Here is a 288358-nt window from a genome sequence, read left to right as displayed (position 1 = left end):
GGGAGCGATGACAGTTCTGGTTATTCGGGCAGTTCGGATGAAGAAGGCTCTGTTTCTGGGGATAATCACTCAGAGCCTGATGTGAATGAAGAAGGAGATGATGATATACAGGAGCTACTGAATGAAGCTGATGAGCTTCAATGTCAGAAATCAATTCTGATTAGGAAGGCTGCTGCTACATCAACGGAAATGGAAAAGCTATTCTCTGAAGATGGAGCTTTTTCTTTTCAAACTGCCTTTATGGCAAATGGTTCAGCCTCTACTAGTCAGGTAACTTCTGAACCTCCTGCTCCTAGTATTTGTAAATCATGTGCAGATATGAAGCTTGAATCAGAAAAGCTTCATAGTCATAATCAGAATTTGGTTATTGAACTGTCAAAATGCCAAGAGGCAAACATGGCTTTAACCCGGAATGAAAAAGAATTTAAATCTGTAATAGAAACATTAAAGAAAAATGTGTCCGAGGTTAACAAAGTAGTTTACCACAAACAAGTAAGTATAAATGAATACATTAATCTTGTGGAAGAAACTAAGAAGCAATTAGCCATTGCCCAATGCAAGCATGATGCGATCAAACAGAAATTGGATAGTTATTCTAACTCCCGATTTGTGCTTGATCACATCATAGACGTTCAACAACTGAAAGGTAACGTGAAAGGTGTAGGGTATAAGGCGTGTCCACCCCCTTTGATGGACAACTATACCAAGATGCCTGATGAAGAGGAAATGCCCCGGTATGAACCCAGTGTGCCTTTGAACTTTGAGGAATTTTCTACTGGCCTAGGGTTCAAACCGGAGAATTCTGAAAATACATCCACAGAGCAACAGGAAGCTTCAACATCCATGAAACAAAGTCCTCCAATCATCGAGGACTGTGAGTCATCGGATGATGAATCAGAAGTGGATGTGAGTGAACAGGATAACTCACTTAACAAGATGAAAGGAGTTGTCATTCCCATTGAGAATCACATCCTTTGTGATCCTGATACTCCTGAGGCTTCATCTGTTGAGAAGCAAGTGATTGATCCTGTCAAGGTTGATAAGACAAGTGTGTCTACTGTTAAAAGCAGTAATGTGTTGTACACTTTGGTTGGAGATAATAAAATCTACTCAGATCATGTTTTTCCAATTAAAAATGTAAATAAATCTTTGATTGACAAAGTCTTTGAAGACAATACAAACAAATTTTTGGGAAAAACACTTCCGGGAATTGTGGTAACACAATGTGATCCAATTCCTAAGGCTGAGATTAGGAAACAATTTGGTAATCAAAAATCTCCAACCACTCGACAACCTACTGCTTCTAAGGGTAAACAACCACAACGAGCTCCAAAGCCAAAGGCTAAAGTTGAAACAAAAGGAGCTCGTTACATGAAGAAAGGAAAAGATGTTAAGTTTGTAGCATCAAAAGGTACAGATAAAATTGAGACTTTTGAAAACAAATCAAACACTGATTTTGTACAACAAGTCAAGATTTTGAAACGAAACAGTGATAACAATTACACCCAACACACAAACGGGTGTGATGAAAAAGCAAGTACCTCAGGTTCTACAAGCTCAACATCTGGTAGTCGATCAAGTTCTCCTAAGTCTGTTGAAAGGAGAACTTGTTTCAAATGTGGAGAAATTGGGCACATTATCAGAAATTGCCCAAACGCTCCAAAGAAGAAGTTTGTTGAAAAGGCTCCACCTGAAGCAGTTCACCCTCAACGTCGGTCAGTTTCACCTAAACAAGATAAACGAACTGTAAGAGAACAAGAAACTAAGCAACGACGTAAGAACGTAAAAACTGTTGAAAAAGCTTTAAAATCTGAAGTTAAAACAGTTCAAAAGGAACCAAGAGTGTCACAACCTGTAAAACCAGAATCTTCAAAAACTGGTAGGCACAGACAAACTTGGTTACCTAAGTCGGGCGACAATTCAGGGGGAGCAGTTGTTCTTGAAAACCATCAAGAGATAGAGCTTACGTATCGTGATGCCAAGGGACGACCCAAGACCACTAAGGCTTGGGTCCCCATTCTCAACTGATGTGTTTATTTGACATGTGCAGGATGTTCTAGGAGGAACTATTAATAGTCATTGGATTGTTGATAGTGGAGCATCCAGGCACATGACTGGCGACTTACGGCTCCTGTATGACGTGAGAAATATCAGAGGAGGGTATGTTGCTTTTGCGGGTGATAAAGGCGGGTACATTACTGGAGAAGGAAGTATCTCCAATGGCATCGTGTGCTTTGATAAGATCAATTATGTGAAGCAAATTGATCACAATCTTCTCAGTGTGTCGCAAATCTGCGATAAAAAGTTCTCAGTGATTTTTGATGATGCTGGCTGTTATGTGCTGAAGCCTGGTTTCAAAATTCCACAAGAATGGGTTCTCTTATCGGCTCCGAGAGTTAATGATCTTTATATTCTCGATATGAGCCAAGCGATTACTACATCTGCACAAGTTACTTGTTTTGTCTCAAAAGCCACAGAAAAGGAGTCTATATCTTGGCACAGAAGAATGGGACACATTCACTTGAGAAAAATGAACCATTTGGTGAAAAATAATCTTGTGAATGGTGTGCCTGTAAGAAGTTTTCATCTACAAGATATCTGTGTCTCTTGCCAAAAGGGGAAGCAAACGAAGAAGTCTCACCCTTTGAAGAAAATCAACACTGTCAGCATGCCTCTCGAACGTCTTCATATGGACCTTTTTGGACCTATGAAGCACAAGACAACGTTTGGTGATGCTTATTGTTTAGTAGTTACTGATGACTACTCTAGATTTTCTTGGGTATCTTTTATGGCACACAAAAGTGAAACTCCTGGCATCCTCAAGGATCTTCTTACAATGTTGGAGAATCTCTATACGTTGAAAGTGAAAAGGATCCGAAGCGACAATGGAACTGAATTCAAGAATCAAGTTATGGATGAGTTTTGTACTTCTAAAGGCATTCTTCATGAGTACAGTTCTCGTTATACTCCACAACAAAATGGTGTCGCTGAGAGGAAGAATCGAACTATTATTGAAACTGCAAGAACAATGTTAGTAGAGTCGGAACTCCCTATTCAATTCTGGGGAGAGGCTGTATCGGCTGCTTGCTACACGTTGAACAGAGTTCTTACAGTTAAGAGACATGGCAAGACTTGCTTCGAACTCCTTCAGAGAAGGAAACCGGATCTTTCTTACCTTGAACCATTTGGTGCTCCTTGTACTATGATTGAACCGGATGGAAAGTTTGGTGCAAGAGCTATCGAGGGTTTCTTCCTTGGATATGCAACTCCGAATTTTCGTGTTTGGAATCTAGCTACCAAAAAGATTGAGCTATGGAGTGAAGTTAGGGTTCAAAGGTACACGAGTCCTGTTAGGGCTCCGGGTGATCCGTGGATGTTCGATTATGATGGATTATTTAACTCCTTCAATCTGCCAACCTTTGACGAAGAATCAGCAGCGGCTCGAATGTTGTTGGAAAGTGACAACGCTGCTGTCTCGCCATTGGTTAGACCTATTGTTGTTGATCCTCAAGCTTCTACGTCAGTCAACAATATGGTTCAAAATGAGGTTTATGAAGATGCTGCTGATTATAATGACTCTTCTGAAGATGATGAATATCATGATGCAGCCGAAGGATCTTCAGCTCCAGCTGCTCCTGTTCAAGGTGCCTCTGGGGATACACCTCATACGCAGAATATAGATACTGCTGAAGGGAATGCATCCACTTCTAACCACATTCCTGGTGTGGAGTTGGTTGTTGATCTTAATCTGAACAATTTGGGTATCAATGCTCGTGTGCCAGATAATCCTGAAATGCGGATTCACGATACCCATCCCCAGCAGAATATCATAGGAGATGTCCATCGCGGTGTGCAGACGCGTAATCAGCTGAGAAACAACCGGAATGCTGGTTTGTATTCAGCTATAAGAGAGTCTGGTCAACAAAATGACTGGTCCTTCGCGTGTTATGTGTCACAAGAAGAACCAAAGTCGTGGAAAGAAGCATTGAAAGACTGTGCTTGGGTTGAGGCCATGCAGGAAGAATTACAGCAATTTCACAAGCTGGGTGTTTGGAAGCTTGTTGAAAAGCCTGAGAATTACAAGAAGATTGGCACTCGATGGGTCTTCAAATGCAAGAAAGACGACCGTGGAGTGGTTATTCGAAACAAAGCTCGTTTAGTCGTTCAAGGTTTTCGTCAGATAGAGGGGATCGACTACAACGAAGTCTATGCACCAGTTGCACGTCTGGAAGCTATTCGGATCTTTCTGGCTTATGCCTCATTCAAAGGATTCAAGGTTTACCAGATGGATGTCAAAAGTGCATTTCTACATGGTGTGGTTGAAGAAGAGGTATATGTCGAACAGCCTCCAGGTTTTGAAGATCCTGTTCATCCCGATCGGGTTTGGTTGCTCAACAAAGCTCTCTATGGTCTTCATCAAGCGCCACGAGCTTGGTATGCAACCTTATCTACATATCTGCTGGAGAACGGTTTTCGAAGAGGTCTTATCGATTGTACTCTCTTCATCAAAGAACAAGATGGGGATCTTCTTCTGGTTCAGGTATATGTTGATGATATTATTTTTGGTTCTACTAATGATGTTTTGTGTAGGAATTTCGAGCGCATCATGCAGGATAAATTCGAGATGAGTGCTATGGGGGAAATGAATTTCTTTTTGGGCCTACAAGTGCAACAAACGGAGTCTGGGATATTCATCCATCAGACTAAATATGTTGGAGACATCTTGAGCCGGTTCCAGATGTCCGATGCAACGCCCATTGGTACCCCATTGCCAACTAATCACGGAATAACTCCTGACGTAAAGGGTGAACCTGTTAGCCCTTCATACTATCGCGCGATGATCGGATCCCTTATGTACCTCACAGCATCAAGGCCAGATATAATGTACCCAACATGCCTGCTTGCCAGATATCAAGTCAACCCGAAGGCCTCACATCTTGCAGCTGTCAAAAGGATTTTTCGTTATTTGAAGGCTTATCCAGACACCGGTCTGTGGTATCCTAGGGATAATAACTTTGACTTGGTCGCATTCAGTGATTCTGATTTTGGCGGATGTAAAATCGACGGCAAATCCACAACGGCTGGATGTCAGTTTTTAGGAAATCGCCTAGTCACCTGGCAGTGCAAGAAGCAGACGTGTGTCGCTACATCAACATGCGAAGCTGAATACATTGCTGCCTCAAGTTGTTGTTCACAAGTTCTTTGGATCCAACAACAATTGCGGGACTACGGTTTTGAATTCCTAACTACTCCTATTTACGTTGATAATTCTGCTGCTTTAGATATCACTAGAAATCCTGTGCAGCATTCAAAGACCAAACACATCGAAATCAAATATCACTTCATACGTGATTGCTTTGAGAAAAGGCTAATCGATGTTGTTAAGGTCCACACCGATGACCAACGTGCCGACTTATTTACCAAAGCTTTTGACAAATCTAGATTTGACTTCTTATTATTGGTAAATGGCATTAAGGTCAAGCAAGAGTAAACCAACATCGGAAAATCATTTTTGTAAATATCTTTGTGTGTTTTTAAATTTATCTTAGTTTGTTGATTTTAGGGGGAGTAAATCCAAAAATCGGAAAATACAAAAACATCGAAAAATTTCAAAAACACAAAAACAATAGAAAATCAAAAATGAGTTTCCTGGAGAGCAAAAGAGAAAATGATAGTACATCAGTGGTCTATCCAAACCTCTTTATACCTTAAATGCAAAACGATAAGCAGCTCTATATAAGATGTATCGGTAGGCTCACAATCATTTTAAAGTGTGCAGGGTGATATAAATCTTAATCGACTGAAGACCAGGTGGGAACCATTCATTGGCATATGGTCTTAGTACCGAAATTTCGTTTGATAGATTGCCGAGGTTCTGAGATATTCGGTCTTTATGCTGCTTATCATCTGGGTATCATGGTTGTATCTTTTACCGAAAAATAACGGGGACGCAAGTCTAGATCTTCCATGATACTATACATACGTGTACATATTGCATACTGCATTCGACCTCAATAAGTGATAAACAATCACATGTCCAAAACAAATAAGTGATAAAATATCACATTTATCCGGGTGTCAAGTTCGTCTCTCTGCTGTACGGAAGTACTGACCTGTTCACGGACTTGCACCTGTGCCCTCATGCATATGAAAATCAAGTTCCTCATCAATAAGTGATTATATCACAAAGGACTTGTTTTCAAATCAAAATAAGTGAGTATCTCACAATTTATACGGTCAAACAGATGATAATCGGTATACTCACCGGTAAGATGAACTCTCGTGCATACCTTGATACGGGAATGTGTCGTGATGTGGATGAACACCGGTTGGTAAGTATAAACCATACATTAACGTATCCTCTAAACATGATTACATCTGATAAGTTGAGCTTAAGTGGACAACAATACCGATAATTGTTATAGGATGCTTATCTTAATGTTAACTAACTGAACAACAAGAGTGTTTTGGCATGACCGTACACTGATATGATTCTCTTACCCTCGAAACTCACAAAAAGAATGTTTGTATATATTTATTTATTTACTGCTTAATCTTTATTGTTTTTCTTTTAAACAGTTTCGTCGTTTGGTGCATATCAGCACGACATTAGCGGTGATGTCGTTTGATAACACTCAAAGGATTTTAAATTGTTGTCTTTTTATTTCAAAAACACACCTGAAATCTGTGTTTTAATATAAACTTTATAAAAGCCAAAAAGATTTTATTTCTACTTTATTTTCGATCGTACGATGTTGGAGCTCAAGTCTTCGTTGCCTGAAACCTGAACGAAAACCAAACTGACTAAATCTTCATAAACGGTCGAAATTTGCATGTTTTGAAAGTTAGAATTTAAAATTTGAAAAATTTATTAAACTTTCAAACTGTCGGACGGTGCTTGATTGTGACATGGTCATTCGTGTGTCATTTGCTTATACTATGTTCCAAGCAGTTGTTCTCATTACGCGTTTAGATTTCTTGCATGTGCAGATTCTAAAGGCTAGGAGAACATGGTCGATGACAAGCTTTGGAATGAAGACACGACGAGAAGGCACTCAAAAGATGAAGATGATCGAGTTGCCGCTGGCTATCATCAACACCACAAGGATCTCACTTCATAAAGTTAAAGTATTTCACGAGCATAACTCAAGGGGGAGCTTATGTTAAGGGGGAGTTTGTTAACACACTGCCTACATGATACGGGTAGTTTGTTGATACACTCTCTGCTTTCAAGACGTGAAGACTTTGAAGATCCTCCGACCATGAAGACTTGAAAGGACATCAGAGTTTTGGAAACTCGAAGACCAAAGACTGTCGAAGTTCGAGACAAGTCTACATCTATAGAAGATAAAGACAAGATAAAGACAAAGCTACAGCCAAGGGGGAGTTTGTTGGTGCACTTGTGTCTGTACTTTGTCTGTATTCGGTCTGTATGTAAACGATGTTTCCAAATCAGTGTGTAAGTTGACCAAGTCAACTATCCTCCTAGTTTGACTTGGACAACATGATGTTTATCTGAATCGAAGGATAGCCTCGAAGGATACGCATCATCCTTCGAGGTGCTCGAAAGATATGGTTCGACCATGGTTCGACCATTAGGCATCGAAGGATGATCCTTCGATGTCCATGCTGATCTTTCGGACACATTGTCATCGACAGATGATCCTTCGGACCATCTGTCGAATCCTTCGGACAGACCTGTTATGTATGGGTATAAATACCCATGCATTGTGTTAGTGTTAGATAGATGCACACATAGAGAGTTAGAGAAACTCTGCTAGAGAGTTAGAGAAACTCTGCTGAAAAATACACACACACATACTTTAGAGAGTTTGCAAACAGATTGTAAACCTTGTGCTTGTAACCGTAAACCTTCATACGTATTAATACAGTGGTGTTAATCGGTGAACTTTGTGTGTTCTTGTGTTTGTTCTTGCTTCATCCCGGTTTGCCTACTAGCTTGGATTCCGCACTCGCTAGTGGGTTAGTATAACAAGGTTTAGGTTTGTTCTCGATCCGACCTACAGTTAGGACCAATTAGAGGAAGGGGGAGGGATAGTAGATCACGGTATATTGTGTTTGTTTATATTTGTTCAATTACTTTCATTTGTGTTCATTTATGTTTGTTCAATCATGTTAATTTATGTTTATTCAAATAAGTTTGATTATTTTTTTTGTTTATGTTTGTTTGTGTTCATTTATGTTCATGAACCATCTGTTTTGAGCTTTCAACGAACGAACATAAACGAACACGAAAATGCCCGATTTCTTAATGAATGAACATGAACAAAAAATATGTTCAATTATATGTTCGTGTTCGGTTAAAGTTAAATGAACGAACACGAACATGCCTATGTTCGTGTTCGTTCGGTTCAATTACAGGCCTATCGATAATTGTCAGTGAAGGCTACTTGGGTTAACATGGATAATTAGGGTTGATTATGTTTAGTATGAGTCATTGATAGTCAATAAGGATCGATGATAGGTAATTAAGGCCAATTAATCTCCATTAGGGTTAATAGGGGTAATTTAGGTTGACAATGATTAATAATCATGAACAAGGATAATCTAGAAATAGTTATATATGGTCAATGGTAATACATATAATAATGTGATATAACTCATTATGGTCTATTAAACATATGAGGATTTAATATAACTTATTGCCATTTATCATTCAATATGTTTTATTAGGTCAACCATGGTCAATATTGGTTAACAACGATATTGCTTGGTATCTTGCAATTATGGGCAATTAGGGACAACTGTGGTCGGTTAATAATGGTCATGGCCACCGGTTAGGATCAACGAGGGATAATTAGTGTTCTGTTAGTCAAGGATGGTTAGAACCAAGTGTATTACACGGGTCGAAAATGTAATTTTATATACTAAATAATAAAACAATAATATCATTAAAAACCTACACGGGTTGAATAAATGAAATTTTATATATTAGATATGTTACTTAAAGAACCCTAACCGATCCCTAAACTCATTCGACACAAAATTCGTCAAAATTAGGGGGGAGGGGTTCTATATTGCAATTTGCTTAATTTGGAGTCATAAGCACAAGAGATTACCTCAAACCTTCACCTTCTTGAACTCAAATTTCCATGTAAGCAATTAGATTTCAATATATTGTTACTACTATTCTGATTAGGGATGCAAACGAACCGAATAAACACAAATAAGGCATTGTTCGTGTTTGTTTGTTAAAAAATATATGTGTTCATGAATTGTTCATGAACACTTACCGAGCATTAGGGGTGTGCATGGGTCGGTTTGAACCTAAAGCCATAACCACAACCACGATGTCGGTTAATGGATAACCATAACCATAACCATAACCGATCGGTTATGGTGGTTATGGTTATTCGGTTTTGATGATTATAGCGGGTCGTTTATGGGTGGTTAACCGTGTATTTAGCTGAGCTAAAAATAGCTTAAATTCTTTAGCATGGAATAATATTAATACCAATTATTATTGAATATTTAAATAAAGTGATATGATACATTCCATAAATTCAAATAAACATCCAACCAAAACCACAAAACCATATGAAAAACCCATAAATACTAAAAATCTTCAATAAACAACATCAAATATTAAAAATATGGTGAAAAGTCCTAAATCCTACAAAAGTTTATTACATGTCGGTTTGGTTCGGTTATGTTGGGTATGGAAAAAATGATAACAATAACCGACCCGCTACTTTCGGTTTTCAAAAAACCATTAACCAACCCACCGGTTTTTTATTTGGTTTGGTTTTTTCGGTTCGATTTTGTCGGTTAATTCGGTTATGATTCGGTTAAAATTTTAAAAAACGTAACAGGGCCCGTAAAATATTTTAATTTTTTTATCATGAAAACTCCATCTTAACCAAGTTCTTAAATATGATTTTTGTATATGTGATTTTTTTTGGAACGGCCAACAAATTAATCCCGAGCACTCTCGGGGCACCCACTGGACAAACGGAGTACTCCAAGAGTAACCCGAGTCGTCCACCACCAATTCCGGGGATTATTGGTGTTGATTAAACAAGGGAATAAAACGAGAATAATGTTGACTTCTATTAATTTTTCTCTAATTTTTTAAACGCCCATAAATGCTGTGAATATAGTCTTGCTATACTAAAAATATAAAAGTAATTGTTTGTAAGTTGATATTACATATGTATAATACCACATATAACACATGTGTAATTTTAGATATTACTTATGAAATTCAGTCGACACATGTTCAACCAAACACAATTTGCAAAATTCCATTTGAAACATATAATATCTCATGGTGCAGCCCTAGTTCTTATCCAAAAAAAAATTCTAAAATAAAGTTTTATCATACAAAAATTGAGATAAAATTTTAAAATTACCTCCTAATCTCCATTCTTTCCCCGCGCTAGTTCCCATCCTCAATAACCAACTACAGGAAGATCGGGACCTCAAGGCCACGTTCACAGCTGAGTTTTCTTCGTCCCCTCACAAAACCTCGGCACGATTCACATCCCTCCACTCTCTCTATATCTCTTGTTTTTGTTGTGAACAATTGTGAAGAAGCTTCGGTGCAAGTAATTCGACAGTTTACAGAATCTACAGGGTCGACCTCCTGCTCATTAGTAAGGTAAGATCTCACTTCGCTGATTATTTCTTGTGAATTTAGTTTGTTTGCTACGTTTCGACTGAAGTTACGAACTGGACTCCTTGAATTTTGGTTTGGTTTTGCTTTGCTTTGACGTTCAGGTGATTGGTTACAATTGATTTACATTCATTTGGTTTATTTTCGGTTTATACTCTTACCTTTGTGCCTGTTATTGAGGTTTAGGTTATGCATTTGTTGTTTTGTTGCTGTTTGAAGACCTGATTTTAAGGATTTTAAGTCATACTTCTTGCTGTTTACGCTTGTTATTGAGCTTTAGGTTATACATTTATTGTTTTGTTACTATTTGGAAACCTGATTTTAGATTGAACATACATCATAGAGCTTGTGTGGATATTGTGTTATGCTAGGATTCTGTTTAGGAGCAATCGTAAATAGGGGTGTGAATTTCTGACACGACCCGAAAACCTAACACGAAATTCACGGGTTTTTTTTTGGGTAAATGAGCTTTTGCCCGGCAAACTTCAATAAAAAATAAAATGATACAAGTTTAAAGGGGCATAACCACGCCAACCTAACTACGAGTCACCAAAACATGCTTTGGAGATCGTAAAAACAACAAAAGAAAAAACATACAATACCTACTAACTTTTAACAAACTAGTAGGAATTATATCTTTTCCTAACAAAACACGGGCACACGTATAAAACATAATACAACTGGTAACAAGAACAACACCAAAAGGGCCTTCATTTACGCAACATTTGGAATCAACTTTGGGCCTTCTCCACGGCTTCAGCGAGTTGGGCCTGCTGGCCAGGGGAAAACAGCAGGCTGGGCCCAGAAAACAACAGCAGCAGCATTACAGGGCCGGAGCCCATCAGTTCCGATACTAGGCATGTGAATTGGGCCTGTTCGTCCCTGATCCACTAGAACTGTAGGTCCCTGTTTCGGGATCGATTCCGTGATTTTCATGTTCATGTTCAAAGATGGAAGAGATAAAGAGATGATAAACAAACAACTTTGCATTAATCCGGTAGTAAAACATTACAAGTCGGCCCGATTACATGATAACCGAACTAATACCAAAGAAGTATACATCCGGGGAGAAACCAAGTGGTGATTTCTCCCGGTGAGGTCTCAAACCTCCTATCACTCTCTTGCACACACTTGTGCTCTCACTCTTGTGTTGCAAATGACAAGGTGTTGGTATTTATACCAAACACAGGTTGCACGGTCGAAGGATTAAACTGACTGGTCGATAGATCATCTGTCGACCATCCAGCTTTCGAAAGATACACACATACCTCGAAGGATGCCATATCCTTTGAGGTCCATCTTCAACCTTCGATGGATATCTTTCGAGCTCATCGAAGGATACACAATCCTTCGATGCCTTATCCTTCGACACCAACATGTACAACCATAATTTGTCTAGCAAACACACACGGTCAACCGAATAACCCTCTCGTTTGACCACTTCAAACGAGCGGGTCTATACACGTTCGATAGACCGTTTCACTAACTATTACAAATTCAGCGTAAAATAATAACTAATCTATTCGACAAGCATCGGACACAAAATCTGCATGAACAAGAACCAACCAAAAAAGACTCCACATAACCCAATTTAGATGGGCCGCACACTCCACATAAGTCCACAAAATGAGCTGGAGCCAAATTAAACCCGGATTGGTCAAACCCGTAGGAATTAACCCGAAACAAATGCTGGATACAAAACTTGGGCCAACTGATTGGGACGTACACCCCAGAACAGCTGGGCTACTCACCCAAACCAACACAACCCACTTTAAAGCTACCCAGATAAACCCGGAGAACGTAATAACAGACCTGGACCAGTAACAGAACCCGGAACAAGGCAGCACGTTTAAAACGGGAGGAAGAGACCCGGAACGAGATGACACACTCGGAAAAACTGGACCCCAGACCCAAACCCGGACATGAGACCTGGAACCCAACCTGCTGCCAACCCAACACCCCTGGACCACCCCAAAAAACATCCAGACAACTAAAAGCCCCTCCTGAAAATCCCACTTTGGTTGCAAAAACAATGCCACCCCCTGATCGAATAACTTCAGCCAGCAGGACCCAAGAATGAGAAGATTACGAGCAGATAACAAACCCATACGAAAACCACAGATACCCAGAAAGAAAACCCACCGAAAGGACCCAAAGCAAACAGTGGCGGATCCAGGATTGTTTTTAACTGGGTTCACTTTTATAGATACTCGAATTTCGGTCAACTTGACGTTAGAATTTTCGGGTCGGGTCGGGCTTTATCATCACTAAAGTCCCCTTTTTTTCCTATGATGCTTCAAAGCATTTCTTATCCCACTATCTATCTCCATAGAAAATTGTTATCTAAAAAAATAAGAACCAGCATGGGTGTTATTACCATAGAAAATTATTATGGAAAAAAGTAAGAACTAGCATGGATGTTATAATTTAAGGAACCGGGTGGTTGGAAAAGTTATTGTGGAAAAAAAAATGAAGCAGCATGGAAAAAGTGAAATTGAGGCAACGAGTTCCAAAACTTTTAGGAGGAAAGTTGTAGGTCCAGGTTTCGGGACCGAAACCGTGATTTTCATGATAATGTTCAAAGATGGAAGAGATAAGAGAGGATAAACATAACAAACTTTGTATTAATCCGGTAGTAAACATTACAAGTCGGCCCGGTTACATGACAACCGAACTAATACCAAAGAAGTATACATCCGGGGAGAAACCAAGTGGTGATTTCTCCCGGTGAGGTCTCAGACCTCCATTCTCTCTCTAGCACACACTTGTGCTCTCACTCTTGTGTTGCAAATGACAAAGTGTTGGTATTTATACCAAAACAAACACTGCAGGTCGAAGGATCAGACTGACTGGTCGAAACATCATCCTTCGATCAGACAGTCTTCGAAAGATACTCACATACCTCGAATGATATCCTTCGATATCCTTCGAGGTCCATCCTTCGATGGGTATCTTTCGAGCTCATCGAAGGATATTCATAATCCTTCGATGCCTTATCCTTCGACACCAATAACAACACAGCAACTTTGTCTAGCAACACACACACACAGTCAAACCAACAACCCTCTCGTTTGACCACTTCAAACGAGCGGGTCTATACACGTTCGCTTGACCGTTTCACTAACTATTACAAATTCAGCATAAAATAATAACTAATCTATTCGACAAGCATCGGACACAAAATCTGCATCAACAAATTCCCCCTTGTCCGTTGCTGTCGAATGCTGAAAATGCAATTGCAATCAATCTTCAGCCAAGTATTCATCTTCTCTGTGTAGACAAATTCCCCCTTGACCGATGATCCAGGTAAGTAGCATCCTGATGCTCATTGTATAAGATTTCCCCCTCAAAGTACGCGTATCCGTGTTGAGTGTTGTGCAATTTCCTCAAAAGGATCAATTGACCGATCTTCCGCTGATCTTCCAAAACTCCAACCGGCATATGATAAAGGTTCCATTCTTAAACAACTGCATCAAGTCTTGATCTTCAAGTGTCTGTGCAAAACATTCCACGCTGAACCGTTTGAATCACCAGAAGATCATAAACTCTACCACCTGAGATTGCGTTTAGAGATTTACCGAAGAAATTCAACAAATGAAAAAATTTTTATCCCCCCATTTCTTTGGCAAAATCTCTAAACCTTAACAGATTCTTTCCACTTCAAAGAAACTGTCGTCAAATATTCACCAATTCCCTCCACCAAGCGGAACTGTTGTGTTTGGCCCATAATAGTCGCGTTACCATATTTGTCATTGCATCGGTAACCGTGACTACCCCACATTTTCAAACATCAAGTCTTCATCATCTCTTGTGTTCATCATGCTGCATCACCCCGCGTGTTCCCAAATCCCGTACGAATTTTGATGTTGAAACTTTGAAGCCCGGTATGAATAATCCTTGCGAACACCCGACCCGACTCCAAGTGAATTAAATGATTAACCCCAACACACTGTCTGAGTTCATAAAATTCCACAACATCTGGATCCTTCGAAACACCTGCATCAAACGAAAGATAAACACCAAGACAGCTTCGAAAGATGATCTTTCGAAGTCTTTCGAGCACATGTCACATATCTTTCGAGCATCTTTCGAGCACATGTCACAGATCTTTCGAACACCTTTCGAAGTTGGACATGGCTGATCCTTCGTACACTTCAGAATTGATCCTTCGAAGTCTTTTTGATCCTTCGAAGAACCTTTTGATCCTTCGAAGAACTGATGATCTTTCGAGCACTCCTGTTCATCTTTCGAATCTCCTTGATCGAAGGATGATCTTTCGAGGTCGAAAGTTATCCTTCGATGGTCCTGACACAAGGACAGAAAGTACGACAGGTGTCAGAAAAGTTGATGTGGTAGGTGACCAACTTTCGCACATTTCGAAGCATGAAAATTTGAATTTTGAATTTTGTTTCATCCTTCGAAAAACTGTTCAATCTTTCGAGGACAAACAGCATCTTTCGAAATTTTAAGCTGTCAAGAACATCAAGAACACGGAGGACTGTTCATCTGCAGATCCGACGAAAACACTTGTACACGTTGTTTTGATGAAGAAAACTTGAGTATTTTAGAGAAAAACATAAAACCCAACACCCGGTTTAGCACAGATCTGGATATCCGGGTCCAGATCTGGGTTTTTCTCATTTTCACCTTTTTACATCTTGAACAAAAACCCACAAAAATCACAGATCTAGAGCACATGTGACTTAGTAAACGGTTAGTTTTACTAAATCGGGCACCATGGCTCTGATACCAATTGTAGGTCCAGGTTTCGGGACCGAAACCGTGATTTTCATGATAATGTTCAAAGATGGAAGAGATAAGAGAGGATAAACATAACAAACTTTGTATTAATCCGGTAGTAAACATTACAAGTCGGCCCGGTTACATGACAACCGAACTAATACCAAAGAAGTATACATCCGGGGAGAAACCAAGTGGTGATTTCTCCCGGTGAGGTCTCAGACCTCCATTCTCTCTCTAGCACACACTTGTGCTCTCACTCTTGTGTTGCAAATGACAAAGTGTTGGTATTTATACCAAAACAAACACTGCAGGTCGAAGGATCAGACTGACTGGTCGAAACATCATCCTTCGATCAGACAGTCTTCGAAAGATACTCACATACCTCGAATGATATCCTTCGATATCCTTCGAGGTCCATCCTTCGATGGGTATCTTTCGAGCTCATCGAAGGATATTCATAATCCTTCGATGCCTTATCCTTCGACACCAATAACAACACAGCAACTTTGTCTAGCAACACACACACACAGTCAAACCAACAACCCTCTCGTTTGACCACTTCAAACGAGCGGGTCTATACACGTTCGCTTGACCGTTTCACTAACTATTACAAATTCAGCATAAAATAATAACTAATCTATTCGACAAGCATCGGACACAAAATCTGCATCAACAAAAGTTAAACCAAATACCACACTGCTTGTTTGATAATTGTTCCCTAGTCCAGACATTCCTTCCTTTAATAATACATACTAAAAATAATTGAAAAGTTGGTCATAAGCGGGGATCGAACACGCAACCTGTGGCTTAAAATTGTGCTACCCAACAACCAGAACCTTTGTCGACTTTTGTTTATGTGTTCGGGTTCATATGTATGATACGATTGTCGGGTTCGGTTCATATGTATGATACGATTGTCGGGTTCGGTTCTGGTTCGTGTACAATTTTCGGGTTCGGGTCAGGTTGAACCAAGGTTTAAAAAGGCGAAGTGAGGCGCGCCTCGAGGCGTACGCCTCAGGTGAGGCGCTGAAAAATCGCAACTAAGGCTTAGCCTCACAGGGGGGAACTGAAACCTAAGCCTCAACCATACGAGGGCGGTCTGAGGCGGTCTGAGGCGGTGAGGCGGTGAGGCGAGGCGATGAGGCTTAAGCCTCACCAGACTTGTGCAAATTGATCAGTTTTTTGTTTTCTGGACTATTTTTTTCGGCCCAAATAGTTTTTATTGGGCCTAATTGGTGGTCAAGTCCAACAGTTAACTTAAAAAAACATTACGACCAATAGTTAAGTTAAAAAAACATATCGTAGGTAATAAGAAAACCCTAATCGAAGAACAGCAGTCAATCATCTTCTCCAGCAGTAGTTAAGCTAAAAAAACATATCGTAGGTTATAAGAAAACCCGCGAACACGACCCGTTTAGCACCCCGAATCGTAAATTCTCTCAGAGGTTTTAGTTGTTTAAATGTTATTTGTGCCTTGCTAGTATGGTAGTGTGTTTGACATTTTGGTGGGATTTATTTGGTGTAATAAGGATATTTGGAATTTAAGTCATAATTGTGTGTTTTGATTCTATCACAAGCCGTCAATATTGGAACACCTATAATTGTTACCAGTTACCACGGTTCTGGTCGATTATAGTGTTTGTCTGTTTGAGAGCATGAATTTGAGTTCAATAGTTACAACCGAATCCTGTCTGGTTTAATATTGTTTCATCCAATTCCAAATTCAATTTGTTGACTCAAAAGTCAAGTGACCCTTCCTAATTTATTGCATGATTTGATTTAATATAAATCGCTGCAGAGAGGTGACAGAAAACATGTGTTTTTCTATCAAGCTGATGGTCATTAACAGTAATTTAAGATATTCCCTACTTGTTAACTTCAAATATCCGAAGTTAATAGGTTGTAGAAAAGTGTTATGGCCACATCAATAATACAAAATATCTATTAAACAGAGCTCTTTGCAGTCGAGAGTCGATGGACACTGGACTATAGTTCGAAAACAAATCCACTCCTGCTGTAAAAACATTCATCAAAGTTATAGTTTTATAATCCTAAACACTATTATAAATTCCCAGCACACCTTTCATCCCATCAACATTCCTGAAGCTAAAATACACATCAAGATTAGGCTTATATTGCACCCAGCACCCAACATAAACCCAAAACTGTTTTAAACTAGCAGCCCTGTCATCATCTCTTTCTCTATGCTTATACCATATCCACAGCCCAAATAGCTTTTTAGTACATATTCCCATAAACACAATCTGATCTCCCCACCTCTTTAGTAAGTCAACCCAACCCAAAAATCCCTGAATATCCCATGACTCAAATGAGTCAGACACAACAGACTCAATCATAAACCAAGAAAAGGCTTTAGAAAAAAAAAATAGAACAGTGAAGGTTTCAATACTTTTGTTAGGATCTAAAAATGAAAATCTTGGAGAGGAAGTTAATGTCCTAATCACAAAAGTATGGCCCATCCTTATCTCTCCATGGTTAAAGCTCTCCAAGAGCTGATGACTTCCTAAAATCCCAATCAAAGTCACAGAGTTAACCATCAGTGTCAAAAATAGACCAAACCAAATGGTTAAGCAGAATAAAATACAACATTGTAATCCTATCAAAACAAGAAACCAAATGGAAAATATAAGAATCCTATAGGAAACAATACAAAAGAAAAAGATGACTACCCACAACGTATTTAGTCTCCTTATGCCACCAGATCCCAAAAGAATACCCTCCCCCGACCCAAACAGGCCTACTCGTAAGTTTATGCATGCTTGTTTTTCTTTTGTTCATGTTCGTTCTTTAAGGTCATTAAAGAGAATTAGAAAAATTGCTTTTGTATTTTTTCATGTATACCCGTAAGTTTATGCATGCTTGTTATTAAGTATTGTATTCTTGTAGTGCTTTTTAATTGTTTGGATGCCTTTGAATTATAGGGGTTACATTGACTTTACTGAAAATGACGTGGTTTACAAATCGACAATGGATGTACAAAAGAACAAACAGTGATGGATTTGCTAATATGGAATATTGTGCCAATGTGAATCTCTTTCTAGAATTTGCCTATTCTAAAGAATTTGTTGTCGATAAAAGGGTAACTAAACGTGGTAGGACAGTATATGACATCAAATGTCCATGCTTTAAATGCCAAAATGTCTTCTATAGAAGTAGAGAAACTGTTCGTAAACACCTGCTTGACAATGGTTTCATGGATAATTATACAACATGGCATGCACATGGTGAAACTTCCACGCATGAAGGAGGACAATGGTCTACTACAATGGAAGTTGATGATGATGGTTATAGGCGTATGGTGATAGATAGCATGCATCCATTCTGTTGGTGCACTTGTGTCTGTACTTTGTCTGTATTCGGTCTGTATGTAAACGATGTTTCCAAATCAGTCTGTAAGTTGACCAAGTCAACTATCCTCCTAGTTTGACTTGGACAACATGATGTTTATCTGAATCGAAGGATAGCCTCGAAGGATACGCATCATCCTTCGAGGTGCTCGAAAGATATGGTTCGACCATGGTTCGACCATTAGGCATCGAAGGATGATCCTTCGATGTCCATGCTGATCTTTCGGACACATTGTCATCGACAGATGATCCTTCGGACCATCTGTCGAATCCTTCGGACAGACCTGTTATGTATGGGTATAAATACCCATGCAGTGTGTTAGTGTAAGACAGATGCACATTTGGAGAGTTAGAGAAACTCTGCTGGAAAACACACACACACACACACTTTAGAGAGTTTGCAAACAGATTGTAAACCTTGTGCTTGTAACCGTAAACCTTCATACGTATTAATACAGTGGTGTTAATCGGTGAACTTTGTGTGTTCTTGTGTTTGTTCTTGCTTCATCCCGGTTTGCCTAATAGCTTGGATTCCGCACTCGCTAGTGGGTTAGTATAACAAGGTTTAGGTTTGTTCTCGATCCTCCGAGAAAAGGGACCTACAAGTGGTATCAGAGCCTCGCTCTTTACCTTGTTTAAAACCGGTTTGTTCAAGTTCTTGGTGTGTTTGGACACTTGGTTTAGCACCCGTTTTTGGTAGTTTTCTGCATAAAAACGCATACTAAACCTATCGGGAGTGTTCGGGGTCGGTTTGGGTAACATAAAAATCGTTTTTGTGAAACCTTGATTTTTCCGGCTATATCTCCGGTGTGTTTCCGGTGACCAGTTCTTGAAGATAAGGTTGCTTATTTTGGCAAAAATTTTTGAAAGTCAATTGTTTGGTGAAAAGTTGTTGCAGAACCATCCTTTCTGCCGAAAGTTGGTACATCAACACATCACCTTTTTCACCAACCCGTCGTACTTTGTGTCAGTGTGTCAGAGCTGTCGAAAGATATCCTTCGACATCGAAAGATATCCTTCGACATCTTTCGATCAAAGGCAGCTCGAAAGATAAGCATCCTTCGAGTAGTCTTTCGAAGTCTAAGGGTTATCCTTCGTAGTTGGAATCTTTTCGAAAGTTGGTTGTCCGAAAGATAAGGATACATCTCGAAAGATAAGGATTTTTCATTGTGAATCCTTCGAGATCAGTATTCGAAAGATATAAATCTTTCGAACATTGAATCTTTCGTGATAATCAGTCGAAAGATAAGGATCTTTCATTGAGAATCTTTCGAAGACTATTGCTCGAAACTCAACAGTAATCTTTCGATCACTGTTGATCCTTCGAACAAGTCTTGATCTTTCGATCAGATTGTATCTTTCAATTGTTGTCTGTTTGTTGTTAACAGTTTGTGGTGTGTAGGTTATTTGTTAATTTTTGATCACAATGAGTTGCACAAGTCCTTGGGATTGGAGTACGGATCCACAACCAGATCTGAAACAGATGTCGATGGCTGAATATATGACGAGTGCCATTCCAAAACAACAACAATCAATAAGTTCGTGTCAATGGGCTTTGGTATCCAATCAAAGTCAAAGTCTTCAGAATCTTCTGATTAGTGAGAGTGAAACAGGCAGTAACAATCGTCCACCAAAGCTGAACCACATGAACGATTTTCCGTCATGGAAAGGCCGCTTTCACACATATGTTCAAGGACAAAGCACCGACCTTTGGATGTGTTTTGTCAATGCATTCAATGAAAGTCTTGAAAGTAGAGCATCCACTTCAGAAGGTTACGCCAATATGCTTGAAAATGACAAGAAGGCTTATGAATTGGAGAAAAAGGCATATGCCATACTTACTCAAGCACTCAACAAAGACATCTACCATCAGTTTTCATATTGCAAGACCACGAAAGCATTGTGGGATGCCTTAGTTGCTAGAGGAGAAGGCAATGCAGCTGCTCGAAAGTCTAGGCATGATTTGTTGAAGAAAGAATTTGAATCTTTTCAGTTTTTGGAAAACGAGACTCTGAATGATATGACCACACGTTTCTATCATTTGATTAGTGAAATGTGTGCTTATGGGGTGGCAGCTACTCAACAAGACATGGTGAACAGGTTTGCTGACGCCCTACCCCCAAAATGGAGTTCGTTTATTGAGCTGTTGAAGCATACTAAAGCTCTAGATGAGATTAACATCTATGAGTTCATTCAGAAGCTGGAACATAAAAATGATGAAGAAATTAGGAAAGCAAGGCGTGCTCCAGCTCCTCAAAATACAGAAATGTATTTGCCTGGTTTTGGTCCTTCAGCTAGTTCTGTTCAGCAACCGAAGCTTCAAACTGCTTTTGTGTCCAATACGAGTTCCTTTCCATTTCCTCAATCAACAGCTGCTCCACCACAACCTCAATTCGATCCGAGGTCTTACATTCCTGTTCCAACACAGCCACAACCACAACCTCAACAACAACAACAGCAAGCTCACTATACAAGCAATCCTCAACCTCAATCCCAAAGTCATCACACAATCCGAGTCGACAACTCAAATCTTTCACACCTTAGTATTGAAGTTGCTAAGGAACATATGGAAATTATCAACACCATGGTCAGTGCTTACTGTGGTTTGGTAGCTGGTCAGCTTGGAAACATCAACATGACCAATGAAGATTATGATCAGATCGACAAGGAAGAAATGGAGTTGATGGATATTAAATGGGCTTTTGCTAGTGCGGTTAGAAGGGCAAAAGATTTCATGGCGAGAACTGGAAGAACTTCGTTGGAAGGAAAGAAAAACACGAAGTATGGGTTTGATATTAATGCCGTCACGTGCTTTAATTGTGGCGAGAAAGGGCACTTTAAACGTGAGTGCACTCGACCAACAAAACACGGCAATCACAACCCGTTCAGAAACCAGACTAATGCGAATGCCCAACAAGAAAACCGTGAACGGAGGATGGTGGCAGTGAATAACAATCAGGGACAGCCTGGAGCTACCAATCACAATCGGGCTTTGGCTGTTCAAGCTGATGAAGGATGTGACTGGTCAGTGCAGTTTGGTGAAGGTGATCAAGGAAGTGGAACTGCATTGTATGCTAAAGTCATCGAGCAGGTTCATAAAGAAGAATCTTCTGGGAGCGATGACAGTTCTGGTTATTCGGGCAGTTCGGATGAAGAAGGCTCTGTTTCTGGGGATAATCACTCAGAGCCTGATGTGAATGAAGAAGGAGATGATGATATACAGGAGCTACTGAATGAAGCTGATGAGCTTAAATGTCAGAAATCAATTCTGATTAGGAAGGCTGCTGATACATCAATGGAAATGGAAAAGCTATTCTCTGAAGATGGAGCTTTTTCTTTTCAAACTGCCTTTATGGCAAATGGTTCAGCCTCTACTAGTCAGGTAACTTCTGAACCTCCTGCTCCTAGTATTTGTAAATCATGTGCAGAGATGAAGCTTGAATCAGAAAAGCTTCATAGTCATAATCAGAATTTGGTTATTGAACTGTCAAAATGCCAAGAGGCAAACATGGCTTTAACCCGGAATGAAAAAGAATTTAAATCTGTAATAGAAACATTAAAGAAAAATGTGTCCGAGGTTAACAAAGTAGTTTACCACAAACAAGTAAGTATAAATGAGTACATTAACCTTGTGGAAGAAACTAAGAAGCAATTAGCCATTGCCCAATGCAAGCATGATGCGATCAAACAGAAATTGGATAGTTATTCTAACTCCCGATTTGTGCTTGATCACATCATAGACGTTCAACAACTGAAAGGTAACGTGAAAGGTGTAGGGTATAAGGCGTGTCCACCCCCTTTGATGGACAACTATACCAAGATGCCCGATGAAGAGGAAATGCCTCGGTATGAACCCAGTGTGCCTTTGAACTTTGAGGAATTTTCTACTGGCCTAGGGTTCAAATCGGACAGTTCTTCAAACACAGCCCCTAAGGAACAAGAAACTTCACCATCCATGAAACAAAGTCCTCCAATTATCGAGGACTATGAGACATCGGATGATGAATCAGATGTGGCTGTAAGTGATCAGGATAAATCACTTGGCAAGATGAAAGGAGTAGATATTCCACGAGAGAATCACATCCTTTGTGATCCTGATACTCCTGAGGTTCCATCTGTTAAAGAGCAAGTGATTGATCCTGTCAAGGTTGAAAAGAAGGCGGTGTCTACTGTTAAAAGCAGTAATGTGTTGTATACCTTGGTTGGAGATAGTAAAATCTATTCAGATCACGTTTTTCCAATTAAAAATGTAAATAAATCTTTGATTGATAAAGTCTTTGAAGACAATACAAACAAATTTTTGGGAAAAACTCTACCAGGAATTGTGGTAACACAATGTGATCCAATTCCTAAATCTGAAATTAGAAAACAGTTTAGGAATCAGAAATCTTCAACCACTCTACAACCTAGTGCTTCTAAAGGTAAACAACCAATCAATCGAGCTCAAAAGCCTGAAACAACAAGAGCTCGAGTTCAAAAGAAAGAAAAGGATGTCAAGTTTGTGTCATCCAAGGGTACTGATAAGATTGAAACTTTTGAAAACAAATCTAATACAGATTTTGTAAAACAAGTCACAATCTTAAAACGAAACAGTGATAACAATTACACTCAACACACAAACGGGTGTGATGAAAAGGCTAGTACCTCTGGGTCCACGACCTCAACATCTGGTAGTCGATCAGGTTCTCCTAAGTCTGTTGAAAGGAGAACTTGTTTCAAATGTGGAGAAATTGGGCACATTATCAGAAATTGCCCAAATGCTCCAAAGAAGAAAATGGTTGAAAAAGCTTCACCTGAAACAGTTCACCCTCAACGTCGGTCAGTTTCACCTAAACAAGATAAACGAACTGTAAAAGAACAAGAAACTAAACAACGACGTAAGAACATAAAAACTGTTGAAAAAGCTTTAAAATCTGAAGTTAAAACAGTTCAGAAGGAACCAAGTGTGTCACAACCTGTTAAACCAGAATCTTCAAAAACTGGTAGGCACAGACAAACTTGGTTACCTAAGTCGGGTGACAATTCAGGGGGAGCAGTTGTTCTTGAAAACCATCAAGAGATAGAGCTTACGTATCGTGATGCCAAGGGACGACCCAAGACCACTAAGGCTTGGGTCCCCATTCTCAACTGATGTGTTTAATTGACATGTGCAGGATGTTCTAGGAGGAACTATTAATAGTCATTGGATTGTTGATAGTGGAGCATCCAGGCACATGACTGGCGACTTACGGCTCCTGTATGACGTGAGAAATATTAGAGGAGGGTATGTTGCTTTTGCGGGTGATAAAGGTGGGTACATCACTGGAGAAGGAAGTATCTCCAATGGTATCGTGTGCTTTGATAAGATCAATTATGTGAAGCAAATTGATCACAATCTTCTCAGTGTGTCGCAAATCTGCGATAAAAAGTTCTCAGTGATTTTTGATGATGCTGGCTGTTATGTGCTGAAGCCTGGATTCAAAATTCCACAAGAATGGGTTCTCTTATCGGCTCCGAGAGTTAATGATCTTTATATTCTCGATATGAGCCAAGCGATTACTACATCTGCACAAGTTACTTGTTTTGTCTCAAAAGCCACAGAAAAGGAGTCTATATCTTGGCACAGAAGAATGGGACACATTCACTTGAGAAAAATGAACCATTTGGTGAAAAATAATCTTGTGAATGGTGTGCCTGTAAGAAGTTTTCATCTACAAGATATCTGTGTCTCTTGCCAAAAGGGGAAGCAAACGAAGAAGTCTCACCCTTTGAAGAAAATCAACACTGTCAGCATGCCTCTCGAACGTCTTCATATGGACCTTTTTGGACCTATGAAGCACAAGACAACGTTTGGTGATGCTTATTGTTTAGTAGTTACTGATGACTACTCTAGATTTTCTTGGGTATCTTTTATGGCACACAAAAGTGAAACTCCTGGCATCCTCAAGGATCTTCTTACAATGTTGGAGAATCTCTATACGTTGAAAGTGAAAAGGATCCGAAGCGACAATGGAACTGAATTCAAGAATCAAGTTATGGATGAGTTTTGTACTTCTAAAGGCATTCTTCATGAGTACAGTTCTCGTTATACTCCACAACAAAATGGTGTCGCTGAGAGGAAGAATCGAACTATTATTGAAACTGCAAGAACAATGTTAGTAGAGTCGGAACTCCCTATTCAATTCTGGGGAGAGGCTGTATCGGCTGCTTGCTACACGTTGAACAGAGTTCTTACAGTTAAGAGACATGGCAAGACTTGCTTCGAACTCCTTCAGAGAAGGAAACCGGATCTTTCTTACCTTGAACCGTTTGGTGCTCCTTGTACTATGATTGAACCGGATGGAAAGTTTGGTGCACGAGCTATCGAGGGTTTCTTCCTTGGATATGCAACTCCGAATTTTCGTGTTTGGAATCTAGCTACCAAAAAGATTGAGCTATGGAGTGAAGTTAGGGTTCAAAGGTACACGAGTCCTGTTAGGGCTCCGGGTGATCCGTGGATGTTCGATTATGATGGGCTATTTGACTCCTTCAATCTGCCAACCTTTGACGAAGAATCAGCAGCGGCTCGAATGTTGTTGGAAAGTGACAACGCTGCTGTCTCGCCATTGGTTAGACCTATTGTTGTTGACCCTCAAGCTTCTACGTCAGTCAACAATATGGTTCAAAATGAGGTTTATGAAGATGCTGCTGATTATAATGACTCTTCTGAAGATGATGAATATCATGATGCAGCCGAAGGATCTTCAGCTCCAGCTGCTCCTGTTCAAGGTGCCTCTGGGGATACACCTCATACGCAGAATATAGATACTGCTGAAGGGAATGCATCCACTTCTAACCACATTCCTGGTGTGGAGTTGGTTGTTGATCTTAATCTGAACAATTTGGGTATCAATGCACGTGTGCCAGATAATCCTGAAATGCGGATTCACGATACCCATCCCCAGCAGAATATCATAGGAGATGTCCATCGCGGGGTGCAGACGCGTAATCAGCTGAGAAACAACCGGAATGCTGGTTTGTATTCAGCTATAAGAGAATCTGGTCAACAAAATGACTGGTCCTTCGCGTGTTATGTGTCACAAGAAGAACCAAAGTCGTGGAAAGAAGCATTGAAAGACAGTGCTTGGGTTGAGGCCATGCAGGAAGAATTACAGCAATTTCACAAGCTGGGTGTTTGGAAGCTTGTTGAAAAGCCTGAGAATTATAAGAAGATTGGCACTCGATGGGTCTTCAAATGCAAGAAAGACGACCGTGGAGTGGTCATTCGAAACAAAGCTCGTTTAGTCGTTCAAGGTTTTCGTCAGATAGAGGGTATCGACTACAACGAAGTCTATGCACCAGTTGCACGTCTGGAAGCTATTCGGATCTTTCTGGCTTATGCCTCATTCAAAGGATTCAAAGTTTACCAGATGGACGTCAAAAGTGCATTTTTACATGGTGTGGTTGAAGAAGAGGTATATGTCGAACAGCCTCCAGGTTTTGAAGATCCTGTTCATCCCGATCGGGTTTGGTTGCTCAACAAAGCTCTATATGGTCTTCATCAAGCGCCACGAGCTTGGTATGCAACCTTATCTACATATCTGTTGGAGAACGGTTTTCGAAGAGGTCTTATCGATTGTACTCTCTTCATCAAAGAACAAGATGGAGATCTTCTTCTGGTACAGGTATATGTTGATGATATTATTTTTGGTTCTACTAATGATGTTTTGTGCAGGAATTTCGAGCGCATCATGCAGGATAAGTTCGAGATGAGTGCTATGGGGGAAATGAATTTCTTTTTGGGCCTACAAGTGCAACAAACGGAGTCTGGGATATTCATCCATCAGACTAAATATGTTGGAGACATCTTGAGCCGGTTCCAGATGTCCGATGCAACGCCCATTGGTACCCCATTGCCAACTAATCATGGAATTACTCCTGACTTGAAGGGTGAACCTGTTAGCCCTTCATACTATCGCGCGATGATCGGATCCCTTATGTACCTCACAGCATCAAGGCCAGATATAATGTACCCAACATGCCTGCTTGCCAGATATCAAGTCAACCCGAAGGCCTCACATCTTGCAGCTGTCAAAAGGATTTTTCGTTATTTGAAGGCTTATCCAGACACCGGTCTGTGGTATCCTAGGGATAATAACTTTGACTTGGTCGCATTCAGTGATTCTGATTTTGGCGGATGTAAAATCGACGGCAAATCCACAACGGCTGGATGTCAGTTTTTAGGAAATCGCCTAGTCACCTGGCAGTGCAAGAAGCAGACGTGTGTCGCTACATCAACATGCGAAGCTGAATACATTGCTGCCTCAAGTTGTTGTTCACAAGTTCTTTGGATCCAACAACAATTGCGGGACTACGGTTTTGAATTCCTAACTACTCCTATATACGTTGATAATTCTGCTGCTTTAGATATCACTAAAAATCCTGTGCAGCATTCAAAGACCAAACACATCGAAATCAAATATCACTTCATACGTGATTGCTTTGAGAAAAGGCTAATCGATGTTGTTAAGGTCCACACCGATGACCAACGTGCCGACTTATTTACCAAAGCTTTTGACAAATCTAGATTTGATTTCTTATTATTGGTAAACGGCATTAAGGTCAAGCAAGAGTAAACCAACATCGGAAAATCATTTTTGTAAATATCTTTGTGTGTTTTTAAATTTGTCTTAGTTTGTTGATTTTAGGGGGAGTAAATCCAAAAATCGGAAAATACAAAAACATCGAAAAATTTCAAAAACACAAAAACAATAGAAAAACAAAAATGAGTTTCCTGGCGAGCAAAAGAGAAAATGATAGTACATCAGTGGTCTATCTAAACCTCTTTAAACCTTAAATGAAAAGCGATAAGCAGCTCTATATAAGATGTATCGGTAGGCTCACAATCATTTTAAAGTGTGCAGGGTGATATAAATCTTAATCGACTGAAGACCAGGTGGGAACCATTCATTGGCATATGGTCTTAGTACCGAAATTTCGTTTGATAGATTGCCGAGGTTCTGAGATATTCGGTCTTTATGCTGCTTATCATCTGGGTATCATGGTTGTATCTTTTACCGAAAAATAACGGGGACGCAAGTCTAGATCTTCCATGATACTATACATACGTGCACATATTGCATACTGCATTCGACCTCAATAAGTGATAAACAATCACATGTCCAAATCAAATAAGTGATAAAATATCACATTTATCCGGGTGTCAAGTTCGTCTCTCTGCTGTACGGAAGTACTGACCTGTTCACGGACTTGCACCTGTGCCCTCATGCATACGAAAATCAAGTTCCTCATCAATAAGTGATTATATCACAAAGGACTTGTTTTCAAATCAAAATAAGTGAGTATCTCACAATTTATACGGTCAAACAGATGATAATCGGTATACTCACCGGTAAGATGAACTCTCGTGCATACCTTGATACGGGAATGTGTCGTGATGTGGATGAACACCGGTTGGTAAGTATAAATCATACCTTAACGTATCCTCTCGCCATGATTACATCTGATAAGTTGAGCTTAAGTGGACAACAATACCGATAATTGTTATAGGATGCTTATCTTAATGTTAACTAACTGAACAACAAGAGTGTTTTGGCATGACCGTACACTGATATGATTCTCTTACCCTCGAAACTCGCAAAAAGAATGTTTGTATATATTTATTTACTGTTTAACTTTTATTTGTTTTCTTTTTTAAACAGTTTCGTCGTTTGGTGCATATCAGCACGACATTAGCGGTGATGTCGTTTGATAACACTCAAAGGATTTTAAATTGTTGTCGTTTACTTTCAAAAATACCAAAAAGATTTTAGGTGTGTTTTAATATAAACTTTATAAAAGCCAAAAAGATTTTATTTCTACTTTATTTTCGATCGTACGATGTTGGAGCTCAAGTCTTCGTTGCCTGAAACCTGAACGAAAACCAAACTGACTAAATCTTCATAAACGGTCGAAATTTGCATGTTTTGAAAGTTAGAATTTAAAATTTGAAAAATTTATTAAACTTTCAAACTGTCGGACGGTGCTTGATTGTGACATGGTCATTCGTGTGTCATTTGCTTATACTATGTTCCAAGCAGTTGTTCTCATTACGCGTTTAGATTTCTTGCATGTGCAGATTCTAAAGGCTAGGAGAACATGGTCGATGACAAGCTTTGGAATGAAGACATGACGAGAAGGCACTCAAAAGATGAAGATGATCGAGTTGCCGCTGGCTATCATCAACACCACAAGGATCTCACTTCATAAAGTTAAAGTATTTCACGAGCATAACTCAAGGGGGAGCTTATGTTAAGGGGGAGTTTGTTAACACACTGCCTACATGATACGGGTAGTTTGTTGATACACTCTCTGCTTTCAAGACGTGAAGACTTTGAAGATCCTCCGACCATGAAGACTTGAAAGGACATCAGAGTTTTGGAAACTCGAAGACCAAAGACTGTCGAAGTTCGAGACAAGTCTACATCTATAGAAGATAAAGACAAGATAAAGACAAAGCTACAGCCAAGGGGGAGTTTGTTGGTGCACTTGTGTCTGTACTTTGTCTGTATTCGGTCTGTATGTAAACGATGTTTCCAAATCAGTCTGTAAGTTGACCAAGTCAACTATCCTCCTAGTTTGACTTGGACAACATGATGTTTATCTGAATCGAAGGATAGCCTCGAAGGATACGCATCATCCTTCGAGGTGCTCGAAAGATATGGTTCGACCATGGTTCGACCATTAGGCATCGAAGGATGATCCTTCGATGTCCATGCTGATCTTTCGGACACATTGTCATCGACAGATGATCCTTCGGACCATCTGTCGAATCCTTCGGACAGACCTGTTATGTATGGGTATAAATACCCATGCAGTGTGTTAGTGTAAGACAGATGCACATTTGGAGAGTTAGAGAAACTCTGCTGGAAAACACACACACACACACACTTTAGAGAGTTTGCAAACAGATTGTAAACCTTGTGCTTGTAACCGTAAACCTTCATACGTATTAATACAGTGGTGTTAATCGGTGAACTTTGTGTGTTCTTGTGTTTGTTCTTGCTTCATCCCGGTTTGCCTAATAGCTTGGATTCCGCACTCGCTAGTGGGTTAGTATAACAAGGTTTAGGTTTGTTCTCGATCCTCCGAGAAAAGGGACCTACACATTCGATTATAATTCGATAGATCACGCAAATCTAAGGTCGGATACTTTGGAAGGACATGTACCAAATCCCGATGCAAAGGGATTCTATGACATGTTACAAGCCGTCGATGAACCTTTGTGGGAGGGGAAGAAAGGCACAGATTGTTCAAAGTTAGAAGCTGCCACAAACTTTTTGAATTGGAAATCAATGTTCAATGTATCTACTGCGTGTTACAACCATATTCTTTCCATGGTTAAAGCAATGATGCCTGAAGATAATAAGCTCCCAGAAAGCTTTTATGACACGAAAAAAATTCTAGAAAAGCTTAACCTTCCTAAAGAAAGAATCGATGTTTACAAAAACCACTGCATGCTATTCTATAAGCAAGATAAAACACTCACGTAATGCAAACATTGTGGGGAATCTCGTTACAAGAGTGATCGAAATAAGGTACCTAATATGGTGATGACGTATATGCCAATTGGTCCTAGACTTAAAAGGTTATATATGTCTATAAAGACAGCTAAAGATATGACTTGGCACCATGACCACAAAACAAAAGATGGAAGTATGGCACATCCAAGTGATGGTAAGGCTTGGAAACATTTTGACTAGGTAAATCCTAACTTTGCTAATGAGATCCGAAATGTTCGTCTTGGGTTATGCACCGATGGCCTTAATCCAAATAATTCAAACTCGAATCCTTCCTCACTGTGGCCTGTCTTTCTTACAATTTATAACTTGCCTCCTTGGATGAGTTTGAAAGATTCCTTCATTTATCTAAGTTTAGTTATTCCTGGAAAAAAGAGCCCCGGACAAAATGTGGATGTGTTTCTAAGACCGTTGATAGATGAATTGAAGCACTTGTATGATGAAGGCATTGAAGTTTATGATGCTTATCGTAAAGAAAACTTTATGATGAGAGCCATCCTTTTGTGGACCGTTAGTGATTTCCCTGCATACGCAATGTTGTCTGGTTGGAGCACACATGGAAACTTAGCTTGCCCATATTGTATGGGAGACACAAAAGCCTTTCGATTACATGCCGGAGGAAAACCAAGTTGGTTTGACTGCCATCGGAGATTTCTGCCTCCGTCCCACCTTTTTCGTAGTGATAAAAGTGGATTTCGAGATAATAAATCTGTACCGTCATCAGTAGGACCTCCCCCTGAGTTAACTGGTTGGGATTTGTACAAACAAGTGTTTAACATTTCAACCGTCTATGAAGGTAAGCTGTATAACCCAAAGATTAAAGACCCAGCTTTCGGTAAAACCCATAATTGGGTAAAGAAAAGCATTTTTTGGGAGCTTGATTATTGGCCAATGTTATTAATCCGACACAACCTCGATGTAATGCACATTGAGAAAAATGTTTTTGAGAATCTATTTCACACAATAATGGATACTCCCAAAACAAAAGATAATATAAAGGCAAGGATAGATGTTAAAGAGTATTGCAATCCGCCATCACTTCATATATGGACGAAGAACAATAATAAATATATGAAACCTAAAGCATCATACACCTTAACCAAACCGGAGGTTCTTGAAGTATGTAAATGGTTGAAAAAGGTAAAATTTCCTGATGGATATGCTTCAAATATAGGGGGATGTGTAAACGTTAAAGACGGTACGTTTTACAGCTTTAAAAGTCATGATTGCCATGTCTTCATGCAACGATTATTGCCTATTGTTTTAAGAGGGATGCTTCCAAAACAAATATATGAACCCATAGCAGAGCTCTGCACATTCTTCCGTGTCATATGCTCAAAGGTTTTACACATTGAAGATTTGCATAAATTGCAAAAAAGTATCGTTGTAACGATGTGCAAGTTAGAAAAAATCTTCCCACCTGCATTTTTTGACTCAATGGAACACCTTGTTATACATTTGACCAATGAAGCGATTCTTGGTGGTCCGGTGCAGTTTAGGTGGATGTATCTGTATGAGAGGTAGTGGTTTTTTTCTAACCTAATTATTCTTTTAGTATATAAATTTTTATGAATTTACTAACACGATTTCAAAATTTTAGGAAGTTGGGTCGATTGAAAAGAACAATTAAAAACAAAGCAAGGGTTGAAGGATCCATAGTAGAGTCATATCTCGTAGAGGAACTTTCTCAATATTGCTCCTTGTATTTGGACTCGACAATAAAGACATGCGTGAACCGTGAACCTCGTAATTTTGCCCCTAACATTCTTTATTCTTCGAGTACGGATTCTCGGTTAAGTATATTCAAACATCCATCTCGAAGATTATATGACAAGGGTGGAAAGACTATGGTTCTGACGGATAAAGACATGCACAAGGCTCATACTTATATACTGCTTAACTGTCAAGAGCTTCATGATTCTGGTCGGTTATTTGATGAAGAAATGAGAGCTTCATTTCCTAATTGTTACCAAGTAACACTTGATAAAAAGAAAGATGAGGAATTTGCTAAGCGGTTGCGGGTTTATGTAAGAATAATTCTTAGAAGAACATATTTAATGTGGTTTCATTTCAAACTTGCTAACACACTTTTGTGAATGTAGGTTTTAAATGGACCAGAGAATGCACACTTGAGAGATATAGCACATGGGCCTCTCACTTATGTTAGATCACACAAAGGCTATCTGATAAATGGTTACAAGTTCCACACACGAACAGCCTACCATGGGCGGGTCACAGAAAGTAGTGGTGTGTACGTGAAAGGGGCTATTTGTAATGAACATGAAAGTGACTACTATGGATTACTAGATGAGATCCTAGAGTTGGAATATCATAGCAGCTTAGGAAGTTGTGTAGTTGTTTTGTTTAGATGCACATGGTATGATCCCATAAAAGGTGTAAGGGTGAACCCAAAGACTAATATGGTTGATGTTAATTCCAAGGCAATAGGATGTGTTGATGACCCATTTATTCTTGCATCCCAAGCACACCAAGTGTACTATACACCATATCCTTCAAAAGAAAAAGGATTAAAAGACTGGTGGGCTGTTGTCAAGACGACACCAAGGGGAGTTTATGAACTAGCTGAAGATGACATTGTAGTTGGTGATAATGATAATGAAGACGTGGAGCATTTCCTACAAGAGAATGAAAGGATAATATGTTCAGCTAATAATGAGGATTTGCTCCCAATTATTCATGAAGAAACAAATGTAATAGATGAAGTTGATGATGTAAATGATGATGATAACGAAGAAGATGAGTTTGAAGACATTCATTCAGATGATGGCGATGAGGAATTTGAAGACGAAGATTCGGATTAGTTAATTTGTTTATATATATATACACACACACACACACACATATATATATATATGGTTAGTTTGTTGTACTTTTAGTGATTCTTTTGTGTATATAACTCTTCGTTGTTATTAGTTTCTGCTTATTATGATTCTTTTAAATCTTTATACTTTTTTTTGTTGTAGATATCATGGCATGTAGTTCCGCACGAGGTGGTAGGGGTACAAGTCAAGGTAGTGGTCAAGGTAGTGGTACCGTTGGACGAATACATTCGGATGCATATTAATGGCATTAGCTCAATTATGTCATACAAGGAATGTTGATTGGGTTATATTGTTTTTATTTTATAGGTTTAGTAATCAAGGTAAAGCTACTCGGACTATGGGAGAAACTATGGAGGCTATGTGGTCCCATCCTTGGAAAAGTTGGAAAGATGTCTCTAAAGAAGATAAAGATAGGATGTTTGAGCGTTTCAAGGTATGTATTTACAAAAAATGTGTATATAACATTGTCCATAACTCGATAAACATAGAGAAGACAATCCAACCCGAAATATTTGGGACGGGTTTGGGGTCGAGTAATCGGGTATGGGACCGAATTTGGGATTAGTTTTTTTTTCTACGGGTTTGGGACGGATTTGATATTTGATGATCCAACCCGTTTACCCGACCCAATTACCCGAAAAGTGTATAAATAATTGACTCTAGAAAAACTTGAAGCATTTGTATATACCCATTTAAAAAACTTTTACCTGATTATACACCCATTTAAAAAACTTGAAACATTTGTACAAAGAATTGACTCTAGAACTTTAATACAATTTATAAAACACGAGTTACTTTATATTAATTCTTAAAAATAAATATTTTATTAAACTGGAATAAGATCTGTTACTTTATAGGTTAATTCTTAAAAATAAATATTCAATTGAAAAAGTGATTTTTTAGTTATACTATCAATGGGAAAATGAGTTGGATGAACAAGTCCGATCTTGCTGGTTGAAGTTTATGAAGAGAAAAATCAAGGATGTATTAAGTAGGGCTCGCGAGAGTGCCAAGGCCGCTGCAAGCAATGCAGGTGTAGTAGTTGGAGACGATTTATCTGTTATTATTCCGTACAAGCCAATATGGATGGGGGCTCAAATTTGGGAAACCCTAATTCAATATTGGAATACAAAAGAGTGGAAAGATAAGTCTACTCAGAACAAAAGTAATAGAGGGAAATCAACTGGGGCAAACATACTCTCGGCTCACAAACCTATGCCACGCTTAAACAAAAAATGGTAAGATATGGTAGTTTTTTTCTTTTTGTTAAACATAGCATGCAAATATTAACTTCCAAATCCGACCTTGTAGGATAAGGAACTTGGGCGGGCAGCTACTGTAGATGAAGTTTGGATGCAATCACATGGGAAGAAAGGGACAAGACCTTTGGATATATTGTTGAGTCGTAGAGGAGGTGAGGATTCACAAATGGCCGACGATTTGGATGAGATCGATCTATCAAGCACTGTTAAATGGGTTGACACCAGGGCAGAGAATTCTCTTGTAAGTTTCTTTACTTTTAAAAGCTATGTTATAAACAGTGTTGTAAAAGTCGGATTAATCAGCCTTGTACTCGACGACTAGTCGCTCCTCGGAGCCCATCCGAGGCGACTTTCTCCTAGGCAGTCTAAATTAGTCGGCGGTCAAAGTCGGTCAATGTCAGGGAGTAGTCGGTCTTAGTCGGATATAATTGGCCTAGTCGGGTCAACCTCATAAGTTTAGAACGCAGCCACACAATATTCAATTTAAATCTTTGCTCGTGACAGATTCAAGTACCCAGCCGCCCAAGAATACAAATGAAGGTTCGTCTTTGTTGCTGGTTCGATCATATATGTTTGTTTTTTGCTTTATATTTTGTTTCGATTTTGTTCCTGGGAGTCTATGGTATATAATGTGTTTCAAGTTTTGAGTTTTTTTTTTTTTTATTACTGTTAAGGTCTGATTCTCATAATTGAAGTTGAACATGCTTATTCATTTATTTGTTGATTACCAGCAGTAGTTTTGAGGTCCGATTTTATACAGTAAACTATTATCTATCTTTAAGTGTTCTCAAATGTATATACTCTTGTTTGGGTTTGGTTGTTCTAGTTTTTTTTTTTTTTTTTCCTATTTGCTGGTGAACTTAGGCACTATTTTGACATTTCTTTTTGCTGGCGTTTATGTTATTTTTTTCTACTATAGAGTGTTGTTTTGCAGTTTCATACTAGTGGTAGATATATATTATCTTTTGCTAGATTTGTTTGATGCTGATTTGAATTGGGGAATTGCTTAAAGTTAGATGCAACTATTAATTTGACTGTTTTACACTTGCAGAGTTGATTCGAAATATATATAATATCCAATAATTAGTTTTCTTTATATTTATCATGTCCGAGTACTCCCCGAGTACTCCGAGTACACCCAACTCCCCCGTTGGCCGACTAGGGTCCGCCTAGTGACTTTTGCAACACTGGTTATAAATAGAAAAATATGAACAGTTTTATGTATTAAAAAGTTATTTTCTTTTTGTATATTATAGAAATCATATAAGAAATATGTTAAGGATAAATATGGAGATGATGCTAGCAAACGACCGTTATTCGATGAAGATTCATGGATACAAGCTGGTGGGGGGAAGAAAAAAGGCAGAATATATGGTTTTAACGACATCAATGATCCGCATCTTTTAATGACGGGTACACCGTCAACACCGGGTACTACTTCAAGAAATGAAGAGGTATGTGTATTCTATTTTAGTCGAGCTTTTCATTTATTCGTAAGTTATATAATGGGTTATAACGGCTATTAGTAAGTCGTATCTAAAAGGCCATGCTCAAATTGGATAGATTTTGCTTGAAACGGGTCATAATGAGTATAAATTGAATATATTTGTTTGCATTGGTTCATAACCGGCCGTATAAGCTGGACCATTTTACGATATATTTTCATTAATTTAACCCACGTATAGAGATGATTTTAGTGCTACTTGTTTAAATGTATTATATAATACATTGAAACAACACATTAGCATTTTTATAAGGTGTCTTACTTGATAATTCAAATGAATGAGGTATTTTCTATTTAGAGCGTCGTAATGTGTTGTTTGGTTTTAACGTGGTATATTATTATAGGTACAACGATTGAATGAAGAAATAAGGCAACTACGACAAGAGAAAGAAACGGAAAGACTAGAGAAAGAAAAAGAAAGAGCGGAAAAACTCAAAATGATGGAGCAAATTGAGGAAAATAGGATTGCAAACGCCCAAATGAAAGAACAAGTTCAATTCCTTTTGAAGAACATATCAAAAAAGTAGCTCTAACTAGCTAAGCATGTGATCTTTTGGTAAAGTTGGTCAATTCGGACTTTTGTTATGGTACCTATGTTTGGTATTTCTTTTCGTACTTATATTTAGATATTTTGTCGTATTTACTTTTTGAATGTTTGTTTAGTTAGTGAATTGATACAATTTTATGATATTTAGTTGGATTTACATTTGAATGTTTGTTTAGTTAATGAATCGGTACAATTTTATGAATTTAAAGAATTATTTGATTACCATATTGAAATATATAAATAGTGGAAAATTGAAAAAAAAATTAATTCTATATATATTTTGCGACCGAAAAAATGGTCAAAAATCCGGCCACAATTTAAACTAAAACTCGGTTGCTAAATCGGTCAGTAGAACCAAGTCACAAAGTTGGTCGTAAATAGTTTCGGTAGCAATTTCTGTTGCTAATTGTTTGGACGCAAAATTTGTCGCAAATAGCAAATAGGTTCGGTCGAAAAACCGGTCGCTAAAAATTCGGTCACAGTCGCAGTCGCTAAATGTTCGGTCACAAAATCGGTCGCAAAAAAAAATCAGTCACAATCTCAGTCGCTAAAAGTTCGGTCACAAAATCGGTCGCGAAAAAAAAAAACGGTCACAATCCCAGTCGCTAAATTTTCGGTCACAAAATCGGTCGCAAAAATAATTCTGTCGCAAATTCGGTCGCAAAAATATTTCGGTCGCAAACAATGGTCGCAAAAATAATTACCGACCAAAGTATAACCGACCACCGAAACCGGTCGAAAAGCGGTCGCAAATGGGCATTTGCGACTGTTTCGCGACCATATTGACGGTCGGAAATGCCCTTTTCTGTAGTAGTGGTGGTCGAGGTCGGGGGCGTGGTAAATATGGGGGCGGGGAAAGGGCAAGGAACCGGAACAAAAACAACAAAAGGACCGTTCTAAATTGAGGTGTTTTCGTTGTGATGGTTTAGGTCACTTCTCTTCAGATTGTCCCACACGTAAGAAAACCAAAGAAAGCAACCTTGCACAACAAGATGGTCATGTACTCTACATGGCAAGTCACGAGAAGGAACTCATGTTATTGAATGAAGAACGGGTCGATCCGAGGAAGTTTGCATCAATTCCACATGAAGATGATAGATGGTTCTTGGATAATGGGACCAGTAATCATATGTCGGGTAACCTCGAGTGGTTTACTAACCTCGACCGTCACACGGTTGGCAAAGTAAAGTTTGGGGATGGATTGTGCGTTGAAATCAAAGGCCGAGGAATGATCATCTTGGAAGGAAAATCTGGGGAACAAAGGGCGTTGCACGATGTTTATTATATTCCATCAAAAAAAAAATAATATAATAAGCATCGGTCAACTTGACGAGATTGGGTACAAAATCACGATTCAACATGGCGTACTTTGGATGTTCGAAGAGGATGGAACATTGTTGATGAAGGTACCTCGTTCACCGAATCATATTTATAAAATTAACTTAAAAGTTGTGTCCCCAGTGTGTTTACAGGTTAAGCTAGACGACGAGGCTTGGATTTGGCATGCTCGTCTTGGGCACCTTAACTTTGAAGCACTCAAATCTTTATCCAAACATGCAATCGGGTTGCCTACAATATCACATCCCATGCAAATATGTGATTCTTGCATAATGGGTAAGCAAACACGAGCCGCCTTCCAAAAGAAGAGTTTTTACCGTGCGACCGACTCGTTGCAACTATTATACGCGGATGTTTGTGGTCCAATCACACCGAAGACGAATGCGGGAAATCAATACATACTCTTTGTAGTCGATGATTTTAGTCGCTACATGTGGGTAACATTGATAAAAACAAAGGATCACGTGCCGGGTGTTCAAATCGAGTTGATTACAAGGATTGAGAATGATTTTAGCACGAAAGTTAAAGCATTACGAACCGACAACGGGGGTGAGTTTACGTCACATGTCTTGGGTGATTTTTGCAAACATAAAGGAATTACGCGTCAGTTTAACGCTCCTTACACCCCGCAACAAAACGGGGTGGTCGAAAGGAGAAATCGGACGATTTTGGGCACCACACGAAGTATGTTGAAGGCGAAGGGGCTGTCACAAATTTTTTGGGGTGAGGCGGTACATCACTCGATTTATCTTTTGAACCGATCACCGACGAAGGCTTTAGAAAACTCGATTACTCCGTCTGAAAAGTTGAAGGGTAGAAAACCAGAACTCTCCTACTTAAAGGTGTCACAACCCCAAAATCTACCATGCGGGGTATCACCGCTTGGAGGCGTGACATGACCAGGATCGAGCCACCAATCATATTGACAACGTAACTAAGTAAATAAAACCAACCACAATACAATTGGTGACCAAAAGGACGTAACCAACTTTAAGTTAACAGCGGAAGCGTAAAACGTAAAACCAAAACATAAGTGCCATAGTTCATAAGTTTAAAGTCCAACACGTAGGTTTAATAAGTTTATAAGGATTAAATGTTTAGCACGGGACATAACAATCCATATTCCACAACAACCTCCTCCTCGTGCAAGCTCCATAAGCATCTAACGACCTGTAAGGCATGTAACAACGAGTCAACAGCAAAGTTGAGTGAGTTCACGGTTGGTTGTTTAGTTTTAAGTTGTATCCGAAAACATGGTTTGTCTTTCGTTGGCTTAATTTCCATGGGGGTTACCCCAAAGTTGAAAGTATGATTAACCAGTTCCTTCTTTTACCCAAACCATATCCATAATCAGTGGGGGCTTCCCCATGTGAACCACTTGACCGTACCATATCGACTACTAACGAAAATAAGTTGTGCCCTACATCAGTGTCTATCATCACTGACAGTTTGCCATAGTCCATTAGTACACGCCCGTCCGACTGGCACGGTGTGAGGTTTGTTAAATCTAATAGCGCTATTAACTAATGACCCGCTCGCCATTGGCCTCGGCGATCAAGTCGATATAAAATGAGGGACTTAACGATAGAGTTTTGTCTAGTAAGTTTTTAAGGTTGTTGTCCTACCCAAGGAGGACGAACGTACGTATTCTACCCAAGGAGAATACGCAGGATTAATATTGGCATCCTACCCAAGGAGGATGGCGGTACATATCCTACCCAAGGAGGATATGTAGGTTCCGTTTTAATTCTTTAACCCATTCCCAAACCACCGGGAATCCCATGCCTTAGAAAGTGTGTGAACTCACCTCGGTTTGCTCGGTTAGATTAATTACTCTAATAATCAGGAAATTAAGCACGTCCTAATAAGGTACAGATAACAATCAGTTTCTCGTGCATGCATAACACGTATCCTACGTACGGTTTATTTACTCATTACTTCTATCACATGCCACACAATTCAAATGTCAAGTTATATTGTTAAGTTACATTATTTTACCCTAAAATAATATAGCTATCTCACAAAATAAACAAGTATCCACACAAGTGTCCTAATATAAAATATATATATATATATTTTCTAAATATATATTTATCCATTTTAATTGTAAAAATCAACCTCCGATACTTTGTATTCTGTTATAAAAATTATGGCGAAGTTTATATTTGAACCCCAAGTTATAAAATATAATTGTAACGCTTGTTTAGAAAAATATTTTCTAAGTGTTCGAATTTTTAGAAAATTTCGCTAGAGTTTCCTTTGTAACCGGAGGTGTCCATGCTTATTAGCATATCATTTTCTTTTGTAAAATCATCACCAATCATCAACAAATCATTCAACACTTACCATATGTCAAAAATATGAAATTTACACTATGTTATGAACTTGAAAGTTTGTAAAAATTTGTAGTAACTTACTAGTGTACTTAGTAAGTTTAGCTACCCCTTTAAAGTGTGGTTATTTATTTAAAAATATCATTCTGGAAGGATTTAGATCTTCACAACTTGTATGAAGATTTTCTAAAAATATTTCTTCTTGTATTTTTCATGTTAACAATACGTTTCTAGATTTTATTAAACACTTAAAACATCTTTATTTCAAGTTCATGTTTAACATAAAGGATGATCATTACAAATTTCTCAAGATCTATCTTTACACTTGCTAGATCATGTGTTTAATAATCATCTAGCAAGCTTCATATGGTGATCTACACCATAAACACAAGAAATCAACAAACGAACTCAATACATACACTTGAACAACTTGATCTTCATGTTTTAGAGCTTTATGTTCATGTTTATGCTTATGTTTCTTTATGATCTTTAGTTTACCAAGTTACTTCATACTTTAACCACTAAAATTGTGAGTAAAAACAAGATCAATGGAACTTACTACTAGCACTATGGCTAGGGAAGAACAAGATGCAAGATGATGAAGAAAAGAAGTGGTTAATAGCTCTCTAAGAAGGTCCTTCAAGTCTCATTGCTTCCAACCTTCCTAAGTATGCTTGAATCACCCTAGAGGCACCTTAGATTATATGGAAATGGACTTGAAATGAGAGTGTAGAGATAGGGGGTGTTGGCCGTGAGCTCTTGACGGAGAAGAGAGGAGATGGGTGTTGGTGGTATGAAGAGTTTATGTTCAAAGAGTTTACTTATAAATCCACCAATTCCATATATCTAATGTGTAATGTGTTTGGGAATGTAGGATCAATATCTAATAAAATATCCAAACAAATCACATGTGGGGCCACCATGTTGGGGCCGTAGGTGAGGGGGGGGGGTCTTAGGCTAGGGTTTAACTAGTCTAGTTAGCTTATGGTTACAATCCAAGTATTCTAGTTAGGTATTAGTTACTAGATATTTTTTTATGAGGTGTTATGATGTTTGGGGACCATAACTAGCTCAAAAATAATAAAACAATGCTTTTAGCAATATTTTGATGTTCCGGGTAATGTCCGGTTGTTCGGTTAGATACCGGTTCGTTAAAGCGCTGAGTTATTCCGTTTAGCGTCCTATATATATATATATATATATATATATATATATATATATATATATATATATATATATATATATATATATATATATATATATATTCGTAACATTTTTAATTCCCAACACTTGGGAAAGCATACAAGATTATTTAGTCAATTTTCTGCATGAGACTAGTATGTTTACAAGCACATGTAAGTATGATGCAGTAATCAGAAAGCAGTTAAGTAATTCAGCACAGTCATCAAGCACTTTAATTAACATTAACTGATCGTACGAATACATGTAATTATGAGGGTTGTCACATTCTCCCCCTGTTAAGAGAATTTTGTCCCGAAATTTAGCACGTGGTTACTGAAGAAGCTAGTTGAGTTGCGTGGTTTCCTGGTTTTCCTGGGGTGTCACATCTGTAACACCCCAAAAAGCGGGTTTGGTAAATTAGAACCCGGTTAATATAAAGAAATGGGTTTTAGCCTCTTATACAATCAAAATGAAACTCGAGGGACCAAAACCGTTAAGTAGGAAACAAGGGTTTTATTAATTAAAAAGTTAAAACACCACACACACACAGGAAGAAGAAAAGGGTTCAAACCCTAGTTTCACTAAAATCATCAAATTGAAAGGGAAATTCAGCTCGGATCTAATGCATGAACTCAAATTCATGATCATCTAGACTTGTTACACATGAGGTAAGTTGTATAAGTTAATTTGATGATCTAGTAGGAAGTGGGTTATGATCAATCCACGAATTTGTATGAGATTTAGCATGAATATGTGTTAGAATCATCTTATGGAACATGTGTTGTGCATGATTTTGATTAATTTCATGTTTTGAAGTAAAACCCATTTGGGATGATGAAGTGAGTAAATCACTGTTAGGAAACTTTATTTGTAAGTATTGAAGAACACAGTAAGATGAAGAAAAACAGTTGGGACAATCGAAAAGCAAAGTATCTACTACAAAGAATCTCAAGTTGATAAAGAGTTGATTTGGATTATCAGAGAAGGTCGTTTCTGATGGATCTGATGAAATATCATCAGTTTCTGACAAATTCTGATCATCAAACTTTCTGATGATTTGTTCACCAGAATTTCTGATGAAGTGGCTTATCAGAAATTCTGATAACAGACCCACTTGTCTAAAATCACAACTCTATCCTGCCACTCGTGACCGAAGCATGACATTATTGGTTTTCATGATTACAAATGCAACTTGAATGATGGATTCAATGAATATGTCAAATTTGTACTTTATGTAGGACTTATTGCATGAATGAACAATTGTTTATTCATGCCCACAGCCGTCTATAAATAGAAGGCTCGAGAGGCAGAAGATACTTGAGTTTGAAGCTTAGCATTCACATACATACACTCAAACTCCAACTGCTCTTCTCACCCACAGAAATCAAGATTCATTTGCATTAGATAATAATCTTATAATCACCTTGTTAAACTAATTTGTTTCAAAGTGATATAAACTTGATAATTCTGTAGGTCTTGTTTCTTGAAAGTCTGATTTCCATTTCCGCACATCTTTTTCACATATACTGAAATCACTTGCCATATTACGTAAAAAGAAGTTGTTAAGGCCATGTTGGGTCCAACAATTGGTATCAGAGCAGATTGAATAAATTAATTTCAAACGATCAATCGCTCTACTTCTTTTTTTTTCTAAATATGGCCAGCTTTCAAACCTGGAATAATGCTTTTAACATTGGTTCTATGTCCAAACCTCCGACTCTGGTCAGAGAGGAATACCCCCAATGGAAAATCAGGATGGTCAATTTCCTTAATGGTCATGACCGAGCTCTGTTTCAATCCATTGAAAGGGCTTCACATATACCAATGACTGTAATACCAGCAATTCCAGCAACTAACCAAACACCAGGAATCCCTGCCTCTCGTGCTCTAAAAAGTGAAATAAACTGGAGCCCGGAAGACAAGGATCTGATGGTTAAGGATGAAAGAGCAAAATCACTCTTAATAATGGCCATCCCTAATGACATATTTTCACAAGTTGATGCTTGTGCATCAACCAAGGAAATATGGGATCAGTTGGAAAATCTTTGTGAAGGAGGAGAAAGGATGAAAAGAAACAAGAAAACAAACAACGTCTCATCCTATGAAAGGTTTAAAAGTTTACCTAATGAAAAGTTGAATGATACATATCAAAGGTTCACAAAACTTTTAAACGAGATAAAGAAATTTGGAATAACTAAATCAAATGATGAAAGAAACATTAAATTTCTTGATGCTTTGCCTAGAGAATGGAGAAGTCTCACAATGACTTTGTCCTCAACCTTAGAACTAGGAAACATGAGTCTTCACGACTTATATAGCATCTTGATCCCCAGAGAGGAAGAAATATTTGAAGAAACCATTCAAAGAGGGGGATCTTTAGCTCTTATCTCTAACTCACAAAGACAAACAACTTCCAATGATCCACAACCATCAAACAGGCAGGCCTTTGAAACTTCTGATTCATCATCAGATTTTTCAGCCTTTGCTGATGCAATAGCACTGCTCACCAAAACATTTGAGCAAAGGTTGAGGGGAGGAAGCCAGAGGTACCAGAGGAGTGATAGAAGGAGGATGGCTGATAGATCTAAAGAAGATGTTAGATCTAAAGATAAGGGAATGGCTGAGGTGGTGTGTTACAAGTGCAAGCAAAAAGGTCATTATGCATCTGAGTGTAAGACCAAGAAGCTGAAAGATGTTGCTTACTATGAAAAGAAGCTTGAGGAAGCTAAGAAGCAAAAACAGCAAGTCAGCTTAATTGCTGGAACAGATACATGGCTATCTGATGACTCTTCTGATGAAGAAGAAGAAGAAATGGCCAACTTCTGTCTCATGGCACTTTCTGATGACATACCAGAGACTTCAGGACAACAGGTAAGTTTAGACAATCTTGATCTTGAACACAAGCTAAATGAGCTCATGTCAGATTTTTTAAACTTGCAAGTTAAACATCAATCAGATGGTAAAAAATCTGATGAGTTGCAGAGGACTTTGAATAAAATCATTCTTGAAAACCAATTACTGATAAAACAAAGTTTAGATCAAAGAGCTAAAATTGAGTTTTATGAAAATGAAAGAAGAGATCTTTACAAGAAACTCAATGACAAAGAAATTAATGTAAGAGGTTTTCAAGAAGCAAAAGAATTCATAAATTTCATAGAGTCCACTCCAAAGAACAAAGGAGAAGAGTTGGGTTATGTAAAAACAAACAATAACAAACCCACTGTCTTTGTAAAAGCTACTCAACAGAATTCTGATAAAAACTTATCAGAATCTGATTCTGAAACTTGCAAAATCAACATGTTCTGAATACTCCTTTGAAAAGCCAAATTTTGAACCAAAAAGAAGTGAATACAGTCAAGAGTTTGTAAAAACTCCAGAAGCAGTTCACTCATCTTTTCAAAACTATCCCTGCATTCCATCACAAGAAGGAAAATCAGAAATTTCTGATGATTCCTGTATGTGTGTTGAAATATTGAAGCTTGTTCAACACCATCTCCAAAAGAAAAACAAAAAATCTGTTAATGGCTCAACATCCAACAGAAATTCTGATGAAAGGTTATCTAGAAGAATTAATAGAACCAGAATATCATCAGAAAGTGTACCCAAGCATGCCTGGGTACCTAAAACCCTCTAATCATTTCATTTCAGGACCATCATGTGCAGCAGATCTGGTATTGCGACTCAGGAAGCTCCAAGCACATGACTGGAGATAGGAGCTTACTCAGCAACTTTGTCTCAAAGCTGGGTAAAATGGTAAATTTTTTAAAATGAAAGGAACATCTGACCATTGAAGAAAGTAGCGTATAAAGGCTTAAGGTACATTCTGCTAAATCATGGTCAAAATTGTGATAAAGTTCTTTGTGATTTGTAACCTGTTTGAGTAAAAAGAATCAAAAGATTTACATTTCTGATAAGATATCAGAAAATCTGATACATCATCAGAAAAATCTAACAAATTATCAGAATTTCTGGTAACAAATCAGAAAGCTTCTTAACGAATAATTATTTGAACAAGTTCATACATTTCATCACCTTTAGTCAAAATTCAAAATTGATAAATTCATAATTTTTTTTCTTCTTTTTTTTTTGTTTTGTTTTATTTTATTCTCTTTGGCAAACGTCACTTGACAGAAGATTTTCTGAATATTGTCAATAGGTGTAGAGATTTTTTTTCTCTTTCTTTCTTCATTAAACACACTGAAATGACAACAATAGGCAATCATGATAGAAAACTGAAAAATATCCGCCTAAATCATTTAATGAAGAAGGGTTCAATCTGGGTTATTTTTAAGATCACCTAAAAAAACAATAAAATAACTAAGATTGTGGTAGACAAGATTCAGTGGGTAGATAACATTAATGACAGTTCTTAAAATTTACTATATATGTCTACCACATTAAGCAAAGACAATCACCTTCATTCAGAAAAATCTCTTCATTTCCTACTTCACAGATAAAGATCTTCACTTAAAAAAAATGCTTACCATACAAGCTGATCGTTTCCCACTTCTTTTACATCCATACCACAACCTCAGACTCAGAACCAGTTTTGAGGGTCCTCTTTGGGATCGGTGCCAAGCTGTGGTAAACATGCTTATGGCAAGTAACTTAGGAAATGCTCTAACTGCCAACATAACAATATTCCTTGAAATTCTTCAAACATTAAGGCAAAATGCAAAATTGTCAGAAAGTCAAGATAGAGGGTGGATATATGTTGAAAGTAAAGTTCTCAATCAAACGATCAGAATAACTGAAAAGACCATCAGAACAGCTCTTCAACTCAATGATGACAACAATGTTCTGATGTTCTCAGAAGATGAGATTGAAGAAACTTTGGAGCATATGGGGTACAATCCTGAAAAAGATCCCAGAGCAATCAACAAAAATGGCTTCATCAAACCATGGCAGTTTCTAATCACTCAACTGGGTGCATACTTCTCAAGGAAAACCGTAAATCATCATGAAGCATCTAACAAGTTGTTAGAAATTTGCCGAGCTGTCACATTAAAAGTTCCTTACAACTTCTCTTATTATCTAATGAGAGACTTTGCAAGCAACATGTGGTCAAGCAGGCCATTTTTGATGTATCCACGCTTTTTAATGAAGATAATCACAAGTCAGCTGGACTTTGGTGGAATTCCTGCTGGTTATCAAAGAGCAGAGCTGATTCTTCAGCAAAATACAGGCATAGCTTTACTTAGACCAACAAATAAAAATTTTGGTTTAGTAACTAAACAATGGGTACTACTTGAGATTGAATATGGAGATGGAATAGATATTGATTAAAACCCTTCATAAATAGGTCCTATGTGTGTAGATGGTATGTAGTAGATATGTTTATATGGTATTAAAAATGCTACATGTTTTGCTTTAAATCCTGCTACATAAGTAATTTTTTTTCTCTTTCTTTTCTTTCAAGGAAAATCTGGTAAGAATCAAATAAAATCTGATAGGATTTAATAAATCATCTGATAAAATTTATCAGAAACTTCATCAGAAACTTCATTAAATTATCAGAATTTGATTCAAGTTCACCAGATAGAACTGAAATTTTTTTTACTAATCATCAGAAATTTGTTTAAAAAAAAGGGGTGACAAATTGAGGGGGAAAATACATCAAATTCTGTTGACTTCTGTTGACTTTATTTGATCAAAAGAGAGGAAGACGATCAAAGAAATGGAATTTTGACGTAAAAAGAAAATGAAGATGAAGAAAGCTAATCGGACCTCCTCAAAAGAATAAGGTCCACAAAGAAGGAAAGGTGTCATACAACCGATAATGTTATTTTTCTAAATTCAGATGAAGCACTTCAGTGAAACTACAAAAAGAACAAGTTGAAAGGGCACAACCACGATTACACGATTAATCATCATTAAAGTTTTGATACTCACGATCTAACGGTTATATCATGAATCAAAAACCGACATCCCATGATCAAACGGTATAAAAGACAATTAATGATCCTTTAACCGCCACTACATGACACGATCCATATACTCTCAACTCCATAAACCCAGAACACTCTGCTAATCATCTTCACTATATAACCCTTAGCAGAAAATTCAAAAGGATCATATCCACCTCACAAGTCCTAAACCAAAGCAAAACGTTGTTCCTCACTCAAAAATCCCTAAATTTCAAACCCTAATTCAAAATGGCCGAAGTAAACCTCAACATCCCAATTGTTCAACATGATGTACCTTTCATTGACGATGATGAATTTCTGCCAATAAAGGAAAACAATTTGCTGATGAATACAGAGCACTCAGAATATGATGTGAGATGCCAACTTCTGATAGAATATCTCATGAACTGTCCAATTACAGGAGCTCTAACAAAAGTGAAAGAAGTACCAGAAAAACTGCTGCAACAATTTGTTCACAACTTTGATGAAGTCGAAGAAAACCAACTCTCTGCTCATGTATGGGAAAATGTTTCCGTAACATTAACTCGTGCAAGGGTAAGAGAATGGCTTGAACTACCCATTCTTAATAACTATGTTTAAGCACCAAGCAGGAAAGAGCTATTAAGCTTTATTATTGAGCTTGGTTACAAGAACAAGAAAGTCAACAAAATTGGTTCAATCAGAAGAAATAAACTACCTGCAATATGGCAAGTGATGATGGAAGTATTAAACAAATGTCTCACTTCAAAAATTGAAGGAACTGATCAGATTAATCAAGCTATTCTAACAATCATGTATGGACTCATAACTGGGTTCAGAATTGATTATGGATTAGAAATTTTCAATCTGATCAAAAGGTCAATCATCACCAAGAATGGAAAAATAATCTCACATTTGCCATATCCGAGATTAATTTCTATTTTTATTTATGAAACATTTGCTGCAAGAGAAATGGAAATTCCAATTCTGGAAAATCTGTGGAGATCAAACACAATGAAGGCCTGGAGTTCTAATCATGGATGGGAATCTGACAAAGATATCCGTATATTACCAGAAAGCATGCTATGTTTCATTTCACAAGATTCACATTTCAGAACAAAGCATGAGACTCTTCTAAACAAGTTAGACTCCGCATCAGAAAGGGCCAGCAGAGAAGTTTTCAAATGCTCTTCATCACTGGAAGGAGATGAAGAACAAAAGTCAAAATCAACAAAAGAAGCAGAAGGAGAGACAATTCTGATGATTACCAACACATCAAATAATGCTGAAAACGATCAAATTCATGAAGGAAGAATTCATCCAGATTTTGATATACTACAAGAGTCAGCACAAGAACATCATGCAGAATCACAAATTGCTGGAAGAATTCATGAAGAAGTTCAATTTGGTGTCACTGAAATTGAAACAACGGAAGTAATACATCATGAGGAATCTCATATCGCGGGTACATCTTTCTCAAGAACTGTTTTAGTTGACACCTACTCAAAACAAACTAATTCAGAAAGTTCAGTAAATGTTTCTTACAACTTAGAACATAAAGAAACTGAAATTGATAAAGAGGTTACTAGTGCTTATAATCTCAACTCTGAATCAGAAAACGAGGAGGAGTATGAGGTCTCAACAGATAGAGATCAGGAAACTGGTCAACGAAATCTGGAAAAAGGTGATATGTTTACCTTAAAAACTTATGGAGAATCACATCTTGATGTGATTCAAGGACATAAGGAAATCCAGGATGAGAGTATGTCACTCACCACTGGTGGAGATGATACTGGTAAACTTAAAGCTGCACCAAATTCTGGTAAAGAAAAAAGTGATCCTATCATTTCCAAAACAGTAGCAAATGTGTTTGCAGCTGATATGTTAGAAGGAACATCTGTTGTTCCAAATATCCCTGAAAAACCCATGAATCAAGAAAATCTAGAAATAATGTTGGAAAAAACTTACAAAATCTGCAAAAGAAATCCAGTGGAAGAAAAACTTGATATGTTGCTGTCAGAAATACAAGGTCAAAGGGCTGAAATGAAGATATTATCAGAATCAGTGGAAGCAATAAAGAAACAAACTGATGCTAACTTTGAAGCATTAAAGTCCCTTCAGAAGATGAAAGAAAAAGCACCAGAACTAAACATTTCTGCATCAGAAATTCAAACGATTCTCACAGAAATAGAAAAGATCAAAACACAAGTTGTGAATGTGATGGAGTCAAGACAGTCAAGCAGTAGAAATAAAGTTTTGGAAGAAGAAATTGCCATTCTAAGGGCAAGTAACAACAGTATCACAGATGCCCTTGAGAAGCTGTCAAAGGAATAGGCTGAAAATCAGAAGAAAGCTCAGGATGAATTCAACCAAGCTAAGAAGAACATGGCCAACAACTCAAAACTGATGAGAGAAACACAACAACTAATGGAGAGAATGCAATTCAATGTTGCAAGTTTAGCCAAAGTGGATCCTCAAAAACTCATGAAGCAAATTCCTGATTCAAGCTCACATCAGAAGGCTCCAAGTTCAACTCCTCAACAATCAACAACCACACCGATCACTAAAGCTGATACCACAGTGATGGGACCACCTCCAAATATTCCAAAAGAAGAAATGCTGAAAAGATTAGCAGCTGCAAAACCTCATGTAATTACAAATTTGAAGATGCTGGCTGTTGTTCCAAATCCAACAATATCTGATGATTCAGCAATAAGCAAATATATGAATATATAAACAATGAAGGAATGGGAAGAGGAAGGAGAGTCAGAAGCAAAGTCAAAAATTGTTAAGAGGAAAATCTCAGAATCCAAGTCTATCATGGTCAAAGAAATTGCCAGAGATGTAATGATATTTCCTGAATACAATCTGGTAAGCTGCTACTTGACAAAAGAAGATGAAATACCAAGATCACTATCTCCTACCAGGCTGGGCTTAAGAGAAGAAAGAATGAAAAGAGGGCCTTACAGCATTCACAAGCACAATGAAAATCCGGTAAAGAGAATTCTAAAGGTAGAAGAAGTGAAAGTAGCAACTAATGATATAGGGGGAACGTTTGTACAAAACAGATACACACTTCAAAGAGAAAAGGGGATGAACAGAAAGTGACTAATGAAGAACTAGCTAACCAGTTGCATCCTTTGGACATTCTGTTCATGAAGGATAACTATGAAAAGGAAAAGAAAAATAACCAAGAGGTCAGAAGGGCATTAAATGGCATATCAAAAGCTGGAATATTGCTATTTGAAAGGATGGCTTTTTCAGACTTTGATCTATGCATCAATTATGAGGATGTGCACAACAAAAAGGTGTACTTTAGATCACCTAAGACAAAAGTTCCCTCAGAAATACTAGATGATGCAAGATCTGGAGACATCATAATGCAGACAAGCAAAGATGGAGAACAAGAATATGGTGTAATCTTCAGAGATCAAGACAATAACAAAGCTCTGTTCAGAAGTGTAGACATCTGTAAGTACTCAAATCAATCCCTGAGGTATATCTTAAGAACCATGAACAGAAGACAGGAACATCTTCAGAAGATAGAAAAGAACTTGGAAGGAAGCAGGAAAGAAATTGAGCAAATGATTGAAGAATGGATTCAAGTAAGCGAATGGTATAAAGACATGTATGACAGCTGCAACAAATACATCTACTACAAAAAGAAGATAAAGAAAGGAGATATGCATAAAAGAGTGAAGCTGAATTAGAAATTGTTTATGTTTATCTTTTATGTAATTTGTTTTTCAAAAACTTCAGTACCTGGTTTAAATTTTGCAAGTATTAAGTTTCACTGTTTGGAAATTTTTTTTTTCATGAGATAGTTCATTTTCTTACAATACTTAGGGGGAAACTGTTAGGAAACTTTATTTGTACGTATTGAAGAAAATCTCAATCAACTGGATCTCTGAGGAAGATAACAGTCCTGAAGAACACAGCAAGATGAAGAATAATAGTTGGGACAACCGAAAAGCAAAGTATCTACTACAAAGAATCTCAAGTTGATAAAGAGTTGATTTGGATTATCAGAGAAGGTCGTTTCTCATGGATCTGATGATATTTCTGATGAAATATCATCAGTTTCAGTTTCTGACAAATTCTGATCATCAAACTTTCTGATGATTTGTTCACCAGAATTTCTGATGAAGTCGCTTATCAGAAATGTGTGGGGGTATTTGATGTGTGTAAAATGCAACATATAAATTACATCAAATGAGGCATAAAACTAACCCCTTTTTAAGTACTAATGTTGGAAAAAGTGTGTTTTTGTCTTTCTTTTGTATTTTCAGGATTAAATGAGCTCTAATTAACAAAAGAAGCAAAAAGTCAGCTAAATCTAACATAAATACAAGAAAAGGAACAAAAGTGGATTGCCCGACCCCTCGACAGCATCCTCCCAAGCAAAACAGAGAAGGCAAAAGACTGAACACGCCCCGTGCTCAGCGAGCACGAGGCCGTGCCCAAGAAGCAGCAGAAAAGACAAACCTATAGAAGCTTCTATTGCTTACCACGGGGCCGTGCCCAGTGAACACGGGGGCGTGCCCAAAGTACTGCAGGCGCATTAATTGTAATTGCGAATTATAATTAATGAGGAGAGATAGTGTCAGACGGGCACGGGGCCGTGTCCAGCCCTTTGTTCAACCAATAAATAGGAGTACTTTGGCTCATTGCAACTCATCCCTTGGCACCACCTCTCTCACACTTCATCCACCACCCACCACCATCACAACACCATCATCCACTACCATCATCCATTGTCCATCATAGAGTGTGTGAGTCGTCTCGGGATCCAAGATTGATCGTAAGAGTTCTTGACAATCAAGGCCATGTTTGCCTAAGTCTCTTACATCACTTGGTGAAGACAAGTGTTTAGTATAATAATTTTTTTTTTAATCTTTTGCACTTTTTATTTGGTTTTGTATTAGTGACTTTAATAACTAGTTGCTTATGTTGAAGGTGACTTTTCCTTATCGTTTCTCCGTGGTGCCTTGGCATTATTTTACTGTCTATATAAAATAAAAGATTTTCACCATTCATATCTCCACGGTCTATATGGAGGTATGTTGGCTACCTGGTCGGGGGTTAAGGGAACGGTTTGGTAAGGGTCTTGCCTTTGTTCAGCGTTTAGAGGTCCTGCAAGGGACCTGGATCAAATTTAGTAGGACCTCCTTCAATACCCAAAGGTATTGGATGGCGGGGGTCCAAACTCTTTGATCCCATCATAAGCTAACTACTATTAATACTATAACCCGGCTATTCAGGACTGTATCCCTGCTGACTCAGACTACTTAGTCGAGGGTAACGTCACCTCCAAAAGAGGGGCCTACCATAATTTGCATTAATAATTTAATTCATTATCTTTCAATAATCCGACCCTTTAGGATTGTATCCTTGCTGACTCAAACTACTGGGTTGAGGGTAACGTCATCTTCAAAAGAGGGGCCTACTACAATAACTAAGATAATCTCTTAAACAAGTGCAAAAGTGCGAAAATAATCAAAGGTTATACTAATACACGAGTCGGATCCAAGTGATTCATCTTGTCTATCTGTTTTTATTTTTTTATTTTATTTTTCAGCATTTAGTTAGTTTTATTTTCTTAGTTTAAAAATCTTTTCTAACATTTTGATTTGATTAGACGTTGAGGATAAACCGATATTAAAAGCTCTTGTGTCCTTGGACGACCTCGGTATCTTACCAACACTATACTACGTCCACGATGGGTGCACTTGCCCATATGTGTGTTTAGTGTTAGTAAATATATATATTAAAAACATAACACACTTCACGCACATCAAAGATGAATATATGTGGAATGTGAAAATGAGGTATTTGATAATAAACTAACATGAGAAGTGTGTTTTAGATATAGTTCATGTCGATATTATGTTGAAGTAATGTTGGGTTAGCTTAGTATGGGTTAAAGTGTTAGTTGTGAAAATATGAGAATGCAAGTGTGGATGGAATGGATTATGTATGTATATGTGTATGTGTACATAAGTAAGTGATCATGTAGTTGTAGATGTCATACAATACACAATACGAGTGTGTAATGCGTATAATGTAATATTATGCTCTACCCTATTAAGATGGATACATGTTCATCAGTTGAAAGTGTGTAAATAGGACATTTGACTTCCTGAAAGTCAACAATGAATGTATAACATGGTTAGCCTTTCGGACATGATTGTAATAGTAGAGAAGTCATGTGTATCGTAGTAGATGATCTATGTGTCGTGTATGATGATAATTGAGTTGCGTGAATATGGACCAAGGTGACTTTTAGTCTATGCCTTATGTATGTGGTATTTGGTTAATAAAAAGTCAAGTAATGTATGAATGGAAAGAAACGAATGTTAGTATGAATGAGCATGTATGCTAACCATAATGTGATTGTGATGACATGAAAGGATAGGAATCACATTAGCATGGACTCAAGAACGAAAGGTTAACGGGTCAAGCGAAGGCGAGGAAGCAAGCATGAACACTAACGCTTAAGGTAAGTGACTTCCGACTCACTTATTAGTATGTTTAGGGAGTTATTTAATGCTTATAAATGTGAGAAGGTCATGTATGATTAATTAATAAATGGAAATGCTAAGGTAGGAATGATTGTCAGGGCTGAAAGTAGCTAGTTACGTCGGAAATAAAATAGGGGAATCGAACGGGTCGAATAATGGCATGAAGGATCTTTAAGCCTTTTTCTTATAATTCAGCTTTTGATGTGAGTTAGGATGGTAAACAAATCCGTAATTAAATTACGGACGCGCAGAAGCAAGAATTACACAAAACGGACGCTTAGCTCAAAAGTTATGTAAGTTTCAAGTTGAGTTTTGGTTGAAAACATAGTTGGGCACTTTATGCAGCAGCAAAGGGAAGTATTCTGTCGAAATAGAGCTGTCACGCTACGAGATAGCAATTCAGTTTCACCGTCGCGCAATGCGACAGATGTCGCGCCCCGGGACCGCTCGGGGCAGGGGCTGTCGCTCCCCGCGGGAGCCAGTTAGCTGGCAAACCTTGTTTTCTTTTTAGTTCATTTCAGCAAGAATGCTCATTCAACAGTTGGAACGTTCACTCGTCAGCAAGAATGTTCATTCAACAGTTGGAACGTTCACTCGTCAGCTAGAATGTTCATTCAACAGTTGGAACGTTCACTCGTCAGCAAGAATGTTCATTCAACAGTTGGAACATTCACTCGTCAGCAAGAATGTTCACTCAACAGTTCGAACGTTCACTCGCCAGCAAGAATGTTCACTCAACAGTTGGAACGTTCACTCGTCACCAAGAATGTTCACTCAACAGTTAGAACGTTCACTCATTAGCAAGAATGTTCACTCAACAGTTGGAACGTTCACTCATCAGCAAGAATGTTCACTCAATAGTTGAAATGTTCACTCATGAGCATGAACGTTCACTCAAAGTATGTGTGGGAAAGAATTAAGTTTGGGGATATGTATGTGTATAGATCTACCTACATGTTAGTGATGGAATCCATAGGTAAGCATGAATAGAAATGAACATGCACGTAAGTTTGTACGTATAGGACTTATTTATATGGATGTTTGTGACTAGGATATGTTAGTAAAATTATATAGGAATGTAAGTGATATGTAAGAGCTTGTACGTATGTATGTGTGCATGTACGAATGTGTGCGTATATATGTATGTGTATATGTTTGTGTACATGTATGATTTATGAATGTATGCAGGTAATATGCTATGAATGCACATAGGAATTAGCATACATATATAAATGTGGGATGTTATAAATGTATGAAGGAGTGGTTTCATTATGTTTAGGCATTGACGTTTGCTAATGGTGTTCCTTGAAGTTGAAATGTAATGCAGGTAAAAGAACATCAGGTTCATGAGGTATTGAAGTCGAACTCGGAACGAGAAAATACGAGAGGATAGTTGAATGATATTTGATATTAAATTTACATGAGAATAATGTCGTATGATGTTGTTAACGACTAATGGTTAAGTTGTATGTGATTCCACAGGTACTACACGGATTTCTTCTACCATAAACAAAGAGAAGCGGACAAAGATCGAGTCGAGAAAAAGGATTATACGGAAAAGAACGGTCACATAGCTTTAATTATGTAACGCCTTAAAGTGTTAATTGAAAGTGAATGTCGTATATTTCTTTTAGTTAATGTTTGACATTCCGTATTTGAGCCTTCATGTAAGAAATGTGTCTAATACAGAAAGAAATATTTAAGGCTCCTTTTTTAGTTATTACGTGTTAGGGCGTTTCAAGTTGGTACCAGAGCCCTGGTTTGAGAGAAATCAAGTGTGAGGAGGTAAATACTTGAACTCAAACCTGTGTGCTCTTGTGACAAGGACCCGTACAATCCAAGACTCGATCAAGATCTAAGGGTAGAAGCCAAGGTAAGTATGTGCTTAAGTATGTAGTTGAAGATAACTAACAGTATGTTATGTGTAAGGTAAGCATGATTGCTTGGAAAGGATGATCTGTGAATGCGGTCTAGCGCCGGCACCAAGGTATGTAATATGACATATTGACCGAGGTACGTAGATTTAGCATATGTGTACATGTAATGGTAAAACCTATCAAGTAAAAGGAAAATTTTAAATGAAATAGAATAATAAGAATGGTAATGAAGTTTTAGAAATGTTACACGTGCCGAAACCTAATTCTTCGGACATAAGGTGACAATTACACGAAGTGTAAGTCCCGTGAAACGGATCTTTCAATGATATCAAACAACCAATTGATTGTGCGGAATCCAATCAATTGGTGATTCAAGAAAAACACGAAAAATATGAAGAACAAACCGAATACGAAAAACACACCGAATCACTTTCAACACTTGCACACGATTCTATTACTATCAAAGCAAAATTGTCTGGTACAAGTGTTTTCACAACCAATCGCCTCTCTCTCTCTCTCTGTAGGAAATTCTGTAACTGTGAAGTTCAACCCTAAAACAAGGTAGAAACTTGTTTATAAACATAGACAAGCCCACTTCCCTACATGGGCTCCCCTTGGGCTTGCTTGGCCCACATGGCCTAAAGCTTGGCCCAAGTGACCTATAAAGGTCCAAAACCTAATATAACTAACCCGGTAAGATCCAGTTCGTAACCATATCCCGTTGTGTTAATTTGATGCATCAGTCTCACACTTTAGGGCCTAAGAATCTCCCCCTAGACTGATGCCATCAAATTGTCTTCATAACATGAATTCTGGAACGTCTTCAACGTCGTCTATGGTTATCGCTATGCTGCAGATGTTGGGAAGATCTTGACTTCTGAACTCTCACCACTGGGTGTCTTTCTTCAGATTTTGTGGTTAGCTTCATATCAGGATCACGATCAGCATTTGCTTGAAAATCTTGTCAAAAAAGAATGTGAGAGGAGGATTCTCAATAGCTCTTTTCTTCTTCGATCTTTGTCTTTCAAGCAGGTTCATGGTACTTCTTCAAATGTACTTTCACTGTCAGACGGCGTTTCGTATCCGGTTCTTCTACTCAGGTACATCTTGTTGTTGAGCAGCTCCAGGCTTCTTCAGCAACTAACATCATCTCAGTCTTCAACAACCCCTGTTCTTGATTGAAATCAAGTACTGCACATGCTCACAGATTCATAAGCAAACATTTCTTATGCAACAGGGAGAGTACCATATGAACACTAGGTACATCCAAGTACTTGTACTCAGATTTCACATTTAAATTCTTTCAACTTTTGATGATCAGGCCAATCTTCAAGAACGGTTATATTTTTTCTTTTTAAGAAAACAAATAAACACTCTATTTTTGTATTTTTGAATTTTTCAATTTTTTTTAATTTTTAATTTTTAAGAACTAAAAACAAATAAAAATCAAAATATAAACAACTACCATAATATACAATTACAATTGCAATGGGATCAAAATTCGTTCTCAGGCAGACTAAGGAACACTTTTCAGTACGAGCCTAATCAAACTGGTCTATGCGATTGCCAATATGTTTGTCCACTTAAACTTTAACGCTCAACTTTCAATTTTTCAACTTTGTGATATGCTTAAGGTAATATTATACTATTATACCTGTGTGTCCCATTCCAAGGCATACCCCCGCGATCAAGGTAAGCACAACAATTCATCGTAACAAGTGAGTATACTGATGTCATCCTTTAAGATATCCTGACTGTGTCTAGGTCTGCATATAATCTGTTTTATCATGTTTTGATTTCTTAACAATGAACACCCAAATAAATACTAATCAAATCCCGGAAATATAAACAACACTCTCTATCATGCAAGTATCTTCCCTACCACATATTTCACAAGTCCAATCCAGATTTCTGAAATCTTAACTGGGAATAGGTTGAGAAAAGAACAGGATAGATCTTTTGCAGAGATGGTATAATATACAGATCAAATGAGTTTTTCTCAGTTTGATATAGGTTTCTTGGGTTTCTTTTGGGCACTTGAGGGCCTCTTTCGGGTGTATTAGATCTATAGCGTGACAACGTACAGCTAGGTCAGCATGTATCTGGATGCAGCAGAGGAGGTACACGACTTTTTTCAGAGAAGATTTCAGAATCAGATCAAAATTGTGTGTATCGGGACAACATACAGACATTCAAATAGAAATGAGCTAATTTCAAGTGACTTTCTTACCTAGGGTCATGTACTATTTTAGTTCTGAACAGAAGGACAGCCAAGATATCCCCGGATGATTCAACAATATAAAGACCCGAAACCTCAGATGTTGGCTATCTATCAACGCAAGATTTAAGACCATAAAATCATACGCCGTTGGTATGTTACCCACATGGTACATAGTTCGTTATGTTTATATCACTTAGTATCTTTTATCATTTTGAGCGTCAAGCCTATCGACATATCGCAGTAGATCCTAGTCTTTTCAGTTATGGCACCTTATATGTGTAGTCAAACCCTTTAACACGAACATTTATTTCACTTCCCATATCATGCAATTTATCTTTTTGGCTTTTTCATTTTTCTAATGTTTTTGTATTTTTCTCATTTTCTCCTCCTAAACTCTATATCTATCTATATGTTCCTCTCCCCCCCCCCTAAATTTATGCATAAATCTTGTATTTTTGCGCAAATTTACCATTTACTAGAGAAAGGACACTTTATGTACAAAGTAAAAAAACTAAGAAAGAGAGAAAATATATTTGTTTAACCGTTCTATCATCAGATTGAAGACTAATCAAATTCAAATCAAAGTACTGAATTTAAACGGCACCTTTTGCTGATCTTATCTTACTTCTCTAATCTCCTCAAAAAAAGAGGAACATATAGATAGATATAGAGTTTAGGGGGAGAAAACTCAGAAAAGAAAAATACAAAAAGAGTTTGCTGTATATATATGTATTTCTTTAGGGGGAGAAAATGAGAAAGTACAAAAACATTTGAAAAATGAAAAAGCCAAAAAGAATGATTGCATGATATGGGAAGTGAAATAAATGTTCGTGTTAAAGGGTTTGACTAACACATGTAAGGTGCCATAGCTGAAAAGACTAGGATCTACTGCGATATGTCGATAGGCTTGACGCGCAAAATGATAAAAGATACTAAGTGATATAAACATAACGAACTATATACCATGTGGGTAACATACCAACGGCGTATGATTTCATGGTCTTAAATCTTGTGTTGATAGATAGCCAACATCTGAGGTTTCGGGTCTTTATATTGTTGAATCATCCGGGGATATCTTGGCTGTCCTTCTGTTCAGAACTAAAATTGTACATGACCCCAGGAAAGAAAGTCACTTGGAATTAGCTCATTTCTATTTTTTAATTTTTAATTTTTTTATAGAACTAAAAACAAATAAAAACTCAAAATATAAACAACTACCATAATATACAATTACAATTGCAATGGGATCAAAATTCGTTCTCAGGCAGACTAAGGAACACTTTTCAGTACGAGCCTAATCAAATTGGTCTATGCGATTGCCAATATGTTTGTCCACTTAAACTTTAACGCTCAACTTTCAATTTTCAACTTCGTGATATGCTTAAGGTAATATTATACTATTATACATGTGTGTCCCATTCTAAGGCATACCCCCGCGATCAAGGTAAGCACAACGATTCATCGTAGCAGGTGAGTATACTGATGTCATCCTTTAAGATATCCAGACTGTGTCTAAGTCTGCATATAATCAGTTTTATCATGTTTTTGATTTCTTAACAATGAACACCCAAATAAATAAATATAAACAGCACACTCTATCATGCAAGTATCTTCCCTACCACATATTTCACAAGTCCAATCCAGATTTCTGAAATCTTAACTGGGAATAGGTTGAGAAGAGAACAGAATAGATCTTTTGCAGAGATGATATAATATACAGATCAAATGAGTTTTTCTCAATTTGATATAGGTTTCTTGGGTTTCTTTTGGGCACTAGAGGGCCTCTTTCGGGTGTATTAGATCTATAGCGCGACAACGTACAGCTAGGTCAGCATGTATCTGGATGCAGCAGAAGCTGTCGTTGCCTAGCACCTCCAGGTCAGCATGTATCTGGATGCAGCAGAGGAGGTACACGACTTTTTTCAGAGAAGATTTCAGAATCAGATCAAAATTGTGTGTATCGGGACAACATACAGACATTCAAATAGAAATGAGCTAATTCCAAGTGACTTTCCTTCCTGGGGTCATGTACAATTTTAGTTCTGAACAGAAGGACAGCTAAGATATCCCCGGATGATTCAACAATATAAAGACCCGAAACCTCAGATGTTGGCTATCTATCAACGCAAGATTTAAGACCATAAAATCATACGTCGTTGGTATGTTATCCACATGGTACATAGTTCATTATGTTTATATCACTTAATATCTTTTATCATTTTGAGCGTCAAGCCTATCGACATATCGCATTAGATCCTAGTCTTTTCAGCTATGGCACCTTACATGTGTTAATCAAACCCTTTAACACGAACATTTATTTCACTTCCCATATCATGCAATTTTTCTTTTTGACTTTTTCATTTTTCTAATGTTTTTGTGTTTTTCTCATTTTCTCCCCCTAAAACAATGCATATATATACAGCAAACTCTTTTTGTATTTTTCTTTTCTGAGTTTTCTCCCCCTAAACTCAATATCTATCTATATGTTCCTTTTTTTTCACCTTTAAACACTTGCACACGATTCTATTACTATGAATTAGCAAAACCGTCTAGTACAAGTACTCACGACTGCCAATCAATCGCCTCCCTCTCTAGAGAAATTGTAACAATGAGGTTCCAAGGTTCTAAGATGTTCAAACCCTAAAACAAGTTAATAACTTGTTTATATACTAACTTAAGCCCACTTCCCTACATGGGCTCCCCTTAGGCCTGCTTGGCCCACATGGCCTAAAGCTTGGCCCAAGTGACCTATAAATGTCCACAACCTAATATAAACTAACCCAGTAACGCCCAGTTCGTAACCATAGCCCGTTGTATTAATTTGATGCGTCAGTCTCACACTTTATGGCCTAACAATCTCCCCCCTAGACTGATGCCATCAAATTGTCTTCATAACTTGAATTCAGCAACGTCTTCAACGAAATCTATGGTTGTCACTATGCTGCAGATGTTGTGGAAGTTCTTGACTTCTGAACTCTCAGCACTGGGTCTCTTTCTTCAGCTCTTTTGGTTAGCTTCATATCAGGATCTTGATCAGCATTTGCTTGAAAATCTTGTCAAAAAGAATGTGAGAGGAGGATTCTCAGCAGCTCTTTTCTTCTACAATCTTTGTCTTTCAAGCAGGTTCATGGAACTTCTTCAAATGTACTTTCACTATCAGACGGCGTTTCGTATCCGGTTCTTCTGACTCAGGTACATCTTGTTGTTGTGCTGCTTCAGGCTTCTTCAGTAGCTAACAGCATCTCATTCTTCATCAACCCCTGTTCTTGATTGAAATCATGTTCTGCACATGCTCACAAATTCATAAGCAAACATTGCTTATGCAACAGGGAGAGTACCACATGAACACTAGGTACATCAAATTTCACAATTTAAATTCTTTTAACTTTTGATGATCAGTCAAATCTTCAAGAACGGTTATAATTTTTTTACTTTTAAGAAAACAAATAAACACCCTGTTTTTGGATTTTTGGTTTTATAAAAGAAACAAGACACTATTTTTGTATTTTTGATTTTTTTAATTTTGTTTTTTAATTTTTAATTTTAAGAACTAAAAAACGAATAAAGACTGATTGCATGACACTCTGCATATAATCTGTTTTATCATGTTTTGATTTCTTAACAATGAACACCCAAACAAATACTAATCAAAACCCGGAAATATAAACAGCACTCTCTATCATGCCAGTATCTTCCCTACCACATATTTCACAAGTCCAATCCAGATTCCTGAAATCTTAACTGGGAATAGGTTGAGAAAAGAACAGAATAGATCTTTTGCAGAGATGGTATAATATACAGATCAAATGAGTTTTTCTCAGTTTGATATAGGTTTCTTGGGCTTCTTTTGGGCACTTGAGGGCCTCTTTCGGGTGTATTAGATCTATAGCGCGACAACGTACAGCTAGGTCAGCATGTATCTGGATGCAGCAGAAGCTGTCGTTGCCTAGCACCTCTAGGTCAGCATGTATCTGGATGCAGCAGAGGAGGTACACGACTTTTTTCAGAGAAGATTTCAGAATCAGATCAAAATTGTGTGTATCGGGACAACATACAGACATTCAAATAGAAATGAGCTAATTCCAAGTGATTTTCTTTCTTGGGGTCATGTACAATTTTGGTTCTGAACAGAAGGACAACCAAGATATCCCCGGATGATTCAACAATATAAAGACCCGAAACCTCAGATGTTGGCTATCTATCAACGCAAGATTTAAGACCATGAAATCATACGCCGTTGGTATGTTACCCACATGGTATATAGTTCGTTATGTTTATATCACTTAGTATCTTTTATCATTTTGAGCGTCATGCCTATCGACATATCGCAGTAGATCCTAGTCTTTTCAGCTATGGCACCTTACACGTGTTAGTCAAACCCTTTAACACGAACATTTATTTCACTTCCCATATCATGCAATCATTCTTTTTGGCTTTTTCATTTTCAAATGTTTTTGTATTTTTCTCATTTTCTCCCCCTAAAGCAATACATATATATACAGCAAACTCTTTTTGTATTTTTCTTTTCTGAGTTTTCTCCCCCTAAACTCTATATCTATCTATATGTTCCTCTCCCCCCTAAATTTGTGCATAAATCTTGTATTTTTGCGCAAATTTACCATTTACTAAAGAAGGACACTTTATATACAAAATAATGAACTAAGACAGAGAGAAAATAATTTTGTTTAACCGTTGTATCATCAGATTGAAGACTAATCAAAATCATATCAAAGCATTTAAACGGTACCTTTTGCTGATCATTTCTTACTTCTCTTATCTCCTCCAAAGGAAACATATCATCTGTAAAAAAATTTGAACTTTTTGCAATAGTGAAATGTTACCCGTTTTATCTCTGGAACAACCGCTATCAACATTCCAGAGATTGTCAATAGCTCCTCCTTGGTTGTTCCTGAAAAGTAAGGAGATTAGTAAGACATGGGTACCCAGGCCATCGTGGTCCTGGGATTTCCTGAAGCATCAAAATAAGACACTTCTTTCAAACACAAGTCCCCTTTCGTTTCAAGGATTGGAGATGTAGCTGCTTTTTGTTTTGCTCTCCAAATTTGTTTAGGCTTAATAAACGTATTTGTTGCCTTCAGTTGAGCTACTTTAGCTGTTTCAGGTTTGTTAGTTTTGGAAACACATTTTTGTACCTGAACAACTTTGCGTTTGTTTTTAGCAGCGTTCCAATCCCCATCAGAAGGTTTAACCTTGGGATTCACCTTCTTCATTGCCTTAGGTGAAGAAACCTTCATTGACTTAGAATGGTAGTTACCCTTTGGTGTAACCCTCTGATTTTGCATATAATAAGGTATGTAGGGACGATGTGTGCAGTTTCTTGCAATATGACCCGCAATGCCACAATTGTAGCAGGTTTGTCTTTTCATCGGAAAGACGTTTTGAGCAGCATGATTCGCTCTAACAGGTCCTGAAGGATAAACCGGTCCTTTTTGCGCTGGATGCGCCTGCACATTTCTCTTAGACGAAGACGAATTGGGGTGCTTGTTATTGTTGTTTGCAGAAGTCTTGTTGCTCTGAGCACCATTCTTCGTCTTTTCTCCCTTATTGGAGCTTTCAATTACCTTGTCACGAGCCTTATGAGATCGTAATTGCTCTTGATAAGCAGACTTCGTATACCCCCGACTTTGATCTGCTTGTTTTGGCTCATTCCGCTTGTTGTGAACCGGCTCACAAACGTTAGCACACGAGTGAGTGTTGGCATTTCGTTGCACTTTTGGACGATGAACACAATTTGTAGCAATGTGTCCAGGAGTTCCACAGTTGAAACATGTCTGTCGTTTCAATGTATGGAGATTCTGAGAGCTAGCAACATTATCTGATTGGATGGGTCTAGATGACCGAGCTTGTGTTGCCTGTGTTCCATGTGCCTTTTCTGAGTTCTTCTATACCTGTTGATCAGAACTAGCACAAGCATGAGATGTAGACTGATGATGAGATTCATCCTTCTCACTTTTATCATGATCATTTTGAAAAACCGGTGTTTCAGTTTTATCTTTATTTTCAGAAACATTTTTCGGTGACTGTTCATTTATTTCAACTCCTTTTTCTTCTTTAATAGATTCAGATTCAGTTTCAATTTTAGGACAAGTTGAAAATTCATCAACACATGTTTCATGTGAATCGGATTTAGGTTTGCTTTCATCTGCAGTTTCCAATGGGGTCCCACTAGATTCAACATTAGGGACACCCACTGAGACAGATTCAGAAGAAGAATCAGGATACTCTTGATTTTCTTGAATGTGTCCTGAGGGACCTCACCTGTAACACTGTCATCAACTGAAACATTAGAAACATTACAATCACACGCATTAACTGAAAAACAATCATCACCACATTTATTGTTCAAAGATTCAACACAAACATCATCAGTTTTGCCCCAAACGTCAGACCCTCTTGACGAAACATAAGCAGAAAACGACGCAAACAAAGACCGACTAAAAGAAATATCAGATTCAGTTTGTTCAAATAATTTTCAGAAATATTAGAATGAACAATTGGTTCACTCCCAAGAACATCTCCACACTTTACTTCAGATACTTTATCTGCACATGAAGACGAAGTGTTAGGATCAATTGAGCCTTTACAAATAAAGTTCGTTTGAAGTGACCTCTGTTTCGCAATTGATCTACCAGTAAATGATGACTTATTGTTTTTAGGACCATAAGTCATTTTACTTTCATTCATTATCTCCTCCTCAGTCATAGGTAAATAACTATAATTGTCATTATAAGGAGGAGGAGTTTGATTATAACCCAAACCACACCCTTTCTTTTCCTTGAATGCGAGTTGTTGATCATATAAATTTTTGACTAATTTACTGGAAGAATCAAATTTCTTTATGTTTAGCTCATTTATTTGATATCTATCTCTGATATCTTCCAGTTCCTTAGTCAAAATACATACTTTCTCCTGAGCTTCTAGAAAATGGGCTGTTTTTACACTTACATCATCTTTGAGTTTGATGATGTCTTTTCGCTGAGCTTCAATCTTTTCTTTATAAAGTTTTTCGTTTTTCGATAATGTGAAATTTTTATTTTTTATATCTTGATAATCTTGAATTAGCTCAGCATTGTGTATTCTATAAGCTTCAACCCTTTCTCAACACTCAGGAGTGCAAAAGACAGAAAGTATCTCTTCACGAATAATTTCTTGAGCCGCGGGTTTGTGAAATATGAATGCCATAATTTCAGCGGGTGGTTGATACTTTTGTTCTTCTCCTCAAAACACAAACCAAACAAGAACCTGTGTGCTCGCTAACTCAAACCCTTTGCAACCGAATGATCCCGCTTTCTGAACCGGACCTCAAAACCTGTCAAACTTTTCACAACCAAACAATTTTTTTTATAAAAAAAAACTTATATTTTTATTTATTTATTTATTTTTTTTATAATATAATTTTTTATTAGAATACAACTTTTTATTATCAAGTAATACTTATTATTAATATTATTATTATAAAAAAACAATTATTGTGTAATGATTATATAATGATTATAAATATTATAATTATTATTATTAAAAAATAAAACCTAATTATCTATCACGTATGACGTCTTCTTCATAAACCACAAAACCGTAACCCTAATTATAAATCTCAGGCGACTGATCGATGGAGGCGGGGCTCGGAGATGGTAACCGGAGGTTGACGGGGGTCACCGGAGAAGATGGATGTTGCCGGAGGGGATGTCTATTGGAAACGATGACAATGTGATGATTATGGTGGAGATTGACGATGATGGATGATGGAGTTAATGACAAAAGATGAAGTTTATGGTGATGAACAGACGAGAAGAGGACCGGTGATGTATGGAGATTATCAAGCAGCGATGATTATTCGAAGCGAAGGTGTTGCAGGTTTCCGGCGAAAGGTTATCGGAGCATCAAATGAAGATCAGGGATGGTGTTGTCGATGAACAATGATGATGATGATGATGTCTGATGAAGATAGAAGACAGTGATCGTACCGGCGACGATGATCAGAGAAGATGGAGAAGACGTGGAAGTGACGGCCGTGAAGATGGAGGTGATGGAGTCGGAATGGTGGAGATGACTCGAGACCAAGTGAGGTTGCGACTCGAGAACTCAGAATTGGAAAGATTGGTTGCGAGTCGGACGAGTCGAAATGGTGGTTGCGCCTCGTAATCGAGGTTGCGACTCGGAGGTGAACAACTTGAGACCGTTGGATGTTGGATAACTCGAGACCAGTGAATATGTCTCGAGACCTTAAAAACAATTATGAAATCAAGTCAAGACCGTGAAGAGTAGAAACCATGATGACTCGAGACCTCCTTTGTGTTATGAAATGATATGTTTCAAATGGAAAGTTATATCCAAAAGATAATTCGGAAACTTTGTTTCAAAAATCTGTTGACTTTTGAAATAATAAAGAATGTTTTATCATGGAAATCCAATCCCTAAAATTTGGGATTTAATAAATTCTTTCAAAAGTTTAAATATTTTGAGACATTTTTCGAAAATATTAAAAGATTTGAAACAATTTTTTTTAACACCTTTCCAAAGATCAAACCACCAAAATATAACAATTTTCAAATAAAAGTTGATGAATATGATGAAGAACGCGAAGAACACGATGAATGTTCTTGGTGATTTTAAAAAATTTCTTTGAAAAACTTGAATGTTTGATATCTAACCGAGCCTAGAAACAGGTTCTGAAGGCTCTGATACCACTTGTAAGTCCCGAATAACCGGATCTTTTAATGATATCAAACAACACCAAGTTTGTGCGGAATCAAAACTTAATGTGATTCAAGAATAAACTGAAAAATATGAAAATACGAACCGAATACGAAGAACACAACGAATCACCTTTCAACACTTGCACACGATTCTATTACTATGAAAGCAAAATCGTCTGGTACAAGTGTTCACAACTAATCGCCTCCCACTCTAGCTTTCTCTAGAATTTTTGTAACAATGATGTTCCAACCTAAAAACAAGTTAGAAACTTGTTTATATACATAGACAAGCCCACTTCCCTACATGGGCTCCCCTTGGGCTTGCTTGGCCCACATGGCCTAAAGCTTGGCCCAAGTGACCTATAAAGGTCCAAAACCTAATATAACTAACCCGGTAAGATCCAGTTCGTAACCATATCCCGTTGTGTTAATTTGATGCGTCAGTCTCACACTTTAGGGCCTAACACGAAGACATGAAACTTGTATGTGGATTGTGTACCTGGCCAGTACACGAGAAACATATGACGTTCGTGAGCCCGTGATAATTGTTACAAGTATGTCCGTTAGGATTAGGTAGTAGGCGGACGTGAGGGTGAAGAGAAATGTAAGACTTTCAGGAATGAAAGTATGAATGATATGATAGAATCCGCGAGACGGATTCGAAACATGAAAAGAATGGAATTATAAAAGATGTGTTAGAATCTGCGAGACGGATTCGAAGCATGAAAGTAATGAAGTATGAATGACCTGTTTGAATCCGCGAGAAGGATTCAAGGAAATGAAATGTAGAAATGATATGTCTGAATCCACGAGACGGATTCAACACATGTATGGAATGGAAGATGTGAATGGCATGTTTGAATCCATTAGATGGATTCAAAACATAGAAGGAAGAAAAGGTATAAATGTTACGTTTGAATCCGTAGGACGGACTTAGAAATATAAAAAAAGGGACGAAATTAGCCCACATCAGAATGTGCCGATAGCTTGACCTTGGTTGCGTCAAACGGGTCACATGAGAAAATGTAAAGTAACTGAATGAAAGAATGATCGTAATTGGCACACAAACCTAAATTCTAAAACGAAAGGAAGAAGTTTTGAACAAGTTATGTGTTAAATGTGTTAGTAATCGACTCTCAGGAGTCATAATAAATGACGGGCTACGACCCGGACAATGATTTGAGCATGAACGAGAAGGATAAGTTTCGTTAAGAATACCTAAATGACATAGTGAATGTTTTTGCGAGTAAGCATGAATGGAAAGTACTACGAAAGCGTGCGTCAATACATATACACATATACGGTAATTAAGAAATGTCAGTTAGCCTTGAAAGGTCAAATTATGAAGGTTGACGAAATAAGTAACTAGAATGAAAGAGTTTCGTGTGAGAAATGAAATGTACTAACTGCTAGATTTGTTGATGATAATGTTAGAACCCTTGATGTGATGAAACCAAACGAATTGGTGGAATGATGCGTACGAATTGATGCACGTTACATGGATGAATGAAATCTAGCCTGGTACGGCTAGTACTCGTGAAGAATGTGGACAGATCTGAATTACGAATCGCTGAACTATGGAATGAAATCGAGGAAAGTAAAATGTTTTAATTTATGACGGATAAGTATGAATTGGTAAATTGAAAACGCCCTGCAAATTGAATGGTGGAAGGAGTATGATATAGTATGGAATGTTTGATTCCTTATAGTTAACATAAGGAGAGAACCATGTCATTGAGAACTAGATTTTATAAGTTATGAGCGAAAATTTCGAGTATTGGTTAAACTCTCGTATGAAGAACCTGCATGATGCGCTTGCTTAGGCAACTTAAGTGATGCATGAATTGAGAAGAATAGTAATGTGGGATAAATGAGGTGAGTTGAAGGTAACGTAAGGGTACGTATAGTACAAATAACTATAGGAAACGTAGAATGACGCTAACTTTGGAGTTAAGCATGTATATGTGACTATGAAATAGTAGTTTTGTTGCGATAACAAAACAAGAACTAAATATTATGTGATATATGTATAAAATATAATCTAAGAAATGGGATGAAGATATTAGATCTGCTATAATGGATCATACGAATGTAAGTATGATAATAAGTGTGAAGAGATACGTAAATTGACCCACTACAAACGGGCCAAGGAAATGGGAATGTATGTAAAGGTAAAGTATGATAAATATGGAATTGTTAGAAAGAAGTCAAATATACGAATAATCATGAATTGAGAATGGATAGTTATTTAGCACTACGATGTACCAGTCGAAATTAAACGTAGATGTGTATGTATAAATTATGAATTTAGATCGTATAGTCAACGAAGATAATATGAAATTTGAAATAAACAGGAAGGAATGTTATCTTTAGGATGTTGGAATTGTTTCAAGTAAACAAATGGTATATTGCACAGGATATACAAATAATAGAATGATGAATGAACCATTAGCTAAGAAATGTGTTGGAAGCTAGCGCTGTTAGTGAAAGTGACACTAATAAGAACTCCGGGACGGGTTCTTGAAAATAGAGGATTGTCACTAAGATGGGCTAGTGGTCGTGTTGATAGGGCAAGGGAAAGGATATTAGTGTTTAATGGAAATGAGAAAGGTTTCTGGGACGAAACCTCATTTAAGGGGGGTAGACTTGTAACACCCCAAAAAGCGGGTTTGGTAAATTAGAACCCGGTTAATATAAAGAAATGGGTTTTAGCCTCATATATAATCAAAATGAAACTCGAGGGACCAAAACCGTTAAGTGGGAAACAAGGGTTTTAATAATTAAAAAGTTAAAACACCACACACACACAGTGTGTGTGTGTATCGATGTCCAGGAAGAAGAAAAGGGTTCAAACCCTAGTTTCACTAAAATCATCAAATTGAAAGGGAAATTCAGCTCGGATCTAATGCATGAACTCAAATTCATGATCATCTAGACTTGTTACACATGAGGTAAGTTGTATAAGTTAATTTGATGATCTAGTAGGAAGTGGGTTATGATCAATCCACGAATTTGTATGAGATTTAGCATGAATATGTGTTAGAATCATCTTATGGAACATGTGTTGTGCATGATTTTGATTAATTTCATGTTTTGAAGTAAAACCCATTTGGGATGATGAAGTGAGTGAATCACCATGTTCAATAATTTTGTAATTTGTGATGTAGTATGTTGTATGTGATGAATTATTTTAGATAAGTTGATTAGGACATGAAATAAATGGATGTTTAGTTGAATTTGATGAATGAAGATAAGAACATGGAAGATCATGCATGAATGGGTTGTACATTGTGCTAAGATAGTGGTACGCACACCAAGTGCTTGATGAAATGCCTAGGTGAGCTTGATAAATGAAATTGTATGTAAGTAAAAGATGAATATATGTGGAATGTGAAAATGAGGTATTTGATAATAAACTAACATGAGAAGTGTGTTTTAGATATAGTTCATGTGGATATTATGTTGAAGTAATGTTGGGTTAGCTTAGTATGGGTTAAAGTGTTAGTTGTGAAAATATGATAATGCAAGTGTGGATGGAATGGATTATGTATGTATATGTGTATGTGTATATAAGTAAGTGATCATGTAGTTGTAGATGTCATACAATACGAGTGTGTAATGCGTATAATGTAATATTATGGTCTACCCTATTAAGATGGATACATGTTCATAAGTTGAAAGTGTGTAAATAGGACATTTGACTTCCTGAAAGTCAACAATGAATGTATAGCATGGTTAGCCTTTCGGACATGATTGTAATAGTAGAGAAGTCATGTGTATCGTAGTAGATGATCTATGTGTCGTGTATGATGATAATTGAGTTGCGTGAATATGGACCAAGGTGACTTTTAGTCTATGCCTTATGTATGTGGTATTTGGTTAATAAAAAGTCAAGTAATATATGAATGGAAAGAAACGAATGTTAGTATGAATGAGCATGTATGCTAACCATAATGTGATTGTGATGACATGAAAGGATAGGAATCACATTAGCATGGACTCAAGAACGGAAGGTTAACGGGTCAAGCGGAGGCGAGGAAGCAAGCATGAACACTAACGCTTAAGGTAAGTGACTTCCGACTCACTTATTAGTATGTTTAGGGAGTTATTTAATGCTTATAAATGTGAGAAGGTCATGTATGATTAATTAATAAATGGAAATGCTAAGGTATGAATGATTGTCAGGGCTGAAAGTAGCTAGTTACGTCGGAAATAAAATAGGGGAATCGAACGGGTCGAATAATGGCATGAAGGATCTTTAAGCCTTTTTCTTATAATTCAGCTTTTGATGTGAGTAAGGATGGTAAACAAATCCGTAATTAAATTACAGACGCACAGAAGCAAGAATTACACAAAATGGACGCTTAGCTCAAAAGTTATGTAAGTTTCAAGTTGAGTTTTGGTTGAAAACATAGTTGGGCACTTTATGCAGCAACAAAGGGAAGTATTCTGTCGAAATAGAGTTGTCACGCTATGAGATAGCAATTCAGTTTCACCGTCGCGCAACGCGACAGATGTCGCGCCCCGGGAACGCTCGGGGCAGGGGCTGTCGCTCCCCGCGGGAGCCAGTTAGCTGGCAAACCTTGTTTTCTTTTTAGTTCATTTCAGCAAGAATGCTCATTCAACAGTTGGAACGTTCACTCGTCAGCAAGAATGTTCATTCAACAGTTGGAACATTCACTTGTCAGCAAGAATGTTCATTCAACAGTTGGAACATTCACTCGTCAGCAAGAATGTTCACTCAACAGTTCGAACGTTCACTCGCAGCAAGAATGTTCACACAACAGTTGGAACGTTCACTCGTCACCAAGAATGTTCACTCAACAGTTAGAACGTTCACTCATTAGCAAGAATGTTCACTCAACAGTTGGAACGTTCACTCATCAGCAAGAATGTTCACTCAATAGTTGAAATGTTCACTCATGAGCATGTTCACTCAAAGTATGTGTGGGAAAGAATTAAGTTTGGGGATATGTATGTGTATAGATCTACCTACATGTTAGTGATGGAATCCATAGGTAAGCATGAATAGAAATGAACATGCACGTAAGTTTGTACGTATAGGACTTATTTATATGGATGTTTGTGACTATGATATGTTAGTAAAATTATATAGGAATGTTAGTGATATGTAAGAGCTTGTACGTATGTATGTGTGCATGTACGAATGTGTGCGTATATATGTATGTGTATATGTTTGTGTACATGTATGATTTATGAATGTATGCAGGTAATATGCTATGAATGCACATAGGAATTAGCATACATATATAAATGTGGGATGTTATAAATGTATGAAGGAGTGGTTTCATTATGTTTGGGCATTAACGTTTGCTAATGGTGTTCCTTGAAGTTGAAATGTAATGCAGGTAAAAGAACATCGGGTTCATGAGGTATTGAAGTCGAACTCGGAACGAGAAAATACGAGAGGATAGTTAAATGATATTTGATATTAAATTTACATGAGAATAATGTCGTATGATGTTGTTAACGACTAATGGTTAAGTTGTATGTGATTCCACAGGTACTACACGGATTTCTTCTACCATAAACGAAGAGAAGCAGACAAAGATCGAGTCGAGAAAAAGGATTGTACGGAAAAGAACGGTCACATAGCTTTAATTATGTAACGCCTTAAAGTGTTAATTGAAAGTGAATGTCGTATATTTCTTTTAGTTAATGTTTGACATTCCGTATTTGAGCATTCATGTAAGAAATGTGTCTAATACAGAAAGAAATATTTAAGGCTCCTTTTTTAGTTATTACGTGTTAGGGTGTTTCAAGTTGGTACCAGAGCCCTGGTTTGAGAGAAATCAAGTGTGAGGAGGTAAATACTTGAACTCAAACCTGTGTGCTCTTGTGACAAGGACCCGTACAATCCAAGACTCGATCAAGATCTAAGGGTAGAAGCCAAGGTAAGTATGTGCTTAAGTATGTAGTTGAAGATAACTAACAGTATGTTATGTGTAAGGTAAGCATGATTGCTTGGAAAGGATGATCTGTGAATGCGGTCTAGCGCCAGCACCAAGGTATGTAATATGACATATTGACCGAGGTACATAGATTTAGCATATGTGTACATGTAATGGTAAAACCTATCAAGTAAAAGGAAAATTTTAAATGAAATAGAATAATAAGAATGGTAATGAAGTCGAACTCGGAACGAGAAAATACGAGAGGATAGTTGAATGATTTGATATTAAATTTACATGAGAATAATGTCGTATGATGTTGTTAACGACTAATGGTTAAGTTGTATGTGATTCCACAGGTACTACACGGATTTCTTCTACCATAAACGAAGAGAAGCGGACAAAGATCGAGTCGAGAAAAAGGATTGTACGGAAAAGAACGGTCACATAGCTTTAATTATGTAACGCCTTAAAGTGTTAATTGAAAGTGAATGTTGTATATTTCTTTTAGTTAATGTTTGACATTCCGTATTTGAGCCTTCATGTAAGAAATGTGTCTAAAACAGAAAGAAATATTTAAGGCTCCTTTTTCCGCTGCGTCGTTTTTTTTAGTTATTACGTGTTAGGGCGTTTCAACATCATTCCCCCGTTGGTTTGGAATTTCGTCCCGAAATTCTGCAGTAGCTTCAGTCTCAGTAGTGGTTGCACTTTTCTTAAACATCTGGGGGTACTTGAGTTTCATTTGGTCTTCTCGTTCCCAGGTATACTCTGGCCCACGGCGGGAATTCCAACGAACTCGAACAAGAGGTATTCTGGTATGCTTGAGAACCTTAACATCTCGGTCAGTAATCTCTACTGGTTCCTCGACGAATCGCAGCTGGTCGTCGATAGTGAGCTCCTTTAAGGGAATTATGAGGGTCTCATCTGACAGACACTTTTTCAGATTTGACACGTGGAATACGTTGTGAACTCTGCTGAGTTCTGCCGGTAGATTCAGCCTGTAAGCGACTTTGCCAATTTTCTCAATGATCTCGAACGGTCCGACATAACGCAGATTGATTTTGCCTCGTTTGCCAAAACGAACTACACCTTTCCAAGGTGAGACTTTAAGTAGCACTCGATCTCCAACCTGGAACTCGAGTGGTTTCCTTCGCTTATCAGCATAGCTTTTCTGACGGTCACGAGCTGCCGCCATTCGTTGTCGTATCTGAGCAATCCTTTCAGTTGTATCCACTACAAGTTCGGGGCCTGTGATTTGGCTGTCACCAACTTCTGCCCAACAGAGAGGTGATCGGCACTTCCGTCCATACAATGCCTCGAACGGAGCAGCCTGGATACTGGTGTGGTAACTATTGTTATACGAAAACTCCACTAACGAGAGGTGTTTTTCCCAGCCATTACCAAAATCAATTACACATGCCCTAAGCATGTCTTTAAGAGTTTGGACAATGCGTTCAGATTGCCCATCCGTCTGTGGATGATATGCCGTGCTCATGTCTAATCGAGAACCAAAGGACTTGTGCATGGCTTGCCACAATTCAGAGGTAAAACGCGAGTCACGATCAGAAATGATGGAGGTTGGCACTCTGTGCCTTGACACTACTTCCTTTAGATAGATGTCTGCTAGGGTAGAAAACTTATCCGTTTCTTTGAGCAGCCAGGAAATGTGCAAACTTAGTGAGTCGATCCACGATCACCCAAATGCTATCATTTCCACGTTGAGATCTAGGCAGGCCAGTAACGAAATCCATGGAAATTTGCTCCCATTTCCATTTCGGGATCTCTGGTTGTTGGAGTGGGCCTAATGGTTTCTGGTATTCGACCTTGACTCTAGCACAAGTCAAGCATTTATTGACGTTGGTTGCTATGTTGGCTTTCATATCAGGCCACCAGTATGTAGTCTTTAGGTCGTGGTACATCTTATCTGAACCAGGATGTACTGAATAACGAGACTTATGTGCTTCATCCATCACAAGCTCGCGTAAGTCTCCATAAAGTGGAACCCAGATGCGTCCGTTAACATAGTAGGCGCCGTCTTCCTTTTGTTCTAATCGTTTCCTTGATCCTCGCAGGGACTCAACCCTGATGTTTTCTGCTTTCAATGCTTCAACCTGAGCATCACGAATTTGAGCGGGAAGGTTAGAGTGAATGGTAAGCTGTAACGCACGTACTCGCTTAGGTATAGTATCCTTTCGACTAAGGGCGTCGGCCACAACATTGGCTTTGCCAGGGTGATACTTGATAGCGCATTCATAATCGTTCAAGAGCTCGACCCATCGGCGTTGTCGCATGTTTAACTCCTTTTGCTTGAAGATATGCTCGAGACTCCTGTGATCGGTGTAAATGGTGCACTAGGTACCGTACAGGTAATATCTCCATATCTTAAGTTCGAAAACAACTGCTCCCAATTCCAGGTCGTGCGTAGTGTAGTTCCTTTCGTGAACTTTAAGTTGGTGCGATGCGTAGGCAATGACCTTGTCACGTTGCATCAACACGCAACCAAGTCCTTGGATGGAAGCGTCGCAATAAACCACAAAATCATCTGCGCCTTCCGGGAATGAGAGGATTGGCGCGCTACAAAGTCTGTATTTTAAGTGCTAAAAAGCGGATTCTTGTGCATCACCCCAACGGTAGGTGACACCCTTCTGAGTCAGTGAAGTGAGAGGTTGCGCAATCTTTGAGAAATCCTTGATAAACCTTTTGTAATACCCTGCCAAACCCAAGAATTGACGGATTCTGTTGGTGTTCGGGGTGCAGGCCAGTTCTTGATTGAGTCAACCTTGGATGGATCAACATGAATCCCATCCTCGTTTACCACATGGCCTAGAAAGTGGACTTCGCGAAGCCAAAAGTCACATTTCGAAAACTTGGCATACAACTGCTCTTTACGAAGAAGTTCCAGGATAAGCCGTAGATGCTGCTCGTGTTCCTCCTGACTCTTAGAATATATCAGAATGTCATCGAGTGAAAACAATAACGAACTTATCCAGGTAAGGTTTGGACACTCTGTTCATGAGATCCATGAAGACTGCAGGTGCATTCGTCAATCCTAAAGGCATAACCAGAAACTCGTAATGCCCATAACGAGTCCTGAATACTGTTTTAGGGACGTCCTCATCTCGGACTCTCAGTTGATGGTAACCTGACCTCAGGTCAATCTTGGAATAGAAACTCGACCCTTGCAATTGGTCGAATAGGTCATCAATGCGTGGAAGAGGATAACGATTCTTCACGGTTACCTTGTTTAGTTCGCGGTAGTCAATACACATTCTGAAGGTACCGTCTTTCTTCGTTACGAATAACACTGGAGCTGCCCAAGGCGAGCTATGGGCGCTGCTCCAGGAGCTAGCTTGATTTGAAACTCAACTTGACGATGAGGCGGAAGACCAGGTAACTCCTCTGGAAATACCTCAGGAAAGTCACGCACAATAGGTATGTCTTCTATCTTCCTTTCTTCCGAGGAGGTATCGGAAACGAGGGCTAGAATAGCAGTGTGGCTCTTTCGCAAACACTTCTGGGCCTTAAGGAAAGAGATGATGCCCAAAATAGCACCACTCTTGTGGCCAAGAATTACGAGAGGTTCTTTACCAGAACGAGGGATGCGAACAATCTTCTCCTTGCAAAGAATTTCCGCTTGCTGACGAGATAACCAATCCATCCCAATAACAACGTCGAAATTACCCAGAACAATAGGAATAAGATTGATAGAGAAGGTCTGACCAGCTAGGACGAGGTTACAGCCTGTAACTATGTGTGTGGCTTCAAAATTTTTACCATTTGCTAATTCTACCGTGTGTTTGGTGTTCAGAAGTGTTGGAGTGCGCTTAAGCATTTGGCTAACTTTTAAGGACACATAACTAGTATCGGCACCCAAATCAAATAAAACAGTAACAAAGAAGTCATCGAGAAGAAACTTACCCATCACCACGTTAGGATCGTTCCTTGCATCTCCCTGACCAATCACGAAGGCACGACCTCGGGCGCCATTGCCTTTATTATTACCCCCGTTGTTGCCTCCATTGTTGTTCCCGTTTCCTTGGTTGTTGTTGTTCTGATTCTGGTTCAGCTGAGGACAGTTCTTTTTAAAGTGGCCTTCAGCGCCACACTGAAAGCATCCTTTATTGCCCTGCTGTTGCTGCTGGTGGTGGTTCTATGGAGCTTGTTGTTGTTGTTGGCGATTCTGATTCGCAAGACGTGGGCTCCTGCAATCCTTGGCTTCATGACCAAGCTTGTTACACCTCAGACAACGACCCTTGTGGCACTGCCCACCGTGATGCTTGTTGCACCGGTTGCGCTTGGGTGGTTCCCTCGGTATCCACCCTGTCGTTGACTACCAGAAGATTGCTGACCAGGACTCTGGTAGTCATCAGTCTTTCGATGTTGGGACTGAGACTGAACTGAAGTAGAGCCGTTGCCTGAATTTTCGTCCCACTTGCGCTTGTTATCACTGGGAGCATCAGTAGTAGTAGCGCTGATACCCTTGGGCAACTTGTTCTGCTCAACTGCCTAATCAGTGAGACGATGAGCCAACCGAATGATTTGCTGAATGGTGCCAAGATTAGCTGAGGTTACGTGGCTCTGAATTTCTGGCACTAATCCCTTAAGATACAGCTCGATACGCTTGATAGGAGGATCCACCATAGTGGGACACAAGATAGCTAATTCGTTCGATCTCTTTGTGTATGCCTCGATCTCAGACCCCGTCATCTTCAAATTGAAAAATTCCAACTCTAGCTTGTAGATGTCGTCACGACTACAATACTCTTCTTTGATTAGTTCCTTGAAGTCGTTCCATGGGGTGGCATTAACAACCGCCAGCCCTAGCAGTTGAATCTGTGCTTTCCACCAGGTTAATGCAACACCTTCGAGTGTTCCAGTAGCAAATTTCACCCTACGATCTTCAGGGCATTCACACATCTCAAAAACAGACTCAAGCTTTTCGAACTAGTGGAGAAGACCTACAGCTCCTTCTGTGCCGCTGAAAGTACTAGGTTGGCAGTCCATAAATGTTTTGAACGTGCACACAGGAGATTGAGCATGTTGACCTGTGGCACGAGAATAAAAGATAAGGTTAAGTACAAGGGTTGGTTTGCGAATGCAGGATCTAAACGTCCTAAGATAGGTTGATATGGCAGGTTATACCTCCTGCAGGGACAGCTGTGAGTGCCACAGCAACTCGTTCATTGATCAAAGCCGTCAATTGGGCTTGAGTTAGGTTGATACGTCCTCCGCGTCCGTTCATGATCTTTACAACGAAGCAACGTAAGTGAGAAAAGTGTCGTGAAAGTGCGTAAGTGTGGGACGACAGTAGAGAGTAAGCACACAAGTTCAAATAACAATTATCACGTTAATTAATGCACAGTGTGAACTATCTAACCGACAGTATAACATAAATCATACCACCTATTGTGTCGAGTCTTGCACATGGAGCGAAGTGTCGTTGTGGATCGTTGAGCACTGTACTGGTTATAGTCTAGTTTTGTCAAAAAGCTTTTCCCTTTCTAAAACCAAGTTCACTATAACCAATGGCTCTGATACCAATCTGTCACACCCCCAAAATCCACCATGCGGGGTATCACCGCTTAGAGGCGTGACATGACCAGGATCGAGCCACCAATCATATTGAACAACATAACTAAGTAAATAAAACCAACCACAATACAATTGGTGACCAAAAGGACGTAACCAACTTTAAGTTAACAGCCGAAGCGTAAAACATAAAACCAAAACATAAGTGCCATAGTTCATAAGTTTAAAGTCCAAAACGTAGGTTTAGTAAGTTCATAAGGATTAAATGTTTAGCACGGGACATAACAATCCATATTCCACAATAACCTCCTCCTCGTGCAGGCTCCATAAGCATCTAACGACCTGTAAGGCATGTAACAACGAGTCAACAGCAAAGTTGAGTGAGTTCACGGTTGGTTGTTTAGTTTTAAGTTGTTTCCGAAAACATGGTTTGTCTTTCGTTGGCTTAATTTCCGTGGGGGTTACCCCAAAGTTGAAAGTATGATTAACCAGTTCCTTCTTTATTACCCAAACCATATCCATAATCAGTGGGGGCTTCCCCATGTGAACCACTAGACCGTACCATATCGACTACTAACGAAAATAAGTTGTGCCCTACATCAATGTCTATCATTACTGACAGTTTGCCATAGTCCATTAGTACACGCCCGTCCGACTGGCACGGTGTGAGGTTTGTTAAACCTAATAGCGCTATTAACTAATGACCAGCTCGCCATTGGCCTCGGCGATCAAGTCGATATAAAATGAGGGACTTAATGATAGAGTTTTGTCTAGTAAGTTTTTAAGGTTGTTGTCCTACCCAAGGAGGACGAACGTACGTATTCTACCCAAGGAGGATGGCGGTACATACCCTACCCAAGGAGGATATGTAGGTTCCGTTTTAATTCTTTAACCCATTCCCAAACCACCGGGAATCCCATGCCTTAGAAAGTGTGTGAACTCACCTAGGTTTGCTCGGTTAGATTAATTACTCTAATAATCAGGAAATCAAGCACGTCCTAATAAGGTACAGATAACAATCAGTTTCTTGTGCATGCATAACACGTATCCTACGTACGGTTTATTTACTCATTACTTCTATCACATGCCACACAATTCAAATGTCATGTTATATTGTTAAGTTACATTATTTTACTCTAAAATAATATAGCTATCTCACAAAATAAACAAGTATCCACACAAGTGTCCTAATATAAAATATATATATATTCTAAATATATATTTATCCATTTTACTTGTAAAAATCAACCTCCGATACTTTGTATTCTGTTACAAAAAATTATGGCGAAGTTTATATTTCAAACCCAAGTTATAAAATATACTTGTAATGCTTGTTTAGAAAAATATTTTCTAAGTGTTGGAATTATTAGAAAATCTCGCCAGAGTTTCCTTTGTAACCGGAGGTGTCTATGCTTATTAGCATATCATTTTCTTTTGTAAAATCATCACCAATCATCAACAAATCATTCAACACTTACCATATGTCAAAAATATGAAATTTACACTATGTTATGAACTTGAAACTTTGTAAAAATTTGTAGTAACTTACTAGTGTACTTAGTAAGTTTAGCTACCCCTTTAAAGTGTGGTTATTTATTTAAAAATATCAATCTGGAAGGATTTACATCTTCACAACTTGTATGAAGATTTTCTAAAAATATTTCTTCTTGTATTTTTCTTGTTAACAATACGTTTCTAGATTTTATTTAACACTTAAAACATCTTTATTTCAAGTTCATGTTTAACATAAAGGATGATCATTACAAATTTCTCAAGATCTATCCTTACACTTGCTAGATCATGTGTTTAATAATCATCTAGCAAGCTTCATATGGTGATCTACACCATAAACACAAGAAATCAGCAAACAAACTCAATACATACACTAGAACAACTGGATCTTCATGTTTTAGAGCTTTATGTTCATGTTTATGCTTATGTTTCTTTATGATCTTTAGTTTACCAAGTTACTTCATACTTTAACCACTAAAATTGTGAGTAAAAACAAGATCAATGGAACTTACTACTAGCACTATGGCTAGGGAAGAACAAGATGCAAGATGATGAAGAAAAGAAGTGGTTAATAGCTCTCTAAGAAGGTCCTTCAAGTCTCCATGCTTCTAACCTTCCTAAGTATGCTTGAATCACCCTAGAGGCACCTTAGATTATATGGAAATGGACTTGAAATGAGAGTGTAGAGATAGGGGGTGTTGGCCGTGAGCTCTTGAAGGAGAGGAGAGGAGATGGGTGTTGGTGGTATGAAGAGTTTATGTTCCAAGAGTTTACCTATAAATCCACCAATTCCATATATCTAATGTGTAATGTGTTTGGGAAAGTAGGATCAATATCTAATAAAATATCCAAACAAATAACATGTGGGGCCACCATGTTGGGGCCGTAGGTGAGGGGGGGTCTTAGGCTAGGGTTTAACTAGTCTAGTTAGCTTATGGTTACAATCCAAGTATTCTAGTTAGGTATTAGTTACTAGATATTTTTTTATGAGGTGTTATGATGTTTGGGGACCATAACTAGCTCAAAAATAATAAAACAATGCTTTTAGCAATATTTTGATGTTTCGGGTAATGTCCGGTTGTTCGGTTAGATACCGGTTCGTTAAAGCACTGAGTTATTCCATTTAGCGTCCTATATATATCTTTTTGTAACATTTTTAATTCCCAACACTTGGGAAAGCATACAGGATTATTTAGTCAATTTTCTGCACGAGACTAGTATGTTTACAAGCACATGTAAGTATGATGCAGTAATCAGAAAGCAGTTAAGTAATTCAGCACAGTCATCAAGCACTTTAATTAACATTAATTGATCGTACGGATACATGTAATTATGAGGGTTGTCACATTCTCCCCCTGTTAAGACAATTTCGTCCCGAAATTTAGCACGTGGTTACTGAGGAAGCTAGTTGAGTTACGTGGTTTCCTGGTTTTCCTGGGGTGTCACATCATTCCCCCGTTGGTTTGGAATTCGGTCCTGAAATTCTGCAGTAGCTTCAGTGTCAGTAGTGGTTGCACTTTTCTTAAACAGCTGGGGGTACTTGAGTTTCATTTGGTCTTCTCGTTCCCAGGTATACTCTGGGCCACGACGGGAATTCCAACGAACTCGAACAAGAGGTATTTTGGTATGCTTGAGAACCTTAACATCTCGGTCAGTAATCTCTACTGGTTCCTTGACGTATCGCAGCTGGTCGTCGATAGTTAGCTCCTTTAAGGGAACTATGAGGGTCTCATCTGACAGACACTTTTTCAGATTTGACACGTGGAATACGTTGTGAACTCCGCTGAGTTCTGCCGGTAGATTCAGCCTGTAAGCGACTTTGCCAATTTTCTCAATGATTTCAAACGGTCCGACATAACGCGGATTGATTTTGCCTCGTTTGCCAAAACGAACTACACCTTTCCAAGGTGAGACTTTAAGTAGCACTCGATCTCCAACCTGGAACTCGAGTGGTTTCCTTCGCTTATCAGCATAGCTTTTCTGACGGTCATGAGCTGCCGCCATTCGGTGTCGTATCTGAGCAATCCTTTCAATTGTATCCACTACAAGTTCTGGGCCTGTGATTTGGCTGTCACCAACTTCTGCCCAACAGAGAGGTGATCAGCACTTCTGTCCATACAATGCCTCGAACGGAGCGGCCTGGATACTATTGTGGTAACTATTGTTATACGAAAACTCCACTAACGGGAGGTGTTTTTCCCAGCCCTTACCGAAATCAATTACACATGCCCTAAGCATGTCTTTAAGAGTTTGGATAGTGCGTTCAGTTTGCCCATCCGTCTGTGGATGATATGCTGTGCTCATGTCTAATCGAGAACCAAAGGACTTGTGCATGGCTTGCCACAATTCAGAGGTAAAACGTGAGTCACGATCAGAAATGAAATGATGGAGCTTGGCACTCCGTGCCTTGACACTACTTCCTTTAGATAGATGTCTGCTAGGGTAGAAAACTTATCCGTTTCTTTGATAGCCAGAAAATGTGCAAACTTAGTGAGTCGATCCACGATCACCCAAATGGTATCATTTCCGCGTTGAGATCTAGGCAGGCCAGTAACGAAATCCATGGAAATTTGCTCCCATTTCCATATCGAGATCTCTGGTTGTTGGAGTGGGCCTGATGGATTCTGGTATTCGACCTTGACTCTAGCACAAGTCAAGCATTTACTGACGTAGGTTGCTATGTTTGCTTTCATACCAGGCCACCAGTATGTAGTCTTTAGGTCGTGGTACATCTTATACGAACCAGGATGTGTACTGAATAACGAGACTTATGTGCTTTATTCATCACAAGCTCGTGTAAGTCTCCATAAAGTGGAACCCAGATGCGTCCGTTAACATAGTAGGCGCCGTCTTCCTTTTGTTCTAACCGTTTCCTTGATCCTCGCAGGGACTCAGCCCTGATGTTTTCTGCTATCAATGCTTCAACCTGAGCAACACGAATTTGAGCGGAAAGATTAGAGTGAATGGTAAGCTGTAACGCACGTACTCGCTTAGGTATAGTATCCTTTCGACTCAGAGCGTCGGCCACAACATTGGCTTTGTCCGGGTGATACTTGATAGCGCATTCATAATCGTTCAAGAGCTCGACCCATCGGCGTTGTCGCATGTTTAACTCCTTTTGCTTGAAGATATGCTCAAGACTCCTGTGACCGGTGTAAATGGTGCACTTGGTACCGTACAGGTAATGTCTCCATATCTTAAGTGCAAAAACAACTGCTCCCAATTCCAGGTCATGCGTAGTGTAGTTCCTTTCGTGAACTTTAAGTTGGCGCGATGCGTAGGCAATGACCTTCTCACGTTGCATCAACACGCAACCAAGTCCTTGGATGGAAGCGTCGCAATAAACCACAAAATCATCTACGCCTTCCGGCAATGAGAGGATAGGCGCGCTACAAAGTTTGTCTTTTAAGTCCTATCAGAGAACTTTATGATGAATCGTTTCTCTTTCCTTTCAAACCTCCATACAATAACCTTAGCCATTTTTAAAGTTTTTGGTGTTTTGGATAATATGTGGCGTTTAGTCAATGTTTTTGGCGTGTTTGAGCTTGTGTTCTCATGGTCTTCTTTTATATTGACTTTTTTTCCCACGCATGACAGGTAATTATGTCGTTTTGAAAAAGATAAATAAAGTATTTTGCTTTCAATATAATAAATGTTAGTAATTATGTTTTCCGTCGTTTCATTTTACTGTTTTTTGCAGTTACCGTGTTTTGTTTTTCAGACTCAACTGTTTTTATGGTATAACACGTCTAATCTTGACCGCTGTAATTATGGCGTTTTGTTTTCCAATGGCGGTTAGATAACGATTGGACTTTTTTTGTTTTATATTCTTTGCACATTGTTTCACGCTTTTTTTTTATAATGGCATCATGGCATTTTACAAGCATTTGCTCATTTTGGCATTTTATTATATATTTCATTATAGTATTAATGTACTTTTGTTGTTTATTAACTGAAATTACAAAACAAACAACAGATAAAGAAAATTAAAAAAAAAAAAACAAAGTAGAAGCAATTTATGATTTAAATATTCAGTGTCATCAGTCTCTTTTATCTTTTGAAACTACAAGAACTATGACAAATAAATGGCGTTTTGGGTTTGGCGTGGTTTATTTTCTTTGTTCATGTGTTGAAGTGTCTTTGTGGATGTTGGAGATATAGATCAACCCTTTGTGGGTGGATGCTATCTGCCCGTCGTCTTCCTTATAATCATCGAGGCCAAAGTAGCATTTACACTGGTATAGGTCTCTTCTAATCATCCAAACCTTCTTCAAGAACAAAGATGACAGAATGACATACGGGTGTCATCAGTCCCTCTTTTCTGAATTTTGTCCATCTCATGCAGCAAAACCTTAGTACACGCATGTAACAAATCATTAAGCGAAACTTCATGCAGAACATTACTGAGTATCAAAGAAAAGATGTTTGCCATCGTTGTATATTTTGGCGTTTTACATTGAGTTGTATTTTTTTAGGAACCACTATGTTTTTTGTGTGTTTTTTTTGGTGTGATAAACGGAAGGTGGTGAGACGTTTCTATTTAAAGAATTTTTTTGGCGCGTAGTTTAGGCGGGATATTATTTTTATAACAAAAAATGTAATTAACATTTATCCGGACGTAAGGTTTGGCGTTATATATTATGGCGTTTAATATTTTGTGGCGTCTTTGTAGCAGAGAGCTTAAATAAAAACACAGGAAAAAGTACGCAGTGATAAAATTGGCGTTTTGTATTTATTTGGCGTTTTATTTTTCCATGGCGTTTTATGTGAGAAATGAGGTTTTACCTTTTTTACCCTTAATGAAGCGCGTTCACGTATTAAAATTGATGTTATTTACGAAAACGCCACCGTGCCAATCTAGTCCATAGATTGTTTTGATCGGACGATCCATAAGCGTTCTCACCGTTCTCACACTTTCTACCGATTTCTCTAAATCCTGACCCTGATTATGTAAAGCCGCATGGAACTTTATAATTTTAAGTGTGTCTATTATATAACCTTTGGTCACACATGTTCATTTTGCCCATTACGTATGCTATTATTCTGTCACATAGAAAGGATAAAATAAGGATGGTGTGGCTAAAACATATGTAAAGCCACGTGAATTTATTTTTTATTTTTAAGTGTGGCTATTGTATAACATTTAGTCACACATAACTTTTTTTGCCATGATGTTTGGCATCATTCAGTCACACAAACAAGAAACAAAGTGATTATGATGTGGCTAATGGTAGTGTAGAACCACACAAAATTTTGTAATATTAAGTGTGACTATTGTCTCACCTTCAGTCACTCGTAACTTTTTTCCCATGACGTTCATTGTCATTTCGTCACACAAACAAAAAACAAAGTGACAGTAGCGTGGCTAATAGTTATGTAAAGTCACATGATGTTGTAATTTTAAGCGTGACTATTATTTAACCTTTGGTCACACATATTTATTATGGTTTTATGTGGCCATTTTCATGTAATTATTTATTTTATTTTCAATTTTTTGTAAAATAAAAACTGAAGTAAACATGAGATATTCTAGAAACCAGATGATATTAACAATAATATCCTAAAATCCATACATAAGTTTTCAATTTAAATACTAACTAAAGACAAACTTCTAATCAAAACCTATCTATAAAAGTTTGAAAGGGAAACAAATGTACACAGACACTAAGAGCTATTTCTAGGTTGTTTTCTTCGAGCCCATATACTCACTGCTTGAATACGAGCAGCAAACCATATATTCACTGCTTGAATATGAACAGCACTGCTGCCTTTACTTCTTCACACTTCTTTTTCTCTTCTTCCTTCTGTGCAGCAGCCATTTCCCTTTGCCTCTTCAGCTCACTAGTTATTAAAAATGATCCATTGGAGCATGCAAATATAAGTTCAGCTCAGTAGAAATTAAACATGATCCATTTGAGGATGCTAATATAAGAACAAGTGTATGAAGTTGGATAAATAACTTACTCTAGTCTAGCCCCTTCATCTAAGGCGCTGGCCACGCTAGAACCTTTTCTTGGCCTACAAGCCACCAGCTCCACCTCAAAGATAAGAGTTGCACCGCACATTATGAAGTCCATCAATAACAATATAGTCAACTGTGCTAATAATCAAAACTAGCTACCTATGGTTAACATGGAATAACAACTGCAAAATATTAGACACATAACCAATCTGAAAATTGAGCTTGAACTCGGCTTGGCTCAATTTTTAAGTTACAAGTTAACATAGCAGAAGTGATTCTTATTGGCAGCAGCTCAACAAACATAAATTGTACAAAAAAAAAAAAAAAAAAAAAAACGCAAGTTAGATAATGTTACATCATAACCCCAAGATGGGGATCCCTTCCTCTCTATCACATCAATTCCATCCTTCAGCTCCTTAAAGACAGGCAAAGGTGATGCGGGCCCAAGCGTGGAGGAGCGGGCTATTTTGTATTTGGAGGCCCAAGATCGTGCACAAAAGGGGCTTCACTAAAATGGTTCTAACTTGGGCTACAGGGGTCCGTTTTGGGCGTGCGACCAGGCGAAATGAACGTGAGAACGAGCTCCATCTTGCTGCAAACGCCTACGGCGGTTTGGGTCATCGTCCGGGCCAAAAAACGCTTATTTCCATGAGTTATTTTATGTTTTGTGTTTTTTAGTGGGTTTTTTGGACTTTTATTTTGTTCTAGTTTTTGGCCCAAGTGTGTTTTAGGCCCATTTTCGAATTTCGGTCTCTATTTATATGTTGCTAAAGCTAATGAAAAGTTCAGACTTGAATTGTGACACAATCAGTTTTTTCACTTCAAATTCCGTGCCTTTTGGGTGGAATCTTGGGGGTTAGGGAAGAACACACGGGTATTCTCTGAATCAACGTGTTTGATCTTCGTTTCCGTATCACGCGCTACATCAAAAGGTCTCGGGCGGGCTCCATTTTCATCGCTGCAAAATTATGATCCAAAGCATATGATTAGAATCCGTTTTACAATTTTCATATGCTAAAACTATAACAATCATGAGGGCAGTTTGATCTAGTCATCTTTGCCATTCTAATTGCAATTACAAGTGATGAATTGATTCTGGGTTGACTAGCCATTTTAAGAGGAATTGTAGTGCGACACATGGCACAAGTACGCTTCCCCTGACCAACCCATTTCTCAAAGCACTTCAAGTAGAAGTTGTGACCACAGGGCGTCTGCAAGGGATCCCAATATTTCTCTTCAGACTCACGCAAAAATTTATCATTGACGTCACACGGAGGCCATCTGATATTGATTAATAGCATAGAAATAGTGTCTTCACAACAGATTTTGTGTGGTCAGTTTATGCATGTTTGCAATAAATTTGCTTTATACTTTTAGTATGAATTATACAATTTGATATGATTCATGATTACAGATTCACTAAAACAAGATTCCGAAGATCAATATATTAAAGATGAATATTGGACGAGGGTTCGATCAACTTGAGAAACTTTTTTGCCATATTTAACATTATTAGTTTATTTAATTAACTAATCAACACCTATTAAAACCATATTAAAGGTAGAGGTAAAAAAGTGCTTATTGGCAGAGCTTTTTCCTGAGGTGACAATGGACGAACAGTGCGATAAGATTGATTAGAGCGTTTTTCCCACCGCCAAAATCGCTGATATTGCACTGGTACACCCAATTCCTTAGCAACTTCCTCCTGTAAAATTTTCAGATCTTCAGATTTATAAAATACCACATTACAAAATGCTACTTGAATTATGTATGATAATAACAAAAGATTGTACCTGGAATAGAGCAAAAGAGGGCTGATTTTGCATACGAACTTTATCAAGATCCACTAGATCAAAATATATATGTTTCCCAATCTGTTTATGAAGATCCCCATCACAAGCAACCTAGTTTCATCAAATTTCAAGGTAAATAACGATTTTATGAATCTAAAATAGTAATCCAAAAGAGAGCAACGATGGGAACTAAAACCTTTATGTTTGTATACAGATGTGCCTCTTCTTTCTTCAATCTTATCTGGAAGATAAAATACTCAATGTGATTTTGAGTATGATTACAAAATTTAATATGAATACCAAATTATAAACTAAAATTCTTACTCTAAGGTGCTCTGCCATATCCGTCTCATCCACCTTACAGAGTATTTTAGCCTTCTCACTTTCACGTATACACAAGCATAAATGCATTTGAATTCTTTGTATAATCAGATGGAGTATAATTGACCCCAAGGTTAGCTTCATGTAACTAATTCATAATAATACATAATACAGGAATCAGGTATAAGTTTATGTAAAGTGTATTCTTATAAATCACCTATATCATCCACCAAATTACCTTCTTGCCTCCATAAAGATCAAACAATACTCTCTTCATATCTTATTCTCTGGTAACACGTACATTCATCATCAAATTTAAACCTACAAGATACTAACGTTAGCAAATGAATTAAACAAACATACAATAGAATATGTGTGTGTGTGTGTGCACGTGCATGCGTGTGGTTGTGCGTGTGTATTTATGTATATTTCGATGTGACATGATGATATAATAAAAAACCTAAGAGATCAGTACTAGTTACATTGATCAGAAAGCGTTGGCCTGATATATGAGGTAGCCTTACCAGTATGCTCACTATTAAAAGGTTGAAACCTCAAGTTACTGATTATGAGGCATTGAAGAATGCAAATGCTGTTGTGGGGTACAGCAAAGGGTCCCATGTGGCCAGGTATTTGGAAGATGTCTTGGGTTTCAAGAGTGAAAATCTAAGAAACTTTGCTTATGCCCTTAAAAATAGACACATAGCAGCAGTTTTTCTTGAGACTCCTTTAAGAAAATGTTAAGTGATCGTGCAGCCGCGCAGCCGCCGCTCTTGCGTGCGGCGCTGCTGCTGAGGAGTGCATGCAGTGCAGCCGCGGGTGTGCAGCTGCATGTTGCTGCTGTGGGCGTGCAACCGCCGCTTCTGCATGGACACTGCTGCTGCTGCGGCGTGCGTGCGTGCAGTTCGACGCTGCTGCAGAGGCGTGCGTGCAGTGCAGCCGCGCAGCCGCCGCTGGGGGCATGCAGTGTGGTGCTGCTGGTGAGGCGTGCTTGCGGTGCAGTCGCCGCTGCTGCATGTGGCGCTGCTACTGCGGCGTGCGTGCAGCCTCCGCTGCTGTGTGCGACGTTTCTGCTGCGGTGTGCGTATAGTACAGTGCTGCCGCTTAGGCGTTCGTGCGGTGCAGTCGCCACTGCTGCGTTCGTGAAGTGAAGTGAAGCAAGTGTGTTTTTTTATTTTTAATTTTATGATAGGCCTTGACTATCCCGATTTTTTCTTTTCTTTTTTTTTTTTTTTTTTTTTGCAATTACGACTTTCTAAAGTAGTTTGAATGACTTCGGATTTTACCTTTCTCATTTGAGATCCTTGAACCGCTATGAACGATCAATATGCTATGTTGGTTCAGGCCCCTTCTACACACACTCAATGTCCTTTCATTCGCATCCATTCAAGTCTATAAATAGGGCTGAAATTTGTTTCATTTTTTTTTCGATTCTAGTTATTCGATTTGTATATACTCACATTCATACATTTCGGTTATATACAAGTTCGATTATTGTTTATTATTCAAGTTTGTTATCACGCTCGTTAGAGATCAAGATCCAAGTTCGGGCCAACAAATTGGTATCAGAGCATCAGGCTCTAAGCGTGGGAATCTCAAGGCATCGCAGGGAATTCGCGATCAGGTTTCAATTTCGTTTTAAATTCGCAAAGTTTCATTTCAGAGTTTTTATTTTCGGTTCTAGGAAAGTCGGTTGAACCGAACGGTTAGGAATCTAGGGTTCGTTTGCTTTGATTCCGGGGTTATAGTGCGAATTAGATTGATTTGGTTGTTTTGGTTATTACACGATTCGGGTAATCGGGGTTGTTAAGATATATTGAAACCAAAAGGAAAGTTTAGTAAAAGTGAAGATTATTCGACAGAAAGAAATGTCAGGAGCAACCGGGCAAAATCCGATAAATGGAAATTCTCTTTCCCAGTTTCAGTGTCCGATACTGAAACCAACAAACTATACGGTTTGGGCTATTCGTATCAAGACGATTCTTGAAGCGAATGGTTTGTGGGAAACGATTGAACCGGCAGAAAATGCAACGGTAGACGCTAAGAAAGATAAGTCTACAATTGCATATCTGTTTCAAGCAATACCAGAAGACGTTGTATTGCAAGTTGCAAGTTGTAAAACCGCAAAAGAGATTTGGGAAAATCTAAAGATTAGACACGTTGGCGTAGATCGGGTACAAAAGGCGCGTATGCACACGCTAATGTCAGAATTTGAAATGTTGCAAATGAGGGATGACGACACTATTGATTCGTTCACCGCAAAGATTAATAGTATCGTTACCCGAGCAACAGAAGTAGGATCGACTATGAGTCAATCGACTCTAGTACGCAAACTCTTAAATGGCGTACCAGATAGGTTTACTCAAATCGTTGCCTCTATGGAACAATACTCCGATCTAGAAACTATGACGCTACAAGAAGCGGTCGGAAGACTAAAGACGTATGAAGAACGTCTCAAGTTAAAGAAAGGAAACCAAGGAGAAAGCCAAGATAGGCTTATGTTTACACATCAGGATAACAACAGAGGAAGGCAATCTGGAAACCGCGGTCGTGGTAGATTTAACCAGACGCGTGGAAATTGGCGAAACAACGGAAATAGGCAAAGTCCCAGAAACGAAGGATCTACATCAAGGCCCAGAAATGGAAATTCAAGAAATTGGAGGAAGTTTGCAAGAACCGACTTAAGTAAGATCCAATGCTTTAAGTGTCAGAAGTTTGGACACTACAAGAAGGACTGTTCTGAGAAAGACGAAGTGCAAGAGCATTCAAACCTCGTCGAGGAAGACGAAGCACCCGTATTGTTAATGACAATACAAGAAGAAAATGTTCAAGAAAGGGCTCTGCTAAATGAGGAACATATAAAACCGACAAGTTATGCCTCAGAAAATGAAAATCTATGGTACTTAGACAACGGGGCGAGCAACCACATGACAGGAGTGCGAAGTCACTTCAAGGAGTTAGATGAAACGGTGACAGGACAAGTACGATTCGGTGATGGGTCACACGTAGAAATTAAAGGCAAAGGTTCAATATTACTGGAATGTCTGAACCAAGAACAAAAGATTGTTTCACAAGTATACTACATTCCAAGTCTGAAGACCAATATATTGAGCCTCGGACAACTTACAGAAATCGGTTGCAAAGTGATTATGGACGGAGATTTACTTACTATCCGAGATCGAAATAGAAAGCTACTAATGCGGGTCAAGAGAATGAAGAACAGGCTGTACAAGGTCAAACTGAAAACAGGAAAACCAATCTGCTTACTATCAAAGACCGAAGATACAGCATGGTTATGGCACGCAAGGTTAGGCCATTTACACTTCGACGCTATTAAGGAAATGACTCGTAAGAACTTGGTACATGGAGTTCCCCAAATAAGTCATGCTAGTCAAGTCTGTGACGCATGCTTATTAGGAAAACATAGTAGGGCACCATTTCCAAATTAGGCAAAGTTCAGATCTTTAAAACCTCTGGACTTAGTCTATGGAGATTTGTGTGGTCCTATAACTCCACCAACACATGCTGGGAAGAAGTATATATTCTTACTTGTAGACAACTGTACTCGCTACATGTGGGCGTATTTACTAACTTCCAAGGATCAAGCATTCGAAACATTTAAGGAGTTCAAAGAAAAGGTTGAAAAGGAAACGCAGACCAAGTTAAAGATGCTAAGGACGGATAGAGGAGGTGAATTCACATCGGCTGAATTCAACAAGTATTGCAAAACCAACGGCATAGCAAGACAGCTTACAGCACCATACTCCCCACAGCAAAATGGAGTAGTAGAAAGGCGAAACAGGACGATGTTATCCACTACTCGCAGTATGCTAAAGGCAATGAACATGCCACAGAACTTTTGGGGTGAAGCAATACGACACGCGATATACGTACTAAACAGGGTTCCGACAAAGGCCCTGGTGAACAAGACACCATATGAAGCATTGAAAGGAAGGAAGCCAAATTTAGAACACTTGAAGGTTTTTGGCTGCACTGCTTACGCTAAGGTACTACCACTTCAACAAAAGAAGTTAGATGATAGAAGCGCACCTATGGTATACCTTGGAATAGAAGAAGGATCAAAGGCGTACAGATTATATGATCCAGCAAAGAACAAGATATGTGTCAGTAGAGATGTAAAGTTCATGGAAGGCCAACCATGGAACTAGAATAGTTATATGGAAACAGTAGATTCAGGGAATCCCGAATGGACTAACTTTGTCATTCAAGAAGATGACATACCACCAGAGTTAGAAGAAAATGAACCAAGTAGTCCAGGCAGTAGCGGGCCACATCATGACGATTCAGGAGTAGACCAGACAGAAGAACAAGACTCCTATGTAACCCCGCCAGCATATTCAAACAATCAGAACTCAGCAGGAAGTTCAAGCAATTTATCAAGTGGAGGTCCATCCACTTCTGAAAGCACAACGGAGAGTATTAGTGACACTCCAGTAAGACTAAGAAGTCTCGAAGACCTGTATGAAGAGACAGAAGAAATTCAACTAGATCCACATGAATTATTACTCGCTGAAGAAGAACCAAGGAATTACAAGGAAGCATCCAGTGACAGAAAGTGGATTGAAGCAATGAAGGCTGAGTTAGACTCGATAAACAAGAATAACACTTGGAATTTGACGGAATTGCCAAGAGGTCACAAAGCAATAGGTTTAAAGTGGGTATTCAAGACTAAGAAAGATGCAAACGGAAATATTGTCAGACACAAAGCAAGGCTAGTTGCAAAGGGATATGTTCAGCAACACGGAATAGACTTTGACGAAGTCTTTGCACCAGTAGCACGTATGGAAACAGTACGACTAATGTTGGCTTTAGCAGCATATCAAGGTTGGGAGGTACATCATCTAGATGTGAAATCTGCATTCTTACACGGAGACCTCAAGGAGGAAGTCTATGTATCACAACCAGAAGGATTTATAAAGCCAGGAAATGAAGGAAAGGTTTACAGATTATCAAAAGCACTGTATGGATTGAGACAAGCACCAAGAGCTTGGAACACGAAGTTAGATCAAACCCTAAAGTCACTTAACTTCAAGAAGTGTACTTTAGAGAACGCAATCTATACAAGAACAAGTGAAGCCTCTACACTAATAGTTGGAGTCTATGTTGATGACTTGATAGTCACTGGAACATCAAAGAAGGAAATAGACATCTTCAAATCTCAGATGAAGAACAAATTTGATATGAGCGATCTAGGATTGCTAGCATATTATCTGGGAATAGAAGTAATTCAAACAGGGGGTGAGATAGGCATCAAGCAGACAGGATATATCAACAAGATACTCAAAGACGCTGATATGTTATCCTGCAATGACACAAAGACACCCATGACTCCAGGAACTCAATTAACAAAGACTGAAGAAGGAGATCTAGTAGATGCAACACATTACAGAAGCCTGATAGGTTCTCTCAGGTACTTATTGCATACAAGACCAGATCTATGTTACCCAGTCAGTCTACTTAGTAGATTCATGCAAGAACCAAAGGAGCAACACCTGAAAGCAGTAAAGCAAATACTACGTTACATCAAAGGAACTAAAGAGCATGGAATCATTTACAGAAGACAAGGAGGATGTAAGATCACGGGTTATAGCGACAGTAGTTTTGGAGTTAATACAGACAAAGGAAAAGGAACAACTGGTCTGGTATTCTACTTTGGAGAATCACCTATAACCTGGTGTACACAAAAACAACAAACAGTGGCACTATCATCATGCGAATCAGAATTCATGGCAGCCACTGCAGCAGCATGTCAAGCACTATGGCTTAAAAGATTGTTAAGTGAAATCACAGGCTGGAAGGAAGAGAAGATAACACTCAGAGTAGATAATGTTTCAGCAATAGCACTCATGAGAAACCCAGTCTTTCACGGAAGAAGCAAGCACATTGACACACGCTATCACTTCATAAGAGAATGCGTGGAAAACGAAGATATCACTGTGGAACATATAAGTGGAGAACTACAACGGGCAGATATACTAACAAAGGCACTAGCAAGGATCAAGTTTGCTACAATGAGAGAACTGCTCGGAATTCAAGACTTAAAGCAATTCATGGATGTTCGAGATTAAGGGGGTGAATGAAAACCGGTTAATCTCTTAACACCATGATTAGTTAGATAGATAGTTTAAAGTTAGTTAATTAGCGGTTACAAAGTATAGGGGCCGAAATTGACAAGATGGAAGATTATAACCACCACCACCACCGAAGGGGTGTGTCCCCTCCCTTCTCCTCATACCGATCGTCCAAGAGACACCACCAAAGGAGACGCAACTGTTCGGATAAATGGCTATAAATCGACACAACTCTTCACAAGCAATCTCATCCACAAGATCCAAAAGACGCGACTATTCACGAAGAGACGTGTCCTTTCATTCGCATCCATTCAAGTCTATAAATAGGGCTGAAATTTGTTTCATTTTTTTTTTCGATTCTAGTTATTCGATTTGTATATACTCACATTCATACATTTCGGTTATATACAAGTTCGATTATTGTTTATTATTCAAGTTTGTTATCACGCTCGTTAGAGATCAAGATCCAAGTTCGGGCCAACACTCAATCACTAAGTAATCACCAAATATATGAACTCACTTGTGATGTTTGAACACTCAAATATAAAATAGAAAGACACTGTACATGCAAAAAGAAAAGAAGGAAAGCTTGCTTATTTTATTCAACCTACTAGGCTCTTTATATAGCCTTACATGACTGCATACTCTTAACGTACAAAAGACTAATTCTCATACTAGCCCCACTTTCTCCTAAATTGAAGCTAGTTCCCCACTCTCTCCCTTATATTCGGTCAAACACTGACCTTTTCTAACTTTATTAAAACCAAGCTAAAAACCACAATAAACTAAATACTAAATAGTTAACTTAGTCAAGATTAAACCCAACAATCACCCCCTTGACTATCTCGGTCTTACTACACGAAGCATGCAGGTTCGGTCTTCCACTTTCTAACGTGAACCATTTTGGTCTTCGGCTCACGACTCGGTCTATTGTGAATTTTTTCGGTCTGTGTTCACAATAACGGTCTTTCTTTCGGTCATTCGGTCTGAGCTTTCTTTTGACAAAAGCTTTATTCGGTCTATCATGGTGCGAACCTCCGGTCACTGTCACAACAACGGTCTCGGTCACGCCATACGGTCTTTTGCGGCTTGTCGGTCTATAGCGCTCTTCTCTGTTTCCCACCGGAACTCTCTTTCCGGCAGCGGTCACGGTCTTCGTTCTTCTCTTCTCTGATGTAAGCTTTCGGTCTCTGGCTCACACCTACGGTCTTCCTGGCGAGAATTCTTCGGTCTGGTTTTCAAGCCAACGGTCAATTATGGCTTTGTTCTTCTCGCCAACATCGGTCTCTCTCTATGTCTCCTGTCGGAACAAGCTTTCCAACGGCGGTCTTCTTATCACCGGTTCCTCTTCTCCGGCGACGACGGTCTTTGCTGCTTTGGCAGCCGGTCTTCATACCTCTTCTCACGATTCACATGAAACGCCTCCTTCTTCTACTTCAATCGCCAATACCAGCGATCTCTTGAACACCCTTCAACGAATTCTTTCTCTTCTCAACCCCGCAGTTTAGAGGGTTTCACCCCCTTCTCCGTACACGACTTTCAAACCGGCTGTACCGTCTTCACCCGAGCCCTAGGCTCTAATACCAAATGTTGGTTCAGGCCCCTTCTACACACACTCAATCACTAAGTAATCACCAAATATATGAACTCACTTGTGATGTTTGAACACTCAAATATAAAATAGAAAGACACTGTACGTGCAAAAAGAAAAGAAGGAAAGCTTGCTTATTTTATTCAACCTACTAGGCTCTTTATATAGCCTTACATGACTGCATACTCTTAACGTACAAAAGACTAATTCTCATACTAGCCCCACTTTCTCCTAAATTGAAGCTAGTTCCCCACTCTCTCCCTTATATTCGGTCAAACACTGACCTTTTCTAACTTAATTAAAACCAAGCTAAAAACCGCAATAAACTAAATACTAAATAGTTAACTTAGTCAAGATTAAACCCAACATGCTATAGTCTCCACCAAAATGATTAGACAAATCCATTTGTGATGTGAGATGGGTGAATAACACCAAACCTAACATTTAAAACCAACAAAACTAGCAGAAAACAAAAAAATCCTTAGAACTACACCGCAAATAAGGAACAAAAAATCTGTGACAAATTCTTCTTCATTTGTTTATAGATCTAAGCTAGAACATGCTTGTAGAAAATCAAAATTCCTATAAATGTATTTGGTAACGAATTTTTTCATTTTGAAAACCGATCTAAGTTAGTACGCATATATGTTACATTATCACCAACAAAATCAAAGCATATATGTCTTTAAAATTAGTTAAATCAAAAATAAATTGGTACTTTGAAAACAAGCAATGATTTTTAAAAATGTAAAGTAAGATTATGAGGTAAATCAAATTAGATAAAATAAAAATAAAAGCTCTTACATTGGTACTGAATAAGAGATGTCATCTTTATGGTCGGGGATGTCGATGGATGGGAGAAGAAAGGGTGCGGCGGCGATTATGATGGAAATGGAATTAGACTAATTTAAATAGAAAGTGTGAGGTTACCCTAATACGAATTTTACTATAATCATCCTCTGCATTTTAAGATCTTTCAAAATGGACCCGGCTATTACAAAAATATCATTTTGATCTATCTTGATTCTATTAGAGATTTATAAACATAATTAATATAATTATTTGTATTAAGCATAGAATATTTTTAGATATATGTGTGTATATGTAACGAGATATTCGAATGGGTATATCGGTTGGTTGATGTCTTTTCGAATGACGGTTATTCCCGCCAATTTCAACCACCGGCATAACGGTTTTTTTTTATGTATATATGTGGGTTGCCGGCAATCCTTGCCGGGTACCAAGACAGTTTCTCTCTTCATTCAAAATTGTCCATCATTCTAATATCATTCATTGTGATCAATCAACTAAGATCAGAAATGAATTCCAAGTGTGAAAACACTTCCGCTGTGAATTATTCCCGTGTTCAAGAAAGTGGTATCAGAGCCGGTTATGTGATTAATGATGATCTTAGGCCGTCTTCAACAATGATGCCATGTATGCACTGCACCGAAGAAAAACGTGAACGAAGATGGATGCAACGACATTGCTATTACTGCAATAAGCCTGGCCATCAAATATCGACATGTCAAGAGAAAGAGAAGGATGAAGAAAGTCAATTGCTTCGTTTAGCGAATGAAAAATATGTCAAGTGTCGAAACCATGACCGGAGAAAATCATTTTTTCTTCATTAGAGGTATGGGTGTTGTTGAAATTATAACCGGGTCGGAAAAGATACGTGTTCAAAGTGTGTTTTATACACAGGACATAGACAGAAATGTCTTAAGCCTTGATCAATTAATAACACAAGGCTTTACTGTTAAATTCATGGGGGATAAATGTAAACTGTTTCCGACATTTAGTGTACCTTTGAACAACAAAAGGAACGGTCATACAAATGACAAGGGAGGAGGAAATCGGTGAATTAGAAAAAGAGTATATGATTAGTAAAAATTCGGATCATGAGAAGTATAAATCAGAATTCTTAAACGAATACTTTCAAAATCTGAATATCTATACGAATGAACCAGATTGGAACATTCTGATATTACAAGCAATGTCCTTCAAGGACTTTCAAGATTGCAAGGCTCTACTGGATATGCTCGAAGATGAAGATTATGTTATCAAGTACAATTACTATCTAGAAACAACATTTAGTAACATGATAGATTGGTTTCTCAAGGAGAAACTAGGAATTCATTCAAGACCCCTACCTGCATACGCATCAAACAATAGGAAGGTGAGTTTATTAGATCTATATATGGCGGTGAAGAGGGAAGGCGGTCACCGGAGAATTACCGAGAATGGGATGTGGGCAATGATAGCCAGGGACATAAGTTTTGAATATGATGATGGGGAATACATGCGGCTAATATACGCAATGTATTTGGATGTTCTTGTATACTACTACAAGTTCAAGATAACTCAAGAGAAGGCACTCGAAAAGGAGGAAGTGAAGATGGTTGTGGATCCGAGACAGAGCATGAGTGAAGGAGACAAGAGGGCTGTGAATGATGCTGATCTAACGGATACTGCTGGATGTTCAAGCAATGCAGGTGCGGCAGGAAAGGAAGCGGAACATTACGCATTCTTTGCCGGCAACGACTGGAACGGAATCAAGAAGCTAAACATAAGGAAAAGATTCGACTTCAACCGAGCAAAGGCTGCAGTAGACGATGCAAACATCAGCGTTCTCAAGAACTCTCGTAAACATAATTATGTTTAGGGGAGAGTATTAGAGATTTATAAACATAATTCATATAATTATTTGTATTAAGCATCGAATTTTTTTAGATATATGTGTATATGTAACGAGATATTCGAACGGGTATATCGGTTGGTTGATGTCATTTCGAATGACGGTTATTCCCACCAATTTCAACCACCGGCATAACCGTTTTTTTATTATGTATATATGTGGGTTGCCGACAATCCTTGCCGGGTACCAAGACAGTTTCTCTCTTCATTTGAAATTGTCCATCATTCTAATATCATTCATTGTGATCAATCAACTAAGATCAGAAATGAATTCCAAGTGTGAAAACACTTCCGCTGTGAATTTTTCTCGTGTTCAAGAGATTCAAATAAAGTTATCCTTTTACTAGTTTATTAGAACTAGTGGGGAACCCGTGCGTTGCAGCGGAGTCGACAGTATGGTGCAAAAACATAACTCAAACCTTAAACCTTAAAACAATTTTGATGTAAATTAGTTAACTTAAAATCACAAGTCACATGACAAATGAGAACCAAGCTACAGTAAAACAATATAAACAAAAATTCAAGAAAAATGCATAATAGCCTTGAGGGTTCAAAAGGTATGAGGACTTTTTTGACTTTAACAAACATTTTAACAAGTGTGGAAACCGAGATAATGGTTTGGCTAAGAGAATGTGAAAAATGTGACTATAGTAACGAAGGCTGAAGCAACAAAGCAATTGACTTGGTGGATGAGTTGTTCTTGAAATATACATATGAATGCTTGAAAGATTAAGGTGTTGCAGTTCATCAATGATGTAAATTATATTTGTGTATATATGTTCAATAGATAATACATAAACAGCATGCATCAAAAACAGCAAACGTACAACCATCTAAGCATATCCCAAACAACAATGTACAACAAATGAAGCATACCCCAAATGACAATGTACAACAGAAAAATAAAAACATATCACAAACAATGTACCACAGATTAAGCATCATAAACGACAGATACACTCATCCTTATATTAGGACTGAAGATTGTTGCTTGCAGAGTACAAACAATATGCAGCACATTTATTCAATGTCTCGTATGTCGTCCAGAATCCTCCATTGAAGCTGAGCAAAAGCAGATCACATAATGTAAGCATAAAATGCGACCCGGGTTCACTTTTTGGTACAACTTTTTTTTTTATTTTTGTTCATATTGCATCAAGGTAAGCTATACTCTACATAATTATGTAAAGTGATTTGGGAGGTTGTATGCACTGAAAATACGTTACGTTTCAAGGCTCTTACAACCCGTTTAACCCATTTGGCACTTCAACACATTTGACTGGTTCCTTTTTAGCTCTTTTTATTTGACCCATTGGTAACAAAAATAAATCACCCATGTCAAATGCCCACTTTGCACATTTGAATGTCTAAGAAGCTAATGACTCAGAGCACGGTACTAAAATACTTATAAAACAAACGTTGCCTTTGAAAAGATTGCTAGAAAAGCATTTTAAGAAAGGTGATAAAGCTTACCTCAAGCTTCTAGAAGGAGGCCAAGGTTCTTTTAAGCAGTGCCTTTAACTATCATGGTTGGAAAAGTAGTTACTTACACTTACCAAAAACATCCTGCATTTAAACAAAAATGGATGCTTATGTTTAGTGAAAATAATCTCTAATTCCTCATTAATTAGTCATTTGACTGTTGGTCAAATATCAAAAATGCCCCTCAAGATGGAGGCACCTTGTGGATAAAAGCAATGTTATAATACCTTGTAATGATTACAAATTGGCAAAAAAGTACATTTCAGTTAAAAAAACAAAAAAACAGGTATTTTTTTGTACGGGTCAAAACCTAAGACACTTGTGTCTAAATGTTTTTAAGTTTGTATAAACAATTAGTGTGTAAAATATGATTACAAAAATTATATTATTTTGAAAAAAAAAAACTTCTTGAATATGCATTAAAAATACACGTTGGGCAACTTTTGACCTGTTTCCCTTTTTAAAGGGGATATTACTTTTGAATGAATTAGTAAGTGGCCATCGGACACGTTAAAGGTAAAACATAATTCAAATCAGCCCAAAATGATGCCTCTAAATATTCTTGAGAAACACGTTACTTTTCGCTTATAGGCTTATAGGACTGTAACTCCCCTGTTCCCCTTGTGGTATACCACAACAGACCATAAAGCCTGTCACACCCCGAAATTTATCAGAGCTGGCGTGACTGGACTGGTATCTTCATTGCACAGCGGAAGTATATAAGCTAAGACATCTAGAAATTGAACGCCACTAAGTACTCGACTCCACATGGTTCTCCTATCCCAACCGTGCCATGATTTCTGAAAAGTAACCTGAGAAAGAAACATGCGAAAAATCAACATAAAGTTGAGCGAGTTCATAGTTTGTTTGTAAAAGATTTGAAATAAATCTTTTTGATAACCGGTTTGTGAAATATTATCGAGAAAACGAATTTAAAAATCATTTTCTTGTCAAATTATATGGAAACTTTGTATTTGTAAAGTTTGTATAACCGTCAATGCCCACCCTGACTTTGACTTCATACCCGAATAATCCTATGCTTTGAATTTGTATAAAACATGGTATGTAATTTGTATAAATCAAGTATTTCTGTAAGTATGGAGATTGTTAATGGGTTGCCAGGCCATTAACATGTGACACGACATAGGAAGCATCCAAACCATAGGCAATTTTCTAGTTGTCGATTCACGATTCACGACTGAGACACAAAAGCACTACTTGGTACTAGTTTTCACCAAGAGTGTGGCTGCCCGAAAACCCATTAGATCTAACCTTTTGTTCTGCGGTCTAGGTATATTGTTGATTAATGGTGCTTCTGGTACCCTATTCGTGACACGATTTCAAGTATCATTCCTTAGTTCTTGTATCCATCATACCATAACACATGTATTTCCCCAAGTTTAGAAAACTAGAATTCGTGTGTACGCACATTTCGAAAAATACACTTGTTTGAAAAACCGGTATAGAATATAAGCTTTTCGTAAACCATTTGTGTTTATTAAAATGGTTTAGAAATACGTAATTTATGTTTATTGGAAACCTTGTATGCTTTGTAAAAAGTGCATGTCTTTCCACCCCGAAAACATTTATAAAAATGTAAAACCGTAAAAGGTGGGGTTATGAACTCACTTGGATATTCCTGTGCAAAGCTAGCTATATACGACTTCGTGATGTCGTTTCCAAGACGAGACTCGCTAGCGTGCATTCTACAATATTCCTAACACGGAATATCTTATATGTTTCTAAACAAAAGCGGTAACTAAACTACGTGTCACCGAGCTCTACCGAATCATTGACCGAACAATTTGACGGTAGATTGTTAACTTAACGAAAATGACTAAGTTATATTCGTTAAGTTTCATTTATTGTCTATAAGATTACTAAGTCTTGGAATACTTATGTGACAACCCGAACTTCCAAGATTAGTGACGATTAATCGTGTGACCTTAACTTTCCGTTTTCTCTTTCCAATGAGAAACGTATTGGGGTGTTATAACTTCGTTAAATTTAATTATGTTATTTCTTTCACTCGTAACCTCTCGGCCCACTATTAATAATAATACCCAAACCAAAAAGTTGTCTACATGTGCCTCCCAAAACCCAAGATTGTGCCGCCCCATTTAATGATGATGTGGCCTATGATGATGTTGTTGACAATTTCAAACCCAAAGCCCAAAGTCACGAAATTATGTATGTCGGCTCCCCCCCAACTCACGAGATGATGATGAATGGTTGCATAAGTTGCGTGTCTAAGAGTTAGTGGGCCGCACTTGTATAAGGGCTACACTTACACATCGCAGCCACCCACACACATTCGGCCCAAACTAACCTTGAGCCGCCCTTTCAAGAGTTGTGTATATTATTGGCATGCAATACGTGAATTAGAACTTGAAAACATTGAAACCCTAGAACCTCTTGGAACCCGACGGTAGTTTGACAACATCTCTCTTCACGTCGGCAGTGCACCGCGACTCGCCGGAGACACGAAGGTGTCGCTGGAGGAACTCGAAGCTCTCCTTCTCTCGATTCGGCTCTCTCCCTCTCACACGATCGCTCGGTTAGTATAAGCGTTTTTGTTTTAATTCTGATTAATCGTTGCCGACTTTGTGCGAATCTGTGTGAATTGTATTGTGTGAATTGTGATTATGATCATGTGATTTCGTGTGATCTAGAGTAGTTAGAATCCATGTTTGAATCGTATGAGATATGATAAACAACTGATGCGAATAAACGGTTTCTATCGATATCGAACGGCTAAATAATAACGCAGATTGCATAAGTGATTTAGAGTTGTAAACGTGTAAGATTGGTATGATGGTAAGATGCGGACAATTCTTTGCAATAATGGGATGAGTAGATCTGATGGTTCGTAATTAATCTTAACATAATGGTTAGGTGTGGACTGTTTCCTATGTAATGGGTAGTAACCACTAGTATATGTTAGCATGTTCCTGTTTGGGTAACATGAAGAATAATAATGGTCATGTTTGCTTGAATATTAAGGGTGCCTACTGGATTAATGATTGTTGTTATGCCTAGATGATATGCATGAGGATAAATGCACTTGATCGAATGATGGTTGGAATAAATCCGAACATTTGTTGAGTAAATATGTCTATACATGATAAGAAATTCGTAGTTGAATTGATGTTCATGCTAATCAAACCTGTATATTGATTAATTGAATTGTGTTAATGGGTATTGGGCTTCCTGGGTATGTGTATAACTTAGTCCAAAGGGACTTATTTTGGAACGCGCATGGGAGGCCAGCCGCATAACTGGCTGGGCCGGTACTTAATGGGCCTGTTAAGTCAGTGGGCCAATACAACTTAATAATTGTGCATGTTACAATTTGTTGACAGGTTGGGCCGGCTGGGGTTGGATCAAATTGCTATTTAAATGCTCAGTAGTTAATCAATGTTTGTGGAATGTGGAACTAGGGTGTGAATTATAGTATGAAAATTGTTATGGGAACAGTATGTGAATAGTTTAAATGACATGAGTGACAATGCTTTCATGAGACATGGACAACATTAATTAACTAATGCTACTGGTACTACTTGTCAAATATTAAGTGCACTATTTGTGAAGCATGTGGCTTGAGTAAATGTGGAACTGATTGTTATGTGTAATAACATAGGGCTTGGCTGACCACTATTGTTATACGTGTAATTAATTCTTACCGAGCAAACCAAAGGTGAGTTCACTGCTCTTTTCCAAGCATGCATCCTGGGGAGGGATATCGGGTGACGTTCCAGGGAGGAACGTCAGGTTAATGGGATGTTTGTTATTACTCATTTCTATCTTATAAGACCCCTCACATCTACCGACAGTTGCCGGGGAGGCAACGAAGTTATTAGTTGATAGCGCTATTAGGTTTGGCACCCTCACACCGTACCGGGGAGGACGGGCATGAACTAATTTCTTTAAAGCATGACCAATGTTTTGATAGAGACATTGGGGTTGGGCAAATACATCTTGTAGCCATTGCGGTAATTGAGTTAATAACAACACCAAATCAAATCATCAAATCTGTGAAACGTTTTAATCTGCTAACTAGTATCTAAACACATTAACAAAACTTTGAACTCACCAGCGTCGTCTAACACACTTGTCTGCATGCTTGCAGGTCTGTAGGTTTATATCATTTGGAACTTGCTGTCTGGGAGGATGCTGGAGTGGTCATGGGTCGGGATACTTGGAATCGCAAGACAAGTCTAACGGTTTTGTACATGTGGTTTATGAAACGCTTAAAAATGATTTATGCTTCCGCTGTATACGATGAATTATACTTAACGTTTTGTATCACTTTATGATAATGAATGTAAGTTTTATTTAAATATATTTATGAGTTCAATGTGATTGGTGGCTAAGATCTTGGTACGTCACACGCCCCGCAGTGTTTCCGCAAGTGGTATTTTGGGGGTGTGACAACTTAGTTCTCGAAAGATGTTAGATTATATAAATATTTTTATAAAAATATATAAATATATTGTTATAATCGTGTTAGACGTCCCGAGGAATCGTACGTGTATGTAACGAATAATATACAACGAACTCGTATCATATGTGCCGTTTAGGCGTTTTGAAATAAATATAAAAGTTTTATTTATTTTATAAAAGTGTCATCGTTGGATGTTTGAAATAAATATATAAACTATATTTATTTTTATAAAAGAAATCCCGAATCTCGATGTTTAAACTAAATATAAATAACTATATATTTTTAAAAGATATCCGACTTGTTGACGTTGAAATAAATATAGATAATTATATTTATTTTATAAAACTTTCAAGTTTGGTTGTCTTGTAAAACTGATTTTTGTCGAACGTTGTAAACGCGTTTCTCATAAGTAAATAAAGTGTCGTTGAAATTAATTGTATGTGTATTTTGTTTTATAAATGTCGTTTGAATAAAACGTGTTTTGGTTTTACGGATTTTCTCGAAAAACGGGCAGAGTTTCCTCTGTTTTTGGACGGCCCCGACAACTAAAGTGTCGTTATTTTTATCAAACTTCAACAATATTCAATCAATATAATGTAATTCGTCAAATATATTAAATGTAAACTATAATTAAACGGTTCGAGCTCATTTGTCACGTACAATAAAAACTATAAAAATAACAAATTAATCTGGTCGTATCTTTACCAAATTAGTGTCGAAACGTCGAACAACTTGACCGAGTTGACCGAGTCAACTGATTTTACTCGGGTTGACAGAGTTTGACCGAGTCGAACCACTTCATAACCTGACCCGAACCAAGCTGACCCGAACATACTTGAACCACTGTTGAGCCGTTATCCGCCTTTGATCCGGGCTGACTGACCGTTGACTAACCTGGACCGAACCGAGACACTCGAACGACTTATGAACCAACACAAGCCTGAACCCGCCTCTTGATGTGACCCGAAATAAAACCCGAAACAAATCTGAAGTGCATCATCTTCTTTATCACTCTCAGCCATTAATCATCATCGTGAAATTGTCGGAACAAAGAGCCACCGCCGCCGTGGCTCCGCCGCCAATGGCGGTTCGTCGCCGGAATCGGCACCGCCGTTTCTCTTTCTCTCTCCAGTCTCTCTCTATCTCCTTCTCTTCTTAGCTCTCTCTCTTGGTCGTCATCGGATCTCAGCATCGGCACCACCAAGAAATCCCACCACCGCCACCGTTGCGAGAGGCGGCGGCTCCGCCTGTCGTCGCCGGAGATCATCAGAGGGGGGGGGGTCTCACTGTTGACGGTGGTCGCCGGTTTCGTCGAAAACAGCGCCGGCTCCGGCTTACCTGTCGAGCAGAATCAAGAGAGGGGGGTGTATGTTCGGTTATGTGTTTTGAGGGAGGGGGGAACGAGAGTGAGGAGAGGTAGGAGGCAAAGTTTTGATGTTTTGGGTTAGAGAGATGAATTCTCTGTGTTGTGTTTGTTGTCCGGTTGTACAAACGAGAGAGAAAGGGAGAGAATCCTTTGAGAGATATTTGTGGTTTGTGTGTGTATATCTGCACAATGGAGATCAAGGGAGGGGCTAAGGTTTTATCCTTATTTGTGTGGGTAATGACTAATGTGGTTTTCTTATGTCCTGTGTGTATAGATCTACAGAGATTTCATGAAGATTTGATCAAGATTTAGTAAAGATTTAGTAGGATTTTATAAGATTTGGTAATATTTTGTATAGATTTAGTAAGATTTTGTAGAGATCTAATAAGATGTAATATATTATGTGCAGGTTTAGGCTTGTCGGTTTTGGGCTTGGGCCCAGGGCCCACAAGCCCATCTCATGTGTAAGTGGCCCGTAATTCCTACGAGACCCGATATCGTGACCCAAACTCCATAAGCATAAAATTGTCGGCGTCGCCCGTATTTCGTACGGTTTCAGTTTATTACCTTATTACCGTTTAATTTCCAACAGTTAAGGCTGGCAAATCGTGTCTTAACAGGTTAAACAGGTTTCTGACGGCGCGCACAACATAAGTTTCAAACATGATGTTTAACTACTTTCTACCTCATGTTTATATAACAGTCTTATGTTTTATGTACAAAGATGAATAACTGATTGATCCAAACATTGTAATTTTAATTATTTTAAAAATTAAAAAAGTCAAAGGGTGTATTTTTCAGTCAAACAGGTCTAATCGTGTCTTAACAGGTACCCAATTGCCAGCCCTCCGCAGATCGTCACATGCGCACCGTAGAACTGCATAAGTGTTCCTAAGCTTACTGAGTCCCTAATTAAGTTAATTTTCGTCGTAAACACTATTTAATGTCGCGTGAATCTCCTGTTATTAACGTAATTAAGGGCGTAAACTACTGGTTGTCACAAAGCCACTTATTAATTCATTCAAAAGTGATATCTCCTTCAAATTCCACTTTGGGAGCTTCTTTACAATTGTGTACATGGCTTTTCCTTTATCTATATCTATATCTATACTATATATAAAAGCATATTAGAAGGGCAAGGAAGCCAATGTGTTGAAAACACCTTTCAAGCATGAAGTACAACTCTCTAAAGCACAATACATTTATACCTTTCCAACAATACCCTTTCTACCCTAACCCGCCTCATCCAATCTTTGGGCGGCCAACAAAACCCCAAAATTTCATTTCAAATTTCAAATCCAGAGCCCTTTTTCGTTTTCGTTTTCTCTCTCCCTCAAACATCTGTATTTGGATCTGGATTGGATGTGCTATCTCTTCACAATTCACCACAAGTTATGCCGGAGGTCAAATCTCTAATCTGAAATCTTTCCCTCTCATTTACAATATAGGTTTTCATTTTCACATTCTCTACCTAGGTCAAATCTCAGATTCTTAGTTTTTGAGTTTCTTGAAGAACCCTAATTGATTTGGTTTTGTTTTCAGGGAGATTTGATTTGCTGAAAGATCAAGACCACGACCAGTTACGCCCCTGGTATAGTTTTTTATTTATTTTCAAGTTCATGTATGATGCTTTCGAGTTCATGTTGTTGTCGTTGTTGCTTCCAATGTTTTAATCTTACTATCCAGTTTCGTTTTTTGGTATTTTAGATGATGAAGAAGACGAAGATGACGTTGATGGTGAGTTATGTATCAGAGATTCAGAGCAAGCCCTAACCCTAGATTTCAATAATGTCATCCAAGCAAGGTTCTGCACAATTGTTCTTCTCCATGGTTTTTGTTTACATGAATTTTGAAATTTTACTAAAGTTAGTATGTTATGTCTCTGTTATAATTTGATTTGTCAAAAAAAAAAAAAAAAAAAAAAATCTTGCTGCAAAGGTGGAAAAGTGAAGCCACTAAACCAACCAAAGGCTGAAAAGAAAGAATACAATGAGGTATTGTTCATAACCCTGATGGGTTACTTCTAATATATTTTTTATTTGTATTTATGTTCTCGATTGAAACCAGTTATGTTCTCGATTGAAACCAGATCTGTGGCGCGATGGTGGAGCTTTTCACACTACTAGAAAACTAAGCAATTGCGACCAAATGTTGCGACCAACATAAGGCGGACGCAAAATTAGCAACTGGTTTGTGACCAAAATCAAAATAGTCGCACAATTAAAGACCAATCTAGATTCGGTCGCAAAACAGTCGCAAGTTTTGTGACCTCATATTCGTAGGAGCAAATTAGTTGAATAGTGTCGGAAAACGGTCGCAAATACGAGAAAAGGAAAAATTGCGACTGCTTAAAGAGGTCGCAAATACGAGATATATATAAAAAAGAAAAAGTTGCGACCGTCAAGCGGTCGCAAATACGAGAATTCTAAATGTACATAATTGTATTCAACCTATTAAGTTTTTGTGGTTTTGTAGTGTTTGTTAATTCTGTTGTTGTGATTGGTTGTTACGGCATAAGTAGAGTTATTCGACTTGCTGACTTCATGGTTAATGTAGTTGAAATCCTGTTTGACTATGACTTTACCGAAAACAATTGACACTGAACCTTCGGATATTCCTAAACACCTCTTGATTATCAGATGTTAATGTAAGCTATTCGACTTCACATATTTGACACTGAACCGTTGAATATTCCTAAACATCTCTTGATTATCAGATGTTAATGTAAGCTATTTGACTTTACATAGGAGTTTGTAACCAACATTGGTATCTAGAACTTGGAATATAGTTTTGTTATGCATGTCAAATTTGCTAATTCTGTAATCTCACTGACTCTTAATGTGACTTGGTTTATTATGTTTGAATGCCCTTGAACCCACTATAATTTTACTTGAATACAAGTCTAATACTATGTATAGAGAACCATAGTTATTTCCTGTTTACATTTGGTGGTGTGACACTAACTATGTCCGATTGTAAAGTCGTTTCCCTGATTTGAGTGTGTTCCAGATTTCTATATTTAAGGGTTTGAACTAAAACTGGAGCTAAATGAATTAAGGCTTTGGTTTGGACCAAACTACCTTAATATCAATTTTAAGAATCAAGCAAATTATATCCCATAAAGTTATATCGATTTGAACTATGATTTTAGAATATCCCATAAAATTATATAAACTTTACGGATCAAGAAAGTCCAACATGTGTATACTTGACTTTGTTTACTGGCCTAATTCCCCCAATCTCTTTAAAATATAAATAATTCTTTTAAAATTTCATATCCCGCTCCTAATTCCCCCAATCCCTCTCTTAAAACCTAAAACTGACTCTGCCCACGCCTATTGTCAATTCACGATGTCAAAACCCTAGATAGGCGAATGGGCGATTCCCCAATCCTTCCTCCACATCACCGAAGATTCACCAATTGTTCTGCATAAAACCTAGATCGACGACTCCTTAATGGTTCCTCTAACCAATTTCTGTCACACTTTTGCTAGTACATCGAAGTTGTTCTCGATTTCACGTCGTTTCACGGATCTGAGGTATTTAAGATTTATTTTTTGTAGTATCATGGCACGTAGTACAGCAGATGCCGGCAGATGTTGTGGTTTTGTGGCAGGAGGCGGCAGAGGGCAAGGTATGGTCTCTTGTTCTCCCTAATTTTGCCCTAATTTCTTCCTATTTTCTGCTCGTAATTACTACATCTTACGATATGTAGACAGTAGTAGACCTAAATCACTGTTATCTTCATGACTTCATGTTTGTTCATAACTTGATCTAAACGGTTTGTTAAATTCTGTAAATTAGGGTTTTATTTGCACTTATTGTTATACTAGTGATGTTTATGGTGTTTGATTTAATCAATTGACAGTTATTGTTGATGGTATTTATATACGGAATCTGATGCGGATACGCATCAACACAATCAAATGGCTCAAAACCTAGATGTTCTAAATTCTTCAAAACTAATCAATTTAACTAATAACGTATTTAAACAGTTCAAAAACTTTAGAGATAACTGTACATTAGAAAATATAGAAGGTTATCCAATGCTCCTGCATCAGAATCACGAATACATTGACAGACAGTGTTTGGATAGAAAGCAGATCTTAAAGTAAAAAGGAGAATAATAAACAAAAACACATGATACCGGACAGGCGGTCACTAGTAACTTGTTTGGATTTTGATCGCTACCGTTGTCCATATTCTTACATGATACTTAACCAACTAGAAACAATAGTTAAAAGTTATATATATATCCTCTTTCACTAATCATAACTAGTGATCAGATAATGATATATTATATATATTTTTTTTATGCTATTTAGGTTGGAAGATGCCCTCTTATTTGTGTACTTGGGGTGCCAAATCACATGACATATGCTGATTTTTGCCGGTTTTGTGGTTCCTTTATTCATCATATATTGGAGATGCGTGTTGTCAGGTTTGGTGTCTATAACTATTAGTAATAATTAGTACTTAAGTAGTAATTCTTTAGACTATGGGGTATGGGGCGGGGGTTGGGGCGTGGGTTGGGTACGAACGCCCAAGTCACCACCCCGGGTGGGCTTGGGTTTCGGCGTGGCCCTTGGGCGGGGGTTTTAGCCCGGGCGTTGGGCGGACCTAGCGGTCTTCCATGCCCGGCTCTCATTGGCTGGGCTGGCTAGGCTATAGGTGGCTACGATTTAAATTTAAAAAACAACCGTTTGGCCAAGCCAAACCCACCTGGGCCAGCCACGCCCCGCCATACCGACCCAACATGCAACTGACCAACGGTGTCCCTCGAAGTCCACGTGTCAACCCATGCCCCAAACCCCCGCCCCACCATACCCCACGGTCTTAGTGAGATGACATTGTTAATCTTTTATGTCTTGGGCTATGTTGTCAAAAACGCACTAGGCGCGCGCCTAGGCGCTCGCCTGGGCGCTGAGGCGCAGCGCAGCGCGGCTAGAGCGCCTCGTGGTGACCTAGGCGATGATTTGGGCTTTTTTTTTGTAAAAGCGAGCGCCTGGAGCTGGGCGCAGGCACATAAAGGCGCTAAGGCGCGCTTAATCAGAAAAAAACAGCCAGAAATGTAAAAAAAAGGGCCTGAATCGAAAGATAGAGGGAGTAGATAGATAGGAACCTGGTCTAGCAACTTGAAAAATACGTTGAAGGTGGTAAACTTGTGGATGAGCAACATGAACCTTCAAGCTAGATAGTTGTAACCCTAATTCTCCCGTGTAGTAGTGCGTATGGCGGCTTTTCAAAACCTGAACCCTAATCACAGATTGGGCTGGGCCATGTTTTTATTTATGTAACAAAACTGGGAATTTATTTTAATAAAATAGATGGGTGGCCCAATTGATTTGTTTTTAACAGTTCTTCAGTTTTATTGTTTTAAGTTGTTACAATTGCTAAATATATTTTAAAACACATTAATTATTATTATCATTCTACATATTCTAAAAAGATATAGTAATAATTTTCTATTATATTTGATTATTTGTATAATAGTGATAAACTATTAATTTTTTATGCTTATTTAATATATATTTTTTATTATTTTTATTATTGCGCCTTATTTAAAAAAAACCCTCCTTTTTTTTGCGCCTTGCGCCTAGGCTCCAGGCAAGGCCTTTGCGCCTTAAGTGCGGCTTGAGCTTTTGACAACATAGGTCTTGGGATATAGAAATGATGGAATGGAGAGCCGGTATAGTATTTTCGTAACGTTTGATGGCCAAAACTCAACTGATGCATTTCATAAGCATTTAATGGATGGCGCTTCTCATCTCTTGAGGTTTCTCCTATTTGTTTAATATACTTCATAAGTTGGTATTATAGTTTACCCGAGCATTATGTATTTGTGTGGTGTAAATAAAGTTTTATTATTCTGATATCTTTGTTAATTGTTGTGTTTGAATGCAGACAGAGTCATGTCGTGTGCTTTTCACTGTTGATGTACAATATACACACCTAATCGAACACACACAAACTTCCCTTGCAAGCACAGAGCAGCCCTCATGTCCAGTCTTCAATATCAAACCAGTTACGTCTTTAAATAGCGGTTTATTCATGTTTCAGAAGACATTAATAGCTTTAATATACTGGTGTAGATAATCTAAACGAAAAATCTTGAAGTGTTAACTTACCCAACACCGTTTTTGTCTGCATGAAGTTTTACGAATTATTTTACGTCTTTTTGTGTAGAGAGATTGGATCAAGATATGAGTGGAATTTTGATGACAATGTGCAATCACTCATTCCATTGCTCATGTATTTCAAAGTGGACCGATTCTTCGTGCCCGGTAAGTATATTGATATACATTCCTTCTGTGTTATATTGTTTGTCCTGTCATAACAAGCCTACTAACTGTTTCTTTCTTACTTAACACAAATCAATTGAACATAATAATCATATTACTTTCATTGTTCATATTTATATAAGAGTTAATTGCCCGGATAGTCCCTGTGGTTTGTTATTTTTTCACCTTTAGTCCCCAACTTTCTAAAATTACACGTATGCTCCTTATGGTTTGTTTCTCTTTAAATCAATATAATTATTAACATTAGAAAAACATATCAGCTGGTGCCCACTTTTTATTTAAAGATAAACCACTCCACCCCACCCCCATCCCCACCCCCACCCCCATCCCCACCCCCACCCAACCTTTCCTTATTCTCCACCACACCTACACTACCGCTCACACACTTCTGCTTCTACCTTCTAAACATCACAATCACACTTTTTCTTCAGTTTATGTGGATTTAATTGATTAAATGAATCTGAAAATAGTAACAAAAGGGGGTTGGAGATCGTTACCAATCATTAAAACATTCATCTTGAGAGAGCTGGAGACGGACAGGAGTTCTGGCCGGAAACCGGTCATCCCGACCATCTCTGGCGATGAAGACTGCAAGTCTGTGACAACTAATGATAATAATTGTTCAAGTAATTACTGGAGAAATCATATGAAGTCAAGGGAAGGGTTAATATTTTATTGAAAGCCATACCCTCACCCAATTCATTCTATTGGCCTGCTCCATTAACTTGAGTACTTGAAGCGTTCATAACAAAGACCCGACCGGAACTCTGAACATGCTTAGAGGAAGCGCTGGCAGTGGTTAGTTGTTGGGGCAATGGTGGCGATAGGGTGGTTTTCTACGCCCACCGTCGTAGGTAGCCGGAATCGGCCCTAGATGGTCCAACAGTGTTGCAACAGCTAAGGTAATGTTGACAAGATTTATTCATTTCATTTCTGGATCTACAAGTTGAAAGGTGGAACCATCAATTAATTTTTATTTTTAGTCACCGATGAAGCTTACAAACAAATTGCCTCTTATCCACAGGTGGCTGCAACTGCAGGTTTTGGTGAGATAATGAGCTATTAAAACCTACAAATGTCTCAAAATTTCCTAGCCCATCAAAACTAGTTATGCGGTTTTTGGTTTGCAAACAAGACCAAGAGGTATGTTTATTCTTTTAAGTTGTTTGGTTCAAACATGTTTAAACTCAAATATTGACATTATTTTTTCATGCAATCACTTCTCAGTCAATAATATGTTAACTTTTGTATGGATATTATTGAAAATAGGCTATTTGACCTTAGAAGTCAAACAGATTTTTTCTCTTTATTCTATAATTGTATACGCAGCTAATAAGTTTCATAAATTGTATAAATTGTGATTATGCTGGCCATTAATATTCACTTTGCATTGGTTTTATTAGATCGAAAGGTTGAACGTGATTATCCAAGATATAGTGAAAGAAAAAGAAAGGTTGAATAATATTATTGCTGTATTGGTGGTGGAAAAAGAGAAAGATAAGATGGAGAAAGAGGCTATGAATGAAAGGACGGCAAACATTGAAGTGATGCTAAAAGCTAGGTTTCAAAACGTATAATTATCGACTTAGGTTTCAAAACATATAGACACTTTGTTTTGAATATGTATTTTGTTATGATAACTTTGGTATTTGATGTTTTAAGTGGGATGTTTTATATAATTGTGAAAATTTGATAATATGTAAAATTTAAAAGTAACATTATGCAGGTTAAAATGAAAAATGGATAAAAATAATTTTTAAAAAATAAATAGAAATTGCGACCACAAAAATGGTCACAAATTTTCAAAAGGCAAGCAGTTGCAAAACGGTCGTAGTTTGTAAAAGACAGGTGATCGGAAAATGATCGCAGTTTGTAAAAGGCATGCGGTCGGAATACGGTCGCATCAAGACCGTCGCAACCAAAGTCCCATAAAACCAGGAACAGTCGCAATATTTGTGACCATTATTAAAGTCGCAAAACCCGGGTCGCAAAAGATACCAGCAGTCGCAACTTAGTCGGAATAGAGCAATTGCGACGGGTGTTTTTCCTATTGTAGTTTTGGTCGGAAAACGGTCGCAACAGGGCAATTGCGACTGGTTTGCGACCAAAATTGTGGTCGGAAAAACCTAGTTTTCTAGTAGTGTCAAGGGTGGGGTAGATTGATGAGGTTTCGTAAGTGGAGATTCAGACGATCTAGGGCTTAAACAAGCTTTCTACAGAAATCCAGCAACGAGGTGAGAACCAACACCCAAAGAATCGTTTTTTTTTTTTTTTTATTTCATGTATTCTTGAGTTCATCATTTTTTTCTAGATTTTCCTATGATTTTGATGTTCATAATCATTTATCTATTACATATTTGTACAGGTATGATGTCAAGTTATGAATTAATCATCGATTAGGAAAAAGAAGTAGAACTTCTTATGCCAAACAAGGAATTATACGAGGAAAAAGAGCACTTATCACTGGTGGAACTTTCATTGTGTCCTTGTTAATAATATTTATATGAATTATATGTCATATTGTCATGAGTTTGACCGCTTACGCCTATGTACAGGGTACATAAAAGTTCTGTTGAACTGTTACTCCTTTGGTGAACTGCTTATGCATACAGGTTTTTTTATTAGTTATCTCTTATAGTACTATATTTGTGTAATCTATTTTATAATCATATATGAATTTTTTTATCATCTTAACAGGCGTAGCTTTGTTTTCCGGTCGTTTCTTGCTTTGGATATTGCAAGCCATTGGTTGCCAATGTACAGGTCTGTACACATCATTTTCATTTCTTTATGTTATCTGATTGTGAGCTGGGGCTCAAGTCATCATCAGCTGTGCAAATTGTGTTCTTGAACAATTTCGACTTGTATATACATATACAAGTTTAGGCTCAAGTACATTTGAGCTAAGCAAGCGAGCTAATCTTAAGCACAATTGGTAAATGTTTGTTAGTGGAATCTAGCATAACCTTAAGCCTGTTTCTGTTTGGTGTTATTATTTTAGGTAGCAACTTTAATTGGGGATTCACAAGAATCAAAGGAGTCGGCTGGAAATGGGTTGGTGTTATTTCAAATGATTCTACTTGGGCTCCAAGCGCGCGATACATCAAACTTCTTCAACGAAAAGATCAGCGAAAAGATGCAGTAAGGTTGCAAGTTACTTTAACTAATAATAACTTTTCACATATAAGATCATGTTTCTTTAAGTAGATAACATATAACAAACACACAGATCTGTTTCTATATAGGCTGCGTGAGGTACTTTACATTCAAGAAGGTTAATCATCACACGATGAAGAGATGCCTTTCATACATAAGAAGGTAAATTATCATACCTAATCTGTCGAGCCAACAGAGCTTTAGCTGGCTGATACAGAGCCACCGCACCTCGTTTAAGATGGTGAACCCGGCCCTGAACTTAAAGTGTCATGTCGCCAAATTTCACTGTTTTTGCCTCATAATTACTGTGATAGTAGTCTTCCAACCACTGTTTTTGTTTACACGGTATGCAAATCTGAACTTTATCATAATTCTATGGTCATATGAATGGATTTTTAAGGTTTTGTTTTGTTTTTGTTAGTTGGTGAATACGGGGAAAGGAAAGGGCACAAGTCAGTCTTCTTTTCACATGGACGGTGTGTCCGATTCTGCTATAAGATTAAAGCAAGTAGCGGATTTGATAAAACTTTCATGTATTCAGATAATATATTATGTACATTTTATGCAGAATTCTATTGATGGAACGTCACACTTTTCAGGAGATCATGTCAATAAGCCTTTCATGTGAGTTGATTAACTTGTTTATTTTTTTTTTATTTGCATTACTCTCTATTTTCTGATTTTATTAACATTTAAAATCACATTTGGGATTTCGTCCTTGAGGAAATGTCATGGTTGGCTAATGATTTTGCTCAAGTTTGTTTTTGCTGATACAAATCAAAGTCAAGTAGTCAACCCTTTTATGTATAGTTCTTCCGTACTGGATAAAACATATTATTATACAGGAGCGCCTTTGGAAAATAACCGCAGCCGCTCAACTTTGTAGAAGAGTTTCTTTTGCTTCACGGTTAAGACTCCAACAACAAAGTTTACTGCAGAAGCGAAAGGAAGTCTCTCACGATATGGCAGAAGCCGTCATGCAGTTTGGCCACGTGATACAGGTCTTTGGGTTTGCAAATGTTCTGTTCTGTCTTATATTTGAGTAATTTAAATACAGGTCTTTGTGTTTGCAAATGTTTTATTCTATCTTATATTTGAGTAATTTAAAATTTACAAATGTTCTTGTTAGATTTGACAGGTGAAACGTAAGAGGGCAGAGCCAAACTACATTGAAAAATAATCTACAGTTGGGATTCAAGGATATGCAATGAGATTCATGGGATCTCCAGTGTAGACCACCTTGGGTGGCCTCTATATTCTCCAATAATTTATGATAATTGCTATTTTATATTATTTTAGTAAGTGAAGTATTAATTATGTCAAAAATCTATTGAAATAGGCTGAGAAAAATCTATTTTAAAATGAAAAGTTCTCGACGAGCTCCTTGTTCTGAGCGTTACTTGTGATGGTGGTGCAGGCCTTAGGCCTGATGTGATCTCCAGTTTAGACCACCTTGGGTGGCTCCTATATTCTCCAATAATTTACGATAATTGCTATTTTAGATATAGTTTCTAAACTCGATTTATTTAAAATAGCTATTTTATCATGAAAGCTTATAGTTTTCTAGATATTGTTTCTAAACTCGATTTATTTTCATCCATTGCCTGCTACATTATAGTTTGATTGTTCTATTGATTTTTGTTTGAATTTTGAAATATGTTTGTTTAATCTTAGGCTAGGAAGTTGATTTTGTAGAATCTGAGATGTTAGGTTTTGTTAATTCGCGAATTGAAGGGAGATTGAGCCCACAATTTCTGTGGCGTTGGTAATGGGGTTTTAAGGTATATCACTGGCACGGATTTTCAATTTTGTTTCCTCTGTTCTTCAGTTTGTCATTTTGGTTATTAGTTCTATATTTGGTTGTGTTGATGATGGCTGGACTTAAAGTGAAAGAGAAGGTGCATTGTGTGATTTTAGACATGGCCCCACTAATATCTTGGTAAGTCAATAAGCTTGTATTTTTGTACAAAATATATTGATTTGTATATTATCTTGCACTTTGATTTTCAGGTTGCTACTGGTGTTGCCTCTTGGGGCCAAGAATTCTGCACAATCACATCCTACTTTGGCCACCACGGCTGCACCTAAAACCTAAAGAGCAGAAGCACAAGTCTAAACAAGTCAAACGAAATGAGCTGATGGGTTGAGGGTTGTGACCATTGGGTTAATTGGGTTGACGTATCGACCTTATACTTTTTTATTTTTTGTTCTAATTTTAAACGGGTTAACATGTTGACATGTTTAGTTAAATTGGGCAATCAAAACACGACCCGTTCAATTAGACATGACAATCTAAAACTTGATATTTTCATGTTGTGGTCTTGTTTCGGAAAGCAATGCCTTTGTTCTTGACATTGCTCCATCTGGTAGTAAAACAATGTCTTTGTTCATTCAAACATTTTGATTTTAATTTAAGGGTTTTTTGGTCATTTGGCAGCTGAAACAATTTTGGTACTGCGTTTTTTGGGGTTTAAATTGAGAATTGGTGCCCAGACCTAATATGACCCAAAAAAGTGTTTGGATTGTAGAGCTGGTGATATTTGTTTGAATGAAGTTAATTGGAAAAAAAAGAATATAATTTTTTGAGAATAACACTATTTTATGGAAATCAATGGAACAAAGAATGAATGTCATTTGAGTGCACAAACATGCTTGTGGGGGTGTGAGGATTGCAAAAATCAATGGGGGTAGGGTAGGGTGTGTTATATGGCATTGAATGCATATGATAAGGCCAGGGGGTGTGGCTTAACGCCACCCGCCACCTCAGCCACCATAGCGCCCTGGGGTGTCATCGACCACACCGCCACGAGTAAAGGGGGGTCCTTCCGCCAGCACGTTAACGAGTAAATTTGGCATTTTCGAAGTTGATGGTCTTTAAAGGGGGGCGCTATAGTGTAAAGGGGGGCTTTAAACCATACCCTGCAAGTTAAAGGAAGGGGCTTTAAAGCCCCCTATATGGCGTGGTGGTGAGGTGACGCTGAGGTGGCGTGATAAAGCCCCTAGGGGCTTTATACCAGATCCTCTAGCCTAAAGAGGTGGAACACTAATCTAGAATAATAGTATAATGGAAAGAAGACCTTGTTACAAGTGGAAATCAACAAATAGGGATGTACTATAATGGGCTGAATTAGGGTGCATGGTGCTTTACATGTTTGTGTTCGGAGTATCAGACACATAGTGATTATTTTTTAATAACTATTGGGGTTTAGATATTAGAAATTTCATGTGTTTATTGGACTAAAATTTTGATTGCTTCTAGTCGTGCCACAGGAGCGTACACTTCAGTAAAATCAATCCCCTCCTGTTGACTAAAATCAATCCCCTCCTGTTGACTAAAGCCCTGAACAACCAGTCGAGCTTTGTTCCGTACAACAACTCCTCTGTCGTCTCTCTTACATTTAAATACCCATTTCGTATTGATTTTTCTGTGACCATCCGGCAAATCCACTAGCTTCCACACTCCTAACTTTTCAAACTGACTCAACTCTTCTTGCATCGCATTGACCCAAGAATCTTCAGTAAGCGCCTCTTTGTAAGTTCGCGGTTCGATCTGCGAAATAAAACAAGTCAATGAAAATTCAGTTTGTAAAGGTGCTAATGAAGAATAAAAACATGTAAGGCCCTGGTCAATTTGACGTCTGGTGCGAACGCCTGATTGTAGGTCTCCTATGATCAGCTCCTCTGGATGGTATGAAAGAGTTCGTGGCATTACTTCGCTTGGAACATCTACATCGCCTTCTAGATTAGTAACATTCTGATTTGCACCTTGTTCACTAATTGTGTTTGTTTGACTTGAATCCTGAATCTGCTCCCCCTCAGACTCTGAATCACCATGATCAAATATTGGCATATTCTCAGATTCTTGATTATCATTCTGATCCGATTTATTATCTTGAGCAACTTCATTCTGTTGGACATCATCATGTTCACCAGCATTGCTTGGACCTGCTGAATCATCGCTCGAAGTTTGTCGAGGTCTCATTAAGTACTCGGCTGGGAATCTTTGCTACAACTCGTACTCTCGCAAAATATCCAACTCGACAAAGAAATCTTCTTCTTCCTCTTGTTCTTCCAACATGTCAAACGAATCACACAACTTGTCATAATGATAACGCCATGAATCTCCAGGATTCTGCGGCGGCATTGTATGACCTTGACATTCAACATTTGGAGCTTCAATAATCCGCTTCTCACTTGGAACGAAGACACGTCGCATAGGACTTGCATAACCAACAAATATACCCTCAATGCACTTCGGACCAAACTTTCCATAAGGTTCTAGAACAGTACAGGGTGACCCGAACGGTTCAAGATACTTCAAATTAGGCTTGCGGTTATTGATCAACTCAAAGCATGTTTTGTTGAACTTCTTAACAGTGAGAACTCTGTTGAGCGTATAGCATGCGGTAGAAACAGCTTCAGCCCAAAAATTTATCGGTAACTTTGAATCTGTGAGTATTGTTCTAGCCGTCTTGATTAGTGTCTGGTTTTTGCGTTCTGCAACTCCATTCTGCTGCGGAGTGTACGGAGCACTAAATTCATGCAATATACCTCTTTCATCACAAAATTCTTCCATCTTGCTGTTCTTGAATTCAGTACCATTATCACTTCTGATTCTTTTGATACGCCTTTGGTACAGATTCTCAATCTTCTTGAATAACGCCATCAAATTGTCATAAGTTTCATCTTTTGACTTCAAAAACGATACCCCCGAAAATCTGGAATAATCATCAGTAACGACCAAACAGTAACGATCTCCTGTAATACTCTTGACATTCACTGGACCAAACAAATCCATGTGAAGTCTTTCCAGAGGTCTTGAAACTGAATTGACTTGCTTTGAAGGATGTGACTTTTTCTTCTGCTTGCCTTTAACACAGCTAATGCACTCCCCTTCCAGATGAAAACCTTTCACATGAACACCCAACACTAAATCGTTATGAACCAGGTGATTCATCTTCCGTAGGTGAATGTGACCCATTTTCCTATGCCACAATCTCGATTCTTTTTCAGTTGCCCTAGACATAAAACAATGAGCCTGACCCATGGTTGTAGTAGCTACGCTCATGTCCAACACGTACAGACCATTGACTCTTGGTACCCTCATGATAATCCATTCTTCAGGGATAACAAATCCTGGCTTCGCAATACCAACTAGGAAGCTCCGGCAAAGACCACAAATACCTATTTAGATTTTGAAACTACCCAAGCCTCTTTTGACTTGGGCAACTCAATTTTAATGTGAGATTTTTTAGTGTAAAGTGGCGGAAAATTTTTGTCATTCATTTTCAAGTTTTCTTCAGACCCAACCTCAACTTTTTTGTATAAGAAAAACTCATCTTTCTGAGGTTGACCAAATGATTGGTCTTTCTTTTGAATTTCTTTCTTTTCAGAAACCATGGATTTTTCAAGTTTTTCATAATAATCAAAAGGTACATCTATCTTCACCGGTGTGGTAGAAGATGATTGTTTTTCAGTCTTAGGAACCTTTGGTTTAGAAACACTTTCTTTCTTTTGTTCAACAACTTTCGGCTTCCATGTTTGTTGAGATGATGCAACCCGTTTGTAAAACTTGTCATTTTTAGTTACCACATTCTTAACAGGTTTAGTTTTGACTTTGGTGTTGTCATTTTTCAAATTCTTTTTCTCGACAACCAATGGAGCTTTTCCCTTTGCAATCAACTTTCTTTTTCTGAATCTTCACAGCTTCAGTCTTAGGCTTCAAGTTGGTACACTTTCGTGCAATATGTCCAACTTGATTACATCTGAAGCATGTTCGAGTGTCAACAACTCGTCTGGTGCCTTCAGACTGAGACTGTGAAGCTCTCTTCTCAAAGAACTCTTCATTTGATTTTGAAAAAATCTTTTTCTCTTCATCATAAAGTGAACTTGAAATGTTCACAAACACTTTCTTCTCAGCGAACTTCTTGTTTTGAACATTTCTCTTTCGATAACTCTTACCACCTTGATAACTACCCGACCAATTGTTTTGATTGTTATTATAAAAACGCGGTGGAACAACAGGCTTCTTGTAGTAAGCTTTATCTTTTTCAAAATTCATTTGCCTTTTGGTTTGTTTTAAACTTTTCACTTCTGAAAAATCAATTTCAACCATTTTAAAAACATTCGTCAGCTTGGCAACATTTACATTCTCTAGTGGAAACTCAGAATCCGAATACAACTTATCAGATCCCGACATCTTGTACATGACAAGAGAAGGTTCATCATTTAAGTTGTTTTTGGACTTTTGTTTCGGAATGTATTTGTCAAAGAAACATTCATCATCTTCAGCTGAATCACTTTCAGACATCAAAACACTTTCAGCTGTGCTTTTAACAATCTCTGTCTGAACACTATCATCAAATGATGAAGGAGAAAGTGTAACATCAATTGAATCAGGAAGTTTCACTTCATTTTCTTCTTCAGTTTCAACCAACCCAGATTGCTTTTTCGAATAATTGTCAAGAACTGGTGGTGGAACTTGATGAAAACCCACCCCGGTTCCATCAGAGTACACATCTTCACCTGCTTTGTTTTTCCCGATGGATTTAGGAACAATGTGTTGCAAAACAAAGCTTGCGGAGTTGTAACTCTTAAGCTTCAACTGGATTCGCTCATTTTCAATTTCAGCTTCTTGAAATTTAAGCTTTAATTTTGCGATTTCATCTAGTTGTTGATTGATTAATTCTTCTTTTATCCTAAGCACTGTCGTTAGATGAACATTTTCTTTATAAGTTTTACCATTTCTGTCATCATTATCTTTCGTTGTGCGTTTAAGCTTCTCAAAATTTTCAGTGATCTGACGATTTTCAAGAACTAACCTTTCATTTTCTTTCCTAACCTTTTCTTGGTCAATTTTATCATTTTCAATTTTATTAGTTAATTCTCTTAATCTGTCAGTTGAAGCTTTCACCCTTTTATCACGATCAAGAATTTGATCCTCAACGCTTCTGACTCTCGCAGTCAGATCATCAACCTTCTTACTGTTGAGATAAGTGACTGTGCTACAAACTTTGCATTCCTTGATGCAATTTTTGCAGTCAACATCACCATTGACTTTCTTACCTGACTCAGTCATTGACTTGTTTGAACTGACCTGGCTTTTAGACTCAGACACGGATTTAGAGTCTACCTCAAGTGCTTTAGCAGCCAGCACCTTGTCAGCCATTTTCCTAAGTTTTCAGCATTCAACTCCTGTGTTGTGTCAATGATTCCAGTGTCAATCTTCTTTGACTTCTCTTTCTCTTCTTTCTCCTTCTCTTCTTTCTCTTTCTCTTCTCCGCTTCCCCACCATTTCCTCTGCCAATAATCATCTTCTTCTTTAAACTCTTTGATTATGGTTTCCAAATCAAGAGTGTTATGATCAATAACAATGTTTCCCTGGGGGTCAAGATAACATTCTCTGTCTGGATCCCATCTCTGTGACCATACTTCTGTTCTTCAGTTCTGTTGTCTTTCCAAGGAACAGGTTCAGATTTTGCCATGAATGCATATCCAACCGCATCCTCCTCAGGTAACAACTCACTCCAGTCGTAACCTTCATCGTCGTGAATTACAGCAAGAGCTCTTGATTTCTCTTTGTTCTCTTCAAGCTGCTTCAAACTTGGCGGCTCTGATTTATTCTGATGATAAATCGCTTTCTTGTAGTAATCTTCTCTAAACGGGTTCTCAGATTCATCAGCATACGCATTTCGGCATTCACGCTTAAAGTGACCTTTCTGTTTGCACTTAAAGCACATCACTTTAGACTTGTCAAAGCCTAACTTGGTAGAAGGTCCACCAATAGACTTCCTCCCTGTGATCTCCATGAAACGCTGTGCTCGACGAACTGCACTGGCCATACACCACCTTATGTTGATCAGTTCCATCTCCTCAAGATCTATTTGATCATAGTCTTCCTTCGTCAGGTTGGTGTTGCCTATCTTCCCTGCTACAAGACATTCATAAGATTCTAGCACAGATGCTAAGAAAACCATCTGTTGTTTCGCTGACTCCTCACTGAAGTTTTGAGCGTTCTTTAAGTCTACAACGATGTTGCATTGAAATAAATTATTTGCATCAGAATGATTTGCAGATGACGAAGATCCACTGTGAAATCCACTGCTTTGAGTCTCTTTGTTTGAAGTGTTAACATTTTCGGCAGAAAAAGCTGTCCTGGGACATGTACTCGTTGGCATCATGCTCTTTGGATAATTCCAGCAAAGGCGTACAACCCCTAAACGGGTTCATGAATATATCATCCATCTTGCACGTTCCTGAAAAATCAGCAAACACTTAGAAAATTTTTCGAAATTTTGAAAAACAGCAAATTTTGAGCCAAATCAGCTTTCGAGCGAAATTAACAGAAACAATTCAAGCGAAATCAGATATAGTCTGATTTCGAGCGGAATCAAAAAATAAATTTCGAGCGGAATCTGACTTGTTCTGATTTCGAGCGGAATCAAAAGATAACTTTTGAGCGGAATCTGTATTTATCGGATTTCGAGCGAAATCACAAGCAAAACTCAAGCGGAATTAGAATTTTAGCTATTTCGCTTCAAATGACCAATAATTTTCGAGCGGAATTAATGTTTTCAAGCAGAATACTTCGAACACACTTTTCGAGCGGAATCAAGTTTTTAGGCCATTTTTACTATTTTTACTTCGAATTTTAACTTGATTCTTTCTAGGGTTTGTTAATACTATGTTTTACACAATATATTCAAAATTCAAGTCATTTCAACCGTTGGAACTAGTTCAAATCAGAAAAGTATGAGAAAAAGAGAGTAGAAATGAGAAAATCCGGTAGAATCAAGCTGTTATGGTATGAACTCCTCGTCCTGAGCTCTCTGATACCACTTGTTGGACCGTGTGTGACCCTAAATAGTCAGTAAAGGCAGTTCATCTTTGAATACAGAGGCGGAATCAAAGTAAACAAAGTCACAAGAGCTTTATCCTTTTAATTTCCTTTCTATTAATGCTTTCTGAGTAAATTTTGACAGCAATTCGACACCTACAGCATGACCTGATTCCGCTCCAACGTTACAGAATGAGATCACACATCACATATATATAGTATGTCTGATTCCGCTTGAAATGGTTCAAGCGGAACCCCATGATGATCAATCTCGAGCGGAATCACCATGTACAATTGAAGCGGAATCACTAACTAGACATCTTGGAGCGGAATCACCAAAAACCTATCTGGAGCAGAATTACACAATATCCTGATTTTGCTTGAAATGACATTTATGTCATTTCGAGCGGAATTACAATCTAAAACCACTTTTCATGTTTTCCAACTCTGAACAACCTATCTAGACCTAAGACTCGATTAAGACGCAGTAAACAGACATTCAGTGCACCAACAATGCTCAATAATATTGTTATGGAATATCGATCCATCACATGACATGTGTAATGGCATGCGATTCATATGTAAAGGTTTTATGCGAAATGTTATTGATGCAAAAATTGCAGTCGGTCAACATGCCAAAAAAAAGAGTTTTTTTTTTTTTTTTTTTACCAAGAATCCCTCTAACCCTTTCTGAAGATGACATATTCCCATTCAAGCTGAAAAGAAAACAATTTCCAACTCAACTTAGCTTTTCCATGACGATTTATAAAGCTCAAGGTCAAATAATTCCGCGCGTTGGCATTTATCTATCGGATTCTGTATTTTTACATGGACAACTTTATGTGGCTTTATCAAGAGGGATTTCAAGACAAAAAAAGAAGGTGTTGGTACATCTCGCCAAAGATTTTGAACAACGCAGAGTTTACACATCAAATGTTGCCTACAGGAAGTGTTGCCTGATTAATGAACCGCATTCCTATCAAAACGAAGGTAAGTTTGTAGATTTTGTGCCTTAATTGCTTCCAGGAATTACTTTTTAATTATTTTTTTAAAACATCTGTAAGCGTCTAACATTGTTTTTTTATGTGTCGAAATTTGGTACAGTAGAGGAGAAGATACAAGAAATTCATGAGCGAACGGATTTATCTGTTGTAAAACAGGTAGATATACAAGAGACTCTCCGTATTTTGTTTTTGGTGTTTTTGTCTAGCTACTTGCTTGTGTTGTACTCTTCTTGTTTTCAATTACATCTACTTCCTTGTTTTGGACTCTTCTTGTAGACAGATCACGCCGAAGCTACAGCTAAAAAAATTAACAAAAGTATATCATCAAAAAATCGATAACCTAACAGAAACATGAGTGCCAACATATCACGAATAAGAAAACTAACTTAAGTACTATACAATATATCATGAGACGACTGATAAACTAACGGTAAACGGGTATGCTATTGTAAATCGTCACTCCTGTCGCATCACGCGGGTAAATGGCTAGTATAGTATTAATTATAATTATAGATTTTTGGTCTTTAGGTATATTGTAAATTTCAGTTTTGGTCTTTGTAATAACAAATAACATAGTTGATCCTTTATGTTCATATATTGTGACAGTTATGTCTTTTCATTTAACGGGCGTTAATTTTGGGTGTTAAATTTGGTCATGTGTCTTGCACATTAGGGCATATCGGATTTTTTACCCTTTAAATGAAAAGAGGATATTACGTTTTTAGCCCATGTGGTTAAGTCACTTTAACCCTATTATCTTCAAAAGGAATCTTTTGACATTTCAACCCCCAACATCATTTTTTCTATCCTTTTTGGCCCCTAGAAGTAACTTCATCCATGTTCTTCGTTAAAATTCAGTCACATGCCCCTCCCATGAGGGGCATTTTAGTTAAATCAAGAAGCGAAGTGCAAGTCATGTGCAATACTATCCAACGGGCTCCATTCCTATCTTCAACAACAATGCTCAAAAGTATGAACCATGCAATGTTAGACCAAGTGGAACAAAGAATACGAATGGGTTGATCATAACTAGTGATGATGAGGAAGACCTGGTTGAAGTTGCAAGTGTTGGAGGCTCAGATAATTGTAGTTCATTTGAGGTTCTTTTCAGAAGTTCAAGAAGACGAGGAGGTGCAGCCGCATGGATTGAAGATTAAGGGGTGTGTTGGATGCATGCTAATCGTTCAATCCAAGTTCTACTTCTAACATTAATAGTTCATCATCATCATTGTTGAGTGTTATGTGTCTTATGTGTCTTATGTCATGCAAAACTACTATCGAGCCGGGAGTCTCATTGGAAGCAGCACCTCTATTCCTACGGAGTAGAGGTAAGGTTGTCTACATCTTACCCTCCCCAGACCCTACTTTAGCTTTGTTATTGGTAGGATTTACTGATTATTATTATTATTATTGTTGTTGATGTTGTTGTTGTTGTTGTTGTTGTGGTTATTGCTATTGTTGTTGTTGTTGTTATTATTATTATTATTATTATTATTATTATTATTATTATTATTATTATTATTATTATTATTATTATTATTATTATTATTATTATTATTATTATTATTATGAGTTGTAATTAACATAGGCCAAATCTACTAAAGCCCATGCATTATGAAGTATGAGGTCATAGGTTAAACGTTGTGTCTATTGACGAAGCAGTTGGAGATCCAAACATCACGCCGCTTGGTATATGTATATATGTATTGTGTCGAACAAACTTGGAAGATCTGAATGATCATCATCATCGACCTGTTTGTGTTAATCTTGTTTGTTTTATTTCATCCACTTTCAAACTCTTCTGGTTTATACTTTCGGTTGTTAGTTTGTTTGTTAACTTGGACATGAAACCATTGCATCGTCGTAATAAAGACTAATAGAAATGACATCATCTTTGTGAAACATATTGATTTCTAATGCTTGATAATTGTCACACCCCGATATTTGCACGTTTCACCGGTGGGCCCGGTGGGGGATTATCGTGACGTGGTTGGTAACATTACAGTCAAACAACACAATATTTAAATGCATAGCGGAAGCAAAAGATAGATATATTTCAACCGAATATAATTGTAATCTCAAGTATCACAACAGTTGAAAGTAATCCACAGGGGGATCAAAAATAAATAGGAAACATTGTTCAACAGTTTGACATCCAAGCTTGCGAGACTTATTGTGGACGCTAGGAGAAAGCCAGCCTAGTTCACGTAGTACCTGCACTTAACCTTTTTTGGAAAAATATGTCACACCCCCAAAATCCACCTGCGGATGACACCCGCTTCGAGGGCGTGACTGACCAGGATCCAGCCACCAATTATACTGACTAATTAGATTGATAACAAAAAGTAATCCTTACTAAACATACGATTAGCAAATATCAAGTTCAGAGTTTAAGGTTTCAAGTTTTAAACAGTAACAAGTAGCGGAAGCATAAATAAATAGTTTTAAACAATGTTTATAAGGTAAGCATGATAAATGCCCAACACACGGGCAGACGACCACTACACATCCCAAGCAGCTGCTCCAGTCACTGGCCACCTGCAAGCATGCAGTAAAGGGGTCAACAATAATGCTGAGTGAGTTCACTAGTTGTCCAGTTTTAATTACCAAAAACTTGTCTCACCAGTTAATTTATCCGTTTATACATGCCATGGGGAGCTACCCCAAAAGTTAGCGACTAAACTGTTTTTCCAATACCGAACACTAGGTAACCGTTTGCGTTTCCGTAGGATGCCCCGATGTCAATGTTCTATCATCATCGACGGATGCCTGAGTACATTAGTTCACGACCGATCCCATACCATGGCACGGTGTGAGGCTGGTAAGACCTAAATAGCGCTATTAACTAATAACCCGTTCGCCTGGCACCGGCGACTAATCGGTATTATGTAGTAGGGACTTGAGTGATAGAGTTGCGTTTAGTGCCGTATGGTTGCATTCCGTATAAACAGTAATTAACTAAAAGGTTTCCCAATGATAAGGGAAGGAAAAGTAAGTTTGTTCCCAATGACTAGGGAAGGAATGTAAATGGTATCCCCTTTACAAGGGGATAGGGTTGTTCTAGTCTCGTGTCCCAAACCACCGGGACGCATGCTTTTAAGTTGTGAACTCACCTTGGGTTGCTCGGTATGATACGTTACTTGGTTAAGTATGTTGGTCACCACGTCCTAGCATGGTTACCAAGTATGGGTCAAGTTGGGTACAAGTAAACACGTATAAAACACACTTAACATAAATGCAAACAACCACAGTAGCAGGTATTTATGCAGCCCAGCCAACAGAAGGTCCAACATACAACAGTGGGGTTATTGGGCCTAAACAGTAACAGATATTCAAGCAGTCCAGTTAACAGATAATCCAACAAGTTCTTTGGCCCAATAACAGCCCAGTCGAAACAAGGGTGACTCGCAACCAAGGTTGCGACTCGCAACCGAGGTCTCGGTTCGTCATGCTTTGGTTACGACTCGCAATCAGAGATTCCGACTCGCAACCGGCGGTTCCGACAAAGCAGTTGTGGTTACGACTCGCAATCGGATCGATACGCGTTGATTACGACTCGCAACCGGGAGGTCTCGACAAATCCTGCTGTGGTCTCGAGTAGCAACCAAAGGTTGCGACTCGCAACCGGGATTACGTGCACATGAAGACCTTCTAGAACCTGTCTTGTACTAACCAATAGAATTGCATTTTCATGAAACAAATATGTACTATCCACTAATATAGCATAAACATGTTTTCTTGTCTAACATAGGCATAAATCGGATCAAACTAAGCATATTTGAAATATTCAAGTGACATTCATCAAGTTCATCATTTATTCAAACCACATTCAAACAACATTCAAACCCAAATACTATGCATAAAACCCTCTAACCAAAACCCTTATATTTCTCGGACAACATCAATGCACACAAACAAGTTATCAAAACAACATTTTATCATGAAGGTCCTAAAAATCAATTCTAAACCAAACCGATTCACATGGTGTCACTCATATGCAAACCGGTTAACACAATCATTTCATATTCAAGACCCTCAATCATCACATAAGCATTATAGTCACTTTCTTTATCAATCAAGTGCTAGATCACTAAGTTTTTGCTTAGACAACAATAGTAGCATCATTATACAAGATAAGGCACATTTGTCATGCATAACATTTAACAAGCAAACACAAACAATATCATCTTCACTAACCGGTTAGATGTAAGGGTGTGAAGATCCGATGAACCGACTGTCGGGTGGTGATCTTGAGCTCGATCCGAGGGTCTTGGTGTCTCCGGTTGGTTCCGAGTAGGAAGAGAAGGTGAGAGGAGGTTGATGATCTTGGTTTGCTAGGGTTTTAGGGTTTAAGTGTGAGAGGAGAGTGTGAGAGTGTAGTGAGATGAGTGTTGTAAAAATGGTTAAGGGAGGGGTGGGTTGGTTTATATAAGGTTCCGAATGGGCTTAGGGGGGTTCCGAGTTGGGTTTTTGGCTACAAGGCCTTAACCGGCCCAAGTGCTTCACTGTTCACTCGAGACCGTGGTCTCGAGTCGGGTTCTCGGGTTTGGTTGTGGTTTCGGGTTCCGGTTCATCTCGCATACACACCCACTCTCGTATATCTATATATATATATATATATAATACATACACATAAAGCAAGGATCACAAAGAACATCAAAACAATACACAACTTTTTCATTTACTAGTATACGTACACACATGTTACATCGAAAGATTGTCCGGGAAATTCCGAAGTGTCACATTATCCCCAAGTTTTAGGAACTTTCGTCCCGAAAGTTAAGGCAGCCACTGTCAAGCTAGTGTAAGTGAAAGCGTTTCAACGGGGTGTCACATCATCCCCCCGTTAGTTTGGAATTTCCTCCCGAAATTCGGCTGTAGCTTCAGTGCTGGGGTTTTCGTTAGGGAACAGCTGGGGATACTTGTGCTTCATCTGGTCTTCCCGCTCCCAGGTATACTCTGGGCCACGTCGCGAGTTCCAACGGACTCGTACAAGAGGTATCTGGCTACGTTTGAGGATTTTGATCTCTCGATCCGTGATCTCAATCGGTTCCTCGGTAAAGTGTAGCTGTTCGTCAATCGTCAGTTCCTTAAAAGGAATCACAAGTGTTTCATCCGACAAACACTTTTTCAGGTTGGATACGTGAAAAACGTTGTGTACCGCGCTCAGTTCTTCAGGCAGGTTCAATCTATAAGCAACCTTACCGATCTTCTCGGTAATTTCGAATGGTCCGATATATCGTGGATTAAGCTTGCCCCGTTTACCAAAGCGGACCACACCCTTCCAGGGTGAGACTTTAAGTAGAACCCGGTCACCAACCTGGAATTCCAATGGTTTCCTACGCTTATCAGCGTAGCTCTTCTGACGGTCACGAGCTGCCGCCATGCGCTGCCTGATCTGGGCAATCTTTTCCGTTGTATCTACCACCATCTCTGGGCCCGTGATTTGACTATCACCGATTTCTGCCCAGCAGAGAGGTGACCGGCATTTACGACCGTACAATGCCTCAAAAGGTGCTGCCTGAATACTAGTGTGGTAGCTGTTGTTGTATGAGAACTCTACTAACGGTAGATGCTTCTCCCAGTTCTTGCCAAAATCGATCACACACGCTCTAAGCATGTCTTCTAGAGTCTGGATGGTGCGTTCGGACTGTCCATCCGTTTGCGGGTGATAAGCAGTGCTCATGTCCAAACGTGAGCCAAAGCATTTGTGCATAGCTTGCCACAATTCCGAAGTAAACCGAGCGTCTCGGTCGGAAATAATTGAGGTTGGCACTCCGTGCCTCGAAACTACTTCCTTTAAGTAAATCTCTGCCAAGGTAGAAAACTTGTCTGTTTCCTTAATAGCCAGAAAGTGCGCGGACTTGGTCAATCGATCCACTATTACCCAAATAGCATCATTTCCGCGTTGAGACCTAGGTAGCCCTGTAACAAAATCCATGGAAATTTGCTCCCATTTCCATTTCGGGATTTCTGGTTGTTGGAGTAGGCCTGCTGGCTTCTGGTATTCTGTCTTGACTCTCGCGCAAGTCAAGCATTTGCTGACGTATGTTGCTATGTGGGCCTTCATACCAGGCCACCAGTATGTAGTCCTCAAATCATGGTACATCTTGTCCGAACCAGGATGTACTGAGTAGCGGGACTTGTGGGCTTCGTCCATCACGAGTTCACGTAAACCTCCAAAGAGAGGAACCCAAATGCGCCCTGTTACATAGTAAGCACCATCTTCTTTCTGTTCTAGCTGCTGTCTCGATCCTCGCAGGGATTCAGCCCTGATGTTTTCCGGCTTCAATGCTTCAACTTGAGCATTTCGAATCTGAATAGGGAGGTTAGACTGGATGGTAAGTTGCAGTGCTCGCACGCGCTTTGGTACGGTGTCCTTTCGGCTGAGGGCGTCTGCCACGACATTGGCCTTGCCCGGATGATACTTGATGGCGCATTCGTAGTCATTCAAGAGTTCGACCCATCGACGTTGTCGCATGTTCAACTCCTTTTGCCTAAAGATATGCTCGAGACTCCTGTGATCGGTGTAGATTGTGCACTTGGTACCGTACAGGTAATGTCTCCATAACTTAAGAGCAAAGATCACTGCTCCCAGTTCCAAGTCATGCGTCGTGTAGTTCTTTTCATGCGTCTTGAGTTGTCGAGAGGCGTAGGCAATAACTTTCTTGCGTTGCATTAGCACGCAACCGAGCCCATGAATAGACGCATCGCAGTAAACCACAAAGTCGTCAGTACCTTCAGGTAGCGAGAGAATAGGAGCGCTACAGAGGTTATCCTTAAGCCTCTGAAAGGCAGATTCCTGTGCTGCATTCCACTTGTAGGTGACGCCTTTCTGAGTGAGTGTCGTGAGAGGTTGTGCAATCTTCGAGAATCCCTGAATGAATCTGCGGTAGTAGCCCGCCAAACCCAAGAATTGGCGAACTTCAGTGGGAGTCTTAGGCGTAGGCCAGTTCTTTATCGATTCGACCTTAGCGGGGTCGACGTGAATTCCGTTCTTATTAACTACATGGCCGAGGAAATGGACTTCTCGAAGCCAGAAGTCACATTTAGAGAATTTGGCGTACAGTTGCTCGTTGCGAAGGAGTTCCAGAATAAGACGTAGGTGTTGTTCATGCTCCTCTTGACTTTTCGAATAAATCAGAATGTCGTCGATGAACACAATCACAAATTTGTCGAGGTAAGGCTTACATACGCGGTTCATAAGATCCATGAACACTGCCGGCGCGTTGGTCATTCCAAAAGGCATGACGAGGAACTCGTAATGACCATAACGAGTCCTGAACGCAGTCTTGGAGATATCTTCATTACGAACTCTCAGCTGATGATAGCCTGATCGCAGGTCAATCTTTGAATAGTAGCTCGATCCTTGCAACTGATCGAATAGGTCGTCGATGCGCGGGAGAGGGTAACAATTCTTGATGGTAACCTTGTTCAACTCACGATAGTCGATGCACATTCGGAATGTGCCATCCTTCTTCTTGACAAAGAGTACTGGGGCTCCCCAGGGTGATGTACTAGGTCGGATAAATCCTTTATCCAATAGTTCCTGTAGTTGCGTAGCGAGTTCTCTCAGTTCTGCAGGGGCTAGACGGTACGGTGCACGAGCTATGGGTGCTGCTCCGGGAGCTAGCTCGATTTGGAATTCGACCTGACGGTGAGGAGGGAGTCCAGGTAGTTCTTCAGGAAATACCTCGGGATAGTCGCGTACTACAGGAAAATCTTCAATCCTCTTTTCCTTTTCGTGGGTGTTGGTGACAAGTGCTAAGATAGCGGTGCGCCCTTTCTGCAAACACTTCTGGGCTTTTAGAAGCGAGATAATGCCTGTGACTTCTCCACCTTTGTTGCCTTTGACGATGAGGGGTTGACCAGAACGGCGAGGTATACGAACTGCTTTCTCTTGACAGAGGATTTCAGCGCGATGTTTGGATAACCAATCCATACCAATGACGACGTCGAAGCTTCCAAGTTTGACAGGGAAAAGATCGATACTAAACGTGTGGCCAGACAATTCTAGGGTGCAGTCGTGGATCACGTGCGTGGCCTCGATGTTCTTACCATTAGCTATCTCGACGATGTGCTTAGAACTTAATAATGCGGGCGAGTGCTTAAGTTTCTTACTAATGCGAAGGGATACATAACTGGCATCGGCACCGGAATCAAATAACACAGAAACATAACGATCATCAAGTAGGAACTTACCCGCCACGACGTTGGGATCGTTCCTTGCCTCTCCAGCTCCAATCACGAAAGCTCTTCCCCTTGCACCATTCCCAGCATTGTTGTTTTGCTCATGGTTCCCAGCTCCCTGATTGTTGTTGCGATTCTGATTCAGTTCAGGGCAATCCTTTCGCATGTGCCCTGTTGCCCCGCATTTAAAACATGCTCTGTTGTTTCCCTGCTGCTGTTGCTGTTGGGGTTGTTGCTGATTCTGTCTTGCCGGGAACTGACTTCTACAATCCTTTGCTTCGTGCCCCATTTTGTGGCATCGCTGAAACTGACCCTTGTTGCATGCCCCATTGTGGTGCCTGTTACACTTGTTGCACTTAGGGTAGTTTCCCCGGTAGCCACCCTGTTGCTGAGTGCCTTTGTTGTTGTCAGTTTTCCTTTGCTGAGCTGGGGCCTGAGTAGAGTTAGCATCCTTGCTTTGATTTCCATCCCACTTACGCTTGTTGTCATTAGAAGTTCCGACAGTAGCATTGATTCTTTTGGGCAACCTGCCCTCTTCCACAGCCTGATCAGTGAGTTTGTGAGCAAGTCGAACGATCGGCTGAATGGTAGTGTGGTTGGCTGAAGTTACATGGCTTCGAATTTCTGGAGCCAGACCCTTGATGTACAGTTCGATTCTTCGATACATAGGTCGAGACATGTTTGGACAAAGAGCAGCATAGTCGTTGGACAGCTTGGTGTAGGTCTCAATCTCTGACCCAACCATCTTGAGTTCATAGTACTCATTTTCCAGCTTGTGGATGTCATCCCTGTGACAGTACTCTTCCTTGATCATATCCTTGAAATCTTCCCACGCAGTAGCGTTAGCAGTCTCCAAACCAAGCATTTGAATTTGCGCCTTCCACCATGAAAGTGCGCTTCCCTCAAGAGTACCAGTAGCAAACTTCACCCAATTAGCAGGGGGACATTCGCAGACAGCGAAAACAGCTTCGACCTTCTCGATCCAGTGTAGGAGACCTATGGCACCCTCAGTGCCACTGAATGGAAGAGGCTTGCAATCCATGAAGGTCTTGAAGGTACAGACACGTGGTTGCACAGGTGCAGGCTGACCTATTGTGAGGAGTGAAGCGAAATAGGTTTAGAGGCGAAAAGACGATGTGGCGGTAGGATCTAAACCTCCTAAAACATCGGGTTTACCTATAGGGTGAGCTGCGAAAGCTGCAGCCACGGTGTTGAGCAGGTTAGTGAACTGAGCCTGAGTCATGTTGACGTTTCCTCGTCCGCGTCCACTCATTGTCTTCATAACCAGAAAACATAGTATGAGTGTGATAGCGAGAATAAGATAGAAGAGAGAAGATGTATCTATCTAATCAGGCAGACTAGTACGTATAGTAAAGCGGAAAGCATAAGACAATTAAGCAAGTAACTATGGGTCCGAGCTATGAGGTCAGATAAGTCGAGCCTTGTACTTGGAGTGTAGTGTCGTCACGAGTCACGGGTTATAGTCTGGTTTTTCTCAAAAAGATTTTTCCCCTTTTTAAAACCAAGTTCACTATAACCAATGGCTCTGATACCAATCTGTCACACCCCCAAAATCCACCTGCGGATGACACCCGCTTCGAGGGCGTGACTGACCAGGATCCAGCCACCAATTATACTGACTAATTAGATTGATAACAAAAAGTAATACTTACTAAACATACGATTAGCAAATATCAAGTTCAGAGTTTAAGGTTTCAAGTTTTAAACAGTAACAAGTAGCGGAAGCATAAATAAATAGTTTTAAACAATGTTTATAAGGTAAGCATGATAAATGCCCAACACACGGGCAGACGACCACTACACATCCCAAGCAGCTGCTCCAGTCACTGGCCACCTGCAAGCATGCAGTAAAGGGGTCAACAATAATGCTGAGTGAGTTCACTAGTTGTCCAGTTTTAATTACCAAAAACTTGTCTCACCAGTTAATTTATCCGTTTATACATGCCATGGGGAGCTACCCCAAAAGTTAGCGACTAAACTGTTTTTCCAATACCGAACACTAGGTAACCGTTTGCGTTTCCGCAGGATGCCCCGATGTCAATGTTCTATCATCATTGACGGATGCCTGAGTACATTAGTTCACGACCGATCCCATACCATGGCACGGTGTGAGGCTGGTAAGACCTAAATAGCGCTATTAACTAATAACCCGTTCGCCTGGCACCGGCGACTAATCGGTATTATGTAGTAGGGACTTGAGTGATAGAGTTGCGTTTAGTGCCGTATGGTTGCATTCCGTATAAACAGTAATTAACTAAAAGGTTTCCCAATGACAAGGGAAGGAAAAGTAAGTTTGTTCCCAATGACTAGGGAAGGAATGTAAATGGTATCCCCTTTACAAGGGGATAGGGTTGTTCTAGTCTCGTGTCCCAAACCACCGGGACGCATGCTTTTAAGTTGTGAACTCACCTTGGGTTGCTCGGTATGATACGTTACTTGGTTAAGTATGTTGGTCACCACGTCCTAGCATGGTTACCAAGTATGGGTCAAGTTGGGTACAAGTAAACACGTATAAAACACACTTAACATAAATGCAAACAACCACAGTAGCAGGTATTTATGCAGCCCAGCCAACAGAAGGTCCAACATACAACAGTGGGGTTATTGGGCCTAAACAGTAACAGATATTCAAGCAGTCCAGTTAACAGATAATCCAACAAGTTCTTTGGCCCAATAACAGCCCAGTCGAAACAAGGGTGACTCGCAACCAAGGTTGCGACTCGCAACCGAGGTCTCGGTTCGTCATGCTTTGGTTACGACTCGCAATCAGAGATTCCGACTCGCAACCGGCGGTTCCGACAAAGCAGTTGTGGTTACGACTCGCAATCGGATCGATACGCGTTGATTACGACTCGCAACCGGGAGGTCTCGACAAATCCTGCTGTGGTCTCGAGTAGCAACCAAAGGTTGCGACTCGCATCCGGGATTACGTGCACATGAAGACCTTCTAGAACCTGTCTTGTACTAACCAATAGAATTGCATTTTCATGAAACAAATATGTACTATCCACTAATATAGCATAAACATGTTTTCTTGTCTAACATAGGCATAAATCGGATCAAACTAAGCATATTTGAAATATTCAAGTGACATTCATCAAGTTCATCATTTATTCAAACCACATTCAAACAACATTCAAACCCAAATACTATGCATAAAACCCTCTAACCAAAACCCTTATATTTCTCGGACAACATCAATGCACACAAACAAGTTATCAAAACAACATTTTATCATGAAGGTCCTAAAAATCAATTCTAAACCAAACCGATTCACATGGTGTCACTCATATGCAAACCGGTTAACACAATCATTTCATATTCAAGACCCTCAATCATCACATAAGCATTATAGTCACTTTCTTTATCAATCAAGTGCTAGATCACTAAGTTTTTGCTTAGACAACAATAGTAGCATCATTATACAAGATAAGGCACATTTGTCATGCATAACATTTAACAAGCAAACACAAACAATATCATCTTTACTAACCGGTTAGATGTAAGGGTGTGAAGATCCGATGAACCGACTGTCGGGTGGTGATCTTGAGCTTGATCCGAGGGTCTTGGTGTCTCCGGTTGGTTCCGAGTAGGAAGAGAAGGTGAGAGGAGGTTGATGATCTTGGTTTGCTAGGGTTTTAGGGTTTAAGTGTGAGAGGAGAGTGTGAGAGTGTAGTGAGATGAGTGTTGTAAAAATGGTTAAGGGAGGGGTGGGTTGGTTTATATAAGGTTCCGAATGGGCTTAGGGGGGTTCCGAGTTGGGTTTTTGGCTACAAGGCCTTAACCGGCCCAAGTGCTTCACTGTTCACTCGAGACCGTGGTCTCGAGTCGGGTTCTCGGGTTTGGTTGTGGTTTCGGGTTCCGGTTCATCTCGCATACACACCCACTCTCGTATATCTATATATATATATATATATATATATATATATATATATATATATATATATAATACATACACATAAAGCAAGGATCACATAGAACATCAAAACAATACACAACTTTTTCATTTACTAGTATACGTACACACATGTTACATCGAAAGAGTGTCCGGGAAATTCCGAAGTGTCACATTATCCCCAAGTTTTAGGAACTTTCGTCCCGAAAGTTAAGGCAGCCACTGTCAAGCTAGTGTAAGTGAAAGCGTTTCAACGGGGTGTCACAAAATACGTCAGTTTACAGTGGTAAATACATTCAACCGACTCATTTGAAAAGTTTAATAAAATTGATTTGAATGCACGTGGCACAAACTTTTATAACTTGGGATAATTATTTGAATATAATATTTGTAAACGAATTACATGTTTCTTATGCGTTCCGTAGCCCAATCCGTAGACCGGATTAAAGATCAATAGACACACCACATTATTTACTCATTTATGCACTGACGGGTGTATGCCTACACCCCGTGCTCAGGTCGTGGCCATCTCGTAAGATAATGCCAAGGATATCCGGGACATGGTCATTAACCCCCCAAAGGCTTTAAGCAACCAAAACATTTCAAAACGAGCATATCAATGATTTAATCTCTATTCGATTAAAGATTCAATGCTGGACCAAGCAGTAATTTATATACCGTACCCCAAGCCCGTATAAGGGAAATTAAGTTAAAAGTATTTACCTTTGCAATTATCAATCACAATAGCAAGTGCGTGTAGCATTTACCAGGTCTCCGATTCTGGAACGAAGGTTTATAATAACCTATTAGAATCCGAACGGGTCTTTATTTAAGCCTAAACTTAGACCGGTTAGTTTTAACGAAAGATACGGTTCGAACGCACGATTAAGCGAAGACCGGAATAGAATGTGATTTAGACCCAACAAGTTTGAAGACTTGTATAATATGGCTAATCTAACCACCTTCTGGATTTTGAGATAAAAACGACAAGGTTTGACCCGTTTCGCCTGATTTATGCAAACTAGTTACATAACCCGAACCGAACGCGTAAATAGCGTAACGGGTAACCGTAAGAGTCCTATACAGGTTTCCTAAGTCAATATGCTTTAAATATGTTATGATATCAGTAGGATATCTCCCATTATGCCCAAAACGAGTTTAATCCCATAATACGCCCCGTAGGGGTATTTTGGTCATTTTAAAGATTATAACAGAGATTAATTAAACTCCTATGATTCGGGTCTGAATAAATCAGTAAAATAACTTATTTTAACAGGGTAAATCAGTTGGTGTTAAGTCGTATGTGACAAAATGGTTACAGACCCAAACTATGCGTTTAATACGCGTATAAAGTCGTTTTAAGCGATTTCCGGGTTATACAGGAAATCTGAGTTTTCTGATCAGGTTATAAAGTTCAAAATACTTTATTTATTATATAAAATCAGTAGCAATTGGATTGGCGTCAAAATACTATGTAGAACTCTTTTTATAACCAAAAAGGGTATAATCGGTATTTACCGAATCAAGGTCATAACCTTAGGTTATGAGCAGGTTAAAAATAATTAAAAATCTTTAAAAATCTCAAAATATTATATTACATCAGTGTGTAAAAGGTTTGGTGTTGAAATTTGGTTTAGATAGTCTTTATGCTAAGTGCGCCGTTTAATTAACAAAAAGATTTCTTAATTGCGCTATTTAGCATAACTCCTATTCTAGACCTCTAACTGACATGAAATTTCAGGGACATGTTTATAAATCAGTAGCAAAGATTATTGTCCACTCACATTTCCAAAATTATCGTTTTATGGTAAAAAGGGCATTATGGTCAACATTTAAGCATTTAACGGAAACTTGTAAACGAAGCGGACAATCAATGAACGAGTCACAGAGGGTTATACTATCATGTAACCTGGTCCAAAGAAAGTCCTAAGGCATTTCTAGACTCTACTAAAACGGGTCAGAACTGAAGTTAAAGCAAAAGTCAAAGTTTTGCGACTTTCGGTTCCGAACCGGGTCTAAACAAAAAAATTGTCGGATCAACAAGCTTTGACCAGTTCTTAGACTTATTACCAAGTTATATGAGTGATAAAATAGGTTACATGCCTTCTACATTGTTAATTATGCGTTAATTCGAAAATTAGCATTCTGTTGACTTTTTCTAAACAACTTTGACCCGACATTTGATCTAGTTAGAGTGGAAATCAGAGGGTGCCCTTTTAAGGGTTTAATGCCCACATAATTACCAACTTATAACTACCTTTGATTCGACTAATCACTGGATCATTAATGATTAATCGTTAAGTCAACCGTTAATTACGACGGTTTGACTTTTAAGCTAAAACTAAGTAAAAACTCAACTAAGAAAGGTTAAGCATACTTACTGAAGTCCTATGCCCGATTAGAAAGGCTTAGGGTCTGCTCTTAAGCTCCAGGAAGCTCCAGAAGCAGAAGAAATGAGTGAACACAATGTTGCAACTCAAGGGCCCTTTATAGTGTTCTTGATTGCTTAAGATCATGACAAGCAAGTCTAGCATGGATCCCAGATCATTACAAGTGTTTCCTAGTGCCTAGAAACTGTTAGGGGTCGCCCATGCTGCTGAAAAGATCTGTTAAAGTCGGTTAAAAGGCTGAACAGTGCTGCTGTCTACGTTTTCTGTATCTGGGCGTCTGTCGTGGCCCGCGTAAGAGTTTGTTAAGTCTTACGCGGCCCGCCTGAAACCTGCTGTAAGATTTCAAATCTTTCTATTATAGACGCGGCCCGCGTAAGCCCTTGTTAAGTTTGTACGCGGCCCGCCTGAGACCTGCTGTAAGATTTTCAAATCTTTTACATTATTGCAGTTGGCTCTTGGCTCTTCGAAGGGGTATCTTTGCATTATGAGCCCTTCTTATTTACGCATAAGGGCCTCCAGACTTTTATCCACTTTGTTAAGTCCTTGGTCACTTTGTTATTACCCGAAAAGTCAAAACTTTTAACGTTTACGCTTTAACCCCTCATATACGAATTTGATCATAACTTTCTCATATTATAACGAAACTTTATGAAATTTTTATCGTGCATTCTAGTGAGCATAATTCACCGTTACAAAGCTTCAGGTTTGCTAAAAGGTCACTCAAAGGTATAACTTAAACATGTTGACACATTTAACCCCTGTAGTTTGTAATCTCTCACTTTCTTCCACATTTAGTTCCGTATGATCCATGATTTATTCGTTTGAAGGTATGAGCATCATGTAGGGTTACTGTAAAGTATATTTATCCCTTGTTGACATTTTGAACCCTTGAATTCACATACTTTCTATGTTTGTCAACTTTAGTCCCTCTAGAGTATTCTTCCTCACGTTCTAGTTTATGACACGTGTCAATACATTATAGGGCGTGAATTTTTGAGGTGTTACAAAATTGTTGGAAAAAACTTACTTGATTTGTTCGAACCGTGATTCTTCTCTGTTTGGGCAACCACAAAGAAATTGAAATCAAAACTTGGATGTACTTAGAATCATGTTATCACTTTCAGATTAAACCTTTTGATCGCACTAATCAAGGATTCAATAGGATAATATTAAGTATTCAAGAACGAATTTGATTTGTGTTGAGGTGTACCCGTACTTTGTTGTATGTGTGGACCAAAATCCCATATCTTTATCGATTTATATATTTTTTTTTCTTTAAACCAATACCATCTAATCCAGGCCCAATTTAATATTAATCCATTAAATCCAATTTATTAATTAATAAGCCCAAATAGAATTGGTTTTATGTTCACAGGCCCAAGATAAAAACGGGTTGACCCATTAGAAAAAAATCTTTTTTATTTTTGTTTTTGTTTTTTCCGATTCTATTTTACATGGTTAGTTATAATCATGTTTATTTTGACACATTGTATTATTTATTTGTTACACTCCTACTCATCATTAAACATATTGTCAATAAGCTGCTTAAAACCAAACAACTCATTTATTAATTGTCAACTTATATGACTCATTTAGAAATATGGGTTAAACGGGTCGGTTCGGGTTGATCCGAATTTATATGGGTTGGGTTAGGGTTAACATCATTGACCCAAATAATATGAGTCGGGTTTGGGTTGTACATTTCAACCCACCAACCCATCAACATGACACGATTGACAACCATAGGTTTCACCTTACTAACACTCAAAAACTATGGTCATCGTTCTCTTCCATAACCAATCAGCCCTTTAATTGACCTAACCCACCACTGGTGTGGGCTCATATTGGAAGGAAATGAAAAAGGAACATAACTACATATGAGAAAACAAACTGTTTGGAGCGTTAATAATCTGATTATCCTACCACAAAAGTTTATAGGAAAACATACAGGGGTTAAAGGGAGAAATAAACATCCATTGATTCAATACTAGAAAGAAGCCTCTTACAGAATTCTTATTGAACTATCATGTTTTTAAGGATTTAGGGAACATAGCAATATTAAGAAAAGAGAGCATGAAGTTTTACAAATTAAATTCTACAAAGAGCCTCTTAGAGTATTATATGAAACCTCATTTGATTTTCTTGCTATTGGTGATGTAATTAGTAATTAGGAAACAATATCAAGTGTGTGTCTACCTGACTCTACAACAATAACTAGAGTCCTTTGGGTTGTTTTCCTAACATAAGATAAGTACACATAATAGGCTAAACGCTTACCAAAATATTAAAACAAACATAAAATGTGAATCAATTTCTATTTCATTTTATTATACAAAACAAATGTACATGACTAAAGGCTATAGGTGATAATATATATATATATATATAGGGTTAGGTTCATTTGTGAACCTCCCCTTATTTGTGAACATAGTGAACCCATCTTAACCATTGATTTTAAAAGGATAGGATTGTCATTACCTAATTATATTTATTCTTATTTAATTTTAGAAGTTATAATTTAGATTTATCAAAATCAGTTTCCAAAATATTGTAACCAATTTCTACGTTTTATAAATTCAAATTAATGATTCACAAACAAAATTACAATATTCTCTCTCTAAATGGAGAAGATTAGACACCCCCTTTTTTAATTTGTCGTTTCCTTCTTCTTCAAACATTCTTCTACAACATTCTCTCTAAGTATTTTGGTTGTTTAGGTTCATATACTTCCTTAAAGGTTTAGAGATCATATGCAAAGTTAAAAAGTATACATATTCTTACCGTTTGATTTGATTATATAGTGGTTCTGCAATGCTAATAAATATTGTCATGAGCCACGATAGAGATTGAAGTATGTATTGTCTCGTCCCTCCTTATATTATGTGTACATGATTATCATACTAACTCTTGAAATTTCATATATCATGCGTCTACTGCAGGGATTTCTTTTGTTCACTTTATAGATGCTTGGGCAGAAGGGCTAAGGCCTTTTTTCAATTGTATCTTAAAAATAATGCCCAATGGGAGCTAATTTCAGGTTTTGCTATGCATGGAGGATTGCTGGTGGTGTTGTCATCGATTATTTATACAATTGGATCTCTTATATTAACATGGCTTCATGTTATATTTTTGTGTTGCTAGTCTTAAATATACGTGTATATATATGGTTAGGTTCATTTGTGAACCTCCCCTTATTTGTGAACATAGTGAACCATCTTAACCATTGATTTTAAAAGGATAGGATTGTCATTACCTAATTATATTTATTCTTATTTAATTTTAGAAGTTATAATTTAGATTTATCAAAATCTGTTTCCAAAATATTGTAACCAATTTCTACATTTTATAAATTCAAATTAATGATTCACAAACAAAATTACAATATTCTCTCTCTAAATGGAGAAGATTAGACACCCCCTTTTTTAATTTGTCGTTTCCTTCTTCTTCAAACATTCTTCTACAACATTCTCTCTAAGTATTTTGGTTGTTTAGGTTCATATACTTCCTTAAAGGTTTAGAGATCATATGCGAAGTTAAAAAGTATACATATTCTTACAGTTTGATTTGATTATATAGTGGTTCTGCAATGCTAATAAATATTGTCATGAGCCACGATAGAGATTGAAGTATGTATCGTCTCGTCCCTCCTTATATTATGTGTACATGATTATCATACTAACTCTTGAAATTTCATATATCATGCGTCTACTGCAGGGATTTCTTTTGTTCACTTTATAGATGCTTGGGCAGAAGGGCTAAGGCCTTTTTTCAATTGTATCTTAAAAATAATGCCCAATGGGAGCTAATTTTAGGTTTTGCTATGCGTGGAGGATTGCTGGTGGTGTTGTCATCGATTATTTATACAATTGGATCTCTTATATTAACATGGCTTCATGTTATATTTTTGTGTTGCTAGTCTTATACATATACGTGTGTGTATATATATATATATATATATATATATATATATATATGATAGCCCTGTATGAAGATGATGATTAAGATGAAGACGATTAAGATGAAGACGATGATTTGCGGACACATTGAATTCTACGTATATGTACATCAGTGATTTTAGTTATTTTTATTTTTTATGTATTGTACATATATGTACTTTGACAAAAATGATTGTTCCGAACATGGTTTGATAATATGTAAACCCAACTCTTGTGCATATGTTTACATATAATATTAAATTATACATATAAAAATAACCAGATTAAGCTAGTATACATATAGGGTTAGGTTCATTTGTGAACCTCCCCTTATTTGTGAACATAGTGAACCCATCTTAACCATTGATTTTAAAAGGATAGGATTGTCATTACCTAATTATATTTATTCTTATTTAATTTTAAAATTTATAATTTAGATTTATCAAAATCAGTTTCCAAAATATTGTAACCAATTTCTACGTTTTATAAATTCAAATTAATGATTCACAAACAAAATTACAATATTCTCTCTCTAAATGGAGAAGATTAGACACCCCCTTTTTTAATTTGTCGTTTCCTTCTTCTTCAAACATTCTTCTACAACATTCTCTCTAAGTATTTTGGTTGTTTAGGTTCATATACTTCCTTAAAGGTTTAGAGATCATATGCAAAGTTAAAAAGTATACATATTCTTACAGTTTGATTTGATTATATAGTGGTTCTGCAATGCTAATAAATATTGTCATGAGCCACGATAGAGATTGAAGTATGTATCGTCTCGTCCCTCCTTATATTATGTGTACATGATTATCATACTAACTCTTGAAATTTCATATATCATGCGTCTACTGCAGGGATTTCTTTTGTTCACTTTATAGATGCTTGGGCAGAAGGGCTAAGGCCTTTTTCAATTGTATCTTAAAAATAATGCCCAATGGGAGCTAATTTTAGGTTTTGCTATGCGTGGAGGATTGCTGGTGGTGTTGTCATCGATTATTTATACAATTGGATCTCTTATATTAACATGGCTTCATGTTATATTTTTGTGTTGCTAGTCTTATACATATACGTGTGTGTATATATATATATATATATATATATATATATATATATATATATATATATATATGATAGTCCTGTATGAAGATGATGATTAAGATGAAGACGATTAAGATGAAGACGATGATTTGCGGACACATTGAATTCTACGTATATGTACATCAGTGATTTTAGTTATTTTTATTTTTTATGTATTGTACATATATGTACTTTGACAAAAATGATTGTTCCGAACATGGTTTGATAATATGTAAACCCAACTCTTGTGCATATGTTTACATATAATATTAAATTATACATATAAAAATAACCAGATTAAGCTAGTATACATATAGGGTTAGGTTCATTTGTGAACCTCCCCTTATTTGTGAACATAGTGAACCCATCTTAACCATTGATTTTAAAAGGATAGGATTGTCATTACCTAATTATATTTATTCTTATTTAATTTTAAAATTTATAATTTAGATTTATCAAAATCAGTTTCCAAAATATTGTAACCAATTTCTACGTTTTATAAATTCAAATTAATGATTCACAAACAAAATTACAATATTCTCTCTCTAAATGGAGAAGATTAGACACCCCCTTTTTTAATTTGTGGTTTCCTTCTTCTTCAAACATTCTTCTACAACATTCTCTCTAAGTATTTTGGTTGTTTAGGTTCATATACTTCCTTAAAGGTTTAGAGATCATATGCAAAGTTAAAAAGTATACATATTCTTACAGTTTGATTTGATTATATACTGGTTCTGCAATGCTAATAAATATTGTCATGAGCCACGATTGAGATTGAAGTATGTATCGTCTCGTCCCTCCTTATATTATGTGTACATGATTATCATACTAACTCTTGAAATTTCATATATCATGCGTCTAGTGTAGGGATTTCTTTTGTTCACTTTATAGATGCTTGGGCAGAAGGGCTAAGTCCTTTTTTCAATTGTATCTTAAAAATAATGCCCAAGGGAGCTAATTTTAGGTTTTGCTATGCGTGGAGGATTGCTGGTGGTGTTGTCATCGATTATTTATACAATTGGATCTCTTATATTAACATGGCTTCATGTTATATTTTTGTGTTGCTAGTCTTATAAATATACGTGTGTGTATATATATATATATATATATATATATATATATATATATATATATATATATATATATATATATATGATAGTCCTGTATGAAGATGACGATTAAGATGAAGACGATGATTCAGGATGAAGCCCTAATTTGCGGACACACTGAATTCTACGTATATGTACATCAGTGATTTTAGTTATTTTTATTTTTTATGTATTGTACATATATGTACTTTGACAAAAATGATTGTTCCCAACATGGTTTGATAATATGTAAACCCAACTCTTGTGCATATGTTTACATATAATATTAAATTATACATATAAAAATAACCAGATTAAGCTAGTATACATATATGTATAAATCCAGTATACACATTTACTTTAACCCTTTTCATAACCAATTATTCTTATAACAGACAATCTACATGCAAGAGTATATACATATGTATATTCCTATTGTGCACAATCATAAAAACATATTGATTACGCTAGTATACATATATGTATAATAAAAGTATACATAACATTACACATTTTCTTTTACCACTTTACCATTGTAGACATATACATGCATGAGTATACACATATGTATAGTCCAATTTGTACACAATATACACATTTTGTTTAGCAAACAATCAGATGATAATGCTTTTGTAAATGTAGCCAGATTAAGGGGTTTTAGATCGAGTGATTTGTATGGTTTTTATTATCTGGTACTATCACTTTTGTGGTGAATAATCAACCATTAGCCACCATTTAATTGCAATGTAGTATGGTGACCATTGTTTTTTTTTTTTCTTTGGAAGAAGAGAAAAAGGTAATGGTAGTTTTTAGAGATCTGTTTTTTGTAATATAAAATTTGAATTGAGAAGATAATTAAAACTGGACAAGCATTTTTTTAGGAATCATCTTTTCAAATGTAGATGACGGTTACCAATTTTCAATTAGTTTCCAATTTTACCCTTTCTATTAAAAATTAAATCAAATATTATGTATCTTTAATTACAATAATGCCATTAATCTAAAATCTATCATCTTCTAAATCAATGGACAAGATTTGTTCATTTTGTTCACAAAAATACTTTGGTTCACTCAGGAACCTCACCCTATATATATATATATATAGGGTTAGGTTCATTTGTGAACCTCCCCTTATTTGTGAACATAGTGAACCCATCTTAACCATTGATTTTAAAAGGATAGGATTGTCATTACCTAATTATATTTATTCTTATTTAATTTTAGAAGTTATAATTTAGATTTATCAAAATCAGTTTCCAAAATATTGTAACCAATTTCTATGTTTTATAAATTCAAATTAATGATTCACAAACAAAATTACAATATTCTCTCTCTAAATGGAGAAGATTAGACACCCCCTTTTTTAATTTGTCGTTTCCTTCTTCTTCAAACATTCTTCTACAACATTCTCTCTAAGTATTTTGGTTGTTTAGGTTCATATACTTCCTTAAAGGTTTAGAGATCATATGCAAAGTTAAAAAGTATACATATTCTTACAGTTTGATTTGATTATATAGTGGTTCTGCAATGCTAATAAATATTGTCATGAGCCACGATAGAGATTGAAGTATGTATCGTCTCGTCCCTCCTTATATTATGTGTACATGATTATCATACTAACTCTTGAAATTTCATATATCATGCGTCTACTGCAGGGATTTCTTTTGTTCACTTTATAGATGCTTGGGCAGAAGGGCTAAGGCCTTTTTCAATTGTATCTTAAAAATAATGCCCAATGGGAGCTAATTTTAGGTTTTGCTATGCGTGGAGGATTGCTGGTGGTGTTGTCATCGATTATTTATACAATTGGATCTCTTATATTAACATGGCTTCATGTTATATTTTTGTGTTGCTAGTCTTATACATATACGTGTGTGTATATATATATATACATATATATATATATATATGATAGTCCTGTATGAAGATGATGATTAAGATGAAGACGATTAAGATGAAGACGATGATTCAGGATGAAGCCCTAATTTGCGGACACACTGAATTCTACGTATATGTACATCAGTGATTTTAGTTATTTTTAATTTTTATGTATTGTACATATATGTAATTTGACAAAAATGATTGTTCCGAACATGGTTTGATAATATGTAAACCCAACTCTTGTGCATATGTTTACATATAATATTAAATTATACATATAAAAATAACCAGATTAAGCTAGTATACATATAGGGTTAGGTTCATTTGTGAACCTCCCCTTATTTGTGAACATAGTGAACCCATCTTAACCATTGATTTTAAAAGGATAGGATTGTCATTACCTAATTATATTTATTCTTATTTAATTTTAGAAGTTATAATTTTGATTTATCAAAATCAGTTTCCAAAATATTGTAACCAATTTCTACGTTTTATAAATTCAAATTAATGATTCACAAACAAAAATACAATATTCTCTCTCTAAATGGAGAAGATTAGACACCCCCTTTTTTAATTTGCCGTTTCTTCTTCTTCAAACATTCTTCTACAACATTCTCTCTAAGTATTTTGGTTGTTTAGGTTCATATACTTCCTTAAAGGTTTAGAGATCATATGCAAAGTTAAAAAGTATACATATTCTTACAGTTTGATTTGATTATATAGTGGTTCTGCAATGCTAATAAATATTGTCATGAGCCACGATAGAGATTGAAGTATGTATCGTCTCGTCCCTCCTTATATTATGTGTACATGATTATCATACTAACTCTTGAAATTTCATATATCATGCGTCTACTGCAGGGATTTCTTTTGTTCACTTTATAGATGCTTGGGCAGAAGGGCTAAGGCCTTTTTTCAATTGTATCTTAAAAATAATGCCCAATGGGAGCTAATTTTAGGTTTTGCTATGCGTGGAGGATTGCTGGTGGTGTCATCGATTATTTATACAATTGGATCTCTTATATTAACATGGCTTCATGTTATATTGTTGGTGCACTTGTGTCTGTACTTTGTCTGTATTCGGTCTGTATGTAAACGATGTCCTAAATCAGTCTGTAAGTTGACCAAGTCAACTATCCTCCTAGTTTGACTTGGACAACATGATGTTTATCTGAATCGAAGGATAGCCTCGAAGGATACGCATCATCCTTCGAGGTGCTCGAAAGATATGGTTCGACCATGGTTCGACCATTAGGCATCGAAGGATGATCCTTCGATGTCCATGCTGATCTTTCGGACACATTGTCATCGACAGATGATCCTTCGGACCATCTGTCGAATCCTTCGGACAGACCTGTTATAATGGGTATAAGTACCCATGCAGTGTGTTAGTGTTAGATAGATGCACATTTGGAGAGTTAGAGAAACTCTGCTGGAAAACACACACACACACACTTTAGAGAGTTTGCAAACAGATTGTAAACCTTGTGCTTGTAACCGTAAACCTTCATACGTATTAATACAGTGGTGTTAATCGGTGAACTTTGTGTGTTCTTGTGTTTGTTCTTGCTTCATCCCGGTTTGCCTACTAGCTTGGTTTCCGCACTCGCTAGTGGGTTAGTATAACAAGGTTTAGTTTTGTTCTCGATCCTCCGAGAAAAGGGACCTAAACATCGAAAAATTTCAAAAACACAAAAACAATAGAAAAACAAAAATGAGTTTCCTGGCGAGCAAAAGAGAAAATGATAGTACATCAGTGGTCTATCCAAACCTCTTTAAACCTTAAATGCAAATCGATAAGCAGCTCTATATAAGATGTATCGGTAGGCTCACAATCATTTTAAAGTGTGCAGGGTGATATAAATCTTAATCGACTGAAGATCAGGTGGGAACCATTCATTGGCATATGGTCTTGGTACCGAAATTTCGTTTGATAGATTGCCGAGGTTCTGAGATATTCGGTCTTTATGCTGCTTATCATCTGGGTATCATGGTTGTATCTTTTACCGAAAAATAACGGGGACGCAAGTCTAGATCTTCCATGATACTATACATACGTGTACATATTTACATACTGCATTCGACCTCAATAAGTGATAAACAATCACATGTCCAAATCAAATAAGTGATAAAATATCACATTTATCCGGGTGTCAAGTTCGTCTCTCTGCTGTACGGAAGTACTGACCTGTTCACGGACTTGCACCTGTGCCCTCATGCATACGAAAATCAAGTACCTCATCAATAAGTGATTATATCACATAGGACTTGTTTTCAAATCAAAATAAGTGAGTATCTCACAATTTATACGGTCAAACAGATGATAATCGGTATACTCACCGGTAAGATGAACTCTCGTGCATACCTTGATACGGGAATGTGTCGTGATGTGGATGAACACCGGTCGGTAAGTATAAATCATACCTTAACGTATCCCCTCGCCATGATTACATCTGATAAGTTGAGCTTAAGTGGACAACAATACCGATAATTGTTATAGGATGCTTATCTTAATGTTAACTAACTGAACAACAAGAGTGTTTTGGCATGACCGTACACTGATATGATTCTCTTACCCTCGAAACTCGCAAAAAGAATGTCTGTATATATTTATTTACTGCTTAACTTTTATTGTTTTTTTCTTTTAAACAGTTTCGTCGTTTGGTGCATATCAGCACGACATTAGCGGTGATGTCGTTTGATAACACTCAAAGGATTTTAAATTGTTGTCTTTTAATTTCAAAAACACACCTGAAATCTGTGTTTTAATATAAACTTTATAAAAGCCAAAAAGATTTTATTTCTACTTTATTTTCGATCGTACGATGTTGGAGCTCGAGTCTTCGTTACCTGAAACCTGAACGAAAACCGAACTGACTAAATCTTCATAAACGGTCGAAACTTGCATGTTTTGAAAGTTAAAGACTAAAATTGACAAATTTTATTAAACTTTCAAACTGTCGGACGGTGTTTGATTGTGACATGGTTATTCGTGTGTCATTTGTTTATACAATATTCCAAGCAGTTGTTCTCATTACGCGTTTAGATTTCTTGCATGTGCAGATTCTAAAGGCTAGGAGAACATGGTCGATGACAAGCTTTGGAATGAAGACACGACGAGAAGGCGCTCAACTGATGAAGATGATCGAGTAGCCGCTGACCATCCTCAACACCACAAGGATCTCACTTCATAAAGATAAAGTCTTTTCACGAGCATAACTCAAGGGGGAGCTTATGTTAAGGGGGAGTTTGTCAACACACTTCCTACATGATACAGGTAATTTGTTGATACACTCTCTGCTTTCAAGACGTGAAGACTTTGAAGATCCTCCGACATTGAAGACTTGAAAGGACATCAGAGTTTTGATAACTCGAAGACCAAAGACCGTCGAAGTTCAAGACGAGTCTACAACCATAGAAGATAAAGACAAAGCTACAGCCAAGGGGGAGTTTGTTGGTGCACTTGTGTCTGTACTTTGTCTGTATTCGGTCTGTATGTAAACGATGTCCAAAGTCAGTCTGTAAGTTGACCAAGTCAACTATCCTCCTAGTTTGACTTGGACAACATGATGCTGTCTGGATCGAAGGATAGCCTCGAAGGATACAACTGATCCTTCGAGGTGCTCGAAAGATATGGTTCGACCATAGTTCAACCATTAGACATCGAAGGATGATCCTTCGATGTCCATGCTGATCGTTCGAGCTCCCTGTCATCGATAGATGATCCTTCGGACCATCTATCGATCCTTCGACCAAGACCTGCTATGTATGGGTATAAATACCCATGCAGTGTGTTAGTGTTAGACAGATGCACATTTGGAGAGTTAGAGAAACTCTGCTGGAAAACACACACACACACACACTTTAGAGAGTTTGCAAACAGATTGTAAACCTTGTGCTTGTAACCATAAACCTTCATACGTATTAATACAGTGGTGTTAATCGGTGAACTTTGTGTGTTCTTGTGTTTGTTCTTGCTTCATCCCGGTTTGCCTACTAGCTTGGATTCCGCACTCGCTAGTGGGTTAGTATAACAAGGTTTAGGTTGTTCTCGATCCTCCGAGAAAAGGGACCTACAAAATCAACCTTAGATAGCGACTGGTCCTGGCTTTTATTGATCGTCGTCGCAAAATATAAGATGTTACCCAAAACCCGAGAAACAAAGCAGATATATTGTAAGAATCGTAACCCAACCTGCCAATTCCACATAATTATCCTAGTTGAGTTCAAATGTAACATGTTAGTTGTGCTATATCACTACAAGAAACCGGTACCTTTAGCGGCGACAGGTGTCCCCGCTAAAAGTCCTTTTTGTCGCCGCTATTTGTTATTACCAGCGACACGTTGCCGCTAAAGGGTCGCCGGTATAGATGGGCCGCTATTGCCCTTTTTGACGCCGCTAATGATACTGTCGCCGCTAATGCTCTTGCCGGAAAATTTGCAGCAAAGTTATAAAAAAAAACATTCAAATCTCATATCAAAACATTCAAAAAAAATTTGCAGCAAAGTTATAATAATTTGAAGATTACGTAACTTTCATTCAAATCTCATATCAAAACATTCAAATCTTATAAAAAAAATGAAGTCTACCTAAAGTTACACTATATATTTTCTACACAAAAAAACAAAGCTGGCCGGAACTTGACGGAGCTTGGCCAGAACTTGACGGAGCTTGGCCGGAACTTGACGGAGCTTTAGCTTGTTGAGGTGGTGGTAGCTTCACGGTGGTGGGGATGGCAGACTGGCAGTTAGGTGGTGGTGGTAGCTTCATGGTGGTGGTGGTGATGGTGGTGGTAGCTTCACGGTGGTGGGGATGGCAGTTTGGTGGTGGTGGCGGTGGCAGTTTGGTGGTGGTGGTAGCTTCATGGTGGTGGTGGAGGTTGTTGTTGGTGTAGTTGAAATTGGAGAAGGTGGGTGTATGTTGAAGAAAGTGGGTTTAAAATGAAGTTTGTGTTTGTTTGAAGGAGAAAAATCAGGAAAGTGCCCACGCCATTGGATCATCTTCTCATCAAGGGCCAAGATCTGCCTTTTTTCAAGTTCACACGGATTGACTATTAGCGGCGACACCAATAGCGACGACAAGGGGCAATAGCGGCGACACGTAATGATGTCGCCGCTATTGCCCCTTGTCGTCGCTATTGGTGTCGCCGCTAATAGTGGGTATTTCTTGTAGTGTATATACAACAAGTAAAAAAAGATATGGTATTTATAATACCCTGTTAACAATATATTTATTGACAATATGTTTAGCAAAAGTTTCGAAACAAAGATTTTTCAACACCTTAACAAAAAGTTCAAGACAACCGGGGGCGGAGCTTTTATGGGACCAATGAGCTTCAACTATTAAAAGATACAGTGTGTAGGAATTAATGGACCAATGAGCTTCAACTATGAAAAGAGCATGTTTATTATCGCTCTAAGAAAATAGCAAAAGTGCAAAACTGACTTTGAGATCCTCTATATGCATCTAAAGAAATTAGTGAAACAGTTAGCTCCAACTATGTAAATATCATGTTAAGCTAAAAATATGATATTGGCTTCTGAAACCGAAAGTCCCCATAGAGCACCAACTGCTCTCTCCTGAAGACGCGGAGAGGCGTAAACACACAATTGTGCAAGAGCCACCTGAAATGAGACGATAAAATAACAATAATAATAACAACAACAATAATAATAACCGCTTAATGCAAAAGATATTAACTATCAGACTACGTCCGAGAATATTAAAAAGAAATTATTTTGTTTTGCTAGTTTAACATTTATTATTTATGGATCAAAGTCATGTTGTAACGTAATAATAAGCTAACTCTTAGATGTCACATTCATCGAAAAGACTAAATGAATAATGTGTAGGATTTTGCATATGATGTTGATATACATCTGCAGTGTGTGATAAACCAAGGTACTAGAATTTTAAGTCAAAAGATTAAAAAAAAAGTCATACCAAGGCTTCAACACCGCCATGTAACGCAATCCGTTCTCGGTTTCTGGCATCATTCGATAAATGCCAAAATGCAGTAGCTGCTTCTTGCCTGGTACAAAACAAATTAATCAAGTTTAAGCAACAAGACATTATAAATAAACATATGTTTTGTTAACCATATAATAGAAAAACGACCTGACAGCATCATGTTGAGAAGGAATAAGTAGAATGAGTACATCAATAACTCCATCTTCTTGTCTGACCATAACATTGTTAGTGTTGCTATCACCATGACCCGTTAAATTAGCCAACGTCGCTTATTCCATAATAACCACAATATTAGATACGATATTTATTGACATTTCTTTGACTTTACCTACTAATATCCCTTAAATCGTTGAAGAACAACCACACCTTTCTACACATATATTAATCTATTTTAGACTTGTAACATTATATCACCAGTTTAGATGTTTAAAAAAGAAGTAATGGAAACAGCTACGGTTGTTAATTTTGCGAATGAACAAAGTGAGGTCGTTAATTTTGTGACTTAAACAAGTGTGGTTTTTTTTTTTAATTTTATGATAGGCCTTGACTATCCCCCCGAATCCATAAAAAGTAAGTCTTTCTCGTGTGAATGACTAGTTATAGTTAGGGCCGGTGTCACATGGAAAAGGAAGAGGAAAGATGAATCTGTTGAAGTGAATGGTCCTTGCCCCGATACTACCTCCATGCAATGAATTTGGTAAACTAGCGTATCTTCATTTCCTTCTTCTCGCCCTCTGATACGTCCACCTACGACCACTTGCTCGATTCCCATCAGGTTTGGAATCCTACCTATCTGATTTTCTTACTTAAGCGCCCTTTGTTCCAGGAGGTGAGGAACGAAGTAGCTCGACTGGATTTTTTTTATTTTTATTATTTTGCAATAACGACTTTCTAAAGTAGTTTGAATGACTTCAGATTTTACCTTTCTCATTTGAGATCCTTGAAACGCTATGAACGATCAACATGCTATAGTCTCCACCAGAATGATTAGATAAATCCATTTGTGATGTGAGATGAATGAATAACACCAAACCTACATTTAAAACTAACAAAACAAGCAGATAACTAAAAACCCTTAGAACTACACGACAAATAAGGAACAAAAAATATGTGACAAATTCTTCTTCATTTGTTTATAGATCTAAGCTAGAACATGCTTGTAGAAAATCAAAACTCCTATAAATGTATTTGGTAAGGAATTTCTTCATTTTGAAAACCGATCTGAGTTAGTACGCATATATGTTACATTAACACCAACAAAATCAAAGCATATACGTCTTTAAAGTTAGTTAAATAAAAAATTCCCAGATTGGTACTTTGAAAACAACCAATGATTTTTAAAAATGTAAAGTAAGATTATGAGGTAAATCAAATTAGATAAAATGAAAATAAAAGCTCTTACATTGGTACTGAATAAGAGATGTCGTCTTTATGGCCAGGGATGTCGATGGATGAGAGAAGAAAGGGTGCGGCGGTGATTATGATGGAAATGGAATTAGACTCGTTTAAATAGAAAGTGTGAAGTTACCCTAATCTGAATTTTACTATAATCACCCTCTGCATTTTAAGAGCTTTCAAAATGGACCCGGCTTTTACAAAAATATCATTTGATCTATCTTGATACAAATAAAGTTATCCTTTTACTAGTTTATTAGAATTTTTGGTCTTTAGTTATATTGCGAATTTCACTTTTGGTCTTCATAATAACAAATAACATAGTTGATCTTTTATGTTCATATATTGTGACAATTTATGTCTTTTCATTTAACGGACGTTAACTTTGTGTGTTAATTTTGGTCACGTGTCTTGCACATTAGGGCAAATCGGATTTTTTACCCTTTAAATGAAAAGAGTAAATTATGTATTTAGCCCATGTGGTTAACTCACTTTAACCTTATTATCTTAAAAAGGAATCTTTTGACATTTCAACCCCCAACGTCAATTTTTCTATACTTTTTGGCCCCTAGAAGTGATGTAGGCCCAAGTGTGGAAGAGCGGGCTATCTTGTATTTGGAGGCCCAAGATCGTGTAACAAAAGCGGCTTCACTAAAATTGCTCTAACTTGGGCTACGGGGGTCCGTTTTGGGCATGTCACTATCTAGAACCATAGAACAGATCAGGACATATATGCCACCGCTGCTTCTTGGCACCGGCTATTAGGTTTGGCGATCAAATAGGTTTTAGTGAAAAGAGAGGTTTGGGTCAACCCGACACGAAAAACAGGTTTAGGTCCACTAACACGACCCATTTAAAAACAGGTCAGGTTGGCTTGACCAGTATAAAAACGGGTTGACCCATTAGAAAAATATCTTTTATACTTTTGTTTTTGTTTTTTCCGTTTCTATTTTACATGGTTAGTTATAATCACAATTATTTTGACACATTATATTATTTATTTGTCACACACATACTCATCATTAAACATATTGTCGATAAGCTGCTTAAAACCTAACAACTCATTTATAAATTGTCAACTTATATGACTCATTTAAAAACATGGGTTAAACGGGTCGGGTTAGGGTTAACATCTTTGACCTGAATAATATGAGCCGTGTTTGGGTTGAACATTTTAACCCACCAACCCATCAACCTGACACGATTGACACCCCTAGGTTTCACCGTTAACTACCACCGTCGTTACTAGCACTCCAAAACTATGGTCATCGATCTCTTCCATCACCAGTCGGCCCTTTAATTGACCAAACCCACCACAGTTGTAGGCTCAAATTGGAAGGAAATAAAAGGAACACAACTACAACTACGTCAAAAAAGGCTTATGGTCACACAAAAAAAGTGTGACCATACACCTTTCGCCACCCTTTTTTTCCAGCTCAAGTGTGACCAAAGGTCGAGTCATCATAATCATCATACAGTCACATTCACGTTTAGTGGCTTTAGCAACTTAAAAGTGTGGCTAAAGGGTACCACTATTTTTTGCTAGAATCAAACATTATGTACAATAAATGTGGCTAAAGAGTTGCAACAGCCACATGAATTTATTGTAAGTGTGGTCCTTTCTATTATGTAGTCACATAAAAGTTTGTTTTAGCCACATTAATTTAAAAAAATGTAGCAAAAAGAGTTGTTGTAATCAAGCATTCCATCCATTAAGTGTGACTAAATGGTAGCACTAGCCACATGAACTCGCGGTAGGTGTGGTTGTTTTATTATTTAGTCACATGAGTTTACTATAAATGTGGCTAAAAACTATTTCTAGGCACACATAACAACTTTGTACTTTTAAATGTGACTATTGTCTAACATTTACTCACAAATAAAGTTTTGTAATTTTAAATGTCGCTATTGTTTAACCTTTTGTCACACATGTTTTGTAAAGCCACATGAAGTTATGTATATGGCTAACATTTTGTTACATATATTTTACTTTTCTGGTTATGTTTGCTATCTGTAGGTCCCTTTTCGCGGAGGATTACGAACCTAAACCTTGTTATACAAACCTACTAGCGAGTGCGGAATCCAAGCTAGCAAGCAAACCGAGTTAGTAGCAAGTAGAGAAACAAACACACAAGTTCACCGATTAACACAACTTGTATTAATGCAATGAGGGTTCGGTTACAAGCTCAATGTTTACAGAAATGTTCTATAAACTCTCAAAGTGTGTGTGTGAGTTCTGGACAGAATGCTCTCAAGAAGACTCTCTATCTCTCGGTATCTTTCTGTCTGTGTGTCTGTCTACTGAACTCAACACATTGCATGGGTATATATACCCAAACACAGCAGGTCTGCTCGAAGGATCCGATAGATGGTCCGAAGGATCATCTATCGATCACAACATGTTCGAAAGATGAGCATGGACCTCGAAGGATGATCCTTCGAGGTCTAACATTCGAAGCATATCTTTCGAGCACCTCGAAGGATCAAACAGTATCCTTCGAGAAGCTATCCTTCGATCAGAACATCTTTCAATATACAAACTGTTGTCCAAGTCAAACCGGAGGATGGTTGACTTGGTCAACTTACAACACAAATCAGGACATCGTTATATACAGACCGAATACAGACAAAGTACAGACACAAGTGCACCAACAAACTCCCCCTTGGCTGTAGCTTTGTCTTTATCTTCTATAGTTTTAGACTCGTCTTGAACTTCGACGGTCTTTGGTCTTCGAGTTATCAAAACTCTGATGTCCTCTCAAGTCTTCAATGTCGGAGGATCTTCAAAGTCTTCACGTCTTGAAAGCAGAGAGTGTATCAACAAACTACCCGTATCATGTAGGAAGTGTGTTGACAAACTCCCCCTTAACATAAGCTCCCCCTTGAGTTATGCTCGTGAAAAGACTTTATCTTTATGAAGTGAGATCCTTGTGGTGATGATGATGGCCAACGGCAACTCGATCATTTTCATCACTTGAGCGCCTTCTCGTCGTGTCTTCATTCCAGAGCTTGTCATCGACCATGTTCTCCTAGCCTTTAGAATCTGCACATGCAAGAAATCTAAACGCGTAATGAGAACAACTGCTTGGAATATAGTATAAACAAATGACATACGAATGACCATGTCACACACAAACACCGTCCGACAGTTTGAAAGTTTAATAAATTTGTCAATTTTAGCCTTTTAACTTTCAAACATGCAAATTTCGACCGTTTATGAAGATTTAGTCAATCCGGTTTTCGTTCAGGTTTCAGGCAACGAAGACTTGAGTTCCAACATCGTACGATCGAAAATAAAGTAGAAAGAAAATCTTTTTGGCTTTTATAAAGTTTATATTAAAACACACCTAAAATCTTTTTGGTATTTTTGAAATTAAAAGACAACAATTTAAAATCCTTTGAGTGTTATCAAACGACATCACCGCTAATGTCGTGCTGATATGCACCAAACGACGAAACTGTTTAGAAGAAATAATAAAAGCTAAGCAGTACATAAATATATACAGACATTCTTTTTGTGAGTTTCGAGGGTAAGAGAATCATATCAGTGTACGGTCATGCCAAAACACTCTTGTTGTTCAGTTAGTTAACATTAAGATAAGCATCCTATAACAATTATCGGTATTGTTGTCCACTTAAACTCAACTTATCAGATGTAATCATGGCGAGGGGATACGTTAAGGTATGATTTATACTTACCGACCGGTGTTCATCCACATCACGACACATTCCCGTATCAAGGTATGCACGAGAGTTCATCTTACCGGTGAGTATACCGATTATCATCTGTTTGACCGTATAAATTGTGAGATACTCACTTATTTTGATTTGAAAACAAGCCCTATGTGATATAATCACTTATTGATGAGAAACTTGATTTTCGTATGCATGAGGGCACAGGTGCAAGTCCGTGAACAGGTCAGTACTTCCGTACAGCAGAGAGACGAACTTGACACCCGGATAAATGTGATATTTTTATCACTTATTTGATTTGGACATGTGATTGTTTATCACTTATTGAGGTCGAATGCAGTATGCAATATGTACACGTATGTATAGTATCATGGAAGATCTTAGACTTAGTCTATTTATAGAAGCAACCATGATACCCAGATGATAAGCAGCATAAAGACCGAATATCTCAGAACCTCGGCAATCTATCAAACGAAATTTCGGTACTAAGACCATATGCCAATGAATGGTTCCCACCTGGTCTTCAGTCGATTAAGATTTATATCACCCTGCACACTTTAAAATGATTGTGAGCCTACCGATACATCTTATATAGAGCTGCTTATCGTTTTGCATTTAAGGTTTAAAGAGGTTAGGATAGACCACTGATGTACTATCACTTTCTCTTTTGCTCGCCAGGAAACTCATTTTTGTTTTTCTATTGTTTTTGTGTTTTTGAAATTTTTCGATGTTTTTGGATTTTCTGATTTTTGGATTTACTCCCCCTAAAATCAACAAACTAAGATAAATTTAAAACACACAAAGATATTTACAAAAATGATTTTCCGATGTTGATTTACTCTTGCTTGACCTTAATGCCATTTACCAATAATAAGAAGTCAAATCTAGATTTGTCAAAAGCTTTGGTAAATAAGTCGGCACGTTGGTCATCTGTGTGGACCTTAACAACATCGATTAGCCTTTTCTCAAAGCAATCACGTATGAAGTGATATTTGATTTCGATGTGTTTGGTCTTTGAATGCTGCACAGGATTTCTAGTGATATCTAAAGCAGGAGAATTATCAACGTAAATAGGAGTAGTTAGGAATTCAAAACCGTAGTCCCGCATTTGTTGTTGGATCCAAAGAACTTGGGAGCAACAACTTGAGGCAGCAATGTATTCAGCTTCGCATGTTGATGTAGCTACACACGTCTGCTTCTTGCACTGCCATGTGACTAGGCGATTTCCTAAGAACTGACATCCAGCCGTTGTGGATTTGCCGTCGATTTTGCATCCGCCAAAATCAGAATCACTGAAAGCTACCAATTCAAAGTTATTATCCCTAGGGTACCATAGACCGGTGTCAGGGTACGCCTTCAAATAACGAAAAATCCTTTTAACAGCAGCAAGATGTGAGGCCTTCGGGTTAACTTGATATCTAGCAAGCAGGCACGTTGGGTACATTATGTCTGGCCTTGATGCTGTGAGGTACATGAGAGATCCGATCATGGCGCGATAGATAGAAGGACTAACAGCTTCTCCCTTCAAGTCTGGAGTAATTCCGTGATTAGTTGGCAATGGGGTACCAATGGGCGTTGCATCAGACATCTGGAACCGGCTCAAGATGTCACCAACATATTTAGTCTGATGGATGAATATCCCAGACTCCGTTTGTTGTACTTGTAGGCCCAAGAAGAAGGTCATTTCCCCCATAGCACTCATCTCGAATTTATCCTGCATAATGCGCTCGAATTCCCTACACAAGACATCATTAGTAGAACCAAAAATAATGTCATCAACGTATACCTGTACCAGAAGAAGATCTCCATCTTGTTCCTTGATGAAAAGAGTACAGTCGATAAGACCTCTACGAAAACCGTTCTCCAGCAGATAGTGTGATAAGGTTGCATACCAAGCTCGTGGTGCTTGATGAAGACCATAAAGAGCTTTGTTGAGCAACCAAACCCGATCGGGATGGATAGGATCTTCAAAACCTGGAGGCTGTTCGACGTACACCTCTTCTTCAACCACACCGTGTAAAAATGCACTTTTCACGTCCATCTGATAGACCTTGAATCCTTTGAAGGACGCATAGGCTAGAAAGATTCGAATTGCTTCGAGACGTGCCACTGGTGCATAGACTTCGTTATAGTCGATCCCTTCAATCTGACGAAAACCTTGAACGACTAAACGAGCTTTGTTTTGGATAACAACTCCGCGGTCATCCTTTTTGCATTTGAAAACCCAACGGGTACCAATCTTCTTGTATCCAGCAGGTTTCTCTACGAGTTTCCAGACACCCAGCTTCTGGAATTGTTGCAGTTCTTCCTGCATTGCTTCAACCCAAGCATTATCTTTCAAGGCTTCTTTCCACGTTCTTGGTTCTTCCTGTGAGACATAACACGCGAAGGACCAATCGTTTTGTTGCCCGGATTCTCGAATAGCTGCATACAAGCCTGCATTGTTGTTGTTTCGCAACATGTTTCTTGTTTGTACGCCACTCTGCACATTTCCAATGATGTTTTGTTGAGGATGGGTATTATGAATCCTTGTTTCTGGATTATCTGGAACTGGAACATTTATACCCAGGTTGTTAAGATTAAGATCAACAACCAATTCAAGACCCGGAATTGACGAAGAGGATGATGCAGTAGTCTCAGCTGTTCTATGTGTATCCACTGGAGGAGTACCCTCTGAAGTACCATGAACTGCTGTTGTAGGAGCTTCTTGATCTGCATCTAGAAATTCATCATCCTCTGAAGATTCGTTCAATTCGTTTGCATCATGAAAATCCTCATTGTTGAGAGTATTATTGTTCACCGAAGAAGATGGTTCTTGATTAACAAGAATTGGACGAACCACCGGTGAAACTGTTGCATTGTCACTCTCGAAAAACATCCTAGCCGCAGCATTTTCTTCAACGGCTTCAACATTGATCGAATTGAAGAAGTCATCATACTCAAACATCCAAGGTTGACCCGGATTTTTGACTGGCAAGGTGTGCCTTTGTACTCTGACCTCAGACCATTCCTCGACCCTTTTAGTCTCTAGATTCCAGACTCGTAAGTTAGGGGTGGCATACCCAAGAAAGTATCCATCAATTGCTCTTGCCCCAAACTTTCCATTAGGATCGATGATTGTGCATGGAGCTCCAAATGGTTCTAGATAAGACAAATCTGGTTTCCGTTTTTGAAGAAGCTCAAAGCAGGTCTTGTTGTGTCTTTTGACTGTAAGGACTCTGTTCAATGTGTAACATGCAGAGGCCACAGCTTCAGTCCAGAATGGAATGGGCAACTGTGACTCTACCAACATTGTCCTAGCAGTCTCGATCAATGTGCGGTTCTTACGTTCAGCGACACCATTCTGTTGAGGAGTATAAGCTGCACTAAACTCATGAAGAATACCCTTTGAAGTGCAAAACTCCGCCATGGAATGATTCTTAAATTCAGTACCATTGTCGCTACGTATCCGCCTAACCTTCAACTTATACAAATTCTCAATCTGAATGATCAAGTTTTTGATAATGCCAAAGGTTTCACTCTTGTGTGCCATGAACGCAACCCATGAAAATCGTGAATAGTCATCAGTAATCACAAGGCAGTATTGGTCACCCCGAATACTCTTGTGCTTGACAGGACCGAACAAATCCATGTGCAAACGTTCAAGAGGAACTGCCACTGTGTTGATCTTCTTTGTAGGGTGCTTCTTCTTTGTTTGTTTTCCTTTCTGGCACGAAACACAGATGTCTTGAAGATGGAAATTTTTGAGGGGAACACCATTCACCAATTCATTTGAAACCAAATGATTCATTTTTCGTAAGTGAATGTGACCCATTCGTCTGTGCCAAGAGATAGTGTCTTTTTCTGTGGCTTTTGAAACGAAACAAGTTGCTTGTGCAGACGTAGTAATAGCCTGGCTCATGTCAAGGACGTACAAATCATTTATCCTTGGAGCCGACAAGAGAATCCATTCTTTTGGAATTTTGAAGCCGGGTTTCAGCACGTAACATCCATTAGCATCAAAGTGTACTGAAAATTTCTTGTCACAAATTTGAGAAACACTAAGAAGATTGTGATCAAGTTGTTGCACAAAATTGATCTTGTCAAAGCTGACAATCCCGTTAGATATCATTCCTTCACCTGTAATGTATCCACCTTTATCTCCAGCAAAAGCAACATAACCTCCTCTAATAGATTTAACGTCGTAGAGAAGCTTCATGTCGCCCGTCATGTGCCTGGATGCCCCACTATCAACAATCCAATGACTACTGATAGTTCCTCCTGAAGCACCCTGCACATGAACTCAAATGAATTAGTTGGAGATGGGGACCCAAGCCATTGTGGTCTTGGGTCTTCCATTTTCATCAATGACAATAACTTCTTGTCTTTGATGGTTGGTGAATTGTGATGGTCCCCCTGATTCAGTAACCGATTTAGGTTTCCATGTCTGTTTTGTTTTACCAGTATCTTTCTTTAAAGTTTTAACTTCTTGATTGTTTGAAATTGTAGAAGTTTCTGGTTTTACAGCAACAGATTGTTTTTGAACCGCATCGGTTTTAATTGCTTTTTCTATCTTTTTGACCTGTTGGCGTTTCTGTTTCTTTTCTCTTTCTTTTACAAGGCGGAGATCTTGTTTTGTGGAAACAGTTGGCTTACGGTCAGTTTTGCCACGGGGATCATCAACCTTTCCTTTTTGTTTATGAAGATATGGACAATTACGAATAATGTGTCCAATGGTTCCACACTCAAAACATGATCTTCGTTCAACAAACTCCGAAGAATCATGTGATCGTCTAGCCGATGATGTTGAACTTTGTGAACCCGAGGTACTAGGTTTTGAACTGCTTGGTTCATTTCTTTTCTCGACAATAGCTTTCTTGACAAAATCTAAGTTAGATTGATTTTCAAACTTTTCAATTTTGTCCGTTCCCGTCGATTTCACAAAGTTAACATTTTTCTTCTTCTTTTGATTCGGCTTCTTGTTAGCTTGAGCCGGTGTTTTACCTTTGGGTTTGGTGTGATTTTGCTGTGTTGTCACTGTTGGCAATTTCTTGTTGCCAAATTGCTTTCGGATTTCAGCTTTTGGAATAGGAGGACACTGTGTAACTGTAACTTTAGGTCCTGCCTTTCCCAAGAACTTACTCGTCGAATTCTCAAAGACTTTACAGATTAAGGATTGATTGACATTCTTAATGGGAAAATCTTTGTCTGAGTAAATTTTATCATCACCAACTAGAGTGTACAGCAAATTCACACTCTCCGGCTTTTCTGCAGATGAGAACTCAGTTGCAACAGTCTTAGCGGGTTGAACAGGGGGATCACATAGAATGTGATTCTCAAGAGGTATGTCCTCATTTTTGGCTACCGCATCAGACTTTGCTGGGACAGTATCGTCGGATTCATCATCAGACGAATCAGCATCCTCAATCACAACTGGAGGATCTTGATTCTGTTCAGCACTCACAAATGTATCTGCTGACACATCTGAATCTGAGGATACTTCCTTTTGGTATCCGAGTCCTGCAGCAAACTCCTTAACATCTAGAGGCACAGAAGGTTCAAAGAAAACCCTGTCCTCTTCATCAGGCATGGCGTCATAATTATGTCTCACTGGTGGTGGACACTTCTTGTAGCCTATGCATGTGACATCTCTCTTTTCCTTCTGAACGTCAATGATGTGATCTAACACATAGCTAGAACTCAAATAACTGTCTAGCTTGAGTTGGATCGCATCACTTTCGGTTTTCACACAAGCCATCTCTTTTTGCATACTCTCAAGGCGAGATATATACAAATTAATATCAGTTTGTTTTCTTGAAACCATTTTAGTCAGTTCAGTTTTATCCTTCTTTAATGTTTCAATTACTGACTTAAATTCTTTTTCATGGTTTTCATAAAACATGTTGGCTTCTGTGCATTTAGAGAGGTCCACAGTCAACTTCTGATTGTGGATGAATGTCACATCATATTTCTCTTGCAAAGCCTCATGCTTGCTTTGCAAGTCACACCAATCAGCACTTAAGGAACTATGTTTGTCTTGCAAGTCAAACAAACTAGCTTGTAAAGCATCATGTTTGGCTTGCAACTCAGACATGTTTCCTTCCAAATCAGCACACCTAACATGCAATCTATCACATTCATCACAGTTTATAGCAGTGGGTTCATCGACACATACCTGACTTGATGAACCGTCGACATTAGCCATAAAGGCTGAATGGAGAGAAGACGAAGAGTAAGCAGCCTGATCCACCAGAATAGATCTTCTTTGAGTTTCTGCTACAGCTTCCCCCAAGAGTTCATCAATGTCAATATCATCCGAAACATTAGATGTCTCACCCACATGATCATCACCAGAGTTGGATGATTCTTCATCAACACTCCTGCTGTATCCAGAGGAGTCTTCATCTTCAGACGATTCACCACCACTGGCAGAAGATTCTCTACCACTGGTGTGAACCAACTCTTTCACAATTTGAGCAAAACATGCTGTTTCATCAGGAGCATCACCACCCAACTGGATTGACCAGTCACAACCTTCATCCACCTAAACTGCAAGTGCTCGGTTGGTTTGGTTATTTGCAGGCACCAATGAACGCTCAGTGTTTCTGTTCTGATTCTGCTGGTTGCCTCGATTTCTGAAGGGATTTTGATTCCCGTGCTGTGCTGGCTTTGTACATTCCCTTTTAAAGTGGCCCCGTTCACCACAGTTGAAGCACTTAACAGCCTGCTTATCGAACCCATACTTGGTGTCTCGCTTACTTTCCAAGCTGGTTCTGCCAGTACTTTCCATCCAATCCTTTGCTCTTCTCACTGCACTCGCAAAGGCCCACTTGATATCCATCAAGTCCATCTCTTCCTTATCAATCTGCCTGTAGTCTTCTTGTGTCAGATTAATGTTGCCAATCTGACCTTCTATTAACCCACAGTACGCACTCACTACAGTGTTAAGCAGCTCCATGTGTTCCTTAGCTACTTCTACACTGATTTTAGAGAAGCTTGACGTGTCGAGCTGAACGGTACTAGACTTTGATTGTTGACCTGCAGCAGATGATGTTCCTCCATAACACGCATATTGTGGTTGTTGAGCAGGAGGAGGAGGAGGTGGTTGTATTGGATTTCCATACAGATCTGTGGTTGGAGGCGGCTTTACAGGAACTTGCACTGGATTGCCATACATATCCGTGCTTGTGACAAACGCCGTTTGAAGTGGAGCATGTGAACCGGCTTTTGCAGATGAAGTAGTGGAGGTGCCATAATACATCTCTGGATTCTGTGGCACTGCAACTCTCTTTGCCTTCAACGTTTCTTCCTGATCCTTGTTCTCCAGAAGCTGCACGAAATCGTTGATATTTGTAGTTTTCAACGTTCCGTTGTACTTCAAGATTTCCAGGAAGTTATTCCATTGAGGAGGCAATGCATCGGCAAACTTCTTTACCACCTCTGTTGGAGTCGTTGTGACTTCAAAGTTGGTCAGCTCAGTAAGTAGGTGATAGAAACGGCTTGTCATATCTCCCAAGGACTCCTTATCCATACATGTGAAGCCATCGAATTCTTTCTTCAGTAGATCTCGTCGTAGTTGACGTGTGGCTTCATTACCTACTCCTCTTGTCTTCAATGCATCCCACAGCTTCTTTGTAGTCTTGAAACTGACGAACTGATGATAAATATCCTTGCTCAGTGCTTGAGTGAGAATAGCGTATGCTTTCTTTTCTAAGTCATACGTCTTCTTTTGATCATCAGGAAGATCGGCAAATGTAGCTGTCGAAGAAGCAGCAACCTCGATAGTTTGATCGAATTCCGTAGTGAACCGCAACCACAACTCTGTATTTTGACCAAGAATGTATGTATGGAAACGATCAACCCATCCCGGATATTCATTAAGATGCATCAACTTTGGAGGCCTGTTCAAACTTCCGGTTTCACTTTCGCTTAGTAAAAGACTTTGAATACTCGGAGTTTGATTTGAAACAAACGCCCATTGACCAGCTGGAGTGGCATTTGTTTGTGAGGATGTAGATACCGGAGATTCGGCCCATGATGGAGATTGACTGGTATTCATGTATTTTCCACTGTCTGGAGCCGGATTTCCCCACCAACTTGGATTCATCTTTGACAAGAAAAATAAATTCTATGTCCAAGTCACGAAAGATGATGAGCACCCGAAAGATCACTCCAGTCGAAGGACCCTGGTCGAAGGATCTGAAATCACAGAAACTTGTTAACAACAAACTGACCACAATCGAAAGATCAACTATTGTTCGAAGGATCAACAGTACTCGAAAGATTACTGTTGAGTCTCGAACAATGATTTCGAAAGATTCAAGAGCTCGAAGGATTCTCCTTTGAAAGATCCTTATCTTTCGAGCTAAATCCCTATCTTTCGGACACTTGTCTTTCGATTAGATTCCTTTCTCGAAGGATATGATTCAAACTTCGAAGGATGGGTCGAAGGATAACAATCTTTCGAGCCTTCCTTGATCGACAGATGTCGAAGGATAGTCTTTCGATGTCGAAAGATATCTTTCGAGAGGTTCTGACACACACTGATCTGATGTGATAGGTTGGTGAAAAAGGTGATGGGTTGGTGAAGTACTTTCGGCAGAAAGGTATGTTCTGCACACAGATCTTCACCAACTTTTTGACTTTCAAAAACAATGCCCAAAAATGGCAAACCTTATCCACCAAGTCCGGTCACCGGAAACACACCGGAAATTGGCCGGAAAACACAAAGTTTCTTAAAAACCAATTTCCAAGTTACCCAACCCAACTTTAAACACTCCCGGTTAGTTTAGACACGTTTTTACTCAAAGAAAATGCAAGAAACCAAGTAAAAACAGGTGCAAAACCAAGTGTTTCAACACACCAAAACTTGTAAAAACCCGGTTTTAAACAAGGTAAAGAGCGAGGCTCTGATACCACTTGTAGGTCCCTTTTCGCGGAGGATTACGAACCTAAACCTTGTTATACAAACCTACTAGCGAGTGCGGAATCCAAGCTAGCAAGCAAACCGAGTTAGTAGCAAGTAGAGAAACAAACACACAAGTTCACCGATTAACACAACTTGTATTAATGCAATGAGGGTTCGGTTACAAGCTCAATGTTTACAGAAATGTTCTATAAACTCTCAAAGTGTGTGTGTGAGTTCTGGACAGAATGCTCTCAAGAAGACTCTCTATCTCTCGGTATCTTTCTGTCTGTGTGTCTGTCTACTGAACTCAACACATTGCATGGGTATATATACCCAAACACAGCAGGTCTGCTCGAAGGATCCGATAGATGGTCCGAAGGATCATCTATCGATCACAACATGTTCGAAAGATGAGCATGGACCTCGAAGGATGATCCTTCGAGGTCTAACATTCGAAGCATATCTTTCGAGCACCTCGAAGGATCAAACAGTATCCTTCGAGAAGCTATCCTTCGATCAGAACATCTTTCAATATACAAACTGTTGTCCAAGTCAAACCGGAGGATGGTTGACTTGGTCAACTTACAACACAAATCAGGACATCGTTACATACAGACCGAATACAGACAAAGTACAGACACAAGTGCACCAACACTATCATCCCGTCACATAAAAAAATAAAGTAATGATAATGTGGATAATGATTATGTAGGAACGGGATTAGGAGAAAACGGCAAAAAGTGTGAGAACGGTGAGAACGCATCCTGGCCCAACAACACGTGGTGCGAGACATGATCAGGGTCCGAGGGGTTTTTTTGTCTTTTTAGTATTCTTCTCCTTTCCCGATTTTCGTGTTTGACATGCTGCTTTATTTTTTGCGTGCAAGATAGTTTTGGCGTTATCTAAAATCATTAATTACTTGGTGTTTTACTATTTTACTCAGATTTCTTCTCGTTGAATTAATTCTTTTTGTGTCACATAGTTAATTTTTTTGGCGTTATGGGTCTTTTTGTTAGTAATTGATTAGCATAGATTAATATTTTATAAGATTACAATAGTACGGAATCAAAATAAACTAATAGTCTTCCATGGGTGGGATTACATTAGATATGTACCCATCGCTTTGTTCATCACTTTCTTCATATTCATCATCATCAAATTTTAGATTTAGCTCTTCTCTTCTTTGTTGCAGCCTATTCTTGAATATCACTGCATCCTTGGATTTTGGATCGTTTAAAGGTGCTGAATCACAGAGTTGTTCAATGATAGATAGCAACCCTGTCTTCAACATTTCTTCCATTCGTAGTGAATATTGCACCCCGTTTTTATAAGTTACTTCAAGCGTTCCTTCTTCCCCATGCATCACCCAACTGCTAAGTTTTGGCAGAGGAGTATCGTCAATATCATCATCATCTTCATCATCTTTTGTCTGAAATTTTATATCCAGTCTTTTTATTACAGTTTGGGTTCTTTCACAACCATTGGCCATTGGAACCCCAGGGGCCAGGATATCCCTCTGAATCCCTTCATTCATTCCAAGCACGGCTTTGATTGTCCTTACTTTACCCTTCTCTTATCAGAGAACTTTATGATGAATCGTTTCTCTTTCCTTTCAAACCTCCGTACAATAACCTTAGCCATTTTTAAAGTTTTTGGTGTTTTGGACAATAAGTGGCGTTTAGTCAATGTTTTTGGCGTGTTTGAGCTTGTGTTCTCATGGTCTTCTCTTATATTGACCATTTTTCCCGTGCATGACAGGTAATTATGTCGTTTTGAAAAAGATAAATAAATTTAATTCCCCAAGTATTTTGCTTTCAATATAATAAATGTTAGTAATTATGTTTTCCGTCATTTCATTTTACTGTTTTTTAGTTACCGTGTTTTGTTTTTCAGACTCAACTATTTTTATGGTGTAACACGTCTAATCTTGACGGCTGTAATTATGGCGTTTTGTTTTCCAATGGCGGTTAGATAACGATTGGACTTTTTTTGTTTTATATTCTTTGCACATTGTTTCACGCTTTTTTTTATAATGGCATCATGGCGTTTTACAAGTATTTGCTCATTTTGGCGTTTTATTATATATTTCATTATAGTATTAATGTACTTTTGTTGTTTATTAACTGAAATTAGAAAACAAACAACAGATAAAGAAAATTAAAAAGAAAACAAAGTAGAAGCAATTTATGATTTAAATCTTCAGTGTCATCAGTCTCTTTCATCTTTTGAAACTACAAGAACTGTGACAAATAAATGGCGTTTTGGGTTTGGCGTGGTTTATTTTCTTTGTTCAGGTGTTGAAGTGTATTTGTGGATGTTGGAGATATAGAACAACCCTTTGTGGGTGGATGCTATCTGCCTGTCGTCTTCCTTATAATCATCAAGGCCAAAGTAGCATTTAAACTGGTATAGGTCTCTTCTAATCATCTAAACCCTATTCAAGAACAAAGATGACAGAATGACATACGGGTCAGTCCCTCTTTTTTGAATTTTGTCCATCTCATGCAGCAAAACCTTAGTACACTCATGTAACAAATCATTAAGCGAAACTTCATGCAGAACATTACTAATTATCAAAGAAAAGATGTTTGCCATCGTTGTATATTTTGGCGTTTTACATTGAGTTGTATTTTTTTTTAGGAACCACTATGTTTTTTGTGTGTTTTTTTGGTGTGATAAACGAAAGGTGGTGAGACGTTTCTATTTAAAGAATTTTTTTGGCGTGTAGTTTAGGCGGGATATTATTTTTATAACAAAAAATGTAATTAACATTTATCCGGATGTAAGGTTTGGCGATATATATATTATGGCGTTTCATATTTTGTGGCGTTTTTGTAGCAGAGAGCATAAATAAAAACACAGGAAAAAGTACGCAGTGATAAAATTGGCGTTTTGTATTTATTTGGCGTTTTATTTTTCCATGGCGTTTTATGTGAGAAATGATGTTTTACCTTTTTTACCCTTAATGAAGCGCGTTCACGTAATAAAATTGATGTTATTTACGAAAACGCCATCACGCCAATCTAGTCCATAGATTGTTTTGATCGGATAATCCATAAGCATTCTCACCGTTCTCACACTTTCTACCGTTTTCTCTAAATCTTGACCCTCATTATGTAAAGCCGCATGGAACTTTATAATTTTAGGTGTGTCTATTATCTAACCTTTGGTCACACATGTTCATTTTGCTCATTACGTATGCTATTATTCTGTCACATAGAAAGGATAAAATAAGGATGGTGTGGCTAAAAGATATATAAAGCCACATGAATTTATTTTTTATTTTTAAGTCTGGCTATTGTATAACATTTAGTCACACATAACTTTTTTTGCCATGACGTTTGGTATCATTCAGTCACACAAACAAGAAACAAAGTGATTATGATGTGGCTAATGGTTATATAGAACCACACAAAATTTTGTAATATTAAGTGTGACTATTGTCTCACCTTCAATCACTCGTAACTTTTTTCCCATGACGTTCACTGTCATTTCGTTACACAAACAAAAAACAAAGTGACAGTAGCGTGACTATTATTTAACCTTTGGTCACACATATTTATTATGGTTTTATGTGGCCATTTTCATGTAATTATTTTTTTTATTTTCAATTTTTTTGTAAAATAAAAACTGAAGTAAACATGAGATATTCTAGAAACCAGATGATATTAACAATAATATCCTAAACTCCATACATAAGTTTTCAATTTAAATACTAACTAAAGAGAAACTTCTAATCAAAACCTATCTATAAAAGTTTGAAAGGGAAACAAATGTACACAGACACTAAGAGCTATTTCTAGGTTGTTTTCTTCGAGCCCATATACTCACTGCTTGAATACGAGCAGCTGTCCATATATTCACTGCTTGAATACGAGCAACACTGATGCCTTTGCTTCTTCACACTTCTTTTTCTCTTCTTCCTTCTGTGCAGCAGCCATTTCCCTTTGCCTCTTCAGCTCACTAGTTATTAAAAATGATCCATTGGAGCATGCAAATATAAGTTCAGCTCAGTAGAAATTAAACATGATCCATTTGAGGATGCTAATATAAGAACAAGTGTATGAAGTTGGATAAATAACTTACTCTAGTCTAGCCCCTTCATCTAAGGCGCTGGCCACGCTAGAACCTTTTCTTGGCCTACAAGCCACCAGCTCCACCTCAAAGATAAGAGTTGCACTGCACATTATGAAGTCCATCAATAACAATATAGTCAACTGTGCTAATAATCAAAACTAGCTACCTATGGTTAACATGGAATAACAACTGCAAAATATTAGACACATAACCAATCTGAAAATTGAGCTTGAACTCGGCTTGGTTCAGTTTTTAAGTTAGAAGTTAACATAGCAGAAGTGATTCTTATTGGCAGCAACTCAACAAACATAAATTGTACCAAAAAAAACGCAAGTTAGATAATGTTATATCATAACCCCAAGATGGGGATCCCTTCCTCTCTATCACATCACTTGCATCCTTCAGCTCCTTAAAGACAGGCAAAGGTCTCGGGCGGGCTCCATTTTCACCGCTGCAAAATTAAGATCCAACGCATATGATTAGAATCCGTTTTACAATTTTCATATGCTAAAACCATAACAATCATGAGGGCAGTTTGATTTAGTCATCTTTGCCATTCTAATTGCAATTACAAGTGATGAATTGATTCTGGGCTGACTAGCCATTTTAAGAGGAATTGCAGTGCGACACATGGCACAAGTACGCTTCCCCTGACCAACCCATTTCTCAAAGCACTTCAAGCAGAAGTTGTGACCATAGGGCGTCTGCAAGGGATCCCAATATTTCTCTTCAGACTCACGCAAAAATTAACATAGGCCAGATCTGCTAAAGCCCATGCATTATGATGTACCGGGTCATAGGTTAAACATGGTGTCTATTGACGAAGCGGTTGGAGATCCAAACATCACGCCGCTTGGTATATGTATATATGTATTGTGTCGAACAAACTTGAAGATCTGAATGATCATCATCGACCTGTTTGTGTTAATCTTGTTTGTTTTATTTCATCCACTTTCAAAATCTTCTGGTTTATACTTTCGGTTGTTAGTTTGTTTGTTAACTTGGACATGAAACCATTGCATCGTCGTAATAAAGACTAATAGCATTGACAACATCTTTGTGAAACATATTGATTTCTAATGCTTGATAATGTTGGAAAAAACTTACTTGATTTGTTCGAACTGTTATTCTTCTCTGTTTGCGCAACCACAAAGAAATTCAAATCAAAACTTGGATGTACTTTGAATCATGTTATCACTTTCAGATTAAACCTTTTCATCGCACTAATCAAGGATTCAATCGGATAATATTAAGTATTCAAGAACGAATTGGATTTGTGTTGAGGTGTACCCGTACTTTCTTGTATGTGGACCAAAATCCCCTATATTTATCGATTTATATATTTTTTTTTTCTTTAAACCAATACCATCTAATCCAGACCCAATTTAATATTAATCCATTAAACCCAATTTATTAATAAATAAGCCCAAATAGAATTGGTTTTATGTTAATAGGCCCAAGATAAAAACGGGTTGACCCATTAGAAAAAAATCTTTTATATTTTTGTTTTTGTTTTTTCCGTTTCTATTTTACATGGTTAGTTATAATCATGTTTATTTTGACACATTGTATTATTTATTTGTTACACTCCTACTCATCATTAAGCATATTGTCGATAAGCTGCTTAAAACCAAACAACTCAATTGTTAATTGTCAACTTATATGACTCATTTACAAATATGGGTTAAAGGGGTCGGTTCGGGTTGACCCGAATTTATATGGGTCGGGTTAGGTTAACATCATTGACCCGAATAATATGAGTCGGGTTTGGGTTGAACATTTCAACCCACCAAGCCATCAACCCGACACCATTGACACCCCTAGGTTTCACCATTAACTACCTCCGCCTTACTAACACTCAAAAACTATGGTCGTCGATCTCTTCCATCACCAATCAGCCCTTTAATTGACCTAACCCACCACGGTTGTGGGCTCATATTGGAAGGAAATGAAAAAGGAACACAACTACAGATGAGAAAACAAACTGTTTGGAGCGTTAAAGGGAGAAATAAACATCCATTGATTCAATACTAGAAAGAAGCCTCTTACAGAATTCTTATTGAACTATCATGTTTTTAAGGATTTAGGGAACATAGCAATATTAAGAAAAGAGAGCATGAAGTTTTACAAATTAAATTCTACAAAGAGCCTCTTAGAGTATTATGAAACTCATTTGATTTTCTTGCTATTGGTGACCTTAATGTATGTATTTAGTAATTAGGAAACAATATCAAGTGTGTGTCTACCTGACTCTACAACAATAACTAGAGTCCTTTGGGTTGTTTTCCTAACATAAGATAAGTACACATAATAGGCTAAACACTTTACCAAAATATTAAAACAAACATAAAATGTGAATCAATTTCTATTTTATTTTATTATACAAAACAAATGTACATGACTAAAGGCTATAGGTGATAATATATATATACACACACACACACACATAGTGAAGTATAAAATACAATATCTCTTAACGTACGTACGATATTGTGAAATCGCACGTTATAAAAAAGCATGTTCGAAATCGCATGTTGGTATTTTTGATGAAATCGCATGTTGGTTTTTTATAGCAATTTCGCATGTTGGTAAATATGATGAAGTCGCATGTTAGGTATATAAAGCAATTTCGCATGTTGGTTTTTCAGCACAAATCGTATGTTCAAAAGTGAATTCGCACCAGGTCGGACGGCTGAGATTATCGCGTAAATATTGTACGACAAGGGCCATTGTACGTTAACCTAACCCAATATATATATATATATATATATATATATATATATATATATATATATACCATAATTAGCCATGACCCGTTAATTATTAGCCAACGTCGCTTATACCATAATAACCACAATATTCGATACGATATTTATTGACATTTCTTTGACTTTACCCACTAATATCCCTTAAATCGTTGAAGTACAACCACACCTTTCTACACATATATTAATCTATTTTAGACTTGTAACATTATATCACCAGTTTAGAAGCTTTAAAAAAGAAGTAATGGAAACAGCTATGGTTGTTAATTTTGCGAATGAACAAAGTGAGGTCGTTAATTTTGTGACTTAAACAAGTGTGGTTTTTTTTAATTTTATGATTGGCCTTGATTATCCCGTATTTTTATTTATTTATTTATTTTTTGCAATAACGACTTTCTAAAGTAGTTTGAATGACTTCAGACTTTACCTTTCTCATTTGAGATCCTTGAAACGCTATGAACGATCAACATGCTATTGTCTCCACCAAAATGATTAGACAAATCCATTTGTGATGTGAGATGAATGAATAACACCAAACCTAACATTTAAAACTAACAAAACAAGCAGAAAACAAAAAACCCTTAGAACTACACGACAAATAAGGAACAAAAATATGTGACAAATTATTCTTCATTTGTTTATAGATCTAAGCTAGAACATGCTTGTAGGAAATCAAAACTCCTATAAATGTATTTGGTAAGGAATTTCTTCATTTTGAAAACCGATCTGAGTTAGTACGCATATATGTTACATTAACACCAACAAAATCAAAGCATATACGTCTTTAAAATTAGTTAAATAAAAAATTCCCAGATTGGTACTTTGAAAACAGGCAATGATTTTTAAAAATGTAAAGTAAGATTATGAGGTAAATCAAATTAGATAAAATGAAAATAAAAGCTCTTACATTGGTACTGAATAAGAGATGTCGTCTTTATGGCCAGGGATGTCGATGGATGAGAGAAGAAAGTGTGCGGCGATGATTATGATGGAAATGGAATTAGATTGGTACTAAATAGAAAGTGTGAGGTTACCCTAATCCGAATTTTACTATAATCACCCTCTACATTTTAAGAGCTTTCAAAATGGACCCGGCTATTACAAAAATATCATTTGATTTATCTTGATACAAATAAAGTTATCCTTTTACTAGTTTATTAGAATTTTTGGTCTTTAGGTATATTGCGAATTTCACTTTTGGTCTTCATAATAACAAATAACATAGTTGATCCTTAATGTTCATATATTGTGACAGTTTATGTCTTTTCATTTAACGGACGTTAACTTTGTGTGTTAATTCTGGTCACGTGTCTTGCACATTAGAGCAAATCGGATTTTTTACTCTTTAAATGAAAAGAGTAAATTATGTTTTTAGCCCATGTGGTTAACTCACTTTAACCTTATTATCTTAAAAAGGAATCTTTTGACATTTCAACCCTCAACGTCAATTTTTCTATCCTTTTTGGCCCCTAGAAGTGATGCGGGCCCAAGTGTGGAAGAGCGGGCTATCTTGTATTTGGAGGCCCAAGATCGTGTAACAAAAGGAGCTTCACTAAAACGGCTCTAACTTGGGCTACGGGGGTCCGTTTTGGGCGTGCGACCAGGCGAAACGAACGTGAGAACGAGCTCCATCTTGCAGCAAATGCTTATGGCGGTTTGGGTCATCGCCCGGGCCAAAAAACGCATATTTCTATTAGTTATTTACGTTTTTATGTTTTTTGAAGTGTTTTGGGCATTTTGTTTTTGGGCTTGTGTTTGGCCCATTGTTTTTTTAGGCCCATTTCGAATTTATGTTCCTATTTATATGTTTCTCTAGTAATTGGAAAAGGTAGACTTGAATTTTGACATAACTCATTTTTCACATCAAATTTTGTGCCCTTTGGGTGGAATCTTGGGGGTTGGGGAAGAACTACACGGGTATTCGCAGAATCAACGTGTTTGATCTTCATTTTCGTAACACACGCGTAACACACGCTGCATCAAGAAGTAACTTCATTATCATCATCAAAACTACTATCGGGAGTCTCGCTGGAAGCAGTCTCTCTATTCCTATTGGGTAGAGGTAAGGTTGTTTACATCTTACACTCCTCAAACCCTACTCTAGCTTTGTTATGGGTGGGATTTACCGAGTATGATGATGATGATGATTGTTATTATTATTATTATTATTATTATTATTATTATTATTATTATTATTATTATTATTATTATTATTATTATTATTATTATTATTATTATTATTATTATTATTATTATTATTATTATTATTATTATTATTACTAGCGGTAAGACCCGTGTGCAAACACGGGTGGTTTCTTAGAAAACCATGCATACCACATTTCATTAAATGACGAATGATTATACATTTTTTGATTGTTATTCAATAAGCAGCTGCTTCTTGAATACTCAGTAAGAAATCACCCGTGTTTGCACACGGGTCTTAACAACACTGCCCCACCCTACACATTCTCTCCCTTTTCATTATTCTTGTTGGACCAGTTCCGTGACCCTAAACACTCAGTAAAGGCAGTTCATCATCATTTACTAAGGCGGAATCAAAGTAAACAACGTCACACAGCTTGTTCTCTTTAACTTTCTTTCTATTACTGCTTTTCCGAGCTTTTACAATGATTCTGACAAGATTTTGGCAGCAAGCAATTCGACTCTTACACAATGACCTGATTCCGCTCGAATCGTTACAAATGAACTCATCACACACCTATTTATAGCACTCCTGATTCCGCTGGAACTGACATGACAATCCCAAGCGAAATCTGGTTTCGCTTGAACTGTCCAAGCGGAATGTAAGATCGTGTGTCGACCGGAACAAGTCATTCAGAGGAGTTTTCGTCAATTACAGGTGCGGAAAACAAGTAATCAACGTAGGAACAGCTAGCAAATCACTTTAAACACCTATTTGCGTTGATATTTAACAGTTTACAGACTAATCTCGATCCGGCAGCACTTCGGTACGAGTTTTCACCAAATGTTACAAATGATTCGCTCTAGAGGACTATTTATATGAGTACTAGGTCCGCTCCAATGGACATGTCCGTAAAAGCGGACCTCCATTGGACATATGAGTGGACCTACCTTCATGACATAAAAGCGAACCTGTTATGTCCATATGAGCGAATCTACTCTCAAACTCACATAAACTCTCTTGTTTTCTCGTAATACGTGCCCTGATCTAACACTCTAAGTATATGACTCGATCCCAGACAAAGTCAACAGATGAAATGCACCAACAGACTCCCCCTCAGATGTTGACGGAGTCGTCCATCGAGTCTCCACATGGTAGAATCTTCTCGTCTTCAGTCTTGATCAGTCACTAGACTTCTCTCTCTCTATCTTCATCTCTTTCTCTTGTATCATCAACAGACTCCCCTTCACTATGATGTTGACATTTTTTTTAATCTATCAACTCCAACATATGCTCCCCCACAAATGTTGACTTTCCTGCATAAACACTCAATCACAAACATAAGTTTTAAGATAAACGTTTAAGCATAAGATCATCACTTATCACAAACCAATCAATCAATCATAGACTGACACAACTGTACAAAACATTGACAACCAATATCGAATCACTTCAATTCGCCATTCACCAGCGCATAAACAATCAGAACTCCCCCTATCAACAAATTATTTTCCCATTTAGATTTCAAAACACTTAAGTTTGTTTTAATCAAAATGGTTTTTCCGGAAAATAAGTTTGATTGATTTTACCACTTGTAGGTTACCACTTGTAGGCAAACAAATGTTCGGGGTTATGGTTCATCATCTTGTCTTTCAGCCATATATAGGAAAATACAAGTACAATTTAATGTCCTTGATTTACCATTTGCAGTTCAGAAACCTCTGTACCACTTGTAAAACATAAACTCATCAAATACCACTTGTAGGAAATACACAAACAAACCTTTTTACCGTTTGTATGATTGACGTTACGAATATAATTTGAGAAAGATGCCGATTCATGCTCCACGCTTACCAACCTGGGAGCTCCGGCAAGTCCTGAGACTTATTGTTCATAATATGTACCATCCCAGTTACAAACCAGGGATGGTTCAACCTTTTCTTTCCTTGTTTTCTTCTCATAAAATTCCTTAACCCCTTTGACTTTTCGATCAATCATCTTGCCAAAGATGTGTTTTACCTTGGGGTTAAAGACCTTCTCGGCATCAAATTCCTGTTCATCATTATAAAATTGGTTAGAAATTTCAATTTTACCAATTTTCTTTTTATAATTCTCAGCCCGAAGTAGTGGAAACTCCTCATCATTTACAATCGGAACTGATTTTTCATCTTTTTCATCAGCTTCACATTTTGAAACAACTTGTGGCTCAACTGACTTTGTGGAATCAGTTTCATCGCCTGAATATAGCTCCTCTGATTTTGACCTATCAGAATCATTGCTAGAGCTTTCATCAACCTTCTTAACAACCCATTAACCTTCTTAACAACCCATTTCTGGTTGTTAGATTTTGCTCTCTTCTTGTAAAACTTGTTCGAACTTTCACCAATTTCAAAAATAGAATTTTTAAACAATTTGGTTCGATCAATTAGTGGTTCAAACTCAACCACTTGCTCTTTGAGTTTACAAGACACTCCCTGTTTTGATTGTATTGCCTTGGAACAGTCTTTGGCAATATGCCCAATATTGTTGCATTTGAAACAGGTTCTCGTGTCTCTCTTTTGCTCAGCCATCTTCTTCAACTCAATTTGCTTCTTCGCAAGAAACTCACTATTCGATTCTCTCCAGAAGCTTGTTTTTTCTTCCTCATCAGTTGATGTACCTGAAACAAATGACATTTTGGATTTAAAATCACGAATATATTTTTCATTTTTCTGTAGGAATAAAGCCTAATCCTTTCTTTTTGAAATTACCGTTATGGTTTGATTTCTTTTGGAAATCTGAACCAGAACTGTAATTCTTTTTCTTGTTTAATCTCTGTTGAACTCTTGAGGTGTATTTTTTAGGTTTTTCATTAAGACACAAGTCTTTTATTTCAGAAATATTAATTTCTGTTAATTTGAAAACCTTTTTGATCATTTCAGGCTTAACACCTCTTATTGGAAATTCTTCATCAGAATATAATTTGTCCGAATCATTTAAAGTGTAAGCCACTTTAAACAATCCATCATTCAACTTAGATTTTGACAATAAAAACTTTCTATCATAAACTAATTTGCCCTGTTTTTCTGTTTGACACTCTGTGCTTGACCCAGACTTTGACTCGTCAAAATCATCACTCTCTAACACATGATCCACGACTTTCTTCATCAATTGAGACTGTTGATCAGTGTCAGACGATGTAAACACAACCTCAATGCTTTCTAGTAAATTGACTGACGACTCTGACTCCCACTTTAAATTTGTGGCCTTTTTGACTCTTTCATCGTTAGGATATCTAGGCAAATATCCATTTTCCAGCGGAGGTGGACACTTGTTATAACTGACACCTTTCTTCTTACCAGATTTCGTCTTTTCAGTGTCTTTTTTCTTGTCATTCTTCTTCTTATCAGCAATCTTTTCCTCAGTACCTTCTCCAGCTGCTTTCTCTTCAGTTACCTCATCATCTTCCCAAACCTTCATACTTTCAACCGTTGGATAAATCCTGTCAATGACATAGGAAGTACATGAGTAACTTTTTAACAAACGATTAACTCTTTCAGTTTCAATTCTTTGCAGCTCAAGCTTTTGTTCCAAAGCAGCACACTTCTCTATGTAATTGTTCACAACTTTCTGCTTTGTCATGAATGCTCCCTGAAGTGTCTTCATCGCTGTGGCTTGTTCTTCACTTGTTTGATTGTATTGATTCATCATTTTATTCAGCACATCATAAGACTCCTTCAAACTGTTCAAATTGTAAATCAAAGTGTTGTTCTGCTTCTTTACAACTTCACAATTTTCACAATTTACTGGAATCTTCTTTGCATCGACTTCTTCCTCAACTTTGAATTTAGGAACTTCTTTCATCTTTTGTCTTCTTATCACTGGCACCTCTTCATCATCACTGCTCACCGGCATCTTGATCTTCTTCTTTTTCTTCTTGACTTTTTCGTCTTCACTATCACTTTCAGCAAGCAATTTCATATCTTCTTTGAATTTTCTTGCCCAATACTCCGTATCATCATCACTATCATCTTCAACCTTCGCCATGAAAGCAGTATAGGCTTTGGTTTGATCAGGAATGTAATCATCCCAGGTAAAATTTTCCCAGCTAAAACCTTCTGGTAATCTTTCATCATCTTGATCAATTATCAAAGCACTACCATCCTTTCTTTTTCCAAACAATCTATCATGATTGCCCACACAAGCTCTCTTTCTAGAATCTTCAATCACATCTCTTCCATGTGCAGTTTGAGCGTGATGTTTAGGTTGTTGAGATGATTGTTGACCAACTTGGTGATAGATGGCTTTACGATAGTAATCATTGTTGTTGTTGAACGGATTTTAAGCTCCACTTGCTTCTCGGTTAGTGCAATCTCTCTTGAAGTGTCCTTTTTCCCTGCACCGAAAACAAGTGACTTTAGATTTGTCAAAACCTAAAGTAGAAACATTTGCATCACCAAGATCATCTCTTCCCGTGATTTGTTTGAATTTCTCAGCTCTCCGTAACACGCTGGCCAGACACCACTTTATGTCCATCAGCTCCATTTCTTCAGCATCTATCTGGTCGTAGTCTTCTTTGGTTAACATTGGATTGCCGATACGACCTGCAACAAAACAAGTATAAGATTCCAAAACCATTCCTAATAAAGACATTTGGTTTTTGGAAACTTCCTCAGAATAATCTTGATCATTTTCAAGATTTAACACGATGTTGCACTGTAACTTTCTCCCATTTTTAGTTGCAGAAATGTTTGGATCATAAGATGAAAACGAAGTGAAACTGGTTTTGCTATTTGTCCCAGATGAAGGACTTCCAGACGAATTTTTGGCACTATAGGCAGTCTCAATTTTCGGAGATAAATTTGATGATTTCTCATTCACTCCTGCCTTATAGTATAACCCGATGTCCTGTTCACCATCAAAATCTTTCATTCTGATAACTTTCCGTTGTTCCATTTCTTGAGCTTCGATCTTTTCAATGAACTTACTGAGCGTCAAATTGCTAAAATCCTTCTTGTTTCTGAGCATCATCAAGTATGTGCCCCAAGTCTCATATGGTAACGCATCAGCAAGTTTTTCGATCAACTCATCAGTACTTTTCTCGATACTCAATCTGTTCATGTTAGCAAGTAAATTGCAGTATCGTTCAATGATTTCTCTTGTACTTTCATTCTTTAACCCACGGAAAAGATCAAATTCTTTCTTTAGAAGTGACTTTTTGCTCTTCACCATCTCTTCACTTCCCCTAAACTTTGATCGCAAAGCTTTCCAAATCGAATATGATGTTCCATTGTGTTGCAAAAGAACCATGATATCCTCTTTCACTGCCTGTTGAAGAAGACTTAGCATCATCTTCTCATCTTTGTACTTCTTCCTAGCATCAGCAGTTAGATCTTTTATCGGAACAGGTTCTTCATCATCATTCAAAGGTCGAACATACTTTGTTTCAACACATTCCCAAGCATCAAGATAGTTTGCTTGCACCCAATTCTCAAACCGACCTTCCCAACCTTTGTATTCTTCTATGTTCATGAGCTTAGGTCGTTTTTGCATTGTACCCGTTTCATTCTCGAGCATTGTATTCTGTGCAAAACTTATCGGTGTAACCGGAGTAGCGAACGCGTTGAAAAATTCCTCGTCCATTTTCAAATTTTTCAAAAATTTTTACAACAATCTTAAAAGTGAACCGGTTTGTTTGCAATGATCACAAGAGCGGATCTCTTGTTTGACAGAAGAGCGAACCAGAATATTTCCACACGAGCAAACCTGCTTGTGTTCAAACGAGGGGACCTAACTCAGTACGTATGAGCGAACCAGACTGCCAAGCGGACACAAAAGCGGACCACTTAAATCTTTGAGCGGATCTATATGGTAAGTATGAGCGAACCACTTCTGGTTCCAATGAGCGAGCCAGACTTGAACTTTTGAGTGGATCTACTGAAGTTAGAAGCAAACCTCTTGAAATTTGGAGCGAATCTGTCTAATATGTATCAACGAGCGAACCTGTAAAGCGACCCTATGAAATGTCCGAAAAAGCGAATCTCATTCGGACCCACTTTTGACCCATTTTTAATTCGAATTTTGATACCAAACTTTCCAGGGTTTGTCTCTAACGTGTTGCGCACAATCCTTGAAATTTTGAGTCGATTTTGACCGTTGAAAGTGTCTGAAATGAAGAAAGAAGGTGTAGAAGAAAGAAAACTTGATGAATTTCAGCTATTCTCTGCAGAACTCCTCCTCCTGAAGCTCTGATACCAATTGTAAGATCGTGTGTCGACCCGAACGAGACGTTCAGAGGAGTTTTCGTCAATTACAGGTGCGGAAAACAAGTAATCAACGTAGGAACAGCTAGCAAATCACTTTAAACACCTATTTGCATTGATATTTAACAGTTTACAGACTAATCTCGATCAGGCAGCACTTCGGTACGAGTTTTCACCAAACATTACAAATGATTCGCTCCAGAGGACTATTTATATGAGTACTAGGTCCGCTCCAATGGACATGTCCGTAAAAGCGGACCTCCATTGGACATACGAGCGGACCTACCTTCATGACATAAAAGCGAACCTGTTATGTCCATATGAGCGAATCTACTCTCAGACTCACATAAACTCTCTTGTTTTCTCGTAATACGTGCCCTGATCTAACACTCTAAGTATATGACTCGATCCAAGACAAAGTCAACAGATGAAATGCACCAACACGGAATCACTAAAATGAGTTTCGAGCGAAATACCTATTTAACCTGATTTCGCTTGAAATGACAAACAAGTCATTTCAAGCGGAATTACATGATATATCCACTAAGCTTGTTTTCCAACCCTAATCAACCTATCTAGACCTAAGACTCGATTAAGACGTAGTAAACAGACATTCAGTGCACCAACAGACTCCCCCTTGGATGTTGACGAAGTCTTCAGCATCGAGTCTTCGGTCTTTATCTCTCTCCAACTTTGTCTTCACATTGTAAAAACTCTCTCTTCACAGGTTCAGGATCTCATTCTGTCTCTATCTTTAATCTACAGACTCCAATCTCCCCTTTGACTGTTGATACAGAATTCTGACTCCCCCTTTCACAAACTCCCCCTCTCGGTATGCTGGGACTTGAATTCTGGTTCAAACTTTGACTTTTTTAGCCATTGGGATTTTGAAATCCACAACCTGTTTCTCAAACATATAACATTACAATCTATTGATTTTTAACAATAAATCACAATATCTATCAGTTTAGAAAACCACTCAAGTATTCAGGTCCAAGTTAATGACCCTGATTACTCAATTAATCTACCAAGTCCAACTTAATGACCTTGGTTGATTTCAGACAAATCAAACTGATTTAGTTCAAGAATTTTCAAACAATTTCTGAAAATAACAAGTTTCAAATTAATGATCTTGCTTTTGACTTTTCATCAATAAGATTTTATCAAGATAAGCTCTCCTCATCCTCCAGTCCAGAAACTTCCTGCATCTACTTTCAACTTCAAGATTCAGACAATCAACTTTCTACTCTGGTTTGTCGGAAAATAAAGCAGAAATGAAAAATCTTTTTGAATTTTTCAATAAAGTTTCTAAACAATAAATGAAATACAGAAACTTAAATTGCAGAATGTAAAGAAAGTAAACTATTTACAAACATATTTTTGGTGAGCGTGTCAGGGAATCATATCAGCTATCAGACAAGTCACTAGTACCCTTAAGCTTTTATTTCATACTCAGAATTAAACAATTCACGTAGATTGCCGATATACTGATCCACTTTAAATTTTCACACAATTTTCAATATGTTTAGGATACGATTTAGGTGATTTAAGAACTTAAACTCATTCATGTGTCCTACCTCTTGAATATACTCCCGTATCCAGAATCCCAATATTCAGTCTTACATGTGAGTATACCACGGATAATGATAATATCTGTAAGGGGTTAGATGCGAAATCGTGAGAGCTCAGGTTAGAACTTCCGTTCAGCAGAGAGATGACGGTTCGACTTTCGGTGTGTCCCCTTTAGAGGATCTTTTTTTTACAACAGCAATGATTATCAATTTTATTGTTTCATCAATTTGTTGAGGGTGATGCTATGTTTCAAGCAATACAGAAAGTATTATTCGGGGACTAGGTCAGAACTTCCATTCAGCAGAAGTCCCGGAATAATACCCCAGATATATCACTGAGTATAAAGACCTAGTATTTCAGAAAGAGGGACCTTTCAAACAAGATTTCAGGGGTTACCTATATATCCAAGTAGTGTTCCCCACAAAATAAGTAAGTAAAGATTGTATGTTTATATCCCGAACAAACCTACTAAATGTGTAAAAACCTATCAACACATCATCAGTGAGACTGTTTAACGCTTTTAATCTTTACAAATCTTTAGCGTACCGTAACTGTCAAACTCATGTACTATCACTTTCCCTTTTTACACAAGCTCTTTTTCAGTTTTCTATTGTTTTTGGATTTTGAAATTTTCTCATGTTTTTGGATTTTTAAATTTTTTACTGTTTTTGTATTTTCTGAAAATATTTAGTCCCCCTAAATACCAAAACAAGTAAAAAATCGACAAACCATTGCAGATTGTTTCTCATCATCATCATCTACAACAGTACCTTCATCAACGCCAATAATTCCATCCGACACCGAGAAAAGCATCATACCATTCAGTTTTAAAAGATATTTAAAACGTGTTTTTCAAAAGCTTTGGTATGTAAATCAGCTTTCTGATTGTCAGTGTGGATTTTCTCAATTCGTATCAACTTCTTCTCGAAGCAATCTCGGATGAAGTGATGTCAAATTTCTATATGTTTAGTTTTAGCGTGATGTACTGGATTTTTTGTTATATTAATAGCGGCCTCATTATCAACAAATATTGGGGTGTTTAGAAATTGCAAACCGTAGTCGCGCATCTGTTGCTGGATCGACAAGATCTGAGAGCAGCAACTGCTAGCAGAAACATACCCCACTTCACATGTGGATAGAGCCATAGAGGTTTGCTTTTTGCACTGCCAGGTAACCAAACCAGGTCCAAAGCACTGACAACCCGCTGTTGTCGATTTTGCATTGACTTTGCAGCATCCGAAATCGGAATCGGAATACCCTTCGAGCGTGAAATCACCTTTTCTAGGATACCACAACCCCAATGATGGAGTTCCTTTCAGATAGCGTAATATCCTCTTCACAATGATCATATGCGAAGCTCTCGGGTTAGATTGAAATCTTGCTGCGAGGCACGTTGGTACATGATATTAGGTCTTGAAGCAGTTAAGTACATCAATGAACCGATCATGGAATGATAAAGCGTCTCATCTACCATGTCTCCGGTGAGATCTGGGTGTATCCCATGATTCGTCGCTAGTGGGGTTGACGCTGGAGTGGAACCTGACATCCCAAATTTCTCTAGAATATCATGAACGTACTTCGTCTGATGAATGAAAATTCCCTTAGGTAGTTGATCAACTTATAGACCCAAAAAGAATTTCATCTCCCCCATCGATGACATTTCGAATTTTTGCTTCATCACTAGTTCAAAATCTTTGCACAAATTCTCATTCATTGACCAAAATATTATGTCGTCCACGTATATCTGTACTATCAGAAGATGTCCCTCGACCTCTTTGGTGAAGAGAGTGGCATCCACTTTCCCTCGCATAAAGTTGTTGGCTAGTAGGTGTTGAGACAAAGTCTCGTACCAAGCTCTCGGGGCCTGGTGTAAACCATACAGCGCTTTGTCCAGCAAATAAACCTTGTTTTTGTCGATTGGATCGGTGAAGCCTGGCGGCTGTCCGATATATACCTCCTCTTTAACATTCCCATAGAGGAACGCCGATTTTACGTCTAGCTGATATACTTTGAAGTTTTTCCACGATGCAAATGCTAGGAAGATTCTGATCGCTTCTAGTCGAGCCACAGGAGCATACACTTCAGTAAAATCTATACCCTTCTGTTGACTGAAACCCTGGACTACGAGTCGAGCCTTGTTTCGCACAACAACTCCTTGATCATCTCTCTTACACTTAAACACCCATTTTATATTGATCTTCCTATGACGTTCTGGAAAATCTACCAGCTTCCACACTCCCAACTTCTCAAATTGACTTAACTCTTCTTGCATAGCATTGACCCAAGAATCTTCAGTTAGCGCCTCTTTGCATGTTCGCGGTTCGATCTGCGAAATAAAACAACTTAATGAAAATTCAGTTTGTAAAGGTGCTACTGTAGAATAAAAACAAGTAAGTCCTTGGTCAATTTGACGTCTAGTGCGAACGTCTGATTGTAGTTCTCCAATGATCAGCTCCTCTGGATGGTATGAAAGAGTTCTTGGCATTACCTCGCTCGGAACATCTACCTCACTTCCAGATTAGTAACATTTTGATTTGCACCTTGTTCACTAATTGAGTTTGTTTGACTTGAATCCTGAATTTGCTCCCCCTCAGAATCTGAATCACCACGATCAAATATCGGCATATTCTCAGATTCTTGATTATCATTTGCAACCGTCTGATTATCTAGAGAAATTTCATTTTGTTGAACATCATCATGTTCACCAGCATTGCTTGGACCAGCTTCATTGTTATTTGAAGTTTGTCGTGGTCACCTTGAATACTCAGTTGGGAACCTTTCCTGCGATGACTCATATTCCCTCAGAATATCCAACTCATCAAAGAAACCTTCTTCTTCTTCTTCTGGTTCGTCCATCACGTCAAATGAATCCCACAAAGTGTCGTAATGAGAACGCCATGAATCTCCAGGATTCTGCGGCGGCATTGTATAACCTTGACATTCAACATTTGGAGCTTCAATAATCCGCTTCAGACTTGGAACGAAGACACGTCGTAAAGGACTTGCATAACCAATGAATATCCCCTCAATACTCTTCGGACCAAACTTTCCAAAAGGCTCTAGAATAGTACAGGGTGACCCAAACGGTTCAAGATACTTCAGATTTAGTTTGCGGTTATTGATCAACTCAAAACACGTTTTGTTGAACTTCTTGACAGTGAGAACTCTGTTGAGCATATAGCATGCCGCTGCAACTGCTTCTGCCCAAAAATTTATTGGTATCTTTGAATCAGCAAGCATAGTTCTGGCTGTCTCGATTAGTGTCCTGTTCTTTCTTTCAGCAACTCCATTCTGCTGCGGAGTGTACGGAGCACTAAACTCATGCAATATACCTCTTTCATCACAAAATTCTTCCATCTTGTTGTTCTTGAATTCAGTACCATTATCACTTCTAATTCTTTTGATACTCCTTTGGTACAGATTTTCAATCTTCTTGAACAACGCCATCAAACTGTCAAATGTTTCATCTTTCGACTTCAAGAATGAAACCCACGAAAATCTGGAATAATCATCAGTAACCACAAGACAGTAGAGATCCTTTGTAATACTTTTGATATTCACAGGACCAAAAAGATCCATGTGAAGTCTCTCCAGAGGTCTTGAAACTGAATTGACTTGCTTTCTAGGGTGTGACTTTTTCTTTTGCTTGCCTTTCATACAGCTAATGCACTCCCCTTCCAGATGAAAACCTTTTACATGAACTCCAGTAACCAAATCATTGTGCACCAAGTGATTCATTTTTCTAAGATGTATATGACCCATTTTCTGGTGCCACAATCTTGATTCCTTCTCTGTTGCTCTGGACACAAAACAATGAGCCTGACCCGTGGTTGTAGTAGCTACACTCATGTCCAACACGTACAGATCATTGACTATTGGTGCCCTCATGATAATCCATTCTTCAGGGATAACAAATCCTGGCTTCAAGATCAAACATTCTTTGTCAGTAAAGTGAGTGGTGTACATCCTGTCACAAATCTGCGAGATGCTCAGCAGATTATTTTCCAGCTCAGCAATGTAATTAACTCTTTCAAACGTCACAATCCCATTGGATGACGTTCCTTCACCAATAATCCTACTACCTTGATTTCCAGCGAAGCCTACATAACCTCCATTGAAATTTCTAACATCGTACAGCAACGCTGTCTTTCCCGTCATGTGCCGAGAAGCTCCACTATCCATAATCCATCGTGAAAAGGATCTCGAAAGCTCCTACACAAACCACAAACACTTTAGTTAGATTTGGAAGCTACCCAAGCCTGTTTTGACTCAGGTAACTCAGCTTTGATGTGAGATTTTGTAGTGTAAAGTGGCGGAAAATTTTTGTCATTCATTTTTAAGCTTTCTTCAGACCCAACCTCAACCTTTTTATATAGGAAAAACTCATCTTTTTGAGGTTGACCAGATGGTTGGTCTTTCTTCTGAACATTTGTCTTCTCAGATTTTTGCTTTTCTTTCTCAAGTTTCACATAATAATCCAAAGGAACATTCATCTTTACCGGTGTGGTAGAAGATGGTTGTTTTTTAGTCTCAGAAACCTTTGGTTTTGGAACACTTGATTCCTTCTTAACAACTTTCGGCTTCCATGTTTGTTGAGGTGACGCAACCCGCTTGTAAAACTTGTCATTTTTAGTTACCAAATTTTTAGCAGGTTCTGTTTTGATTTTAATGTTTTCATTTTTCAAAACCTTTTTCTCAACAATCAATGGAGTTTTGCCCTTAGCAACAACTTTCTCTTATTGATTCTTCATGACTTCAGTCTTAGGCTTCAAGTTGGTACAATTTCGTGCAATATGTCCAACTTGATTACCTCTGAAGCATGTTCGAGTGTCAACAACTCAACTTGTGCCTTCAGGCTGAGGCTGTGAAGCCTTGTTTTCAAAGAACTCTTTGTTTGACTTCGAAAAAATCTTTTTCTCTTCATCAGAAAGTGAACTTGAACTGTTCACAAACAATTTCTTCTCAACAAACTTCTTGTTTTGAACATTTCTCTTTTGATAACTCTTACCACCCTGATAACCACCCGACCAATTGTTTCGATTGTTGTTATATAAACATGGTGGAACAACAGGCTTCTTGTAATAAGCTTTATCTTTTTCAAAATTCATTTGCCTTTTTGTTTGTTTTAAGCTTTTCACTTCAGACAACTCGATTTCAACCATTTTGAACACATTTGTCAACTTGGAAACATTTACATTCTCCAGAGGAAATTCAGAATCCGAATACAACTTATCTGATCCTGACATCTTGTACATGACAAGATCAGGTCCTTCATTTAAGTTGTTTTTGGACTTTTCTTTCGGAATGTATTTGTCCAAGAAACATTCATCTTCCTCAGTAGTGTCACTGTCCGATTTTAGAACATTCTCAACCACACTTTTTACAACATCAGTTTGGACACTATCCTCATCGGAAGATGAAGTGAACGTGACATCTATCGTGTCCGGAAGTTTCACTTCATTCTCATTTTCAAGATTAACCAACCCAGATTGCTTTTTCGAATAATTTTCTAAAACTGGTGGTGGAACTTGATGATAACCCACCCCGGTTCCATCTGAAAAGACATCTTCGCCAGCTTTGTTTTTGCCTATGGGTTTTGGAACAATGTGTTGCAGAACAAAGCTTGCGGAGTAGTAACTTTTTAGCTTCAACTAGATTCTTTCATTTTCAATTTCAGCTTCTTGAAATTTAAGCTTCAACTTTGCAATTTCATCCAGTTGTTGATTGATTAATTCTTCTTTTACCCGAAGCACTCCCGACAGATGAATATTTTCCTCATATGTCTTACCATTTCTTTCATCATTATCTTTAACTGTGCGTTTAAGCTTCTCAAATTTTTCAGTGATCTGACGATTTTCAAGAACTAACTTTTCATTTTCTTTCCTAACTTTTTCTTGATCAATTTTATCATTTTCAATTTTGTTAGTTAATTCTTTTTATCTGTCAGTTGAAGCTTTCAACATTTTATCATGGTCAAGGATCTGATCCTCAACACTTCTGAGTCTAGCAGTCAGATCATCAACCTTCTTACCATTTAGATAAGTGATTGTACTACAAACTTTGCATTCTTTGATGCAATTTTTGTAGTCAACATCACCATTGACTTTCTTACCTGACTTAGTTGTTGACGCATTTGTACTAACCTGGCTTTTAGACTCAGAAACGGATTTAGAGTCTACCTCAAGTGCCTTAGCAGCCAGTACCTTGTCAGCCATCTTTTCCATGTTTTCAGCATTCAACTCTTGAGTTGTGTCAATGATTCCATCATCAACCTTCTTTGACTTTTCTTCTTTCTCTTTCTCTTCTCTCTCTTCTCCGCTTCCCCACCATTTTCTTTGCCAATACACATCTTCATCAGCAATTTCTTTAATTATGGTTTCAAGATCAAGAGTGTTGTGGTCAATAGCAATGTTTCCCATGGGTCAAGATAACATTCTCTGTCTGGATCCCATCTCCTTGCTCTTTTTGCTTCAAGATAGATACCAGATATTCTATATCTGATCATTCTGTTCTGAGCTATCATCTTTCTGTAACCATACTTCTGTTCTTCATTTCTGTTGCCTTTAAAAGGAACAGGTTCAGCAGATTTTGCCATGAAAGCATATCCAACCGCATCCTCCTCAGGTAACAGCTCGCTCCAGTCGAAACCTTCATCGTCGTGAATCACAGCAAGAGCTCTAGATTTCTCTTTGTTATCCTCAAGCTGCTTCATTCTTGGTGGTTCTGATTTATTCTGATGATAAATTGCTTTCTTGTAGTAATCTTCCCTAAACGGGTTTTCATACTCATCAGCATAAGCATTTAGGCATTCACGCTTAAAGTGACCTTTATTTTTGCACTTAAAGTATGTTACTTTAGACTTGTCGAAGCCTAACTTGGTAAAAGGTCCTCCAATAGACTTCCTTCCTGTGATCTCCATGAAACGCTGCGCCCGGCGAACTGCAGTAGCCATACACCACCTTATGTCGATCAATTCCATCTCCTCAGGATCTATCTGATCGTAGTCTTCTTTTGTCAGGTTGGTGTTGCCTATCTTGCCAGCCACAAGGCTTTCATACGATTCTAGCACAGAAGCTAGGAAAACCATTTGTTGCTTTGCCGACTCCTCACTGAAATTTTGAGCGTTCTTTAAGTCTACAGTGATGTTGCATTGAAATAGGTTCGTTGCATCTGATTGGCTTGAATGTGACGAAGAACCACTGTGAAAACCACTGCTTTGACTCTCTTTGCATGAAGTGTTGGAATTTTCAGCAGAAAAAGCTGTCTTGGGAGATGTATTCTTTGGCATCATGCTTTTTGGATAATACAAATCCAAGTTCTGCTGGTATGATGAGTGATTGAATTTGTGTGTCTTCTTTATCTCCAGCTCGTAACTCTCTAGTCTCTCAATCAACAAATCAACTCTAAGAATTTCAGGCTTGATCATATTCTTCAAGATCAAGGCAAAATATTGCCAATCCATCTCATCTGGTAATTAATCAAACAATTTGTCGATTAGCTCTTCTTGAGAATAAAAAATTTCATGTCTCGCCAGTTCCAGCTTCAGGTGTCCAAACCTCTCAATCATTTTACAAACTGATTCATTATTTAAACAACCAAATAAATCAAATTCTTTTCTTAGCAGTTTCTTCTTATTTTTCACTATTTCTGCACTTCCCAAACATTTCACTTTTAGCTTTTCCCAGAGATCTTTAGAACTTTTGTACTCGATCAAAGATATTATATCTTCTCGAACAGACTGAAACAGCAACGCGATGCATTTTTGCTCGGCAAGAAACGCTTCTATTTCATCAGATGATGTCAAGCTTTCACCAGTTTTGCCTCCATCAATGTATCCATTCTTTAGACTTTTCCAGCTGGGAAGCAAAGGCCTTCAACCATTCTTCAAACTTCTTAGACCACCGACTGTACTCTTTAATAGCCATCAACTTCGGGGGTTATAAGTTCCGTAAGCACTTTCCACACCTAAGGCATCCGATAAATTTTTCTTCGCATTCGGTGTGTTCTCATTGGTGTTGCTAGAAGAAGTATCGTCTGCAGAATTTCCAGCAAAGGCATACATATCGCTAAACGGATTCATGAATAGATCCTCCATCTTGCACGTACCTAAAAAATCAGTCAAACACTTAGAAAAATTTTAAATTTTGAAAAACATAAATTTCAAGCGAAATCAGTTTGAAGCGGAATCAACTTCAAGCGGAATCACAAGAAATTTTCAAGCAGGATCAGCTTTCGAGCGAAGTAAGAACCAAATTTTCAAGCGGAATATGACTTGATCTGATTTCGCTTGAAAATACAAAAGTATTTCAAGCGGAATAAGCTTTTTAAGAGGTAAATCTCAAGCGGAATAAGCTTTTTAAGAGGTTTCGCTTGAAAATTTTCAAACGGAATCTGATGATGTCACTGTTTTCGAACAACTTTTCAAGCGAAATATCAAGTTTTTGTCCATTTTTTATCGAATTACGATCCAAAACTCTCAGGGATTAGTTAACACCGTATTTCACTTGATATATGTCAAATTCAGGCCATTTCAACCGCTGAAATATGGTCAAATCAGAAAAGAAAGGGTAGAAGAGTGAGAATCCGATGATTTCAAGCTGTAATAGTATGAACTCCTTGTCCTGAGCTCTGATACCACTTGTTGGACTGGTTCCGTGACCGTAAACAGTCAGTAAAGGTAGTTCATCATCATTTACTAAGGCGGAATCAAAGTAAACAACGTCACACAGCTTGTTCTCTTTAACTTTCTTTCTATTACTGCTTTTCCGAGCTTTTTACAATGATTCTGACAAGATTTTGGCAGCAATTCGACTCTTACACAATGACCTGATTCCGCTCAAATCGTTACAAATGAACTCATCACACACCTATTTATAGCACTCCTGATTCTGCTGGAACTGACATGACAATCCCAAGCGAAATCTGATTTCGCTTGAACTGTCCAAGCGGAATCACTGAAATGAGTTTCGAGCGGAATACCTATTTAACCTGATTTCGCTTGAAATGACAAACAAGTCATTTCAAGCGGAATTACATGATATATCCATTAAACTTGTTTTCCAACCCTAATCAACCTATCTAGACCTAAGACTCGATTAAGACGTAGTAAACAGACATTCAGTGCACCAACATTCCTAAATGCTAATGGTAATTCCTTTACTCTCAAGTAATCTAACCCGATTCTTTGTCGAACCAATTCTATAGTTTTTGAATCAACGTGCTTTCCATGTGCATCCGTCAAGTAGAATATGTTCTCCGCTTTGCCCTTTGTCGTAGATAATTCATCTCTTGCAACGTTTAGCGCGTTCTCTCTGAATGCTTATGTCACTTCCGCTAATAGTCCTGGTTTATCATCCTTGCATAACTCCAGCCTAACACCCCCAGATGTTCTACTCTCGATGGCGGATTTTATGCATAGAGTCACACGTTGCTTTTTGGCTTCTTAACTTATCGCGGTCCCATCCGTATGTCTAATAAAAAATTCCTGTAACATAAAAAAGATTAAAACTTTAGCAAACTTAACAACAACCCATTAAAAATCAATAAAACTTATGTATGAAAATGTACCAAAACTGGATATAAGTAGATTGTACTGCATTAAAATATTGGATTCGAAACCAACAGTGGTTTAACTCATTGTTTAACCCAACAGTGATTTCAAGCACTGTTTTTACCAAACAGTCATTTCAAGCACTATTTTAACCCAACAGTGGTTTAGCTCATTGTTTTAACCCAACGGTGATTTAACTCACTGTTTAACCCAACAGTGGTTTAACTCACTGTTTTTAACCCAACAGTGATTTAACTCACTGTTTAACCCAACAGTGACTTAACACGCCCCCGCAGTTGTAGCCGTAGGTAGACGAAGGCACAAACTGGACCGAAATCGTTGAAATAGGTGCTTCGGTAGACCTTTGGTGAAGATATCTGCGTACTGGTAGTCGGCAGGGACGTGTAGAACTTTGACATGGCCAAGACGAACTTTTTCTCGTACAAAATGTATATCCAGTTCTATGTGTTTGGTGCGTTGGTGTTGAACTGGATTTTCAGCAAGATAAACTGCGGAGATGTTGTCACAGTAAACAATTGTGGCATTGCAGACAGGGACCTTTAATTCGAGCAAAAGATTGCGTACCCAACTGATTTCAGCAATCATGTTTGCCACGCCACGGTATCCAGCTTCTGCACTTGATCTCGAAATGGTTGACTCGCGCTTAGAGGACCAAGAGACCAAGTTGGATCCTAACTACACACAGTAGCCGGAGGTAGATCTACGAGAGTCGGGGCAACCTCCCCAGTCGGCGACTGAGTAAGCGGTCAAAGCAGTAGACTTGAATGGTGAGATTAATAATCCTTGTGTGATGGTGCCTTTCATGTATCGAAGGATCCGCTTGAGAAATTGAAAGTGAGGTTCCCGGGGGGCATGCATAAAGAGACAGACCTGTTGAACCGCATTGGCAATGTCAGGTCTGGTAATGGTTAAATACTGAAGTGCCCCGGCTAAGCTCCGGTATAATGAACCGTCTGTGAAAGGTGCACCACTATCAACGCTGAGCTTAGAACCAACTTCGACCGGAGTACTAACGGGTTTGCAGTTTGACATATTTGAGCGTGACAAGATATCAGCTGCAAAGGTAGACTGTGACAAAAATAACCCGTTAGTTTGTTTGGTTACAGCAATGCCCAAAAAATGATGTAAACTCCCCAAATCAGTCATTTTAAATTCAGATGTGAGAGAGCCGATGATGCGCTGTAGTAGGTCATTACGGGAAGCAGTTAGAATGATATCATCCACGTACAGTAAAAGATAAGCCAAATCATTTCCATGATGATATATGAAGAGAGAAGTGTCGCATACACTGCTAGTGAATCCACATTTGAATAAATAACCTGTAAAACGTTGATACCATGCCCTGGGGGCTTGTTTTAGACCATATAAGGATTTATTCAGTTTGCAGACATATTTTGGGTGAGCGGAAGATGTGAAACCAGGTGGTTGAAACATGTAAACCGTTTCTTTTAAGTGCTCGTTTAAAAATGCATTTTTTACATCGAGTTGGTGTGTAGACCAACCGCGTGAGACTCCCAGGCTAATTACTGTGCGAATGGTGGTGGGTTTGACTACAGGACTAAACGTTTCATCACAATCAACACCCACCGTTTGGCTTTTCCCGTTAACAACTAAACGCGCTTCGTGGCGTTCTAAAGTGCCGTCTGCGTGGAACTTGTGCTTGAAGAGCCACATGCATCGAATAATAGGGACATTAGGTGGTCGGGGGACAAGTTCCCACGTATTGTTGGCCAATAGAGCTTCATATTCGTCGGTCATAGCACGTTTCCAGTTTGGGTCGGATAGGGTGGTTAAGTGGGACTTTGGTAGAGGAGACATGGTTTGGGTATTAAGGTTGTAGGGTAGCTTAGGCTTGAAAATGCCTGAGCGGGACCAGGTTTGCATAGGATGGGCCGGTTGATGTTGTGGGTTGAGAGGTGGTGGTGGAGGGTTATGTGATGGGTCATGTGCGACATGGGCTGGTTGGTGGTTTGTGGGGTGTGAGGGTGATGGGGTCTGTGGTGTCTATTGGGCCGTTTGGTTTTAGGGAAAATGATGGTTTACGGGCTGTGAGGGTGATGGGTGGTCGATAGGTTGTGAATGGGGTGGTTGTTGAGGGGGGGGGGGGGATGAGGGGTGTGTAGGAGGGCCAGATGGTTGCGGGTTAGATGTGGGGAAGGAGGCTTGGTCGAATAGGAGTGGGTTGAGTTTGAGGAAAGTGTGAGAGGGTGGAGGGGAGTTTGGATTGGCCATGGGAAAGATTTGTTCGTCAAAGGTGACGTGACAAGAGAAGATTGTTTTTTCCCGAGGTAAGGTCAAGGCAGCGAGAACCTCGGTAGTTGGCCGGGTATCCAAGGAAAATGCAAGGGGGTGGACCGGTGGGTAAGTTTGTTTGGTCTAGTGGCAGACATGTTCGGGTAGCAAAGGCATCCGAAAACGCGGAGATGGTCATAAGATGGTTCCCGATGGTATAGGAGAGATAAAGGGGTGCGGTTTTGGTGGATTTTAGTTGGGAGAATGTTGTGAAGGTAAGAGGCGGTGTGAAGTGCTTCGACCCAATAATTGGAGGGGAGCGAGGCGTGAGTGAGGAGGGTAAACATGATTTCGTTTAGACGACGAATCATGCGTTACGCTTTGCCATTTTGTTGAGAGGTGTGAGGACAAGAGAAGCGAAGTTGGATGCCATACTGAGAAGTGAAGTTTTTAAGGTTTGTGTTGTCAAATTCCCCGCCCATATCACATTGAATGGCTTGGATGGGTAGGCGAAATTGGTTTGTGACAAATTGGTGAAGGTGAGTTATTTTGGAAAAAGTTTCGGATTTAATAAAACGAAGTGGGTAAACCCACGTGTATTGTGTGAAATCATCAATAATGACCAAATAGTATTTATAACCCGCATGGCTCAGTAAAGGTGGTGTCTATAAATCACAATGTAACAAGGAAAAAGGACATAAAGTATTAGTACTAGAATCAGAAAATGGTAGTTGTTTGTGTTTTGACAATTGGCAAGCATGACAAAGAGATGGACTCTTTTGTTTATTACATGAGATAAAATTATTTAAACCGAGAAAATCAAAAACTGGTTGACCTGGGTAACCGAGCCGGTTGTGCCAGAATGGAGATGCTTGGGTGGATGCAAGACAAGCAGTGGCGGAAGCATTTGGTGTAAGCGGGTATAGGTCACTCGAACTGTTGTGACGACTCAGGATCGTGCCATCCTTGAAATCCTTCACAGAAAAACCATATGGGTCAAATTCAATAGATGTATAATTGTCGATGTTGAATTGACGAACGGAAATAAGGTTTTTGACAATGTTGGGATTAAAAAGGATGTTTTTAAGGTATATGGGTTTTGAGGGAAAATTAAGGGTTGAGTTACCCGAGCCCAAAACTGGAAGTTTATGACAATTTCCAACAATTATTAATGCTATTGGCGCAAACGTAGAAAACATGTCAATATTATTTTTATCTAAAGAGATATGAGAAGAAGCACCTGTGTCGAAGTTCCTTTGATGGTCTCCTTCGCCAGAGTCCACAGAAAGAGCATGGACCGCATCAGCTAGCTATGTAGGTTGGAGAGGGTCAACCTCAGTGAAATGTGTCTGTGCCGATCTGTTATTGTCGCGGTTGTTTTGGGATCGGTTGTATGACTGTGGCTGCCAAGGTTGGGTCCATGATTGGGTTGGGTAGGGACAGGGTGGCGAAGTCCAATAAGGCGGGGCCCAAAATGGTGGATAGTAGGGTGGTTGGTGTGGGTTGTTTGGGTAAGGTGGAGGTGGGTTATGGTTGCGGTTATATGATTGTTGGGTTGGGCCAGAAAAGTTTCGGGTTGAGTGGTTGTTTGGGCCACGGTTGTGGTTGTGGTTGTAGTTGGGCCTGGAATTGTTGCGGTTTGTGTTACGGTTTGGTGGGCTTCGATTGGATTGATTGTAGTTGTTATGGTAATGGGCCGAAGGGTTTAGGTTATTGGAATGGGTAGGCTGTGATGGTGTGGGATTGAGTGGATTGTGGTTGGTTGAAGAGTTGTTTGGAGGTATGGCCGCAGCAATAGCTGATGTGGTGCTTGTGACCGCGTCACGGGTTTTGAGTCGCCCGGCTTCAAATAGGAGTTGTTCTACCGCGTGCTCCCAAGATGGAAGAGAGTTGTTCAGAATGGAGGCGATAGTGTCAAATTCCTTAGGAAGGCCTTTGACAAGATGAAGTACACGTTGTTGGTCATTCATAGTGAAATCTAAGGCATTGAGTTGGTCGGTTAACTCACGTATGCGTTGGCAATACGCGTCAAGGTTGGGCATAGAGGCAAGGGTGAGATTGGCAAGCTCATGTTGGAGGGCTTGAGTCATCAATCAATATGCGGCCAATTCACTCATCTGAAACGGTGCTATAGATCCAAGAAAGAACAATGGAATCAATATTTTCCCATGATGCGTACTCGGGTGAGTTTTTTTGCGGGTGGTGGCGTACCATCAATGTGACAAAGCACATTGTACCCTTTAGCATTGAGCGTAAAGAGTTTCACCCACGATGCATATGAAACTTTGGTACCATCCAAGATTCGTACCTGTGTTGTATGTTGCTGACTGTGTAAACAGGATGTAAGGTTTTAGGAGCGGCATTTGAGGGTGCAGCATTTGAGGGTGCGGTATTGTCGGTCATGGCAAAAACAGTAACCGGAAAAAGAAAACAGAAGATAGATTCTAGAGTCTGATCTAAATCAGACAGTCGAGACGGAAACAGAAAAGGGGGATGGCAGATTGGATCGAGAACCAATCTTAGGGTGATACCATGTAAGAAAGTATGATCCCTTGAGTTTTCTTATTCATCTTTGTACAACTATTTATAATACAAAGAGAGGAGGAAATCATGGAGGAGAATAATACACAATAATTACATTGACTATACAATTAGAGATGATAATATGGGCATGATTATAGGCTGATGATTAGCAGGGCTTGATTCTTGGATGATTACATTGACTATACAATTAGAGATGATAATATGGAGCATGATTATAGGCTGATGATGAGCAGGGCTTGATTCTTGGCTTAACACTGAGTACCGGTCTCATCTTTCATGTTTCAATTTTGCCTTGTGAATTATGATTTCAAGTGGCCATTAAAGAATCATTGGCCATCGTATAACTCAAATCATGTGAGAGAGAGATGACAAATATAAATCCACAAATCTGAAACAAAAAATAAATCAGAAACAAAAAATAATGAATCACACCTATACACACTCCTTTATTGCCTCCAGCATGTTAGAGCAAATTTCAGTCTCTGGTTCCTAAAACTAAGAATTCGACGAATAATGAATGATTTATTTCATTATTTTGGAATAAAACATCACTTGAGTTCAAAAAGTATAAGATAAAGTTGAAAATAACTTTGTGTAAAGCATCTACTAAAGCTGGTATGATATAATCAGACAACTGCTTCACATATGTTTACCTCGTCGAAGCAGCCTCCGAGTCCATCACCCTCCATATCTCGATAAAATTTTATCCTTGGATGCTCAGATCCTTCTCCTACCCATTGCGCCTTCACAGTCTGTAAAATATCTTCTAAAACAAACGCACTACAAAAATTTCAAGTTAATGTTGTTATAGTATTATACAATTAGGTGTATTTTGAAATTTAAACTTACGTTTTCATGTTACGCAGGTAACTTAGACGCTTATGGTTTTCAGCACTATGTTGCTCATTGTTGGGCTTCGTAGGCCTATAACCGACCAAACAACATGGTTGGTTGAAGAGTCTTGTCGCTAAATAACGCCACTGAGGGAACTTGGCTCCAAAAAATGTCCACCAGTCCGCTTTTAAACACACAGATAAACAATAAATAAAGATTAGGAACATCATATTGATTATAAATGGTAAAAAAATGTAATTTAGATACCAAAGTATAAAAAAGCAAAGTATAAAAAAGCAATCAAACATAAGCTGGTCTTTTTCATCCAAACACGTTGCTTCCCTATCCGTTTGCCTTCTCTAAAATGTTTACCTCGTCGAAGCAGCCTCCGACTCCATCACCCTCCATATCTCCATATAATTTTATCCCTGGATGCTCAGATCCCTCTCCTACCCATTGCGTCTTCACCGTCTCTAAAATATTTTCTAAAACAAAACGCACTACAAAAATTTCAAGTTAATGTTGTTATAGTATTATAGAATTAGGTGTATTTTGAAATTTAAACTTACGTTTTCATGTTACGCTGGTAACTTAGATTCTGACCGAAACAAATAGATAACTTCCTTATGTTTCCTTTCACTTCTAATCAGTTCAGGCATTTCATCAAACACCTGGTGAGCAAACAATATGGTTCAGCTTCTCCTTCATAATCGGCATTCGCAACCAAACTAAGTTGGCGTAGGAGAGTAAGATTTATGAAGTCCAAACACCTAATCTACTGATTTTTCATTATGAGACACCTATTTATTATAATTTAGGGTATTCTACTGTAAAAGCATGTATAAACAGCAATATATAAACATAATGATAAGCTCTAATTTACAAAATGAAACTGAATCAACTAAAAAAATGTGAAGTTACAGATTTCATCTAACCAAAAGCTCGTGATATCGCTCAAACAAGACGAGGCTTTAGTATCATCAGAGTCAGCTTCGTATCGGTGGTGATTTAGGTGTTTGTATATTGCTGCTACACTCGATGTGTTGATGTGAAGTCGGAGATAAGCCCGGCGTTGTCTCAACGGCAGTCACGGTCCGTGACTAGAAACCCTAGCGATGGTGATTTAGGTGTTTATAGTGGTGGTGGTGTGGCTGGTTCTGCTCAGAGGCGTGAGAGAGAATGGATGTTCAAGAAGGAAGATAGATTGGATTGAATTTTGAATGTGGAGCCAGAATAATGTAGGTTATATATGTATACGGCTTGAATTTTGAATCTGGAGCCAAAATTTTGAATATGGGCAGTGGATTGCAGAGGTTTGAATTTATAACATAGGTTGAATTTTGGATATAGGCAGTGGTTTGATGGCAGAGATTTGAATTTGAAATGTATTTTAAATTAACCTTTATGATGTAATAATGACATAAGAAAAGCCTAGTTAGACAGCCTCTATGACTGCCAAGTAAGCTTTTCTTATGTCACTGCGTTTTCTCATTTTATAGAAAGTATAGATTATTATTATTATTAACATGGGCTAGATCTGCTAAAGCCCATGCATTATGAAGTATCAAGTCATAGGTTAAAAGTTGTGTCTATTGACGAAGCGGTTGGAGATCCAAACATTACGCCGCTTGGTATATGTATATACATATTGTGTCGAACAAACTTGGAAGATCTGAATGATCATCATCATCATCAACCAGTTTGTGTTAATCTTGTTTGTCTTATTTCATCCACTTTCAAAATCTTCTGGTTTATACTTTCGATTGTTGGTTTGTTTGTTAACTTCGACACTGTTAGTCTAAGCTTGTGTAAGTTCGGGTAAAAAGTGACCGACTTACAAAGCTAGGGTAAAAAGTGACCGAGTCATAAACTTAGGGGTTTTTTTGAGTTAGTTTTTTAATCCTAATTTGAGTCAAAATAGGTTTTTTGGTTAGGTTATATATAAGGGAATTTATGTAACCAGATGTAAACGATTATTAATAATAAGAACGAGTTTTTGATTCAATACCGAGCACAAGGGAGATCGATCAAGAAGGCAGTGATCAAGATCTACGATCACGGCAGTCCGGCAAGGAAGATTCAGTTGACGAAGGATCGCCGATTGAGAGAAACTTGCTAGGCGATTTCTGGTGATCACGTAAAAGGCGACTATCGACTATCAAGACTTGACGCAAGATAAAAATTCACAGGTGATATCTTTGTTTTTTTAAGAAGCGATCTAAAAAAAAAGGGTGGGGAACAAAAGATCGTGTTACCTGCAAACAATTTTCTTTGAGAGTTGACTGTTGTGTGATTAGAATTCAAAGGAATGTTAGTTTGTTGAAGCAATCAAAAGGAAAAAATACAAGGTTGTTGGTTTTTTTTTTTTTTTTTTTTTTTTTTTTTGTGTTAGTTGCCATTAAAAAAAACAACAGAAGCTATTTAGGAGAGTTTTTTTTTTAAATTGCTTCAAGTCCGAGTACCCCTCTTACTTACAACAGGCGAAACCGAAGGATGGGTGATAACGTGAATCGGGTTCCTCCTGCTAAGGAGCATCTGCCTTGTCTTCCATGTCCAATGCTTACGAGTACAAATTACGATGTTTGGGCTATGGAGATGAAGTCTATCTTCAAGGTTTATAAGGTTTGGGAGGTTATTGATCCAGGAACGACAGTAGATGAGAACAAGGACTCAATTGCAACTACCTTACTATTCCAAGCGTTACCCGAAGAGCTAACTTTGCAAATCGGTAACAGTGATTCAGCAAAAGAGATGTGGGAAACCACTAAGTCCCGCAATCAAGGAGGTGATCGAGTAAAAGAAGCGAGACTTCAAACCTTGATGTCTGAGTTTGAAGCCTTAAAGATGAAGGAACCTAGCACTGTTGCTGACTTCGCAGGAAAGATTTCAGGGATGGCTTCTAGATCTGCTTCTCTCGAGCAATCTCTTAACCTTAAGACAGTTGGATTCGATGATGTCGTGGGTAGTCTTATAGCCTACGAGGAACGGGTCAAACTTGAAGAAAATGATCAACCAACTAAAGGTGATCAATTACTTCTTACTTATGAAGAGTGGGAGGCAAAGAAGAAAAAGGAAAAGGGTTATGGGACGGGTAAAACGGGAGTCGAAACTAGTCAAGGTGGTCGAGGTCGGGGGCGTGGTAAATCTGGGGGCGGGGAAAGGGCAAGGAACCCGAACAAAAACAACAAAAGGACCGTTCTAAATTGAAGTGTTTTCGTTGTGATGGTTCAGGTCACTTCTCTTCAGATTGTCCCACACATAAGAAAACCGAAGAAAGCAACCTTGCACAACAAGATGGTCCTGTACTCTACATGGCAAGTCACGAGAAGGAACTCATGTTATTGAATGAAGAACGGGTTGATCCGAGGAAGTTTGCATCAATTCCACATGAAGATGATACATGGTTCTTGGATAATGGGGCCAGTAATCATATGTCGGGTAACCTCGAGTGGTTTACTAACCTCGACCGTCAAACAGTTGGCAAAGTAAAGTTTGGGGATGGATTGTGCGTTGAAATCAAAGGCCGAGGAATGATCATCTTGGAAGGAAAATCTGGGGAACAAAGGGCGTTGCACGATGTTTATTATATTCCATCACTAAAAAAATAATATAATAAGCATCGGTCAACTTGACGAGATTGGGTACAAAATCACGACTCAACATGGCGTACTTTGGATGTTCGAAGAGGATGGAACATTGTTGATGAAGGTACCTCGTTCACCGAATCGTATTCATAAAATTAACTTAAAAGTTGTGTCCCCTGTGTGTTTACAGGTTAAGCTAGACGACGAGGCTTGGATTTGGCATGCTCGTCTTGGGCACCTTAACTTTGAAGCACTCAAATCTTTATCCAAGCATGCAACCGAGTTGCCTACAATATCACATCCCATGCAAATATGTGATTCTTGCATAATGGGTAAGCAAACACGAGCCGCCTTCCAAAAGAAGAGTTTTTACTGTGCGACCGACTCGTTGCAACTATTATACGCGGATGTTTGTGGTCCAATCACACCGAAGACGAATGCGGGAAATCAATACATACTCCTTGTAGTCGATGATTTTAGTCGCTACATGTGGGTAACATTGATAAAAACAAAGGATCACGTGCCGGGTGTTCTAATCGAGTTGATTACAAGGATTGAGAATGATTTTAGCATGAAAGTTAAAGCATAACGAACCAACAACGGGGGTGAGTTCACGTCACATGTCTTGGGTGATTTTTGCAAACATAAAGGAATTACGCATCAGTTTAACGCTCCTTACACCCCGCAACAAAACGAGGTGGTCGAAAGGAGAAATCGGACAATTTTGGGCACCACACGAAGTATGTTGAAGGCGAAGGGGCTGCCACAAATTTTTTGGGGTGAGGCGGTACATCACTCGATTTATCTTTTGAATCGATCACGGATGAAGGCTTTCGAAAACTCGATTACTCCATCTGAAAAGTTGAAGGGTAGAAAACCAGACCTCTCCTACTTAAAGGTGTCACAACCCCAAAATCCACCATGCGGGGTATCACCGCTTGGAGGCGTGACATGACCAGGATCGAGCCACCAATCATATTGAACAACGTAAGTAAGTAAATAAAACAAACCACAATACAATTGGTGACCAAAAGGACATAACCAACTTTAAGTTAACAGCGGAAGCGTAAAACGTAAAACCAAAACATAAGTGCCATAGTTCATAAGTTTAAAGTCCAAAACGTAGGTTTAATAAGTTCATAAGGATTAAATGTTTAGCACGGGACATAACAATCCATATTTCACAATAACCTCCTCCTCGTGCAAGCTCCATAAGCATCTAACGACCTGTAAGGCACGCAACAACGAGTCAACATCAAAGTTGAGTGAGATCACGGTTGGTTGTTTAGTTTTAAGCTGTTTCCGAAAACATGGTTTGTCTTTCATTGGCTTAATTTCCGTGGGGGTTACCCCAAAGTTGAAAGTATGATTAACCAGTTCCTTCTTTATTACCCAAACCATATCCATAATCAGTGGGGGCTTCCCCATGTGAACCACTAGACCGTACCATATCGACTACTAACGAAAATAAGTTGTGCCCTACATCAATGTTTATCATCACTGACAGTTTGCCATAGTCCATTAGTACACGCCCGTCCGACTGGCACGGTGTGAGGTTTGTTAAACCTAATAGCGCTATTAACTAATGACCCGCTCGCCATTGGCCTCGGCGATCAAGTCGATATAAAATGAGGGACTTAATGATAGAGTTTTGTCTAGTAAGTTTTTAAGGTTGTTGTCCTACCCAAGGAGGACGAGCGTACGTATCCTACCCAAGGCGAATACGCAGGATTAATATTGGCATCCTAGCCAAGGAGGATGGCGGTATATATCCTACCCAAGGAGGATCTGTAGGTTCAGTTTTAATTCTTTAACCCATTCCCAAACCACCGGGAATCCCATGCCTTAGAAAGTGTGTGAACTCACCTCGGTTTGCTCGGTTAGATTAATTACTCTAATAATCAGGAAATCAAGCACATCCTAATAAGGTACAGATAACAATCAGTTTCTCGTGCATGCATAACACGTATCCTACGTACGGTTTATTTACTCATTACTTCTATCACATGCCACACAATTCAAATGTCAAGTTATATTGTTAAGTTACATTATTTTACCCTAAAATAATATAGCTATCTCACAAAATAAAAAAGTATCCACACAAGTGTCCTAATATAAAATATATATATATATATATATATATTCTAAATATATATTTATCCATTTTACTTGTAAAAATCAACCTCCGATACTTTGTATTCTGTTACAAAAAATTATGGCGAAGTTTATATTTGAAACCTAAGTTATAAAATATACTTGTAACGCTTGTTTAGAAAAATATTTTCTAAGCGTTGGAATTTTTAGAAAATTTCGCCAGAGTTTACTTTGTAACCGGAGGTGTCCATGCTTATTAGCATATCATTTTCTTTTGTAAAATCATCACCAATCATCAACAAATCATTCAACACTTACCATATGTCAAAAATATGAAATTTACACTATGTTATGAACTTGAAACTTTGTAAAAATTTGTAGTAACTTACTAGTGTACTTAGTAAGTTTAGCTACCCCTTTAAAGTGTGGTTATTTATTTAAAAATATCATTCAGGAAGGATTTAGATCTTCACAACTTGTACGAAGATTTTCTAAAAATATTTCTTCTTGTATTTTTCTTGTTAACAAAACGTTTCTAGATTTTATTTAACACTTAAAACATCTTTATTTCAAGTTCATGTTTAACATAAAGGATGATCATTATAAATTTCTCAAGATCTATCCTTACACTTGCTAGATCATGTGTTTAATAATCATCTAGCAAGCTTCAAATGGTGATCTACACCATAAACACAAGAAATCAACAAACAAACTCAATACATACACTAGAACAACTTGATCTTCATGTTTTAGAGCTTTATGTTCATGTTTATGCTTATGTTTCTTTATGATCTTTAGTTTACCAAGTTACTTCATACTTTAACCACTAAAATTATGAGTAAAAACAAGATCAATGGAACTTACTACTAGCACTATGGCTAGGGAAGAACAAGATGCAAGATGATGAAGAAAAGAAGTGGTTAATAGCTCTCTAAGAAGGTCCTTCAAGTCTCCTTGCTTCCAACCTTCCTAAGTATGCTTGAATCACCCTAGAGGCACCTTAGATTATATGGAAATGGACTTGAAATGAGAGTGTAGAGATAGGGGGTGTTGGCTGTGAGCTCTTGAAGGAGAAGAGAGGAGATGGGTGTTGGTGGTATGAAGAGTTTATGTTCCAAGAGTTTACTTATAAATCCACCAATTCGATATATCTAATGTGTAATGTGTTTGGGAAAGTAGGATCAATATCTAATAAAATATCCAAACAAATCACATGTGGGGCCACCATGTTGGGGCCGTAGGTGGGGGGGGGGGTCTTAGGCTAGGGTTTAACTAGTCTAGTTAGCTTATGGTTACAATCCAAGTATTCTAGTTAGGTATTAGTTACTAGATATTTTTTTTATGAGGTGTTATGATGTTTGGGGACCATAACTAGCTCAAAAATAATAAAACAATGCTTTTAGCAATATTTTGATGTTCCAGGTAATGTCCGGTTGTTCGGTTAGATACCTGTTCGTTAAAGCGCTGAGTTATTCCGTTTAGCGTCCTATATATATATCTTTTTGTAACATTTTTAATTCCCAACACTTGGGAAAGCATACAGGATTATTTAGTCAATTTTCTGCACGAGACTAGTATGTTTACAAGCACATGTAAGTATGATGCAGTAATCAGAAAGCAGTTAAGTAATTCAGCACAGTCATCAAGCACTTTAATTAACATTAATTGATCGTACGGATACATGTAATTATGAGGGTTGTCACATTCTCCCCCTGTTAAGAGAATTTCGTCCCGAAATTTAGCACGTGGTTACCGTGAAACTAGTTGAGTTGCGTGGTTTCCTGGTTTTCCTGGGGTGTCACATTATTCCCCCGTTGGTTTGGAATTTCGTCCTGAAATTCTGTAGTAGCTTCATTGTCAGTAGTGGTTGCACTTTTCTTAAACAGCTGGGGGTACTTGAGTTTCATTAGGTCTTCTCGTTCCCAGGTATACTCTGGGCCACGGCGGGAATTCCAACGAACTCGAACAAGAGGTATTCTGGTATGCTTGAGAACCTTAACATCTCGGTCAGTAATCTCTACTGGTTCCTCGACGAATCGCAGCTGGTCGTCGATAGTGAGCTCCTTTAAGTGAACTATGAGGGTCTCATCTGACAGACACTTATACAGATTTGACACGTGGAATACGTTGTGAACTCCGCTGAGTTCTACCGGTAGATTCAGCCTATAAGCGACTTTGCCAATTTTCTCAATGATTTTGAACGATCCGATATAACGCGGATTGATTTTGCCTCGTTTGCCAAAACGAACTACACCTTTCCAAGGTGAGACTTTAAGTAGCACTCGATCTCCAACCTGGAACTCGAGTGGTTTCCTTCTCTTATCAGCATAGATTTTCTGACGGTCACGAGCTGCCGCCATTCGTTGTCGTATCTGAGCAATCCTTTCAGTTGTATCCACTACAAGTTCTGGGCCTGTGATTTGGCTGTCACCAACTTCTGCCCAACAGAGAGGTGATCGGCACTTCCGTCCATACAATGCCTCGAACGGAGCGGCCTGGATACTGGTGTGGTAACTATTGTTATACGAAAACTCCACTAACGGGAGGTGTTTTTCCCAGCCATTACCAAAATCAATTACACATGCCCTAAGCATGTCTTTAAGAGTTTGGATAACGCGTTCAGATTGCCCATCCGTCTGTGGATGATATGCCGTGCCTTGACACTACTTCCTTTAGATAGATGTCTGCTAGGGTAGAAAACTTATCCGTTTCTTTGATAGCCAGGAAATGTGCAAACTTAGTCAGTCGATCCAAGATCACCCAAATGGTATCATTTCCGCGTTGAGATCTAGGCAGGCCAGTAACGAAATGCATGGAAATTTACTCCCATTTCCATTTCGGGATCTCTGGTTGTTGGAGTAGGCCTGATGGTTTCTGGTATTCGACCTTGACTCTATCACAAGTCAAGCATTTACTGACGTAGGTTGCTATGTTGGCTTTCATACCAGGCCACCAGTATGTAGTCTTTAGGTCGTGGTACATCTTATCCGAACCAGGATGTACTGAATAACGAGACTTATGTGCTTCATCCATCACAAGCTCGCGTGAGTCTCCATAAAGTGGAACCCAGATGCGTCCGTTAACATAGTAGGCGCCGTCTTCCTTTTGTTCTAACCGTTTCCTTGATCCTCGCAGGGACTCAGCCCTGATGTTTTCTTCTTTCAATGCTTCAACCTGAGAATCACGAATTTGAGCGGGAAGGTTAGAGTGAATGGTAAGTTGTAACGCACGTACTCGCTTAGGTATAGTATCCTTTCGACTAAGGGCGTCGGCCACAACATTGGCTTTGCCCGGGTAATACTTGATAGCGCATTCATAATCGTTCAAGAGCTCGACCCATCGGCGTTGTCGCATGTTTTTATTCCTTCTGCTTGAAGATATGCTCGAGACTCCTGTGATCGGTGTAAATGGTGCACTTGGTACCATACAGGTAATATCTCCATATCTTAAGTGCGAAAACAACTGCTCCCAATTCTAGGTCGTGCGTAGTGTAGTTCCTTTCGTGAACTTTAAGTTGGCGCGATGCGTAGGCAATGACCTTGTCACGTTGCATCAACACGCAACCAAGTCCTTGGATGGAAGCGTCGCAATAAACCACAAAATCATCTGTGCCTTCCGGCAATGAGAGGATAGACGCGCTACAAAGTCTGTCTTTTAAGTTCTAAAAAGCGGATTCTTGTGCATCACCCCAACGGTAGGTGACACCCTTCTGAGTCAGTGAAGTGAGAGGTTGCGCAATCTTTGAGAAATCCTTGATAAACCTTCTGTAATACCCTACCAAACCCAAGAATTGGCGGATTTCTGTTGGTGTACGGGGTGCAGGCCAGTTCTTGATTGAGTCAACCTTGGATGGATCAACATGAATCCCATCCTCGTTTACCACATGGCCTAGAAAGTGGACTTCGCGAAGCCAAAAGTCACATTTCGAAAACTTGGCATACAACTGCTCTTTACGAAGAAGTTCCAGGATAAGCCGGAGATGCTGCTCCTGTTCCTCCTGACTCTTAGAATATATCAGAATGTCGTCGATGAAAACAATAACGAACTTATCCAGGTAAGGTTTGCACACTCTGTTCATGAGATCCATGAAGACTGCAGGTGCATTCGTCAATCCTAAAGGCATAACCAGAAACTCGTAATGCCCATAACGAATCCTGAATGCTGTTTTAGGGACGTCCTCATCTCGGACTCTCAGTTGATGGTAACCTGACCTAAGGTCAATCTTGGAATAGAAACTCGACCCTTGCATTTGGTTGAATAGGTCATCAATGCGTGGAAGAGGATAACGATTCTTCACGGTCACCTTGTTGAGTTTGCGGTAGTCAATACACATTCTGAAGGTACCGTCTTTCTTCGTTACGAATAACACTGGAGCTCCCCAAGGCGAAGAGCTAGGACGTATGAAACCCTTTTCTAAGAGTTCTTGTAGTTGTGTGGACAGTTCTTCAAGTTCTGATGGAACTAGACGATAAGGTGCTCGAGCTATGGGCGCTGCTCCAGGAGCTAGCTCGATTTGAAACTCAACTTGACGATGAGGCGGAAGACCAGGTAACTCCTCCGGAAATACCTCAGGAAAGTCGCGCACAATAGGTATGTCTTCTATCTTCCTTTCTTTCGAGGAGGTATCGGAAACGAGGGATAGAATAGCAGTGTGACCCTTTCGCAAACACTTCTGGGCCTTAAGGAAAGAGATGATGCCCATAACAGCACCACTCTTGTCGCCAAGAATTACTAGAGGTTCTTTACCAGAACGAGGGATGAGAACAATCTTCTCCTTGCAAAGAATTTCCGCTTGCTGACGAGATAACAAATCCATCCCAATAACAACGTTGAAACTACCCAGAACAATAGGAATAAGATCGATAGAGAAGGTCTGACCAGCTAGGACGAGGTTACAGCCTGTAACTATGTGTGTGGCTTCAAGATTTTTACCATTTGCTAATTCTACCGTGTGTTTGGTGTTCAGAAGGAAGTGTTGGAGTGCGCTTAAGCATTTGGCTAACTTTTAAGGACACATAACTAGTATCGGCACCCAAATCAAATAAAACAGTAACAAAGAAGTCATCCAGAAGAAACTTACCCATCACCACGTTGGGATCGTTCCTTGCATCTCCCTGACCAATCACGAAGGCACGACCTCGGGCGCCATTGCCATTATTATTACCCCCGTTGTTGCCTCCATTGTTGCCTCCATTGTTGTTCCCGTCGCCTTGGTTGTTGTTGTTCTGATTCTGGTTCAGTTGAGGACAGTTCTTTTTAAAGTGGCCTTCAGCACCACACTGAAAGCATCCTTTATTGCCCTGCTGTTGCTGCTGCTGGTGGTTCTGTGGAGCTTATTGTTGTTGTTGGTGATTCTGATTCGCAGGACGTGGGCTCCTGCAATCCTTGGCTTCATGACCAAGCTTGTTACACCTCAGACAACGACCCTTGTGGCACTGCCCGCTGTGATGCTTGTTGCACCGGTTGCACTTGGGGTGGTTCCCTCGGTATCCACCCTGTCCTTGACTACCAGAAGATTGCTGACCAGGACTCTGGTAGTCTTTCGCTGCTGGGACTGAGACTGAACTGAAGTAGATCCCTTGCCCGAATTTCCGTCCCACTTGCGCTTGTTATCACTGGGAGCATCAGTAGTAGTAGCGCTGATACGCTTGGGCAACTTGTTCTGCTTAACTGCCTGATCAGTGAGACGATCAGCCAACCGAATGATTTGCTGAATGGTGCCAAGATTAGCTGAGGTTACGTGGCTCTGAATTTCTGGCACTAATCCCTTAAGATACAGCTCGATACGCTTGATAGGAGGATCCACCATAGTGGGACACAAGATAGCTAATTCGTTCGATCTCTTTGTCTATGCCTCGATCTCAGACCCCGTCATCTTCAAATTGAAAAATTCCACCTCTAGCTTGTGGATGTCGTCACGACTACAATACTCTTCTTTGATTAGTTCCTTGAAGTCGTTCCAAGGGGTGGCATTAGCAACCGCCAGCCCTAGCAGTTGAACTTGTGCTTTCCACCAGGTTAATGCAGCACCTTCGAGTGTTCCAGTAGCAAATTTCATCCTACGATCTTCAGGGCATTCACACATCTCAAAAACAGACTCAAGCTTTTCGAACCAGTGGAGAAAACCTACAGCTCCTTCTATGCCGCTGAAAGTACTAGGTCGGCAGTCCATGAATGTTTTGAACGTGCACACAGGAGATTGAGCATGTTGACCTGTGGCGCGAGAATAAAAGACAAGTTTAAGCACAAGGGTTGGTTTGCGAAGGTAGGATCTAAACGTCCTAAGATGGGTTGATATGGCAGGTTATACCTCCTGCAGGGACAGCTGCGAGTGCCTCAGCAACTCGTTCATTGATCAAAGCCGTCAACTGGGCTTGAGTTAGGTTGATACGTCCTCCGCGTCCGTTCATGATCTTCACAACGAAGCAACGTAAGTGAGAAAAGTGTCATGAAAGTGCGTAAGTGTGGGACGACAGTAGAGAGTAAGCACACAAGGTTCAAATAACAATTATCACGTTAATTAATGCACATTGTGAACTATCCAACCGACAATATAACATAAATCATACCACCTATTGTGTCGAGTCTTGCACGTGGAGTGAAGTGTCGTTGTGAATCGTTGAGCACTGTACAGGTTATAGTCTGGTTTTGTCAAAAAGCTTTTCCCTTTCTAAAACCAAGTTCACTATAACCAATGGCTCTGATACCAATCTGTCACACCCCCAAAATCCACCATGCGGGGTATCACCGCTTGGAGGCGTGACATGACCAGGATCGAGCCACCATCATATTGAACAACGTAAGTAAGTAAATAAAACCAACCACAATACAACTGGTGACCAAAAGGACGTAACCAACTTTAAGTTAACAGCGGAAGCGTAAAACGTAAAACCAAAACATAAGTGCCATAGTTCATAAGTTTAAAGTCCAAAACGTAGGTTTAATAAGTTCATAAGGATTAAATGTTTAGCACGGGACATAACAATCCATATTTCACAACAACCTCCTCCTCGTACAAGTTCCATAAGCATCTAACGACCTGTAAGGCATGTAACAACGAGTCAACAGCAAAGTTGAGTGAGTTCACGGTTGGTTGTTTAGTTTTAAGCTGTTTCCGAAAACATGGTTTGTCTTTCATTGGCTTAATTTCCGTGGGGGTTACCCCAAAGTTGAAAGTATGATTAACCAGTTCCTTCTTTATTACCCAAACCATATCCATAATCATTGGGGGCTTCCCCATGTGAACCACTAGACCGTACCATATCGACTACTAACGAAAATAAGTTGTGCCCTACATCAGTGTTTATCATCACTGACAGTTTGCCATAGTCCATTAGTACACGCCCGTCCGACTGGCACGGTGTGAGGTTTGTTAAACCTAATAGCGCTATTAACTAATGACCCGCTCGCCATTGGCCTTGGCGATCAAGTCGATATAAAATGAGGGACTTAATGATAGAGTTTTGTCTAGTAAGTTTTTAAGGTTGTTGTCCTACCCAAGGAGGACGAACGTACGTATTCTACCCAAGGAGAATACGCAGGATTAATATTGGCATCCTACCCAAGGAGGATATGTAGGTCCCGTTTTAATCTTTAACCCATTCCCAAACCACCGGGAATCCCATGCCTTAGAAAGTGTGTGAACTCACCTCAGTTTGCTCGGTTAGATTAATTACTCTAATAATAAGGAAATCAAGCACGTCCTAATAAGGTACAGATAACAATCAGTTTCTCGTGCATGCATAACACGTATCCTACGTACGGTTTATTTACTCATTACTTCTATCACATGCCACACAATTCAAATGTCAAGTTATATTGTTAAGTTACATTATTTTACCCTAAAATAATATAGCTATCTCACAAACTAAAGAAGTATCCACACAAGTGTCCTAATATAAAATATATATATATATATATATATATATTCTAAATATATATTTACCCATTTTACTTGTAAAAATCAACCTTTGATACTTTGTATTCTGTTACAAAAAATTATGGTGAAGTTTATATTTGAAACCCAAGTTATAAAATATACTTGTAACGCTTGTTTAGAAAAATATTTTCTAAGTGTTGGAATTTTTAGAAAATTTCGCCAGAGTTTCCTTTGTAACCGGAGGTGTCCATGCTTATTAGCATATCATTTTCTTTTGTAAAATCATCACCAATCATCAACAAATCATTCAACACTTACCATATGTCAAAAATATGAAATTTACACTATGTTATGAACTTGAAACTTTGTAAAAATTTGTAGTAACTTACTAGTGTACTTAGTACGTTTAGCTACCCCTTTAAAGTGTGGTTATTTATTTAAAAATATCATTCTGGAAGGATTTAGATCTTCACAACTTGTATGAAGATTTTCTAAAAATATTTCTTCTTGTATTTTTCTTGTTAACAATACGTTTCTAGATTTTATTTAACACTTAAAACATCTTTATTTCAAGTTCATGTTTAACATAAAGGATGATCATAACAAATTTCTCAAGATCTATCCTTACACTTGCTAGATCATGTGTTTAATAATCATCTAGCAAGCTTCATATGGTGATCTACACCATAAACACAAGAAATCAACAAACTAATTCAATACATACACTAGAACAACTTGATCTTCATGTTTTAGAGCTTTATGTTCATGTTTATGCATATGTTTCTTGATGATCTTTAGTTTACCATGTTACTTCATACTTTAACCACTAAAATTGTGAGTAAAAACAAGATCAATGGAACTTACTACTAGCACTATGGCTAGGGAAGAACAAGATGCAAGATGATGAAGAAAAGAAGTGGTTAATAGCTCTCTAAGAAGGTCCTTCAAGTCTCCTTGCTTCCAACCTTCCTAAGTATGCATGAATCACCCTAGAGGCACCTTAGATTATATGGAAATGGACTTGAAATGAGAGTGTAGAGATAGGGGGTGTTGGCTGTGAGCTCTTGAAGGAGAAGAGAGGAGATGGGTGTTGGTGGTATGAAGAGTTTATGTTCCAAGAGTTTACTTATAAATCCACCAATTCGATATATCTAATGTGTAATGTGTTTGGGAAAGTAGGATCAATATCTAATAAAATATCCAAAAAAATCACATGTGGGGCCACCATGTTGGGGCCGTAGGTGGGGGGGGGGGTCTTAGGCTAGGGTTTAACTAGTCTAGTTAGCTTATGGTTACAATCCAAGTATTCTAGTTAGGTATTAGTTACTAGATATTTTTTTATGAGGTGTTATGATGTTTGGGGACCATAACTAGCTCAAAAATAATAAAACAATGCTTTTAGCAATATTTTGACGTTCCGGGTAATGTCCGGTTGTTCGGTTAGATACCGGTTCGTTAAAGCGCAGAGTTATTTCGTGTAGCGTCCTATATATATCTTTTTGTAACATTTTTAATTCCCAACACTTGGGAAAGCATACAGGATTATTTAGTCAATTTTCTGCACGAGACTAGTATGTTTACAAGCACATGTAAGTATGATGCAGTAATCAGAAAGCAGTTAAGTAATTCAGCACAGTCATCAAGCACTTTAATTAACATTAATTGATCGTACGGATACATGTAATTATGAGGGTTGTCACATTCTCCCCTTGTTAAGAGAATTTCGTCTTGAAATTTAGCACGTGGTTACTGAGGAAGCTAGTTGAGTTGCATGGTTTCCTGGTTTTCCTGGGGTGTCACATTATTCCCCCATTGGTTTGGAATTTCGTCCTGAAACTCTGCAGTAGCTTCAGTGTCAGTAGTGGTTGCACTTTTCTTAAACAGCTTGGGGTACTTGAGTTTCATTTGGTCTTCTCGTTCCCAGGTATACTCTGGGCCATGGCAGGAATTCCAACAAACTCGAACAAGAGGTATTCTGGTATGCTTGAGAACCTTAACATCTCGGTCAGTAATCTCTACTGGTTCCTCGACGAATCGCAGCTGGTCGTTGATAGTGAGCTCCTATAAGGGAACTATGAGGGTCTCATCTGACAGACACTTTTTTCAGATTTGACACGTGGAATACATTGTGAACTCCGCTGAGTTCTGCCGGTAGATTCAGCCTGTAAGCGACTTTGCCAATTTTCTCAATGATTTCGAACGGTCCGACATAACGCGGATTGATTTTGCCTCGTTTGCCAAAACGAACTACACCTTTCCAAGGTGAGACTTTAAGTAGCACTCGATCTCCAACCTGGAACTCGAGTGGTTTCCTTCGCTTATCAGCATAGCTTTTCTGACGGTCACGAGTTGCCGCCATTCATTGTCGTATCTGAGCAATCCTTTCAGTTGTATCCACTACAAGTTCTGGGCCTGTGATTTGGTTGTCACCAACTTCTGCCCAACAGAGAGGTGATCGGCACTCCCGTCCATACAATGCCTCGAACGGAGCGGCCTGGATACTGGTGTGGTAACTATTGTTATACGAAAACTCCACTAACGGGAGGTGTTTTTCCCAGCCATTACCAAAATCAATTACACATGCCCTAAGCATGTCTTTAAGAGTTTGGATAGTGCGTTCAGATTGCCCATCCGTCTGTGGATGATATGCCGTGCTCATGTCTAATCGAGAACCAAAGGACTTGTGCATGGCTTGCCACAATTCAGAGGTAAAACGTGAGTCACGATCAGAAATGATAGAGGTTGGCACTCCGTGCCTTGACACTACTTCCTTCAGATAGATGTCTGTTAGGGTAGAAAACTTATCCGTTACTTTGATAGCCAGGAAATGTGAAAACTTAGTCGGTTGATCCACGATCACCCAAATGGTATCATTTCCACGTTGAGATCTAGGCAGGCTAGTAACGAAATCCATGGAAATTTGCACCGATTTCCATTTCGGGATCTCTGGTTGTTGGAGTGGGCCTGATGGGATCTGGTATTCGACCTTGACTCTAGCACAAGTCAAGCATTTACTGACGTAGGTTGCTATGTTGGCTTTCATACCAGGCCACCAGTATATAGTTTTTAGGTCGTGGTACATCTTATCCGAACCAGGATGTACTGAGTAACGAGACTTATGTGCTTCATCCATCACAAGCTCGCGTGTCTCCATAAAGTGGAACCCAGATGCGTCCGTTAACATAGTAGGCGCCGTCTTCCTTTTGTTCTAACCGTTTCCTTGATCCTCGCAGGGACTCAGCCCTGATGTTTTCTGCTATCAATGCTTCAACCTGAGCATCACGAATTTGAGCGGAAATGTTAGAGTGAATGGTAAGCTGTAACGCATGTACTCGCTTAGGTATAGTATCCTTTCGACTAAGGGTGTCGGCCACAACATTGGCTTTGCCCGGGTGATACTTGATAGCGCATTCATAATCGTTCAAGAGCTCGACCCATCGGCGTTGTCGCATGTTTAACTCCTTTTGCTTGAAGATATGCTCGAGACTCCTGTGATCGGTGTGAATGGTGCACTTGGTACCGTACAGGTAATGTCTCCATATCTTAAGTGCGAAAACAACTGCTCCCAATTCCAGGTCATGCGTAGTGTAGTTCCTTTCGTGAACTTTAAGTTGGCGCGATGCGTAGGCAATGACCTTGTCACGTTGCATCAACACGCAACCAAGTCCTTGGATGGAAGCGTCGCAATAAACCACAAAATCATCTGTGCCTTCCGGCAATGAGAGGATAGACGCGCTACAAAGTTTGTCTTGTAAGTCCTATCAGAGAACTTTATGATGAATCGTTTCTCTTTCCTTTCAAACCTCCATACAATAACCTTAGCCATTTTGAAAGTTTTTGGTGTTTTGGACAATATGTGGCGTTTAGTCAATGTTTTTGGCGTCTTTGAGCTTGTGTTCTCGTGGTCTTCTTTTATATTGACTTTTTCCCCCCCGCATGACAAGTAATTATGTCATTTTGAAAAAGATAAATAAAGTATTTTGCTTTCAATATAATAAATTTTAGTAATTATGTTTTCCGTCGTTTCATTTTACTGTTTTTTGCAGTTACCGTGTTTTGTTTTTCAGACTCAACTGTTTTTATGGTATAACACGTCTAATCTTGACAGCTGTAATTATGGCGTTTTGTTTTCCAATAGCGGTTAGATAACGATTGGACTTTTTTTGTTTTATATTCTTTGCACATTGTTTCACGCTTTTTTTATAATGGCATCATGGCATTTTACAAGCATTTGCTCATTTTGGCATTTTATTATACATTTCATTATAGTATTAATGTACTTTTGTTGTTTATTAACTGAAATTACAAAACAAACAACAAATAAAGAAAATTAAAAAAAAAAAAAACAAAGTAGAAGCAATTATGATTTAAATATTCAGTGTCATCAGTCTCTTTTATCTTTTGAAACTACAAGAACAATGACAAATAAATGGCGTTTTGTGTTTGGCATGGTTTATTTTCTTTGTTCATGTGTTGAAGTGTCTTTGTGGATGTTGGAGATATAGATCAACCCTTTGTGGGTGGATGCTATCTGTCCGTTGTCTTCCTTATAATCATCCATGCCAAAGTAGCATTTACACTAGTATAGGTCTCTTCTAATCATCCAAACCTTATTCAAGAACAAAGATGACAGAATCACATACGGGTGTCATCAGTCCCTCTTTTTTGATTTTGTCCATCTCATGCAGCAAAACCTTAGTACACTCATGTAACAAATCATTAAGCGAAACTTCATGCAGAACATTACTGAGTATCAAAGAAAAGATATTTGCCATCGTTGTATATTTTGGCGTTTTACATTGAGTTGTATTTTTTTAGAAACCACTATGTTTTTTGTGTGTTTTTTTGGTGTGATAAACGGAAGGTGGTGAGACGTTTTTATTTAAAGAATTTTTTTGGCGCGTAGTTTAGGCGGGATATTATTTTTGTAACAAAAAATGTAATTAACATTTATCCAGACGTAAGGTTTGGCATTATATATTATGGCGTTTAATATTTTGTGGCGTCTTTGTAGCAGAGAGCTTAAATAAAAACACAGGAAAAAGTACGCAGTGATAAAATTGACGTTTTGTATTTATTTGGCGTTTTATTTTTCCATGGCGTTTTATGTGAGAAATGAGGTTTTACCTTTTTTTTTACCCTTAATGAAGCGCGTTCACGTAATAAAATTGATGTTATTTATGAAAACGCCACCGCGCCAATCTAGTACATAGATTGTTTTGATCGGACGATCCATAAGCGTTCTCACCGTTCTCACACTTTCTACCATTTTCTCTAAATCCTGACCCTGATTATGTAAAGCCGAATGGAACTATATAATTTTAGTTGTGTCTATTATCTAACCTTTGGTCACACATGTTCATTTTGCCCATTACGTATGCTATTATTCTGTCACATAGAAAGGATAAAATAAGGATGGTGTGGCTAAAAGATATGTAAAGCCACTTGAATTTATTTTTTATTTTTAAGTGTGGCTATTGTATAACATTTAGTCACACATAAATTTTTTTGCCATGATGTTTGGCATCATTCAGTCACACAAACAAGAAACAAAGTGATTATGATGTGGCTAATGGTTATATAGAACCACACAAAATTTTGTAATATTAAGTGTGACTATTGTCTCACCTTCAGTCACTAGTAATTTTTTCCCATGACGTTCATTGTCATTTCGTCACACAAACAAAAAACAAAGTGACAGTAGCGTGGCTAATAGTTATGTAAAGTCACATGATGTTGTAATTTTAAGCGTGACTATTATTTAACCTTTGGTCACACGTATTTATTATGGTTTTATGTGGCCATTTTCATGTAATTATTTATTTTATTTTCAATTTTTTGTAAAATAAAAACTGAAGTAAACATGAGATATTCTAGAAACCAGATGATATTAACAATAATATCCTAAAATCCATACATAAGTTTTTAATTTAAATACTAACAAATGTTGGTGCACTTGTGTCTGTACTTTGTCTGTATTCGGTCTGTATGTAAACGATGTTTCCAAATCAGTGTGTAAGTTGACCAAGTCAACTATCCTCCTAGTTTGACTTGGACAACATGATGTTTATCTGAATCGAAGGATAGCCTCGAAGGATACGCATCATCCTTCGAGGTGCTCGAAAGATATGGTTCGACCATGGTTCGACCATTAGGCATCGAAGGATGATCCTTCGATGTCCATGCTGATCTTTCGGACACATTGTCATCGACAGATGATCCTTCGGACCATCTGTCGAATCCTTCGGACAGACCTGTTATGTATGGGTATAAATACCCATGCAGTGTGTTAGTGTGAGATAGAAGCACATTTGGAGAGTTAGTGAAACTCTGCTGGAAAACACACACACACACACTTTAGAGAGTTTGCAAACAAGATTGTAAACATTGTGCTTGTAACCGTAAACCTTCATACGTATTAATACAGTGGTGTTAATCGGTGAACTTTGTGTGTTCTTGTGTTTGTTCTTGCATCATCCCGGTTTGCCCGCTAGCTTGGATTCCGCACTCGCTAGTGGGTTAGTATAACAAGGTTTAGGTTTGTTCTCGATCCTCCGAGAAAAGGGACCTACAAGTGGTATCAGAGCCTCGCTCTTTACCTTGTTTAAAACCGGTTTGTTCAAGTTCTTGGTGTGTTTGAACACTTGGTTTAGCACCCGTTTTTGGAGATTTCCTTGCGTTTTGAAACTGAAAAACGTGTTCTAAACCTATCGGGAGTGTTCGGGGTCGGTTTGGGTAACATAAAAATCGTGTTTGTAAAACTTTGATTTTTCCGGCCATATTCCGATTTGTTTCCGGTGACCAGATCTTGAAGATAAGGTTGCTTATTTTGGCAAAAATTTTTGCAAGTCAAAAGTTTGGTGAAAAAGTTGTTGGCAGACCATCCTTTCTGCCGAAAGTACTTCACCAACCTATCACACTTTTCACCAACCTGTCAAGTCAGTGTCAGTGTGTCAGTCAACCGCCGAAGGATATCTTTCGATTTCGAAAGATCATCTTTCGATTGGAGACAGCTCGAAAGATTAGCATCCTTCGAGTAGTCTTTCGAAGTCTAAGGGTTATCCTTCGTAGTTGGAATCTTTTCGAAAGTTGGTTGTCCGAAAGATAAGGATTCATCTCGAAAGATAAGGATCTTTCATTGTGAATCTTTCGAGATCAGTATTCGAAAGATATAGATCTTTCGAACTGTGAATCTTTCGTGATAATCAGTCGAAAGATAAGGATCTTTAAATTGTGAATCTTTCGAAGACTTTGCTCGAAACTCAACAGTCATCTTTCGATCACTGTTGATCCTTCGAACAAGTCTTGATCTTTCGATCAGATTGTATCTTTCAATTGTTGTCTGTTTGTTGTTAACAGTTTGTGGTGTGTAGGTGATTTATTAATTTTTGATCACAATGAGTTGCACAAGTCCTTGGGATTGGAGTACGGATCCACAACCAGATCTGAAACAGATGTCGATGGCTGAATATATGACGAGTGCCATTCCAAAACAACAACAATCAATAAGTTCGTGTCAATGGGCTTTGGTATCCAATCAAAGTCAAAGTCTTCAGAATCTTCTGATTAGTGAGAGTGAAACAGGCAGTAACAATCGTCCACCAAAGCTGAACCACATGAACGATTTTCCGTCATGGAAAGGCCGCTTTCACACATATGTTCAAGGACAAAGCACCGACCTTTGGATGTGTTTTGTCAATGCATTCAATGAAAGTCTTGAAAGTAGAGCATCCACTTCAGAAGGTTACGCCAATATGCTTGAAAATGACAAGAAGGCTTATGAATTGGAGAAAAAGGCATATGCCATACTTACTCAAGCACTCAACAAAGACATCTACCATCAGTTTTCATATTGCAAGACCACGAAAGCATTGTGGGATGCCTTAGTTGCTAGAGGAGAAGGCAATGCAGCTGCTCGAAAGTCTAGGCATGATTTGTTGAAGAAAGAATTTGAATCTTTTCAGTTTTTGGAAAACGAGACTCTGAATGATATGACCACACGTTTCTATCATTTGATTAGTGAAATGTGTGCTTATGGGGTGGCAGCTACTCAACAAGACATGGTGAACAGGTTTGCTGACGCCCTACCCCCAAAATGGAGTTCGTTTATTGAGCTGTTGAAGCATACTAAAGCTCTAGATGAGATTAACATCTATGAGTTCATTCAGAAGCTGGAACATAAAAATGATGAAGAAATTAGGAAAGCAAGGCGTGCTCCAGCTCCTCAAAATACAGAAATGTATTTGCCTGGTTTTGGTCCTTCAGCTAGTTCTGTTCAGCAACCGAAGCTTCAAACTGCTTTTGTGTCCAATACGAGTTCTTTTCCATTTCCTCAATCAACAGCTGCTCCACCACAACCTCAATTCGATCCGAGGTCTTACATTCCTGTTCCAACACAGCCACAACCACAACCTCAACAACAACAACAGCAAGCTCACTATACAAGCAATCCTCAACCTCAATCCCAAAGTCATCACACAATCCGAGTCGACAACTCAAATCTTTCACACCTTAGTATTGAAGTTGCTAAGGAACATATGGAAATTATCAACACCATGGTCAGTGCTTACTGTGGTTTGGTAGCTGGTCAGCTTGGAAACATCAACATGACCAATGAAGATTATGATCAGATCGACAAGGAAGAAATGGAGTTGATGGATATTAAATGGGCTTTTGCTAGTGCGGTTAGAAGGGCAAAAGATTTCATGGCGAGAACTGGAAGAACTTCGTTGGAAGGAAAGAAAAACACGAAGTATGGGTTTGATATTAATGCCGTCACGTGCTTTAATTGTGGCGAGAAAGGGCACTTTAAACGTGAGTGCACTCGACCAACGAAACACGGCAATCACAACCCGTTCAGAAACCAGACTAATGCGAATGCCCAACAAGAAAACCGTGAACGGAGGATGGTGGCAGTGAATAACAATCAGGGACAGCCTGGAGCTACCAATCACAATCGGGCTTTGGCTGTTCAAGCTGATGAAGGATGTGACTGGTCAGTGCAGTTTGGTGAAGGTGATCAAGGAAGTGGAACTGCATTGTATGCTAAAGTCATCGAGCAGGTTCAAAAAGAAGAATCTTCTGGGAGCGATGACAGTTCTGGTTATTCGGGCAGTTCGGATGAAGAAGGCTCTGTTTCTGGGGATAATCACTCAGAGCCTGATGTGAATGAAGAAGGAGATGATGATATACAGGAGCTACTGAATGAAGCTGATGAGCTTCAATGTCAGAAATCAATTCTGATTAGGAAGGCTGCTGCTACATCAACGGAAATGGAAAAGCTATTCTCTGAAGATGGAGCTTTTTCTTTTCAAACTGCCTTTATGGCAAATGGTTCAGCCTCTACTAGTCAGGTAACTTCTGAACCTCCTGCTCCTAGTATTTGTAAATCATGTGCAGATATGAAGCTTGAATCAGAAAAGCTTCATAGTCATAATCAGAATTTGGTTATTGAACTGTCAAAATGCCAAGAGGCAAACATGGCTTTAACCCGGAATGAAAAAGAATTTAAATCTGTAATAGAAACATTAAAGAAAAATGTGTCCGAGGTTAACAAAGTAGTTTACCACAAACAAGTAAGTATAAATGAATACATTAATCTTGTGGAAGAAACTAAGAAGCAATTAGCCATTGCCCAATGCAAGCATGATGCGATCAAACAGAAATTGGATAGTTATTCTAACTCCCGATTTGTGCTTGATCACATCATAGACGTTCAACAACTGAAAGGTAACGTGAAAGGTGTAGGGTATAAGGCGTGTCCACCCCCTTTGATGGACAACTATACCAAGATGCCTGATGAAGAGGAAATGCCCCGGTATGAACCCAGTGTGCCTTTGAACTTTGAGGAATTTTCTACTGGCCTAGGGTTCAAACCGGAGAATTCTGAAAATACATCCACAGAGCAACAGGAAGCTTCAACATCCATGAAACAAAGTCCTCCAATCATCGAGGACTGTGAGTCATCGGATGATGAATCAGAAGTGGATGTGAGTGAACAGGATAACTCACTTAACAAGATGAAAGGAGTTGTCATTCCCATTGAGAATCACATCCTTTGTGATCCTGATACTCCTGAGGCTTCATCTGTTGAGAAGCAAGTGATTGATCCTGTCAAGGTTGATAAGACAAGTGTGTCTACTGTTAAAAGCAGTAATGTGTTGTACACTTTGGTTGGAGATAATAAAATCTACTCAGATCATGTTTTTCCAATTAAAAATGTAAATAAATCTTTGATTGACAAAGTCTTTGAAGACAATACAAACAAATTTTTGGGAAAAACACTTCCGGGAATTGTGGTAACACAATGTGATCCAATTCCTAAGGCTGAGATTAGGAAACAATTTGGTAATCAAAAATCTCCAACCACTCGACAACCTACTGCTTCTAAGGGTAAACAACCACAACGAGCTCCAAAGCCAAAGGCTAAAGTTGAAACAAAAGGAGCTCGTTACATGAAGAAAGGAAAAGATGTTAAGTTTGTAGCATCAAAAGGTACAGATAAAATTGAGACTTTTGAAAACAAATCAAACACTGATTTTGTACAACAAGTCAAGATTTTGAAACGAAACAGTGATAACAATTACACCCAACACACAAACGGGTGTGATGAAAAAGCAAGTACCTCAGGTTCTACAAGCTCAACATCTGGTAGTCGATCAAGTTCTCCTAAGTCTGTTGAAAGGAGAACTTGTTTCAAATGTGGAGAAATTGGGCACATTATCAGAAATTGCCCAAACGCTCCAAAGAAGAAGTTTGTTGAAAAGGCTCCACCTGAAGCAGTTCACCCTCAACGTCGGTCAGTTTCACCTAAACAAGATAAACGAACTGTAAGAGAACAAGAAACTAAGCAACGACGTAAGAACGTAAAAACTGTTGAAAAAGCTTTAAAATCTGAAGTTAAAACAGTTCAAAAGGAACCAAGAGTGTCACAACCTGTAAAACCAGAATCTTCAAAAACTGGTAGGCACAGACAAACTTGGTTACCTAAGTCGGGCGACAATTCAGGGGGAGCAGTTGTTCTTGAAAACCATCAAGAGATAGAGCTTACGTATCGTGATGCCAAGGGACGACCCAAGACCACTAAGGCTTGGGTCCCCATTCTCAACTGATGTGTTTATTTGACATGTGCAGGATGTTCTAGGAGGAACTATTAATAGTCATTGGATTGTTGATAGTGGAGCATCCAGGCACATGACTGGCGACTTACGGCTCCTGTATGACGTGAGAAATATTAGAGGAGGGTATGTTGCTTTTGCGGGTGATAAAGGAGGGTACATCACTGGAGAAGGAAGTATCTCCAATGGCATCGTGTGCTTTGATAAGATCAATTATGTGAAGCAAATTGATCACAATCTTCTCAGTGTGTCGCAAATCTGCGATAAAAAGTTCTCAGTGATTTTTGATGATGCTGGCTGTTATGTGCTGAAGCCTGGTTTCAAAATTCCACAAGAATGGGTTCTCTTATCGGCTCCGAGAGTTAATGATCTTTATATTCTCGACATGAGCCAGGCGATTACAACATCTGCACAAGTTACTTGTTTTGTCTCAAAAGCCACAGAAAAGGAGTCTATATCTTGGCACAGAAGAATGGGACACATTCACTTGAGAAAAATGAACCATTTGGTGAAAAATAATCTTGTGAATGGTGTGCCTGTAAGAAGTTTTCATCTACAAGATATCTGTGTCTCTTGCCAAAAGGGGAAGCAAACGAAGAAGTCTCACCCTTTGAAGAAAATCAACACTGTCAGCATGCCTCTCGAACGTCTTCATATGGACCTTTTTGGACCTATGAAGCACAAGACAACGTTTGGTGATGCTTATTGTTTAGTAGTTACTGATGACTACTCTAGATTTTCTTGGGTATCTTTTATGGCACACAAAAGTGAAACTCCTGGCATCCTCAAGGATCTTCTTACAATGTTGGAGAATCTCTATACGTTGAAAGTGAAAAGGATCCGAAGCGACAATGGAACTGAATTCAAGAATCAAGTTATGGATGAGTTTTGTACTTCTAAAGGCATTCTTCATGAGTACAGTTCTCGTTATACTCCACAACAAAATGGTGTCGCTGAGAGGAAGAATCGAACTATTATTGGAACTGCAAGAACAATGTTAGTAGAGTCGGAACTCCCTATTCAATTCTGGGGGGAGGCGGTATCGGCTGCATGCTACACGTTGAACAGAGTTCTTACAGTTAAGAGACATGGCAAGACTTGCTTCGAACTCCTTCAGAGAAGGAAACCGGATCTTTCTTACCTTGAACCATTTGGTGCTCCTTGTACTATGATTGAACCGGATGGAAAGTTTGGTGCAAGAGCTATCGAGGGTTTCTTCCTTGGATATGCAACTCCGAATTTTCGTGTTTGGAATCTAGCTACCAAAAAGATTGAGCTATGGAGTGAAGTTAGGGTTCAAAGGTACACGAGTCCTGTTAGGGCTCCGGGTGATCCGTGGATGTTCGATTATGATGGATTATTTAACTCCTTCAATCTGCCAACCTTTGACGAAGAATCAGCAGCGGCTCGAATGTTGTTGGAAAGTGACAACGCTGCTGTCTCGCCATTGGTTAGACCTATTGTTGTTGATCCTCAAGCTTCTACGTCAGTCAACAATATGGTTCAAAATGAGGTTTATGAAGATGCTGCTGATTATAATGACTCTTCTGAAGATGATGAATATCATGATGCAGCCGAAGGATCTTCAGCTCCAGCTGCTCCTGTTCAAGGTGCCTCTGGGGATACACCTCATACGCAGAATATAGATACTGCTGAAGGGAATGCATCCACTTCTAACCACATTCCTGGTGTGGAGTTGGTTGTTGATCTTAATCTGAACAATTTGGGTATCAATGCTCGTGTGCCAGATAATCCTGAAATGCGGATTCACGATACCCATCCCCAGCAGAATATCATAGGAGATGTCCATCGCGGTGTGCAGACGCGTAATCAGCTGAGAAACAACCGGAATGCTGGTTTGTATTCAGCTATAAGAGAGTCTGGTCAACAAAATGACTGGTCCTTCGCGTGTTATGTGTCACAAGAAGAACCAAAGTCGTGGAAAGAAGCATTGAAAGACTGTGCTTGGGTTGAGGCCATGCAGGAAGAATTACAGCAATTTCACAAGCTGGGTGTTTGGAAGCTTGTTGAAAAGCCTGAGAACTACAAGAAGATTGGCACTCGATGGGTCTTCAAATGCAAGAAAGACGACCGTGGAGTGGTTATTCGAAACAAAGCTCGTTTAGTCGTTCAAGGTTTTCGTCAGATAGAAGGAATCGACTACAACGAAGTCTATGCACCAGTTGCACGTCTGGAAGCTATTCGGATCTTTCTGGCTTATGCCTCATTCAAAGGATTCAAGGTTTACCAGATGGACGTCAAAAGTGCATTTCTACATGGTGTGGTTGAAGAAGAGGTATATGTCGAACAGCCTCCAGGTTTTGAAGATCCTGTTCATCCCGATCGGGTTTGGTTGCTCAACAAAGCTCTCTATGGTCTTCATCAAGCACCACGAGCTTGGTATGCAACCTTATCTACATATCTGCTGGAGAACGGTTTTCGAAGAGGTCTTATCGATTGTACTCTCTTCATCAAAGAACAAGATGGAGATCTTCTTCTGGTACAGGTATATGTTGATGATATTATTTTTGGTTCTACTAATGATGTTTTGTGTAGGAATTTCGAGCGCATCATGCAGGATAAGTTCGAGATGAGTGCTATGGGGGAAATGAATTTCTTTTTGGGCCTACAAGTGCAACAAACGGAGTCTGGGATATTCATTCATCAGACTAAATATGTTGGTGACATCTTGAGCCGGTTCCAGATGTCCGATGCAACGCCCATTGGTACCCCATTGCCAACTAATCATGGAATAACTCCTGACTTGAAGGGTGAACCTGTTAGCCCTTCATACTATCGCGCGATGATCGGATCCCTTATGTACCTCACAGCATCAAGGCCAGATATAATGTACCCAACGTGCCTGCTTGCCAGATATCAAGTTAACCCGAAGGCCTCACATCTTGCAGCTGTCAAAAGGATTTTTCGTTATTTGAAGGCTTATCCAGACACCGGTCTGTGGTATCCTAGGGATAATAACTTTGACTTGGTCGCATTCAGTGATTCTGATTTTGGCGGATGTAAAATCGACGGCAAATCCACAACGGCTGGATGTCAGTTTTTAGGAAATCGCCTAGTCACATGGCAGTGCAAGAAGCAGACGTGTGTAGCTACATCAACATGCGAAGCTGAATACATTGCTGCCTCAAGTTGTTGTTCACAAGTTCTCTGGATCCAACAACAATTGCGGGACTACGGTTTTGAATTCCTAACTACTCCTATATACGTTGATAATTCTGCTGCTTTAGATATCACTAAAAATCCTGTGCAGCATTCAAAGACCAAACACATCGAAATCAAATATCACTTCATACGTGATTGCTTTGAGAAAAGGCTAATCGATGTTGTTAAGGTCCACACCGATGACCAACGTGCCGACTTATTTACCAAAGCTTTTGACAAATCTAGATTTGACTTCTTATTATTGGTAAATGGCATTAAGGTCAAGCAAGAGTAAACCAACATCGGAAAATCATTTTTGTAAATATCTTTGTGTGTTTTTAAATTTATCTTAGTTTGTTGATTTTAGGGGGAGTAAATCCAAAAATCGGAAAATACAAAAACATCGAAAAAATTTCAAAAACACAAAAACAATAGAAAAACAAAAATGAGTTTCCTGGCGAGCAAAAGAGAAAATGATAGTACATCAGTGGTCTATCCAAACCTCTTTAAACCTTAAATGCAAAACGATAAGCAGCTCTATATAAGATGTATCGGTAGGCTCACAATCATTTTAAAGTGTGCAGGGTGATATAAATCTTAATCGACTGAAGACCAGGTGGGAACCATTCATTGGCATATGGTCTTAGTACCGAAATTTCGTTTGATAGATTGCCGAGGTTCTGAGATATTCGGTCTTTATGCTGCTTATCATCTGGGTATCATGGTTGTATCTTTTACCGAAAAATAACGGGGACGCAAGTCTAGATCTTCCATGATACTATACATACGTGTACATATTGCATACTGCATTCGACCTCAATAAGTGATAAACAATCACATGTCCAAAACAAATAAGTGATAAAATATCACATTTATCCAGGTGTCAAGTTCGTCTCTCTGCTGTACGGAAGTACTGACCTGTTCACGGACTTGCACCTGTGCCCTCATGCATACGAAAATCAAGTTCCTCATCAATAAGTGATTATATCACAAAGGACTTGTTTTCAAATCAAAATAAGTGAGTATCTCACAATTTATACGGTCAAACAGATGATAATCGGTATACTCACCGGTAAGATGAACTCTCGTGCATACCTTGATACGGGAATGTGTCGTGATGTGGATGAACACCGGTCGGTAAGTATAAATCATACATTAACGTATCCTCTAAACATGATTACATCTGATAAGTTGAGCTTAAGTGGACAACAATACCGATAATTGTTATAGGATGCTTATCTTAATATTAACTAACTGAACAACAAGAGTGTTTTGGCATGACCGTACACTGATATGATTCTCTTACCCTCGAAACTCGCAAAAAGAATGTTTGTATATATTTATTTATTTACTGCTTAATCTTTATTGTTTTTCTTTTAAACAGTTTCGTCGTTTGGTGCATATCAGCACGACATTAGCGGTGATGTCGTTTGATAACACTCAAAGGATCTTAAATTGTTGTCTTTTTATTTCAAAAACACACCTGAAATCTGTGTTTTAATATAAACTTTATAAAAGCCAAAAAGATTTTATTTCTACTTTATTTTCGATCGTACGATGTTGGAGCTCAAGTCTTCGTTGCCTGAAACCTGAACGAAAACCAAACTGACTAAATCTTCATAAACGGTCGAAATTTGCATGTTTTGAAAGTTAGAATTTAAAATTTGAAAAATTTATTAAACTTTCAAACTGTCGGACGGTGCTTGATTGTGACATGGTCATTCGTGTGTCATTTGCTTATACTATGTTCCAAGCAGTTGTTCTCATTACGCGTTTAGATTTCTTGCATGTGCAGATTCTAAAGGCTAGGAGAACATGGTCGATGACAAGCTTTGGAATGAAGACACGACGAGAAGGCACTCAAAAGATGAAGATGATCGAGTTGCCGCTGGCTATCATCAACACCACAAGGATCTCACTTCATAAAGTTAAAGTATTTCACGAGCATAACTCAAGGGGGAGCTTATGTTAAGGGGGAGTTTGTTAACACACTGCCTACATGATACGGGTAGTTTGTTGATACACTCTCTGCTTTCAAGACGTGAAGACTTTGAAGATCCTCCGACCATGAAGACTTGAAAGGACATTAAAGTTTTGGAAACTCGAAGACCAAAGACTGTCGAAGTTCGAGACAAGTCTACATCTATAGAAGATAAAGACAAGATAAAGACAAAGCTACAGCCAAGGGGGAGTTTGTTGGTGCACTTGTGTCTGTACTTTGTCTGTATTCGGTCTGTATGTAAACGATGTTTCCAAATCAGTGTGTAAGTTGACCAAGTCAACTATCCTCCTAGTTTGACTTGGACAACATGATGTTTATCTGAATCGAAGGATAGCCTCGAAGGATACGCATCATCCTTCGAGGTGCTCGAAAGATATGGTTCGACCATGGTTCGACCATTAGGCATCGAAGGATGATCCTTCGATGTCCATGCTGATCTTTCGGACACATTGTCATCGACAGATGATCCTTCGGACCATCTGTCGAATCCTTCGGACAGACCTGTTATGTATGGGTATAAATACCCATGCAGTGTGTTAGTGTGAGATAGAAGCACATTTGGAGAGTTAGTGAAACTCTGCTGGAAAACACACACACACACACTTTAGAGAGTTTGCAAACAAGATTGTAAACATTGTGCTTGTAACCGTAAACCTTCATACGTATTAATACAGTGGTGTTAATCGGTGAACTTTGTGTGTTCTTGTGTTTGTTCTTGCATCATCCCGGTTTGCCCGCTAGCTTGGATTCCGCACTCGCTAGTGGGTTAGTATAACAAGGTTTAGGTTTGTTCTCAATCCTCCGAGAAAAGGGACCTACAACAAAAGACAAACTTCTAATCAAAACCTATCTATAAATGTTTGAAAGGGAAACAAATGTACACAAACACTAAGAGCTATTTCTAGGTTGTTTTCTTCGAGCCCATATACACACTGCTTGAATACGAGCAGCAGTCCATATATTCACTGCTTGAATACGAGCAGCGCTGCTGCCTTTGCTTTTTCACACTTCTTTTTCTCTTCTTCCTTCTGTGCAGCAGCCATTTCCCTTTGCCTCTTCAGCTCACTAGTTATTAAAAATGATCCATTGGAGCATGCAAATATAAGTTCAGCTCAGTAGAAATTAAACATGATCCATTTGAGGATGCTAATATAAGAACAAGTGTATGAAGTTGGATAAATAACTTACTCTAGTCTAGCCCCTTCATCTAAGGTGCTTGCCACGCTAGAACCTTTTCTTGGCCTACAAGCCACCAGCTCCACCTCAAAGATAAGAGTTGCACTGCACATTATGAAGTCCATCAATAACAATATAGTCAACTGTGCTAATAATCAAAACTAGCTACCTATGGTTAACATGGAATAACAATTGCAAAATATTAGACACATAACCAATCTGAAAATTGAGCTTGAACTCGGCTTGGCTCAGTTTTTAAGTTAGAAGTTAACATAGCAGAAGTGATTCTTATTGGCAGCAACTCAACAAACATAAATTGTACAAAAAAAAAAAAAAAAAAAAAAAAAAAACGCAAGTTAGATAATGTTACATCATAACCCCAAGATGGGGATCCCTTCCTCTCTATCACATCACTTGCATCCTTCAGTTCCTTAAAGACAGGCAAAGGTGATGCGGGCCCAAGTGTGGAGGAGCGGGCTATTTTGTATTTGGAGGCCCAAGATCGTGTAACAAAAGGGGCTTCACTAAAATGGTTCTAACTTGGGCTACAGGGGTCCGTTTTGGGCATGCGACCAGGCGAAATGAACGTGAGAACGAGCTCCATCTTGCTGCAAACGCCTACGGTGGTTTGGGTCATGGTCCGGGCCAAAAAACGCTTATTTCCATGAGTTATTTTATGTTTTGTGTTTTTAGTGGGTTTTTTGGACTTTTATTTTGTTCTAGTTTTTGGCCCAAGTGTGTTTTAGGCCCATTTTCGAATTTCGGTCTCTATTTATATGTTGCTAAAGCTAATGAAAAGCTCAGACTTGAATTTTGACACAATCAGTTTTTTCACTTCAAATACCGTGCCTTTTGGGTGGAATCTTGGGGGTTGGGGAAGAACACATGAGTATTCTTTGAATCAACGTGTTTGATCTTCGTTTCCGTATCACGTGCTACATCAAAAGGTCTCGGGCGGGCTCCATTTTCATCGCTGCAAAATTATGATCCAACGCATATGATTAGAATCCGTTTTACAATTTTCATATGCTAAAACTATAACAATCATGAGGGCAGTTTGATCTAGTCATCTTTGCCATTCTAATTGCAATTACAAGTGATGAATTGATTCTGGGTTGACTAGCCATTTTAAGAGGAAATGTAGTGCGACACATGGCACAAGTACGCTTCCCCTGACCAACCCATTTCTCAAAGCACTTCAAGCAGAAGTTGTGACCACAGGGCGTCTGCAAGGGATCCCAATATTTCTCTTTAGACTCACGCAAAAATTAATCATTGACGTCACACGGAGGCCATCTGATATTGATTAATAGCATAGAAATAGTGTCTTCACAACAGATTTTGTGTGGTCAGTTTATGTATGTTTGCAATAAATTTGCTTTATACTTTTAGTATGAATTATACAATTTGATATGATTCATGATTACAGATTCACTAAAACAAGATTCCGAAGATCAATATATTAAAGATGAATATTGGACGAGGGTTCGATCAACTTGAGAAACTTTTTTGCCATATTTAACATTATTAGTTTATTTAATTAACTGATCAACACCTATTAAAACCATATTAAAGGTAGAGGTAAAAAAGTGCTTATTGGCAGAGCTTTTTCCTGAGGTGACAATGGACGAACAGTGCGATAAGTATGATTAGAGCGTTTTTCCCACCGCCAAAATCGCTGATATTGCACTGGTACACCCAATTCCTTAGCAACTTCCTCCTGTAAAATTTTCAGATCTTCAGATTTATAAAATACAACATTACAAAATGCTACTTGAATTTTGTAAGATAATAACAAAAGATTATACCTGGAATAGAGCAAAAGAGGGCTGATTTTGCATACGAACTTTATCAAGATCCACTAGATCAAAATATATATGTTTCCCAATCTGTTTATGAAGATCCCCGTCACAAGCAACCTAGTTTCATCAAATTTCAAGGTAAATAATGTTGGTTCAGGTCCCACTCCACACACACAACTCCGTAACCCGTATTTCAGACCCGTAACCGACCCGAAATAACCCGCAACATCAAGATTACCCAACAAATAACGATTTTATGAATCTAAAATAGTAATCCTAGAGAGAGCAACCATGGGAACTAAAACCTTTATGTTTGTATACAAATGTGCCTCTTCTTTCTTCAATCTAATCTTATCTGGAAGATAAAATACTCATTGTGATTTTGAGTATGATTACAAAATTTAATATGAATACCAAATTATAAACTAAAATTCTTACTCTAAGGTGCTCTGTCATATCCGTCTCATCCACCTTACAGAGTATTTTAGCCTTCTCACTTTGTTCGAACCGTGATTCTTCTCTGTTTGCGCAACCACAAACAAATTGAAATCAAAATTTGGATGTACTTAGAATCATGTTATCACTTTCAGATTAAACCTTTTGATCGTACTAATCAAGGATTCAATCGGATAATATTAAGTATTCAAGAACGAATTTGATTTGTGTTGAGGTGTAACCGTACTTTCTTGTATGTGTGGACCAAAATCCAATATCTTTATTGATTTATATTTTTTTTTCTTTAAACCAATACCATCTAATCCAGGCCCAATTTAATATTAATCCATTAACCCAATTTAGTAACTAATAAGCCCAAATAGATTTCGTTTTATGTTAACAGGCTCAAGATAAAAACGGGTTGACCCGTTAGAAAAAAATCTTTTATATTTTTGTTTTTGTTTTTGTTTTTTCCGTTTCTATTTTACATGGTTAGTTATAATCATGTTTATTTTGACACATTATATTATTTATTTGTTACACTCCTACTCATCATTAAACATATTGTCGATAAGCTGCTAAAAACCAAAAAACTCATTTATAAATTGTCAACTTATATGACTCATTTAGAAATATGGGTTAAACGGGTCGGTTCAGGTTGACCCGAATTTATATGAGTCGGGTTAGGGTTAACATCATTGACCCAAATAATATGAGTCGGGTTTGGGTTGAACATTTCAACCCACCAACCCATCAATCTGACACGATTGACACCCCTAGGTTTCACCATTAACTACCACCTCCTTACTAACACTCAAAAACTATGGTCATCGATCTCTTCTATCACCAATCAGCCCTTTAATTGACCTAACCCACCACTGTTGTGGGCTTATATTGGAAGGAAATGAAAAAGGGACACAACTACAGATGAGAAAACAAACTATTTGGAGCGTTAATAATCTGATTCTCCTACAACAAAAGTTTATAGGAAAACATAAGGAGTTAAAGGGAGAAATAAACATCCATTGATTCAATACTAGAAAAAAAGCCTCTTACAGAATTCTTATTGAACTATCATTTTTTTAAGGATTTAGGGAACATAGCAATATTAAGAAAAGAGAGCATGAAGTTTTACAAATTAAATTCTACAAAGAGCCTCTTAGAGTATTATGAAACCTCATTTGATTTTCTTGCTATTGGTGACCTTAATGTATGTAATTAGTAATTAGGAAACAATATCAAGTGTGTGTCTACCTGACTCTACAACAATAACTAGAGTCCTTTGGGTTGTTTTCCTAACATAAGATAAGTACACATAATAGGCTAAACACTTACCAAAATATTAAAACAAACATAAAATGTGAATCAATTTCTATTTTATTTTATTATACAAAACAAATGTACATCACTAAAGGCTATAGGTGATAATATATATATATATATACACACACACACATAGTGAAAGTGTAAAATAAAATATCTCTTAACGTACAATACGTACGATATTGTGAAATCGCACGTTACAAAAAAGCATGTTCGAAATCGCATGTTGGTATTTTTGATGAAATTGCATGTTGGTTTTTTTATAGCAATTTCGCATGTTGGTAAATATGATGAAGTCGCATGTTGGTATATAAAGCAATTTCGCATGTTGGTTTTTCAGCACAAATCGTATGTTCAAAAGTGAATTCGCACCGGATCGGATCGGACGGCTCAGATGATCGCGTATATATTGTACGATAAGGGCCATTGTACGTTAACCTACCCCAATATATATATACCATCACTATTATCATCTGAGACCTCAACTTTAGCTGGACCAGGTGGTGGATGTCCTATGAATTAATGTAGCTCACACGGACCTGCTTCCAACTACTTATATCAAGAGGTGGTTGCTTGTTAAACCCATATGGTATTGGTCCATCATTGGCTTGGCTTTGGATCGTTGCTCCACCTGATATAACAATTAACAATGATCCGTAACAAAATACGACTAAAAAATAAGTGATGGCAACACAAATCTTACACTAATTATCTCCACAATGAACCAATTTAGTTGAGGTCCTGGCCGAGTTCAATTGTTCCATTTTTGTAAACTCAAAGGCCATGGTCAAACAAACTGTTGCAATGTTTTTTTTTTTTTTTTTTTTTTTTTTTTTTTTTTTTTTTGTGTGTTCGTCTCAAGTGTAATATTTTTTTTAATGGTGGATGTACCAGTTGACCAGATAGCCAAATCTTCATGAATTCAATATAATTAAAAGTTTCAATTGTTATTCACAAGAAAAATCATACTCCAATTGTTATATGCACATAAATTAAGACATCGCATATATAGATATCTGTTTTTCTACATATATAAATACATGAAATTTTTTGCAGATAAATTAAGACATTGCATATATAGATATATGTTATTGTACATATATAATAAATACATGAAATTTCGAAATGGAGATCTCAAATGAGTAACAAAAAACAAAAAAAAAACAACTTTAACATCACAAGGCATAGCTTAATAACATAATTTTAAATCGAGACAAATGAAAACAAAAACTATTACAATTAATATCGTAGAAACTCCGAATAAATCCCACCTAACTCTATTGAGCTTTTATTAAATTTGGATTAATATGACTAGGAATATATTTGTACAACTACACCTTTCTACACATATATTAATCTACTAGTCTAAGTACCCGTGTAATACACGGGTGGCTAAACAACAAAAAAATTATACTTTAATACGTAAATACTTTATTGCTGGTACTTTCGAATATGAAGATAAATCATAAAAAGTACGTGAAATAACAAAAATACATGATAAACATAAAAATTTCACAAGTCATTGAAGATCTCTTTATATACAACATTCATTGTTTTATTTGTAGGTCTGCCTTCGTTGTCAAGTATTAGTAGCTTGATTCCATCTCGTCTTGTAACCCTCGTTAATGCTACGTACAATTGACTATGTGTGAAAACTGGTTGTCTCAAGTACAAACCAACCTTAGAAAGCGACTGGCCCTGGCTTTTATTGATTGTCATCGCAAAATATAAGATGTTACCCAAAACCCGAGAAACAAAGCAGATATATTTTAAGAATCGTAACCCAACCTACAATTCCACATAATTATCCTCAGTTGATTTCAAATGTAACATGTTACTTGTGCTATACATACAGCAAGTAGAATAAGATATGGTATTTATAATACCCTGTTAACAATATATTTATTGACAATATGTTTAGCAAAAGTTTCGAAACAAAGATTATTTCAATACCTTAACAAAAACTTCAAGACAACTGGGGGCGGAGCTTTTAAGGGACCAATGAGCTTCAACTATGAAAAGATACAATGTGTAGGAATTAATGGACCAATGTGCTTCAACTATGAAAAGAGCATGTTTATTATCGCTCTAAGAAAATAGCAAAAGTGCAAAACTAGCATCATTCGATATATGCCAAGGCTTCAACTATGAAAAGATACAGTGTGTAGGAATTAATGGACCAAGGCTTCAACACCGCCATGTAACGCAATCTGTTCTCGGTTTCTGGCATCATTCGATAAATGCCAAAATGCAATAGTTGCTTCTTGCCTGGTACAAAACAGATTAATCAAGTTTATGCAACAAGACATTATAAATAAACGTCTGTTTTGTTAACGATATAATAGAAAAATGACCTGACAGCATCATGTTGAGAACGAATAAGTAGAATGAGTACATCAATAACTCCATCTTCTTGTCCGACCATAACATTTTTTAGTGTTGCTATCACCATGACCTGTTAAATTAGCCAACGTCGCCTATACCATAATAACCACAATATTAGATACGATATTTATTGACATTTCTTTGACTTTACTGTAGAAAGGTGTGGTTGTACTTCAACGATCCTTTCTACAATCTATTTTAGACTTGTAACATTATATCACTAGTTTAGATGCTTTAAAAAAGAAGCAATGGAAACAACTACGGTTGTTAATTTTGCGAATGAACAAAGTGAGGTTGTTAATTTTGCGACTTAAACAAGTGTGGTTTTTTTTTAATTTTATGATAGGCCTTGACTATCCCCTTTTTTTTTTTTTTTTTTTTTTTTTTTTTTGCAATAACGACTTTCTAAAGTAGTTTGAATGACTTCAGAATTTACCTTTCTCATTTGAGATCCTTGAAACACTATGAACAATCAGCATGCTATAGTCTCCACCAAAATGATTAGACAAATCCATTTGTGATGTGAGATGAATGAATAACACCAAACCTAACATTTAAAACTAACAAAGCAAGCAGAAAACAAAAAATCCTTAGAACTACACGACAAATAAGGAACAAAAAATATGTGACAAATTATTCTTCATTTGTTTATAGATCTAAGCCAGAACATGCTTGTAGAAAATCAAAACTCCTATAAATGTATTTGGTAAGGAATTTCTTCATTTTGAAAACCGATCTGAGTTAGTACGCATATATGTTACATTAACACCAACAAAATCAAAGCATATACGTCTTTAAAATTAGTTAAATAAAAAATTCCCAGATTGGTACTTTGAAAACAAGCAATGATTTTTAAAAATGTAAAGTAAGATTATGAGGTAAATCAAATTAGATAAAATGAAAATAAAAGCTCTTACATTGGTACTGAATAAGAGATGTCGTCTTTATGGCCAGGGATGTCGATGGATGAGAGAAGAAAGGGTGCGGCGGTGATTATGATGGAAATGGAATTAGACTCGTTTAAATAGAGAGTGTGAAGTTACCCTAATCCGAATTTTACTATAATCACCCTCTGCGTTTTAAGAGCTTTCAAAATGGACCCGGCTATTACAAAAATATAATTTTGATCTATCTTGATACAAATAAAGTTATCCTTTTACTAGTTTATTAGAATTTTTGGCAAAGGACTGTATAGTTCCGTTCCCAAAGCAATAGCAGCAGCAGAATCAGCAGCAACAACAGCAGCATCAGCAACAGCGAAGGCCGCAGCCCCATCAGAACCAAGGCAATAGGAAGGGGTATTTCTAGTGTGGGGACGAAGGTCACATTAAACCAGATTTCCCTCAGCTGAATCAAAATGCCAATGATAACAATAACCGTCAGAATAACAATAACAATGCTGGGAACAACAATAACGGCAACAATGGGGGCAATGGTGCTCGTGGAAGGGTATTCACGCTTGGTGCTGGGGATGCTAGGAACGACGGCAATGTCGTGACTGGTACGTTTTCTGTGAACAACCTCTTTGCTTCTGTGTTATTTGATTCCGGTGCCGATTGGAATTTTGTGTCTTTAGAGTTCAGTCAACGATTAGGGTTAACTCCAACACCTCTAGAAGCTAAGGATGTAGTAGAATTAGCTGATGGTAAGACAATTGAAGCCTTACACATCATTATGGGATGTAAACTCGATCTTGTGGGTCAAGTGTTTGATTTTGACCTCCTTCCTATTACCCTCGGTAGGTTTGACGTTGTGGTTGCTGTGGACTGGTTGTCCAAGCACCGTGTTGACATACTTTGTAAAGAGAAAATCGTACGTATCCCTCTCCCTAGTGGAGAATCTCAATCAGTTCAAGGTCATCAAAGTGGAGCAATGGTTGGCATTATTTCGGCTATGAAAGCTCAGAAGTGTCTACGAAAGGGGTATCCTGCTACTCTAGCACTTGTTACTGATACTCATCCTGAAGAGAGGAACATCGAAGACCTGCCAGTTGTTCGTGATGTGTTTCCTGAGGAACTTCCTGGTTTACCTCCTCACAATCAAGTGGAATTCCAGATTAATCTTACACTAGGAGCGGCCCCAATCGCTCGTGCTCCTTATCGTCTTGCACCTGGAGAGTTGCAAGAGTTGTCCAATCAACTTCAAAAACTGTTGGATAGGGCCCCAATCCGACCCAGTTCTTCGCCTTGGGGAGCCCCAGTTCTATTGGTGAAGAAGAAAGACGGGTCCTTTCGCATGTGTATAGATTACCGTGAACTCAACAAAGTGACAGTCAAGAACCGTTATCCTTTGCCACACATCGACGATCTGTTTGACCAGTTGCAAGGGTCAAGTTTTACTCGAAGATTTGTTTAAGATCGGGCTATCATCAGATGAGATTTCGGGAGGAGGATGTCCCTAAAACGGCTTTTCGAACACGGTATAGCCATTATGAGTTTCTGGTTATGCCATTCGGGTTAACGAATGCACCAGCGGTTTTCATGGACCTCATGAACCGCGTGTGCAAACCGTATCTCGACGATTTCGTAATCGTGTTTATCGATGACATTCTGATCTATTCAAAGAGCAAGGAGGATCACGCACGACACTTGCGTCTTATCTTGGAGCTTCAGAGGAAGGAGCAACTTTACGAGAAATTCTCTAAGTGTGACTTCTGGATTCGAGAGGTACACTTCCTTGCCACATTGTGAACGAATCGGGGATACACGTGGATCCTGCAAAGATTGATGCTATCAGAAATTGGGCGGCACCGAAGAATCCTTCGGAGGTGCGACAATTTCTTGGTCTCGCTGGGTATTATCGTAGATTTATTAAAGACTTCTCGAAGATCGCTCAACCTCTCACCGCACTAACACAGAAAGGCGTAGTATATTTTTGGGAAACGAAACAGGAGTATGCTTTCCAACTCTTGAAACAAAAACTCTATAGTGCACCGATCTTGTCTTTACCCGAAGGTACCGAGGATTTTGTGGTATATTGTGATGCTTCTGTTTAAGGTCTCGGCTGTGTGCTAATGCAACGCGAAAAGGTGATAGCTTACGCTTCTCGGCAGTTGAAGGTTCATGAAAACAATTACACGACTCACGATTTAGAGTTGGGGGCCGTGGTGTTTGTGCTCAAAATTTGGAGGCATTACTTGCATGGTTCTAAATGAACTATTTATACCGACCACAAGAGCCTTTTAGCATATCTTTGACCAGAAGGAATTAAATATGCGACAACGTCGTTGGGTAGAACTTTTAAATGACTACGACTGTGCAATCAAGTATCATCCAAGTAAGGCTAACGTTGTAGCTGATGCCCTTAGTCGAAAGGAAACGAAACCGAAACGTGCACGTGCCTTGCAGCTCATCATCCATTCTAATTTGCCTGACCAGATCCGTAATGTCACACCCCCAAATTACCACCTAGGGTATGTCCCTATTGGAAGTGCAACGATCCAACAAAGAGCCACCAATCATATCAAACACGAGTTATAATGTATTGAAATACCCAATTGAAATAAAGGTATCGTTTGAAAAGTTAAACCAAAACCAAAGTACTGAGCGGAAGCATAAAGTATAAATGTGTAAATGTATCGACACCAAATCAAATAACTGTTTATTATGACCACAACCACTCCAGCAGCATCAGACAGCAAGCTCCCAAGTTCCTTCAATAATTACCTACAAGCATGTAAACAAGTGTGTCAGACTACGCTGGTGAGTTCAAGGTTTGTGTTTGTTTACCAAGTAGTGTTACCAATCAGGTGAGCAAAACAGTTTACAAGACAATAGGTTGTTTGTTATTAAGATGTTTGATGTTTCGATGTTGTTATTACTCGATTACCGAATGGCCAGATGATATGTGATTGCCAACCCCAATGCCTCTATCAAAGCATTGGTCATGTTTTAAGGTAATTAGTTCACGCCCGTTCTCCTCGAACGTCGTGAGGGTGCCAAACCTAATAGCGCTATCAACTAATAACCCCCGTTGCCCTACAAGCAACGACCCGGTAGATGTAGTGGTCTTACAATGATAGAAAACTGAGTACAATAACCAACATCCCATTACCCATGCATTCCTCATCGGAACGTTACCCGTTATCCCTTCACTGGGATCCATGCTTGAGAAAAGAGCAATGAACTCACCTTGGGTTTGCTCGGTAGATTAAATTACGTATTCCAAGTGGATCAACAAAATCCTATCGTGATTACCGATAACAATTAGTTTTGTAAACCTTTTACCAAGTATTCCTTGAATATATTTATATCACACGAATAGTACCCACTTAGTTTCATGCATATTATAACATTTAGTCATGCAACATTACAGCCTTCACATAAGAGACATCCATACAACCTAACATAATAGCTACAACAAGTAATTTCATTCAGTCAGTGTGTTTCACAAATCCGTATATTATATTGAAGGAGTTGGCTGGCCCATCTGGCCCGGCCCACTCGGTTGCATTGTTCAGTTCCCCAATCCAGTTTCGCGGCCCTCTAGCTTATTAAATCTGTTTTGTTCATGTTTGTAAGGTGTGTCTTATTTTAACATATGGCTCAATCGTAATTAATTCTGATTAATAAACAACATGGGCCGATGGTTTTTATTGGGTACCAACCTCACCCAACAACCCTCCTGTTAGCCCAGCCGATGCTACACACTTAAAGTTACATCTCCTACTCATGCTACACTTTTTATCAAAACAACAATAGCCTACAACTGTTAAACATTCAAGAGATTATTATTGGACCAATTCAATTAGTGGAATACAAGTTTGAATGATGAGCTGACAACTTTTTGAACTTAACAATTACATGTACAAGGAATAAGTGGCCGACAAATATGTTCATAACCGTCAGTTACAAGCCTTTCGAATTTCAAGGACATCAATGATCAGTTATTATATTAAACTCATCCATTGTTACACAACACCAAATATGAATTAATTATATTGTCACATGACTATTCTGACATTAATTATATCTCACCAATCATCCATTATCTCAATTATAAGAAACACCATACTATATTCATATTAGTTCGCATGCAATGTCCCGAGGATAAGCATCTTTGGTTTGGTTTTAGGATTATCATAATAATCATCATCACTCACATCATGCATGACATAGATTTTGAACACTTATCCATATTCTCTAAACCGATTCATACAAGGCATCCTATATAACAGATTTATCATTGGCTCTTATAATCACAAAACAACCACATCGGACATCATCGGCATCAACACTTAAAACAGTTATTATTTCATGAATCAGGCAATGGTTTATTATCATCTTTTAAAGCATTTAACAGTGACCTTATTATCTTTCACACTTCAAATATCATGCATGACCAGGTGTACATCACGCATGATCAGTTGTACTCTTTCAAGAACCCAGCAAATAGAAACATTCAACGTCATTATATACCACACAACCAGTTCCTTTACTCATTCAGCAAGATCATATTCGTCATTAAACACGTAACAGTCGTTAACATCAAGTATAATCACCAACAATTGTATTAAAAACTCAAGCCAAACTAAGTGCGAATTCACTAACCGAGACCAGAAATTCGAAGGAGAACGTCTAGAACGGGAAGGATCTTGCTTCGAGTAGAAGGGGGCTGTCGTCGGTTCGTATGAAGGAGGAGAGGAGATTAGGGTTTAGACTCTCACGAATGTTATAAGGGAAAGCATGCACAGGTTACGTAATATAGAGGGGGCGGTTGGGGTCTGGCCGAAATGGGCTTGAGTCCAAGATAGAAGTATTGGGCTGCTATCTATTGGAAGTGTTTTAGGAACCGGATCGAAAGAACAAGTTGTTTATATAAATATATATACATATATTTATTTATTATTCCTTTTCTTTTTTTTTAAGCCAATGAACATGTACATACAATGAATTAGTCGTGCCTAGTATCCATGCTGTGTTTTGACCCTTGAAAGTTTCGGGTTCGGTTTGCGCGAGTAAGTTGGGTCGACTAATGGGGCATGGTTATGATTTAATAACTCAAGTCGATTTAACGCGACATAGGTAAAATACAATTAATTTATCGAATAGAACCAATATAGGATTCGATTTATAAAAACGAGGTAAACGGTTTGCACCTTAAAGTTACGGGTTGTCACATCATCCCCAAGTTGAAAGAATTTCGTCCCGAAATTTGACAAGCGCCAAGTGTGAGAGAAACGAAGTGCGAAATCAGGATTGTTGCGGGTTCTGCTCAGTTGTGACATCATCCCCAAGTTGAAGAGGAATCTCGCCCCGAGATTCACCAGTTTTGCTTGACTCGGCTTTGTCTTTAGGAAAAAGGTGGGAATATTTGAGCTTCATCTGATCCTCGCGCTCCCACGTGAATTCCGGTCCACTATTTCTTAAGCTTAACAGCTTCCCAAGGGGTTCAAGTACAAATCCTGGATTTGTGACTAGGTTCTCATTTCCATATATGTGTTTCTGGTTGCTAATATCCTACCTTGACTTTCCCACATGTCAAACTTCGTTCCCATGCGTGGCTATCTGCGCCTTCAGGCCCGGTCACCCACATATGGTCTTCAGGTTTCAATGCATCCTATCAAAACTCAGGTGAATAGGATATCGAGGCCCATGTGCTTCGCCTACCCCACTTCCCTAAGCCGAGAAAGCTGAGAAGACGTCCTCCTAATTTGGTTCCCAAAAGTTCACCGCTCCCCGCAGTGCTAACGAGGTTAAGGCTACGCAATCTTCGAAAATCCCGTGATGAATCTGTGATAGTATCCAGCGAATCCAAGGGATTGCTGTATCCCAGAAGGAAATCAGGAATAGCATAAGGTCAATTCTGGAATTCTACCTAACGATGTGGAAGTAAACCAGGTAACTCTTCAGAAGACACGTCAGAAAATTCACGAATACTGGAAGATACTCCATCTTCCTTTCTTAAAGTGGCGAATCGGTGACAAGAGCTAGTATAGCAGAGTAGCCCTTCCGTAGACACTTCTGGGCTTTCACGACTGTGACAATGCCAACAACGGCACCACTACGATGGTCTTAAACTGATAAGGATTCCCCACTGGGGAGGGGGAACGCACGATTTTCTTTTTGCAGAGAATTTTCCGCTTGATACCTAGATAACCAAGTCCATGTCAACGACCATGTCAAAACTTACAAGAGTATTGGGAAGTAGGTCAATGTCGAACACTTGACCCACGAGATCAAGCTTACAACCAAAAAGAACATGAGAAGCTTCTATCGATTTACTATCAGTTAGTTCTACTACATGCTTATTTACAAGAAAGGTGGAAGTCAGTCCTAACTATCGACAGAACCCTAAGGCACGTAACTCCAATCGAAACAAGAGTCAAATAAAACAGAAGCAGAAAAAGGTCATTCAAAGAAGACGTACCGGTCTCAACATTGCCATCATTGCGAGTCTTCCCCAGCGCCAATAGTAAATACTCTTCCACGTGCTCCGTTCCCACCATTGTTCCCATTGTTGCCGCTCCCAGCATTGTTGTTGTTGCCAGCATTCTGATTAAGCTGAGGGCAATCCCTCTTAAAATGACCCTCATCACCACACTGAAAGCACCCCTTTTGATTTCCCTGGTTCTGTTGAGACTGTTGCCCTTGCTGTCTCTGATTCGGCTGAGTCTGCTGCTGCTGCTGCTTTGGCTGAGGAGCCCTACAATCCTTGGCCTCATGGCCTACCTTGTCGCACCTGCGACAAACTCGATCACACTGCCCATAATGATGAAACCCACATTTGCTACACTGAGGCTTCTTTCCCACATAAGGTCTCTGATTTTGATTCACTGAGGATGATTGGCCAAAGCTGCGAGTACTGCCAGTATCTGTCTTCTTTTGGGGCTGAACCGAGTTGGACGCCTTGTCCATATCACCCCACTTGCGTTTGCCATCAGTGACAGGAGTAGTGGCTGTAGTGGCGGCAGTAGTAGCTTTAGAAACACGCGGTGGCAGTGAGTTGCTTTCCACCTCCTGATCAATAATCTTGTGAGTCAACCGGACAATCTGGGTTAAGTTATTGAGGTTTGCAGCAGTAACCAAACCCTTCACTCGTGGAGGTAACCCCTTGATGAATAACTCGATCCTTCGCGACATAGGTCGAGACAAATTCGGACACAAGTCAGCCAACTCATATGACCGCTTCACATATGCCTCAACCTCAGATCCCACCAGTTTCAGATCGTAATACTCGTTCTCTAGCTTCTGTATCTCATCACGAGGATAATATTCCTCCCTCATTAATTCCTTGAAGTCGTCCCAAGTAGTAGCGTTTGCTGCATCAATACCCAACAGCTGAACCTGGGCATTCCACCAGGTTAAGGCACCATCCTCAAGCGTGCCTGTCGCATACTTCACGCGGTCCCCCACGGGACAGTTGCACATAGCGAACACTGACTCAGCTTTCTCGAACCACCTCAATAGTCCCACAGCCCCTTCCGTTCCGCTGAAGGTCTGTGGCTTACAGTCCATAAACATCTTGAACGTACAGGCAGGCTGGTTGTTTGGGTGCGCTGAGTGAAAGAAGATACGACACAAGAGTAAGAGTTGGGTTCACGATATAGGGTAAAAAGTATTTGGTACAGTTCATACCGGCTTGGTAGGCTGCCAGAGCCTCAGCCACACGTGTGTTTATCAGATTTGTTAACTCAGCCTGAGTTATGTTGATGCTACGACGACCGTGTCCTCGTCCACTCATGTTTCTATATATGGAAATGAACTAATTTAGGAGTCGAAAACGAGGAAAGTGTTCAGGTTTATCACGTTAGGGACGATTAACTACCATGTTCATACACAAACAGGGAAGAACCCCTCTTACACTCGTTAAGCCTCATTGGGATTTGCATGCACCACGCGTTATTATTATGTGTGCACCCATGATAATAAGGCGGTTTGCATGCTCCTCTCGATGCTTCTTAACTTATGTTTGAAGTTTCTCCCACCCCAAATCAACACAAAATATGCACTACCAACAAGATTAGAATTTACTGGATGCAAGTGTTATGTTACACTATCAATGTGTCATGATGCCTACCATGTCGTATCGTGCATGCTATAAATATAGTTACGTTTACTAGGCATATAAAGCATAAGCTAAGGAGGAACGAACCTTGCAGTCTGAAGCTGAGTGTCATGGTCATCGTTTGGATCAATTCGGTTATAGTCTGGTTTTATGAAAACATTTTTAAAACCGAGTTCTCTAAAACCTGGCTCTGATACCAAACTGTCACACCCCCAAATTACCACCTAGGGTATGTCCCTATTGGAAGTGCAACGATCCAACAAAGAGCCACCAATCATATCAAACACGAGTTATAATGTATTGAAATACCCAATTGAAATAAAGGTATCGTTTGAAAAGTTAAACCAAAACCAAAGTACTGAGCGGAAGCATAAAGTATAAATGTATAAATGTATCGACACCAAATCAAATAACTGTTTATTATGACCACAACCACTCCAGCAGCATCAGACAGCAAGCTCCCAAGTTCCTTCAATAATTACCTACAAGCATGTAAACAAGTGTGTCAGACTACGCTGGTGAGTTCAAGGTTTGTGTTTGTTTACCAAGTAGTGTTACCAATCAGGTGAGCAAAACAGTTTACAAGACAATAGGTTGTTTGTTATTAAGATGTTTGATGTTTCGATGTTGTTATTACTCGATTACCGAATGGCCAGATGATATGTGATTGCCAACCCCAATGCCTCTATCAAAGCATTGGTCATGTTTTAAGGTAATTAGTTCACGCCCGTTCTCCTCGAACGTCGTGAGGGTGCCAAACCTAATAGCGCTATCAACTAATAACCCCCGTTGCCCTACAAGCAACGACCCGGTAGATGTAGTGGTCTTACAATGATAGAAAACTGAGTACAATAACCAACATCCCATTACCCATGCATTCCTCATCGGAACGTTACCCGTTATCCCTTCACTGGGATCCATGCTTGAGAAAAGAGCAATGAACTCACCTTGGGTTTGCTCGGTAGATTAAATTACGTATTCCAAGTGGATCAACCAAATCCTATCGTGATTACCGATAACAATTAGTTTTGTAAACCTTTTACCAAGTATTCCTTGAATATATTTATATCACACGAATAGTACCCACTTAGTTTCATGCATATTATAACATTTAGTCATGCAACATTACAGCCTTCACATAAGAGACATCCATACAACCTAACATAATAGCTACAACAAGTAATTTCATTCAGTCAGTGTGTTTCACAAATCCGTATATTATATTGAAGGAGTTGGCTGGCCCATCTGGCCCGGCCCACTCGGTTGCATTGTTCAGTTCCCCAACCCAGTTTCGCGGCCCTCTAGCTTATTAAATCTGTTTTGTTCATGTTTGTAAGGTGTGTCTTATTTTAACATATGGCTCAATCGTAATTAATTCTGATTAATAAACAACATGGGCCGATGGTTTTTATTGGGTACCAACCTCACCCAACAACCCTCCTGTTAGCCCAGCCGATGCTACACACTTAAAGTTACATCTCCTACTCATGCTACACTTTTTATCAAAACAACAATAGCCTACAACTGTTAAACATTCAAGAGATTATTATTGGACCAATTCAATTAGTGGAATACAAGTTTGAATGATGAGCTGACAACTTTTTGAACTTAACAATTACATGTACAAGGAATAAGTGGCCGACAAATATGTTCATAACCGTCAGTTACAAGCCTTTCGAATTTCAAGGACATCAATGATCAGTTATTATATTAAACTCATCCATTGTTACACAACACCAAATATGAATTAATTATATTGTCACATGACTATTCTGACATTAATTATATCTCACCAATCATCCATTATCTCAATTATAAGAAACACCATACTATATTCATATTAGTTCGCATGCAATGTCCCGAGGATAAGCATCTTTGGTTTGGTTTTAGGATTATCATAATAATCATCATCACTCACATCATGCATGACATAGATTTTGAACACTTATCCATATTCTCTAAACCGATTCATACAAGGCATCCTATATAACAGATTTATCATTGGCTCTTATAATCACAAAACAACCACATCGGACATCATCGGCATCAACACTTAAAACAGTTATTATTTCATGAATCAGGCAATGGTTTATTATCATCTTTTAAAGCATTTAACAGTGACCTTATTATCTTTCACACTTCAAATATCATGCATGACCAGGTGTACATCACGCATGATCAGTTGTACTCTTTCAAGAACCCAGCAAATAGAAACATTCAACGTCATTATATACCACACAACCAGTTCCTTTACTCATTCAGCAAGATCATATTCGTCATTAAACACGTAACAGTCGTTAACATCAAGTATAATCACCAACAATTGTATTAAAAACTCAAGCCAAACTAAGTGCGAATTCACTAACCGAGACCAGAAATTCGAAGGAGAACGTCTAGAACGGGAAGGATCTTGCTTCGAGTAGAAGGGGGCTGTCGTCGGTTCGTATGAAGGAGGAGAGGAGATTAGGGTTTAGACTCTCACGAATGTTATAAGGGAAAGCATGCACAGGTTATGTAATATAGAGGGGGCGGTTGGGGTCTGGCCGAAATGGGCTTGAGTCCAAGATAGAAGTATTGGGCTGCTATCTATTGGAAGTGTTTTAGGAACTGGATCGAAAGAACAAGTTGTTTATATAAATATATATACATATATTTATTTATTATTCCTTTTCTTTTTTTTTAAGCCAATGAATATGTACATACAATGAATTAGTCGTGCCTAGTATCCATGCTGTGTTTTGACCCTTGAAAGTTTCGGGTTCGGTTTGCGCGAGTAAGTTGGGTCGACTAATGGGGCATGGTTATGATTTAATAACTCAAGTTGATTTAACGCGACATAGGTAAAATACAATTAATTTATCGAATAGAACCAATATAGGATTCGATTTATAAAAACGAGGTAAACGGTTTGCACCTTAAAGTTACGGGTTGTCACACGTAATGCTCAAACTGAAGTGCTGAAAGGGGAAAACATCGAAGCTGAGTATTTGCGGGGCATGGAAAAATGACTCGTAGAAAGATCTGATGGCATTTACTATTTCATGGAACGAATATGGATTCCTTTGTTTGGAAATCTTAGAGAGCCTGTGATGAGCGAAGCGCACAAATCTCGATACTCTATTCATCCGGGTTCAGATAAGATGTATCAGGACCTCAAAGTTTTGTACTGGTGGCTGAAGATGAAGGCCCACATTGCGACTTATGTGAGTAAGTGTTTGACTTGTGCGAAAGTCAAGGTAGAGTATCAGAAACCCTCGGTCCTACTTCAGCAAGCAGAGATACCCATGTGGAAATGGGAGCAAATTGTGATGGATTTCGTCATAGGTTTGCCAAGAAATCAAAATGGAAACGATACCATCTGGGTGATCATTGATCGTCTCACGATGTCAACGCACTTTCTAGCAATCAAGGAAACGGATAAGTTCTCGCAACTTGCTGCTATCTATCTGAAGGAGGTGATTTCTAGGCATGGGGTGCAAACCTCTATTATTTCTGATCGTGACATGCGTTTCATTTCAGATTTGTGGCAATCGATGCACAAATCGTTTGGCTCACGTCTCGACATAAGTACTGCTGATGTGCACAAAAAGCAACATATAAATTACAGCAATTGTGGCGTAAAACTAACCCTTTTTTAGTACTAATGTTGGAAAAAGTGTGTTTTTGTCTTCCTTTTGTATTTTCAGGATTAAATGAGCTCAAATGAACAAAAGAAGCAAAAAGGCAACTAAATCTAACATAAATACAAGAAAAGGAACAAACGTGGCATGCCCGACCCCCCGACAACATCTTCCCAAGCAAAATCAAGAAGATAGAAGGCTGAACACGCCCCGTGCTCAGTGGGCACGGGGGCATGCCCAAGTGTCAGCAGAAAAGACAAAGTTATAGAAGCTTCCATCGCCCACCACGGGGCCGTGCTCAGCGGACACGGGGCCGTGGTCAACTACAAAATTCGCGGAATCTAGGCAAATCTTGATAGTACATATACGCTTCTGCACACGGGGTCGTGCTCAACGGACACGGGGGCGTGGTCAACTAATGCAGACAAACTGCAATTAATGAAGAAAGAGAGAAGGATGGACACGGGGCCGTGTCCAACGGACACGGGGTCATGCCCGAGCTTCTGTTCAGCCTATAAATAGGAGTGCTTGGATCACTTGCAACTCATCCCTTGGTACACCACCTCTCTCACACTTCACCCATCACCCACCACCATCACAACACCATCATCCACCACCATCATCCATTGTCCATCATAGAGTGTGTGAGTTGTCTTGGGATCCAAGATTGAGTGTAAGAGTTCTTGACAATCAATGGCCATGTTTGCCTAAGTCTCTTACAACACTTGGTGAAGACAAGTGTCTAGTGTAATACTTTTTATTTTTAATTTTTTCACACTTTTTACTTGGTTATGTATTAATGACTTTAATAACTAGTTTCTTATGTTGAAGGTGATTCTTCCTTATCGTTTGTCCGTGGTGTCTTGGCATTATTTTATTGTCTATATAAAATAAAAGATTTTCACCATTCATATCTCCACGGTCTATATGGAGGTATGTTGGCTAAGAGTCTTGCCATTGTTTAGTGTATAGATCCTGCAAAGGACCTGGGTCAAATTTAGTAGGACCTCCTTCAATACCCACCAGTATTGGATGGCAGGGGTCCAAACTCTTTGATCCCCTCATAAGTTAAACTACTATTAATATTTTAACCCGGCTACTTAGGATTGTATCCCTGCTGACTCAGACTACTTAGCCGGGGGTAACGTCACCTTCAAAAGAGGGGCCTACCACAATATGCATTAATAACTTAATTAATTATCTTTCAATAATCCGACCCTTTAGGATTGTATCCTTGCTGACTCAAACTACTGGGTTGAGGGTAACGTCACCTTCAAAAGAGGGGCCTACTACAATAACTAAGATAATCTCTTAAAAAATGCAAAAGTGCGGAAATAATCAAAGGTTACACTATACACGAGTCGGAGCCAAGTGATTCATCTTGTCTATCTGTTTTTACTTTTATTTTATTTTTCAGCATTTTAGTTAGTTTTTATTTTTCTAGTTTAAAACCTTTTTCTAAACTTTTGATTTGATTAGACGTTGAGGATAAACCGGTACTAAAAGCTCTTGTGTACTTGGACGACCTCGGTATCTTGCCAACATTATACTACGCTCACGATGGGTGCACTTGCCCATATGTGTGTTTGGTGTTAGTAAAATATCGTGTTTTATAAATTTAAAACTTGACTAACGTGTAAAAAGGGCTTAAAATATACTTAATTCCATATACACACCAACTCGCATCAAGTTTTTGGCGCCGTTGCCGGGGACACAAGGATTTTAAGAAAGTTTAAAATCGACGGCCTAATCAGTTTTTCAAAATCTTTTCAAAACGCGCGCACATTTTTCTGCAGTTTAGTTTAGTTTTGCATTTACAGTAGCCTGAACACGGGCCGTGTTCACTGAACACAGGGCCGTGCTGCATATTTTTCATAAAACACCCAGATACAGAGCCTAAACACAGGGCCGTGTTCATTGAACACGCCCCCGTGCTGCACAAGACCAGTAACTTTTATTCAAACGCCCAGATACAGACCCTGAACATGGGCCGTATCCACTGAACACGGGGCCGTGTCCAGCCTCTGTTTCCGTTTTTATTTTTGTTTTATGGTCCCGAGACTCTGTTGTGGTCTGCTGAGTGATTCTTATGGATCAATACTCAGGAGGCTACAACTACACCTATGAGGAGGATGATTATAGGAGAGACTATTGCACTAATTATGGTAACCGGCACTCGGTTCAATGTTACAACTCACTTCAACCATCCACTTCATACACCCATTATGAGGAACCCAGGTACGAGCCATCGACTTCATACACATCCTATGAAGACCAAAGGTATGAACCTTCTCCCTCATACTCATATTTTGATGAACCAATGTATGAGCCTTCATACTCATACTTTGAGGCACCAAGATATGAGCCACCACCTTCATATGCTAATTATGAGGAACCATGGCGTGAACAACCCACCTCATATGAGTATTATGAAGAACAAAATTACGACCCTTATCCATCATACACTTACAATGAAGAACAATGGTATGAACCATCTACTTCATATGAGTACTATGAGGAACCAAGGATCGAACAACCGGATTCAAGCTTTGAAAATCCCGATCCTTTCTCTATCACCGAAGTAACCGAAAAGATACTAGGGCACCTTAAAACTATTGAGCATTACATAAAAGAAACTCGCGCAAGGGAAGAGGAGTCCCACGCAAGGGAAGAATTAACTTGTAATAATAACGAAGAAATAGTTGAAGAGGTAAAAATGGAAGAACAAATAAGTGAAGAACCGACACATGAGTTAAACAACGAAAAAGGTGAGGCCGACAACGTTAAAATCTAAGAAGAGTCTAATTTTGAAGAAATTAATCTCTTGTCACCTTCTTTTGAAAATCTTTGTTTAGTATCCCCTCATGCTAAGTTTTTAAAAGAGTTAAACACTAACACTAAAATTGACGAAACGGTAAGCGTTAAGTTAACTAACGATCAAACTTCGCTAATAAAAGAAGACCCATTTGAAATTAACATTACACCGGTTCCATGTTTTTTTCAAAATTCCTTTGTTAGTAATATCACGATTGATAAAGATCTTTGTGTTAACATAATGCCTAATTACATTATCGAAAAATTAAGTATTAGTGATTTTTCTCCACTTCAAATACCCATTTTTCTATCTAATCGGAAAGTAATAAAATCAATCGGTGTAGTTGAGGATGTCTTGGTTCAAACAAATCAAATGGTAATCCCAACCGACTTTTTCATCCTTGATGACACTCCTCTAGTGTGGGGACGACCCTTTGTAAAAACTCATGAAGCTTTGAAAAACCGGAAGTACAACAATCTATCTCTTCAATTAGGGGCATTCAAAAGGAGCATAGATCTTGAGCGCTCAATGAAATATCCTTTTGGCAATAATGACCCCCTAATTGAAGATGAAGATGAACCACCCGATACAAGTGAAAAGATGGACCACTTTGTTGAAGAAGAGATCGCCATAGAACAAACTTTTAAGGTTCTAGATCAAAATGAGCAACCAAATAAAGAGTCTCCTAAAGACCCACCTCTTGAGCTCAAAGAACTTCCGAAAGGTTTGGAATATGCTTTTCTAAACAAAGATGGTAAATCACCTGAAATTATTTCGTCTATGTTAAGTAGTTTAGAAAAAGAAAAATTAATTAAACTTTTGAAAAAACACAAAAATGCGATCGCTTGGAAGCTTGTAGATATTAAAGGAATAAGTCCTTCTATGTGCACGCACAAGATTTTAATGAATGATGACTACAAATCGGTAATACAACCACAACGTAGAGTAAATCCAAATGTTCAAGAAGTGGTTAAAAACGAAGTCATCAAATTACTTGATGCCGGACTTATTTATCCTATCTCCGATAGTCCTTGGGTTAGTCCCGTTCAAGTAGTTCCAAAGAAAGGAGGTATGACGGTAATAACTAATGAAAAGAATGAATTAATACCAACGAGAACTGTCACAGGATGGAGAGTATGTATAGATTATAGACGATTAAATGAAGCAGCAAGGAAAGATCACTTTCCTTTACCCTTCATTGATCAAATGTTAGAAAGATTACCCGGTCATAAATTTTACTGTTTCTTGGATGGTTTTTCAGGTTACTTTCAAATCCCGATAGCACCCGAAGACCAAGAAAAGACAACTTTCACATGTCCCTATGGAACTTCTGCTTATCGATGCATGCCATTTGGTCTATGTAATGCCCCCGCAACATTCCAACGTTGCATGGTGGCCATCTTCCATGATATGATAGAAAAAACAATGGAAGTCTTCATGGACGACTTTTCTATCTTTGGGGATTCATACGACCAATACCTCGATAACCTTGAACGAATGCTATCCCGATGTGAGGAAACTAACCTCGCCCTTAACTGGGAAAAATGCCATTTCATGGTAACGGAGGGAATAGTACTCGGTCACAAAATCTCAAGCGAAGGAATGGAGGTTGATCGAGCCAAAATAGAGACTATTTCTCAATTGCCACCCCCATCCTCCATTAGAGCTATCAGAAGTTTCCTAGGGCATGCCGGATTTTATAGATGGTTTATCAAAGACTTTTCTAAAATTTCAAGGCCTCTAACAAAATTACTTGAAAAAGATGCCCCTTTCATCTTTGACAAGGATTGCAATCAAGCATTTCTAACCCTCAAGGAAATGCTAGTCAATGCACCTATCATGATAGCGCCTGATTGGAAATTACCTTTCGAAATCATGTGCGATGCAAGTGACTTTGCAGTTGGAGCTGTCTTGGGACAAAGAAAAGAAAAGCATTTTCACCCAATTTATTATGCTAGTAAAACACTTAACGATGCACAAGAAAATTACACAACAACTGAAAAAGAATTACTAGCTGTGGTATTTGCTTTTGATAAATTTCGTTCTTATCTTGTTCTTTCTAAAACTATAGTTTATACAGATCATGCAGCCATTCGATATCTCTTCAAAAAGCAGGACGCAAAACCACGTTTGATTAGGTGGATTTTACTCCTCCAAGAATTTGATATTGAAATCAAAGACAAGAGAGGAGCAGAAAACACCGTAGCAGATCATCTTTCACGCCTAGAAGACCCAGCTTTGGAGGCAACCAGGGACGAGCAAATCAACGAAAAATTTCCAACGGACTCCCTAGAAATGGTGGAATACAAAGAAGAACCATGGTACGCCGACTATGCTAACTACCTAGCTAGCCGTATAGTCGCAAAAGGTTGGCCACATCATCAAAGAAAAAAATTCATTGCTAATGTAAAACATTATTTTTGGGAAGATCCTTATCTTTTCAAAATGTGCGCCGACCAACTCATCCGAAGATGCGTACATGGTATCGAAGAACGAAGAATTCTCCACCATTGTCATGAAGGTCCATACGGAGGACATCATGGTGCCACTAGTACCGCACGAAAGGTATTTGATTCAGGGTTTTATTGGCCAACCATTTATAAAGACACCCAAAGTCTTGTTAAGACATGTAATGCTTGCCAAAGAACAGGTAATATTTCTTCCAAAAACGAAATGCCCCAAAGTGGCATTCTTATTTGTGAAATTTTTGATGTGTGGGGACTCGACTTTATGGGACCCTTCCTACCATCAAAAGGAAACAAATATATACTTGTGGCAGTCGACTACTTGTCTAAATGGGCCGAGGCCGAGGCACTTCCAACAAATGATGGAAGAGTCGTGGTAAAATTTCTGAAAAAATTATTCTCTGGTTTTGGAACACCTAAAGCATTAATAAGTGATAGAGGTACCCATTTCTGTAATCATCAACTTGAAAAAATCTTAACAAGATATGGGGTCTATCACCGGGTCTCAACAGCATATCACCCTCAAACAATCGGACAAGCCGAAGTGACTAATAGAGGTTTAAAATGAATACTTGAAAAAACCATAGGGTTAAATAAAAAGGAATGGGCTGATAAATTAGATGACGCTTTATGGGCCTTTCGAACTGCTTATAAAACAACAATAGGTACAACCCCATATAAGCTTGTCTATGGAAAAAGCTGTCACTTGCCGGTAGAAATAGCTCACAAGGCCTACTGGGCAATTAAAAATGTAAACCTGGATTTAGAATTTGCAGGTAAAAATCGAATTTGTCAATTAAATGAATTAGACGAATTAAGGAATTATGCATACTCTAACTCTGAAATTTATAAGGAAAGAATGAAAAATTTGCATGACAAACATATTAAACCTAATGAATTTCGAGTAGGAGATCAAGTTCTTTTGTTTAATTCGCGACTCCGATTATTTCCTGGAAAATTGAAGTCTAGGTAGTCAGGACCTTTTTCCATCACCCATATTTTCCCACACGGTGCAGTAGAAATTAAATCTCGAAATGGAATTCCATTCAAAGTCAATGGCCAACGGCTGAAACTCTACCAAGGATTCATTGAGGATGAGGAGGAAGAAATCTCGCTTCAAACGGTCCAAGAATAAAAGCATCAAAATCATACCTGGTAAGTTACAAACAAGCGGATAAACATCGAAATCGGTAAGTCTTCTAACCAAGTTTTGGGAAAACAGGGCACTCACACGAGCACTTAAAAAAAATTTTTGCTCGGCACGAGGCCGTGTCCGCGCGACTGTTGGGATAAAACCCATTTTTCATAACAGTTACCTCATTCCACACGCCCCGTTTCCCCGAAAACTCTCTGGCTCAGGCGATTTTCCGTAGAATTCCGACGTTCCCTCTCGTTCTAACAACATGAAGATGTCAAAGAAATTCACAAGGTTCAACGCAACTGAGCTCGATGCTAGGGCAAGATACGAAGTGCTTCAAACTAGACCGGAAGAATACCCAAGACAAGCACGCATGGACTTGTTAGCATTGATGAACCAACTTGACCGGTTTAACAACCTCGTTACCGGCCCACTAAGAGTCGCCCTAACAACTCGACTTCGCTCAGTCCAAGAGTACAATCTGGAATTCTACAGCACCTTTGTGTTCAATTCAAGGAGCGACCCATTCGATAATGATGGGGTGCAATTCCGATGTGGTGGAACTAGGTACTCGATTTCGATGGCACAGTTTGGGTCAATAGTTGGGCTGTTTGCGGAGGAAGATGCGGGTAATGAAGAGAACACAGAAGGGATGCGAGAGTTGGATGAGAACGAACGCCAAGCCGCGTGGGCTCAGATTGGTGAAGGGCACTACAACCCGAGCAGCACTAAGAGCACTAAGCTGAGGACCCACTCTACCGCTACATTCATAGGGTCCTCGCTTACTCTATTAGTAGGCATGACAGTAGTGGCGTTATTGGGTTGAGAGATTTGGTGGTCCTTCATTGCATTCATAACCGCAGACACCTCGATGTTCCGTACCTCTTGCTCCGAAACATGCATTTGAACCGGCTGGCTACTGCACCAACCCCTATCTTCTTCGGGGGGTGGATATACCGTCTCTTCAAGCATTTCATGAACATGCCTAGGTCCTTCGAAAGGAGCCCATGGTCGGGAAGAGTGGATGTACACATCTGCTGCTCCATGAACTTAATTTATGAAGCTGAAGACGGGACGGTTAGCTTCCAAAGGATGCAACGGCATGCATGGAAGCCGCAAGAGGCACTCGTCCTTCACGCTCCACATCAGCATCAGTACCAGTACCAACCCCATGGTGATCCGGGGCAATCCTCCTCACAAGGAGGTGGTTTTCCTAACTTCCAAAGTTTGCATGATTTGTTGCAGGAAAACCTCATGTGCACTAGGAACACCTACAACCTCGCCAACAACACGTACAACCGGGTCGGAGCCATTGAGAGGAACATTTCTGATATTCAAGATGACATCGGGAACATCCGGGAGTACATGGCGGGGCATGGAGGAGGAGGTGATGATGATGACGAGGACATGGACTAGGCGGGAGGAGCAGAGTTAGGAGCAGCTGGTTGGTGATCCCACAGGTTAACCCCTCTTTTCTATCGAACAATTTCCGGCCTGCGTGCCGAGTGTTAAACAATTTACTTTCCTTTATTTTTTGCATTAATTATTCTTTTTAACTTTGTGGTTTGGATGTTGAACTTGGTAATTAAGGGTGTTTATTATAGTTTGGTGTGGTGTTTATTGATAGAACAGGTACATACGAGGGTTAGAGTACTAAACATTAGTACTACTAAAGCCGGGACAGGAAAATCAGATCCAGAAACTGTCACACCCCGACCACGTAAAACAACAAAACGTGACGGAATCGTGGGGGAGTGTTGTAACAGAATCATTGTTTCATAACACATGGAAAATTGAAATGTTGTTTTATTGATTAAAAGAGTTACAGTGTCTTAACAAACAAAGAAGTAAAACAAAATTTAACTAGTCTTGCATCTTTTATTGTCACTAAGGCCTCGTCCAATCCTATGTGAGCATGCATCAATATCATCATCAATTATCATCAACTATTGTACCTGAAACACATGTGAAAATACATCAGCATAAAAATGCCGGCGAGTACATAGGTTTTGTGAAAAATAGGATTCATGACTTAGGTTTAAGAAAATGTTAATGAAAACTTGTCATGAATCCAGTTTAAGTGTTTGCTTTTATAAAACGTTTGAAAAGCGATAATAAATCAGTTGATATGTATATATAAAAGAATAATGTATGGTTAAATGAATAACCAGGTAAAAAAAGTTGTATAAACAATTTGTTTTGTAAAAACAAAGTCTTGTGAAAAATATGTTATTTGTGTAAAATGTTATATGTCTAAACTGAAATGATCTAAATAACGCTACGATATGTAATATGATACAAGCACTTATATATAGGAAGTACCAGCGGCATATCCACCATGATTGTATCATATTACACGCGCCTCATTATCCTAACCACTTAACCCAAACAAACCACCAATGTAAAATGTTCATGTTTAAACCAACCATCAAATGTTCTTGTATAAACCAATGTCAAATGTTTAGAAGTCCAAAATGTAGTCATGTAATGTGTAACAAAATGATATGTATGGCTAGTGAAATGCATCAACTAAACCATAGGTAAAATGCACAAAAACAAAGTATTGAAGTAAAACTTGGTTTAAATCAAAGTTATGTTTTGTGGTAATGCATGATTTACTGATACAACATTTATGTGGTGAGTTAACGCATACATCCAAGCCTTGAGACAGCAGGATAACCTTAGAGTAAAGGTTATCAAAAGAAATTTTTCGGATTCAGTCATTCCATCCATCCAAACAAACCTAGGATTTTAGGAACGAGATTTGTCAAGTCCTATGGTACCACTACCTACTACCGAGTGGCATGATCGGTGTTAATGAATGTAATTTAGTTCCATTAAACAAACCAAATGATATACCAAATGTAAGCATGTTTTATGAAAATAATGTACCTAGTATGCTAAGTGAACATACAAGGTAGAAATGTAAAACAATGTGTCCATATGTTACGAGAACATATGCAACAGAGATGCAATGTAAAACAATGTACTAAGTATGCTAAGTTAACATACAAAGGAGGAAAAGTCATGTAAATCAATGTGCTAGCATGCCAAGTAAACATACATAGCAGAAATGTAAAGTAAAACAATGTATTAGCTAAGTATGCTAAGTTAACATACAAAGCAGAAAATGTAATGTAAAACAATGTGCTAGCATGCCAACTAAACATACATAGCAAAAGAAGATGTAATGTAAATCAATGTGCTAGCATGCTAAGTAAACATACATAGCAAAACATAATGAAATCATGTACTAATAGTGTACTAATGAACATAGCAAGTATATAATATGAAAACATGAAAAGCATGAAAGTAACAAGTAGGCACATGTGTGTCACCCCAAAACGTTTGAAAAACAGTAAAAGAGGGGACTATATATGTACTCACTTGAGGGTGCTTAGAAGTCTTGAACGACAACCAAGCAAAGCTAGAGGGATCACGGAATCAAACGACACCCTATATAGATAACTACATAAATAAATGGACCTATCGGAGGATCGGGTAGTACGAGGGTTCGTAAACCAAATAAGTGTGGGAACTTATATAATATGGTTTAACAAAGCCGACATACTAAAACGAAACCTATCCTATGTGCTTTTGACCCATTACGACCCGTTTAGGTAGCTTATGCTACTTTAACGCTTCGTTCGCGTAAAGCGCATTCGGACCGCTTAACTAGTCCTATGACAAGTAAAATATGCCTTAACATGTCTAATATAGTTGCCTAATCAGTTTAGATGTCAAAATTTAGGTTACATATGCTTAAAATGAATTTATGCGTAAAAAAGGTATTTTGGTAATTTACCTAAGGCATATAAACTACCTATCATACAACTACTTAAACGAAGTGACCATAAGGTATAACTTCGGAAGGTTATTCCCTATACAACTATGGTCACCTAAAATGTTTGGTCGGACCCTAATGATGGACCAAATGGATCGGGTTTGAAAGTATAAGCGATTGATTAGATCGCTTACCTTTACGACCCTAAACAAGCACAAATCTAAAAGTGACGAGCTAAACATGCTAGAACATGTTTAGTTAAGTTAGAAAACAGGTTTGGTATCAAAACAAATGGTTTTGATACCCTAGAGTAGTTTGGTTACAAAATACGCGAGAAAACGCATTTTGGCCGAAACTACGACTCGTCACTGAGCCTAGTTAACATGGTAATCAGTAGGTATAGTCACTAGGGACTATAACCATCGTGATTACGCTCGCATTATGAAGTTCAAACGAACTTCGCATTGACCATTGACTGGTCAAAGCAGAAAGTCAAACGCTGTTTGACTTTAACGTTAAAACGAAAGAAAAGCACGAAAGAATACTTACAGAAGGTCCCCGCAAGATTTGATCCGATTCTCTCTCAGGTAGGAAGCATATACTTCCACTTAGAGAGCTAGAATCAGATTCAAATGTGAGGAATGAATGAAAACATGGTGGGTATTTATAGTTTTTGCACAACCGTTATGATCGTTCATCGTAAAACGAGCTTCGATCTCATCCGTACAAATGTGCCCATGGTTTTGTGAAACCATGGGAGCCCATAGTTTCATTAAGACCATGTGCAAATGAGGGGAACAGCTGTAACAAGCTGTAATTTAGATTTTTCATTTTGGTCCCTTCCAAAGATAACTATGGCAGATTGTCAATCTTGGTCCCTGAATGTGCAAAACATGGTTTTTGATACATTTTGACACGTTTAAGCCCCGTTAATCCCATTTCAAGGCTCTAAAATGAAGTTAAAGTGTAGGGAACATGAAACATGCTCAAAAATATCTCGGATGTCGGTTCGTTTGGTCGTACGGTTGCGTTGTTGGTTAATTACGACGAAATACGAATGAATGCGAAAAACGATCCAAATTATGCGACGAATGGAATTTTATCATGCCAATCACTAAAATAAACTATTTTAATGATTACATAAAGTTTTGGATGTCCGGATGTATTCAGAACGTAAGATATGCGCGAAAATGCAAACTTATGCACTTTTTGACGCTTTTAGTCCCTGAATGACCAAAAAGTTTATTTTAGCACACTGAACCCCTCAAAGCCTATTTCTAAGCTATGTAAAGGATATTTAGGGTAAGTTACTTTCGCAGTTTGTCGAAATTAGTCCCTGTAAGCGAATAAACTTGATTTCGCCACACCAAACCCTCCAAAACTTATTTCTAAGTTATGTAAAGGTTATTTAAGGTATGTTAAGCCTACGTCACTATTCCGGAGCGTTTGTTGCACTAAACTGGTTATATTTACGCATCAGTGCGCGTATAACCTTCCAGAAAGCGATTTAGAGCCCGAAATCGAACGAGAATTGATATGTGCAAATGATACACATATTTTTACAAATCCCAAGTATGAAATACAATATTTCATTGGTTTGGTATTTGTTTGATGGTTGAAGTGACACAGGTGTCACAGTCTCCCCTACTTCAGGAAATTTCGTCCCGAAATTTATCTTAGAGGAAACTTGTGAGAGCTTGAAATACGAGGTTGAAAAGATCGAACAACACTGGTTAGAGTCCTGAACTTCTAGTAACTTTAAGTAACATCGTGCTTGAAATGTGAGAGGGACACTTATATACAAGTATATAAAGTGTTATTGGTGCGTCCACCGTACCTCTATCACATTGTTCACATTTTGTTATAGTTGTCACTATCGGTTCTTACACATAATAAGTCTTACCGTGGTTTCCGTGCACTGAACTTCGTAATTATGTATGCATCCATAATTACGTAATTCCTTGCATAGTTTGCACAGTGTATTTTATAATGTGTAGGGGAAACCAAATGAACAAACCTGTGATGAGTGTGACTAGACCATACTGGGGTCCTTTTTAATTGAGTCAATAAATGATCTCTAGACCACCAAGGAGTCTTTTCAGCTTATATCATCACATGTCATTCTTAACCACATTCTGAATCAATCTTTTAGACCACTCAAAGGGTCTCTTTGAATCATGGAGTGGTGCAATATAATCCAAGGGTCTTAACTATCATGTAGAAGCCCAATAAGGATTTAAGGTAGTGCCTTTTTGAATATCCTACTACGAATCCCTCATATGAAGATATGAAAGGTTCTACGAGGATTTGGATAACGAATATCCAGAGTATAAAAACGCAAAAAAAAAATGCATAAAAGAAAACGCAAAATGCATAAACACATAATCACATAATTGTTTAAGTTGATTTTAAATTTGTTATCATTTTGTTAATTGTGCATAAGTATTTAAAGCACACTAGGAATCCAATCAGTGGATTTCATTTGGTACTCTAAGCATTATCAAGAATCTAACTATGAAGATAGAAAGATCTTAAAGAGGAAATTCGATTTCGATTGTAAGGAACCGAAATGTTCGAATTAAGGTACACAAGGAATCCAATTAAGGATTCTAATTTGTATGACAATTATCAACAAGGATCTAATTGTGAAGATAAAAAGATCCATATGGATTTTGGGAATTGAAGATGTTTTGAAACCTTGCACTGGATGTGCTTAAGTCAAAACATGAAGGAAAAATGCTAATGAAGTTGAGTTGCTGGATATGTCAAGGCGACACATGAAGCAGGATTTGAAGGTTAAGTCAATGTATGAAGAAAATATTTTTGAAAAAACTATGCATGGGGTTTAAAAAAATGTGTTCAATGTTTTTGGAAACCTTATATATAATACTTTTTGAAATCATAAAGTAGGTGTATTAGGTAGGTATATTTATGAAAATGTTTTAAGATCATGCGAGATGAATTTTGAAATTATGTATAAGGTTTTTGAAAACATGAATGATGCTTTGGAAATCATGCACTTGATATAAGTAATTATACTGTATTAATAACATTTTGAAATCATGAAGCTTGTTTTTGAAAATATAGACAATGCTTTTGAAATCATGCATTTGATATGTTAGGTAAATATGCTATATTAAAAATGTTTTTGAACTATATACAAAATGTTTTTGAAATCATAAAGGTTGTTTTGAAAACTTAAGTTATGCATGTTGAAAAATCAGAATGTAATGGGTATGAGATTTGAAAATACCCTTAGTTATCTAACCAAGGATTCAAAAGTACAGATGTGCAAAAAGCACGATTACTCACAATTTCACTTTATTTCTTGTACTTTGTTTCTTAGAATGAAACGAGTACTTAAAATTTTCGAGGAAATTATGAGCGATTACTTGAAAGGGAGAATCACAAGAGTAGTTTGTAAGAACGCAGTTCCCTGTCGTAGGTATCATAGGGGAATGCTATACACACATGTAACTACACTTGTATATCAGAATTGTGAACAACAATTTATTTATAAACGAAACAGATTGGTTCACATTACAAGAAAACAGAAGAAACAAAAGCATAGGACAGCAACGTCTTTTGCTCAGCCGAATGCTCATCCAAGGGTTGGATTTGCATTGAAAATTTTCGGGAAATCCCTTCTGAAATGGCCCCTCTCGCCACAATTGTAGCAACAATGAGCTTGTGTAGGATTGTTGCTAGCTTGATTTGGTGCTGTTGCAGCTGGGCAAACTCTTGCTGTATGGCCAATAAGTCAACAATTTAGGCAATTGCGGCACTTCACACTGGTATAATGATGAAGGGTACATCGATTGCACAAGGGTGCAGTTCCGTTGTAGGGCTTCTTAGCTAATGGTGTCACCACTTGGCTAGGTCCCGTTTGACTAGGTGTAACTGATGCGGGTTTCCTTTGAAGCCTTATGCTTCCTTGATTTTGGTGCAGGCTTGACTTCTGCTTCCTTTGGTGACTCTTGAGTGGCTCCATTGTTGAGACGAGACATGACGACACCTAAATCAAAGACTTCAGGATTTGGGCAAATTTGGCTGTTTGCTCGGACATTTGACCGTTGTTGAGATGAAGAGACATTCTAGAAGAAAATGAGAGACATAGGAAGAAACAAGTGAAAGGTTATCGGGTGATCAAAACAAAATGGCAACGCATAGAAATTTGCGATCATTTGTTTGTTACCTAAGGCAAACAAATGAGATGGTGGCTAATCAAAGTAAATGGGTCATATTAATGTATCACTGAAGACATGCTCGCCTATAAGTGAACACTCACCCCAAGAGTTCCCAGGTAAGAGTGACTGGTCCGATAGTACAAATTTGTACGAACACTCTAGCCTTAGACAGAAAACTCGAAGTACAGGCATTCACTCTTCCAGTTTGCACGTGTTCACATCAAAAGACCCAAACTTTGACGAGATTTTGAATACTTAGAGGGTTCAAAACCTAGTAATCAATCATCCTAGAACAGGTGATTAGTTTTCAAAGCGGTTTTGAACTTTATATTCCTGTTGTGGTTGTCGCCTAAGGATAGGTGACGGTATTGTTTTTTTTTTTTGACTAAATGCAAGTAAACTCGCGTTAGGGTCCTAGGAAGGTTATAGACTAGGTCAAAGCATTACTAATAACCTAATTCCCTATAACCAGGAGCTCTGATACCAACTTTTCTGTCACACCCCGACCACGTAAAACAACAAAACGTGACGGAATCGTCTGGGAGTGTTGTAACAGAATCATTGTTTCATAACACATGGAAAATTGAAATGTTGTTTTATTGATTAAAAGAGTTACAATGTCTTAACAAACAAAGAAGTAAAACAAAATATAACTAGTCTTGCATCTTTTATTGTCACTAAGGCCTCGTCCAATCCTATGTGAGCATGCATCAATATCATCATCAATTATCATCAACTATTGTACCTGAAACACATGTGAAAATACATCAGCATAAAAATGCCGGCGAGTACATAGGTTTTGTGAAAATAGGATTGATCATGACTTAGGTTTAAGAAAATGTTAATGAAAACTTGTCATGCATCCAGTTTAAGTGTTTGCTTTTATAAAACGTTTGAAAAGCGATAATAAATCAGTTGATATGTATATATAAAAGAATAATGTATGGTTAAATGAATAACCAGGTAAAAATAAGTTGTATAAACAATTTGTTTTGTAAAAACAAAGTCTTGTGAAAAATATGTTATTTGTGTAAAATGTTATATGTCTAAACTGAAATGATCTAAATAACGCTACGATATGTAATATTATACAAGCACTTATATATAGGAAGTACCAGCGGCGTATCCACCATGATTATATCATATTACACGCGCCTCATTATCCAAACCACTTAACCCAAACAAACCACCAATGTAAAATGTTCAGGTTTTAAACCAACCATCAAATGTTCTTGTATAAACCAATGTCAAATGTTTAGAAGTCCAAAATGTAGTCATGTAATGTGTAACCAAAATGATATGTATGGCTAGTGAAATGCATCAACTAAACCATAGGTAAAATGTACAAAAACAAAGTATTGAAGTAAAACTTGGTTTAAATCAAAGTTATGTTTTTGTGGTAATGCATGATTTACTGATACAACATTTATGTGGTGAGTTAACGCATACATCCAAGCCTTGAGACAGCAGGATAACCTTAGAGTAAAGGTTATCAAAAGAAATGTTTTCGGATTCGGTCATTCCATCCATCCAAACAAACCTAGGATTTTAGGAACGGGATTTGTCAAGTCCTATGGTACCACTACCTACTACCGAGCGGCATGATCGATGTTAATGAATGTAATTTAGTTCCATTAAACAAACCAAATGATATACCAAATGTAAGCATGTTTTATGAAAATAATGTACCTAGTATGCTAAGTGAACATACAAGGTAGAAATGTAAAACAATGTATCCATATGTTACGAGAACATATGCAACAGAGATGCAATGTAAAACAATGTACTAAGTATGCTAAGTTAACATACAAAGCAGAAATGTAAAGTAAAACAGTGTACTAACTAAGTATGCTAAGTTAACATACAAAGCAGAAAATGTAATGTAAAACAATGTGCTAGCATGCCAACTAAACATACATAGCAAAAGAAGATGTAATGTAAATCAATATGCTAGCATGCTAAGTAAACATACATAGCAAAACATAATGAAATCATGTACTAATAGTGTACTCATGAACATAGCAAGTATATAATATGAAAACATGGAAAGCATGAAAGTAACAAGTAGGCACATGTGTTTCACCCCAAAACGTTTGAAAAACAGTAAAAGAGGGGACTATGTACTCACTTGAGGGTGCTTAGAAGTCTTGAACAACAACCAAGCAAAGCTAGAGGGATCACGGAATCAAACGGCACCCTATATAGATAACTACATAAATAAACGGACCTATCCGAGGATCGGGTAGTACGAGGGTTCGTAAACCAAATAAGTGTGGGAACTTATGTAATATGGTTTAACAAAGCCTACATACTAAAACAAAACCTATCCTATGTGCTTTTGACCCATTACGACCCGTTTAGGTAGCTTATGCTACTTTAACGTGTCGTTCGCGTAAAGCGCATTCGGACCGCTTAACTAGTCCTATGACAAGTAAAATATGCCTTAACATGTCTAATATAGTTGCCTAATCAGTTTAGGTGTCAAAATTTATGTTACATATGCTTAAAATGAATTTATGCGTAAAAAGGGTATTTTGGTAATTTACCTAAGGCATATAAACTACCTATCATACAACTACTTAAACGAAGTGACCATAAGGTATAACCTCGAAAGGTTATTCTGTATACAACTATGGTCACCTAAAATGTTTGGTCGGACCCTAATGATCGACCATAAACAAGCACAAATCTAAAAGTGACGAGAAAACGCATTTTGGCCGAAACTACGACTCGTCACTGAGCCTAGTGAACGTGGTAATCAGTAGGTATAGTCACTAGGGACTATAACCATCGTGATTACGCTCACGTTATGAAGTTCAACCGAACTTCGCATTGACCATTGACTGGTCAAAGCAGAAAGTCAAACGCTGTTTGACTTTAACGTTAAAACGAAAGAAAAGCACGAAAGAATACTTACAGAAGGTCCCCGCAAGATTTGATCCGATTCTCTCTCAGGTAGAAAGCATATACTTCCACTTAGAGAGCTTGAATCAGATTCAAATGTGAGGAATGAATGAAAACATGGTGGGTATTTATAGTTTTTGCACAATCGTTAAGATCGTTCATCGTAAAACGAGCTTCGATCTCATCCGTACAAATGTGCCCATGGTTTTGTGAAACCATGAGAGCCCATAGTTTCATTAAGACCATGTGCAAATGAGGGGAACAGCTGTAACAAGCTGTAATTTAGATTTTTCATTTTGGTCCCTTCCTAAGATAACTATGGCAGATTGTCAATTTTGGTCCCTGAATGTGCAAAACATGGTTTTTGATGCATTATTGACACGTTTAAGCCCCGTTAATACCATTTCAAGGCTCTAAAATGAAGTTATAGTATAGGGAACATGAAACATGCTCAAAAATATCTCGGATGTCGGTTCGTTTGGTCGTACGGTTGCGTTGTTCGGTTAATTACGACGAAATACGAACGAATGCGAAAAACGATCCAAATTATGCGACGAATGGAATTTTATCATGCCAATCACTAAAATAAACTATTTTAATGATTACATAAAGTTTTGGATGTCCGGATGTATTCAGAACATAAGATATGCGCGAAAATGCAAACTTATGCACTTTTTGACGCTTTTAGTCCCTGAATGACCAAAAAGTTTATTTTAGCACACCGAACCCCTCAAAGCCTATTTCTAAGCTATGTAAAGGATATTTAGGGTATGTTTAACTTATGGTCATGTTCCGGAATGTTTGTTACAGTACAAATCGGCATACTTTCGCAGTTTGTCGAAATTAGTCCCTGTAAGCGAATAAGCTTGATTTCGCCACACCAAACCCTCCAAAACTTATTTCTAAGTTATGTAAAGGTTATTTCAGGTATGTTAAGCCTACGTCACTATTCCGGAGCGTTTTTTGCATTAAACTGGTTATATTTACGCATCAGTGCGCGTATAACCTTCTAGAAAGCGATTTAGAGCCCGGAATCGAACGAGAATTGATATGTGCAAATGATACACATATTTTTACAAATCCCAAGTATGAAATACAATATTTCATTGGTTTGGTATTTGTTTGATGGTTGAAGTGACACAGGTGTCACAGAAACCTGTTTTTCACCTTTGCAGATTGTCTACACGAGGTTGTGTCCGGCCGACACGCCCCCATGCCCACTTACCCAGACGTGCTGTTTGTTTAAATTCTGTAGATTTTTGCTAGACACGGGGTCGTGCCCAACCAACACGCCCCCGTGTCCACCTTCTGTAAGTTTTCATTACTGGCACCTGAACACGAGGTCGTGTCTATCCGACACGGGGCCGTGTCCAGATGACCAATAACACAAATTTTGCTTTTTCACACCTTTTTACACATTCAATCAACCTAAAAACTTCTTTTTGGGACACATTGAGGACAATGTGTAATTTAAGTGTGGGGGGATGCTAAAACCTTGAATCTTGCAAAATCCTAATTAACAAGCCTTACACAAAACTCTATTGGAACCGCTAATCACCCCAAATTTTTTCAAGAATTTCCATTTTTTTTACTTGTCTAGGTTCAACTTGGGAATTTCAATTTCTAAAAAGGTTATATTTTTACAAATTTACAACCGATAGCGTCGTGATAAAAAGAACCAACATAAGAAAATTATGAAACGGCATGACAAACTTAGTTAAAATTTGATTATATATACTTGATCACATAAAAACCCATTCGCACAAAAGTGAGTTTTGAGCCTTTATTGAGCATACAAATACATATCTTTAAACTAAATGCTCATTTTTCGTTTCTTGTGTGAATAGCCGCTTGGTTCTTACGACTCTAGAACTTGCCATGACGATACATTGCTGGTCCTTACCAACTTAAACCCGAGTAAGTAAATGATGGAGGCATTAGGACTAACCCTTTTTATTTCTACATCATTATTTTTCTTTTTTTTTTACCACCTACCCAAAATCCCCCTAGTTAACCCCTTTGAGCCTAAACCTTTTCATTTCATAACCCAAACTAAACACCCTTTACCCACCTAAACCTTTTTTCATTTCAAACCCTTTATTTTAGTAACAAAGCTCGGTTTTTAGTATGACTTGATGAAAAAAATGATGAAGTCAAAGAAATAAACAAACAAGTTTATCAAAAATAACTTTGTTTGAAGGAAATACTTCATCAAAATAAAAGAAAAATAAAAAAAAATTGAAAAATATCGAGTCTTACGAAAACCGACGCTTTTTACGCTTTTCGCCCTTTTACTAACTACTAACCCAACCACCCACCTTTAGCCCAAGCCTAACCCTTCATCCAAAAAGTCCTCTTGATATTTACAAAGGTATATAGTTAAAAAGGAGGAGGAGTGATTGCTTGGCAAGCCTATGGTAGAAGTAAGTTCCATGCCGCTCTCGAGTGATTCACTAAAAATACACCTTCGGCCGAGTGTTGAGTGATCCCCCGTGAGGTATGTGGACTCGTATATAAATGAAATTTTAAAAAGGCATGTTATGCCCTAATAAGTAATTTATCTTATGAAACGTTTTTAATAAATCATGACGTATAGGATTGTAAATAAATAAAAATAAAACTTAATAAAGAATCTTGGAAATCCCGACATTCTATGACAAGCCCAAAAACCTTCTCCTCTACCCATTCAATTTGGGAGTGTAAAGCCACATTATAAAGAGTTTTGCTTGAGGACAAGCAAAGATTCAAGTGTGAGGGTATTTGATGTGCACAAAATGCAACATATAAATTACATCAGTTGTGGCGTAAAACTAACCCTTTTTTAGTACTAATGTTGGAAAAAGTGTGTTTTTGTCTTCCTTTTGTATTTTCAGGATAAAATGAGCACAAATGAACAAAAGAAGCAAAAAGGCAACTAAATCTAACATAAATACAAGAAAAGGAACAAACGTGGCATGCCCGACCCCCTGACAGCATCTTCCCAAGCAAAATCAAGAAGACAGAAGGCTGAACACGCACCGTGCTTAGTGAGCGCGGGGGCGTGCCTAAGTGTCAGCAGAAAAGTCAAAGTTGTAGAAGCTTCCATCGCCCACCACGGGGCCGTGCTCAGCGGACACGGGGCCGTGGTCAACTATAAGATTCACGGAATCCAGGCAAATCTTGATTGTACAGATACGCTTCTGCACACGGGGTCGTGCTCAGCGAACACGGGGGCGTGGTCAACTAATGCAGCCAAACTGAAATTAATGAAGAAAGAGAGAAGGATGGAGACGGGGCCGTGCCCAACGGACACGGGGCTGTGCCCGAGCTTCTGTTCAGCCTATAAATAGGAGTGCATGGATCACTTGCAACTCATCCCTTGGCACACCACCTCTCTCACACTTCACCCACCACCCACCACCATCACAACACCATCATCCATTGTCCATCATAGAGTGTGTGAGTCGTCTCGGGATCCAAGATTGATCGTAAGAGTTCTTGACAATCAAAGGCTATGTTTGCCTAAGTCTCTAACATCACTTGGTGAAGACAAGTGTCTAGTGTAATACTTTTTATTTCTAATCTTTTCGCACTTTATACTTGGTTATGTATTAATGACTTTAATAACTAGTTTCTTATGTTGAAGGTGATTCTTCCTTATCGTTTGTCTGTGGTGTCTTGGCATTATTTTACTATCTATATAAAATAAAAGATTTTCACCATTCATATCTCCACGGTCTATATGGAGGTATGTTGGCTACCTGGTCGGGGGTTAAGGGAACGGTTTGGTAAGAGTCTTGCCATTGTTCAGTGTATAGATCCTGCAAAGGACCTGGGTCAAATTTAGTAGGACCTCATTCAATACCCACCAATATTGGATGGCGGGGGTCCAAACTCTTTGATCCCCTCATAAGTTAAACTACTATTAATATATTTACCCGGCTACTTAGGACTGTATCCCTGCTGACTCAGACTACTTAGCCGAGGGTAACGTCACCTCCAAAAGAGGGGCCTACCTCAATATGCATTAATAGCTTAATTAATTATCTTTCAATAATCCGACCCTTTAGGATTGTATCCTTGCTGACTCAAACTACTAGGTTGCGGGTAACGTCACCTTCAAAAGAGGGGCCTACTACAATAACTAAGACAATATCTTAAAAAGTGCAAAAGTGCGGAAATAATCAAAGGTTACACTATACACGAGTCGGAGCCAATGATTTATCTTGTCTATCTGTTTTTACTTTTATTTTATTTTTCAGCATTTTAGTTAGTTTTTATTTTTCTAGTTTAAAACCTTTTTCAAAACTTTTGATTTGATTAGACGTTGAGGATAAACCGCTACTAAAAGCTCTTGTGTCCTTGGACGACCTCGGTATCTTGCCAACACTATACTACGCTCACACGATGGGTGCACTTGCCCATATGTGTGTTTGGTGTTAGTAAAATATCGTGTTTTATAAATTTAAAACTTGACTAACGTGTAAAAAGGGCTTAAAATATACTTAATTCTATATACACACCAACCCGCATCAACTGCTTATCACCCGCAGACGGATGGTCAAAGTGAACGAACCATCCAGACACTTGAAGACACGCTGCGAGCGTGCGTGATTGATTTTGGCAAGGGTTGGGAGAACACTTGCGTTTGATAGAGTTTTATTATAACAATAGCTACCATACCAACATCCAGGCAGCTCCGTTCGAAGCATTGTACGGACGGAAATGTCGTTCTCCTCTCTGTTGGGCTGAGGTGGGTGACAGCCAGATCACAGGTCCGGAGCTTGTGCTTGAAACTTCAGAGAAGATTGTTCAGATCGGGAATCGTAGGGCGGTAGTGCGCGACCGTCAGAAAAGCTACGCTGACAAGCGTAGGAAACCTTTGGAGTTCGCGGTGGGCGATCGTGTCATGTTGAAAGTCTCACCCTGGAAGGGTGTGGTACGGTTTGGAAAACGCAGTAAGCTTAATCCACGTTATGTAGGGCCTTTCAAAATTCTGGAAAGGATTGGTAAAGTGGCCTACAAGCTCGAGTTACCTGCTGAGTTGGGTAACGTTCATGATGTCTTCCACGCGGTAAGCTTAATCCACGTTATGTGGTACCGTTTCAAGAGCTGAAAATCAACGACAACTTGCAGTTTGTAGAAGAACCCATCAAAATTATGGATCAGGAAGTCAAGGTCCGTAAGCATAGTCAAATTCCGATCGTGAGTGTTCGTTGGAACTCAAGACGTGGACCGGAGTTCACGTGGGAACGCGAAGATCAGATGAAGCTCAAGTATCCTCAACTATTCCCAACTGACCAATCTAATCCTGATGCAACTGGTGAATTTCGGGACGAAAATCCCTTTCAAGTTGGGGATGATGTGGCACCTGGGGAAAATCAACAGTCATCCTGATCTAACACTGTGCTTCTTTGGTTTACTTATCAAATTTCAGGATGAAATTTCTTTCATGTTTGGGATGATGTGACAATACGAGATTTCAAGGGTCTTTCCTCTACGCATTACTTGTTTCACAATCCTGCTTTTATAATTTGTTTTACATGGTGTCATGTGTAGTTGATTTGAATAATGTAAGTACTGTTACGTTTGAGTGTTACATGAAAACTTAAGTGTTGCGTAATGTTTAGTCATAACATGTTAATGTTTAACTTTGGGCTACACAACACACATGAATCACAAGGAACCCAAGGTGACGAAGAATGGGGTTCTTTGTCACAACACTCTTTCGACGAAGAGTGGAGTCTTCGTCACAACTTGGCCTCTCGACCAAGAAGGACCTTCGCCATCAGCACTCTTGACGAAGCCCATAATGAGCCCAACTGTGTGTATGTATAAGACTTGCGAAACATAATCAAACCCTATACTCTCTTTCTCTCTTTCTCACTTGACGGCAGTTTCCCCATCATCCGAAGCCTTTGTATCTCGACCGAATCATCTGGTTAGTGTTTTATTAATGTTAGATTGCTATGTAATATTTGATGATTGGATTGTTATGATAATTCCTGATAATCATCAGTTCCGATGTGATGCGATAAACTAAGGTTTGTAAGGTGTTGTATGTTCTTTGTGAATCATGGTGGTTTGATTAGAATATGGAATGCGATTATGAAATGATGATTAGGGATTATTGTAAATCATAGAATTTAACTAATGATTCGTTATTAATGAACGACTATAACTGTAGATTGTTTATACGTGTATAAGAATGTACTGAACCATGTCATTGACCTGTAACTGTTGATACCAGGGTAATGGGTAATCACAAGAGTAACCTTGAAAACTGTCTGTTCAGCGATACATGATTTCCGACGAAGAATCCAGGTTGACGAAGGATTCCGTCCTTCGTCGACATGCTTTTGACAAACAATAGGAACCTTTGTTGACATGCTTTTGACGAAGAATAGGAACCTTCGTCGCAGTCACTTCTGGACGAAGTATAGACCTTCGCCGAGAGGATCTTCGCCATGAAGATTCTTCGCCATGAAGGTTCTTCGTCGTGAAGACATCCCACTGTGATGATTATGATAATGAATATTTGTGTTTTTAAATAGTATCTGATTGCATGATAATGCTGATTAGGGATGAGAAATCTGATTTGATTTGTGTGTGTAGCAAACTCAGATGTTAAGTGTATTACGTGTCATGCACATGGGATGTGGATTGGTGTGAGATTGAGCAATTGCTAAGTGTTATACGGTGATCTTTGTGATGAATATAAACTATGTAAATACGTGACTTAATTTAGTATGAAACTGATTTCATTGGTAACCACGGTAGAGTTGGTTGACTAATTGGAACGGGTAACTTAATACACCGAGCAAATCTAAGGTGAGTTTACTGCTCTTTTTCAAGCATACGTCCCGGGGACGGGCATCTGGTAAATATTTCAGGGAGGAGTATTGGGTAAATGGGTTTAACTGGAATGTTAAACTTGGGATGTTGGTTAATACACTCATATCTATCACTTAAGTCCCATCATATACCGAATTCGTTGCCAGGGAGGCAACGAGGTTATTAGTTGATAGCACTATTAGTTTGGCACCCTCACACCGTACCGGGGAGGACGGGCGTGTACTAATTACCTTAACCACTCGACCAATGTTTGATAGAGCATTGGGGAAGGGCAAATAATCTAGAGCCATCCCGCGGTAATCGAGTTATTAACAACATTGTATTTCTGAAAAGCTTAAACTTATACTTGGTAACTAAACGTGATAACAAACTTTGAACTCACCAGCGTCGTCTGACTCACTTGTCTGCATGCTTGCAGGTCGTTAGATTCATGGTTATGGAACTTGCTATCTGGGAGTGCTGGAGTGGTTATGGGCGAGTCTCTTGGATACATGTACATTGGTTTCGTACATTTGTTTTGAAAACACTTGAATAACGATTTACATTATGCTTACGCTGAACGTATTGGTTTTAAGTTGTGATTTGAATTTACTTTATGAAATAAATGGAAACTTTTATTTAATATCTTGTTATAGTTCAATGTGATTAGTGGCTGGATCCTGGTACGTCAAACGTCCCGTGGTGTTTCCGCATGTGGTATTTTGGGGATGTGACACATTCTCACTACACATGTTATATACACTAGCTTATAAACCCGTGTGTACGTGTTTAATCTAAAGCGCGCCTCCGGGCACCCCGTAGCCCCGTTCCCCACGCAACGGCCACTCGGATGCTACGCCAAAGATACAGCGACCAATAAATAAAATAAACCAAAAAACGAAAATTACACACGTTGAATATTGAAAAAAATGTAAGTTATAAATTTGTATGTAATTCTAATCAATGAAATATTGACTTAAACAAAAAAGAAAAGTGTCACGTTCATTTACCAAATATAATTTTCTAAATTTTCATTTACCTTTTGAGTCACTATAATCCATCTTATTATATACGGAAACAATAACACTAAAAAAAATAAAAATAATGATAACAAAACTATAAGTATTTTTAAAAATAGATTGTAAATTATGAGGTTGTAGAAAATAAATTGTAATTAAGTTCTACTATCTACATTAATCCTACTTCTAATAAATGATTGCAAATAATGTCACATGTAAACACCACACCACATTCGTTAAAATAGCCTATGGTTACCATCTTTCTAGACATAGAATGAATTTTCATGTAAAATACAATATTTAATATTTTCTTCTTTTGAAAAAAAATATATATTAAAATAACTAAGTTAAAAATCAATATTATTTTCTTCTCTTCTTTTGAAAAAAAATATATTTTAAAATAAATAAGTTAAAAATCAATATTATTTTCTTCAAACTAACTTCTGTTAATCCATATCCTAACAAAGGATGATATTTAATCTATTTTTACCCACGTCAGCCTTTTCTTTATTTAATATATTTTTGATGAAATAATTAAGACTACTAGAAAATAAAGATAAATGTCTAAGAATTGTTGATGAAATATTATTGGGAATGATTAGTACTTTTTTCATTATATTTTCTTTTACTTTATTATATTAATATTAATATCAATTGATCTTTGAAAATGTTTATAGAATAGAGATAAGGTAGGAAGGATAAAGAAAAGTGATATTCAGTTATTATTTATTAAGCTATTATTTATTAAACAAATTAAAATAAAATATGTTGAAAAAGAAAATGACACGTGACATTAATTGGAATCTTTATTAGAATTAGGTTTGATTAAAAGCATATGTGGCCCACAACAAATTTGTTTTTGGACATTTTGAGTAAAAATCAACAGCAAGCCTAAAATAGCCCGACAATAAGAAAACATGGTGATGTGTCAAGAATGCCCAAAGACCATTATTGTGAATGTCTTACACAATTAGTTGTGTGTAGGGGTATTATTGTACTTTCGTATAAAGTTTGTTACACAGTTTGTTAGAGATATTTCTTGTATAGATTTCCTTTCATAATCTGTATTGAACATTTTCATAGCATTGAGATTTTCTACAGAAATGAAACATACCTTATAAAACCCAAGTAAACTTTTTGACTCTGAGAGGACTTGGAACATGATAATACCCATATTGAAAGAAACACATCAATCTTATTGGGGTATTTCATCGAAAAGTTGGTGGGCATCGAATGCATGTATTGTGTCAGTATGAAATAAACCGAATCGATACCCATCGAGATTCCGATCAATTTCTTGATCACTAAACAGTCTATGAAAGGTCCTCAAACCGGCAATTTACCAATCGTAACGTCAAAAAGTTTGTTCTCCTAAACGTAGTTGTGATGCCAAAACTGTTACTTGCCATGTTGATGAGTTGTTTGATAAAGAAACAAAGGAAATTACAAAAATGACCATTGATCAAAACCAGTTTCAGATTTGGCTACCTCCCGTGCCCTTGGAGCGAGGCATCACTTGTAAGTCTCGTTTAACCGGATCTTTCAATGATATCAAACAACACCAAGTTTGTGCGGAATCCAAACTTGATGTGATTCAAGAATAAACACGAAAAACTAAAAATATAAAAACGAAGAACAAGGAACAATATCGAATCACCTTTAAACACTTGCATACGATTCTATTACTATGAATTAGCAAAACCGTCTAGTACAAGTGCTCACAACCAAATCACCTCCCACTCCGTGTTTCTCTAGAATTTCTTAACTGGGGAGGTTCCAAGAGATTCAAACCCTAAAACAAGTTAGAAACTTGTTTATATACATAGACAAGCCCACTTCCCTACATGGGCTCCCCTTGGGCCTGCTTGGCCCACATGGCCTAAAGCTTGGCCCAAGTGACCTATAAAGGTCCACAACCTAATATAAACTAACCCGGTAAGGCCCAGTTCGTAACCATAGCTCGTTGTGTCAATTTGATGCGTCAGTCTCACACTTTAGGGCCTAACAATCTCCCCCTAGACTGATGCCATCAAATTGTCTTCATAACATGAATTCAGCAACGTCTTCAACGAAGTCTATGGTTGTCGCTATACTGCAGATGTTGTGGAAGTTCTTTACTTCTGAACTCTCAGCACTGAGTCTCTTTCTTCAGCTCTTGTGGTTTGCTTCATATCAGGATCTTGATCAGCATTTGCTTGAAAATCTTGTCAAAAAGAATGTGAGGAGGATTCTTAGCAGCTCTTTTCTTCTTCAATCTTTGTCTTTCAAGCAGGTTCATGGTACTTCTTCAAATGCACTATCACTGTCAGACGGCAATTCGTATCCGGTTCTTCTGACTCAGGTACATCTTGTCGTTGTGATGCTTCACGCTTTGTCAGCAGCTAACAGCATCTCAGTCTTCATCAACCCCTGTTCTTGATTGAAATCAAGTTCTGCACATGCTCACAAACTCATAAGCAAACATTTCTTATGCAACAGGGAGAGTACCATATGAACACTAGGTACATCCAAGTACTTGTACTCGGATTTCACAATTTAAACTCTTTCAACTTTTGATGATCAATCAAATCTTCAAGAACGGTTACATTTTTATTTTTAAGAAAAACAAATAAACACTCTATTTTTAGATTTTTGGTTTTATAGAAAAGCAAGACACTATTTTTGTATTTTTTGAATTTTTCTATTTTTTTAAATTTCTTTAAATTTTTTAAAGAACTAAAAACAAATAAAAACTCAAAATATAAACAACTACCATAATATACAATTACAATTGCAATGGGATCAAAATTCATTCTCAGGCAGACTAAGGAACACTTTTCAGTACGAGCCTAATCAAACTGGTCTATGCGATTGCCAATATATTTGTCCACTTAAACTTTAACGCTCAACTTTCAATTTTTCAACAACTTCATGATATGCTTAAGGTAATATTATACTATTATACTCGTGTGTCCCATTCCAAGGCATACCCTCACAATCAAGGTAAGCACAACGATTCATCGTAACAGGTGAGTATATTGATGTCATCCTTTTTGATTTACAACATTAGACCATTGGTGACAGGTCAGTACTTTCGTACAGCAGAGCGACCAATGATTATGTCCAACGAGGGCGAGGCAAATACCATTTTTGTACGAATTTGGCTCTTTGAGCATTGGGAATTTTCTCATTTTGAGATTTGATTCCTTAGGGTTTTTGTCCTCTTTGGGATCTTTTAAGATATCTTGACTGTGTCCAGGTCTGCATATAATCTAGATGCAACAGAAGGACAGCCAATATATCCCCGGATGATTCAACAATATAAAGACCCGAAACCTCAAACGTTAGCTATCTATCAACGCAAGATTTAAGACCATAAAATCATACGCAGTTGGTATGTTACCCACATGGTACATAGTTCGTTATGTTTATATCACTTAGTATCTTTTATCATTTTGAGAGTCAAGCCTATCAACATATCGCAGTAGATCCTAGTCTTTTCAGCTATGGCACCTTACGTGTGTAAGTCAAGACCCTTTAACACGAACATTTATTTCACTTCCCATAACATGCAATTTATCTTTTTGGCTTTTTCATTTTTCTAATGTTTTTGTATTTCTCTCATTTTCTCCCTGTAAAGCAATACATATATATATGCAACAAACTCTTTTTGTATTTTTCTTTTTAGAGTTTTCTCCTCCTAAACTCTATATCTATCTATATGTTCCTCTCCCCCCCTAAATTTGTGCATAAATCTTGTATTTTTGCGCAAATTTACCATTTACTAGAGAAAGGACACTTTATGTACAAAGTCATAAACTTAGAAAAAAATAAGAAAAATATTTTTGCTTAACCGTTCTGTCATCAGATTGAAGACTAATCAAATTCAAATCAAAGTACTGAATTTAAACGGTACCTTTTGCTGATCTTATCTTACTTCTCTAATCTCCTCCAAAGGAAACATATCATCTGTAAAAAAAAAATTGAACTTTTTGCAACAGTGAAATGTTACCCGTTTTTATCTCTCGAACAACCGCTATCAACATTCCAGAGATTGTCAACAGCTCCTCCTTAGTTGTTCCTGAAAAGTAAGGAGATTAGTAAGACATGGGTACCCAGGCCATCGTGGTCCTGGGATTTCCTGAAGCATCAAAATAAGACACTTCCTTTAAACATAAGTCCCCTTTAGTTTCAAGGATTGGAGACATTGCTGCTTTGGATTTGGGTTTCCAAATCTGTTTCGGTTTAACAAACGTCTTTGTTGCATTCGGTTGAGCAACTTTATCTGATTCAGGTTTGCTAGTTTTTGAAACACGTTTTTGTTCCTAAAAAGCTTTGCGTTTGTTTTTGGCAGCATTCCAATCCCCATCAGAAGGTTTAACCTTAGGATTCACATTCTTCATAGCCTTAGGTGATGATACCTTCATCGGCTTGGAATGATTGTTATCCTTTGGTGTAACCCTCTGATTTTGCATATAATAGGGTATGTAGGGACGATTTGTGCAGTTTAGAGCAATGTGACCAGCAATGCCGCAATTGAAGCACGTTTGTCTCTTCACGTAGAACGTATTCTGATCAGCTTGTGTAGCTCTTACATGCCCTGAAGGATGAACCAGTCCTTTCTGTGCTTGTTTCCCTTGCATATTTCTTGCAAACGATGATGAATTGGGATGTCTGTACTTGTCGTTTGTAGGGGCATTTTGTGGTGGAGATTTCTTCTGAGTTTTCTTATTTTGTGTAGACTGCACGTCTTGTTCAGAAATCTCACCAGTCTTTCCGAAAGCTTTGTTAGCACAGTCAAATGCATATTTTTGTCATTATCAAAGATGATGACATCACAATGATGACATCATCATTGCATCACCTCACATAAGACAAATGATGTTTGGTCCAATTGGAGCTAACCGTTTGAAGGCCCTATCATGTCAACCATTTGAGATAAGGCTGCCGTTTGAAAGGACCAATCATATGTTAGTTGACCGTTTGTAGACTAACCGTTTGAATTGTTTAAGTTGTAACCGTTTGAAGTAGGATTTCATTTGAGAGTGTGGTTCCGTTTGGGCTTGTTCAAACGGAAGGGTCTTGTACTATAAATAGGGTTCAAACGGATTCATTTGTAACGGTTAGGCAAATTGATACCGAAGTGCTGCCGGTATTTCCTCTCATTGTAAACACTGTTAATTGAGTGTACAAGAGGTTTAAAGTGTATTTCAAGCTGTTTTCAAGTTTGTTTCTTAGTTTCCGCCTCTGAAACGTACGAGAGCTCTTCCGAACGACTCATTCTGGTCGAAATCGATCTTACAAGTGGTATCAGAGCTCAGGACGAGGAGTTCTTGCCATATTCAGCTTGAAAATCTGATTTTCTACACCTTCTTTCGTAAAATTGATAAATTTTACGGTTAAAATCGGCTCAAAGTTTCACACTGTGTTCGGATTTGACAATTAACAAAGCCTTAAAAGTTTCAGACTGAAAATCAAACTAAAACTTGATAGAAATATGGTTTCCGTTTGAAATTGTTCGACAAATTATGACGTCATAGCCTATTCTGTTTGAAAGTTACATCCTATCGTTTGAAAAATAACACTTTCGTTTGAAAAATTGATCTGACCGTTTGAAATTAGCCATCCCGTTTGAAGTGTCATTTAAAAAAGTATACCGTTTGAAATCCTCGTTTGAAAAAGGTAGCCATCTCGTTTGAAAACATTGACCGCTTGAAAAATGCTTTGTATTGTGTGAACCGTTTGAAAAAGTTCATCGAGGTGTGTGATACATTTAACGAGGTTGTCAGATTGCATGTGAAGTAAGATAAAGCTGCATGTTATAAATCGGTTCAATCAAATTCAGTTTTACACCATAAGTCAATTAATTCAACTGATCATATTTCGTGTCAAAGTATAGCGGCCCAATCGGAATTAAGGAATAACATCGGTAGCCGTTCTAGATTTATTTTGTATGTTTGTGTTGCACGTAATCATTTTTGTTCAAGGAGTGGTCCAATCAGAGTATATTGCATTTTGGTCCAATCAAAGTGGTCAAATAAATGTATTGAGTTAATTACTGTTTTCGTCCCTGTGGTTTGTCAAAAATCACTATTTCAGTTCAATAGTTTAAAAATTGCAATTTCAGTCCCTGTGGTTTCACTTTCGTAACCATTTCAGTCCACCTCGTAACCATTTCAGTCCCTGTACTTAACAGAATAATGGATTGAAATGGTTATGAAAGTGAAACCACAGGGACTGAAATGGTTACGAAAGTGAAACCAGGGGACTGAAATCAAAATTTTTAAACTAATGGACTAAAATAGTGATTTTTGACAAAACACAGGGACGAAAACAGTAATTAACTCAAATGTATTTGAGGCCCAATCAATGAGAATATACACTTTAAAAAGTTACCGGTCATACTTGTATTGATAAAGCAGTCCACTAAATATAGCGGTCCAATCAGAATTGAAGTTGAGATTTGATTCAGTCAATAGAGTTGTCAAACATTAATGTTGCATGTGAAATTGATGATGTCAAAGGATAAAGTTGTCAGTTGTTTAAATGAGAAGATTTAAGGTCCTATCAAAGACAATCAAGTTGTCAGCCATAGTTAATATCTGTAACAACTCTCATTAAAATCAATAATTAGGATGATAATTAGTCAATAAGAAAACCCTAATTGAGACACCCAAGTAATTCTGCACTAACCCTAAAATTTCTAGAACAATTGGAATTAGGATCAGGCCCCTAAAACATAAGGGGGGTAAACCCTAGTGATGATTATCACCAATATTACTTTGTCCAGATTGAATTTCGATTTTAAAATGAGTCAGCAAGGCTAGTCCTGAACCCAGCTAGCCTATATAATTAGACTGCACCCCTTACGGACCGTAAGGGGAAATGGCATACGGTCCGTAAGCCTGTCCAAAAATCAGTATAAATAGCAGACATTGGCAATTGCTTTCTATGTTGAAAACGACGTAAGAATTCTGTGTAGACGTTGAGTTATAGCAACAACAGTCACACCACACACTAATTCACGAAGTGCTGCCGCAAAACAGGGTAATAATTCGATCGCTATTACGATTCATTTTCCGACCGATCAATATATCCAACGGATGTTTAAGTGCCGCCCACATTAGGGTGATACTTTGTCGTTCGTCGTTAATTCGATGGATGTTTAAGTATCGCACTTTGTCGTTCGTTGTGAGAATTTGATCTCGTGAGTTATCGTAAATGCTGTATTGATCACTAACCCGGTTTTGTGTGCATTATTATTTAAATTAGGTTAACAATGCTAAATCATATTCTGTCCGTGTTAAATCTGCAATGTGAGTCATTCTCTTTTTATCAATTGTTTTACAATACTCCAAATTATTTTCAGAATTATAAATTACAAGGATAAGTTTATGTAATCACCAAATTACAGCCAGTATGTGGGGTATTGTGCACATTACTACTGTTTTTATCACTTTAGGTGGGCGAACCTAAAATTAAGTGATATACGTCATTCATTGGGGCAGCCAATGGTGATATGACCATAGTCACAGATCCGGTCGAGTGACAAATACTGTGGGTAGTTGGTAGATATCAGAAACATATGTAAAAACTCTTAATACTGTAAATTATAACAAACGAGTCATTTTAATAAATAGAATGATTCACTCAGTATTTCCCGCTGACAAGACCTTTTTCAAACATGTTTCAGGTGATCTATTGTAATTCAGGAAAAGTGCTGGGGAGCATTTCAAGCTTAAGATAGTGGCTCATTATAAAATAAAGAAATATGTTTTGTAAAAATAAAGATTTCTCAGCAAAATCTTGTTATTGTAAATTATCGGGGTTTTATCCCGAGTCGTGAAATAAAATAATCGGGAAAAGTTTTTAGCTTTAAAACGATCCTGATGCTAAAATTCCGCTGCTAAAATCACATAAATAAATATCACGGGATTTTTGTCCCGCGGCTCCTGAAACGGGTCAAACCGGGTCGGGGGCCGTGACAGAAATAAGGTGGTATCAGAGCCACTGGGTTAAGCTAATTAAGTATTAGGAGATACTTAATTTTTCCTGATTACTATTATGTGATTATGTGTTTTATTAAACTGACTGTTTGTTAGTTACAGTATGGGTAAGCAAAAGCTGCAAAATATCTATCTTAAATTAGATAGGTCAGTCTACGAAGAGGGAAGTTCATCCCAAAACAAATCTTCAAAACTCCCTACAATTCCTGAAGAAGGAATATTTGTGCGAAAAGCACAATATGAGAAACCGCTTTCTCCTAGAAAAAGGAGTATGATTATTAAGAAAAGTAAAGAGCAAATCCGAGAAAAGAGGATTAAAAAGGAAACCCAGGAATTAATCAATAAATCACCTTGGGAAGACAAGCTAGATGAGAAATGGGCAAATTTGTATATGCTAGCCACTGTAGCAGAACATGCAGATCTTTAAATACCCTAAGTCTAGTAATAGCACTTCCCAGTAAATAAATAAATAAATCCGAGTGTGTTCTTTCCTGTTATTTTGTACAAATAGTGTGCAATAAAACTTCAATGTTTATTTGTTAAACTTTGTTCCAAAGTTTTAACTTAGTATTTTGTGCATTTTGCATATATGCTACACAACATGAATGAGATATCTGAAGCCTTTCAGAACCTCAATCTTTACCCGGTGAATGTAGAAGTTTCCAAAGATGTTACTGGATACTTTGCTGATGTGGAACAACCTGTAGAATTCAATGCTCCACCTTTGACAAAGCCAAAACGAAAGAAAAGAAATAATTATGTATGGGGTAGTCGTATATGTAGGAAAAAGCCAGCTACAAAACTTCCTAAAATAAACAACCCTTTAGAAAAAGGAAAAGGAACTGTAATCCAAGAAAGTTTTAAACAGCAAGAGATGGAAACTGAAGTCAAGAAAGATTCTAGGCAAATGGAAATACAGTTTGAGGAATATTCTAAGGAAATAGAAATGGAAGTAGGACAAGGTTCTAGACCAACTCAGATAGAAATTGGAGAGAGCTCCAACCAAAACCAAGGAATAACTTTTCAGGAGGAAATAGATTTTCTATTGGCAAGCTGTGAGACTATTCAGCCTGTCAATACTAATGTTTTTACCTATCCTATTGAAAATCCACTCCCTATGAATTTTGAACCAGCAATCCCAGAACCAATAGTTCACTCCCAACCTGTAGGAATGGACGAATGGTGGACGAATGATTGGCAATTTCAAAATATTCTCAACGACACTTATTCCTTTCTTCCACAATTCGATCCAGAACCCCTACCTAATCCACCAATGAGTAACGAAAATATGGCTGAACTTCGCCATTATGGTGAAGAATTGATGGATGCAGGAAATAGAATCAGGGAGATAGGGGGACAAATTGCCTGGAAGTATGATGAAAGGGAACTTCGCTTTTAGGACGACAAGTGACGAGAGATAGGAGGATAGTAAAACTATAGTTGTGTAATAGTAAAAGTAATAGTAAAAGTAATAGTAAAATCAGTCTGTAACATAACTACGAATAAAACTTTGTAAGATATTGGTGTGTATTGATGCATACTATAACTGATATAAAATGGAATCGAGAAATCGATAGTTTTGACTACACGTGTATTGTAAATTGTCTGATTGTTTGTGTATAATTGCTATTTATCAGATACTAATAAAAATTATATATATCATCAGATGGCAAACATTGGTAATGAACCAGTAAATGAGGTTAATCAATCGGAGCAACATCCAGGGGATCAATATATGACTAGACAAGATATTGAAAATATTGTTGCTCAAGGGATAGCCAATGCTATTCCAGCATTCGTTGCTGCTGTAAAAAGTCCAATCGAACCGCAACATATCGTTCCTAGTAAACGTACTTCTGAAGATAACTTCAGTAATAGTATAAACGGGGGCAATAATCATATTAATCATGATAATGAATCCCAGCACACGCCGCTCCCTAAGAAATTGAAAGCTGCAACACCTGGTTGCACTTTCAAAGAATTCCTTGCTTGTAAACCCACTAAATTTGCAGGCAATGAAGGGGCAACTGCATCACTGCGTTGGTTAGAGAAAACCGAAGCAGTTGAATGGTGGAACACTGTGTTACAAGCTAAAGGAAGAAATAGGGCTTATGGTATGACTTGGGAAGAATTTAAAAATCTTGTAGAAAGAAAATTATGTCCTGAGTATGAAAAGGAACAAATGGCAAATAAGTTCCTAAATCATCGGATGTTAGGTGTGGATTGTCGTGGTTATACTTCAACATTCTTTGAATATGCTAGAGTAGTGCCAACACTGGCTTCGCCAGAACCGGTACTCATTTCTCGCTATATTTGGGGATTAATTAGTGAAATTCGAAATATCGTTAAGGTTGCGAGACCTCACACTATTGACGATGCAGTAGAATTAGCTAACACCCTAACCGATGAACTGATACGCACAAGAGATGAAGACAGGAAAAAGGAACTAGCTCAGAAAATTACCCAAGGATTTAGGGTGGGTAATAGTAGTAATTTCAAGAAAAGAGGAGCAGGGCAATCTTCAACTTTGCCATTCTGCAAAATTTGCAAAAAGAAACATTTTGGAAAATGTAATAAAATTTGCAATTTTTGCAAAACGATAGGACATCGTGAAGAAAACTGCAGAAAGAAATCCATAATTTGTTACAATTGTGGAGAAGCCGGACATTTCAAAACAGAATGTCCTAAGTTAGTCAAACCAGTAGACAACAAACCCAAGGCGACCGAAGGAGCTACTAAGAAGAATGCCAGAGCATTTCAACTAACTACTCAGGAAGCTGAATTGATTCCTGACGTCATCGCCGGTACGTTTTTAGTTCACGACGTTTATGCAAAAGTATTGTTTGACTCTGGTGCAAACCAAAGTTTTATAAATACTTCATTCTGCCAAGCTCTTAAGTTATCCTTAACTACCATTAGGCAGATTTTTACAGTCGAAACCGCAGATGGAAATTCAGTAAGAATCAATCAGGTTTTGCAAAAAGTAGAAATCGAACTTTCAGGTCATAAATTTGCTGCAAACCTATTACCTATGAAATTAGCTGAATTTGATGTTGTGTTAGGAATGAATTGGTTAATAGCCAACCATGCTCAAATCATTTGTGATAAAAAACTCTATAGAAATTCAAGCACCTACTGGAGAAGTAATCATGATTACAGGAGATAAACCTCGAAAGCCACTGAAGTTCATATCAGTAATGAAAGTTGCTAATTATGAACGAAAACAAGGAATAGTATATATGATTTCAGTAATCATTAGTACTAAAGGTAAAGAACTTAAGGAAATTCCTGTAGTCTCAGAATACCCAGATATATTCCCAGAAGATTTACCTGGGTTACCACCAGATAGGGAGGTAGAATTTAGGATTCATCTAATTCAAGGAACTACACCGATAGCCAAGGCACCCTATCGATTAGCTCCTACCAAAATGCTAGAATTAAAGAAGCAATTAGATGAATTACTAAGCAAAGGATTTATACAACCTAGTTCATCCTCTTGGGGTGCACCAGTGTTGTTTGTGAAAAAGAAAGATGGATCAATGAGAATGTGTATCGATTATATAGAGCTAAATAAGGTTACAATTAAGAATCGATACCCATTACCTAGGATTGATGATCTTTTTGATCAATTACAAGGCGCTAAATACTTTTCTAAGATAGACTTGCGTTCCGGATATCATCAATTAAAGGTTCAAGAAGAAGACATACCTAAAACTGCTTTTAGAACTAGGTATGGACACTATGAGTTTACAGTTATGCCCTTTGGGTTAACTAATGCACCTGCAACATTCATGGACATGATGAACAGGATCTGTAAACCATATTTGGATAAATTTGAAATTGTTTTCATAGACGATATATTTATTTATTCAAAAAGTCAGAATGAACATTGTCAGCACTTGCATGCACTCTTAGCTTTGTTAAGAAAAGAAAAGTTGTACGCCAAATTCTCAAAGTGTGAATTTTGGCTACAAGAAGTGCAATTCTTAGGACACATGGTGAATCATGAAGGTATTCACGTAGATCCTGCTAACATAGAAGCAATTACCAATTGGAAGGTTCCGCAAACCGCAATGGAAATTAGAAGTTTTATAGGTTTAGCCGGGTATTATAGACGGTTTATTAAGGATTTTTCCAAGATAGCTGTACCATTAACTAAGCTAACCTGTAAAGCCATTAAGTTTGAATGGGGACCTAAACAAGAAGAAGCCTTCAGAATCTTAAAGCAGAAATTAACCAATGCTCCAATCTTAACCTTACCAGAAGGAACATAATATTTTGAAGTATATTGTGATGCTTCAAAATTAGGATTCGGATGTGTGTTAATGCAACGCAAGAAGGATTCGGATGTGTGTTAATGCAACGCAAGAAGGAACATAATATTTTGAAGTATATTGTGATGCTTTAAAATTGTAGATTGATTAACCAAATCTGCTCATTTTCTACCAATAAAGGAAACATTTAGCATGGAAAGACTAGCCAAGTTGTACGTAGATGAAATAGTATCCTTACATGGAGTCCCACTCTCCATTGTATCGGATAGAGATAGTCGTTTCACTTCCCGTTTCTGGACAAGCTTCCAAGAAGCAATGGGAACCCGACTCAATTTAAGTACTGCATATCATCCACAAACAGACGGGCAAAGTGAAAGAACGATCCAAACTCTGGAAGACATGCTCCGAGCATGTGTAATTGGCTTTGGTGGTAATTAGGATAACCACTTACCCTTAATCGAATTCTCCTATAATAATAGTTATCACTCAAGCATCGAAGCCGCTCCATTCGAAGCACTATATGGACGCAAGTGCAAAACTCCCGTATGGTGGGCAGAAATAGGAGAAAGTCAATTATCAGGTCCAGAAATAGTGCAAGAAACCACAGACAAGATAACCCAAATCAAGGAAAGATTGAAGACGGCTAGAGATCGTCAAAAGAACTATGCAGATAATCGTCAGAAGAACTATGCAGATTCCGCTGCTAAAATCACATAAATAAATATCACGGGATTTCTGTCCCGCGGCTCTTGAAACGGGTCAAACCGGGTCGGGGGCCGTGACAACATCATTTTGTCCACTACACTACATGTCATCGGCCCAATCAGCTTGCATGTTATCTCGGCCCAATCAGCTGATATGCACATGTGATTCAATTTTTGTTCGGCCCAATTATATGTTTTGTTTCAATTGAAGTGTCGGTTTAGTGGGGTGTTTGATTTGCCGCCCACTAATTGAAAGGTCTAATCAAAGGGTGTTGAAAGATAATTTTGTCGGACATATTGTTTGCTTGGGACGTTAAATAATTGTCAGTCATTGAAAGAGTTCAAAGACTTGATAAGTGTTTGGTTTTTTCAAAGATTATTGGACCAAGTTCTCTCATTTAGCCCAAGTGATTCATAGGAATCGGCCCATATTGAGAGTTGGTGTATAGAGTTCATACTTTGTAATCCATTTCATTCCGATCAACTTTTTTTTTATTGGAACGAATTCGCAAATCTTCGACAACGAGTCTTAGATTGATTTCATCAACTCACACTGTTACGTATTCAGTACGTTTAAACTGATTGTTGGTTCGTATGAAGTATTCATCAGGTCATTTGAAAGTCAGTCAGTCTACAAGAAAAAGGGTCAAGCTATTTGTATTTGATCCGAGTCATAGCTATCCGCACAGTGTGTCCACCTTCAGTCCGCACAGAATATTCATCAGTTCGAGTACCAGTTCATTTCTATTAATTGATAAGCCTTTAATCTGATCATTTTGTTTGTGTGTTGTCAGGTATTTCCCAAAGTATCATCTGAGTTTTGAAACATGGCTGAAGAATTTTACAATGCGTGCGCGACACCCGTTGCCCCTGTAACAGCTGCTGAAGCGTTGTATAATGAGAATGAGACGGGAACTCATCAAAAACCACCGAAACTCATGTACATTTAAGATTTTCAGGGTTGGAAAAACCGATTCGAGAACTGGGTTCAAGCTTACAGATTCGATGCATGGTGTTCATTGCTGAAAGATTATGAGAAACCAAAGAATAAACGTGGATTAGAGAAGGATTTTAATGATTTTACAGAAGCTGACAAGTTAAAATACACAAGTGAGAAGATGATGATCAGATTCTTCAGCAAGCAGTTAAAGAAGACATCTTTGTCTTACTTCAACATAATGGTACAGCTAGATCAATCTGGGAGGCTTTGATTCAGAAATTCAGAGGGAATGCTGATATGATCAAAAACAAGAAGGCATTATTAAAGAAATCATTCGATATGTTTACAACTTTCGATCATGAAACTACGAAACAAACCATTGATAGGTACTGTCATCTGGTATTGGAAATGGGTAGGTTGGATATCAAGAAAGAGGACGATGAGTGGGTCGACAAACTAGCTGAGGCATTACCACAACATAAGTGGGGAACATATTTGATGGTTGTGAAACTTATGAGAAAGTCCGAAAGCATGAATTTGGCTCAGTTTATTCAGAAAATCGAAGAGCAGGAGCTCGATATTCAAAAGACAGCTATCATGACAAATCCAAATGCAAAGCAAGATGTCAGTTTGTACTATCGAGGGAACAAGTTTGAGGCCACTCCCAGTCAAAGTCCAAAGATTAGTACTGCATTCAGTGCTGATGGTTCTGCAAGTCCAAATGCAAGTACTACAACTCAAAGTGGTGGATCTACTTCATCATTCTCAAGCTTTGATTCAAACTTAAACACACCTAGCCCTCAAAAGCAAAATTCAAATAATCTGCAGT

The 288358-nt window shown here is 38.3% G+C and overlaps 3 protein-coding genes and 4 long non-coding RNA genes across 19 annotated transcripts; 4 read left to right on the top strand and 3 right to left on the bottom strand.

The window, feature by feature from the left end:
- The first annotated feature begins 30605 nt into the window (after positions 1–30605).
- Positions 30606–33106, top strand: LOC110897575. The gene is made up of 3 exons (XM_035982513.1): positions 30606–31804; positions 31885–32311; positions 32387–33106. The coding sequence occupies exons 1-3, from the start codon at positions 30606–30608 to the stop codon at positions 33104–33106; spliced, it is 2346 nt and encodes a 781-aa protein (XP_035838406.1).
- Positions 33107–86954: 53848 nt separating this feature from the next.
- LOC118485960 (ubiquitin carboxyl-terminal hydrolase 12-like) lies at positions 86955–87795 on the bottom strand. Its single transcript, XM_035982512.1, has 6 exons — positions 87782–87795; positions 87547–87691; positions 87419–87463; positions 87223–87333; positions 87048–87134; positions 86955–86969 (listed from the first exon to the last, which is right to left on the bottom strand). The coding sequence occupies exons 1-6, from the start codon at positions 87793–87795 to the stop codon at positions 86955–86957; spliced, it is 417 nt and encodes a 138-aa protein (XP_035838405.1).
- A 10934-nt stretch (positions 87796–98729) lies between these two features.
- Positions 98730–99491, bottom strand: LOC118487555. Its single transcript, XR_004881890.1, has 2 exons — positions 99397–99491; positions 98730–98985 (listed from the first exon to the last, which is right to left on the bottom strand). It is a non-coding gene; the product is annotated as an uncharacterized LOC118487555 (long non-coding RNA).
- Positions 99492–106508: 7017 nt separating this feature from the next.
- On the top strand, positions 106509–107332 carry LOC110906454. The gene is made up of 4 exons (XR_004881889.1): positions 106509–106618; positions 106758–106806; positions 106923–107209; positions 107305–107332. It is a non-coding gene; the product is annotated as an uncharacterized LOC110906454 (long non-coding RNA).
- Positions 107333–108508: 1176 nt separating this feature from the next.
- On the top strand, positions 108509–113215 carry LOC110923548 (BRAP2 RING ZnF UBP domain-containing protein 2-like). 9 transcript variants are annotated; one of them, XR_004881887.1, is made up of 6 exons: positions 108509–108849; positions 109541–109656; positions 111120–111239; positions 111402–111499; positions 112542–112660; positions 112921–113165. XR_004881887.1 is itself a non-coding variant. In XM_035984492.1 (6 exons), exons 2-5 carry the CDS (start codon positions 108802–108804, stop codon positions 112565–112567), a joined length of 288 nt encoding a protein of 95 aa, XP_035840385.1. In that variant the 5' UTR covers positions 108509–108674; positions 108779–108801; the 3' UTR covers positions 112568–112660; positions 112921–113165. The 9 variants fall into 9 exon arrangements, 3 of the variants coding, with proteins under 3 accessions (XP_035840385.1, XP_022023324.1, XP_022023331.1); XR_004881886.1 differs by having other exon boundaries at positions 111120–111258; XM_035984492.1 differs by lacking the exon at positions 111120–111239 and having other exon boundaries at positions 108509–108674; positions 108779–108849.
- Positions 113216–113660: 445 nt separating this feature from the next.
- Positions 113661–117032, top strand: LOC110923594. 4 transcript variants are annotated; one of them, XR_004881882.1, is made up of 11 exons: positions 113661–113751; positions 113883–113983; positions 114073–114129; positions 114215–114280; positions 114519–114663; positions 114763–115018; positions 115095–115149; positions 115242–115297; positions 115519–115674; positions 115812–116612; positions 116684–117032. It is a non-coding gene; the product is annotated as an uncharacterized LOC110923594 (long non-coding RNA). The 4 variants fall into 4 exon arrangements; XR_004881883.1 differs by having other exon boundaries at positions 115803–116612; XR_004881884.1 differs by having other exon boundaries at positions 114763–114835; positions 115519–116612.
- Positions 117033–152522: 35490 nt separating this feature from the next.
- Positions 152523–235919, bottom strand: LOC118487545. 2 transcript variants are annotated; one of them, XR_004881880.1, is made up of 3 exons: positions 235845–235919; positions 152935–153022; positions 152523–152570 (listed from the first exon to the last, which is right to left on the bottom strand). It is a non-coding gene; the product is annotated as an uncharacterized LOC118487545 (long non-coding RNA). The 2 variants fall into 2 exon arrangements; XR_004881879.1 differs by lacking the exon at positions 235845–235919 and adding an exon at positions 153109–153127.
- Between the last annotated feature and the right edge of the window lie 52439 nt (positions 235920–288358).

Source organism: Helianthus annuus, chromosome 2 (assembly GCF_002127325.2).
Source record: "Helianthus annuus cultivar XRQ/B chromosome 2, HanXRQr2.0-SUNRISE, whole genome shotgun sequence".
Classification (NCBI taxonomy): Eukaryota; Viridiplantae; Streptophyta; class Magnoliopsida; order Asterales; family Asteraceae; genus Helianthus; species Helianthus annuus.
The sequence above is the reverse complement of the archived record's forward strand: the minus strand, read 5'-3'. Positions and strand labels throughout refer to the sequence as shown.

What these genes read in the sequence shown, in the direction of transcription:
- LOC110897575 (XM_035982513.1), top strand. Translation starts at nt 30,606, where the DNA reads ATGAGTTTGAAAGATTCCTTCATTTATCTAAGTTTAGTTATTCCTGGA. An exon ending in TGGATGTATCTGTATGAGAG is followed by an intron (nt 31,805 to 31,884) that starts GTAGTGGTTTTT and finishes TCAAAATTTTAG; the next exon opens with GAAGTTGGGTCGATTGAAAA. An exon ending in CTAAGCGGTTGCGGGTTTAT is followed by an intron (nt 32,312 to 32,386) that starts GTAAGAATAATT and finishes TTGTGAATGTAG; the next exon opens with GTTTTAAATGGACCAGAGAA.
- LOC118485960 (XM_035982512.1), bottom strand. An exon ending in ATCTGTATACAAACATAAAG is followed by an intron (nt 87,334 to 87,418) that starts GTTTTAGTTCCC and finishes TGATGAAACTAG; the next exon opens with GTTGCTTGTGATGGGGATCT. An exon ending in CCTCTTTTGCTCTATTCCAG is followed by an intron (nt 87,135 to 87,222) that starts GTACAATCTTTT and finishes AAAATTTTACAG; the next exon opens with GAGGAAGTTGCTAAGGAATT.
- LOC110923548 (XM_022167639.2), top strand. Translation starts at nt 108,672, where the DNA reads ATGGTTCCTCTAACCAATTTCTGTCACACTTTTGCTAGTACATCGAAG. An exon ending in AGGAGGCGGCAGAGGGCAAG is followed by an intron (nt 108,850 to 111,401) that starts GTATGGTCTCTT and finishes CTTTTTGTGTAG; the next exon opens with AGAGATTGGATCAAGATATG. An exon ending in GGACCGATTCTTCGTGCCCG is followed by an intron (nt 111,500 to 112,928) that starts GTAAGTATATTG and finishes TTAGATCGAAAG; the next exon opens with GTTGAACGTGATTATCCAAG.